The sequence below is a fragment of the Archocentrus centrarchus genome (genome assembly GCF_007364275.1).
Source record: "Archocentrus centrarchus isolate MPI-CPG fArcCen1 chromosome 18 unlocalized genomic scaffold, fArcCen1 scaffold_23_ctg1, whole genome shotgun sequence".
Taxonomy (NCBI): Eukaryota; Metazoa; Chordata; class Actinopteri; order Cichliformes; family Cichlidae; genus Archocentrus; species Archocentrus centrarchus.
Window position 1 is genome coordinate 5,409,375 of NW_022060145.1, and position 205,727 is coordinate 5,615,101.

General features: G+C 41.7%; 7 protein-coding genes, 1 long non-coding RNA gene, 1 other non-coding gene and 1 pseudogene across 14 annotated transcripts; 1 reads left to right on the top strand and 9 right to left on the bottom strand.

Annotated features, from left to right (window-relative positions):
- Nucleotides 1–1,472: 1,472 nt before the first annotated feature.
- Nucleotides 1,473–20,362, bottom strand: LOC115775235 (transmembrane protein 151A). Its single transcript, XM_030722808.1, has 6 exons — nucleotides 19,946–20,362; nucleotides 10,406–10,723; nucleotides 9,815–9,949; nucleotides 9,392–9,531; nucleotides 9,249–9,288; nucleotides 1,473–9,032 (listed from the first exon to the last, which is right to left on the bottom strand). The coding sequence occupies exons 1-6, from the start codon at nucleotides 20,012–20,014 to the stop codon at nucleotides 7,818–7,820; spliced, it is 1,917 nt and encodes a 638-aa protein (XP_030578668.1). The 5' UTR covers nucleotides 20,015–20,362; the 3' UTR covers nucleotides 1,473–7,817.
- Nucleotides 20,363–21,669: 1,307 nt separating this feature from the next.
- Nucleotides 21,670–22,639, bottom strand: LOC115775041 (sperm-associated antigen 17-like). The gene is made up of 4 exons (XM_030722485.1): nucleotides 22,626–22,639; nucleotides 22,380–22,541; nucleotides 22,078–22,138; nucleotides 21,670–21,831 (listed from the first exon to the last, which is right to left on the bottom strand). Exons 1-4 carry the CDS (start codon nucleotides 22,637–22,639, stop codon nucleotides 21,670–21,672), a joined length of 399 nt encoding a protein of 132 aa, XP_030578345.1.
- Nucleotides 22,640–25,177: 2,538 nt separating this feature from the next.
- Nucleotides 25,178–26,041, bottom strand: LOC115775150 (uncharacterized). Its single transcript, XR_004019267.1, has 4 exons — nucleotides 25,864–26,041; nucleotides 25,610–25,718; nucleotides 25,410–25,461; nucleotides 25,178–25,286 (listed from the first exon to the last, which is right to left on the bottom strand). It is a non-coding gene; the product is annotated as an uncharacterized LOC115775150 (long non-coding RNA).
- An 11-nt stretch (nucleotides 26,042–26,052) lies between these two features.
- On the bottom strand, nucleotides 26,053–31,137 carry LOC115775042 (sperm-associated antigen 17-like; annotated as a pseudogene).
- A 5-nt stretch (nucleotides 31,138–31,142) lies between these two features.
- On the bottom strand, nucleotides 31,143–53,266 carry spag17 (sperm associated antigen 17). The gene is made up of 30 exons (XM_030722669.1): nucleotides 53,065–53,266; nucleotides 44,728–44,868; nucleotides 43,876–43,935; nucleotides 43,627–43,755; nucleotides 43,098–43,224; nucleotides 42,739–42,951; nucleotides 42,502–42,659; nucleotides 42,155–42,298; nucleotides 41,549–41,621; nucleotides 41,308–41,426; nucleotides 40,935–41,135; nucleotides 39,385–39,489; nucleotides 39,106–39,256; nucleotides 38,756–38,950; nucleotides 38,566–38,603; nucleotides 38,365–38,481; nucleotides 37,944–38,098; nucleotides 37,602–37,714; nucleotides 37,442–37,512; nucleotides 36,909–37,163; nucleotides 36,649–36,763; nucleotides 36,272–36,412; nucleotides 36,017–36,127; nucleotides 34,698–34,855; nucleotides 34,499–34,601; nucleotides 34,059–34,213; nucleotides 33,811–33,925; nucleotides 33,522–33,677; nucleotides 31,520–31,664; nucleotides 31,143–31,349 (listed from the first exon to the last, which is right to left on the bottom strand). Exons 1-30 carry the CDS (start codon nucleotides 53,170–53,172, stop codon nucleotides 31,292–31,294), a joined length of 3,930 nt encoding a protein of 1,309 aa, XP_030578529.1. The 5' UTR covers nucleotides 53,173–53,266; the 3' UTR covers nucleotides 31,143–31,291.
- On the bottom strand, nucleotides 40,763–40,833 carry trnag-gcc (transfer RNA glycine (anticodon GCC)). Its single transcript has one exon. It is a non-coding gene; the product is annotated as a tRNA-Gly (tRNA).
- Nucleotides 53,267–57,827: 4,561 nt separating the features above from the next.
- LOC115775208 (DNA damage-inducible transcript 4-like protein) lies at nucleotides 57,828–60,092 on the bottom strand. The gene is made up of 3 exons (XM_030722762.1): nucleotides 59,950–60,092; nucleotides 59,616–59,757; nucleotides 57,828–59,128 (listed from the first exon to the last, which is right to left on the bottom strand). Exons 2-3 carry the CDS (start codon nucleotides 59,704–59,706, stop codon nucleotides 58,638–58,640), a joined length of 582 nt encoding a protein of 193 aa, XP_030578622.1. The 5' UTR covers nucleotides 59,707–59,757; nucleotides 59,950–60,092; the 3' UTR covers nucleotides 57,828–58,637.
- Nucleotides 60,093–68,395: 8,303 nt separating this feature from the next.
- LOC115775128 (bypass of stop codon protein 1-like) lies at nucleotides 68,396–75,412 on the bottom strand. Its single transcript, XM_030722638.1, has 12 exons — nucleotides 75,125–75,412; nucleotides 73,411–73,452; nucleotides 72,663–72,872; nucleotides 72,193–72,291; nucleotides 71,971–72,030; nucleotides 71,834–71,857; nucleotides 71,683–71,703; nucleotides 71,219–71,251; nucleotides 70,172–70,270; nucleotides 70,031–70,055; nucleotides 69,862–69,941; nucleotides 68,396–69,119 (listed from the first exon to the last, which is right to left on the bottom strand). Exons 1-12 carry the CDS (start codon nucleotides 75,180–75,182, stop codon nucleotides 69,106–69,108), a joined length of 765 nt encoding a protein of 254 aa, XP_030578498.1. The 5' UTR covers nucleotides 75,183–75,412; the 3' UTR covers nucleotides 68,396–69,105.
- A 1,790-nt stretch (nucleotides 75,413–77,202) lies between these two features.
- On the bottom strand, nucleotides 77,203–155,072 carry LOC115775057 (serine/threonine-protein phosphatase 2B catalytic subunit alpha isoform). 6 transcript variants are annotated; one of them, XM_030722500.1, is made up of 16 exons: nucleotides 154,804–155,072; nucleotides 128,341–128,541; nucleotides 114,250–114,374; nucleotides 113,590–113,701; nucleotides 113,050–113,195; nucleotides 112,200–112,339; nucleotides 108,344–108,421; nucleotides 107,311–107,405; nucleotides 99,348–99,473; nucleotides 90,636–90,707; nucleotides 89,048–89,074; nucleotides 88,024–88,108; nucleotides 86,704–86,801; nucleotides 86,170–86,178; nucleotides 83,686–83,715; nucleotides 77,203–79,073 (listed from the first exon to the last, which is right to left on the bottom strand). In XM_030722500.1, exons 1-16 carry the CDS (start codon nucleotides 154,862–154,864, stop codon nucleotides 78,871–78,873), a joined length of 1,608 nt encoding a protein of 535 aa, XP_030578360.1. In that variant the 5' UTR covers nucleotides 154,865–155,072; the 3' UTR covers nucleotides 77,203–78,870. The 6 variants fall into 6 exon arrangements, with proteins under 6 accessions (XP_030578360.1, XP_030578361.1, XP_030578362.1 ...); XM_030722501.1 differs by lacking the exon at nucleotides 86,170–86,178 and having other exon boundaries at nucleotides 154,804–155,071; XM_030722502.1 differs by lacking the exon at nucleotides 89,048–89,074 and having other exon boundaries at nucleotides 154,804–155,070.
- A 3,148-nt stretch (nucleotides 155,073–158,220) lies between these two features.
- On the top strand, nucleotides 158,221–183,101 carry LOC115775240 (B-cell scaffold protein with ankyrin repeats). The gene is made up of 16 exons (XM_030722812.1): nucleotides 158,221–158,233; nucleotides 158,453–158,854; nucleotides 165,366–165,499; nucleotides 165,598–165,736; nucleotides 165,954–166,096; nucleotides 167,042–167,156; nucleotides 168,034–168,230; nucleotides 175,422–175,485; nucleotides 175,781–176,002; nucleotides 177,664–177,726; nucleotides 179,285–179,469; nucleotides 182,011–182,074; nucleotides 182,241–182,270; nucleotides 182,515–182,594; nucleotides 182,706–182,740; nucleotides 182,978–183,101. The coding sequence occupies exons 1-15, from the start codon at nucleotides 158,221–158,223 to the stop codon at nucleotides 182,736–182,738; spliced, it is 1,884 nt and encodes a 627-aa protein (XP_030578672.1). The 3' UTR covers nucleotides 182,739–182,740; nucleotides 182,978–183,101.
- Nucleotides 183,102–205,727: the final 22,626 nt, after the last annotated feature.

The window sequence follows — 205,727 nt, forward strand, 5'->3', positions numbered from 1 at the left end:
AACTGCACACAACTGCGGTGTTTCCACAACAACCATCAACATAAGAGACTTTGACTGGTACTGTAAGTGCAAGACTTGCACATCACATTATTAAAAATAGCATTAATTTGAAAGGAAATTTAATATATCAAATGATATATTTCTTAGGATACAATATTAATTTTATTTAAATTTACGAGTGCATCGGGCCCTCACGGTGTCTGCCGAGAAAAATTCCAGCCCTTGGACAAATGTAGTTGATGACCTCCTGAGGTAGGGGATTCTTTTAAGGGCTCGTCTCTTGGGTTTGGAGAGCTTGGAGGTTGTGTCTTGGGGGCTCGATTTAAGGTGATTAAAAATGAAAACTTTGAATATTCTGTTTCACTGTTAATTATCAGTGGGTATCTACCTAATTCATGCATGCAGATTCTGTTGGGTGTTTATCCCAAGTTCTGATGAGTGAGTGGACCCCATACTTTGCCTCCATTCAGTGAAATGACACTATCAAATATGTAAACTGCAATTTAGAAGCTACAAATTTTTCTCTCGATTGCATTTAGAGCGCTCAGAGCGCTTTCTTTTAGTGCATTCACTGCTACGCAAACATTTCTTGTTCTCTCTGGCTTCCTCCCACAGTCATGCATTTTAGGTTAACTGGCAGTTCCAAATTGTCCATAGGTGTGAATACAAGTGTGAATGGTTGTCTGTCTCTCTCTCTTAGCCCTATGACAAACTGGTAACATGGGCAGAGTGTACCCTGCCTCTCACCCTATCACAGCTGAGAGGCTCCAGCCCCACCACAACCGTGAACTGGACATGCAGAGGAAGCTGGAGGGTAATTTTTGATTTCTATGTTGCACTTTCATCTCAACACCTCTCGTAACAAGTCTCACCCTCTTACCTGGAAAGGCACGCCCAAGCAATCGGTCAGGCAGCAGCCATCACACACTTTCATGTAGCTCCATTTCTTCCAGTTGTAAATAGATACTAGTTTGTATAATTATGCTTTTAAAGTAGGATCTCCAGCACTGGTGATTGGATGAATTAAAACTACAATGCAGATTAAACTACAAGTTGTAATTTGAAGAAAGACTGTTAGAAATCAGACTGATAATAGAGAGATCACACAGAAGAGTTCATTTCACATTATTTTCATTCACACAAGAAGTGGAACTGAATCAAATAAGACCTGCATTTCTTGGGTCTTTCATCACTTTAAAGCATATAAAGATTGCCATCTCGAAGGTGAAATAAAATCGGAAAGCCAACATTTGTCTAAAACCATTAGCAGCCATAAGCTGCTTCAGTATGTACACATCACAAATCAGCATGCTATGTGCAAAGCTGGAGAGGTCAGATAAAAGAAAAGCAAACAAAATAAGAAGCAAGAATTGGTAACATCATTTAAAATGACAAAAGACACGAGTGGGTTAAAAATCTCACAAGATAAACTTTGGTATACCAAGCAGATTGACTTTATTGTATCTTCCACTGCAATTAAACATCATTAATCATCATCAGGATCGCATCAGTTAACAGCATTATTGCCACCAGCTCCATTACCTTCACCGTAACCATCCGCTCGAATCACGAAATTACATCATCTTAAACAGGCCAGTGACAAAAGCTATAATCTGCTGTGATATTAACAATCTCATTATCAGTTACATATTAAGTAGCTTAAATACTGAGGACATTTTGCTCGACGGTGCTTGAACAGAAAGCCCATTCTTGGCTTCACACATCACTGTGTAAGACAATAATGCGCCGTATGTGACATTATTGTTTTAAACCCATACAGGCTGCATGTACATTACAACTACACTGTGGTGACGATCCATTTGTTTGACATTCGTTCACACGTAATCCAGCGGCATTAACTATTCAAGCGAGAAAGGAAATGTGAGCTGAGATGTGAAATCAGTGCAGAGACAGACTGAGCACAGGGAACGTTTTACACGGCCGCAAAGCAGATTAGTATAGCTCAACGTACAGTCAACGTTTACTGCATCTTTAACCCGTATTAACACATTTTTAAACTCACCCTGACTATAATTTGACCCCCAATCGTATAATTAACCCGTACCCCGACGCTCTTTATCTGCAGGATCATTATATATTGCTTTAAACTTCAGAGGAGCTGCTGCTGACACATTACAGTGATGCAATTACATGCATTTGAGTTTTTAAAATACAACCACTTTTGTGCTATTAATTGTTGTTTTTGGTGTCAGGGCAGCAAACCACTGACTTAAGGCGGTGACATGTTGTTGCATCAGCAACACACACAGCTGCTCATTATTGCAGTGCAAAAAAAAAAAAAACAATGAGATGGATCATTTCTCACATTACTGAAAGAGCGCAAACAGAACATTCCTGTTATAATTGTTGTTATCATGGAGACTTAATGCAACTCACACTGATGTGCCTGAGGTCAGAGGTCAAACGCTTCTCAGTATGTATAAATACTACAATTATGGTCTGTAGATACTGCAATTTAGCTCCATTTGGGCTGTCCAATATGTATGGAGGTACAGTAAACTGCATGTGAAATCCCACTTTTCTATTTGTTTAACTGTCCATGCCACACAACAAGGTATTTATGAAAATGAACGCTCAACATGCAGCTGGAATCCATGTGACTTTAAGTCAAATCAATTCAAGACATGTTTGGTTTTTTTTGTTTGTTTGTTTTTTTTTTTACAGTGTTTGACAAACTCGGTATGACTACTCAACTCACCCCATGACCACGAGAGAAACAGTAACAGTATTGACAACAATACATCGGTCATAATTGTTAAGAGCATTTTATAAGATATTCAAGTGGTGATGTTGGCCAAAAGGTGGAAAACAAGAGCAGAATTTTGTGTCCGAGCCAACTAAATAAAGTGTATACGAGAAAGCAAACAGACTGCTCTCACTGAAGAATGCTGATCACGGTGCAACATCCTCCGTTTCGCTTTGTGTCACACAGAGCAAAACAGCCAGATGATGAGTTACTGTATGTAGCGGAAATGGAAGCCAAGTCACAAGATGTAAAATGTTTTTCTCCAACAGTGGTGTCACTTTGATGACTGCAGCCCCCACTGTTTGTGGTTATATGTTCAGAAAGCTGCTAAGCAACATATACAAGTCCAGCCAGAAGCAGGGATATGGGCAGTGTTGCTCGGCAAACACATTCAGTCACAGTTAAAGGAAAATAATGAAAAAAAAATCAGCGGAGGCTGAGATGATTAAAGCACAATCAGATCAGACAGCAGTCGGTGCCTGTGTGTCGAAAAGTTTGGGTGTGTTGCATTTCTAGCCGCACCTCAACCGGTGATGTCACAGCATGTGCTTTAAAATAAACACGTGAAAATCTGCAGCTAAACAAATCACCTGGTTTCACATCACCAGCTGGTGTGTGTACAGATGCTTAAGTCTCAAACCCACAGAGGACAGGGCAGCAGCTGTTGGTGGTTTACCCCCTATAAACCTTTATATAAGGCTCTGCTGCCATCTGGTGGACAAAAGCTGCGTGCCAGGTTAAATCAACCACCACGTATTAAAAAACATTCTAGGTGGATTTACATGGTAACAGCACCTCAGCTATTCAGTATACAATAATATACATTTCTAGCAAACAAAACGGTGCATGTTGGTGATAAAGGTCATGTGACAGTTTTACTATTTGTCCACCATTTTGTCGCTTCATGTAAATGTTTGCTTCTGCACCACACAGTCCACCAGCACAGGTCACACTATTGCACATTGTGTGGACCTGATGCAGTCACCTGTGTGAGCTGTTAATGTGCACGTGCAGAAGCGCAGGCATTCTCTGTAAGGTTTTCCTTTTTTTTTTTGTTGTTGTTTTTTTGCTTTGGCATGTTGATGGATTCATGAAGAAGAACTTTTGTCGTCACAGGAACGCAGCGATCAACTGAAATCCTGAGCAAAATAATGTTGGCAACACAAAGGCAACGTAGCAGGAAAGCTCCTTGCTTTCAGTGTGTGCGCGAGCATGTTGGTGTTTGAAGACCGCATGGTGGTGTGCGTGATGATTATGGGTTTCGGGATGAATGCCACTCTAGTTCTAAAACAAGCAGTTGCAATGGCCGCTTTACTGCTGTGACTAAACATGCAGGCGCGCGTGAGTGTGTGTGTGTGTGTGTGTTTGTGTAAGACATCATGGGCACAAAGTTCTCTTGGCACACCTGAAGTGGCTGACACACATTTGACACACTCAGAGATAATAAAACAGCATATAAATACCCAGTAACAACAAGTATTAGTGTAATACACTTATTTAAGATGAACAAATGAGCAAATTAAGACTTGTAAGCAAGTATAACCGGGTCTGAACACTGTACTCAATTTGAGGCTCATTGACCCAAGCTCGCTGGGCCAGGAGCATTGTCAGTTTTACAAAAACAAGAAAAAAAAGAAACAAAACAAAAACAGCAAAGAGTAAGCTTACAAAAGCATCTCGATCACTTAAACCTGAAAAAATGTCTACAAATGTAGATGATATAAAAGTAGCAAATCACTGACTGAACTGACAGATTCAGATTTTCAGTTAGAGCTCACCACTTTCACCGAGTTCAAACTTATGCAAAGATCAAAAACACATGCCGAACAGTAGCCACAGTATTACAAGTTAAACAAAACAACACGCCGAGGGTTCGAGAATCAGTGAGAACGATGTGACTTTTGCGAATAAATGAACACAGAAGTGTGCTCAGTGCTTTTCATTGCTTCTTTTTGTTTAGGGACATGAATGGAGTCAGTTTTACCCACAAGTCAAGAGACTGAGATAATTATGAGACTAATTATGTAAAAATAATTGTCTTTCAATCTCACATTTTCAGCATTTTTTTTTCCCCCTCTTCTTCACTCGTGCTTAAACTCTCGTCCTTGCCCCCCCTCCCCCCTCCATTATTTCGTCCATTTGCTTCCTGTTGCTGAGTTTTCCTCCAAAAGCCACACAAAGATCCAGTGTGTGTGTGTGTGTGTGTGTGTGTGAACACGTGTCAGAGTGCGCACACATGTATGTGTTTCCCCGACACCAAACCAGGTCAGCAGTCATGCTCTACTTTCTCTTTCCAGAAAGCTGCACTGGGAGAACTCTTCCCCGTTCTCTCCGCTCGATCCAAATTTGCGTCTGCGTGTGGTCAGCGTGTCCGTCGCTGCTTTCATTTACAAAGTTGATCCGGCGTTATTTTTGCTTCATTACTTCTGAACTTTGTTCTCTCTGTGTGCTTTTCATTCTGTTGTGAACAGGAAGCAGAGAGAGAACGAGGGAGACGCTTCCGACATCAGACAGCGGCCGGCGTGACCTCTGAAAGGGCGCTATGCAGGAAAGGTCAACAAATGTTCATCTAACTACTTCAGCGGTGTGCTTTGTAAAGTATCAGCATCAAAGCACTGAAGGTCTTATGGTCTGTGCCAATTGTCTCTCCCGGGCTGGAAGGACACAGCTATCCTCGCCCTTGTCTACGTACATCTAAAATATCTGAATCTGTGCAGATTGCTCATCGATCGCTACTTTTTTTGGCACTGCGTTTTGCAATGATAGCCATATTTGCTACACAGCTATTAGTAGCTAACATGCATCTCTATGCCAGCAAACGTTTACACATTTTATACCGAGGCAATGTTTCAGAGAGCACTGTTACTTATTTGCAGATGACTCTCAGAGAGCAGGAGGTAGCAGCGTGGCGCATTCGGGCCACAGTTCTTTCACAGGGCTGATAATGATAAATCGTCAGTGGGAGTTAACCTCATATTGTAATTCCTCATTTGCAATTTTGTCATCTGTGCGGTTAAAAAGAAGCAGCTAAAACTCAGATCACGTCTTGTTTTGCTTTTGTGGAGTACTATAATGCCAGCTGAGGCTGACGGCTTACGTGTTACTTCCCATGCAGCCCAATCTTATGGGCATAAATGAGACAAGGAGGTCGTTTTCCATGCCTAAACACATGTTGTAATATACAGTATATTGATATGAAGGTTTGGGGGTTATTGCATTTCTCTCTTTCCACGGGACTATCTTTGGGAACAAACGTGTTAAACTACAGCACAACTACACTGGCATCACTGTGGGGAAATTCAAACATTTTACCTTAGGTGAAAATCAAACCTGCTGTGACGGACCTTTCAGCAGCTTTAAAGCCCATTGCTTACACATTTTCAGTCCTCTGTGCAGTGGGTAGAGTCACTTATATCATTGTGCCCACATAATTTGCTTTTTTCCCCTTCAAATATACAGGCATAAAGGTCATAAAAATGTTACACAAGTGGGACACATCTAGTGGATAAAATATGGTCACTGAGAGGATAACCTCAGCCTCGAGGAGACGTGATACATGTGGAAATGTGATCTCATCATCTGCAGGAGCGAGGAGGGTGTCATATATCAACCACTTTAAAAAAGAATGAAAAACAGGAGCGGAGGGATGGTGTCGGGATGAGAGGATGGGGAGATTCACCGTGTTAATGCAACATTTGCTTATTTCAAATATATGACGCTCCTTATTAGTTGTTTGTTTTTAACAATAGAAGAAATACAGGAGATGATAAAATGGAGACAGGGGAGGAGACGGCTCGAGAAAAGAAGGGCAGGGCAGAGCTGCGAAGTAGGGGAAGCAACTGCTCTACTTTTATGGAGGTTTTTTTTTTTTTTTCTTTCTATCAGCTCCATAACAGTAATGGATATAGTGGCGAGGAGGCTAATGGTGAAATAAGACGTAATACGGCATGACGAGACGGGGAGGAAATCAATGCTTTTCCTCTTTTATTGGTACTGCCTCCTGTTAAAGGTGCCGGGGAGGTGCTGCGTGAAGTCGTACAGTAAAGCTTCTCGTGAGGACCTGTTCCAATGTTATTTGGATTTCCTGATTAGATTCAAGGTCGGGACTGTTGCACAGACGGTGTTGTGTCTGTGATCAGTCCGACATCTTTTTTTTCTCCTCCTCCTTTTGTGATTATCTTTTGGATAATTCTATTTTGTAGCTTTTAAGAATCTATCAAATGGAAAAATGAGATTTAGGGTAATCTGGTCTGTGTCCATTTTGGATTCTTCTTTGTCTGTTTTCTTTGATGCACTCCAACACTGGATGCTCTGCTCCCTTCTCTTGCAAATATATAGAATTTTTCATCCCTTTCCCACATTTGATCTTTAAACTGGCCAGAATCTTAGCTCCTCTCTACATATTTTGCCTTCAAATACCCTTTTGCAGTCTTTCATTTGTTTTTAAAAAAAGCAACAGCAACAAACTCCACTACCTCTCAGCTGGTTTAGTGTCTCTCCACTGCCTCTCCAAGCTGCTATCTTTAGACCTGTTACCCCTCCCACTCCTGCTCAGATACTCAGATACATCTGACGATAGACATTCCTAAGTTTTCAGCTTTCCAAAATCATCCGATCCGTCACCCTCTCTCCCTATCTCTGTGCAGTAATGTCTAAAATTGCAAGGATTTTCTTGCCTTCACTCATTTTCTTAGGCTCCATCTTATCTTGCTGCTGCACTCTCTATCAGCTCTTGGCTCCTTCTGATCTAGTGGGTTTACTGACTTTTTACAGTATGCACTGTATTTGTCAGATCTCCTCCATTTGCTATCCCACTTTTCCGATTATTCTCGCCTCTGACAGCATCTCCTTTTTTTCCTTCCATTGCTTCCTACCTTGAGTCACTTACTTGCTTCTGTTTCCACCTTCTTTCTCACACAGATCTAACCTTCCCTCTCTGTTTGTTCTGAATGAATCCTTTCTCCTCTCTCCGTTTACCTCCACTCTTCTTTCATGTCCCTCAGCTTGTGCCTGTACATTCTTGCTCTCAGTGTTTTTATTTTTCTCTTTATCACATATCATCTCCAGCATGGCAGCTCTCCTCGCCGTGTATAATGAGGACAGGGAAGAAGAACGCGTCCTGGTAGGATGGAGGCCTATCTCTCTCACCGTCTCTCGCCTCTCCTCCCCCTGCGCTTTCTTGCTCTGCCTCCTCATCTCTCTCTCTCCTTCCTCTCCCTCTATCTTCCCTTCTCCTCTCTTCCTGCTCTTCTTCCTCCTCTTCTTCATCACCTTCTCCTTCAAGCACTCCTCTGGTTTCCTCGTTGTTCTGTCTTGAACCTAACCCCAGGAATCCTCCACCACTTCCCCCACCTCCTCCTCCTCCTCCTCCACTTCCTCCACCATCTTCCCTACATCCTCCCAACCCACCCCCCATGCTTCTTGAATGAAACAGGCTGTTCTGGCGCCCACCTCCAAGTCTCCCTAGAGAAAACCCGCTCCGACTGAGCACCAGTCTTCCTCCCATACCTCCGCTTCCCTGCCCTGCTGCCCTGATCCCTGCCACTGTAGCGTTCAGGAGGGCTGTGGTTCCCATGGGGGCCCTTAGCCTGGATGGAAGACTAGCACTTGATGTGGTCCGCCGGCATCTGGGGCAGCTCTGAAGAAGGTAAGCTGAGTTGAACACCACAGGCAGAGCCAGGGGAGGTGGGTTGGTCCCCTGGCTCGGGGTGATGCCTGGAGGCCCAGAGATAGGTGTAGAGACTGTGGGGTTTGTCCCCCCACTTGTGTCTAAGTCCATAAGGAGGGCTTCAGAGTAGCTCGGGACCATCTGTTGGTTACAGCGAATGTGCCACTCCAATTCTGTCATGTCCACTGTGTTGACACGAGAGATGGCCCTGTAGCTTGTCCCATTCAGGCCAATTCCAATAGGAATCCCTCCTGGATGGATTCCATTCTCAGTCCCTCCTTCCACCCCGTCCCCTCTTCCACCTCCACCTGGCCCTCCTCCGCCAACTCCCCCACTGTTATCCTCATCCTCTCCGAACAGCTTCTCCACGTGGTAGTGGACATACGCTGTGCGGTATTCTGACACAACTCGCAGCGGCCATGACAAGAGGAAAGCTGAAGCCAACCAGAACACCCGGTGTCTCGAGAACCACGGCTGATGAGCCGGATCTGGGAATGCTAGGATGTGTTCGCGGAAATCCACATTTTTAAGGTGCATTCCCTCCCTGGCCTCCATGTAGTCATCAAGCCCCTCGTTCTCTCCGAAAAAGCGCGCTCGCTTTCAATCACAGAGAAAAAACAAACAAAAAGGTAACATGCTGCGTAAGGATTAGTGCTGAATTGTTACCAATTTAGAAATGTTGTGAACAATTTACCGATCAACATTTATTGGTTTTACTCCCTAGCTATTGATTTAAAATGAAAATAGTCATAGTAGTTTAAGCTTATTATTATTATACAGAAAAATGACATCCATTGATCCTTCACATCTTACCTGGGTGAGGTAGGCAGCTTCAGCACGTGCACTTGAGAAGCTAAAGAACACAAAAATGAGTGACCATCTGTTTCATCTTATAAAAATGGTAAAACCTTTACGATCAAAGCCATGCAGTCTTCAAACTGACATCTTGCCGATACCTGAAACACTTGGTGAAACGGAGGCGAACAGCAGGGTGCAGCTGCAGGTCCAGCAGTTCCTTTGATACGTCTTTGACGCCATAGCGGGCATAGTCAAACTCTGAACTTGAGGCATGAGTGTTCACCCGCTCGTGGTAGACCTGAAGAAGAAAGAAGCAGAGCGCTGACAAAGAGGAAACTGAAGATGAAGAGGAGGAAGGAGAAAAGTTTCAGAAAGGAGGAGCTGTGGTATTGGAATGACATTTTCATTTTCAAATTATGTTTCAGCAACAATAAAACTTTTTACTGTATAGAATATTTTTCCTTTGCTTCAAACAGCTGTTTGCTACAACATTTGACTATAGGGGAAGCAGTCATACAAAACTAAGAAAGGGTAAAACCGAGAGAAGGTTTGAGCGTGCACATCGGGACAAGTCCGCTCACCTGTGTGGTTGTATATGCATCTCCGTTGCGGTATCTTGTCACCTGTCTGGTCCTCCTGACATAGTGATAGCTGATGGCCTTCCACCAAATACAGGGTGTGGCCTGCTGAAGTCTCTGCACACGCTCATATACTTCCTGTGTAAAATAATGAGGTAAAACAACGCTGTTTTAAAATATGCTACAATGTTGTATACTTTCTAAAATTAACATGCTTACTAATCTGTTGAAAATGAGATAAAGACAGAATATTGCCTAAAAAAATGCAAACACAGTAGAGGAAGAAACAGGCTGGTTTGATTATTGTGGGCTTACTTTTTTTTCCCCATTCTTTATCATTTTGCTTTTAGTAGAAACAAACAAACAAACAAACAAATGTCCTTTTGGAGACAGAGAACATCAGAACAGACCCCCCCCCCCATCCCCCACGCTCAACTTTAGAGAATAAAAAAGCTTATTTACAGCCTAGTACAAAAAGGGTTTTGGTGTTTGTAGTTAAATTCCCTTCATGTCAGCTGCCCTCTAAACCATATTTGCGGTTTTCATGCTTTTTACACCCATCTTTGAGATACAGGCTATAGCTTTAACACATACCTGGAATTCAGCATGAGCCAACATGGCTGTCTTGGAGAAGCAGTGCCAACACTCCACCAGGTAAACCACATACAGCATGGCCAGGAAGGCCAAGGGGATGTAGACATAACCACTAGAACACGGGCTCTCCCATTGCCGGATGTCGTAGGCCGCCGAGGTGCCATCAGCAGATATGGAGGAGCCGAGAACAGGTATGCGACAGAGAGCGCACCAGGCCAGTGTGGCAAAGCAGCCGTACATGAGGAGGGTCAGGAGGAGGCACTTCCAGTGAGACTCCCGACACAGCGAAGAGGCCAGAGACTGTTGGACTGGCCGTTGCTGGGTGGGAGGTACGGAGAGAAGAATCAGTTGAGCCAAAAGATTTGCCAAATTCCTAAATACACATGTTGACAGTCAAGCTTGTGATCAATAATACAATATGCCTCTAAATATGCCTAATAAATAAATTAATAAAGTCAGATAGATGGCAATTAATGCTTCTAAACACAAAATGTTTGTCAAGGAAGCAATACAGATTTCTGTACCTGCTGAGCTTTTAATAACTATATTCTTCCTGTTTGGTAAACAGTGTCATATTACAGAGAAAGCGTGTAAGCTGAGGTCTTGACCAAAGGAATGCATTACACTGCCCCATTCCCATCACAGGATAAGTGCTGCATATTAGACACACACACACACAGTTCATGCCACTCTCTAAGTGCACACAGCCTTACTTGCACTGTGGAGACATCATATTACAGTACACACACACACACACACAGGCGATATACAGACATAGATGGTCTAATGCGCCCTATTCTGTTCTCTCTTGCCATCTCTCTATCCACACTCACGCCGGCATACACGTTCCTCAGCTGTAATGCAGCCAGCGGAGAGTATGTGAATAATTTAGATGAGAACGATGCTTCTAGACGGTTCTCTAGCCAACTGACTCCACTCCAACATCAGCAGCATATCAGCACTGCTGCAATTTGTGCGCATGTGAATGAAGGACAGAAAGCAGGGAGAGACGGCTTGTGTCAAAAGAGACAAAAAAAACTTGTTTATTATGCGTGATGCACGTGTGTATGCATCATAAAAACAATTTAACAATTTAACACACACGTGCACTGTTACATATGGCAAAGGGTGTTTAATTGTGCCTATGTTCATTTCTGCCTTGCGCTGAATGCGACAAGGCAAAAGAGCAACAAAGCAGATGACCAAAAAAAAAAAAAAAAGAAAGGATGGGATGACACCATTGTCCTTCCCTCCTCTCAGTCCAGTCTGCTTATCCTGTCAGCACATCACGCCTTCCAATTGTCTAACACACTAGCCCCTCTCCTCCTGCCTTTTATATCACTCACACACAGTCTCATCTCCTTCACTGTCTCCCTCTCCACAACAACAGAGCCACAATTTGCTATATGCTAGTATATCTGGCTGGCTGCACCACACAGAAACACACACACAATTGTGCACCCATGATTTCAAAGGACAGTTCTGCTACGTGCCTAAAACTTGTGCCAATATTACTGTAAACCTAACCTCAGTCTTTACCTTAACCTTTAATGATTTACATTCTGGCTCCATATGTGACTGTGCAAACAGATTCAGGCCCCCAATAATTGTACACATACACACACCCTTTCATTTTTCACTACTGTACGTCAAGGGCAAGCAGTGAACGGCAGAGAGAAGGGCATCTACACTCCACCAGTCTGTCATCACTCTGCAAAAGCTCCCAAAAAGCATCCAACTGCAGACCCTGGGCTCCAAAAATAGCTTTGCTGCTTTTAAAAAAGGCAAGAAATTGATCCATGGTACCAACTTCATATCATATTTACTGCTTCTTGCATTCACGTCTTCTTTCATCTATTCTTACACAGTCATCCCCCCCTGCTCTTGCTTCCCCAAATCTTATCTCCCACCTCCTAAGCATTTTTACCCACCAATCCCAACTTCTGCCTCTCCTTTCACTTTGTCCTCACCCACCAACCCCACCCTCCATGTCTCCTCTGTTACATCCTCTTTCAAAGTCTGTCTCTAAGTGGATTGATTGGGCTAAGAGTGTAGTGTAGAGGGAGGGGATGAAAGACAGACAGAGAAACGGTCATGAACTTTTCATGAATGCAAGTATGAAAGGAACCAAAATGAGAGGAGGAGGAGAGAGGAAGAGACACTAAAGAGACAGCAGCAGTGACAAACTGCACCTCTCTCCAGGGACCTCCACTGCCAGAATCCATCCTTTTCCACCTCCTTTTCCCTCCTGTGTTCTTATTTTGCCCTTCTGGCACCAAACCGCTCCTATTTTTACCTATTACCTAAAAAAAATTGGTGCCAAAAGAAGAGAATATTCTAGCAGTGCAAAAAAGATGAGATTCTGGGCCAGCACTTTCAGCAAGAATCTGCAGCAGTGTTGCCAGTGTGGGGACAATCAGCCCCAAGACAGGAGTCAAATTATTCCTGTGTGCACTTACGCCAATCAGTTTTTGTCAGTATGAGCAGTTTTCTTTCCCACAGGTGAAGAAACCAAAGTGCCAGAGCTTTAGCACAACTTAGTGAGCCAGTGCCGTAAGTCACCACACAAATTCCAATGAAAGATGAAACATCTGAGTATTCTGTCAACCATCAACTCTGCGTGATGCTAGCTATTTACAGTAATGGGAATTATATGCCATATATGGGACTGAGAGGCCACTTTAATAATTACACAGCCACTAATGGAGGGTCAGAGTCAAAATCCAGCAACAATGCACACAAATAGCTTTCTTCACAAGACTGTCTATTATGGAACAGATGTAACCTCGAAGGAGGAAAAGTGCCTACCAACACCTCCTAATCATTATTCATTATTATTCTTATCACTGTTATTTCTAATCATTATTCTTAGAGGTGGTCTCATGTACTATTACTCTAAGCCTCAACTCGGGATATCTGAGCCTAAAAAAAAAAACAACTAAAAATAAAAATCCAGTATGTGCCATTGTGTGGACCAGAAATTACTTCTAGGTAAGGCAAAGGGCTGCTGAAAGAATATATATAAAATACAAATAAATATAAGGTTATTGCCAATACCTGGTCCGTTCATATAATGAATATCATCAGCAGCTATGAGGCATATTGCATTTGTGTGTCCCTAATTATTAATCTCAACACATTATTCTCAATTACCATGTGAAAGCTTAACATCACAACTGGACAATTTGGGTGAGTTTTGCAACATCAGCAGCAGCCACAGCTGAAGTCTGCAGGAGTGTATCCTCACAAAGTGTGCTAGGTTTGGGGCATAGACTGTACACAGAAGATGGCCAATATGGAGGCACCTTAAACCTGCATTTACTCTAATTGCCAGCAGGATGTGGCTCCTCTAATTGCAAACAGACATTACAAGCCATACCTACAGTGGCGTCATCCATCGGTTTCTGAGATCGTGCTCTGAGGCCTCAAGATAAGCGTTTTCACCATCAACAAACTGGTTTTAAAAAACTGGATGTGATGAGAGGGGTGGGTCTGACTGTGAAACAGCTTGCTCAATGAGCATACCACAGATAATGATCCTTTTTGAAACATAGTATGACCAAAATAGACTTAATTTTTTTATTCAGTTTGATGCAAAATGAGGTGACTGAGCCCATAAACTCATCAGGAAAGTGTTTACAGAGGTCAAATCTGAAAGCTGTTAGACTTTCAAAGTATTTTTGCAACCACAGCTATTGCCACCTGATGGACAGAATGCAGCTTTAAGGCCCCTTCAAACTGAGTTCATTTTTCAGACCTGGAAGCTAGGTCCATCGTTTATACTTTCTGTTTGCAAAAAGACCAAGTTGTATAGAAGTCTATGGGAGAACAGCCACTGGTCCTCAGTAAGTGCTTCTCTTGTTATTTTTAATTCTTAAACTGATGTTCATTTTGTAAACTTTTGTCCCTATTAGAGTGAAAAAGGATGGCATTGCAGCGTAAGGTTTACCATGTGAAATGAACTCCACTAACCAGTGAATGATGCCATAATGGCACTGCTGATCTTTTACATATTGTCTGTAGTTTTTCGGGTTTATTTACAGTTCTTGGCTCTTAATCACCTCCTCATATATAACCATAGCACAGGGTCTAATCAAAACACATCACTGTGCAAAAGTTTTGAGCCACCCCTCATTTCTTTATACAGTAGCAGTCAAAAGTTTGGACACACTCACCCAACTTTTGACATATATATTGCTTCCAAGCAGCCAGACTTTCTTGTAATTTTAAAGTGGTCTCAAGCAATAGTTCTCCAGGTTTTCTGAAGGTCTTTCCAACTTTTTCTTTGGACATTGGTTGCTTTTTAACTCATTTTCAGTCCTGTTCTTCTACCTGACCATTTTCAGAGAAATACATTCGTTTAAGACACCTTACTCAACAGATAAACAAATGCTGCAGCTATACATAAAAGGCAACTTAGTAAAGAACCCATTTTAAATTTTGTCTTTAGGCACGTTGTTACTAGCAGCTTGTCACAAAAACACATAATTTGTTCTCATTTTTTTTTCATTACAAAAAGCCAAAGGTAATAGAGTGTGACAGGCATAAAATAGTATTTCTGCACCAACAAGGTGATTCTCAAAGAGCTACTAGCTGAAAACTTGGCATATCTTGGCAGTCTGCCATAAAAAAAAAATTTTTGAGGAAACTGGACAAGTTGGAGACAACAGTAGAAGTGGCACGTCTAAAAAAATATCTACAGCAGATGAACTGTCTCAGTGGAATGGTGTGCTAAACTACACAAGAACTGGACTGAAAATCAGTGGCAACAGGTCTGATGGAGTGATGAATCCAAATCTGAATTTTTTTGGTTCAAATCATCATCAACATATATGGAGGAGGTCAGAAGAAAGGTACAACAGTGAGTGTCTACAGCCATCTGTAAAACACAGTGGAGGCTTTGTCATAGTTTGGGGCTGCATTTCAGCCAGTGGTGTTGGAGATCTTGTCAAAATTGATGGATTTATGAATGCAGTAAAGTACCATCAATACCATCTGGAAAAGGTTGGGGTTATGACAATGATCCCAAACACACTGTCAGTGCACTAAAAGCACACCTGGATAGAAAAGAAAACACACACTGGAGCACTCTCAGTCATGGATTGGCCTCCCCAGAACCCAGTCTTCAACATTATTGAAGCAGTGTGGGATCATCTTGGAACAACCAAAGAAGCGCTTTGAATGTCCTTCAAGAAGTCTGGAGAACTATTCCTGAAGACTATTTAAAGAAATGAGAAGAAAGCTGCATAAGAAAGTTCAAACTGTGTTGATCATACCAAAATACTGACTTTCAAGTTTGTTAGAATCGTACGAACTTGGTTTTTGCCTTATATATTGCTTTACACACATGTTTGAACATTTCAATAAACTGCTTCACCTATCTCCCATTTTCCTAGGGATAAATGAGGGGTGACTCAAGACTTCTGCACAGCACTGCACTTATTTAAGGACTAAGCAATACTCATCACTTTCGGCTACAAAAACAAATCAGGCTTTACTGTGATCCTGTTTCTGTTTAAGCTTCTTCTGTTGGCTATAACATATCAGAGAGAAATCTGCCTCCTTGACGTCATTATCCAAAGAAATCTGCATAGCTCAGTCTGGAGGGTGTCATCTTTCTCATTTTATACTAAAAGTCTAAGCTGCCCTCCTCTGATGCTCCTTTGAAGAGGGCTGAAACAGAGTGGCCCTGACACAACAAATTCTGTTGCATTAACGACATCGTGTCAGTGTTGAATATACTACCTGACAAAGCTTTGCAGGGCTGAAAATGCTGACACTTTGACACATTTTCCCTACATTCTATAAGCATCCCCGAGCACCCCCAATGACTACAGATAGCTGTCTGAAAAAATGAATCCTGCACCACAGGTATTTTTATTTTATTTATTTTTTTTAAGATCTTGGATCAACTTGATCTGTGAACAGGACTTTAAAGAATTGATGCTGGGATTTTAAACATCCTGAGCAAACATTAGATACAGCCTGTCTCTACTAACCAAAGCATTCACAGCCCTCACTCACTAAGTGTATTTGGGCACTTTGCACAAAAGATTTGTACAATCCTCTCTCTCCGTATTAAGGTGTCTAATAGAAAACGTGCATTGCTCTCACTTCCCTCTGTTCTTCAGCTCGTACTGATTCAGCTGGTTAGGTGTGACTGGAGCAGCTATAATTAGCAATCCTAGCATGTGGGTGGCAAATGAAGTGAGGAAGCGAGGAAAGGAAAATGTGCTGTTGATGCTTACAGTGCTCTGCAAAAAAATTATGTCACTTCAACACAACTGGAGTGAGTCATTTGGAGATATCAGGTTTCTACTAACTGTTTCTGCAACAGCAAATAAATTATTACCACTTGATGTGGTAGCAATGTGTCATCATACACTCATATGCTATCATCATTATTGCTTTGTGTTCGAGTGTGTTCAGCGAGACCGAAGACCAAACAGTGACAAGTACCAGCAAGTATGTCGCCTATTCATAAATTAAATATCAGTGAAGGCACAGGTTAGCCTGTACATCAGCTTGAATTCATGTTAGTTACAGTACTGCAGATGGGGATACTAAAAGTTTTTACAGAACCTCTCAATATAATCTAGTCCCGTGTCCAACTTTGGACTTCCCTACGAGGACCTCTGCTTTCTCTCAATCAGCATTTCCTTTACAGGCATCAGGGAATTAATTTAGCTGGATGTCTGGCCTATTACATTGAATTGCCAACTGTGTTTGTATCAGTATAATTTGTTTATTGATGATGTGTTTTTTAAAATGTATTTATATTTGGTTTCTGACCTACCCAGGGACTGCAGATGAGGAAATTAGCAAACAGCTAAATCTGGTACAGTGCATTTTTCTCTTTGGAATATTTTTTGTACATGATCCCTGACAAATAAAGAGGAAAATGAAATGAAAATGAGTTAAAGCTAAGAAATGAGATAAAATAAACTAACATGCTTTTAAATATTATTTTCCAGGAAGAAACCATTTATCACTTCAGCAAATGTGCAATCAATCGGCCGTACTAGCTGTCGGTGCAAATGAAGCTTAAAAGTAATGCAGTAATATGTAGAGTATGTTGCATTTGTATGCTGAGTAGTGCTATGTACTTGATATTAAACATAATAATTAAACAGAAACATTCATGGAAAGACATTCAGAGCAGACAGCGAGTACATGTCAGTTAATTTTAGAAAAAGCTATTCTTATTTTTCTGTCACTGATTTTTGAAGGTTCTTTTTGTTGAGTTGTGTTTTGGGCCATTTTGGTTCTATTCTTGTTAACTTTTCACACTTTTTTCAGCTCCTTTCCTCTCTTTTTACATTACATGCTCCCTCCACAAATTGATCGATGAATAGTTTGTCATTTGTTGGAGTGCACTTTTTATGATTTGTGAGCGAAACTTGGAAAGACAATTAGAAACGCCTGCTTTGATGTGACAACCTCACTGCTACTGGAGATAAAGCACAAGTGTTTCTATGTGTGAACATTATTACATGGATGCATGTGTAAGTAAAATATTAATCATTCGCTTTTCCTTCCGCTTTATTTGTAGTAAACGCCTGCATGAGAGTACATACATGCACACTCATGTGGGGCAGAGAGTCAATGCAGTTGAGAGAAATAGGAGTGTGGAAACGCTTGAGTGGGAGAGTCAAGCAGACGGAGGAGGATGAGACCGTAAACTCCACCAGGCAAATCTAAAACAGGAAGGAAACCAAGAGGGGAAGATGAAGAGAGTAATGGAAGCAGAGAGCAGATGCAGGTTGAAATCATTGCATTACACTGCATTGTCCCGCACTGGAGGAATGGCTACAGAGGAGTGTAAATTGAAAGGCATCTTTTAACAGGCTTTGTTAGTCTACATATTACATACCTTGGATTTTAAATGATCATGTCTACAGTGCCAATTGATAAATTTTGTCTCTTATTTTCAGTTTTAATAGCCATTATTTTATAAGTCTTACATGATAAAAGTATTTGGACAATTAACGCAGTAACGTTGCCTCGCCTGAAAAGAAAAAAAAAAAGAAAAAGCCCCCCCAGCCAAGGTGTTTAAAGCCCAATAAATCTATAAAGTAACCTCTTAATTGTTGACTCAGTTGACAAACGAATGAGCTGCCCTCTGACTTGCTCTTCAGTTAAACTGCCACAGCAATTTTTATTGAATATTTCCAGAAATGTATTCAAATAAACCATTATCAAATTTAAAAAAAAAAAAGAAAAAAAAAAAAAGCTTTTAATTAATGAGCAACTAACATAACAGTAGCATCCTTTCAGCATACAATCAGATGTGACCAAGAGTCCTACCACAAGAGCAGCAGCCCTGTGCAGTCTCACCTGACTACCAAGTGTGACACAAGCATATTGCCACTGGCAGGGCTGCTCGCATTACACACACCCCACTCTCTCTGTAACTGTGCTTCAGCGGGAAATGTGTTAGTAGCTTATGTCAAACTAGTAACTAATCACAAACTCCACTGGTAAAGTACATATTAATATTATTATACAGTTTTAAATGTACCTTTTATACTACACCAAGGTCCCACTGTGCTGTTCCACAAAGTGTACAGACCATCATGCAGCATTGCTCTGATGTAATCTATAGTAACTTTTTCCTGGCAACTCACTTACATAATATCCTGTCATAAATGACCTTCCGTATTTCGAAAGCTTTTTTTTTTCATGAAATCGTGTGTTAAGTGGGTGATGCTGATAGTTCTAAGTCTTGTATTATAGTAAGGGTAAGGTGATTTGCTTAGGAAGAAGATTACTAGCTATAATAGGGCGACAGAGGCTACAAACAGTGTCATTCAAAGCTAGATGTAAACATAAACCTTTGAGCAGGATCCCTGCGTAAGGACTTTCATCAGGAGGTAGGCTTCAGTAGTTGGATATATGAGTATACGGTCGATATATGTTGGTAAAATTAGAACGAATTAAAAGAAAACACACTGCTGAGTAAGTACACTGTAACATATTGTAACTTCCAGGGTGAAAGTCACAACATACTGCTGGGATTTTCTGTGATTTCACATTACGTGTCCTTGTCTAATCTTGGCTGAAAGGTGGGTGTGTGGCTAAACTGTGATGTCATCCTCTCTTGTATCTCAGTGGTGACAGCTGGCAGGTAGACGTGGTCTACTATACAGAAAAGACCATCTCTCCCAGGAGTAACACATCGGGCAGCCTTGTCAGACATATCGCATCAATACTAAGCCCCCACCGCCCCTCCGTGTTTACTAAAACCACAGCTTGATCTCCAGTCACATTAAACCAAGGTCCTCCGTGCCCTTGCGTGAGGCACCGATAAGGGAACAACGGCAAAGACATGTTTTGTCAATGAAAGAGCAGACACAGACAAGCATACATGCATGTGCTATACATGGAAATGACAGGCTGTTTGAGGACGACCAGCAATGACACAGAAACAGATGGTTCTCCAAGATGTACCTTGAGTGCACCTTGAGGCAAACTGGACCGGTCTTTACAACAGACAGGAGCAAACAAGGAAAAAACAAAACAAACAGAAAATGCCCTTACCTGCTCTCTTCCCGACCCTTCCTCCAAAATGGGCTCTTCTGCGGCGGCCGTCTCCTCCTCCGTCTGCATTGTCTTTCCTGCCACTCCTTCCCTTCCTCAGAACCGGGCACAGGCAGCTCCCACCCCGGTAACGTCCGAAGGCAGGGACCTCCCCGGCGGAGCAGGGAGCTCGGTCACCCCATCCGCCGCAAGTCGGTATACAATATCACGATGGCGGGGCCTGCGGCAAATAAGCATCATCTACTCCAGGTTTAGAGGTACCCCCTTTCTTCCGTCCGCATCCTCCCACGCTTACTGCTTTGCTTCCACCTGCTCCATCCTCCGGCTCTGCGTTCAGGAGAAAGACGCGGCGAAGCGGCCAAAATCAAAGCCACGTCGCCCTCCCCAACAACCGTCTTCGCCGCCACCTCTCGTGACGCCAAGGCTACACAAGTGAGCGTATGTGCACGTGGGAGCGCGTGACCGACAGCGCAGGGGGGACCGAGCGGAGTCAAGGATTTCACCGGCGGCACCGCACTGCCTATTAGGTTTTTGCGCAAAGATCAAGAGGATAAACAGACAGCGTCGAGATACAGAAATCAAAACGCGGATGGCGGTCTCCGTTTAACTTTATTCGGTCATGTTTGCGCCTCGCTTTGGGTCCCCATTGACGTCATATACCAACAACCCCACCCCCCCATCTATTCACCTGATCACGTGCGCCAGCGCGAGTCTCCCCTGTAGAGCGAGACGCGCACACATTCAGAGGCACGAGTCAAAATGAGGCGCAGCAGGCACTGTTACACTGTGACACAGACACAAGAATCCAAAATGCTTCAGTTATTTAAGTGAACATTTTATTTCACACGAAACAACACAATGTGAGAGGAAGATGACGTGATGAAGACTTGAAAGGAAGGTGACTGACTGAGACAAGGCGGCGCTCTTAATATGTCCTGAAAACAAAACAGTTTTATCAGTGACTCGTCCTCGGTCTAAATCTTAGCGGTGTTCAGAGCCGAGATTGTTTCACGGTGTAAGATACTGACCTGCGTACAGTATACTGTAGGACTGATCCCGGCTCATTTGTGCGTGACTCCCTGGCCAGCTGGAAGCCTGGAAGAGCTTGGAGCGTTTCTTTTTATGTCCCTGGGACTGTCCTTGAGGCAAATTTCATATAATCCCTCATGAAGGATGGGTGAAATTATTTAAGGACCAACATCACATTTTCCAACACAAACTTCATGAATTTTTGGAAATTTCACGCCAACAACCATTTTTATTCTGTTACACAGACACTCTCTTACGCTTGTTTTTAATATCAATGCCAACAGAAAAAAAAGCCTTCGTATTACTACACTGTAATGCATGACAAGAGCTTTGTCGACTGCGATGCAGAAATTGGGCCAGTTTGAAAGCAGTAAACAAGGACTACTATGTTGCTGGTTTTGTGCTTCTACATTTATCAGTGGTGCAAATAAAAAGTAATTTCAGAATGGCATTGCCATTATTCACTGTGTAACAAAGTGACAACTGCCTGCAGTGCCTCCTCGTTCTGGTTCTGGGTTTGATTTAGGCTCACAATTTATAGTTGAAATTTCAGGGTTGGCCACTCATTGAATCTGGCAGAGCCCTTAAACAGATCCCTGACCAGTCAGAAACAAAGAGGAGACAGGAGCTTAAAAAAAAAAAAAGTATTCTAATAAGAAATTTTAACCTAAACTGAATTGCATTTCTTTAGTTATTCAAAGGATATTAGCAGTGACTGGCAGATAGAGGATGTCTTTCTCAGTATGGATGATAATTTCCTGAGAGATTAACTTCTTTGGCTCTACTACTTCGCCGGCTTGGACAGCACACACTGCAAACAGCTGAACCTGCAGTTCAACCTGCAAACCTGCAGCTACCTAGTAAAGACACTGCATTTGTATATGGGGCACTGAAGGGAAATGGAATTTGATCTTTCACGTGACAAAAACAACAAACGCAGAGATGTAGACTAAGTTTGAATACACATACTTAAAAATGTCAGCAATATTAAACATTTACACAGTTAATCCAATGACATCAAACTAGTAAAGCAATGGCTGGAATATGAATATAAATGTTATATTGCATTGAGCTTCACACTAAACACCAAGCTGGAAACTTACAGGGTCAGGGTTGTAGATGACCCGGAGGCCTGTAGCAGGAGGAGGCTGTTTCACACAGAAGCTGGCAGAGACAGAGTGAAATAAACCACAAATAGTTAGGTCAGAGTTTTCCCTTTGGACTTGAAGGTGACCCACAAATTGTCTCCACCTATCTACAGTCCTCATTTTTTTCCCCACAACATACTAAAAGACATTTGAATTCAGCACTAAGACTACAACCAAACTAAAATCGGATGTCATTTCCTGGTTTCAAGGCCCACATTTTCTTATACATTTTATCTGTCTGTTGTCTGGTGGTGTACCTGCATCTGTCAACACCAACATTCTTCATCACCACAGTAATGGCAGAGAAGGTGCCCTCCTTCAGCGTGCCAAAGTCAACGCACGATGGGAGAAGCTGGAAGCTCCTCACAATCGCATCAGAAGGAGAACTGTTTGATGCTTCCTCCTTACCGACGACTCCGCTGTCAGGAACTTCAACAGAGGATGTGGACAAAGAAATGTGAAAAAAAAAACTGGCAGCTTAATAGTCTCATGACAAAGAATACAGAGTGATGTACATGTATATGTGGTATTTCAGGAGGACAGGATATCCAACAATAAAGTTGGGTGGACAGCAGAAAAATCCTTTCAGTTACTGAATAATTAAGCCACAAATGCATATAATATCCTCTAAAGGTCACTTTAGGAGCCGTTCAAATCATCGTTCACAGACAAAAAAACACCATCAAACCTTGGTATGCTTCAACAGATATAATGAATATAAAGTTTCTCTTAATTAACAATGTGCACCATAGTACACACTGAGATTAAAAAGCTGGTGTAATAATATAAAACAAACTATCCATCCATCTTCTTCCGCTTATCCAATTCAAGGTTAAACAATACTATTCCCGCATTTAATACTAGGGAACCGAATCAAACAAATACTTGATTTGCATATTTTTGACAAAACACAAAATGAAATAAAAATGCATGCTTTGTACCGGTGCATTTGTACTGTGCAAGGCTTAGAGCTGAGGATGGAGGACGGCAGTCTGGCTGCAGTCTGTCTGGGACGTCCAGTTACATCTAACTGTGGTGACTTACACTGCCTAGAAGAACCCTTCCAACTGCTTTCACCTGGATGTGAAAACACACACAGGATAATTCATAAGTTTGTATAAAGCTGCAAATCATACACACTACTATTTGTGTACTATTAAATACAGTTTCAGGCCCCATTTACACAAAACCATTTCAGCCTTTCATTTACACGGTAGCGTTTCAGAAACGATCTCCGTTTACACGGTGACGCGCGAAACGATGAAAACGATGTAGTTCCCATGCCAGGCCACAAGTTGGCGTTGGTTTTTTCTTTGCAAAGCTTGTTTACGCAAGAGGCGCATGCATGGAGGGACACAGTAGGAAGCGCGGCAAATTGTTCATTATCTACAAAACGGCCAATGTGAGAGGTTTTGTGTGGACTGACGATGAGGTTGCATCGCTGCTGCACACAACGCTGAATTACAAAACGGTAAAAACACAAGAAAAGCACAAGAAGCGCTCGTTAATCCGCGAGTACTGTTTATCAGTTTGCACATGCGCAGAAACTGTGGCGGCTGCAAACCATAGTGCGCACATGCGAGTCACCCGTTTTCAAACCTTTACACGACAAACGCAGGCCGGTGCCTTTCTGAACGCTCCACTCTGGACACCCGTTTCCGAAACACATCGTTTCACTCCCGTTGTCGTGTAAACGGAAGGGAGAAACGCATCAAACGAAAGCCGTTTTCATTTTGAAACGGCATCGTGTAAACGGGGCAGTAAGATTGATTATACTGTGCTATGGTCATGTGTTCACAGTGGCTTCACATCAGCTCTGTTCCAAACAAGGATTTGATGCATTATTGGTCACCAAGAATTAATATAAAACATCACAAAAAGGTGGGAAACAACCAGCAGACTGAGGTGTGGGGTTGGTGGTCTCTTTTTTGGCACCCTGCTACTTCCTGCTGAATGGCTAAGAGAAAAACACACATTAAGTGCTGATGATGGCAGTTTTTTTTTCTTAAGTCACTAAATCATGTTTAGAGTGAAAATTTAACAGGAAAAACCATTTAAAACATAATTAGTTATTACCTTGCAGACCTGAGAGGGTGTTGGGTTTGAAGGCCTTGGAGCTGCAGCGACAAACACAATTGTAGTCAATTAACATTATGCATGTTATTGAATTTACATTAAGACTCATTTATTCAGTTTAAAATCTGCCTCTGTGCAGTTTTCCATCAAATACAACCCATCTCTAAAATGGGTAATACTGACAGAAGTATCATAACTTACTGTCTTCCTGTGGAGCATCTTTTAGGAAGCTCTCAGTACTGTCTGACTTGGGAAATGGTGGGAGATCCATGGATAAGGCCCTCATGTCAGGTATTTGCTGCTGTAGCAGACTCTGGGAAAACAAGAAACAGTGCTGTGTCTCTTTCTACACTGCATGGAGCCAAACTGACTCAGAATCATTTAAGATCGCATTAAGATGATATAGTACCTCATATAGTGGAAGATTTTCTGGGTGGAAAAAGGGAACAACACTTTTCTTCCTCAGAGCCTCTCTGTAGATCTTCTCTTCACACAACTCCTGCCTAAAATACACACACAAGCATAGAAAAATAGAGCAAATACAAAGCACTTTAACAATGGTAGTACCTCTTCTATTTTTCTGTTAGTAGTACTGAAATAGTTGCAGGAGTTCCTGTCAAAGTAGAATACAAACAACCACACAGCAAATGAGAGGCTGAGAGCCCTTTCTACAATCAACACAACTTACGTGACTGACAAATGTCTAGATTACGTCGTATGCACTATAAACTCAACACTTTAGTGCGTTAACGTGTTTCAATAAGTAACTTTAAAAAAAATTAACTGCTGCATGCCAACGTTTATTACTCAAGGAAATCATTAAATGCTGTTTACCTGTATTGTGCGTGTCTTTCAGGCCATTTGAATCCTTTTCTCTGGCACAACTGGACAGGAAATAAGCATTCAAAAAGCATATTGGCACAGTTTAAAACTTGGAAGTGTCACCTTAGTGAGCGGTAGATTATCTGAGTGCAAGTGCCTTTTTAATGTATCCAAGCTGTCACTGGCTGCTGTAGCAACATCTTCAGAAACGTCTGACTGTTCGGTTCGGGCACTGATTCCTCGGCTGTACAGGCTGGCTACATCCTCTGTGGACATATACAAAGAAGGTGTAGTTTCCTGTCAGTATTCTGACACCAAGCCAGGACTAAATCAGGTGTACAACCTAACTATGACAGCTAAATGGCCTGGTTTAGAGGCTGTCTTACCACCTGAAATCCTTCTATCAATGGTGTGGCTTGCATAATCTTCCCCTGGAAAAGACTTTAAGTATATTATAGATCATTTTTTTTTTTTGCCCTGTAGTATAAGTTTTACTTTTAAAGCCAGTATGTAGTGGAGGAGAAGCTCCACACAGTGTCCCCATAACCATAATCCCTCTCATTTTGTTAAACTCAGCACGTGCGTTTACCAAAATCAGACTGATGAGATCACTGGCCCGGGAACTCTCCTCGGAGCGAGGGTCTTAACTTTCACCTCTGTGATCGTTGCTCTCTCCCCATCAAACTCTCAATGTACTCCTGCGGTAAAATCCACAAGTCACAACTTCAGGAAACATCAACAGGATGATTTACATCTTTCTCAAATGTTTTAGCACAAAATAAACTACATAGAAATAAGCACAGAACCCAGTTTTGGAGCCAAATGATGAAGAATAAAATTTACCTTCAGTCGTGAGTCTATAGTATTTTGAGTGGTGTGGTGAATGGTCGGCGCTGATATATTTCTCTCAACTCCAGAACCTTAGGGCAGCTCCTGACAGGTGATGCTGTACTGCAGCACCTCCGGACCTCATTCTCAAACTCAAATCACACCTGACTTCAGTAACAATGGAGGCACCACGATTCTTCTGGATTACAGAGAAACACAAGAACAGGGAAATGCATTGCAAGTGTTGTTCTCTGTGTGTGTGTGTAATATATTTAAATATGTTGGTACTTCTACTGCGGGGAAGTCATGCCAGCTGCGGTTTCTCAGGTTGGGAGGGGTAATATCAGGGTTCTGTTTTTAAGCACCAACTGGGACCACACACTCTGGTGGCCGGGCTTTAGGATAGTGATGCCAAACTCATCTGGAACAGACACAGACCCAAACGCACCCACAAACCTCACATTATTTCCTGGAAAATGTAACAGTTTGTCCTATTTGTCTTTTGATATGTAACAGAATGACAAAAGTACACTCAACATTAGAGACAGTTAACTATTATTATACACTATCTGGAAAGTTTTTCATTATTATTATTTTTAAACAACAAACAACACAACAGTTTCATCCAATCCAATTGTTTCTTGATTTATGAGATATTGAACCTTGTGTGTCTGGCAGTTGCTCCTTCAGCAGTGCTATGGTAGGGTCCGAGTACGCCTGGCAGAGCAGCTCCTCTACTGTCTGAGAGCTCAGCAGTTCAGTGCCCGAGCCATCCTCACGCACCAGAAACAACCTGGAGGATGTTTGCAGACTCTTGAGTAACAATGCCAGGTATCAGTTTAGTTGTTTGGCATTTTGGCAGTTGGTCACTGGCTGTTACTTTTCTTTTAGAGGAAAAAAAAAAGTCTAACAAATACAGTTATTTCTTACTGCATGCCGTCTGATTGGCCTTTTTGTATTAGCTGTCTTTCCATGACCTTGTTATTAAAAAATAATATTTAATATTAAACAGAGTGATGTTGGTGACATTCTAAACTACAAGTTCTTAGTAGTCATTATGTCTTTATTCAGGGTTTATACAGGAATCCTAGAGTTCAATTTACTACCTTTTACTACCTTTTTTTACTACCTCTAAAATATTTTTACTACCAGGACGAAATCGAGCAGCAGCCTTTTTTGGGGCAGCAGTGGATTCACAGCACTAAGCCATGTAAGATGATCGCCCATCTCTCACCAAAGACAAAACTTTATCCCACTTACTTGAAGGTGTAACTCTGACCTTGTCTTGACTAAGACCTCATACACATTAATATTCCAAACACATTTCGAAAAGTGGCGCAGTGGGTAGGCGCCTGTCTTGCAGCCGGTGGGGTTGCCGGTTTGAGTCCCTGTCCCTGCGCTGCGTTGTGTCCTTGGGCAAGACACTTAAACCACATTGCTTAACGGCAGTGCCGGTCTCTGGCAGCATGACCGCAGATGCTCGTCTCTGGATCATTTCGTTGTGTGCCTTGTGCACACAACGACAATGAGTTGAATCTATCTAAATTTGTTTTTTTAAGAATATAAACAAAATGCAATGAAATTCAAGTTTCACAAGCCGATTATTTATTTTCCAATACAATATTGGAGTACTGGTTTGCTGCTGAGATGTGACAGTGATACTTGTGCTCATAGCTGACCTGAGCTTGCAGTCGCAGCACTTTGTGTAGCACCAAAAAACAAAATACGGATCTGCTCAATACGCCACACGAATCCACTGCTGGTGAACGGTGGATGCTCGTGTGATTTGATCGGCATCACACCGTTTCAGGTCAAATTTATATTTTTTCTGCACACCTTACAAAACGCCTCTCAATCATTCCCCACGACCGGCTTAACCTCTGGGGTCCGAGGTATATTTGGCCATTTTTGACTACTTTTGTTTTTAGCTTCATAGTTGACCTTAGAAACTGTTTACCTTGCCCTTGTTTACCCTTACCTTCTTTCATTTTGACATACTGTATTAAGACGTTGGACTTACAATCACATAAAAACATAAAATCAGAGTAGAAAAAAGTTAGTTTTTTTTTTACTGTAAAAATCAGAAACATGCTCAATTATTTTTACAATTAAAATGCAAATATAAGTTGTAAATTTGCAAAACTTGTGTAAAAATATAGTAAATAAGTTAAATACAACTATTCACATTAAAATGCAGGAAAGGCCTCAGGTGTTTTTGTGTACAACTATTGCAGAGCAATCAGGACTCACATTAAGATGCTACACAAATTATTTATGCCACCTCAAAAAACATTTTCTGTCCTCCACAAGACTGAGGGGCCCATCACAGGCAAAACTTGCCAGTAATGTCTCTTTTACCACTTCTTCACCTGCTCCGCAGCAGCCAAATGCACCCAAATGCATCGTGTTACCGCAAAATTTTCTGATTGGTTGATTTTTCCACCAATAGGAAAGGGGTTGTCGGGAATTTTTAGTTTGTTTTGTTTTTATTAGCAAGCACTTCCTGTTAGCGAAAGTCACATTTTCGCCGTTTATTTCTGCACAAAACGCGCATCGAAGGTGAGGACAATATACAGGAAAAAGCATGGCGTAAATTATTGGGCATAACTCTGGTTTTATTTGGCCTATCAACATAATTTAAAAACTGGTACATAGTTTGAAGATTCATGGCAGCAGCGTCCCGATGCTACGTCATCTAAAATCGGCGATGTCATTTTGACACGCCAGCGCGTCCGTGCACTCCGGAGGGTTAAGCCAGTCTTTGCCGGGTCATCGAGCCAAAGTTGTGAAAACTACATTTTCCCATGACGAGGCGCAAAATGACTCCGCGCATGCGCACAGCAGATCGGCAGTGGAACCGCTCGTCAACAACGTCAGCTCAGGTCCTGCTGAGTAGTTATATTTCTATACAGATCTTATAGTTAACGAACTTAAAACAAAAAGTCTGCATCAATGGAAAAGTCAAATATATTGAAGGGGTGATGAAAAATTTACTACCAAGTCAAATTTTGTTTACTACCTTTTACTAGCCTTAATTTGACCTCATTTAATTTACTACCTTTTACTACCCCGCGGAAATCCTGTTATGGATGAGTTGTCATTTAAACACAGAAACAGCTGGCCAAAGTATTCAAACTACATTTGTGATCATTTCTGCTACGTGTTAATTTCGTTGACGAAATATTTTAATCATAGTTTTCGTCGACTAAACTTTTTTAATGACGATAACGAGACCATAACTAAATAAAAACTACCTAAAATGATAAAAATGATAACGAAATTAATTGACACTTTCGTCAACGAATGAAAACGAGACGAAAATGCTGGCGGGGACGAAATCCAATCAGAACTTAATTAATTTGGTGAAAGGGTGGGACAAGTTAGGAAAACATCCAATCAGAACTGAGTTAAGATTGTGACAGGGCGGACAAGTTAGGAAAACATCCAATCAGAACTGAGTTAAGATTGTGACAGGGTGGGACAAGTTAGGAAAAAATCCAATCAGAACTGAGTTGAGTTTGTGACAGGGTGGGACAAGTTAGGAAAATATCCAATCAACGCACCGATGCACAAATTTGCTCTAAACCCGGGAAGGCCAAACTAGCCTGCGATTTGTCGTTCCTTCCGATAGAACTAAGTTATGTAAACAATGTCAGCAGGGAGAAAGAGAAGAGCCGATGTACGGACACATTGTCCTTTGACGTCGTGACAAACAAAAATGATGTGCAAACCATGTGGGGCAACTGTCTCGGTAAAAACACGACAAATCTTAAACAACATCTGCAAACCAGTCACCCAGATCTCCGTGCAAAGGTAAGCATTTTAATGTCATGCAGGGTAAAGTGTTTTTGTGTTTAGAGAAAATCTCCACACCACGGTGGATTAGCCTTTCCTAATCTTAGTCCTGAACACTGCCCTGTACCTTTCAGAGCGTGTCCTGCTGTGAAACACTCATATTATCTCAGTAAGGCGGTGTTACTGATCAGCTGTGTTGGAAGCACGTGAAACGCTAATGTTACTATTATTAATAATATTCCATAACTTTTAATAAATGTTTAATTTTGTGTAAGTGTGTATAATGACTAATTCAAGGGAACTGAAGAAAAAGCATTTACATTTTTACACCCTTTATATTTTAGTCGACTAAATCGACTGTAGATTTAGTCGACTATATTCTTAAGATAATTTCATCGACTAAAACTAGACTAAAACTAAAACTACTCAGATGACTAAATTATGACTAAAACTAAATTACATTTTCGTCAAAAGACTATGACTAAAACTAAATCAAAATTTGATGTCAAAATTAACACTGTCTGCTACAGTGGGTGTCTCCAGAGGTGCATTTTGCCATGGTGACACACAGACACAGACACACACACACCATATCAGCCAAGCAATTATAACTAATCAAGAAAGACTACCTGGGACACTGCTTTCTGATTTTCACACGAGGCCTGTCCGTTTCTCTCTCCTCCTCCTCCTCTTCCTCTAGGTCTTCCTCAATTTGTTCAAGTGTGCTAGGAGCAGGACTCAAGCTTAGCACTGATATCTGCCCATCCTCCATAACCTGCAACAACATTAATCATGTTTCCAACACTGAAAAATAACACAACAAAGACTGTTTAAAGAATTCCTGTTTTCCTAGCATTGGTGTTTCTTTAAGACTTCAGAATATGGCAGACTGTTTCCATGACCCCCCCCCCCTGTGCTAACCACTTAAAAAAAAAAAGGCTCATCATCTTGTGATCAGAGAAACTGACCTGAAAATGGTTCCATCAGGGTCTGTAATTTCACAGGCTACTTTGTCTGCATGGCTCATGGTGTAAATTCCTGGCTGCTCAGTGGCAGTAGAAACCCTTTGGACTTGGGGTTACAAGTGGGTCTGAGGAGTATATATAGTTCCATCATGTCTGATGTGCAGGAGCCCTGCCACTGGATGGGAAAACCTTGGATACAAAGTACAAATATGCATCAATGATTCTGCAAACAAGTGTCAAGGTGCAGTTCTTGTTCATGTCTTAAAGTCACTATTTGCTGGTATATTACCATTTGCTGGTAAATGACACACCTCATATTCTCCCTGATTATTCCCAGTGATGAGCGTTCCATCAGCTAAAAAGATATGAGCCGTTTGACGCTCTGGGTACATCACTACTGTGGCGTAGCCCTCCGTCTCCACCAACACCTTCCGCTCTGTTGCAGACGTGCTCCCTTTATCACTCTCCACAAACATCTGTCTCAACATTCTGAGTCACAGTTTCTTCAGCAAACACACCCTGCTCACCATTCTTATGCCACACTACTTTCCTTTTCATCACACATACATCCACGCTCATTCAAGGCTTTGCAATCACCAACAGTTCCCTCCCTGTCACAGGTATTCCCTGCACTGTTCCTGCTAATCTCTCCATTGAGACAAGCGTCCTTGACATTAATGTCCTCAGCAACGCTTGCACGATGAAAAGCTGATTTGAGGGTTACACTCCCCGGCTGCACTCCTGAACAAATAAATGACACGGGAACTTCAAATCTGCTATAAAAATACTAGATGTGAGCATGTTAATGCAACTGACTGAGCATGTGTTTGTGTAGTCATCTGTAAGTGCAGGTCTGCTGCTGAGGTATGGATTCGATCCATGTGATCACTGACTGTGTGCCTGCTGGTCACCTGCGTGCAGCGAACAGTGTGTTTTTGCAGTCAGTGGCCTTTCTTGAAAGAGGCTGGTGATCCTGGTTCCGTCTGCATGTTCTACAATTACACACCCATCTGGGTTCTGGACACAAACCACCAGATCCTCCCGGTTCAGCATCACCTAAAACAAGAATGCATAGTCAGCAAGCTAAGTTAGCACTGAAAAGCACAAGGTGATTTCAGAATGAGTCTCATTTCTTACACTATCCCATCATTCAAGGTACTCCGAGAACATCAAAGCGTGAACATTCTGAAATGAGATTTCTGCCTCGAAGCACTGCAGGAATCTTTTTAATTCTCAAATTTTTATTATCAACAACAGTGCCTTGTGAAAGTATTCGGCCCCTTGAACTTTTAAACCTTTTGCCCACATTTCAGGCTTCAAACATAAAGATATAAAATTTTAATTTTTGTGAAGAATCAACAACAAGTGGGACACAATCATGAAGTGGAATGAAATTTATTGGATGTGTCAAACGTTTTTAACTGAAAAGTGGGGCGTGCAATATTATTCGGCCCCTTTACTTTCAGTGCAGCAAACTCACTCCAGAAGTTCAGTGAGGATCTCTGAATGATCCAATGTTGTCCCAAATGACTGATGATGATAAACAGAATCCACCTGTGTGTAATCAAGTCTCGTATAAATGCACCTGCTCTGTGATAATCCCAGGGTTCTGCTCAAAGCGCAAGAGCGTCATGAAGACCAAGGAACACACCAGGCAGGTCCGAGATACTGTTGTGGAGGAAGTTCAAAGCCGGATTTGGATACAAAAAGATTTCCCAAGCTTTAAACATCTCAAGGAGCACTGTGCAAAGCAATCATATTGGAATGGAAGGAGTATCAGACCACTGCAGATCTACCAAGACCCGGCTGTCCCTCTAAACTTTCATCTCAAACAAGGAGAAGACTGATCAGAGATGCAGCCAAGAGGCCCATGATCACTCTGGATGAACTGCAAAGATCTACAGCTGAGGTGAGAGAGTCTGTCCATAGGACAACAATCAGTCGTGCACTGCACAAATCTGGCCTTTATGGAAGAGTGGCAAGAAGACAGCCATTTCTCAAAGATATCCATTTAAGTCTCATTTAAAGTTTGCCACAAGCCACCTGGGAGACACACCAAACATGTGGAAGAAGGTGCTCTGGTCAGATGAAACCAAAATCGATCTGTTTGGCCACAATGCAAAACGATATGTTTGGCGTAAAAGCAACACAGCTCATCACCCTGAACACACCATCCCCACTGTCAAACGTGGTGGTGGCAGCATCATGGTTTGGGCCTGCTTTTCATCAGCAGGGACAGGGAAGATGGTCGAAATTGATGGGGAGATGGATGGGGCCAAATACAGGACCATTCTGGAAGAAAACCTGTTGGAGTCTGCAAGAGACCTGAGACTGGGACGGAGATTTATCTTCCAACAAGACAATGATCCAAAACATAAAGCCAAATCTACAATGGAATGGTTCACAAATAAACGTATCCAGGTGTTGGAATGGCCGAGTCAAAGTCCAGACCTGAAGCCAATCGAGAATCTGTGGAAAGAGCTGAAGACTGCTGTTCACAAATGCTCTCCATCCAACCTCACTGAGCTCGAGCTGTTTTGCAAGGAAGAACGGGCAAGAATTTCAGTCTCTCGATGTGCAAAACTGATAGAGACATACCCCAAGCGACTTACAGCTGTAATTGCAGCAAAAGGTGGCGCTACAAAGTATTAATGCAAGGGGGCCGAATAATATTGCACGCCCCACTTTTCAGTTTTTTATTTGTTAAAAAGTTTGACACATCCAATAAATTTATTCACTTCACGATTGTGTCCCACTTATTGCTGATCCTTCACAAAAATTTAAATTTTATATCTTTATGTTTGAAGCCTGAAATGTGGCAAAAGGTTGAAAAGTTCAAGGGGCCGAATACTTTCGCAAGGCCACTGTAAGTTAGGCACCTGTGTAAATTCAGAAGAAATTGAACTCTCTTGCCTGATGGGTGATGGGGTCTGTAGCCTTTAAAGTGAGAAGAGATTTGGTAGGTATGTGTGTGTGTGTGGTCCCCAACAGTGCAGATGCGATCTCCACATGGTGTTGTAGTCAGCCAACACCCGCTGTGATCCTTAACTCCCTCCTTTATGCACTGTTCTATAGGGAAGACATGCAAAGAGAGTATAACTGGACCACTGAAAATTCATTATCCTCCCAGCAAGCGCCCCCGTCACATTCATTACAAGATGGAGGAATTGCTGTTTTGTATTCAGTGGTACGCCAGTCTAACCTTCCTTGCTGTCCTCAGATTCCTGATTAGAGATTTCTTCCTGAACCTCAGAGTCAGAGACCCACACTGGACCAGAATCCTGACTGAAACTGACTGAGCCATCAGCAAACAGCACCTACAGTACAAAATAGATGAGAAGGCGGAAAGAAACTGGGATGATTTGTGTGAGTAATTCACCATTTTTATGTAAGAACTGGTGCAGCTCAGCAAGAACTACCCGATATGTGCCTCAATATGAATGAGCGTACCTCTGTGGATCCATCTCTCATGTAACGGATCACAGCTCCCTGGCTGGTGATAACACGGGACAATTCTTTGGAGACAGATGCATCCTGAAGATGCCTTGCCTTTTCTCTGGCATGAAGAGGAAAGCTTTGTCTCACCAAAATACCCTTTTCTTCACCTGGACACAAAAACACACAAAAATTATCTAATATATATTTGAGTATGGCTCTGTAATATATGTAGAATGGTTAATGGGAATATAGTAGTTACAGAAAATTACTGCATGAGCGTGTTAGCAGGTAAATTTGAACACAGAAGATATACAGTCTATGTGTCTAAGAGCACAGACAGTGGTCCTACTTGCACCAAGGATGGGGTTTTGAAAAAATTACACTTGTGAGGATACACACATTAGTGTATGGCTGTGTATGTACTATAAATTCCAAACAAATCCATCACTAACCTTGTGTATCTTCTTGTAGAAACTGCAGCAGGAGCCCATTGGGAACAGACAGGCTGAGACTGTTGAATGGACTTGATTGCACTGCTGGTTGGCCTTCACAACCCTTAGACATACATTACATATTGAGTGTAATGACACAACATATTTCACGGTTGAAAACCTCTGTGTACACATACTGTACATGTATACGCGTGTTAACCTGGGACTCTGGAGGTCTGATCTGGCTAAATGTGGCTTGTGTCTTGGAGGAAACTGACTCCACATTTTTTCCTTTGGAGCAGCGGGTGGAGGAAGACGAAGGAATGGGGTTGAGGATGGCTGTCTCTGGCATTTTGTCTTTGGTTTCCTGGGAAATTACTATAACAACAATAATTATAGCTTTATTTTAAAAAGCACTTTAATAATATGTACGTGCATTACATATCATGCAGGACATTGTTAATCAAACAGACAAACCAACACAACATGAAACATTAAATAGAAACAGGTCACTACAAGTACAGACACTAAATAAAGCTTATGATAAATACAGTAAAAATGTATAAAAAGCTGTGATTTAAAAAAAAAAAAAAAAGCTATGTATTTAGAACTCGTCTAAAAGATTATTAGCACTGACTGTTCTAGTTTCAGACCATGGAAAGCGCTTAAAGTTAAAACCATTTCCACTTATTCAATTCAGGCTCTCAAGGGGCTGGAGTCTATCCCACCTAAAGTTAAGTGTGACCAAAAATATTAAAATTAATTTCTAAAGTTAATGGCAACCAGTATAAGGAGAGCTAAACATACAATAATGTGCATATCTTTTGAGTTGAGCACCCATGTTTGAACTAACTGCAGAGTCCTGTTCATTTTGTGTGTGCGTGTGTTTTTTGCTATAATCCAGAACACAATAAATTTCCAAAGTCTAGACAAGATGATATCGATGCACGTATACCCTGCTCCATGTCAGAGTGAGTGTGGAAGCACTGACATTTTTGAAAGCCATCCCCCCCCCCCCCCCCCCCCCCAAGAGGATACATTATTGGACAGACCTGCCCTACAATGAAGATAAGATTCCTGACTGTGGGTCTGAGGAAGGAGAGGATGTGATCTTTGGTGTGCCGATTAGAAATATTTCAGTTGTATTTTCATGTAGTTGGAGGAAGCTTTTGAAAACCATCTCCTCATTTCTGAAAGGCAACACATCAGCTGATGTATCCTGCCCTTTTCCACTGTCTTTCAATGGGACATGGAATTGGATGCCTTCTGCATAATTCTGACGAAGAATAACAAAAATGTAAATAGAGAAGAAGAAGAAGCGCTAAGCATGGATCAATACCTGTCCAGAGGGGCTACTAACGTGAAGGCCTGACTATGCTACATGTAGTGTCAAAATCTTGCACTTGTTTAATCCAAGCTTACTAAATGTCAGGAGCCCTGAGTTTATTAACTCCTCAATAGGTGTACTTAATCTGTTTTAATAAAAAAAAAAAAAATTGAAGTTCATTTTAAAATTGCATGTATGTCTAAGTGTAATACCTTTGTATTCTCCTGCAGGACCATAGAAACTGTATGAAAGTCGGATTTTGTTGTCAAGCACTGCTGAGAGGGAGCCCTGCTTTACTGTTTTTACCTCTACAGGTGCAGTCACTGAAAAGGACAACGCGGACACACACACACACACACACACACACGAGCATCAGTATCATACACAGTAACTATAGATTTCACACAGATGGATAAAAAGAAACCTAAAATTATAACAAGTCCTCATACTGCATGTAGCAGCTTTACCTCTACAGTCCTTCTCTGGTTCAGTGTTTTTATTGCGTTGGGTCTGAGGAGGATGTTTAGCAGGCTCAACTACAACTTGGTTGACGTGTGTGTAGAAATGATGTCCATCCTTCTTCACAGCGACTTTCAATTGGCTGGAACCTGGAGTTAAAAAATATGTGTTACTGTAACACTTACATGTCATTTTTCTAACAATGGAACAAAACTAATAAAAGCAATGTTCCTCCAGTTCATTAAGAAAGAAAGAAAATTCTTAATGAAATATGGCTGCAGGAGGGGGAGAAACAATGTGCAAATGATTTAACTCTTCAGAGTATATATTTACTCTTCTGTAGTGACAGATTTAAAGCCTTTTTTTACATTTTTGGTCCCTGTACCTTGAACAAAGCTGACATTCTCTACAGAGATATGTCCGCCATCTGAGGGGAAAAGGTGCTGGAGACAGCCCGACACGTGGATCAATTTTCCATCCATGCTGTAGCCTGTGAAACCCTGCACATTGCACAGACACATAAACATGCACAACCATATACACACAGTCATTTATTACTTAAAAAAACAGAGTTGTTTGACTTAGCAAGACCTTGATCAAAACATAAGCTGGTTATTTAACAGGTTTTAAGGTGTGTGCTCTCACATTGAAGGTTTCCTCTGCCTGGTGCACTTCTTTGTTTTCATCCACAGGGGGTGCTGTTGTAGTCGTTGACTCTGTGGGAGGCTTGGCTGAGCTGCTGGCTGTCCCCGGCCTGCTCTTCTTGTCACCAGATGAGGTTTTCTGTTTCTTGCTGTCTGACGACCTGTCCTGCTTTTTCTGCTGCTTATCTTTAGGCAGATCCTCTTTCTTTGACGTTTTGGGCTCTTCCTTCTGCCGCTCCTGCTCTAACTTCCAGGCCTGTGACACCGTGCACACAACATAAACTGTAACCAAATACTTTTGTGACTCTAAAATAGGTCAGTGTGGCTGTGCCATACCTTAAGCAATGACAAATCTTATTTTATCTCTAAAGATACTGTACATTTAAAATAATGATGGACAGTAGTCAGTGAAACTCATTAATTTAACACTTAACTGCTCTGTGAAAAAGCATCTGAGTGATACAAGCAATGAGACTGATCTATGAAATGCTCCGTGTGAGATTCATGCACGTGTGTGTGTTAGCTTGTACTGACTTTAAGAGAGTCTTTTCTGATGAAGCCTGCCACGCTGTCTTCCTCCTTTGCAGAACAAACAGTTTTTTCATCTAGCCCGAGAAGAAAACAAATGTTATATGCATATAGAGGTAAGTATACTTACTCTAGCAGAGCCACAGAGGCCACTATAGTGCAGTACCTTTTGGAAAATCGAATTTCTGGCTGTCGTTTCTGTCTTGCATCGACTCTCTCTTTAATTCTTCCTCTCTTGTCCAGTTTGAAATTTTATCTGCCACATGCTCAAAGTAATCTCTGTATAGAGAGAAAGGATGACGTAGAGCGGGCTGCAGATAATCCATAACATTGCACATTTATACCTCTTTAATTAGTCCAGGAGTAGAGACCTACCTAATGCAGTAATTTACTCAGTTACACTGTGACACAGACATTGTAAATCCATGGAAGCTCTTACACAGCAAAAGGTATTTACTATTCCTCCTGTAACAAGCATGCACTTAAAAATCTGGGCTTCATATCACACCTGAACTTGACATCGGTGTGAAGGGCCACATCCCAGAACTCTTTGGCCTGGCGGTGAGGACTCATGGGATTGTGGCAAAAAATATACTGGATGTTGTTGTGGCTTCCTCTGAAGGTGTCCAAGCAGCGGTATTCCTCTGATGCTAACTGGAGCACCTACATGAAACAAGAAAGTCAAAATGTTTTAGCTTTAAGTAAAAAAAACATGAAGCACATTAAAATGTTTTTTCTCTGCTTTTTGAAGGATGCGCAACATACTATATAACCTCAACTTTGTTTAGTTTGCTCAACAAATACATCTTGAACTGCTCTCTTTTACATTAAAAGCATCACAGCAAAGACGACTTTTAACACGTAGTAACTGCAGTTGTGTCTAATCTGACACCACGAACATATTTAACAAGGTTAAAAAGATAAGTCACCTGCGGTAGGACAGCGGCATTGTGGTGCTCAGCATAGCGCCAGTGAAGCAGAGATCTCAGCCTACAGCTCTGTATGTCAGATAAATCCAGGTGGCTGCACACTCTACCACTGTACTCCTGGGAAAAAAACAGCATTCATCACTGTCATTTTTTTAAATTGTTTTTAATTAAATCATACAGAGATAAATATAAGAATAATACCTCTCTGTTACCAGGCTCGTCGGTAAGAAATGTTGAACCTATAGTAAAAAAAATGAAATACATAAGTGAAGTAATGCAGTGATGTTGAGTGAACCACAATAAAGTTTCATGAATGGACTGTACCCAGTAACGTACTGCATGTAAGTGTCATAACATAACAGTAAGAGAATGAACCGACGTAACCTCGGACCTTCGTTCCGCATATTATGAAGCTGCTGTTTAGCAAAGGCTAACGGGTCATCCCAGGGGATGACTGTCGATGGCTGCTGCTGTGCTGGACCTGGCGTTCCAAGTAACACACCCTGTTGATCCACCGTGGTCAGCGGCATCGCCTCAAAGACACTCTGATGAAAAAAACGCTCCACCTCCGGCCACAGCACGTTATCTGTAGGATTGGAAGCCGATGGATTAAGAGCTTTATCACAAGACAAACAAAAACTGACTAAAATCTTACTGTGAGTAGCCATTCTGTTTGATGCTGTCAAACAGAACTTAATAGGTACAGTGAGCTGCCTCGAGGCCCAAAACACAGGTTCTGACCATCTGTGCAGTAGTGTTGTAGCTGCTGTTTGATGGACATCCAACGGGATTTTCTGTCTTTCCGCTGAGCGACTGACTCAATCAGCTCCCACACCGGAGCCTGCCTCATCATGGACGACTCCACCTCCGCTGGATCGAAATCCTGAACCACCTAAGAGGGTTCACATGCATGTACACAAACACGCGGCTATGGCTGCTTTTTTTCTTTGTATCATGTAAAAGTTCCACATGAGCAATATAAAAATTAGATTCTACATAACTAGGAAGAAATAAGCTTACACCAATGTCTCTGAAGCGCAGCGCCCGCTCATCGTGGTGTCTGATAACCAGAGATTGCTCTTGCTTCTTCTCAGTCTCCCTTGCTCCAAATGTTGCCACTAGCCTCTGGCACAGATAAACAAAGAGAATAAAATTGAGAGACATTAATGAACTGTATACTGTGCTCTGAGTGTCACTGAGAATCCAGGACTCATTACTACACTGGCTCTCATAAAACCGTGAAACTGTGTGACAGCTCACTTTTCTGAAGTGACGTTCACAACGTCATTTGCAGTTAGATAGAGATCAATTCTGTCTCCATGACGGGAGACTAAATTTCTGTTGCTGCTGGTATGATCAACAGCTCCTAACATTTTGTTGAAAAGCCAAATATATTAATTACGAGTACTGTTAATCTGACCTAAAGTTGGGAAAACTCAACACAAACAGAGGTGTTTGGGGATTCTGGAGAGGCCTGTGTGCACATCTGGCTACTAAAGTCATGTAAACTATGTTTATTTTGTGCTTTCTGTGGTGTTTGTGGAACAATGTTGGTGCTGAAATGTGAATTTCACGTGTGCAGGAATAAAAAGTCAGTTTAATTCATATAATCTTTTTTGATAAAAAAGCAGCTTCAGGGATTTTATGAGAAGACTGAAAGTCTAAAAGGGGCTTATGGAAGATCATATTTGAAGAAATCCAGATTGTTCCTCTATGCTCATGGTTGCTTTATCAGTACCTATAATAATATATTACACCAAGAAAATATCCTGGATGTGTCTGCTCCAGTTACTCCTTGAATATAGCACCATCTGCTGGTATGTATTTGTAGTGCAGTTACTCTGCAGTATGCGAAGTATGTGTTATTATTTCAGCATTACGCAATGAAATTCAGATTTATCCCTGCAATGGTAATTATTAAAATATTGGGATATTTCTTGGTGAATGCATATTTGCTTTCATTAATTAGATTTAGAATATTATTCTTCTGTTAATGTATACATGTGACTGAGTTATGATTTTTAAAATGTGAGCTTGAGGTGTTAAATGCAATTGTTAAAAACACAAAAACATTTTGCTTGGTAAAAATAAAAACATCTTCTAATACACAAACAACAAGCGGTAGACGACTTGGTTTTCCTGTCACATGTTCTTTCTATTCAGGGAACCGAGTGTTTTACCCCCACCCACTCCCCCACACATCACACATGAGCCCATCCTACTTAGGGTATGTTGCTGCAAGTGCTCTATTACCATGACACAAGGGAGCTGGTGTGGATTTGCTATTCAGCTTTAAGTGTTTGACACTAATCCTGCCCACTGAAATATGAGCCTTCTCTTTCTGAGAGACGCAGCGCCTTCTGCCTTCCGTTAAGAGAGAGGAAAAAAAAAACAGTGTTGCATTGGCCGGGAATCGAACCCGGGCCTCCCGCGTGGCAGGCGAGAATTCTACCACTGAACCACCAATGCTTCATGTAAAGCACTGTAGCTACATATTTTTTTGTGATTTTCTCAGGTCTCTGTGTTCATAATGTGTGTGTTATATGTGTGTTATAACGCAGTAACTATACCTTCTTATCCTCTTCATTCTGTACTGTAGTTAGGAGGTTATTTAACAAGCAGTGTCTCTCCTCTTCTGTGTGTATCAGAGGCAAGAATCTTTGGAGCATATAGCTGACCAGTTGATGGTCTAACCAGGGACCACTGAGAGGTTTGGACTCCTCAGCCACATGGGGCAGGGTAGACAAAGATTGCTCTGCAGACATCACCACCTAGACATGCAAACAGTACAAATTCCGATGTGTCCCTTAGCGCTCATTTTAGTTATTCATTAATCAGTCACACAAGATCTACCCGCCGTCTGTTAGACCACAGACTGCTGCTTTCACACACAGTTAGTGACGGAGCAAAACTACACATCTACACAACCAAATGCAAACATACCTGTTCCAGCATACAGTGCAAGATCAAAGGCACAGAGCAGGCCTCAGGAGGAACCAGGTCCAGCAGGCTGTTATAGTAACACATGTCCACATCTACAGAGAGAGGAGGCAGCCTGGTCCCTATCCACCAAGAAGGGACGACAGAAAAGGGGAAAGTCTCATTAGGAGGTTTAATTCAAAATGACAAACAAGACTATACCAGAAATACTGCAAAGGACTGAGAACAAGAGGAAAAGTTTCACTTTGGTCTGTTGCGACTTCCTCCTGGACTGACTTCTTCTTGGAGAGTGGAGTTGTGAGAACTGCTGGCACAACCTGGCACAAGAAACAGAAAAATAAGGATGTCAGTGCAGAGGTTCAGGACCAGTGATTGTGGGTCATATTCGCAGTGTTTTCAACAATTCAAATAAAAAGGGGTGCTGCCTGATTGTGAGAGCATTCATTTCAGACTAGAGCTATCCTCCTCAATATACATCCTGAAAGACACTGTTGCACATCTAGCTACCAGAATATCAATATTTTTTATTTTCATAATGTAACTGCACATCTTTGGGTTTTTAACAAGCCAAAAATGCAGGGTTAAGTGCAGGGCAGTGAACACTGGTTTGTACCTAGTGCCTTACAGCCACCCCTTGTGGCCAAATGGATAGGACACTGGTCTCCTAAGTCAGGAATTGCAGGTTCCAGAGTTGGCTCTGGGGTGTGAGCAGAGTGGCGCAGCGGAAGCGTGCTGGGCCCATAACCCAGAGGTCGATGGATCGAAACCATCCTCTGCTACAGCAGTCTTTTATAAGACAAATCAATTTAGGTGTATGAACACTGACAGTTAACTCAAACTCTATCTTTACCTCCACAGGGTCTGGATACAAGCCAAGAACAGGCACGTCGGTGAGTTTGAGATTGTTTCGGTATTGCTGATATTGCCTTCTCACGTTCAGGCAGTCGTAGATAAGACTGGCCACACCGTCAAAGATTTGGCTTCCCAGCTCCAGCTGGACATGCAGTACAGACACACACACAGACAAGGATTTCAAGTAAAAGGCAGGTCATGTGTAATGTGATTCTCAAATATAACAGAAGAGATACAGTAACTGAAAAAAAGCAATAAAAACTGGATAACAGAAAACGAGATAATGCGCAATATTATAAATGGTAAACTGAACAATAAGAATAGATGTGTTAAACACTTACTGACCATAGTCTTAGGGTCTTGTGCGAGAAAGTCAAGCATAAAGTCTGGAACAGTGTAGCTGAGCTGAACCACATCATGGAGTTTGGAGTCTGGTGGCCCACTGTCCAAAACCGGTCTCAGACCTGACCAGAATCGATCCAGCTTTCTGGCCTGCACAGCTTCTAGCATGCACAGAGGATGCAATGGTATGGTGTAAATTACAACATACGATAAATCTACTGTTTACTGAAGACTCCTTACCTGCATCCAAAACTGGAGAATCGCCAAGACGCTGCACATTTCCCTCACAGCTGTCTCGGTCCTGCTGCCCCTCGATATTTTGGGGGCGCTCCAAACACAGTTTGATGACATGAGATACATGAACACCTATGGCATCAAGCCCTGCTATCAAGTGCGGCTGGTAGAAGCCCAGTAATAGAATATAGTGTTGAGGACCCCACTCTGGCTCATCATCTATGACCAACAGACAAAGTCAGTGTGCTCAAAATTTTAAAGCACGCAACAGTCTGCACAGTGGCATTACTTCTAGCAGTGACACAGTCGAGCTACACTAGAGTAATTTTAGACATTTAGCACAATTTTTTTTAATCAGCCTTTACCTTTAAATGTAAGCGGCTCAACATCACCCCTGCGTTTCAGCTTGGTCTTCTTCTCCATGGGCGGTATCAGGGGTGTGTGAGCACCCTTTCCCTTTTTATCAGGGACCGCTGCCTTTTCCCCCTCAGCCTTAAACGGGCATCAACACAAACCAGTTTTAAAAACATGATCCCTGAGGAACAGCTTATCAAAATATTTTTTTCTACCAACAACTCTGAATCATATTGCTGGCTGTGCAAAAGCTGTTGTGAATTAAACAATGAAAGCAGAGTGAAATTTCACCCCAGGTCGACGCTGTTCATAAAGTATAAAGGAGTCATTAGAGTAGTGATTTACACATGTGCTTGGCAAGCAAAAGGTTGCTGGTTTGAGTCTGGCTAAAGATACAAATCCCCCTTGAGGTTGTGTCAGGAAGGGAATTTAAAAAAAAAAACTGCCAAATCAAACATGTGGAACTACCTGCTGTGATAAGTGAGCAGCTGAAAGCAGCTTTATTAACAATTAGAATCACTTATATAAAAGGCTGTTTACCTGGTTAGCGTCCGACCTCTGCTGATCACTGGCTTTGATAAGTAGCAGGTGGAACTTCAGTATTTTTGCCATCAGATCACAGGGAATCTCCTCCCCTGCATCGAGCAGCAGCTTAGCAGGCTCTGTAACCTACAAAAAAAAATAAAATGCACACACACAATCACTGTTACACTGAAACACAACACATTAAAAAGCATTGTTCTTTACCATGGTGTACAAATTCACTCCTGTAAAACCTCCCAAGCCTACCTGATAGAACATGGGGGCATCATCAGGTTTTTTTGCTTTGGGATTCCCCAGTTCATGGATCTGTACAGAGAAGCAACGGTAGCTTAAAAGGTGAATAGTTGATGACAGTTAGTATTCTGAGTTTTCATTAAAGTAGCCAGTTATGCAACAAAGGGTGCTAGTAATACTGACAACTAAAATAAACGAGTAGATCAACACATAGGTGAGAGCAATAAAATGCTAACTTTTTTTTTTTTTTTAATCTGATTCTTGTTCAATAAAACATAAAAAAAACCTGAAGAATGTATTCTCAACTATTTGTTTTCAGTTTGTTTAGCAAATTTAATGTGTGGAAAATATGGTCATGCCACAGCACTGCAGCAGCAGTGTAACAGTTTTATTTTTAAAGGAGACATATTATGGTTGTCCTTATTGTTTGTCATATCTATAGTCACAGTGGTGGATGCTGATATGAAACATGGCCTATCCCAGCTGTCATGGGGCAAGTGTCCAGTATACTCTGGACAGGTTACCAGTGCATCACAAGGGGAACAACCATTCATGCACAGTCATAACTGTGGCCAATTTAAAATAAAGCAAAATGAAATGCATGCTTTTGAACTGTGGGAGGAAGTCAAAGAATCCTGAAAGAATCCACACAGGTCAGCTGGTGGACTCGAACCCTCGATCGTCCTGCTGAAAGGCGCCAGTACAAAGGCGCTTTCTTACCCCTTTCTTAAGATAATTAAGGATAATTTTTAAGAGTAAACTATGTAAAGCTAGTCTAAGAGCATGCAAAAATAAAAATAAAGAGCTGCACATCAATACAATAGATCCCGCTAATGAAAAGCGTTTGAAACAAAGTTGGTGTACCTTTGCAAGCGCGTCGTCCCAAGTTAGCAAGCTGAAAAGTCTGCGTTGTGGTTGCTGTACGGCCAAAGCCAAAGCCTGGATCACTTCCTCCTTCTCCGGACCTCTCCCAACCACAACAGACACACAGGCCCGCCACGAGTCCTGGGGAGGCCAGCAGATTTTACAACATACTATTGCAATACACGAACATCATAGTCAACCAACCGCTACAGCTTACATTACTTCAGTTCATTCTTGTGCAGCTAAACTGATTGCTCGCGCTAGGCTCACCAATCACACAATTTCTGCTGAGATCAGTGCCGTGCGGTGAGGTTTGTGACGGGTGAGGCACTGACGTCTGGAGGGATGTTCACATATATGAACCCAAAACATAAGTTTATATTTCAATACATTTCGATTAATTATGCTTTAATCAACTCCATACTGTTCAAAAATGATGGCAAGAAAAACAAAATATTTAATGTAAGGTTAAAAAAAAATGTTTTCTTTTTTTTTTTTTTTGGGGGGGGGGGGGGGGGGGGGGGGGGGGTGTCTCCCTTTTTAAATAAATAAAAAACATGTATTGTCTTACCTTTATTTGAAGATGGGGGCAGTGCTGTCGCAGCTGTGCCCCCTATCGGTGCGGCACGGTACTTTCTGCCTCACCCTGTGTATTTTCACCAGGGGTGCAGCTATATATTTTCTGAGGTGTATGCAGACACATTTTTAGGCACCCCCCTTTTAGGCCCCAAGCAGAACGTGATTTGGAGCCCCCACCTCCAGCTGACCCCATCGCCAGCCACCCGTCTGAGCACCGCCAATATTAAGTTTATGTTGTCCATGCTTGACTGAAACACCCATTACTATTTATGCTGGCAGCTGGTGCATTTACAAATAATGTGCTCAAGGGAAGAACAGTCAAAATTTCACACAAAAAAATTTGGTCTTGTTTATTTAAATATTTATTTCTGAATGACTTGAAAATGAAACCTAGCGCTACGCCAGCTTCCAGCTTTGTTGGACAGTGTGCAGACCAAAGCAGATGGCACTAACACCCAGAAAGCTTAAAAGTCAAAGAAACATCCAAACTTTGAGGGATTTTCTAATTACACACTCCAAACATGTTAAATGTAACAAATCTCTCAAAGCTCAGTATCAATAACGCAGTCTCTCATTGGCTGCTGTCATTCCAACAACTTTCACCTGCTGCTCAGCAACCAAAAATTTTGCCATATGATTTTTTGATTGTCAGATGTGGCAAAAGTACTGACATTTTGTACTTAAGTAGAAGTACAAGTACTTGTGTTAAAAAATACTTTGGTAAAAGTCGAAGTACTGGTTCAACTTCTTTACTTAAGTAAAAGTAAAAAAGTACAGGCTCTGAAATGTACTCAAAGTAAGAAAGTAAAAGTAGCTCTTTGGAGGACATTTCTACCAGCTATTTTTGTGTAAAGTTAACCGAACCTCATTATATATTATTATTATAATAATATGAAATAATATTACGTGAGAATACAAATGTTATTCGAATCTAAATTTTTATTCTAATGAATGCTCTCAGCTTGAATCTTTTATGTAGGACACAAACTGTGAAAGGGAATTTAAACACAGCTCTAGTCTCAGTGTCCTCCATAGTAGAGGGTGACTGTGCCTCCACACCTAATCACGATCAGCTGTACTGGCTCTGCATGGGGGGAAGAATCACAACTTTCTATTGTGAGCTCCAGTAAATGATGTTGATGTGCAGGCTGTGATCAGCTGACCTGCTGCTGCTGCTCTGAGGTTTGCTGCTCTGTGTGGATGAACAGGTCTATGCGATAATATACAGTCAGTGGATTTTAAACCCACAGTTTGTTTTCCAATGAAGCAGCTGTTATTTAAAAGAAAAACATTGCCATGGTAACAGCAATGTTTAGGTCCATGTTAAAGAATACCCGGTGATGTCACAATTGTCTGGAATGTCACTTCAGAGGATATAATGTTGGGATTCTTTGAGCTTAAATCATTTATTAAGTAGGTCAGAACCTTGAAAGTACATCCACAGAATCTCTCCTGTTTTACACAGCGCACTCTTGTAAAGCGTAACCACAGAATTCAGTTGCAGATTTAGAGGAATATCATCTGGACTTGCTTTGTACACAAAGATGCCGCTCTTACTTTTGACACATCACGTACTTCCCTGGGTTTTTAAAAAAACCGCAGAATTCATCAGATCACAACTGGAACAATCTCAGTCACCAGATCCTACGGAAGGTTTGGAGTCCCAGACTGAAGTTCAGCAGAATGCAGCTGAACAACCCACCTCTGCAACTGAAAGAACTGCCTCTGATCCAACTCTAGCCGAGTTAGACGATGATCTTCCTGAGCCCAGAGACTTGGAACAACTGGGAGAAACTCAGAGCATGGCAGACCAACCCACCTCTGCTGTTGGGGGAAATGCTTTTGAGTTATCAGAGCTAGAATCTGATCCAACTCTAGCCGAGTTAGATGATCTTCCTGAGCCCAGAGGCTTGGAACCACTGGAAGAAACTCAGAGCATGGCAGACCAACCCACCTCTGCGACTGAGGGAAATGCTTCTGAGTTATGGGTGCAAGAATCTGATCCAACTCTAGCCAAGTTAGATGATCTTCCTGAGCCCAGAGGCTTGGAACAACTGGAAGAAACTCAGAGCATGGCAGACCAACCCACCTCTGCAACTGAGGGAAATGTCTCTGAGTTATCAGCGCTAGAATCTGATCCAACTCTAGCCGAGTTAGACGATGATCTTCCTGAGCCCAGAGACTTGGAACAACTGGAAGAAACTCAGAGCATGGCAGACCAACCCACCTCTGCAACTGAGGGAAATGTCTCTGAGTTATCAGTGCTAGAATCTGATCCAACTCTAGGTGAGTTAGAGGATGATCTTCCTGAGTCCAGAGGCTTGGAACAACTGGGAGAAACTCAGAGCATGGCAGACCAACCAACCTCTGCCACTGAGGGAAATGCTTCTGAGTTATCAGCGCTAGAATCTGATCCAACTCCAGCCAAGTTAGATGATGATCCTCCTGAGCCCAGAGGCTTGGAACAACTGGGAGAAACTCAGAGCATGGCAGACCAACCCACCTCTGCAACTGAGGGAAATGTCTCTGAGTGTGAAATGAATTCTTTCATCTTTTCACTGTCAGACTTCCCTCCGCTGCAGCGAGAGAAGAGCATGGCAGACCAACCCACCTCTGCGACTGAGGGACATGCCTGTGAGTGTGAAATGAATTCTTTCATCTTTCCATTGTCAGACTTCCCTCCGCTGCAGCGAGAGAAGTTGGAAAACAAGAGCGAGAAGACAGACATGTCCCCTGGACCAAAGATGGCCAGAAAATCAAAAAATAAGTCAGTCAGACGGAACGCATTTGAGTTACATTCTACGATCTCTGATAACCTGAAAATGCCTGTCGAAGCGACGAAATACCAGCCTGACCCAGTTCCTAGACCCTGGGCTCCTGCGGGCCCCAGTCCCCGGGCTGCAGCAGGTCCTAGACCCTGGGCTCCCGGAGGTCCCAGACCCTGGGCTGCCGCAGGTCCCAGACCCCAGGATGCAGCAGGTCCTAGACCCTGGGCTCCCGGAGGTCCCAGACCCTGGGCTGCCGCAGGTCCCAGACCCCAGGATGCAGCAGGTCCTAGACCCTGGGCTCCCGGAGGTCCCAGACCCTGGGCCGCTGGAGGTCCCAGACCCTGGGCTGCAGCAGGTCCCCGACCCCAGCCTGCCGCAGGTCCCAGACCCCAGCCTGCCGCAGGTCCCAAACCCTGGGCTACCGCAGGTCCCAGACCCCAGGCTGCCGCAGGTCCCAGACCCCAGGATGCAGCAGGTCCCAGACCCCAGCCTGTCTTGGCTGCAGAAGTCAGTAACAGAGAAAACAGACCTGTTACCCTGGAAAATAATCATTCAGTGAAGAAAGACCTGATGATGACGGAAGGCCGAAAGGAGGTCCAGAACCCATCTGAGTCCAGCAAAGTGACAAAGGAGGCAGTCACACCGGAATTGGGTGAAATGAGTTCTTCCATCTTTCTACGGTCAGGCTTCCCTTCGCTGCAGCCAGAGAAGTTTGCAAACAAGAGCCAGAAGACAGACATGACTCTTGATCCAACGATGATCAGAATATCAAACAAAAAAGCCAGACGGTCGCGTCGTAATTGGGTCATACTTGATGACGAACTCTGATAACCTGAAAATGCCTCTTGAAGTGAGGAAATATCGGCCTGACCCAGTTCCCAGACCCCGGGCTGGGAAATAAACAGTGAGCTACCAACTAGCCCCAACTGGTCGCGGCAGATGACCACCCCTCCCTGAGCCTGGTTCTGCCGAAGGTTTCTTCCTGTGAAAAGGGAGTTTTTCCTTCCCACCGTCGCCAAGTGCTTGCTCATAGGGGTTGTTTTGACTGCTGGGTTTTCTGTGTAATTATTGTAGGGTCTCACAAGACAAAGCACCTTGAGGAGACTCGCCTCAAGGTGCTTTTGATTCTAAGATAAAGACCCAACAACAATTACCAACAGTCAAAATAGTAATCACATCAATAAAGCATAATTCTTGATGTGATTTGGGGCTCAATAAATAAAATTGAATTGGACCAAAAAAGAGCAATCAAAAAACAAAGACCAAGAAATTAAAGTGTTAAATTCAAACATCAATAAAAGAATTGGGCAAATTTAAAAAAAAATTGCCTTGTCTTGTCTTGTTTTTTATGTCCTGTAATTAGGGTCACATTGATTAAAAGAAAATATACATAAAGGCGTGCACATATGCACCCACCAATAAAAACTGACAGACTGCTACAATTCACTACAATACATGGGTACATACGCAGACAAAGAGGGTTATGAAAACCAAGAAATTCTATTTTTGCCTTGAGCAAGTAGAAGAATCATATTTCTAGTATTAAGGAATGTAGATGTAGGATCCTTCATGGGGGTTGCACAGTTAGATAATAAATCATTATTTTTTTAATCCATTCTGTGAGACCTATGGTTTTAACAGAGAAGCAGACCAGAGAATTTACTACAGTTGTGTACAAAGTACTGTAACACACACCGGTGGAGAAAGCTAACAGAGATTTTTAACCAACTGTTGAAATCCTGACCTTCTCAGTGGTTAAGTACAGGAATGGCAGCTTTTAATGCCAAAATTAAGCTGTGCCCTTAAACAGCTACTTTGACCCTAGGCCAGGGGCCGGCAACCCGCAGCTCGGAGCCGCATGCGGCTCTTTCAGGCTTAAGCTGCGGCTCTGTGCGGTCTGCGGAACTAAATTATAAGTATCCAATTGAAGTGCATTTTATTTTTGTCAGTTCGGTTTTTGTTGTAGTTTTAAATTGGAACATTATTGTGATCTTGAAATATTAAAATAAAATAAAATAATATAAAAGCGGCTGCCCGGCTTCCGCTAGTATTTGCTGCTCTCAGTGTTTTCTTTTCCGTGGAAACCGGGTTCAAATGGCTCTTTCCGTATTAAAGGTTGCCGACCCCTGCCCTAGGCCATTAGCTGCTACAGTCATCTCAGTCACGGTGTCCCGTTACTAACCACCTTCAATACCAGACAACGCGTGTAATTCACATGTCAAACTAATAATAACGATGAGAGACCGGCACAACACAACTGATAACGCTGTAACTAAACACATAAACACCGACGTGAGCACTGTGAGTGCGCTGTCGCTAGACCTGTCTGCATCATACTTGGAGTGCGTGATGGAAACTACAATACAGGGAAAAAAATAAAAACACGTTTACACATGAAAAACACGATAGTCTGTGCGTTCTGATTTATCAACACCCTAAAGCTTTGCACGCTGCAGGAAACGGTTATTTAGGAGTGGGAGTTTTTGTAAATAATTTAAACATGGTGGTCGATGTGATGTGTTTTAGCGACACCCTGTAATCAACTTTATTCTGCTGTCAGCTATTGAGTTGCGTCTGTTGAAGAAAAACTGTGCAGAAATGTTTCATTATTTTAAAGATATACACAAAAACTGAGACACTGTTTCAGCCTGTGTGAGATTCTATTCTGACTTTGAATCATACTATGGGCTAAACTGTGTGGAACTTATAAAGTGGTCAGAAAAAGGATGAGATTCTGCAGCTATAATGTTTTCACCAAACTGACAGCTTTTATCACGCTCAGTGAAACAGCGTCGGTGCTAAAACAGAAACTAGGATTACACGTTTAATTTCCAAATCTGCTTAAAACGGACAGACTCATACAATAGTCGAATATGCGAGTAAAACAGCTGATTGAGTAGGCGCGCATTCTGCGCTCTGTGTGAGGTATCAGTGAAACACATAATAAAGCAGCCAGTATGGTGCTGTTTATGACAGACTACATGTCTTTGTTTAAGGAGCCTAACAGCTATCGTGAAACATACATAATAAAGACAAACCAGCTGTTGCTGTTGTTTCTAAAACGATCGGCCATTGTATAATGCTCCTAGCAGCACTCCGAATAAAGAGAGCCACCCAACTGTTGTTTTGGGTAAAAAGGGGGCTTTTTGTTTAAAAAAGAAGCATTATGGCTCCCTGGAACCCTGCTGCACCATGATATTGTTTAAAAGAGCACCTGTGTGACTGTCTCACAAATAAAACATTAGAATTATTGCAGTAATAGATTAGGAAATCCGCCATCCGCATCCTCTCAACATTTACTGTCTTCATATGCACAGATCTCACTTATTCATGACCTTATAAAATACAAGACTTCTATGACATAACTTACCGACTGTCTTTAAACCAGTCGGGGGGGGCAGGAGGAGGGGAGGTGAAGGAGCGCAGGGGCGCCTAATCAGCGCCGCGCCTCTGTTACTGATCATATCATATGCACAGCTGTTAAATACAGAAAATGCAACTAGAGAAATATTTTCCCCATATCGTTTTGGCGCCCCCCTCTTGTGCGGCGCCCCTATGCATTGCAATGCCCTTTTTGCGCCACTGATTTTCACCGTGCATTTATAACCGATCACAAAGAATAAACATGTCACACACATTCATTCAATATACAGTATTAGACTGTGGAACATCAGCATGTGTAGAGAGACAGCACTGGGAACGCGCCAGCCGCCTGCTTCATTTATTGCATGTGACACAGCGCCACCAGAGGTGAGACACAGCACTGCACTGCCTCACCCCGCATTTCTTCCATGTGTTTGAACAGGCAATGATTTTGACCATTAAAGTGTTGAAATAATTCAGAAAACAGTTTTATAGAACAGTCAAGTGGTCAAATGTATTTTCTCTTACAGTGTATCACAAAAGTGAGTACACCCCTCACGTCTGCATATATTTAAGTATATCTTGTCATAGGACAACACTGACAAAATGACACTTTGACACAATGAAAAGTAGTCTGTGTGCAGCTTATATAACAGTCTTCATGAAGCGCAACAATTCATCTTTTAAGATCCTCAGAGTTCTTTGCCATGAGGTGCCATGTTGGAACTTTCAGTGACCAGTATGAGAGAGTGTGAGAGCTGTACTACAAAATTGAACACACCTGCTCCCTATGCACACCTGAGACCTAGTAACACTAACGAGTCACATGACATTTTGTAAGGGAAATGATAAGCAGTGCTCAATTTGGACATTTACGGGTGTAGTCGCTTAGGGGTGTACTCACTTTTGTTGCTGATGGTTTAGACATGAATGGAAGAATAAATTTACACTGTTATATAAGCTGCACACAGACTACTTTTCATTGTGTCAAAGTGTCATTTTATCAGTGTGGTCCCATGAAATGATATACTTAAATATTTGCAGAAATGTGAGGGGTGTACTCACCTTTGTCATACACTGTATCATTGTTAGTACTTTACTTGACATGATGACAGGTGAGGCAGTGCCTCACCTGCCCCCCCTGACTGCACGTCACTGATACACACACACACACACACTCTCTCTCTCTCTCTCTCACACACACACACACACACACACACACTCTCTCTCTCTCTCTCTCACACACACACACACACACACACACACACACACACACACACAACTAACTACGACTTCCGGTCTGAAAGTTTCAACAGCATAAAAAGTTCAAGTATTATTATAACATTGTAACGCAAACAAAACTACAAATACAAACACAAATATTCACAAAACGACCGAGTGACCTCGTTAATAATTTTGACACTGTCTCCATTTGTTAGTAAGTTAACATCCCGTTTTAAAGCCCACCTTTGCTCTTAACTACCTGTACGGGCTGAGCGCGCCTAACAAACCGCCTGTAAACTCGGCTAACACCTGACCACTGCAAGACTCTCCCAGTGTGAAAAATATAAGTTTCCAACAAACAAATGAAGTGAAGCCAAATAAAGTAGTCAGAGAGACGACAAACCTCTTCAAATTCCGCTTTGATGAGCCCAGTCTCCCAGTTTTGATTTACTGCGCCTCCAGCAGTGCTGGGCTTTTTATCAGAGCCCTTTTTAGCGTCCTTTGGAGGCATTTCTGCTTACTGACGATTCAGGAACCCAGTGCAGTGAGAACAGTAATACAATTTTCGAGGTGGGGGTCAAATTTAAGTGAGTTGTCTCTGGCGTTTGCGTTGCCCCTGGTAACCGCTTGGGCACGAGCGTCAAGTAACGTTTCCAGAATAAGACTTCCTGTAGACTTTCAGAACAAAAGCTTGAAAGAGCGCGCTTCTCCGTTTCCCTATGCGACGTTTCACTATGTGTTATTTTAACAATAAAAAGTACAAAAACAAAGAATTAGAACACGTAAAGATCGTGTGTAATAAAATATGCTTCGTTTTTTAAAGACAAATCTTTTTAGTCTAATGTTGCTGTCGTTCATTGCCTCCACTAGATGGCAGTATGATGCATGGTCTAGCCGTACTTTCAAAGCAGGGTCACAACACCTCCTGAATTAAAGCGTTATAAACCAGATCCTGGTCGTGGCTTACGCGTGTTAGCAGTGATTGTTGTATTTGTAGCAGTATTATCAGCGGGCCCAGACACTGACACTGAAAACAGCTGGTTAGTTTGTGAGAATAGATCCGGAGGGCACCTTTTCCCTATTGCTTCATAATATGAGGCAAGTAACAGGATAGAGGTTAAATATAGCCGCCATATTCAAAAGCCTTCAATTCAGCGTTGACATATTCCTATTTTCAATCATAATACAGTCAATATGGAAGCAGGGAATGAGCCTTGGTCAGGTTTTATTTAAAATGTTAATTAGGTGAATACTCGGGCATAATAGATCTGAAGATGCAGGGGTTTCACTAGCCCAACCCAACACACTCTCAGACAACTATTAGCAATTCATGATTGCATGATTTCTATTCTTTCCAACAGGTCTGCTCTGTTTTAAAAGAACAGGCTATTCTCATCTGTTTCAAGTAAACCGGTGCATTTAGTGCTGTCGATTTACTGCCAACTGAAATGTGTATCCAGTTAAACAACTTCTCATAGAATTTGACATACTCTTTGCAGGGGGTAGACAACAAGTCACACAATACAATCTGTGATGTGAAAGTATTTCCTGTTTAATTTTGGTGCAACCCAGCTGAAGTGAAACAAATGAGAGATGTTCGCCGGCTACTTCTGAGAGTCAGACCGGCTGTTTATTTTGTTTTCCTGAGGTATTTTTTCTTGGCACATACCCTCACAGAGTCTTTATATATTACCCCACCTTTCCATGTGAGAAGCAGAAAAATGCTCAGTGTAAAAATGAAGGGCTTATATACATACTGGGCATCTGTTTATGGGGACTCATTAGCAGTGATTCAATTGAATTCTTCTCACTGTGCCCATCAGTGCGTTTTACAAAGAATTTCATGCATCTCCACACCTTTGGACTTGAGTCGTGGCCAGGCACAAATTGCTGATAAATGCACAGGGCTGTAGTTATGAGAGAGATATTGCCCAGGTGACAAACAACTTCCATTAGTTCTGCCATAAAAGGTCAGAAGTGAGACAACGCCCACCTGTGAGATGCCAGAGAAATCAGTTATGGAGGAGCTGTCAGCTCCAAACCTTCCGGAGGCAGTGTCCTACAAAGGTCACACACAGCAGCCACATAAACACTGTAGTGGCACTCAGATACCAGTCCATCCACATACTGAGAATAGCATAGCAACATCTCAAAATATCCATTTCTTTTAGGTCTACACTCCTGTTAAACTTGTGCATCACGCGCCTGCAGGGGCTATTTTATTACTTCCAAGAGCAGTCGTAAGAGTTTATTTAAAATCTCTGTGTACTTGCTGCTCAAAATAATGCACCTTGCACAACTAAATATCAGCTATCTCATTAGGGAGGAAATAAGACACCACATTCTTGGGAAGGTACTACCTGTATGTTACAGTTTATTACCCTCGAGGTATCAATTGTAAATCATGTTCTTATGACCAGCTTAACGCCATTCGGAGGCTACGTGTTCTTCACAGCTCACAAACCTTCATGTAACTGTGGAAGTAGTGTTACATGACTATGAAGGAAGTGTAACCATAATACCACCCAAAATAGAAATGTATTTATTTTAATGCAATCCATCAAATCAGTCCTATGATACATGCAGTCCTTGTCGTAATGGATTGGAAGTTTCTTAAAATTGTAGTTCGCTCCCCTTGATAAATCAGAGGAAGATGGGTAACCCATTACGCAAGATAGTATACTACTAAACGATCATGTCTCACACCACCACATCTACTCTTTATTAAGCTCTAAAAAAAGAGAGCACTGCATATTTTGATGTTTTTCTATAGTCGCCATTCTATTTTGTCACTTTTAAAGCTAAACTAAGCTCACCACAACACATTCTACTGCTACTGAAGCTTTGCAAGCCAAGGTAGATTTTAAATGTCAGCCTTCGTCTACCTGCTGCAAAGGCAGCAGGAGTCGAGTGTTTTAAAGATTTGTAGTTTGATACCCAGTCGTCATGTGATGAAGCTGGTAAACAGGAGCGGTCAAGCTCGTGTTTACCAGCCCAACCACTTTAGCACGTCCAACTTTCTTTGGTTGTTTTGCCTTGACTGCTATGATCTCACCTAAACAGGAAATGACATTTTGCCAAATAGAGTTTACTCTGTTACATTTATTGATATCTGGTATAATATAGCAATTTATAAGTGTGGCTTTTATTTCAACAATTTTATTGTTTCCTGGTGTGACATAAAGATTGTTGAATTATAGGGGAGCTGACAGAGAAATAGATGGTCTAACTTCAGTTGGGGATATTGACCAGTGTATTTTGTCTGTGTTTATGCTACGTCCAATGATACTGGCAATGGCAATGACATACCCAAAAGATGATGATGCAATGGGGAAAATGTATTGCCTACATGGAATATAAACAAACACAAGTCAGATAAACATATCTGGACTACCAGATAACCCCAAGTTCCAGAGTGGCATGCATTCTCCTTAAGTAAGTTCATCAGATTTCCATCTTCCAAGAAAGAACTTGGTTTCTGGGTCAGGAGGAAACATAGAATCGTGCCCAGTTCATCTCTCAGGAGTCGGTAACAAATAGGCCTGTACGGTGCCTCGGATAAACCCTTAGGGATGGAGAGGCAACTCTAAAGCCGGTAAACATCTGTAGACTGTATGTGCAGAGTAAGCAGCGAGGATCCGTCTGGTCTGTGTGATCGGCTCCACAGCTGTGGCAGCAAAAGACCCCCTTTCACAACTGTCAATGTAACTCACACTGTGCTGGGCTGACATGAATCATGTTGACACCGAGGATATCGAGCACCGCCAGCAGATTTACTAGCTTCAGCAAATGAGTTGCCAAGCCAGTACAGTGCAGCTAAGATTTTTTTTTTCTTTCTTGGTTGCAGCAGCATGACAAGGGCCTCAGTATTTTTCCATGAGGGTGGCTATTAATCATGTCAAAGCCTTCCTCAGCAGGAGGCATTCGCCATCTCTGCCTTTTCATGGACAAACACCATAAATTGGGGCTCGCCAATGTCACAAGGGACTTATTGACATTCCACCTAATACATCTTATAAGGATAAGATGTATTAGGTGGAATGAGGAGCCTTGAGGTGAATCTATATAACAGTGAGGATAGAAAGAAATTAACTTCTAACTTGGGCTTCACTTTGTTTTGTTTTTTTCTGCCATAAATCATCAAGTACAGTATATATAACATGTTAAACATAGTAATGAATGTTTCATGCTTTGCATATCACATATTTTTTGTGAATCTTGCATGTCCAGATTCATGCCGACATTAGCACAGCAAAGCAAAGGGATCAGAGGTTGTTACGCGTGACGCCGACAAGACGATCAGAGCTTCAGTGTCCTGCACAAGCACCGCATGCAGTGCATCTTGCGCAACATCATGTGACTCTGACATTAACTTGCTGTAACCCCTCTAGCCCATTTCGCCATTTGAGCATGACCAGTATGGTGCCATAACTTGTAAACATTTATACAAATGTAAAAAGTTGTAAATAATGAGTCATCTGCTTCCTTGAAGCTTGGAACTAATCAGTTATCAAAGCAAAACTGGGAAGTGTATCCTTAGGGTTCATCTGACTCGCACTTCTCACAAGTTTCTTAAAATCCCAACCATTCCAAACGCTGAGAGAAATGTCACACAAACTCTGCAGGTACACGTGAGCGCCGGCCAGTGAGCTTTATGAGCAGTCAGAGGAGCACATGTGCAAACCTGCAAAAAGAAATTACATTCTTAACCCTTTAAAGATCAATAACCTACTAAATGTAACAAGGCCTTGCGTAAGTCATAGATTCAGTGCATCATCTTCATGACTATACATGGAAATGCACAACTGACTGTCACAGCATGGTCATTTCAATGCCATTATAGCAGCTATGGACTTTAAAGCAGCTCGCCACTGCTTAAATTTCAAACTGAAGATTGTCACAGTCAGGGCCAAACAAATAAACACATTCTTGTAATGCCTGATGTTCTTTCTAAAGGGTGCATTGTTGCCCTTTATCAGGCTCGGCCATGACAGGATATCCATGGAGGTGATAACAGAAAAGAGCACACGTGGAATCAAAATGAACATTAAAAATGTTTAAAGACTTTATTGTCCAATAGGCAGTTCTAGTTTATATTTCATCAATTTTAAAAAACAGTTCTTAAAAAAAAAAAAAAAAAAAAAAAAAGAAAATTGGATCTTGAGTAATTTCTTCACAATTTATTAAAACAAATACATTTGGGCGAACCATCCTTTAATAATATATAAAGGCTCTGCATTGAAAAGGTGCATCAGGTCAGTGGAGGGTGGGGATATAAAAATAAAAATGCAATAACACATTTACAAAGAGACATGGCTGTGATCAGAGAAAAAAAAAAAAAAAAAATGTACATGAGATTTAAGGCATCCACATACTTCCCGTATAGTGTGAGAACCCCACACTATGACAGCAGCATCTACACAAGACAGTCTTAGAACAATCACAACCTTAGTGTCACACAACCAGAATATGGCCCCCAAAAGACTTAAATATCAGACTCCCGTTAGATCCTCGGTGTGTTCACTGTGGCTGAGTGTTCAACGTATCTGGAAACACAGATGCCTCAACAAAGTGGCTAGTGTCTTTAACAACAGTGTACCCAACAGTATGTCCCTCTCAAACTTTAGGATAGCTTTACATTCATCTGCAAAAAGTACAATTTTAAGTGGTGCTTGAGCAACTCTCTTTAGAAAAAACAAACACCCAGAATATTACAATTTTACTACTTTAAAAAAAAAAAAAAAAAAAGAAGAAGAAAAGACGACTTGAACAATGACGCCAAAACCAGAACAAATCAGGCTCTTTGATGCATAAGCTTCTGACTTTACATCCAAAGCTGACTGGCGAACAGTTAACACTGCGCTGTACAAAAACACTGAGAAAATATGACACCACCGGAGTGTCATTTACATTTGGGCAGAAGTGCATTTCCCCCCCACGGGAAACCCGATATTTAAATCTAATCCCCACAAAAGTTCAGCACTCCTCAACCACGGTGCCAGCCGAGGAGGAGTACAGTTTTTTCTTAACGAGACGGAAACCTGGACTGAGTTTAAGTGCGTGCCTAAATTTCGGGGCAAAGCAGGTTCCCATGAAAAAGAAGTCCCGCAGGCTGGGCCAGGCGGTGCCGTCCTGCTTGAAAACAAGCGTCAGCTCAAACGTGGGCACCACGGTGGCATCGTACACGATGCGTTCGAGCTGCTTGCAGCCATTGTCCAGCTCCAGGTGGACGTAGAGCACAGAGCCGCGCAGGCCGCAGGGCTCGCAGGATGCCAGCCGCAGGACTTCGCGGGCTATCCTCCGCGTTAGTTTCTCTGGTACCAGCACAGAGGAGCAGTGTAGCTTTGTCTTCTTGGCCCGCGAAAGGCAGTTCTCAAACATCTTTGCCAGCTGCTGACAGGTTCTGTCCTCAGTGGCATCTGCTGTCCTCTGGGGCTCATCTGAGCTGTGATCCCAGAAGTCCAACTCTGAGAAAACAAGGCATGATAAACATTTAAAAAAGGAGGAAAAAGTTTTAAACTTCACCAATGACTGGAGGCATGGATCTGCTTTTGTATGCTTTGCAGCTACAATGTATGAGTGCGTGAACACAGTCACTGAAGGAAGAAAGAAAGAAGAAAAAAAAAAAAAAAAAAAAAAAACTACCGTCACAAGTGTCTGAGCTGCACAAAAAAAAAAAAAAAAAAAAAAAAAAAAAAAAATCAAATTTTATGCGTTTCTGCAGCACAACCACGTAGCAGTGTGCTGCAAACGCCTGCGTTACATTTGCCATTAATCTTAGGCTGCTGTTATGCTGACAAGCTGAAAGGATGACTTCATCTGTACCCGCCGCCTCCTCCTCCTCTTCACTGCTGCAGCCATGCACCACACAGGGACAAACAAGCCCACAACTGGAAGTATCCAGCATCTAGCGGGCTAGCTACACAAACAAACAGAAAACACCAGTACGCTTACCTGTGTTAACACAACCCCGGTCAGATCTTCTTTCCGCCGCTTCTGCAACACACTCGCTGCTTTTGGGCTTTAATGTGCTTGTAGCAACCATGGTGAAGATATCCTGGAGCCGGTCGTTTTCTTGTGGTTTTAGAAAAGCTGCCTGAAAACAGACGTAGCAGCGTCATTGCATCAGTCCAAGCGGATAATTAGAGCTCATTAAGAAAGAACTGGTAGCTACCTGAGGACGCTAAAGCTTTGAACTCTCAAAATGAAGCCCTTAAAAATCCGTTATAACTGGAGTTTTTAACCGCTAAACTAACAGACACATAACTCGTGACATAAAACGACTCACCTTAAATATTATTTAGTGCAAAATAACTTAGTTTAGACGGTTCCTCATAAATAAATTAGCACGCCTCTTTTTCTGCTAAACACACATATATACGTCCACATACACACACTGACATCTAAACGTACTGCAGTAGGCGAAACTTCTGAGGCTTATTTATACTTTCTCTACTCCGCTGACCCGAGTGTTTGACCAATCAGACCGTAGACCAGAAACGCAGCTCTTTTCTGATTGGCTACGAAATAACATTTACATTAAATTATTGACCAATACTTGGGGTGGGTGATATCCGTGTTGCTACGTGGAGAAGAAATCATACCTGCTGTCGTCTGTGAAGTGAAGTTTTTGTACTCGCCTTGAAAAAGGGTTATAAAGCGTTAAATTAGCCGGAAATGCGTTTTAATACGCGCTCAGCGCTTCAACCACCTGTTTGGTAGTTCATGGCTCACTGAGCAAATTTTAATAGCCTCTATATATAAGACTAATTTAGTATTCAGGTTTTACTTTAGACAGACCTCAAGTCACGTGAGTTTTCATATTGCTTAGATAACAAGAAATGTTTTATATATTTAAATGCAAAACAACAAGCAAACAAACAAATAAATAAATGGAAAAAAGTTAAAATGCACACTTTAAAACTGTGGTGTGCAATTAGGGGAAAGTGGGGTGATTTGTGCCAGTGGGGAAGTTGTGCCACCCCCTGTTTCTAGGGAACCATAAAAGAAATTTGTCATGTGACCACACATTTTTGAAGAGTCAGTCATTTTACTCATCCTGTAAAGATGAGAGCCTCACTGCATGAGAAGTAAGCACATTTAACTTCAAAAAAATGGTTTTTGCCCAACAAAGTAAAATTTCTATGATCAAGGTTTTTTGATTGTTGTGTCTGAACAGTTATAGACAAGTTCGAAAACATTCTACAAATGTTTTACTGCTTTGGTATGCTACGCTATAAGTCTATACAGCTAGCATTATGTTAGCTAAAAAATGCTGGATGATGCATTTTTTCCAAAAAGTTCAGGTTGGGGTGATTTGTGCCAGAGGGCCTGGGTTAAGTTGTGCCAGTGGCACAACTCACCTCCACTATTATTTATTGTAATTGTACACTGTCTTTTTTTTTTTTTTAATCACTAAAACTATGTGACATTCTTCATTTTAGACCAAAAATAGAAATAGATCATAATGCCACAGAATTATAAGAGGAAGACAGGCAGGGGTTCAACCAACTGCTCCACCAGTTACCCAGTTCTGCTCATTTTGGACAACCATGAATCTCACATCTCACTGAAGGCGGTGACAACTCCTAAAGAAAATGGTGTTATGCTCACCCTGCCATCACACACAGCTTTCAACTTTTAGACAAAACTATTACCATTACTCAATGAAAACCTACTACAACAGTACAATGGATGGATGCGCAGGTGATGGATGCTGATTTTTTTCTTCATTTTTTCATTTTGAACTCAGCTTTGTTCTGGTGTGTTCATAAAGCGCTAGACCTTGTTTAAGAAAACTGACCTTTGATGTGCTCATGTGGTGCAATAGGCTTGTAGAAAAGTAGCCTTTGATGTTGTAAAATAACTTTAAATAAACCGTAAATGAGTCATTTTGTATTGTATTTGTCTAGCTTTTATAAAGCATTACAGTTTCTGAGATCAAAATATTCTGTTTTACTTGAATAATCAATGGCACAATTTACCCCAATGCATTATCTCCAAATGCACAACTTACCCCGCACTGGGGGCAAGTTGTGCCACAAGACCACTTTTTTTCAGAAAGCTGTATTTCTTAAATACCATATTTCAGATCCAAAGTGATTGTTCCCAGGGATGCACCACATTCTGAAATATATATATATATATATATTTTAGTTGGAAGCACTAACTGGCACAACTCACCCCACTCTCCCCTAATCTTCTCAGGGGTCCACATGAGAAACGGGGACTGTTTCTTATTATTGCGGCCTTCCACAGCAGTCCCAGTTTGCCATGGGGAAAATGAACTGCCCTTTTAAAGCAAAGGCACTGGCTGCAGTGGTAATAGCTTCAAAATATGAGACAAAAGCAGAAAATGATTTTAATCTCAAGTCCATTTTTTTGGATCTCTCACCCCAAACGCAAGTGCGCAATGAAAGAAGTTCATTCTAACACAGAAGCTCAGCAGATGAGGCCCATCCAGAGTGGGTTTCATGTCCCATAAGCACAATTATGTGTAAAATATGTAAAATTTCTCTAAACCAAGTCAAAAAACACGAGCCTTCGGCATGTGAGGAAGGAGGAAGCCCTTTCACTATAGAGCCAAAATGTCTCATCTTACTGTCTGTGTGTATACATTTGGCAGGTAAAACAGGGAGCGCAGTTGTTCAGCTCATCAGAGGTTTATCTCTCATCACACACATACACACACACATAGCCCCAACACAGCTTTTCTCCCAGTAACTGGATCTGGCTGTCTTACCCCCAGCAGCTCTGCTGGCTAAAGGGTAATGGAATCCAGTGGGTGAGAGAAAGAGAGAGCCGGCGCTTTAAACCGGTCACATGGGGAGAACTAGATATGCCTCAGAATGAAAAAAAAAAGTCCCACTCTTTAGCTAATGCTGCTGCTTTTGTAGAAGCAGAAATATACTGACAGGAATTAGATTGGCGAGGATTTTGGTAAAGTTTGAGTGTGTCAAAAACTTGTGTGCAGAAAGAAAAGACAGAAAATGTGTGTGAACCACAGTTCAGTGGAGCCATCATTTAGAAATGGATCAGCTGTCACTGCAGAGGAGGTGGTCATGAGGTTCTGACTGACATTTATGATAAATATAAAAGGTCACAGGTAGCTGTCTGAAGGGGGAAGAGGACGGTCGGGAGCTCTCAATAATGAGTGCTTGTCCTTTAGGTGCATTACAAGCAGAAAGAGCATAGTTGTAGTAGAACGATTTTCCAACACTCATGCAGTGCCTCTGCACTAATACAGATGGTAATCTGTTTTAGGGCCCAGTCCAGCACATAAAACCCCATGTGTAATATTTTCTAAGTCAGCAATCAACATTTTACACCCTGTAATAAAAAATGTACAAGCAAGAAGAGATTCATTTGAAATAATATTAATCATGAGGCAGAACTTCATGAAATATTGAAAATCTGCCATTAGGAGGACTGTTCTATTGTAGGCACAGCGTCCAGCTCTTGTGTTGTAGGTGTTGTCATGGCCTGGAGGAAAATGGAGCAGCAAACGGATTCATGCAGTGTCTACAACTGATGTGTAAAATACATATGCATCATATATGCATCACATGGAAGGCAGTGACAGTAGTTTGAATACATTTGTGACCAATGTTAACAAGTCTGTAGTCAGATGAGAGACTCATCACGCCATCTCAACATTATTTCTGAACTCAGGAGACCCAGTGTGCTTACGTGCTGCATCTGTGTAAGCTTTGTTTGCGTGGCTTGAAATCTTTGCTCGTTTTGCTTTGTGTATCAAACATCTGCTGGAATAAACCAGCTCAGAGCAGACCAGTAATGCAAAGCACTGCTGCATTTGACCTTCACGCCCCCGTTGGTAAGGCGAGTCAACCCAGATTCTGCTTGATAATTTGCCCCAACTCCTGTTTCCCTGAACGAAGCAAAAGCTGAAACGTGTTGAGTCTCAGGTTACTCATCCATTCTGGTTCAGATGAATCTTATCTTATCCCCTTGAAGGCACCTGGTATGCTGGTCTGGGACCACCCTCCACCCCAGAAAATGTGCCACTCGGTGCCCCCCTCCAGGAAAGTGAATAACAAGAGGCTTTTTTTTCCTAGCTGCATTTTACGAGGAGAGAGCTGGTTGCACGTGCCAGAGCTCGTACTGGTGTATAGCTGAATTTTGCTGGTGTCGCACACAGCTGACATGCCTGGTAAGATCCTTCAGGGAAGCAATCGAGTGTTAAAAAAAAAAGAAAAAAAAAAAGAAGAAGAATTCATCTCCTTTTAACGTGCTCTTTTGACCTTTCTGCTCCTCTTCAGTGGTGTCTGTCCTTAACAGACCAGTTAACTGCAGTGTTTATTGTGACCGTGTTCAGAATACAGGGCGCTACAGACCTACAAATGTCTGACTCCCACTGAAATACTTCAGCTATTCCTATAATTATACCTTAACTGAGAAATGAGTCATTTACTGTTATTAAATTCTACATAACTTACAGCAAACCTACAACACATTTTAAAAAAAATAACAGCAGCAGATTTTTTTGCCCTTTTGTCGTAAAGTCTTCTTACAGTTAGCAACTTTTTAGACACCTGAGCAGAATGAGGAAATGGAAAAGACCAAAGGCCACTCCCGTTCAGTGGACTGTGTTTGTTTAACAAGCATGAAAGTTACATCAGGTTTAGGTCTGAAAAATACAGTTCTGTGCAAAAGTCTTGTGCCACCCCACATTTCTTTATAGTTTGCTGGGACAGTAGGAAATAGGTGCAGTGATTTATTGAAACATGCACACACACACATATGTGGAAACTGCAAGTATATAAGGCAAAAACAGAGTTTGTAGCTTTCTTGTCATTTCCTTTAAGCAGTCTTCAGGAATAGAGCTCCAGGCTTCTCGAAGGACTTTCAAAGCTCTTCTTTGCATGTTGGCGGCCTTTTGTTCTCTGTCCAGATGATCCCACACTGCTTCAATAATGTTGATTATAGGGTGCATGAAAATGGGTAACATCAACTTTGATAAGATCCCCAACAGCACTTGCTGACAGAGCCTCTACATACCTACATGATGATGATTTGAACCAAAAACTTGAAGTCATCACTTCATAAGACCTCACCCTGTTTCCCTTCTTGAGAGCCACCCTTCCACTGAGACCATTTTCTGATGAGGCTTCAGGAAAAGGCAGATGGATCAACTGCAGGGCCAGATGGATGTTTCAGTTTCAGTGTCGGGTATTTGTTGACTTTTTTCCTATTTCTTAAGGACATGACTTTCAGGGACTGTTCATTTGCTGCAGCTGTTTTTTTTTTTTAGGCCTGCAGCTTCTTCTCCTATTTTATGCCTGTCAAACTGTGTTATCGTTGACATTTTTGTAGCTTCAATTAAAGAAAGCAACAGGCTGCAAGTAAAAACTGCCAAAAGATAGACTTTAAAATTGGTTCTTTGCTAAATTGTCCGGTTCATCCCTTCAATTCAGTTCAGTTCAGCGCCAAATCACAAAAACTGTTATTTATATAGCGCTAAATTACAAAAAACAGTTGCCTCAAGGCACTTTATACTGTAAGGTAAAGACCCTACAATAATTACAGAGAAAACCCAACAGTCAAAATGACCCCCTATGAGCAAGCATTTGGCGACAGTGGGAAGGAAAAACTCCTTTTTAACAGGAAGAAACCTCCAGCGGATCCAGGCTCAGGGAGGGGCAGTCATCTGCTGCGACCGGTTGGGTCTGAGGGGAGAGAGACAGGACTAAAGACGTGCTGTGGAAGAAAGAAAGAGATTAATAATAACTAATGATTAAATGCAGAGTGGAGTATGAACAGAGTGAAAAGAGGTGAATGAAAAGAAACACTCAGTGCATCATAGGAACCCCCCAGCAGCCTAGGCCTATTGCAGGATAATAGGCCCTAACTATAAGCTTGATCATAAAGGAAAGTTTTAAGCCTAATCTTATAAATAGAGAGGGTGGCTGTGTCCTGAATCCAAGCTGGAAGCTGGTTCCACAGAAGAGGGGCCTGAAAGCTGAAGGCTCTGCTTCCCATTCTACTCTTAATTATCCTCTGAACCACAAGTAAGCCAGCAGTCTGAGAGCGAAGTGCTCTGTTGGGGTGATATGGTACTATAAGGTCTTTAAGATAAGATGGGGCCTGATTATTCAAGACCTTGTATGTGAGAAAAAGAATTTTAGATTAAATTCTGGATTTAACAGGGAGCCAATGAAGAGAAGCCAATATGTCACCTGCAGCCTTCAGCTGCAACATTTTGGATCAGCTTTTAGGACAGCCTGATAATAATGAATTACAATAATCCAGCCTAGAAGTAATAAATGCACGAATTGGCTTTTCAGCATCACTCTGAGACAGGATGTTTCTAATTTTGGAAATATTGTGCAAATGCAAAAAAGCAGTCCTACATATTTGTTTAATATGTGCTTTGAAAGACATATCCTGGTCAAAAATGACTCCAAGATTCCTCTCAGTGTCCTGGAGGCCAAAGTAATGCCGTCCAGAGTTTTTTTTGTGTGTATGCTTGAATGATTCATAGGTCAGTGTTAAGTGGCTTAACAAACAAAAAAACATTCCTCTGAAAATGGTCAGGGTACAGGGACTGGGCTGAAACTGAGTGAAAAAGCAGCCAATGTCCAAAGAAACACATTGAAAGACCTTCAGAAAATCTGGGAAACTACTGCTCTGCTTGTTTTTTATGGGCAACTTGTTCAATTTTAATAAACAAATGAGTCATACTCTGAAAGGCAACTTTTACATGCTAGAAATATGAAAAAGTAAAGTCTCTTTTATCCTTTTTATATCGTCTCAGCTGCGTCTGACCTATTCAACTTTTTCACTGCTACAAATGGTCCAACATGCAGCAGTTAGACACTTAACAGGTGCTAAGAAATGAAAGCACCCCGCTCCCTTCCTAGCTCTTTAAAGCCTTTAGTAGTTTAGCCCCACAGCACATTTCTGATCTGCTTACACCATGCTCTACCCCGGGTCACCCAGGTCATCCTCACAACTGCTACTCTCAGATCTAAAGTGCCTGCTCCCAGCTTTGGAGCAATCTTCCATTTCACCTCAAATCCTGTCCCACAACTGATGTAAATGTAAACTGATGCAAAGTCTAATCCTCGCCATGTACTTCCTGCTGTTTATTACCCTAACTCCCTGTTCATCAGATGGATCGTTTTATCGTCCACTCAGGCTGCATCGACTGTAAAGCGCTTTGGGTCAGCTCCTGCTGTTTTTAAATGTGCTATACAAATAAAATGACTCGAATTTTATGTGAGTGCGTTTGTCAAATGGCAATTAAAAAAGGCTGACCATGCTCATTTCTAACTCCAGACTTTTTTTTTGTATTTCCTGGACTCTAACAGAGTAACTTTGCATAAGTTGCAGTTCAAGATATTTATTTGCCTCATACTGTTCCTCAGCTCACCCACTTTCTGAAACAAGCCCCTTTAGCCCCCCCCCCCTCCCTTTTTCAGCCAGCTCCCTTCCTGATTGGCTGCCCTGCCACAAAGAGAAGGTTCGAACAACAGATGGGTGGGTGCACTGAATATAAATCGGTTTATATTGTGTGGGTGGGTGTGCTGTGTTACTGACATCACAGAATGAAGAATAGAAAAAAAAACAGTGTGAAAAAGAGTGTTTAGATCAGTCTGAAACCTGATGTTTTGTTTCTCAGGGATTGCTTTTACATACTCTGACTCTCACTAAATAAATAAATAAATAAGTAAGAAAGCATTAATCCTCTTTAAATTGTACATTTTTTTTGGTTCTCTGCTGCAAACATGCAGATTATCTCCATTAATTCTCTGAAGCCTACGTTTTAACGAAGGAGACTTCTGCGCTAAAATAGAAACATTCAGAAGGGTTCAAGTTTGTAACTACAGAAAATAAAGCAAAGATTTATATTGATTATTTACAGTGAAAGGGGGGGGGGATCAAAGGGGTGATAAACACTTTGAGTGGGAGTGGAAGCTGGTGAAGAACGCTTGCCACGATAGCCTGAATGTCAGTCAGCCCAGGCCACAGCTGTTAGTGCATTTTATTTGTGTGTGTGGCGGGTCTTCTGCCAACCTGCTCACTGTGTCTTTGATGGAAACGTGCCCACAATCCAAGCTGTTGCCCAGGCTCACTTTACGAAGGCCACAGTCGGGCCTGACAGAGCGGGGTATGAATCAACATGAAATGAAGGTCATGAGTGTAATACTAGGGCAGTTAAAACACACACACTCAGATTTAATTCATGAATTATACCTTGTTACACATCAAAAACACAATTTGGGGTTTCTTCTTGGACTTGTTTGCTATGTACCGAATGAAAATAACACGGAAAAGAAACTGGCGGGGACAGATTTTTACACTGGGTGCTTATATCTCACTCCACTGTCAACGACCCTTGTGAAACCCAGCCGCAATAAACACCAGCTCATGAAGCGGTGCCAAAAGCAATTTTTGCCATGTCGTCTTGAGTTGGCTGTTGGCTCCCTCTAGTGGCGAATCACTCAACTCACACCATTGGTGGCGACCCGAGTTATTATAGGTAGAACCAAAGTTGTTTTTGTTTTTTAAAATGCAGATATTTTAGAACTTTTAATTTACTTCCAACTATTAAATGATTCATTTATTAAGTCTCCTCGCTGCTTGATGTAAATGAACACATGCAGTTGCTGTCCGTGTAAATGTTGCAGAGCAACCACTGAATACTGTACAACTGTTTCAGATCACTCAACAGACGCATATACACTAAAACAAACCGAGGCAGCGTAACGAAACATTTTCTAGTGATTTATTGAGGAAACTGAGGTCGACGGTTACAAATTCCAGCCACAGAGCATACAGCAGTTCCAGTGTTTTTACATCCATACTGTCCCTCTGCATCTGATTTATTCGTGTGTGTGTGTGTGTGTGCGTGGGCGTTACATTTGTCTCACGTGGGATGAGTTACACGCACAAACAGGTGAATGCTCAGAATTCTTGTGCGATAGAACCTTATGAACAACAAATACGGAGTGCACCTCAAATAAATCCAAAACTTTCATTATCTACAAAATAGGTCAAGGCAAGTAAATGGCAACGTGACCAAAGGGTGATTATAGAGCTATAAAGTGAACGGTTTCTTATACAAGTAACGTGAAGGGTCTGGCCAGTGTACTACACAGAAAACACGGTTGTGGCAAGTACTCTGCACTGACTGTAGATAAAGGCTGTATAAATAATAAGCCACCGTTATCGTGTAACAGGCAGTGAGTTAGTTTCTTACATGAGCTTTGCAGTCCTGAACGCTGAGATCAAGTTTGCTTGAATGAACATCACAGTCACACACCTTACTTAATAAAACTGCTCCCTGCAGACAGAATCACACTCGAAAGCTGCTTTTTAAAACAAAAATTAACGCTTAAAAAGAAAAAAAAAAAAAAAGAAAATCTAGCATAAAAACAGCTTTCTCAGACCATCAGTGTGTGGACGACGGTGGCGACTCTTCTTATCTGGCAGCATCTGAAACATACAAAAGAACAGAAGCGGTTAATCAAACTGTTTATTGTTCATTTGTTTATTTATTTTAATCCAACCAGAAAAAAAGCCAAAAAAAGCCCTTAAATCACGAGCTTCATCTTATTGTGTTTGGTGCGAACGAGTAGAAACGTCTGCCGTTTTAAAGCTCCGCTCCAGTAGTCTGCAACAACACAAACATTTTTTTTTTTCCTAAGCAGAATTCCTGAAGCGTTATTCCATTTCCCCGCGCTGCTCACAGCCAAGGCATCCAGGCCTGATTGGGAAGGAAGGCAGCGCATTCAGTGCCCAGCTTATATTTTATAGTAGGTGGGGTGAAGGGGTAGGGAGAGCGTGCGCAAACTCTGCTCGACACGCGCGCCCGTGGATGTGCTCATGCCTTTACGCGCGCACGCCTCCAAAGCATCTGGGCCGCGCTGACATTTACCGAACGCACAATGGGGTCGCGTCCAAAATAATCTGCGTTTATGTTAGGAAGTCCCTATCTTTCAAGCCCTGCTGCTTGTTTGAGGGCGGGGGGTGCGAAATCACAGGAAACACCTTCTGCTGCCCAGCAAAGCCCCAAAAGCCCACGCGGTATACAATGAGATATTAAAAGCCCAGCACTTCCCTGGGATAATTGAAAGTTTCTGTCTGGAGAAACAGTTTTTACCAAGTGATGGAAGAATGCACAAACAGAAGGAAGTTGGGAGGAACTGCTGCAGGAAACAGAGGGAAGGCAGCTCACCGTTCTCTTCTGCGCCTGATGACTTCACTCCGAGGAGCATGACTCCGTCCTTGCTGTTCTCAGCTCTCTGGAAAGATGCGCTGTGAAGGGTTTAAAGGGGTGAATGTTTTTTTTCTGTTTCACGCATCCTAAAAACAGCATGATCTATATCTTTAAATATCAAGCTTACTTCTCAGTTCCGGTGTCAATGGTTTCTGTTCAGCAGAATACAACAGAAAGCATTAATAACCGCGCATGCGTATTTGAATAAAAACGATATTGATCCGGTGTGAGCATTCACACAGCGGGTATCCTAACAGAGGGGATTTACCTGTGGGATCGTGGACTTTCTTGGATTTGAATTTGAGGACGATGGCGGCAGCAGCTGCGATCAGGAAGGCGGGCAAGACAATCCACCACCACCTTTTATCTGGGGGGAGGAGGGGGGGGGTCAGCATCCATCTAGTCTGACATGTCTCCTCCACATTAATGTCTAACCAAAGGGCAGAGCAGTGATGTAGCAGCCGCAGCACAGCTTAGATTTGGACCTTTAGTGGCCCTTTTGACTACTAGATAACATAAGGATCTGCACTGCAGTATGATCCAAAATCATCTGCACAGTCAAAAATGTAAAAAAGAAAAATAAATAAATAATGATAACAAAAAAAGACTGAGCTTCAAAAAATGACTGGACTTCATCTAGTAAATCTGTGCACATAAAATGTAGCAAAAGGACTGTTTTTTGTTTGTTTGTTTTGTTATCATTTTACAGATTGCACTGATGAAAGTGGGATAGTTAAAAGGTTTTGGAGCTGCACTGTGGAGCTGACTCTGAAGCGGCAGCATCAGTTGGCTGGGCGAACGGTAATCTCAGTAATTACCATGAATTTTGTCCTACACATCAGATATCTTAATCGCAAATCCCAAATTGCCTGCAGTGCTGCTGATAGTGCGCTCCCAAATTAGAAACTAGTTTTCTCTTGTCTGTCTTGTTTTTGCTTTTAAGCGTAAGTTAAGTTTTTATTTGGCAAATTATAGTTTTAGGCATTGATAGTTATGGACATTCATGTTAACCTCTGGACTGACGATTAATTGATCACACGAAGGACCAAATAATTAAAGAAATGACTCAGTAAATAAAATTAAACGAATACCTACATTTATTTATTGGTGCATTTAATGATACCAATTTATTTAAGCCATTTATTAGTGCTTATATTTTCACTGGCCAGTTTGGTCCTCCATACAGAGCTGCTTCCATAGAAGCTTTGAGAGGCTGCAGCTGCTGCATCACTGGTGTGCTTTTAAATCACTCAGGAGTGATTGTGTGTCATATCTCTGACAAGTTTAGCGGAGTAAAATTGGGCGGCTACATTACCTGAGCCCTCCTTCTTATCGCTGGTCTGAGAACCTTTAAAAAAAAAAAAAAAAGAGAAGAAAAAAAAGCACATGTCGATTAGGTCCCTGCCTCACTGTCACTGAACAGCACGAACAAACATGATTCGTGATTTGAACGTCCATTCATGGCTCACACAGTGTTGCTTAGCATCGCTCCTCTGATCAACAAGATTGGTCCCTAAAAATGTGCTGTGACGGTGTCCTGCAGTCCTGTCACATTTAGATTTATGAATGGGGTTTTTTTTTTTTTTTGTATCTTCATTAAAACACAATAAATCGATGATTTTGGAACAGTGTATGACACACAGTCTGATAGAGAACATAGACTGGTGACATTTTCACCAGTGAGTGTTGAAGCATGAGTGTCGAGAAGAAGAAAGAAAAAGGAGGAGGATTTGTTCTGGTAAAGGGAAGCAATCATGAATATATGAATGGATACTGTACCTGCGGTCGGGGTACTTGTGCCTGTGGACAGTAAAGAGCAGCAGAGTTTCATTTGAAAAAAAACAAACAAACAAAAACAGTTTTTGTTATTTGACATATTTTTGGAGACTGTTAAAATAAAAGCATGATAATATTTTATTTTGTTGTGTACCTGATTCGTGGTAGTCGATGTCATCTATTCATAAAAAAATTAAAACTAGTTAGGGCTTTATTTGTACAGTCATCAATATTGTGATAAGAGAACAAAAGTCTGCCTGTTATTGAAGCTGCCACATGTACCAAACTTACCCAAAGGTAAAGGCATTTGACCACCAGACTTTGCAATCACAGTGTCGTTAAGCGTTTGAGCTAATAAAAAAGAAAAATCATGAAATAGAGAAATTCTTGCCAACAGTTCCCTCAACTTTTAGCCCAGCAAGAGTTGGGACACGCTCACCTGTTCATATGAACGGGTGAGCGTGTCCAAACTTTGACTGGTACTGCATGCAAAATAAATCCAGAGACTCTTACTATCATTGCTTGTCTTGGTCATGGGTGAAGCAGTGACTACAGACTGGTTTGGTGCTGCTGAAGGTGGAGCAGTCTTAGTAGTAGGGCCTGCAATCGAACCTGCAGGAAAAACAGAATGAAAGGAAACGCTGCAGGAAAATCGATCTGTTGGAGCTTGAAAATAAAATACGCACATGTTTAAGAAGCAGTGTTGCTCTCTTTCTTTCTTTAGCCCAAACTAGTTGCCATAAAAAGTCCACTGTGTATTAAATACATGCACATCACACATCTTTAAACTGCGTGCTGGACCGTGATTGGCTCGTAAACCATTTGTAAAATCACAAACCGAGCTTGTGCAGGTACAGGTATACGTCTGCAGGGGAGCTCTGACAAACATTTGTTGCTCAGGAGAGGAATGTAAATTTTATAATACAGAATATTAAAGCAAAGTTTAATGCAAACAAAAGTGGAGGACTTTAAGACACACTCACGGTTTGCAGAGTTTCCGGTGAAGTTTTTAGAAGGTGACGATGTTCCTGCTGCTGTTGTTGTTCCTGCTGTTGTTGTTGTTCCTGCTGTTGTTGTTGTTCCTGCTGTTGTTGTTGTTGTTGTTGTTGTCGTCGTCGTCACTGCTGATGTTGTTGCTGCTGTTGTTGTTTCCGCTGTCTTTGGCATTACTGCTGTAGTTGAGTTTTTGCTTGCTTATATAAAAGATAAATACAGAGACTTGAAAATACTTTCATATTATCAGGAGAAAAATAGAATCAGATCTCAACTCGGCTCATGTTTCTGCGCTTTGTCATCCAGGTTTAAGCTGCGTCCACGTAGGCTGGACGCTAAGGCTATCATTTAAGTACAGTCTTTGTGGTTCAGTTATACAACACTAAAATGGCACCAGCTCGACACGAGGTTTCACAGTAGGACTTCACTGACAGTAGCTGCAGCTTATACAGCCCCACCTCTGTGGTCTCCAACAGAGATTCGAGGTTGTGGTTGATTTGGTAACCCTGTATTTCCCATGGTGATTCATGGGAATGGTATTTTTTTTTTGCTCCCATTGGTTTAGTCACTTGGCTCAAAGCTGAGACTCGTCTAACATTCTTTTGCAGTGTTTGTGTGTGTGTCCCCCTTTGTACTTAAAATACACACCCAAGAAAGGAAATGTTAGTATTTAAAAAAAAAAAAAATTAAAAAATGTTTTTTTTTTTAAATATAATTTAATGCTTGTGCTCTACTTACACACTGTTGGTGATGTTTGTTTCGCTTCATCATTTGGTGAGTCTGTAAAGCAGAAACATGGCAGTGACTATACAGACAATCCAAGACGCAGAAGGTGGCTGTGGCTGCTGCAGTGTGTAGTACATACACATTGTTGTTTGTGACAGGAAATTGTCATCTTCACTCAGTGCTGCAGCTTTATTTATTTTTTATTAGCCTTTCTAATTCATTTTAATTTTATTGTTAAAAAAGTAGATTTGTGGCTTTAGACTTGCTTTGCTCACATGTAAGTATCACTGCCACTTCTCACACTCTGATCCTCCATTGTGACCGCTTGGCGCACCTTTAAAAGGCTAGCTTTTGAGACGACTGAGGGTCAAACATGTCAGATGGGCGGTGAAAAGTCGAGATAAAGTTGGAGATTAGGACACGTTGAGGTGGATATCCTCTGCTCCGAGTGCTGCAGCAGTGTGAAGGTGCATCCTGTCCCAGACATATACAACTGTTGTTCCTTGATCCGTGTCGGGCTTCCTGCTGTAACTTCATTCAGCATATTTCACAGCAGAGCTTTTGCTCGGTGGCTAACCAGACGTTTCTGCTCTGACCGCCCCGACTCTTTTTTTGTGACTCTTGTCAGGAAGGAAAATCAAAGTCTCAAGTATTTAGTAGCAAGTCTCAAGCCATCTCTGAGTCATTAAAGGAATGGCATGAGGCAAGCCTTAGGTATGTTGGATCATTCAAAGAGCCCTTTAAGTTGATTTAAGTAAATCAAGATAAAGTTCAGTCTTAAGTTTATGTAAACTGTTCGCAATGTATGGCCTTTTTAGTCCTTCAATTCATGTAAACAAATCCATGTCAAGCCTCGAGTATTTCAAAGCAAGTTTAAAGATCAGAAGCTAAAGATTGGCCAGTATCAGAGTGTTGTGGATTTCACCACATCCACACTTGATTACTTTTCCTTATACGCTGCGGAACAAAATCTTACAAAAATAATTATAACGACCTAGGCAAGGGTGTTTCCTCCAGATGTTTACTGCCAAACCTTGGACGGAGATTAGCTGTGAGCTGGGACCTGTCGGTCTCTGGACAATAATCTGTTATCTTTGTGATGGAGGGGGCGGTTTGGTTCCCACTGCCTACCGGCTGTTAGGTCACCTATCTGCTCAGCACAGAGTAGCTTCAAGTTCTTTTGTCTCTGCACGAGGAAAAACCAACAAATCAGCCCCCCCCCCTTCAGTCTCATGTGGCACTCTGGTGCTTTTTCACCCCCAAGATTCTGATTCATGATTCATATTTAACATCTGCTCGCTCACTTTGATTAAATTTCCTTGTTAAAGATTTCCATTAAAATTTGGAAGCACAAAAGCATATAAGCACGCTCAAAGATGATCTCTCGTTGATAAACAGAGACGCGCTCTCTGCGTGGACATCTCTGAAGTGACTTTTGAACATCACTGTGATCTTTATCATTGCACATACCGAGACAAAAAGGCGTACGTAAAAGGGAAGCATAATTAACCACTGCACAAACAAACAAACAAACAAAAAAAAACACTTTCAAACATCTTCCCAGAACAATGGAGGCAATCAACTTGACAGAAAGCCGACTACACTTTTATTGGTTAAATCAGTGAAGAAGGTCGTTCCACAGAATCCTCCCTCCACAGAAACTAACTGTTAAAGTCTCACTGTCAGCGTGTGATCAAGCCAAAGCCAGTGTGAATGATCGCCCTACCTGGTGTGGAGACATGGACAAATGCTAGAAGGACGACAAGAACCCTGACGGTCTTCATGGTGATTCTGCAGCCGTGAACTCCTTCAACGTCTCCCTTCGAGTGGCCCGTGTGAAAGGTGTCCAAGCCTGGGTGCTCCGCTCCCGATGCTTATTTTGGCACTTCCTTTAGATAAAGAAGGGGAGGAAATACACTGGCTTCCCTTCCTGACGTAAACTGGGTGGATGTGGAGACTAACACAAGGCAGCCACAAACCTGAGTCCATCTAACAATCGTGTCAGTTTTGTGCACAGTGTGGCTGAAAGCAGAGGCAACTCCCATCACTTATTTTTTCCTGCTCTGACAGCACTTGATGAGCGGGACGGAGAGTGAATGCAGTAGAATCGGATAAAACAGATGAGATTAAATCTTTAAAAAGCGTTTGTGGTGAGCCAGAGTTGAATGTGAAGTCAGTAATTAATAAAGTAAGTATGGTAATATTTGACAGTGGCGGTTATTACAAGCCTCAGCATTTCATTGCAGTTGTCACAAACACAAACCAAGAAAGATACAATCAGAAAAATGCTGTTTTGCTAATTAATGACTAGAACTGATGACAGAGACCTGACGGCTGCTGAAAGCAACGTCTACACAAAACCTGCTGCTGAGGCGAGTAACAGCAGCACACACTCACACTTCTATTGACGCATAAAGTAAATAGTTTTAATTTTTTTTGTAAAAGTATCCCAACATTCTGACTTTTATACAAAGTAGCTATGATCAAACACCAACAACCCTTTTAAAGACCGACTGATTTTTACTTGAAATTTCACTTTGAAGACAAGGAACCTCACATGGACTTCATATTTTTCTCCAGAGCTACAAAACCAAACTTCTGGTTTTTTTTGGCCCTCCCAAACAAACAGGATGCCAGAGTTTACTTCCTTTCATTTAAACATTGTGTTTGATTTCTGTTGAAAAGACAAAACAAAGGTATTTTAGATAGCAGTCACGAGAGAGGAGTTGGCTTCTTAATTAAAACACAGAATTCAGGTTTACATTTTTTATTTGTTTGTAACTACTTCAATTTTTTTTTTCTGGAAATTAATTAAAAATAGTTAAGTAGTTAAGTAAAGTTACAAACATATTTTTCACTTTCCCAAAGCTTGATTTCAAAAATCAAATGTAAACTTGAAGTGGATGCACTGACCACTTCATTAGGTGGTGTTGTTTGAACACCACAGCCTGCCCATCCCATTATGACCACAGTGTATCCATCCTGATGGCTTCTTCCATCAGGATAACACACCATGTCACATAACTCAGATCTTCTCAAACACAACAATGAGTTCACTGCATTCAAATGGGCTCTACAGTCATCAGATCTCATGTAATGGAGCTCCTCTGGGATGTGGTGGAACAGGAGACTCACATTATGGATTGTGTGAATCTGCACCAACTGTGCGACGCTATCATGTCAGTATGAACCAAAATTTCTGAGCCATGTTTCCAGCACCTTGTTGAATCACTTTTAAAGGGAGAAAAAAAAAGAGAGGATCTAACTCAGTACTAGCAAGGCGTACCTAATAAAGTGTCACTTGAATACATTTAAAAAAAAAAAAAAAAAGAGTGCTACAGATCCCTGTTGTGATTGTGCAATCCTAGCTTGGCCTTCTGAGTTTAATCAAAGAAGTTTGATGAAGAGGAAACACCTTTGCTGAGGAACTGCCAAGCAGCAATTTCCTATTTACATCCCGGGGTACTCGGAGCCAACTTTTTTTAGAGTGGGACTGCAGACGGCAGAGAAAAACGACTTGATGCTGAACTTCCATTTAGAAGTCATCTCCGTGTCATTTTATCTATTTTCAGGCACTTTTCCCCCTCTCAAACTCTGGGCAGTGAATTAAATAATGCGCCTCTACTGTCTGCGATTTCCTCACAGGTTTAAATGATGGATTTCCTCGAATCTCGCTGGAAAACACAACCGCACACATTTTTATTTGAAATTCACTGACTGAAGACCGCCGGCTCAGCCCGAATCTCTCACTCAGTCTCTCCCTCTCATACACACACACACACACACACACACACGAGATGCAGGTTCATTTCAAGTTGAAATTCATGCACATTTTTATTGAACAGTTATATAAAATACTTTTCATAGTTGCAAGTGCATGCCTCATCTGCCAACAGTTTCGAAGTTAAATTACAAAAGCAAGGCTTCATGTCGTGTAGTGAATTACTTGGGCACTTAAAGCAGTTCTTAAAAAAGATCTAAGTATTTTTTTTTTCCTCATTTCATCTTAAAGTATTGAGCAGTATCAAACCTGTAACTGATATACAAAGCAGAGGTCCAAATAATAGTAATAATAATAATAATAATCAAATTACACTTTTCTGTGGCACATTTACAAAACAAAACAAAACGATTCACCTGTTATATGACACAAACAGCTAATCATGCATTTTGGGAGTTCCACATGTAACCACACACCTCACAAGAATTGTCAAACATGCTTAATTGGACTGTGTGCACTTACAAGCGCAGGTTAAAAATTTGATTTCTCATCCATCATAGATAATTAAATGCTTCAATTACAAAAGAAGGCATAGAGCATCATGGTGCTAATTGAAAGTATGCAGGTATACGTTTCCAGTATATGTTCACTAAAGCGCAATATATTTCAAAAAACAGGCCTCCACAGCCAAGGTTTTCCAGATGTTCTACTTCCTTTGTTTGATTTTTATAAAACATGCATAGGCAGACACTTTATTGTATTCTTTTTTTTTTCCATTTTTTTTTTACACAATATAGTTTCTCTATTTTTACTTTGTTCGCAATACTTAAAAAGAGAGAGAAAAAATAACACTCAATTCCAGCAAGCCACAATAAATCTACCCCACCCCCCTTTCCAAAAGAGACAAAAAATAAACATATCTGCAAATGATAGATAGGTTAAGTGTAAATTCCAGTTATGAAACTCAAGAAAATAGGTATTCATTACTGAGTTATTTAGCCATTATACAGAAAAATCAGGTCAAAGCACACACCAAAAGAACCTGAGGTAAGCATAATATGTACAAAACCATAAAACGTTCCATTATTTGGCATTTCCACAACATTGCAACATTCTTTTTAAGACTGCCTAATTAATTTCAGAGCTATTTTAAAAGAGTAGCAAAAAAAAAAAAAAAAAAAAAAAAAAGTTATCAATAAATAGTCCTTATTTAGTTTGTACACCCTCATATGTTAAAAACATCATCTCATGTTCTGTCCTTTTTAGTGCTGTATTTTTGTAAACGTACAATAGTTAGTAAGAAGTTACACGACTTTCCGTTTCGGTGTAAATGAGAAAGGGTCTTTCGAGGAAAAAAAGAAATAAAAGAAAAAGAAAAGAAAATGAATCGCCTTTAAGATCTCTCTCTCTCTCTCTCTCTATCCCCATTGTTCTCTTCCTCTCTGACATACTGTGGTGTGGAGGTCAATCAGGCGCAGTAACCGCCTGACCGTTCAGAAATGTGACCTGGCAATAACTTAGCAGATTTGACTATGAACTAATATTTTGAAGGCATATCCAAAGACTAGCAAGTGAGATGTCCCTCCCCCCCCGAGTGTGAGCCAAAGATGCCTCTCCCCTCCACATGCCAACATTCCTACTCCTCCTCTCCACACCTTCACCCTCTGCCCCTTTTCTGTGGTGGCGGGCCATGATGAGGCTGGGGGGCGAGGCAGCCCCGTCGGCCAAGGTGGCGCCTTGTTGCTGGGCCTTCACTGGATGTTGCTGCCGCTGCTGGTGCTCCCCTTGGCGTCCGTGCCGTTGGTCTCCGAGGACAGAGCCTTGTTGAGCGAGTTGAGGCTGGCGTCGGAAGGCAGGGCATCTCGCCGCGGCGGCATCCTCTCATTGATGCGGTCCAGGCCCTTGGCCTCTTCGAAGCTAGTGATCTTATGCTGAGGCGAGAAGCCTTTGATGGCTGTTGAAATGCGGGAGATAAGGGGCGGGGGGCGGGAAAGGAGAGTTAGGAGTGATTTTAGAAGGAACGGAGCTTAAACGATTAAAAGAATGGGGGTGGGGGGTTGGGGGTGGGGGTGGGTGGGGGTCACGCTCACATTCACCCGTGCATCACCAAATTTGATTATCTTTGCTCTGATCTTGAAATTGCACCAAAAAAAAGTTGCTTTACTGAGAAAATGAGAACAGAGACTGCACCTGATGAGCTGTTGGGTAATTTAATTACATTTAATCCATGATCTCTCCAGACGTACATGTGTAGGTTTGGAAAATAGACATATTTGCTTTCTTGGGTAGCGTCACATGAGAAGATCCTTTTAAATCCTACCCTTTAAATCTGGTTATTCTGACTTATTGGAAACTTTGCTGACTTACTCTTTCTCCCTCATTTGCAAGGGGTTGCTGCAGGGGATCTGGCTCTGATTTGTGTCCCATGGAGCTTTGGTGTGTTTGGCAAACGTGTTAACCACTACACTATGGAGCCACTAAACAAGTAACAACTGAGACTTAAAAAAAAAACAAAAAAACAAACAATAAAGTGAAACCAACTGTTAGCTGTCAAAAACTGCAGTCTCTTGAATGGCCACTTGAGGTGAATCAGTCCCCAGAGAGGTCCATTTCCAAATGCAGAAATAAAGAATGTTTACAGCCTAATAGAAAATAATAGTTTTGGGCTTTATTGCCAATTTCTCTGCATTTCAAGCGGGTACCAACTAGGTCAAAGCCACTTTTTATAGCTGCGAGTTCATGCACCATTTCTCGAGATTTCCTAGCTCTTTGCTGGATGCTAAGCTAACTAGCTGTGAGCGACACAGAGGAGTGTTATGAATCTTCTCTTGTAACTCCACCCAGGAAATGAAAATTTCCAAAAGTTGAACTTTCTTTGGGCTGAAGATAAAACGTGAAAATATGAAGTGAGAAGAATCTGTACCGTTCATAAGGCCAGACAAAGTCTTCAACCACTGATATTACTGTTTATGTATTTTCATGGAAAACAGCGTGTGCTGTGCAGCATTTTGAATGATTAATGGTTTAATAAGGCATGAATACAATATAAAAGTATAGAAGTAATTTTGAGAATGTGACAACACACTGACACCATTTATCTTAGTTTCAAAACAACAGATGAAAGGATCACATGGTCCTTCTAAATCTACAAAGGGCACTCCTGGCCTCAGGGTCGGCAGGTTTTCACTGTGCCAACAATATCCGTGATACGGGACCATCTAATGGCCATCTTGTCGTGCTTTTTTTTGTACACGTTAAAAGTTAAAAATATAACTGATATTAACCAATATCTCAACGCAGAACACCTGAAGACCCCAAACATCCAGGTCACCTCATCACATCACAGCGTATAGAACGACAAAAAGGGGGAGGAGGAGGAGAATGATCGAAGAGACAAGAAAAGAATAAAGGGGGGAGAAAAAAGAAACACTAGAGTGGAGCCCACTGAGACATTCACTTCCACAAAATAGAAACCACGCTGAGACTGAGCTCACGTACAAAGACACTACAAAGGTACTTGGGGTGCTAACGACTTGTTTAGTCTGCTTGAAGCATGCAGCAATTAAGGGTGCGCTGGAAGTTATGAGGGGTGGAAGTCACAATACGATACAAAACTGAATCAACTAAACTGAATAATGGAAAAAAAAACTGTAATAAATACACAATAAAACACCACTGAAATGAATAAAATCAGGCTGATTTGCTAGAACAGCACTTCAACTTTGAATTCAAGGCTGGTTCATTCAATTCAGTGGATTCTTTTAGCATTTAAAGCACTGAGTCTTCCCAATATTCAGCTTGAGTTCCATTTCAGCACATTTTTAAGTACAGAGTTTACATTTTGTTACTTCCACCTTTCATAAAGACTTGAGGGTGATTAATACTGTGATTGCAAATAAGAAAAACCCTTTTACTAGAATGGGGGGGAGAGGCAGGGGCATAATTTAAGAGGACAAATTGGGGATTGTGGAGAGAAGGGTGTGATGGGTAGTGTAGTTGTGTTGCTGCATAGCACAGGTCAGACTCAGGTTATTAGCAGCTCACAGGAAAGAACACGACACAGCAGGGCCACAGAGGATCCACATGGAGAGAGAAGCAGAGAAGAGTCTGGACACTACAATGGACTGTCCTCTATGGGGCTAAAGAGGAAGTACTGGACATTTTCAATGTAAATAGCAGCTGGCATACTACTATTTAGCTCGCAGTTGAGGTTGTTCTTGCGCCGAAGGCGATGCAAGTAAAGCAGATTTTAGGGAGGATCCAATTTGGATTTGAAAGCCTCCTGTGGAGCAGCTACCAATTCAGATTCGGCTCGGACGAAGGTATTATATAAATACAACAGCAACAACAATGCACAACTGCTTCAGCTGTTTCAAAGGGGAAACACCATTATGAGCTTTCATAGCAAGACTTCATTGTATTGAGTGAGGGCAGAGCGGGGGGGGGGGGGGGGGGGGGGGGGGGGGCACACTGCTGACTTTGATAAGGGAATCACATTAATCATTAAAACTATGACGAGTGATTTAATTGAAATACCATCCTCTAGAAATCCTTAGATAAGAGAATAAGTGCAGGTCAACACTCTCTCTGTTACTTTGGTAATATAGTCCATTAGGAAATTAAGTGTTACTTCAAAACAATACCCTATATCCTGACAAGGTGAACTCTACTGATAACCACAGGGCCATTCTTTGTCTTTAAGGGCCTGAAAACCTTAATCATGAGCATGAAGTTAAAACACTTTAGACTATTTCACTGTACAGCTTATGACCACCTCTTTATGCAGTGCCTAAATCTAGACCTGCTACACACAATTGCTCTGGGGGAAAAAAAAAAAAAAAGACTGGTACCAGTGCCAAATGTTGGTACTTGCCAAATTCAGAACCCATGATGTCAGTGGCTATGGGAGGGCATATCTCAAGTGACTGATAATTCAGATACAGCCCACGGATTTTGGCTACCACAGTTTTATTCCCACAGAAACTAAATACATATAATGCTGCATTCACTACATGCAACAATCACTTCGCAAAACCTTTTGAAACCTTTCTTTGGTACGAATGAGGCACCAATCTGCACCGGGCCAAACACCATCGGTGGTGATAACCAGGCGATCCTTGGTGCTTCTTCTATTGTTCTTAAGTAGGTGAGACTTGTTTAGAAAAAGGCCATGTCATATATATTCAGTGCAAAAGCCTCGAGTCACCCCTCATTTATTAAATAGGTGCTGCAATTCACTGAACTGTGCCAACACTTGTGGCATTCAGAATGTAAGGCAAAAACAGAGAGTTTGTCAATTTAAAGTTGATATTTGGGATGACCAAATCATTCTTCAGCACAGCCTGAACTCTCTGAGGGAGCTTTCTCATTATTTCTTTAAGCAGTCTTCAGGAACAGTTCTCCAGGCTTCCTGAAGGAAATTCAAAGCTCTTCTCTGGATGCTGGCTGCCTTTTGTTCTGTTCTCTATCAAGATGATCCCGCACCGCTTCAATAATGTTGAGGTCCCGGCTCTGGGGAGGAATGGTGAGTCATTGTGTGTTTTTTCAATCCAGGTATGCTGTCGCTGCACTGGCAGTGCATTTGGGGTCATTGTTATGCTGAGAAATGAAGTCACTGCCCATCAGACACTTTCCAGATGGTACTGCACGGTGGATCAAAATCAATTTTGACAAGATCCCCCACACCATTGGACAAGATGCAGCCCTTTTAGGTGCCATGAATGATTCATAGGTTAGTGTTAAGTGGCTTAACACACACACGCGCGCGCGCACATGCGTGCACAAATCCTCTGGAGAACTATTGCTCCAGAGCACTTAGAATATTACAACAAAGTCTGGCTCCTTGGAAACAAAATATAAAGAACTGGGGGGGGGGGGGCTTAAGACTTTTGCACAATATTGCACTTCTCAGCATTAATCAAGAAACGGCCTCATTTGAACCAAAAACTCCTGATTTTTACTGGGTTGTGTGCATCAGAGAACCCCTTAAAATTGCAGGTTTTCAGGGCCTTTAAGGATGCTGCTCCAGGCGGCCCCTCTGGTATCTGGCGAAGGCTCGGTAAAGCTGCCAGCTGACCTGACGATACTCGTGTATTTACACCGCCTACACTATGTAAGTGTGACTGTGCATTTCCTCTTTATCTTGATGTTTATTCTGCATGAAATACATTTTAACTGTATCCAAGCGGGATTTTATGGAAACTGTCATCACAAATTGTTGCACTGACTAGAAAAGAAAAAAAAAATCCACAGAGCAATAATTATTTTCTAGTGCTGATTTCCAAGGAAGACCATGAGTAGTATTTGCTTTGCGCTCACTCAAAATCACAGATGACCTCTGTGATTATAAAATCTGTGCTATGAAATTCATTCCCCTTTCAAACATGTGACCACAGGATTTCCTAACTTACTTACTTCTTTTTCTCCGTTAATAACTATGTCACAGTTTGTTAGCCCAAACACCCAACACACTCTATTCAAGCACCAGCGAGATGGATGAAAACCCAGCACAGCCCCCTGTCTATTGCCATGAGAAGCAACAGAAGAGGGCAGCCAGACCCATTTACCTTCGTCAGCCTCAATAGCTTCAATAGTAGCTGAAGAGAAGAAGAGGGGGGTTGCAAAATGAATGAGAGAAGTGAGCAGAGGAGTTCATTTTGTCCCAGGAACAAGTCAATGAGCAGCAAAGACAGCCAATGCCGACAACAAAGGTTAAAATCATCTCCACATTTTATGACAGAGGACATGTGGATGTTAGCAAAGAGGGGAAAAAGAGGAAGAGGAGAGAGAGAGAGACAGGATGAGTCTTAGTTTTTCGATGAGATCCAGATCTGTAAAGGGGAGGTGACATATGCATGTGGCAGCAAACCTCGTGGAGAGGATTGCATCTTTGAGGTACTTTGAATGCGCTTGACAAAGGCCTGAATGTATGACAGATAAAATGGAAACTGCAGGAATGAACATCAGCAGCAATTCAGCGAGTTGCAAAACACATTAGCTTGTTTCTGCTATGCAAAGAAGAGCACACGTGGAGAAAGAAGAGTCTGATACAAGACAAATGGAAAACAGAAATAAGATTTAAGTGCACGTGCAGTTGTGAGGTTTCCGGCTGTGACTTAAGTGTTAATGTAAGCTCAAAGTACCACAGAAACACGGCGCGCTGTTAGCACCGTGTTGTGTGTGCAACATGAAGTAGCGTCTGCAGCTGCAGCTTCAGCATCTTTTGATATGAAATATCAAAAGTGCTGGCTTACTTCTGTGTAGTGTGAGGGGAGGAAACCTTTCAGCCACTTACCAATCAATTACAGTCATCCTTGAGATAATAAATTAACACACAATAAAAAAAAAAAAAAAAATACTGTGCAGAGTCAGCTTTAACAAAGACAGGGATGGGGCAGAAGGTGACAGCAAAGTAATGGCTAAATTCTACTGAAAGCTACATACTAATAAAAAAAAAAAAAAAAAAAAGACACAAGAGTGTGAGACTTTAAGGAGTATGGCTGATGGAGTCAACATTAGAGTAGAAGCACACTGGTGTCTGCCTCAATAAGGGGAGCAATGTGATTCTACTAATGTCGTAACAGGAATCTCTGATCATCGCTCTACCTTCACCGCAGTTCTCTTTAGTGTCAGCTGCTTCCGAAACAAATACTTCTACACTTATATCCTGTATATGTTAATCCTTGAGACCACTACTGTCGTGTAGGCCATCGGAACACTGAGTGCTTTCAAATTTACACTTAAAGGGGACCTATTATGCTTTCCCTTATTTTCCAGTGCTGGATGGCCAAAGTTTCAAATAACGAGGTCAGTGTATGTGCAGATATTCCTTTTCGAGCTCAGGTATTAACACAGAAGCCCCGCCCACCTGCTATTCAAACAGATTTTTCCAGACAGTGTGTGTACTGATGGGCTACAACATGGCCCATTGTAAGAAACATAATGATTAAAAATGAATCATACAAAACTACTTTAGTTGAATCCCAGAAAACAAAACAAAACAAAAAAAAAATGATGTTGGAAATGAGCATGATAGGTCCTCTTTAATGTTGCTTTAAAAGCTCAGCAGAGATGCTGAAAATAAAGATAATTGCATCCTTCCTCACACAGATATGCAGAATTGTCAGCTTTAGCCAGAGGCTATTTCTTTCTGACACAGTCACGTGTTAGGACATGCGTGTCCAGTCTAGTTGACCGATGCGGTGTTATAAAATTTGACACAAACGGTGTGAATTCCATCTTTAAAGCCATAACCTGCTGTAAGTGGTTCTTAAGTGAAGTCATGGACTATTTTAATAAGAATTCACAATTAGAAATGAAAAGGTGACTTCATAAGCAATAAAACTCAAGCTTACTGAGCTCCAGAGAGCTGCATGATTGCTGCTACAGCCTTACTTGGTCTGGTATGAACAATGGTTGCCGGTGACTAAGTAGATAATGCTACACAATGACCAAACAGAGACAGTTTGATGACTGTGCGCACTATAAATCAATGCTAAAGTACTACGATTAAACATTTGCTATTATCACCACGTAAAGGTTACATACACTACACTTCAATTTAAAGTAGATACATATTTATGACTCTAAAGATCGTGACACATCTCTGCACAGCATGCGTTCGGGAACACGCCAGCTGATGGAGGGTGAGAACCTGTGCGAGGAGAGGGAAGTGGTCTGGATTTCTGCTTTATTCTGTGAATGACAAGGCAGACGGCAGCTATCCCCTTTTCACTCTCAGTTATTTGTGTCGATTCGGTTTCATCCTTTGAATCACAGAGGCCTGCGTCTATTCTGACGGAGCACTGCCGAGATTCTCTCCACTAGCTCTCAAATCGGATCAGTGAAGTGCCCGTTTGTGTCCAATTAAAGTAAAGGCGATCCCAAAAAGCCTTCGTGTCCTTGCTGCAGCAGCTTGTCAGACTCATCGTTTGAAACTTGACATGAGAGGGTGAACTGAGCTCTAATCTTTTCTCACAAAAATAAAATAATAATTGAAAAAGGGAAGAAAAAAAAAAACCACAATGGAATACTTGCACAATTGATTATACCTGCAGTTTCTATGGAGAAAAGAGAAAGAAAGAGATACAGGTAATATTTGAGATAAACCCAGTGGAATACAGTGAAAGACAAGGACGGGAAGAGAGGGCATTAATGCCAGATCAGAGGGGACACATTTAAGGAGACATATGGACACCAAAAAAAAATTTTTTTTTAAATCTGCTGAACGTGTTTGGCATTGATTGGGGGAGAGGGGGACTGTCTGATTTGTGCAGAAAAAACTAACACAAACTATATTAATGCTGAAAGAAAAGCACATGGAGCAGCTGTTATTGCTTAGCAAGAATTAAACTAAACATAAAGCAGAGAAGATGCACGCTGCCAGAAAGATTTAACTACGATAACAGCGTGGTTTTTGGAAATTCTGGTGCAATTAGAGAGGAGAAAAGCGAAGGGGTCTGTATGTGCAGCATTCTCTATACACTAAGCTTGCACTTTGTTGAGAAGTCTGCTGTGTAAGGGGAATTTGTGTTGCTGTGAGAATCCATTGATGAGGGTCTGGGGCGTCTCTGTGACAGTCTTACCATTCTGCAGCTTCTCTTTGCCACCGGACAGCACTCCACTTGGTAGCATGCCTGTGGGGGTCAGTCCCTTCAACGTCAGCACACTCTCACTCTCCTCTCTGAAATATTAATACAGCAACATTTAGTTTATTTACAAGGTAGCACTTCCTTGGAGCTCTTTTTACTCCAGGGTTCATACACCTTTTCCAGGATCAAATTTCAAGATTTTCCAGCACATTAACACTGTGATAACATACTCAAAATTATTTCACATATTTAATCACATTAAAAAGATGGTATTATGCCATAAGTCACTTGACAGAAAACAATAACTACTGATAGTTAATTCGGGAAACTTTATTCTTCAGATTGTGAGCAAATCCGGTTTAAAACAGCTCTTATGTTGCTGCCACGGTGTAACTCGGTCTAATGCACCAACCTGAACTATCCATCAAAGTGACCAATCACATTAAGCTCTGTTCAAATGGGGAAAGGTCAGTTTCTTCAGGGGTGTAGAATTCACAGACATATATGTCTATGGTAGAATTCAGCTCAGCGAGCGTGAACCTGCAGCAGCGCGCGCACAGCAGACACTTGTTTGTTTGTTTGTTTGTGCGCGTGGCTGCTGAGTTCTACGCACGCAAGTTTCTGAATTTACTGACGAGGAATGAATACCTGCGCTCGCGGAATGACATTATTTGCGTAGATTATGTTTTTTCTCGCGCGTGACTTTTGACCTAAATATAATTCCATACTTGTCTTGTCCATAATTGGAATTTGCAGTGTTCCAGCCAACACTCATTAAAAGGGCGACTCTCTGTCTTCAGGGGGAGGGGCGGGGCCACAAACAGACTGACAGGTCACATACGGACGTGAAGGCCAGCCGGAGAAATTTTCATTTTAGACTTTACGATTCATTTTTTTCCTTTTAAATTATATTAAAAAAAAACAACAAAAACAAACGGTTACAATTTCAAGCAGTTTCAAGCCCTATGTCCAAAATTCAAGCACCTTTCCAACAACATTAAAAATTTCAAGGCTTTCCAGCACCCATACGAACCCTGTCATTCATTTAGAAAAGCACCAAAATAGGAATTTTAGGCAATCAAATAACAACTGCATAGCCAACTTACCAAGTTAGCAACAAAAAGAAAATGTCAGTGCTTAGCTTTGGCCAGCAATCAATTGCAGTTTAAAGTATTAAAGTAATAAATATATTACTTTAATAGTTTATTAATAATATATTAAAGTACAGGTCTTTATGCCTGTGTGAATGGAGCTTAACACAACAACAACAGGAGAGCATACGTGACCCAGTGCAGACTGTTCTTATTTACTTACCTGAGCACTGAGAATACCCTGGCCATCTTCCCAATGGCACGGATCTTGTTGCGGATGACCTCCTTACGAGCAGAAGCCGTGGCACCTGTGGGATTGAGAAACCGGAAATAAAAGTCTCACAACCTGTGATTTATCTGATCTAAACCATATCCTGTGGAGGTATACAGTTACAATACACCGCGTAGTCTGTGTGCTGTGTGTTTGTTTCAATCCCCACTCCTATTTAAAAATGCCATCAAATTTAGTACATCGACTCAAACAGAGCGTGTTTGGTGGACTATTAGTTTATCCGGAAGTGCATGAGATGAACACAATGCACACACTTTGTTATTGAAGTCTTAAGCCCAGCTTACAAAAAAATGGTTTGAATCTATAAAAACACATCACAACATCTGAGTAACTCTCAGCATTCAGTGCATTCATGCTGCGGCTCTTACACATCATTTTCCCCAGACAACACGTAAACATTTTAAAACCCGCCATTGTACTTCATCACTGAATGGCTTTGACCTTGTCCAAAGTGTTCTCAGCATGTTTCGATAAGCGCGCTCTATAAATGTTCCTGTGCTGTGTTTTGGAGACTAACAGGATTTTTCCTGGACTGGAAACTTTGTTTTAAAGAGACCCCCCTTTTGTAAAATAACTATTTCAAGGCCCCAAGGGTCCAGCTTGGAAAATGTACGAGGGATAGAAATGAGGTCGATGTGTGGTGCAAAGCTGGGTAAGGGACACAGCTGACAGTCTGAGGCCCTCTTTAAACATCTTCCTGTTATCCTGAGGGTGAATAACCAGCAAACATTTCTCTACAGAGCTCACTCTCTCTGCCTCGCCTCAAACAGGAGTGACTGTTAAGACTATTGACACATCTTTCAGCTTAATTAAGAACCACAGTTAGCCTTCAGCAGAAGTGTTAGAAGTCGCTTTAAACAGAGGTGTTAGTTTACAGACTTCTGAAAGACAGACAGCAAGCAGTGGACAAAAGTCTGTCCATCTCTGCACACACCAGTACAGCTAGTGTTTGTACCTTTTTTGGGGGGATATATTAGCTGTCCTTCTCATGAAACACCCCCAGAAGAGAAGACAAGAGAAAGGACAGAGAGATCAGTGGATGGGCTGCAGAATGAATGAAGGAGGTGGAAGAGAGGGAGCGCACGGCGAAATAAGAGGCGAGAAAGCACGAGTGTAAAGAAAAGCGATGCCTTGAGCACAAAAACTCTGGAAAACAAAAAAAAAGAAAAATTAGATGAGGTAATCATGGGAAAGAGAGAGAGAGAGAGAGAGAGGTGGAGAGAGAAGAAAAGAGAGATGAGAATCGAGTGAGGCTGGAAACATCAATATAATGGTGACTGAAAATCACAGCAGATAAAGAGCAGGGCAAAGGAGGGATTATCAGAAATCATAACAGGGCAGAGAAAAGGAGCTCATGAGTGAGAAAGACAAAAGTTAACACAATTCAAATGTCAACATAGTTAAAAAACAAAAACAAAACAAAACTGACAGAATATATGAGAGTGGAAATGGCTGCAAAACTGTGAAAGAAACAAGCTCGAGAGAGGACGCCAGAGAGAGAGAGAGAGAGAGCAGGGGCACAGAATGTGAAAACGCTGAGCAGATCAACTGAAATCAGCATGAATGAGTCAGCAGAAAATGAAGATGTTAAAGGACGGCTAATACCTGACAACAGTCGAGTGTGTGGGCTGTGCCAATTTCCTAATTTAGGCTTTCAGACAGGAAATGCTTTTAAAATGATCATTTATCTGAAATCTACAGCCACTCTTAAAACCCAGTTTATAACAGCAAGAAAAATTCTCTTTGTGAATTTGGAAAAATTGTAATAATAATTACAAAAAAAATTTTAACTAATTTTCAAATCCAATACAAATCACAACATTCGGTCTTAGATGGTGTGTGGTGTGTGCTCCAAAGCCATTTCAATCTGTGCTCCCTGATTATTATATTAAAGAAAATGTTGCATTTTAGACGTGCAGGAAGTGCTCAAATGTGGTTTGAAATCTGCAGAGATCCACATATCCTGGGTTTACTGACTGTGGGCATTAGTAAACACAAAGAAAGAGGAGGAAGGGGGGTGGAGAGGGAATCTGGTGAGATCGTTTCCTGTTTGGCAGTACGGGGTGGGGCAGGCAGAAGAAAACTGGCCATCTCATGTACATACACTGTAGCCTGGTATCAAACAGATGACTCAAATTTACCACTATTATATGATGATAAAAATACACTCTGACTATGCTGACATTATCAAGCAACTTTGTAGAAAACAACACTTCAAAAAAAAAAAAAAATGTCCTTAAAGGATTTTAAGACCTTATATTTTAATACTGACAGATACTGATACTTTATAAGGCTCTGCTGATTTCCTGGATTATCTAAGCTTGCTATTTCCAAGTTACTGAAGGTAAATTCAGTCTTTGAGACTATTGTGTCTATGTGTTTAAACAAAAATCTTTTAAAGTATACTGTTGACATGCCCAGTCTGAAAACTGCACATGTAAAAACTGTGTAAGAGCGTGTGGCTTTGAATGGATGGAACGTCTGAAGCTCCCTCTAGTGGAGCAGGGGCAAACTGCAGCGAAACGGACAACCACTGAGCTTACCATCCAGCTCCTCGTCGGTCGTCAGCTCGTCATTGGAGCAAATGCTCAATACGTTCACTAGCATCTCAGTCACTGTAAAAGAGAAAGAATAAAACATATTTTAGTCTCACTTATTTTTAATAAACCACATCATTAGTACTCATGTCTGTGCAAGTGGAGGGTGTAAAACTTGAGCTGTTCTGGTTCACCGGATCAACTCTGCCACACACACACACACACACACACACACACACACACACACACACACACACACACACACACACACACACACACACACACACACACACACAGAGTTAGCAGTGCCCGTCAGTGACCTTGTGAGGAATGGTTGTGTGCAGCAGGGTCACACCTAAATTGAGGTTCCTGGAGGGGGTGTGTCAGTCATACATATGTGTGATTAATTGGCACAAATGTGTCACAGCTTAATCCCAGGAAAGCTTCAAAGCAACCGAGACCTCCGCAACACCAGGCACTACTAATGTCTAGCAGTTTAATACTTTCATGGACTTCTACTTATCTGCAATTTACTTTATACAGACATGCATATATAGCGCTCAAAACTACTGATTATACTCCTGCTTCAGATAAGGAGCTGCAGCTCATCTGCAAATGGTTCAAAACAGCTGGAGCTCATCTTCTGACCAAGAAAGCAGGGAGCAAAATACCATAGTGTTGGCTTCTTTCCACCGGCTGCAGAAGAATTTAGAAATCAATACATCATTTTGGTTATTGCTTATTGGGTGCAGCCTTGGAGCATATTTATGAATTGTTGTGTCTACGTTATGACTTAAAGCCCACCAGCCTGGCCGCCCACCATCTATCGTTTCACTTAAGATCAAAGGAGACCGAGCCGCCTTTGCCTCTGGAAAAGTTTCCCATTACTATCAGATTATCCAGCTCACTGGAAACTATCAAACAAAACGTTCAAAAACACACTTATTTTCCAACTTTCCTCCAATTTTTCCTTTTATGCTGTCTTGAGTACGTGTGCCTTCAAAATAAATCTGTAGCACCCTCACGGATTAACGAGCGCACGACGTAGAATCATAAAACAGGGTTTATTCTTGTCTTCACAACCCGTGAGAACTGCTCACGACAGAAGAAAACAACAAAAAAATACCATATCAAAACTCATTCTTGTACTTTGTGTCAGTCAACGAAGATATTAATCACAGATAATAAAACATATAAGTACACAAACCTCGTGAACTGACATCCAGGAGGGGCTAAACAATCCTTAACGATCTTAGTTTTTTCTTCTCCACCTTCTTTCTCCCTTCTTTCTTCACTTATCAACTTTCCGCGTTTCTTTCTCTCTGTGTGGAGCTAACCAGCCGCCGCAGCCCGCATAGCATGTGCATCGGTACAGTGGGCTCGGGTGGAAACACAAGCTACAAACAATTGTACTTTCTATAGTCCACCACTAGGTGGTGCAAAAGAGCAAGTTTAAATATACAGCTCAACGAAAACTTAAATGTAAATACTGTTACACTCCCACCAATCACTTGTGATTTTAAAGGAACAAACTATTAACAATGAAATAATGAATTGCTTATGAATTAAGAAGTATGAACTATATTTTAGGCAGAGTGAGGCTGAGAATCTTCTGCTTCTATCAGAATGACTATCTTCTGAATTGGTCTCTCCAGATGAACAGGTTTGGAGGTACGTTTTCCTTCTTTGTCCAGAGTTGGATCACTTATCAACAATTTCACCTTCCTCACTCTTCCGTCCTTACCAGGGTAAACTTCAATGATCCTTGCCAACTTCCACTGGTTGCGTGGAGTTATCTCATCCTTCAGGAGGACAACATCATCGACCTTAGCATTTCTACGCTCTTTGGTCCACTTCTGTCTACTCTGGAGATTCAACAAATACTCTCTTTTCCACCTTGTCCAGAAAGTGTTGGTGAGGAGTTGAACACGACGCCACCTCTTACGGAGATAAAGATCTTCCTTCACGAACCTTCCTGGAGGTGGGGAGACGATCGTGGACTTCATGGTTAGTATGTGGTTTGGTGTTAAAGGTTCTGGGTTTGATGGATCACACAGTTGGTCAGTAGTCAATGGTCTGCTATTGATAACTGCCATGACTTCATACAGGAACGTCCTTAGAGAGGAGCTGTCGAGTTGTTTGCCTGATTGTTCCAGGATTGATGTGAGTACACTCCTTATGGTGCGGATTTGTCTCTCCCAGACGCCACCCATGTGGCTTGACGCTGGGATGTTCATGAGAAACTCGCAGTCCAGTTTTCCCAGTTTTGCTTGATCCATTTCTTTAAATGCTTCAACAAACTCATTTCTGGTGCCTACAAAGTTCGTGCCTTGATCACACCTTATTTGTCGAACTGTACCTCTGATGGCTATGAATGCACGTAAAGAGTTGATGAGGGAATCTGTAGACAGATCATCAAGCATCTCGAGATGTACTGCTCTGGAGCACATGCAGGTGATTAGCAATCCATAGCGCTTTAACTCCTTGCGGCCTTCCTTGACAAAAAAGGGACCGAAGCAGTCCATCCCACAGTAGGTGAATGGTGGTGCAGTTTCCATCCGGTCCTCCGGGAGGTCTGCCATCTTCTGCTGCTCTGTGGGTCTTCTGAACCTCCTGCATTTTACACATTTATAGATACAGGATGAAACAATCTTACTGCATCCAAGTATCCAAAATCCGTTAGCTCGAAGCTCATTCATAGTGATTCCTCGTCCTTGATGGTAAGTCTTCACGTGATAATGTTTGACGAGTAACGCAGTCACGTGACTGTTTCTTGGCAGGATCACAGGATGCTTGACATCAGGATGCAAGGCAGCATGCATCAAGCGTCCGCCTACCCGAAGAATGCCATGGTCGTCAAGAAATGGACATAACTTGTGTAGCTTGTTGACCCTGTCATTGGTCTGCATCACTTCATGATGTTGTAAGGTTTTTATTTCCTGAGCGAACGCCGCTTCTTGAACCATCCTTATTATTGTTACCTCTGCTTCCTTTCTCTCTTGCAGGGTGACAATGTCACATGACCTCTTGTGATCCTTCACTTCCTTGACATAGCGCTTGAGTCTGGCAACAGCCTTAATCATTCTCAACCAGTCTGAAAACTTGTGTAGCCGATCCAACAGTGACCTTTGTTCTTCTGCTTGTATCTTGTGGACTTGAACCTTCTTGACCTCTGGGTCACTGTTCGATAACTCTCCCACCTTGATTTCACCACTGGTTATGACCTTCTGCCAGAGAAGATCTGGACCTTTGAACCAGTTTGAGGCTACAAGTTGTTTTGCTGTAAGGCCTCTTGAGGCGTGATCTGCTGGATTATCTTCGGAGGTTACATACCACCATTGTGTTGACTCTGTACTTTGTTTGATGCGTTCCACACGGTTTGCAACAAATACATGAAACCTTCTGGCTTCATTACTGATGTATCCGAGTACCACCTTGGAGTCAGTCCAGTACCTTTCTTCTGAGATTTCCACTTCCAATTCCCTTTTCAGCATGTCACTGATGCGAACGGCAACAACGGCAGCCGACAACTCAAGCCGTGGAATAGTTGTGACTTTGGATGGTGGAACTCTCGATCTTCCCATCACCAAGGAGCAGTGAACTTTGCCGGATGGGCTTACTGCCCTCAGGTAAGTGCACATGCCATATCCAGATGCACTCGCATCAGAAAAATGATGAAGCTCATAGTATTGTGGCTTGAAGTTCGGAGGGATGTAGCATCTGCGAATCTTTACCTCTGCAAGGTTTCCCAGTTCACGCAGCCAGGACTCCCACTGGGGACGAAGGCTATCAGGTAAGGCTTCATCCCAACTGAGCTTGTCTCGGCACATTTGTTGCAAAATTTGTTTTCCTAGCAAAATGAAAGGTGACACGAACCCAAATGGATCGAACACAGAGGCAACTGTAGATAATACTCCTCTTCGGGTGAGTGGATTTTCCTTGACAACCACTCGGAACTGGAATTGATCTGATTCCACGCACCATTGTACGCCAAGTGCTCTTTCCATATGCACTGCCTCAAATGCTATATCAAGGTCCTTGGCAACCGCAGCACATTCTTCCTTTGGAAGCGAAGCTAAAACTCGGGTGCTGTTTGAGACAAACTTGTGCAGCCGAAGGTTGCCCGTGCTGCACAATTTGCGTGCTTCGTTGACAAGCTGTATTGCTTGATCTTCAGTGTCGACACTTGCTAGTCCATCATCAACATAGAAGTTGGTTTTGATGAACTTGATGGTTTCTTCATTAAAACTTCCTTCTCCTTCAGCTGCAAGGTGCTTGAGACCATAGTTGGCGCAACCTGGAGACGATGCTGCACCGAATAGGTGTACCTTCATTCGGTAGACTGTGAATGGAGTTTCAAGGTCGCCGTTCTCCCACCACAAGAACCGTAGGTAATCTTGGTCGCAAGCACGCACGTGAAACTGGTGGAACATGCGTTCAATATCACACATGAAGGCCACTGGGCCTTTACGGAAGCGACACAAGACTCCGAGCAGGGTGTTTGTTAGTTCTGGACCAGTCAGAAGATGGTCATTTAGTGAAGTGCCTTGGAACTTAGCAGAGGCATCAAAGACGACGCGAATCCTTCCAGGTTTTTGTGGATGATACACCCCATGGTGTGGGATGTACCAAACTGGTCTTTTGTCAGTGTCTTGGTCTGGAACCTTTTCAGCATCCCCATGGGCTATTATCTCATCCATGAAATTCTTGTAATCCATGTAGTACTGCTTGTTCCTCTTCAGCCTCCTTTCTAAACATTTGAGACGATGAATAGCACATGCCTTGTTATCTGGCAGGTTAGGCCTTTCGCTCTTGAATGGGAGTGGCATCTCAAAATGACCATCCTCCTTGTGCCTAATGCCCTTCTTTATCTTTGTTAGAAATCTGAGATCTTCTTGAGAGACCTTTACATTTTCTGAAGCCTTCTCAACAAAGTCAGATTCCAACATTTTTAGGACCTCTGTAGAAGAGACCGTTTCCCTTATCTGAGTTCTGTAAACATAGTGGACCTTGTTGGTGATGTTTGAATAGGGTTGAACATCAGGCACCACTTGCTTCACAACGACTTGATGACTCACTCCAAAGCCATCTCCATAATCGAGACATGGATTGCCATAACCCACAATACTCCACCCCAGATCAGTCCTTTGTGCGAATGGCTGGGTTTCATTTCCTGACACAACTTCACGAGGAACAAGTGCTTGGGGGCAGTTGTAGCCAATCAGCAGGCCAATATCACAGCTTTGTATTGGAGCAAGCTCATCTGCAATGCATTCAAGATGAGGCCATGCCTTGGCTGTTTGAGGGGTTGGAATGTGATCTCGATTTGCAGGTATGAAGTCTCTTGCATACGTTACAGGTAGGGAAATTGTCTTATTTGAGTAAAACCCTCTTACTTGTAGACCTGAGAGCTTGAAACAGGACACAACTGTGTTTCTTGAAGACATGGTGGTAAGCCTTAGCTGAGCTGATTCGCCTTTTATATGCAGAGCTCGTGCCGTTTCTTCAAGAATAAAGGTCGTGTCGCTCTGCGTATCAAGAAGCGCGTACACGAGAACTTCGCGCTCTGGCTCACCTTCAGCTGACACCCATACTGGAACAATGGAGGAGGTGTGAGTGTCATCAACATTCTGTGCGACTCTGTTAGATGTTGCTTCACTTGTTGTTGGTGTGAAACTGTTGTCTTGTGAAGCGTCTGGGTTTCTTTGTCTTGTGCTGTCACTGTTGGTTTGATTTCTCATTGTTCTTTCTTTTCTGGTACGATTGTCATGAAGACATGTTGGATGTTTTTTATCACATGTATCACATGTTGCTCTGCTCTCACAATCCTTAGAATGGTGACCAGACTTCAGGCAGCCAAAACATAACTGCTTGTCTCGAGCAAAGTTTAACCTCTCATCAATGCTTTCACTCATGAACTTCCTACACTTAAGCAGGCTGTGACCTGACTTCTCACAGTACATACAACTAGTACTGACAGATCTTTCATTTGAGTTAGTTGCCAGTACCTTCGCTCCATGGCTTCTGTTCTTTGGTGTTTTTGCTCCTTCAATTTCACTTGATTTCAGAGTGAAAAGAGATGTTATGGGATTACAGGCAATTTTGGCTTCTCGTGAGATGAAATCCACAAATTGGCTGAAGGTTGGAAAGGTGTGGCTCTCCTCTTGCACTTCCATAACCTTTCTGTTCCACCGTGAAATGAGCCAATCTGGGAGTTTTGCAAGCATCCTTTGGTTTTCATTGCAGTCATTGAGCACTTCAAGGCCCTTCATTTGTGATATGGCAGTCTTGCAGCAGCAGAGGAAGTCAGCAAACGCTTGAAGTTCCATACTGCTCTTAGAGCTTATCTTGGGCCATGCATCAAGTTTATCTCTATAGGCCTTGGCTACAAGGAAGGGATTGCCATACCTCTCTTCGAGAACTGTCCATGCTGCATAATATGCTGACTCTGTGCCAAGCGGAAAGTATCCTTCTATTGCCTTCCTTGCAGGTCCACTTACATACTTTCTCAGGTAATAAGTCTTCTCTTCAACTGGTATATTTTTTCTGCCGATTAGAGTCTGAAAGGAAATCTTCCAATCATTATATCTAATAGGATCACCGCTGAATATTGTTGGCTCTGGTGCTGGAAGACGACTTACACTGAGAGACTCTGCAAATGCCTTGACCAGGTCTGTTGTATTCACTTCTTGTTGGAGTGTCACATTTTGTGGGGAAGGACACCGGTTGAAATGTGAGTCATTGTTTCCAGACTTGACTTCATGTTTCTTGTCAGAGCTGTGATGAAGTAGGCTGTATATTTCTTCATTTGAGCATTCACCTTGTTCATACACCTGTTGTCGAGCCCTTGCTGCATTTAGCCTTTTTACTGTCTCAAGTCGCTCCACTTCTCTGCGCTTAGCTTCTAGAGCTCTCTGTCTTTGTGCTATTTCTGTTTCTTGTCTTTCAATTTCCTTCATATGAGTTTCTTGTTCAAGCAGAACTTGCAGCGCAGCTTCATTTGCTGCAACTTCAGCAGCTGCATCTTGTCTTTTATCCGAGAGCCTGCTGGAGTGTCTAGTGGAAACTCTTGAACGAGAGGAGAGCTTAGTGTTGTCTGACCTTACACTTATCCTGTCTGAGGCTACTAACTTAGATATAGACTCAGTCTCCCTCAAGCATTCATCTCCTTGAACTTCAGCTCTACTTGGGCACCTTGCTAGTGCTCCGATAATTGTCTTTGTTATGGCTTCACACGCGTCCATTTTCCGTCTTGTATCATTATCTGGAGATTCAATGTGTCTCAACTCTACATAGGCAGCATTCACATCTTTAGAAGCACTTGAAACCTTGGAGACATGTTCCTGTAGCAGACCCTTTGAGCACTGACCATCTATGGCTCCTTTGGCATCCTTAACAACAGCTTTCCACTTCTCATAGCGCACACTGAAACGATATGCAGCCTTCCTTTTGTGCTCATCGTGCAGTTCTTGGCCCTTTTCCGTCAGCGTACGGACTCTTTGGCTCCTTTGTGCCCTTTGTGAGGTAGTAGAGACATCATCAGCTGTGCCTTTTGCTGCTTGTAATTCTTCATCTGCAGGAAGTTGTTCCACGTCACCATCTTCATTAACTTCTGGATTAGCCTCGAACTCTGCCATTGTTGGAGTTTATTTTATTATTTACTCTTAAATTAACCTTAAGTGCAGGATTGACTGCAGCAGCCTGAATTTGATTTGGTAAGGAGGAGTAAATGAATATTGGTCTTATTTGAACTGACTGTTGTGATCTTAAAACACAGTAATTATTGCAACTCTTTAAATCACGTCTTTACCAAGCCATTAATATTGTATCTTCTGGCACTTACTTAAACACAGTGAATGCACATTGCACAGATTACTTATCACAACATCAAATTAATACTGTATAAATATCAGTCACTCAAGCGGTAGAAATGTAACAATGAGAAAATATTCAAGTCCTTTGCTTTGCTCCTCAATACTGAGAAGCTGGTTTTAATTCCTTTAACAGTCAATTTTTTGTAAGTAACTCAAGTAAGTCCTTTAACTGGGGCGACATTTATTTTGGGGGCACCTGAACCTTCCTGCGATGGCTGTGTCCTTGTTGTGCATAGCCGTGACTGACCGTGGCGCCTCTGCTACCTGTTGTCGGCACCGTCCTTTCATCTACCCGCGCGGAGCAGAAGAGTTCTCACTGTAGCACCCTCACGGATTAACGAGCGCACGACGTAGAATCATAAAACAGGGTTTATTCTTGTCTTCACAACCCGTGAGAACTCGTGAACTGACATCCAGGAGGGGCTAAACAATCCTTAACGATCTTAGTTTTTTCTTCTCCACCTTCTTTCTCCCTTCTTTCTTCACTTATCAACTTTCCGCGTTTCTTTCTCTCTGTGTGGAGCTAACCAGCCGCCGCAGCCCGCATAGCATGTGCCTCGGTACAGTGGGCTCGGGTGGAAACACAAGCTACAAACAATTGTACTTTCTATAGTCCACCACTAGGTGGTGCAAAAGAGCAAGTTTAAATATACAGCTCAACGAAAACTTAAATGTAAATACTGTTACAAAATCCTTCATCCTAACCTCTGCCTCTAAATATATGAACTGCAACGTGATCGTGTACACATCACATTTTTCAAGGCCGTTTTCAGTAGCAACAAGAGCTGCTTTTACTCGTTGCTAGAATAAACTGAAGGTAGTGGATGCGTGCATGCACACTCACCCTTCTCACCAACAAAGGGCAAGGACCAGGTGAAGACATCCATGAAGTTGGGCAGCCAGTAAGGGTGAGGTGAGCAGTTGAACTGTCGTATGTTCATCACATTGTTCTCGTACTTCAGCACCGCCGCTGGGGGAGGAAAAACAGTAAGGCGATTGTTAACGTGAGTCCAAATTCGGAATATTAAATAAAAATGAAATCCTGCTTTCTTTCCAGTCTACAGAAAAAACAAGATGAATAGCTGCAACTAAACATTCCTTCAAACTGTTTTCGAGATGTGTCTCTCCACGTTTAACAAGATAATGAGCTTTGCGAGTATTATGGGATGTAGGAATCCTAAAGGTGTGGTTTTCAATACTGTCAAAAAAAACAAAACAAAACAGGAACTATGTACAGAGATGTTGTGTTCGGGGGGGGAAAAAGGCAGGTGAGCTCAGTGAGCTGTGAAAGATGGTACTGTGAGCAAGAAAAAAAAAATCACTTCGGTTTAGTCCTGTTGATAAAGGAGAGCCAGCCAAAAAAGGGCAAAGCTGTGAGTACTATGGAGAAAACCAACCAAGCCTATAAAGGAAATTTTGATGTATGATTTTATGACACATTGAGGATTTATGTTGATAAAAAAGCCCTGAGCTCTGACTGTGGTCCAGGACCTTAATGAGATTCAATCCTGTTCCCAACCACCACTTATAGCCATCACTGTCATGATGGCTCTACATTTGTTCTGAGGAGAACGGCCCTTAAAGTACTCAGCTGAGGAGCTAATGAGATACATACAGAAGAAACAAACCAAGCAATCACTGGGAGCACAGCAACACTCCTAATAAAATTAGAAGAAGGTGACAAATGTATTCTTTACAAGTCATTTTTTTTCTTTAGATGGTGTAAGAAAGCATTTTGGGAGGGACCTTAACATTTCTTCTCAACCTCCTGAGACCCTGCGCCCACATATGAGGACATTACATTTCAGCTTTGCAGCACAAATATCCAGGAGGAATTAAAAATGCAGCGCAAACAGGAGCTCAGGTCTCAGGAGGTTGAAAGAAAAAAAAAAAGAAACAACAAATTTATTTAATGCTGAGATTTAATGTTAAAAGTCTCTCACTGTTCCTGGTTAATGATTCATCAGCTGCAGGTGCTGTGTGGAGGTGTGATTAAACAAAACCACTGACAACTACGGAGCGCCATTTGCCCAAAAAGGGAAAAAAAAAAAAAGTGGACAAAACTGTCATCCACATCAAGACTGAATCCTGGATGTTGCTCAACATTTTGTCAAACGCTGTCAGTCAACCTCTGGTGATGATGGCAAATAAAATGGTTTAGAACAAAACTACCTACACAAAGACTCAAAGGCTGATTTTTTTTATCACTTTAAGGTGATATCTACACAGGCTGCATTTGCCAATCTCTCACGTTGACAGAAGGACTCATTTAAATGCAAAAGTACAAACTGTTTTTTTTTTTTGGTAAATGAAAGTTAGCAAACTGTACGAGCATCTAAAATGAAGGTAACTGCTGTTTGGAGAAACTAAAAAAAGAAAAAGAAAAGAACCAATCCCCAATTTCCCTCCTCTGGAACATTTCCTCAGCACATTGATTATTGCCCCCCCCCCCCCAGTTGGTGAAACTCGTCTGCCATTTAAAAGGATCAGCTGCATGAATAAAATCTGAGAAACACCTGGCTCAGCATTTGGGCTCCACGAGGTTGAGCACTTTTCATTCGTTAGCAGAAAAAAAAATCTCTGTTGAGGAGGGAAGGACAGAGCAGAACATGAGTGCGATCTGTTATTGCATTCTTGGTTTACAGGCAATCTGACTTATATATGAACCCATAAACTGTAACTGTTTAATCCTACTGATTTCCATTTTAAGAGCAGTTAAAATATGCACGATATGCTTGAAAGAAAGCAAAACAAGTCGACCTGCTTTATAAATTTACCTCTGCATCAATATGATGTTGTTTACATGTTCATTTTTTATTATTATTATTATTATTATGAGCTAATACTACTTCCATGAGAATATTTACAAAAATCTACATTTGCATAAAAAGAAAAAATCCACACACCGTGGCTTTCAATTACTCAGTTATGTTAATAATTTAAGAGTGACTCCAGTGGGTGTGGTAAAGCTGGTGCTCACAGTGAGGGCGGGGAAAGGGCAGCAGAACAAAAACATCTAAACAAATAAGCTGCGTGTCGGGCCAGCAGCTGCTTTTCAAAACAAACAAAAAAAAAGACTATAGAGCTGGCACAGAATGAGGAATTTCATATGAATTTGCCAGATTAGTGTTAAAAATAATAATGATGAGGTGGTACATAAAGTCACTACATTTCAAAGCTCAGGATGTTTCTGCTTGTGCCATATTCAGTACATTTTCCAGTATATTTCTCAGTTTATTTTACAGAATGCCTCATTATAACCGTGGTCTATGCGCGCACAGATACCACCTCTCAAACACTGGCCACAGTATGCCCCAGGTGACCTCGCCTATGATTAGACTGTGTTAACGTGGGCGTGGAGGAAAACACGGGAGCTGCCAAACATAAATATATCCATGCTGTATATAGCAGTCTCAGATTCTCTAATACACAAGGCCAGTCTGGTGGCCCAGATCTGAGGAAAGCAGATACCGTGGCAGGGTCACCATGGGGGACTTTCCTGCGTCGGCCCCTCTCAGATTCAAGAATAGCAAGTCATCAAACCCGGCATCCAAGCAGCTTTAACCTGAGGCACATCGCAATTCAGGTCAGAAATCATTCTGCTTGGCAGAAATTGAGCATAGCGCCTGTGTGTGTGTATGCTCACAGTGCAGTATGCACTGAAAGTGGTGCCCGAGTAATGCTTAAACACCCATAAGTCCCAGGCTGCACAAATGAACACAACACAAACTTTCCTGCAGGGGAACATCCACATACTCGTATAATTAATGTGACATTATTATCAATATCAGCCAAACACTACTACCCGCTCCAATAAGAACAGCCCTGCTTTTCGCCGGCATGCTCCACTCCGATGGAGCTGTGGGTGTTTATCCTTGTGCGTTGGCGTGCATGAAAGCAATCGCACACGTGGGCAGCCGTTGCATAAACATCACATACTGCATAAACATCGTTGAGGCACTTGATTGAATGCAGCCATGGAAGCCCAGAGGGAAAAAGGCAGAGCGGGGGAGAAGGTCAGCTCCCCTGTTGTCGCTCCTTCAAATCAGATTCCCTTTAAAGGAGCAGAGACACCCGGCAACCTCCCTCGTACAAAACAAACACGCTTGTTGAGGGTGCAAGCAGTTCAGGGCTCACTCTGCCTCCTTTTTTTTTTCCCTTCCCTTCTCCCCCCAAATACAAAAGGCATTAGAGACAAATATATAAGTCTGCACCCTCATCTGCACATGAAGGTGACATCAGCAGCACTTTGTTTGCCTATCACTATAAATTACACAACTATAAGCAGCTTTTTCATACAGTAGGAAGCCGCTTCACTTGCACGTACCAGCTGAGAGTTGTGTCCACTGCGAGATCATACTGCGTGACAGCCACTAGAGGGCTCTGCTGCTCTGACGGTGGATAACAGAGCAGCTGAGGGCAAGACTGCTGCAATGGTAACACATATTGCGAGGAGACGCCCGCTCATTAATTATTCATAAGGGAGTGCCTCTGGCCGGTTTCCCCGGCAACGAAGACTGTTAAATCTGCTTTGAGACCAGGGGGAGATTCCCACTGTCCTTCCGACACTTGGTGCTGACTACATATTTGTCTCTAATGCCTCTTGTATAAAGTTGCACCGGGTTAGGATTCCACGCCGGGCATTTAGAAGCTGACGCCACACGCATGGATCGCAGGCACTGAACAGATTTCAAAGCAGTCATTTAGACATGAGACAGCTGTTACTAATCACAATGTCCTCGGCAATGCTCGCCTACCATTTCACGTCAAAGTGACTGCTGTGTAACAGGTCTATGCTGGTCACGTCCACCTGAAGAATTAGCAAATGATTTGGAGTTCGTTTATCTTTAATAAACTAAACTGCAAACTAAAACTGCGCCTCATTTACAGCAACCTACTGGACCTGCTGCACTTTACTGCCTCTAATCTGTGCACGAACAGAACTGCCTTACAACACATCGGCCAGGACTCAAAAGCAGAGGCAAGCACCACAATGCTTTTAGTGCAGGGGAGCCTGCGATGTTGCCACTCGCTGTCCTACTTTTCAGTTAGCATTTTATGTAACTAAATTCAAGGTGATGACAAAGGGGTACTTTTTGATTTCAAATATTTCTGTTTTTAAAAAAAAAAAAAAAAAAAGTTAATTCAAAGTACAGTTAATGACTCTTAAATGAAACTTTTAACCTGTAACTCACGGCCTTTCTTGGTAAAACGGATAGCCAGTTTCAAATCAATAAGTACATTGGGCACTCTTACCACTACTTTATTCAAGGCTGGAAACCCTTCATACCACTCCTGGAGGAAGGAAATGGTAAAAATAAAAAAAAAAGTGACCCCTGTCGAGTATGACCTTTGAGTAAACCAAACTGATGTCTGGCTCTTTTCATTTGGCAGCAGTGCTTCCTCTCTCTCCCCCTCTCTGTGTTTTTAAATTATTCTTTTAAGTTTGTGCTCCATCAATCCATTCCTGTTTCCACCTCATCATCAAACAACACCACAAGAGAGGAAACAATCATATAAGGTTTAACTGGAGCAAGACCAATGTTTCGCTGTCCCAGGGGTGAGGTAAAAGTTTCCCTTGAACAGCTCGGGCACCACCGCTGTCATTTAGCCTTTATTCAGTCTAAGAAGCATAACCATTAGGACTGAGTCGCTGATTTTCTCGACCAGTCAATAATGATGCAGCACAAAGCACTCCCTTAATACAAAACCGCAAGCAATCTCCAAAGTGTACAACTGCCAACTACACCCACTTCCTCTACCCTACTCCATCTCTGCTTCTCTCTCTCTCTCTCTCTCCCTCCCCACTGCAGTCGCTTCCGGAGCCAAACCGTGAGAGATCAAACAGTGAAAACTGCTAAATCACTGCTGCTGAGTTTTCATTTCACACAGTCTCCCTGCCATCTCACAAGTGTGCGTGTCACTTTTTTTTTTTTTATTTTACTGAAAGGTTGAAGGGGTCAGATCGGTGATGGACAGCTGGTCAATGCCTGGCAATCACTGAAAAAAAAAGATGAAGGAGGGCTGGTGTGGCATCTTAAGCTGGACTTTACAGGATTAAATCCTCATTCATGTGTTCGGTGGTCTGACTAGGCTACAAGTTCAGTTTACTTCTGGCAAAGGAGCCTGTTTGTGTTGCCTCAGATAGCTTCCACCTCCTCTTCGCTGACAGGAGGTATCCTTCTCTTCTTTTTTACCCCCACATGGACCGGTAACACTGGTTAATCCTTCCACCCCACCCCCACCCCCACCCCCCCAACACAGGATTGATGGGAACTGCTGATGCCTCCTCCCTCCTCTTTAAAATTTATGTGCCCACTCGTTTGGCCATCAATCACAGAGCGATTGCTCAGTGTGCGTGGAGCTCCAGCATGAAGCTAAGAGCAGAGCAATTCATTACAGGGGCTTTTCTTCTACCAATGAATCCCACCCACAGCTCTCGTTAAGAGCATCAACAGGAATGTGGGATTGTTTCATGGAATTGTGTAACTGTGGTGAAAAAGAAAAAAAAGAAAAAAAAAACACCAAGTGAATAGAAACTAAGTCATTTGTTGAAATGGTAATGTTGATGCTGAAGTGTTAATATGAAATCTATTTTTTTTCTGCCTTTGGGATCTGCTCCCTTTCCCCACTCATATTTGTAAAGTTGGAAAAAATCTTGACAGTGATTTGGAACTGTCCGTCTAATCCAGCTGCATCTAGCGCCACCAACAGGCGGAGGTTAGAGGAGTGTTTATGCACAGACTTCAAATAACAGCTTAGGGACAGTTTTCATCTTATGACACCAACTTTCATTGATTTGTTTTTTTTTTTTTTTTTACGGCCAGTGAGGACTGAAAGACTTTGACGGGCCACTTTTTGTTTCTGGAAACTCTTCACGAAAACGATGTCCAAGCCTCTCAAAAGTTATTGTATAGATTTTTTAAATTTAATGCAAATGCAGCAAGGCCATTTCACAGCAATGCTTTCTTCAATCCAAACCAACCCTGCCACACGGAGAAGATAAATGAATAAAAAAAAACTAAATAAAATGAACACACATACTGTGAGGGTGCTCCTCAATAAGCAAAAAGGCATTCTGCCTAATATCAATAAGTCATTCTTATGTCTGGTAATTTGCTGCAACGAGCAAAAGCATTTTTATTTTATTAATATTTTTTATATTAACAGTGCTTACAGCTCAGCTTTTAACATGATTAGATCAAATTTCCATTGCAACTGTGCTCTACTGAACTGCGTGGCTGCTTTCATTACTGCTTGTAGCTACATTGAGAAAATAAATGTAGTCAAAGTGAAAAGTGTTCTTTCTTTTTCAACAGACAGTAACTGTTGACAGAAATTTAAAAAAAGAGAAGCATGTACTCATGCTGGGGAAGATGTATTTGTGTGCCTAAACAACACAAAGCAGTCTTTTCTTTCTGATAACCACTCGTGCCCTGGGTGGTATTTTAATCAGCTGAAGGTCCGCCATTTACATCTAAAAGGAGAGTTCAGACAAAATTGGAAAAAATAATAGATATTTTGACTGTTCCGTTACGAGCGCTGAGGACTAAATGATTTTCCAAGCAATCGGTTGCCAGGACTTAAAAAAAACATGCGCCTGACATCACTTTGTTTGTTTGTATTGTGCTGTGTTGACTGTGAGCCATAGGAAGATTAGTTGGCATGGAGCAAATAGGTTTCTAATAATAAACAAAGGCGTATTGTTGCACTGCTTCTTCCCCATCTTTATTGTGCAGGGAAGGAGGCATGCTCTGAAAAAGTAAACAAATACAGAATCATGTCAGATAGCACAAACAGGACAGCCCTCAGTCCGGTGTGGAATATGCACCGCGGTAATGTGGCATTTCATCAAAAAAGAGGAATTGCAAAACAGCGTGAACTAGCACCACCACTCTTTCCTTCCCATTTCCATTTCCCGTGGCTTTTTTTTTTTTTTTTTTGCCCACCGGTGTCACCGCTCCAAACGTGTCCGCACAGTTAAAGCAGATACTGTCTGTTCTCTGAGGGAAAAGTGCTGACTCACAGCACAAAGGCAAGCCTATCTCGGCGCGCGGGCACTGCAGCGCAGCATAGGGCGTCACTAGGTGCCAAGTGATGCGGCACCAGGCCACCTCATTTCACACCAGCTCCCTCCCCGAAATCTACCCGAGTAAAAATCAGTGTTGCACTTTTCTGAACACTGAAAAAACAGTGTGAACCAACTTTTGGGTACTACTGACTCGAGCTGCACATAAATATTACAAAGCCAGCACCTTTTAAAGCGCCAAACACAAACAGGTGCTTTATACCAGCAATCCAAGATACTTTATAAAGAACAGTTTTATATGAAATGTAAGCTTCTTTTGACGTGTGTTCTTATTAAGTGAGAGTGGCCTACGTGACTGAGAAGCTAAGGACACTCCAGATTCATTAGGTGGTGACTTTTGAATCACAAGGTAGGCCCACCCTAAAGTATACAGTGCTTTATATTGCTTTGTTTTTTTTTTTAACTCTAACAGGCACTATAATTTCCAAATTGAACAATCACTGTAGAACATTTCTAGTACAAACCCCCCAACCCACGCGCCCACCCCCAAAAAGATCATATTGTTATTAATTACATCTACAATCTTCCTGCAGGGATTTTATTATACCCTAACAAAAGGATTCGGGGGTGTCTCATTGCTGTCATTCAATCTGACACCAACAACTTTTCAACCTGGATCACCTTCACAGTCAATGTTACATATTGCCTTAGGCAAGACATAAAATGACAATCTGGTATTCGAGCTACAAAAGACTGATGACAGATTCCTTGTTCTTACCTTTGTTGTTGTAGACGTCTAGATAATTCGGTGCTGAGAAGATGGTGATAAGCGACGGGAAGCCAGTGGTCTGACTCTTTCTGTACATGCGGTATCTGTTAAGTTTCAATGAGAAACATCAGTTAACATTTCAGCTGTTCATTCACAGATTACTCAGCTGCATAACTCTTGAGATTTGATTAGCAGTGATAGTTTTTATGGCCTAATACTTTACTGTGGCTTTGCCTCAGGAGGGTAAATCCCTGTGTTGAAGTCCTGAGTTTTGCATAGTCTGATGCAACTAGTAGCTACTGATGATGGTGAATGCTACATATTTATATTTAGAGTGAACTAAAGCTTCAGGTTCTAACTTAGACAAGTTATTTGCTAGACCATAGACTCCAGACATTAAAAAAAATATATATATATGCATAAACACTGCATATTGCAAATTACACCTAAATGGAAACCATTAGGTTAATGATGTGTGGTCTGAGATGTCTTGGGGCGGCTATCTCAGCTGAGGGGCAGGGTGTCCCATGTGACCATCCTGTGGGAGTGCAATGATAAACAACTTTGCGGCTGTGCCTCCCACTGTCTTAACCTCGCTCAGAGGAAGATCGGCTTGACACATCCACCCACCTGCCTGCCAGTTTAAAAAAAAAAAAAAAAAACTTTTCAAAGAGGCTTTCCAGCTCTTTTTGTAGAAATCCTGTTGTGGCAAAAAAAAAAAAAAAAAAAAAAAAAATCGTTGGGTAGTTAAAGTTGTAAAGCGCTGTATATGTCTGGATGTGAAGTAAACAACAGTTCAAACTTTTTAAACCACACCAAGAGCTGCATGAATCATTATTGTCGCATCACATCTGGCCAACTCATTTTCATTTCTTGGATTAACATGGCTCCGCTCAAAGATCAGACTGCACTGAACTTGCTCTCCAGACAGACCGGATCAAACCCCTAGGTACCAGGGAGGCTTTTCATTTAATACCCTAGTCTGAATCACTCTGCTGCGTGACAGTGGAATGGGGAAAAGACAAAATACCACAGCACTCACCCAGCATCCTGTGCTTCGTGGGCCCGGATGATAGATAATAAGTTATTGTGTTGTAGAAAGTCACAGACTGCAGGGTAGCTGTTGAATAAAAGAGGTATTTAGTTTAATAACACCAAGAAAAATCACAGAAAAACCAAGAAAGGACAATCAATAGAAATAACTAAATAAGTCATGGGTGTTATTGATTGTGCTCAGAGAAACAGTGGCAAAGCAACACCAAGTTCGAGCTAAATTTGCTCTAAAACCAACTGCACATTGAATACAAATACATCATTTCAAAAGATTACCTTTAAAGGTTTTCAAATTCATCTGAAACTTTAAGCAGGCCCTTTCATTTCTAAAACGCCAGCACTGTTCTGAGCAAAAGTATGGTAACTCATAGTTCAAATACTAACCACTAATAATACACTTAATTATCAAGCAAGATTTCAGAATGTAAGAGGAGCGCGATCCTTTTATTTTAGAATGAAACGTCAAGTATGGGCTGATACACAGCAGACTACTTTCAGGAATAAAAGTGGGTTATTGTTAGATGCTGTTTCACGCCCAAGCTGATCTTTTCTGCTTGTGAGCAGCATGACCAAAAACCTCACTGCCAACATACTACAGTACAATGAGGCTTCAGAGATCTCCTCAGCAGTTTTCTGTCCCTCCAGCACCAGCTTCCACTGGTTATCCTTTAAAAAAGAAATTATTTTGAGCAAAGAAAAGAAAAACAACTGGAAAAAAACCCCCAAAACCCTGATCTCATTATAAGTGTTCTCTAAAACGGCCTTACCGTCAAACATCTGAGAGGAGCTTCAACCACACACACACACACACACACACACACACACACACACACACACACACACACACACACACACACACACACACACACACACACACACACACACACACACACCAGAAACAACAAATAAAAATATGAAATAAAACCCCAGCAGATGCCAGGGTTTGTGAATCTTGGGATTCTTTGAAATGAACAAAGTGAGTGACAACGAACAATAAATGAGTGACACCGACGCCTAATATGTGAAACACTTGAATGTGGGAGGATTTCTTCAACGATATTAGGGGCGAAATTCAAGAGGTTCCTCCCTCACCCCTCCCTGGCCATGATGCACATAAAATTTCAAGGCACTTTACAGCCTTGTGTGAGCCAGAGAGACGTATTAAACGAGAGCATTCCGGATATCATTTGTGGCGTTAAAAGGACGGGGCCCTTTCCTGTGGCGTTTGTGTGATCTCCCTGTGCTAAGAGCTCCGGCTTCCCCCTGCTATCAAAAACTACGATGATTCTCCTGTTATTGTGCCCTTGACCAAGTCTTACAGCTGCAGCTGGTCGCAAGGCGCCGCACAACACCTGCCCACTTCTCCTACTCCTTAGGATGGGTTAAATGCGTAAAAAAAGAGTCACTTCCAAATGTTTGTCAGTCTGCTCAGAACCCCTGACTCTCTGAGCCTGTCTCTACATCCCAGTTAGTTTTTGCCCGTTTTTATTCAACCCAGTTATGTAAAGAAAAAAAAAACAAAAACCAGAAGAGTGCACCCAGAATCCACGAACACCCCTGAACACTCAAATCTTTGTGTTTCAATGAAATAATACCAAGTTCTTGAATAAAATACAGGTTGGCTTTTAAACTACGTCCTGTAGATCCTAGCTCAACACCTCTGCTTGACAATGAACACCACCCACACGCTGCAATCAAAACCAAACGAGACATTTTTCTCAGCAACTGCCGCACGACGAAACCTGCTGATTTTAAAATAGCTTTTTAGACTTCTCTGTAATCAACACGAAGCACCGCTGAGGTTTCATGACGCCTCTGATAAGCCGTGTGGAGCTCTGTTCAAGTGCGATCCCTAGAAAAGCATTTTTGCATTTCCTACTGTAGAGTCCTTTTGAGACATGCTCATTAAGTACATTTATATAAGCAAATATTAATCTGATTGGTTGTTTTTGGATATATTACTCCACACTTGGTGCAGAGATTAATTATTAAAAGCGAAGGCGTTAGGAGAAATTTAATCGACAATCCTGGTGCGTGTAGACATAACAATCCATTCATTCTGCTGGGAGTCAAGTGAAAGGAGCGAGCAGATGCCAAGAAGGAATTAAAAATGCAAGGAGTTTGTTTCTCTTTACAGGGGGACAAGAAATTAGAAATAAATGTTTTATTTTTCACTTGATTTCCTGCAGCAGATGTAGATGCGTGCCATATGCTGCTGTTTGGTAGTCAGGATACATTTTGGCCTAATTTGTCTTTTGGCAGTTTGCGTTCTGAGATTAGACCGTCTCCCATCTGCCCAACAACAGGGCACAGATGTTAATGAGCTCTGTGGATATTAAGAGATGTACAAGAAATTACTTCATCATGTGCTATATATGCATCTTTTACTCATTCACTTTAGGCGGATGCATACGCACCACTGAGTGGAGGCGTCTGTAAAAAGCAGCCATATTTCAAAACGTGCAATTTCATGCCTGAATAACGTTTGTAAAAGTGTTACGAGCGTGCCTGTGGCAAGACAGAAGCAGCAAAGAAGCCAATGTTTTTTTTTGTTTTTGTTTTTTTTTTTTTTATGGGGAGGGGTGTTGAGGTGGCTCGCTTTCTGTCTGGCTAAACCCATCTCATAAATCCCAAAACCCAGTGTGATGCCAATTAATGGCCATCCTAATGGGCAGATGGAGTGGGGGGGACAACGATGAAAGCAAGACTCCGGAGGAATTCTGACCAGACGGCAGAAGGTTATCTGGGATGCTGATGATGAACACAAACATGTGACGATCAAATCCATCAGTGAGGTGAAAAGGCCGCATAGCTCGCATCTCGGGTCAGTTAAATGACAACATGAGTGAGGAACACAGAACCACTTGTGGATCTGCAATATTGTGGTTCATATAAACTAAGCTAAAGAGACAATCGGGTAAAATATGCTCTCAAATCCACAACAGCAGCATCATGGACATTAAAATACTATTAAAATCAGTAGTTATAAAACACCTGCTATCAAAAAAATAAATAAATAAAATCAAATGAGAAAATGCTTATCAGGAGCCTGAGGACATCTCTAACTACTTCTGCTGTCTGCCAGAGGAATGCCAGGGTGAAGCAAGCATCACTCAGGCCATAATGAGTGGAGGGAGTGCCGAGCGCATTTAGAAACAGGGCTGTGCCTCGTGGTAATGTGCCAGTTCATTACATTTTGTGACAGTGCAAGCTGCTTGCTCCAAGCATTTCCTCTGTTTGTTTAGTTACTCGGCTCAATTGAAGGTAATGTGCGTTACATTCACACACACACACACACACACACACACACACACACACACACACACACACACACACACACACACACACACACACACACACACACACACACACACACACAGTCTGAGGAGGAGTCTTTGAGATTCCTCAATCGCACGGCACGGTCCAACAACCGCCTCACAGCTGAGACGCTGCAGACGCACGGACGTTATGAGACGAGAACAGAGCAGTGGAGTTTCACGATGGCTTTCTGATGATTATCCTCCTTCAAGTTCAAATATTTTGGGTTTTTTAAAAAAAAAAACTAAACAAAACTACAGAAACTAGACTCCCACATAAAGTAAAAAAATAATCAGATTTTTTAGTTTTCCTAAGCACAATCAGAGCACCAAATCCTCCTGAAACACCGAGAACAAGATCTTGCTTTCAATTCCAGTTTCCTAACATAAAACAATGTTGGCTTGCACATGGAATTTAACTCTGTAAACTAAAACAGCTTTCCTTCTGACAGTTACTTGGAATCCCGACAGTTTAAATAAATAAATAAATACATCACATTACTGTAGTTTAAGACAGAACAAACTCACCTGTAGAAATAGGAGCAGCCTCGCACTGTGTTGTGTGTGAAGTGCTCCTGGCTCTTCTCATTCCCAAAATCCTCCAGGGGGTCGGACCACAGCAGATCGCACATTGGACCGTATGCCGGAGGCTCTTTGAATCTGTCTAGCTGTGGAAGGGAAGAAGTCAGGACTCCTTGTCAGTGTGTCCGAGCAGATGTGAAACACGGAGTCTTCACACCGCTGCAGAGAAACCGCTTCATCTGCGAAAGCCGACCTGGCGACTGTAGCGGCGATCATAATTAAGTAACATGTCTGAAGAGGGGATTTTAAATGGTATTCAAGGTAATACAATATGGATGACGTGTCAAAAGACAGCACTCATCTTTTAGGGAAGGCCTGGGAGAAGGAAAAAAAAAAAAACTTGCAAAAACTGGCAGCCATTCTTTTCAAGCACTGAGCATAAATGGCTTTGCTTTCAGGCAAGGATAGCTCTTTCTCCAACAAAAGCTTGTGGATTACTGGATGGGTAGCATGATGGACACTTCAATAGAGAAAATTCTATTATGCATGCCCTCTGATTGCAGCCACAAAATCCATTTGGAATTATTGAATTAGTCTGAAAGCTGGATCTGACTCTTCAACATTTTTTAATCAGAGGTAGGACCAGACTGCTGCATACAATCCTCCCGCGTCCAAGTCTGCAGACAGATCTGGAAGCATAACTTCACTCACTGCAAGCAATGTTATTATCACAGCGTGTCATGCTAAAAAAAACAAAAAAAAACACCGCTATTTTACTCATTAACCTGACTGAATGGGGAAAATACATGAAGCAGAGAGAAAAGGGGAGAAAATGAAAGCAAATCAAGACACATACTTTCCTGATGTCATCAAGATTTGTGATTTCTGGAGATAGTCCTCCGTGTACACACAGGAACTGCTGGTTCATAAGTGCAGCCAGGGGAAGGCAGTCAAAGGCGTCCATACATGCGTCATACACCCTCTCTGAATACTTAATTCTACCTGTCATGGGAAGAAAAGGGGGAGGGAGAACAGAATATGCCAAGTCAAACAACGGCGCTCTCATACATCAGGGAAGTGCATTAGACTCGGACGGAAAGGCTCTCCGTAGTTCCAAAAACTTCCCTTTTGTTGGGTTGCGTTGGGGTTTTTTTTCCCACTATCCCGTCTTGAGTCCAACAGAAATAGTTCTGACATGTATAAATATCAAGACTGAATCCTGTAACAGGCCAGAGTGGACTTCTAAGTGAACGTTTGAGGTCAGCGGCTGAACTGGACTCATAATAAACAGCTTTTCAGAAAGGATAACTCAATTTTCCTCCTCCTCTGTGCAGAGCTTCAGAGACCAACTCACTAATATCAAAGGTGACGCATTAAGTGCAGACGCGTTACTTACATTCTTGCTTAAATGTGAAATACTCTGTTAAATGTCGACATTCGTGATTCCCACGCAGCAAAAACAGTGTTTTGGGGTAAAGGATCTTTAAGGCCCACAAATACAGCACACACTGAAACAGAGACGAACAGAAAAAAAAAAGCAGGAAACTGTTAGACTGTCATCTTTCCTAAGGCTGGAAACAAAAACCATCAAGACAGATTGCGTCGCTTTCATAGAGTGGGTATAATAAAAGCAGGTCTGCTTATTATAAAACATTTATGCAGGACATTTTTTAGGCTCATAGCGCACTCCAATAAAATATTGGAGTGTGCCATATATATATATATATATATATATTTTATTATTAAAAGAATGTTTCAGGACATATGCACATAAGCAAATTTCAAACTCCCAGATTAAATATCTGTATATTGCTTTATTTTAAAAATCTCTCAATCTTTTTCTCTCTATATATCTAACTCTAAGCCTCACTGTGACATTTGCTTTCCAGGCCGCATTTGAAATTATTACAAAAGCCTATTACCACTACAATATCTGCAGCCTGATTTGATCTATGCTGAGAGAAAGCTATTAATAAACGCAGCTTCAGTCGAGCACATGGCATGTGTCACACTTGATTAGGCCCTGGTGAGGACAAAAACAAATATACAGACTCACTTCAATACTGAAATACCCTCTGTCAACGTAGTCCCCCAGGAAAAGGTAGCGCGTGGATGCTGGTGATCCTCCTACTTCAAACAGCTTCATCAGGTCAAAGAACTGCCCGTGGATGTCTCCGCAAACTGGAAAAAAAGCACAAAAAAAAAAAGATTTTGTCGCAGATGCTCAATTAAAAAATATGAAAAGACACAAACTCTAAACCATAAATATTAAAAAAAAAAAGAAGAAACTAAAAGGCGATTAAAGTGCAACGTTAAATTAAATATTCGAAGTTCGAAGTGAAAATAGTCCAGCTGTCATAAGGAGGAGTTATAAGATCTGATGACCACACGTAGGAGTGATTTCCTGTGATGTTCTGTGGTACATTGTGGTAGCATGACTCTTTAGCTGGACACGCTCCTGTGGCTGTCCAGCACAAGATGGAGAGGGTGTGAAAGATTTTCCAATATTGACTGTAACTTGGACAGCATCCTCCTTTCTGAAACCGCTGTCAGAGCTCCACACCCACAGTGTTACTGGCCTTCCAGATCAGTTTGTTGAGTCTGTTGGTGCTGTCCTCCAGTCCTACTACATTTAAAAAACAAAACAAAAAAAAAACAAACTACAAACTACCCAGAGCGCCCATAAGTACAAGGTGTTAAATACCAAAAGGCAAGGACTCATGAAACATGACCACTGCAGGCTGATGAGTCAAGATTGGGTCAAGAAATACACGAAGGCAGACATTTCAGAGGTTTTAAGGCAAATGAAAAGAGAGTAACTGCTGCTGATGGACAGCGTGTACACAGCGCTGAAGTTGGTCATCTCTTGATGGCCCTATGTTTTCTTATTCCAGGCATTGCACTGTTTGGTTAGCCAGCGCAAGCCTCAAAAATGCCCAAATAAGGATCTCTGGACACATTTTGGAGGCTGAGCTGCTCCCAAATAATTAAAAAAAAAAAACCCGACATGCTCCATGGAAAGAAGTCTCGTAGCTATTATTGAAAATACCGAAAACAACTTGAAAAGCCAAATATGTCATTCTTTACTGTCAGTATTTGTTACACATGCTCTAAAAACTCAGAGTAAACATGAGCTTGAAAAAACTCTCTTTATAATTTGTTAGACCCAGTTTAACACGCATAATCATATTTCCCCTGAGGATCACAAAACTCACTTTTATATTGTTAAACTTTCAGGTTTGATTGAAAGCATTATAATAAAATGAATCCCAAGGATTATGACTTGCCTAGTAACACACAGTATTTATACTGGAGTAAGCATGGAGTAAGCCCATGCTTACTCCAAAAAAAAAACACAAATAAAAATTATGGCAAATAAGAACAAAGAAAGAAAAATTGTGATTCACACCCAGTAAGACAAACAGGAAATGGTCCAAACAAGCTTTTACGTAGGATAGATTTTTAATCAAAACCTGATAAACTTGTTAAAGTGCATTTGCTATACTTCATAGCATTTTCTTCATAAAGTCTCTGTCCAGTATGGAAAAGAATCACAAGAACTGAGAGTCCCTTTTCCATGCGTTGCTTTTCCATCACATCCTCTTTCAATCTCTTTATAACCTTGAGGTGTTTCAGCTGGCTTGTGAGACTTAATTTGAACACAGCGACCTTTTGCCAAATAAACTAACATTTCACTGAACTGAAACCACTGGAAACCTTTCAGCTGTGTCCATTTTTAACTTTCCACTTGTTGACTGCGACTACAAACCTGTCTTGTCTTAGTAAATATTAACAGACAATTACAAAGTACATGCCTTCAGTACAATTCAGCTACTTCCAAGAAAAAGAAAAAAAAAAAAGAAAAAAAAAAAGAGGATTTACCAGGTTTTCTGCATCAGATTCTCATCTAAGACACAACTATTGACAAATGCAGTCTGATTAAGGTAACAACACAGTAAACACACACAGAGAAACTACGTACAGCGAGGGCTGGACTCTAATTTAGTAATTTATAGAACCTCCTGCAACAACCTCCATCAGACCGCTCTACCAACCTGCTTCAGTTCATCACAATTTCAGGGTCGACATGGCACAGATTTGCAGTTTGGGTTATAATACCAGGATCTTTTTTGTGCAGTTTGGGTCATTGACACTGCTGAATCACCCACCTCTCCTGAGCTATTGTCTTCTTTACTTCAGCCAAACAGGGAAACACAGTCAGCCAATGGTGTTGCTGGACTGACCCAAGTGGTTGTGTAGTGGAATAAATAACTACCCGAAATAACCTCCGGGGGGCATTTTACCAAGATACTGAGTGGCAAGACTTCCTAGAAGGAGTGTGATTTTATATGTAAAAGGTCAAAGGTGAACTTCAATGTGACATCTTAATGTTCTGCTAAAACTATTCAGTCCATTAATCAACTCCACAGCTCAGGAACAGAAGGGGAGATTGTGACTATAGTTCAAATGTGGTCAGACACTGAAATGGTGACACAAATCTTTGATGCCCACTTACTCAATTCCTCAATTCCTCCAAAATTTTCGTGACCTATGTAAGGCGGTGTAATTATTCTCCAAATTACAGGTTTGGCTAATACTTTACCCACAGTTAGGTTTTTAAAGGAGTAGGATGAATATGAAAAAAACTGGGTGGGGGGGGGGTGGGGGGTGGGGGGGGGCGGCGGCAACTTTTTACAAATGTCACAATCATTTAATTATTGGATCATCAGCTTAAAACAAAAAAAACCCACTTCATTATTCTGGTGTGTTTCCCGTTCACGAGACCAGCATGCTTTAACCAACACAGCTCTACATGACTTATCGCATAGGCAATGTGTTGACATGATGGTAATTAGCATTTAGTTAGATATGCACATTCTTTACATATATGCCCTTCCCACAAACATTAAAAAAAAAGCACCATCTCAAAAGGTATTGTGAAATGGAACAGCTGATATGAGAGTGTGATATGAGACTCCATACTTTGGTCTAATCTTAAGAACCACATCCCTCCTGATGCATCTGGGCAGATAGACTTATAAAATGCAACCTGACTGGCTGGTAGAGGTATACAACAGCAAGATGGGAATTCTAGTTTTGGAAAACTGCGGTTTCCTTATTGGGAAATTTCTAGTGTTTTTTTCCCTTTTCCTTGAAGTAGGAACACTGACCTCGCAAGCCATGGAACCCAAAGCATGACCCGCTAACCTTTCAGTGCCACGCGCCACAGCTGAGGTCCCGTATCTATGTTTTGACAGGCCCGAGCTATCGTAAAAAGGTTTTTCAGCAGTGGCTGTGAATGATTACTCTGCATGTAAGTTATTAGCCTGGTTTGTGTTCATCTATAATTTTAGCTTTGATGAACATCAGGCCACATTTTATTAGTAATCAATGTAAGTCCAAGAAATTTAAAAAAAATTATCTTATAACTTTAATAAACTATCATATAGATTTTATACTTACAGCACAGCAGGTAAAAGGTAAAGACAGGTACGGATTCTGGGTTGACATCTGTGTCAGAAATGAGCCACCACACTGATTCAGCTGGAATTTGTTTCTTATCACCCCATGTGATCCAATACTCTATTACTCCCCCCGACATACAGAAGGAACAGAGGCAACAGGAGATTAGCAGCTTAGACAACATTGCCTGTCTGGGTGCACGTCAGATTATCTGGCTGAAAAGACTCTGGTCAATTTTATAGATCTCATAAAAGCTGATTCAAGAGTTGGTTAAACCTGAACTTAACTTTTGGCTCATAATACAATACAAGTGTGATTTTATCCACCCCGTTAACATAATACGTATGAAATACAGATGTCTTTGCAAAACATCTTTTTTTCATATTTATTAGTGTTATGCCAGTAATTATCTTGCAAGTTGACTACTACTGACAACAATACTGGTGTCAGTAGTAGACACTGTGTATAACACTACACTAGTATGGTGTCTCAAAAAACACGAAACTAACTAGGTGACCTGGACTTCTGCAAAGCAGAACTACCCCAATGGTGTCCCAACGGCAGTTCCTCTAGTGGCCAACTGTGTCCAAAGCAAAGACAGTATAAAAGATTGGTTTCTGAAGCCTCACTTTGAGGCTCCGAGATGAGCACTTTCAGTGTCGCCATCATCCAGATGTGATGAAGAAGGCCGGGTCTGACAGTGCAGCCACTTACTCATTAATGGTTAACGACTTGTCAATCACAAGTAGTTAGCCAATGAACATACCACGGAAAACACTCCTTAATGTGACCCAAAATGGTTTACTGAAGGACTTTTCGGATAGAATGCAACAGTGGTACCACTGTGCTCTGAAACACATTCACTTCAATGGCTTGTGCTGCGCAATAACAGTTTCGCGCTGCGTTGAGGAAAAGGCAGAGCACAGCAGCCATCACAATGCAAATTTTGGGCAGTTCGCTCAACCTAGCGGTAAGCGTAGCACATGCTGCTTTCTATGTGAAAGGGCCTCAAGAACATAAACTCATTAGGAAAGTGTTTGAGGTCAAGATAGATGCTTCCTCATAGTCATCTCTAATACCAGAAGTCTTTTTGCAACCACAGCTATCGCCATCTGGTGGCCTTCAGACAGAACGCAGGTTTAAGGTATTTCTGCATTGGCTTCATTTTTCTGACCTGGAAGCCACCTCAGTGTTTTATACTGTATATGGTCACCTGCAAGTCAATCCCTGCAGACTCCCATGTTAAAATGACCAACAAAAATAAGCCTGTTTACAGCCTGATACAAGAAACACAATCATAGTTAATATGTTTTTGTCTTATATCTCACCAGTTTAGATTTTGTTAAGGCTTGAAATCAAAAGCATGGCCACTTTGACTCTCAGTGTCCTGACACAGGCAGCTATACCCAGCTGTGCAATCAAATCAAATCACTTAACTGGGCCAATTTATCGTGCTTATATTAGCGGTGCTTTCTGGAACACTTGTAAGGACACTATCTAATAAATAATATGGCTTACTGTGTGGTACAGACAATCCAAGGACTTTGTGTGTTTCACTTTTAGTGAGTGAAATTCTATTCTGGTATTTTATTAGTCTGTTAATTAGCACTAATTAGCAAGTTTTAGTGTTTATCTGATGCACACGTACAATTTATAGATGCACATGCTCACCAAGCTAACAAGCGTAAGCTGATAACCTAACACCTGTCCCTCCCATTTAAATATAGTTACTTCATTGAAATGGCCATAAAGCTAAACTGGTGGTTTCAATATATGCAGTTCACAAACCAATGGTTGATGTCGCTATGTGTGTCTTTTATATGGTAACACCTAACAAATAGTGCCTTATATATTAATGGGCATGTTCATGAAAAACGTGTCATTAGGGCCACAAGATTCAACAAATACAGAGTAAATGAAATTTACACAGCTAATATTCAAAACAGCAATTAACGCTAACAGAAAGTTTTTGCTTTTCTTATTTAAAGCCTTTCCAGTTCAGTGAGCATGTTACAAAAGTTTTTTCACCTGAGGCCTGTAATAAACAAATAACACAAAGATAGCAATTACCAGTATCCACTGAACACTATCACAGTAACTGTGATAATAAAGCATGGCATCTGTGTCCAATGCCAACGCACCTCAATTCATCTATTCTTGAAGTAATCGGCTAATTAAGTAATTTACCGCAGGGTGAATAGATTTAAATCTAATTTAAAAAGGACACAGGCTTTCTTTTTGTGAGGCTGTTGCTTTATGAACTGTATCTAGGAGCAAGAAATACAATAAGAGTCAGTGAAAAAGTCTTTCACAGAGATACCCAATTAGTGGAAGCTGGACGACAGCGTTGGAGAGCAATTATCGCAGGTTACGAGCCTCGTGAGACAGCTCTGAGAATCAGCTCTGCGTGACTGTATCGTAAACTTCTACTGTACCATTTGTCTTTTATTAAACCCACACTGAGTAACTGTTTAAATCCACAGCAGGGGCTAACTTAAAAAGGAGCCTTGCAGTAATGGTTCCAGTTCTAAGAGTATCCTCACTCTCTCTCGCAATCAAGCTAAGTCTCCTCCAGAGGAGCGCTGGTCTGGTTTCAACTGTCGTCAAGTTGCAGCAAAATTGATTTAATGAAACAAAAATGACTCAAAGAGAGCTTTAATGCAAGTTGTATAAAGTGTATTTATTGTCACTAATGTTTACTGGATTTTCTTGGGGAAAAATACTTCACCACAATCTGTTGGAGCTTTAAGCTCACCAAGTTCCCACCTGAGCCCAACTTTTAAGAATTCCCAAACTTTGGGATACATAAAGTATATCTTATCTATCAGACATCTGGTAACATGCAGCACTTGTAATGTTCACCACAAAAGCCTATTTTCTTTTCTCATTTCTCCCTTTTATATATATATATATATATATATATATATATATATATATATATATATATATATATATATATATATATTTTTTTTTTTTTTTTTTTACACCAACACAGAATTTATTGATTCATCCTGACCAAAGTGTATTCTGCTTAAATCAGTGTTAAAAGTTATTTAATCCGACTAAACCTACAATTCAAAACATTTTGTTTTCTTTGATTTGTGATTTAAATGCCCAGATGATTGTAATTAGAGTTAAACACATTTGTCTTATGCTCAATAAAAGGGACAATAAAGGGAACCTGCGATTCTCATTCTCTTTTCCATCTCAATACTTTTATTCTTGGGCCCTGCTAGAGTAGCTTTCCATGAATAACAAATCAAAATAATCCTTTGTTATCTTATAGTGGGCCTTGGTGCAGCACCTCAGTTCATCCATCGTGTAAAATAAGTCATTTTAGCTTCTCCTCACTTTAAACCAACTTTCTTCTGACTGCCTGCCAATTACAGTATAAACAAGCTTTGAACCACAGGTGGGAAATCCTGATATGGATGGTCATATTATTTATTCATGCATATTAAGCATATCAGGTTTGACTAAAACCAAGCATTTAGCATGTACATTAGGTGCTAATGCACTTTTTACATTGCAAAAAAATAAAACGTCAACATATTTCTAAAAAGGCCAACACAACACGACTTGGAAATCCTGGTGATTCACAGCTTCATAGGCTGGTTATCACTATGGAAACACCCCCAAAGGCAGCAAATCCTCCAAACAATGGCAGCCGGTATCACTCAAGAAAATAAAAAGGCTAACCTAAGCTGCTCCTGACCTGATAAAGGACCTCTACAAACATCACCGGTGGCAATAATCCAATGCAGCTATTGTGTAAAACCACACAGACTGATAGCGTAAGTAGCCGTATCCTCAGTAAACTAACTGTTCTAATATTCAAAATAAACTGTGCTCCTGAGAATACAATATTGCCTGAATGGATGACCAACATGAGAGCAATTACTCTCAAAATTAAGTGTTAACAGTTTTCACAGGGAAATTAATATATAATATGTTTTTAGTCCATTTAGGGAGCAAGAGACAGCAATTTCACCTGAAGCAAGTGCAAAACACACTGCGTGGGAGAACTGCACCTCCAGCTGACCTTTTGGAAAGCTATCGCTAGCTGGTGAAGAAAAACAGTGGGGTGATTTGGTGATGTTAAGAGTTCAATCACAGGCCAACGAGCCCGGACTCCACTGGTCAGCGCAAATCAAACAGGAACACTACAACGGCTTGCTCCTCCAGCTCAGGGCTCTGGTTTATCGCAGCAAACGCACAATCCACCCATCACTCTGTTCCAGTACACCTACAGACGTGCTTTGCCTCCCTCCCTCTTGTCATACAACACACACAAAAAAAAAAAAGAGGTGAGAACCAAAGCCCACATAAGAAGAGCAGGTGGGTGTACATTATCTGGAGTGAGAAACAATTCGTTCTGACCATCTACTGCCTGTGTGCTAAAGTGATCTCCCTGAGTAGCAGCATATCAGCGGGCAGCAGCTATTGAGTGGGCGGCGGGCATTACACAACCTGGCTTCAGAACCTACACAAGCCACTCCAAAGGCCGCGCTCATTGAACGAGTGAAATCAACGGTGATACAGACTGTGTCAGATCATGTTTTGATTGAGATTGGACGATAACAATACCCCCGATTTTATGATTCTCTCTAAGGGCTTACATCCTGTGGAGCCTGCATTTATGAAAATGCAGAGGTGGAGCTTACAGTCTGTTCTAAACATCCATTTGTATCCTGTGAAAGCAGCTAATAAAGTAAAGCAGCAAAACTAAATATTAAAAATGCCACATTTATTGTTGGACTTTGATTTAGATGTGCAGGTATAATACCAATAGTTCCCAACCCATAAAAAACTAACACTTTAGGTGCATATTCATGGAGATTAACTTAATATTGAGAGTAAAAAAAAAAAAAAAGAAGAAAAAAAAGAAAATGCTTGGATTAATTTTCTTCACAGAAAAAAAAGCACACCTCGCCATCATCAGATTAGTACTAACCAAAAGAAGCAGACAAAACTGTGGACAGTTAAATAATGCAATCAAATACTGAGGGACTTGCAAGCTCCCAGATAGTGGTCATCTAAATGAAGAAAGTTAAGTTTCTAAAGCCAGATACTCTGGTCATATCTCATGTAGGACAGCCCATAGTGAAAGAATCTCCACTGTACCTTTTTTGTGGCTCCAAATCTGTGAGCTGCACTGGAAAAGAGGCGGAGAGTTGACCACTGGAAATAAATGTGCTAGTCAAAACAAAACCAAAACTAAAATCCACCTGACCTGTGTCAGAAGAACCCTTCTTTTATAGGATGTTTCTTTGAGTTTTTGCCATGACTGAGAAGAGGACGACACTGAGGAATTGCGGCTGGTTATTGTATCCTATGATTCAGTAGGTATAACCATGGTATAATCGATGAACATTAAATTTGATCTTGTTCACAAGTTTATTAGCTCAAATCGAGCACAGCATTGTTTCCCCACACATTTATTCCATCCATGCATACCACTGGTGCATAGACTTTGTAATTTATGTCTTTAATATAAGTGATTAACTATTGGAAGTTGCTAATCAACTAGCTCAGGTCCTTACTGTGTTTCTTACTGGCAGGCTGGTTAAGCTGCTGCTGTGACCATTGTCTCAGGTCTCTTGTCCCATGATCAGATAGATGCCGACTCCACTGTCTTCGACTGGAGCTGGCAACAGTAGTCCCCCGTTTTGTGCCGGAGATCCATTGCTACGCTTAGGTCACCAAAGCTGCAGAGCAGAGCGGGGACTATTGTGGCCAGCTGCAGTTCAAGCCTCCACTGGATGAGGAACTTACTGGACCAGTCTTCCTCTTCTCCTCCTGGGCTGACAGCTCCAACTTCAAGATCCTTTGTCTAGTATATCCACTATCCCTCCTCTGCACGCATCCAAACCATCTCAGCCATGCTTTTATAACTTTGCCTCCAAACCTGAGCTGTTCCTCTAACGTACTAATTTCTAATCTTGTCCATTTTGGTCACTCCCAAAGAAAAACTTAGCACCTTCATCTCTGCCACCTCCAGCTCAGCCTCCAGTCTTTCTGTCAGTGCCAATGTCTCCAAAACATACATCACAGCAGGTCTCTCCTTTTCACTCTTGCTGCTGCCTTTCTGTCACAAATAACCACTGACACGTCTCCACCCACTCCACCCTGCCTCCCACGCTCTTCTTCACCTCTCGTGCACTGTCCGTTGCTTTGGATGGTTGACCCCAGTTATTTAAACTCATCCACCTTCACTCTCTCTACTCCTTGCAACTTCACCTTTCCACCTGCCTCCCTCTCATTCGCACACATGTATTCTGTCTTCCTTCTACTGACTGCACAATACGATTTCTTTTTATTTTAAAAGCAACGGAGCACACCCAATACCTCGCTACTCTCACAAACACTGCAGTTCTGTGGGAAACGCTGCACAGCTTGGGTTGCAATAAACTTATAACGCTGCAAAAAATTTTACAGTCTGTAGGCGCCTTTAAAGACCACAAAAAAATATTTTTTTTTATGATCACATTGGTTGTTACATGTCACAAAACAAAACAGGCCCCATGTAGAAGAAGAAGAAGAAGAAGAAGAAACAGCCTTTATTGTCCCACAGAGGGGAAATTTGGGTGTAACAGCAGCCGCAGTTATTATAAATATAAATAAAGATATAATAATTCACACTATTAAGAAAAGAATATATATAAAATCAACAAACAATATTAACCTTAATACTACTAATAATAACACTATATACAATGTACATGATGTGCCTGTGTGTTGAACCTTAACAGGCCGGACTATTTACAGTATATTATATATTATCCTACATTGTGTAGGCTATTGTGGTTTTTGTTGGGAGCAGTGATGGTTATAAAGTCTTACAGCTGCTGGGAGGAAGGATCTGCGGTAACGCTCCTTTGTGCATTTAGGATGCAGCAGTCTGTCACTGAAGGAGCTTTCCAGCTCAGCAACAGTTTCATGCATGGGATGGGAGACCTTGTCCATCAGTGATGTTATTTTGGTCAGTCCTTCTGTCTCCCACCACCTGCACTGAGTCGAGAGGACATCCTAGGACAGAGCTGGCTTTCCTGATGAGCTTGTCTATCCTCTTCCTCTCAGCTGTAGACAAGCTGCTGCTCCAACATACTGCTGCATAGAAGATGGCTGATGCCACCACAGAGTCATAGAAGGTCTTCAGGAGTGTCCCCTGCACTCCAAAAGACCTCAGCCTTCTCAGCAGGTAGAGTCTGCTCTGACCCTTCCTGTCAGAAGGGTCAGAGCAGTACACACTATTTGTGTACACACTATGGTATTTGTACACAAATACCATAGTGCTGGAGGTTAAATTAGACCTAGCTGATTTATCTATTTAGCTCTAATATCTGTACAAATGCAATATGGAAATATTTAAACAACCTTGTAGAGCAAACACACTTCACATTGTGCGCATAAAAGCACCATTCTCAGCAAAGTCTAGTAAGATCTTTTAAAGGTGTACACGGGAAATTCCACAGCTGCGATCTTAATATTTCCTTTCAAACAATGCTTCAGTTTTAGAAAGAAATCTATATCTAATATGATCAAGATGGGACAGAACTTAGGAGCATTTCACATTCTACTGTACAGCGTTACATCAATGCCTCACAAAAAAGAATAACTAAAAATTGTCATTTGTTCAAGGAAAACACGACAGAGACCCTGCTCAAAATGGAGCTCACACACTGCAAATGTGTATGAATAGTTTAAAAGCTTGCTGTTGCCTGGTGATGTGGCTGTAGAAGCTCTATTGATGGGTGACTTGCGTGAAGGCCACGGGAGCAGCTTGTACTCAGTACACTAAGCCAGCTCCCTTCATCTCTCACTCACTCACTCACTCACACACACACACACACACACACACACACACACACACACACACACACCCCCCTCCCTTTTATGAAAACCCCACCTGCCATCTGGCCCAACAAGGAAGTGACTATGCGAGAGAGAGAGAGAGAGACAGAAAGAGACAGAAAGAGAGCGGGGTAGCTGACATGTCATGGTGCTTTACATCCATGATAAATATTTACATACTAATTTTCTGACCATGTGTCATGTTGGAATTGGAGGCGTGCTAATGTGGACAGAGGCTGAGAGAAACAGCTCCTGACCATGACACACACAGTCAAAACATGGCAGACAGAGAGGGACTGGGAGCAAAAACAAAGAAATGCTTATGGAAAACAGGAGCGCGCATGAGAGGGAAACACAGCAGGAGCGCGAGCACGCGCAACAGAGAAATCCTTGTCCAAGACTACTGAGTGGGAGAGGGGTTGAGGCAGGGGTGCTGAGTGGGAGGGAAAGAACTGGTTCATCGCTGCACTCGTGTACACAAGTGCATGAACACACACGCTGCTCCTCAGGATCTGCAGCTCACACAAAGAAGCGGCGCGGTCCACTGTTTTCATGTAACACAACAAAGAGAGCAGGTTTTACTGGCTAATCCATTATTTGATCTGCTATAAAATCTGGAATCAAAACATGTTAACTTGTACCAGATTTTTAAAAGGCAACCTGACCGGGGAAGGTCATCACTGGAGCATGTTTACGCACAAGAATCCACACTGTGATCGAATTAAGCCAGCAAATCAAATAATGTTCATACGTGCCAGTGATCTAATTTGTCTCACACCCAACGCCACATTTTTTTAGACCAGGAGTGCTTTTATTTCTTAGGAACGCGTGTTTAATTTTTAAGCAAAAACAGCCCACAGCACTAGTATGGATATATCAAGCTGGAAGAATCTAGCTGTGCTCGACAAGATATCTGTTAACCCTGCATGTCGTAGGTGCCTGCAAACACAAAGACGGACGTAAAATAAATACGGAGCCCGTTTGAGAGAGCTGAACAAAAAGATGCAAACGGCTGGGGTTATCACGACAGTCTCAATCCATTAATGACAAAAGAATCGAGAGTGTTTAAAAAGTGCCTTGCATTCATGAATTTAAGTAAGTGCCACGCCTGCTAAATATAAACCTGGGCCTCTCTGGATGATATTATGGGAATGATCTCATATCAGGAAATGACAGGTTGTCATAGCTCCGTTGAGTGGGTCTCTGCCTCTGATTACAACAACATCAAAGAAGCCTCATCAGAAAGTCTAATGGGAGGGGGGGCAGGGCACTTGACCAGGAAGACAGACGACAATAAATGCAGTGGATTTGTGCATATGCATCAGCGACCCTCCAACGACAGCATGTTCCTTCACAGAGGCAGGAATGAATGAGCTCAGCTTTAGTTACTGGCTGCTCTGAATATAAAACTAAATGTTAAAAAAAACGTAAAACAGTTTGTCACCATAAGCACGTGACATGAAAATGACATTATTGTACACTTTTTTACCATAATGAATAAGTGATTTAAAAATAAATAAATAAATTTCAATGTTTCACGCTACCTTTCTCCAAGGTTAGCAGCTGTTTTCAATCATATCCTTTTGCATTGTGAAGCATTGTGTTGAGCCTGTCAGCCTAGTTACTGAATGCAACTAGGCTTGTTAGTTTTGCCAAATTGGACGAACTAAACCTGTGTTTCTTAAAATACGCTGCTAGAGTGATCCACACGGCCCACGTGTGGCCTGGCAGCACGATGACTCGGTTAATTAGGAAAATTTAAGTTTTACACTGCTGTAAACATTCAATTCTCTCTGCCATGTGTGTGTGTGTGTGTGTTTTTGACGGGTAAGTGCAAATTGTTTAAACCTACTAATACATAAAACAAACAGTTCTTGTAGGTTACTGTGAACTCTTTTGATTGGGAGATGGAATCTTTGAATACACAGCAAGAACTCTGCTGGGAAGTAGGGGAATATTCATCTTCATTCTGGTTATGTCTGTAAGTGAATCATCATCTGCTGAGTGGCGTACACCCTAGTGTCCTCCTCTTGGAAAAGCTGTAGTTTGTGGGTGTAGGCAGCTAGCTATGTCACCTGCTGGAGTGTTATTTTTCATAATCAATTAATGCAGGATTGCTTTTCAAATTTCCTTAAGTGATTCTTCACAACAGACTACGAATACAACACTCAAATGTTTATTAGCAGAAAAAGAAAAATAGGGACATTCCTGGAGACTAATTTAATGGTCATTTATATGGAAAAACATATGATAAAAGTAAGTTGGACTGTGAAGGGATGCTGGAGTACTTGGACAGGGCCTACCCAGGCACAGGGAGAGCATGCTGACTCTTCGGGAAGGGGGGGTGGATGCAAACCCTGGACCATCTTGCTGTGAGGTGACAGTGATAACCACCATACCACCTTTTCACCCTACTGTTTAAGAGCTTTTTGAAACTGGTAAACATTCTTCAGGAAATCCATCATATTTTAACAGTTGAAATGTATCGCACCTCACACGACCCTCTTTCTCCACAGGTTAACTTCCACACGCACAATGCTTTTTCACTGTGCTTGGCTACAACTTCCCGTCACATAGAGAGCAATAGAGAACAAATGAGTGGCAGACACTCTAGTGCCCCCTCTTGGAAAAGCTGTAGGCATGCAGCACTGGCTAGTCACGGGTGACAGCGCAGTATCATAGGTCCAACAGTTAACTACCATATCGCTACTTCCGGAGTGGAACAGATCATCCAATCAAAATGTCAGCTAATTAAAAATTTTTTTAATCACTTGATTACTTGTTTAAGCTCTAAGCTGGTGACAACCACATGCCCTGTGTGAATCCTGACCTGTCACAGGAGCCTCGATGTCCAGCAGGTTCTTCTCTGAACGCAAGATGGCGGCGCCCTCTCCTATGAGCCTGAGAGCCACCGCCTCATCCACACGGCCCTCCTTGGTTAGGTGAGCTTTCAGCACGTCCACTTTGGGCTTCCCATCGCTGTCAAACACCTCTTTAGCTGTCAGCCGGTGACTGGGGGGGAAGGGGACAGCTGCAAGGGTTTAAAAAAAAAAAAAAAAATCATTAGGACTGATGTACTTTCATAGCATGTTTACAGCGCTTTAATACACTTTTCACTGACAAAAGGCTCACAGCAATACAGTTATTTCCACACCACTGAGAAAACTGCATTTAAGCTGTTTGATTAGAAGGTACTTTGTACCTTCCAGGGGATCGACCCCCTGCAGGAGAGGGAGTTAGCGCTCACTCCCAAGCTTCCAGCCCACCCTCTGAGACAATTTACCTGATTGCTGCTATGATCTGTGAGTCATTCAATTTTCAATATTTATTACAGCCCTACACATTTTCTAGTTTACTTGGCAATAGTCATGTGAAAAGAGATTGGATTAAAAATGAAGCAGAGAACTGAGACGTGTTTTCTTTAATTAACATTAAAAGCCTGTGTTATGAGGACAAACTCTGAATAGCATCAGTATATGCAGGGTTTGATATGTAACCAACTCCACACTTCAGTGTGTTCTGTTGAGTGTGTTCGATTGAAAGGAGAGATATCATCTCCCGCCTGACTTCTGTTTACTCGTTTGTCAGATATTTTTTTTAAAGAGTAATATCAGGTTTTTTTTTTCTTTTTTCTGAGAGTCTTGCAGGAATTGTGGAAATCAGACTACCCAAATCCACAACAAATCTCTGTAACTGTCAATTGCCATAATTAGTGGCTTATAAGGGATTGCTTTTCAGGATAATTCAATGTTCCCCAGTAATCTTGCATGCTACTGATGCATTCACAAGCTGCAATGCTACTTTGATGCATTTTAATTCAAAACAGTGCTTTGCAGTCTAGGTTTAGTCTTCTTTGATTAAAAACACACAGTAATTCCCTTCACAGACAAAGCCCACATTTTAGCTTCAAACTGGACCTCATATTACTGTGATTTTAGCAGCCTAATGCATTTATTTAAAAAAAAAAAAAAAGCTAAATATGCTTAGAGTGAAGGTACAGAAAGACACAAAAAGTTTTCTTTCCCACCCTCAGTAGCTTCACAGAGTTCAAAATGCTCTCAATCTGTGACCATATGCACATGTTACACACAGCATACAAATGACTAATGCACTAAATCAGAAGCAAATACTGCTGAGTTGGTGGCTGCGTGTGTTGTCTGTGTGTACGGTGCGTGCATGTAGTCCAACATCTATCCTTCCCAAAGGTGACATCAGACCAGCACATTATCTGTGTCACAGTGTGCTTAGTAACAGATGATATTTGGGATCTCAGCTGCAGCTTTCTAATGGGTTTACGTTGAAATTACTGGAATTGCACAGTTGCACCCTGGATATTTTCAGGAATGCTATATCTGAAAACACTTTCAAAACCCCTGACTGAGCCTTCAGAAGTAAATTGTGATGGTATAGGGGTGAATTAGCTCACAAAGCATGGATATCTTGCACATCTGTGACGACATCACTGATGCTTAACATCGAATACAGGTGTTCAGCAACATATGCTGTCATCCACACAAAGTAAGGTCTTGCCTATTTAAGCAAGACAATGCCAAAGCACGTCCTGCATGTTTAACACCAGCATGGTTCCATTTAAACTGGCATGTTTGGAGTACAGCCCTGCCACCATTGGAAAGTATGATGATAGGAAAAATACAGCAAAGGAGGCCTGAACTGTTGCAGATTAAATGTGACGTTAAGCCTTGGGAAACATCTTGCTTTTGTTTTTACTCAAACTGGTCTCTTAAGTTAACGCTTAATGAAGTGCTGCTAAAGGATGAGGTCGTGGCAGTAAACATGTCTATGGCCTAACTTCTTAAAAATGATCCTGGAATCACAGTTCAGGACTTGAGTTGTCTTTGCCCTAATTTCACTGCATTCAGTTTTTATTTACACAGTGTCCTGACTTTCTTGTAGAAACATGGAAATAAAGCCAAAAAAAAAAAATAAGTGAAGTTGAAAGCTGTTTCTGATATCTGAAAGTCATAATTATGATGCTGGCAAGCTACATGGAAACACGTCCTGTTCGACCTACCTGACAATTATTTCCCCATAAATGCTATTTTGAGATTCTGTGTGACATAATAGAAGTTTTCCAGTGTCAAACATTTTAATGCGACTCGCTCTGATTCCTTTGTAAATTTAAACACTTAGAACCAAAATGTTTAAATAAGGCAGATAACACAAGCTTTGTTTAATCCAAAGCTTAAGGTGCTTGAAATAATATAAGACTCATGTCTTTACCCAGGTATCAGGGGCATTTAGATATTCTCCGTCTGAGACTAATTTACCACGGCCCCAGGCTTGCCTCCCCTGAGCACCCGATGTGCAACTGTAGCCTTTGGGGCTTTTGACTCCGCGGTGGCAAACGCCACATTGAGTTGTTGAACACGTCCGGTGTTAACACCCACATGAACTTTTATGAACCTGTTTGGGGTGCATTTTTCCAAGTGAGCAGTAAGACTTTAAAAATGACAGCTGGGACATGAATCTTCAAAATGATTATGTCAGTTAATGATTAAAAAAAAGCAGCATCTCACAGTCATTAGTTGTTGTCTACTGGGCCAGAAAAGGCCTTTGAAATTATGTCTGATGTCAAAAATTACATCTGCAGGTACACGTTTTCAACTCCGATTTCAGGTGAGTGCAAAGAAACTTTTTACTTATACTGACTGTGACTGTGGCAACTTCTTGTGTCAAACTCGGTAAATTAAAGCTAAAAAAAAAAAAAATTTCAAGGAACAAATCTGCAACTATAGGATCATTTGCTTTAATTGGCTAAACACGATCTGTCAAATGGGAGTAGAGGGTAAGGTGCTTAAATTATTTTCCTAATCCCACGCTGTTAGCCAATTAGGCAACACTGCAATGACAGGTAAACTCCCAAGACAGTCTACCACAACCGTGCTGTTGTTGAATGTGAACTTTAGAAGAGGAAACGGAGTTATTTTTATTTTTATTGTTGCGTGTGTAGGAAAAAAAAATACTCTGCTTATGAGGAAAGACAGTTAGTGGCAAAACAAAGCCATAAATGATGCGCGCAGAGTGACGTACGGAATCCATGTAATAACATACCTGAGTAAACGCAACAAGTTTATGAGGCAGCTACATGGGAAATCCCCATGTCTAACAGCTCTAATGGTTCCCGTAGATAATAATTAATAATAAGTCAGTCAGTAAAAGAAATAGGACCCCCCCACCACAAAATAACCACTGAGTGATGCAATATAATGGCAACAAGTGAGCTGACCTTAAAACAGTTTTTTGAGATGTTCCCAGAATAGTGTAGCATTTGTGAAGGTTGTGAGGTAGAACATGACGCATTCTAAAATCCAAACACTAAAGGATAACATTATTCTGGAATAAAAATAACCTGTGCGAACGCTGCAGTTGTTGGCATGCCGGTAACTTCTCAACACATCACCCTTCCATTTCCTACAGTCACGACAATGAAAACACTGTGAACTTTCCCCTTGTGGAATTTCTAACAACTCGCCTATTAACTAGAGCAACACCCACATCTGCCAAAGCATTACATGGCACATTGTAATGGTAGGTTCCACACTCTTAAGAAAAAGGTGTTGCTCCCGTTTCTTCAGAGACTGTCAGATACAGTTCATCTGCTCTACATAGTTTTGTTTGTTGTTTTCTTCTCCAAGCATGCCACTCTCTCTTTTGCCTCCACTTGCCCAGTATCCTATAAAGTTTTAAAAGATGAGATATGCCAAATTTTTAGCTCTTTGAGAATCATCTTGTCGATGCAAAAATACAATTTTGTTACCTTTTGGCATTTTTTTTTTTTTTTTTTTTTGTAGAGTCAACTAAGGAAATGGGAACAAATGATGTGTTTTTGCAAAAGGTTGATAGTAACAAAGTGCCTAAAAATGGGCTCTTTGCTAAGTTGTCTGTCATGTGTAGAAAGAACACTGGTTCATCCCTTGAGTTAGGTGCTTTTTTGTGCTTGAATGATTCATAGGTCAGTGTTAAGTGGCTTAAGAAAAAAGAAAAACAGCCCTCTAAAAATGGTCAGGTATAAGGACAGGACTGAAAATGAGAGAAGCAGCAGGCAATGTCTGAAGAAAAGCTTTTAAAGACCTTTAGAGAGCCTGGAGAACTGTTGCTCAAAAATGTCCGGCTGCTTGGAAGCAAAACATGAAGAAATGAGGGGTGGCTCAAGACTTTTGCATAGCACTGTTTGGCAAAAAACACATACTCCATCAGGAAAGAAAAATCAAACATTTATTCTTTTCAGATATATGAGCAAAGACACAAAAAAATAAATGGTGTCAGATATAGTATTATATAATCCTTCTTTGAAGTAATTGGCTATTCTAAATCTAAAAGAATAACATGGCAAAAATCTCTCACATCCTTTTGCTCCCCCACTTAGCTGATCAGCCGTATCGGGACTTTCCAAGACAGCTGCTGCTGATTGTTGCAAATAACCTTGTGCATCTATTCATCTTTTCTTATAAAGCTTTATAGCCCTGAGAGCATAAACTGACCTCCGGCGATGTGCCTGAAACTCAAGTATGACTCAGAAATGGTCTCCATTAGCCGCTTGCTTTTGCCTTCATTAATTTGAACATTTCTCTGTTCTCTTCTGTTATGTAACTGGGAAATTGCACTGCAGCCTCAAATCTGGCATGAGAAAGAAAGGATGAGAGAGCGAGAGAGGGTCAGAGAGGATTTTAAAAAAAAAAATTAAAATTGGAGTCTGATTTGACTTTCCATGGTAATTTGTCTCAGATTAGTATTGTAATTTCCAAGCTACAAATTAAAGCCATTCGTCAGCCATTAGGTTTGAAGCCTAACAGCCCCTCTAAATGACTGAAGTGCGCATGAAATAAACTTTAAAGTTTATTCAGTGAAAGTATACGGTTCTGTTGATAAAAAAAAACAACAAAAAAAAAAAACATTAAACGATTTGATGCGTCTCATGTTTTAAAGTCATCCAGCTTCAGATCATCAACCCCCGCAGCCCCCTTTGTGCATGCAGCAATCACGAAATAACTACACACCGCATAGCAGACATGCAGGTGTGAATTTTGAGAAAATCTGCACCGCAGGGTGCAGCGCAGCTAAACTGTGAAGATAGGCAGTTGGAAATTGTGAGGCTGGTGTAGTTCAGTGCTGAGGCAATCTTTCGGAGGAATGAGACAGCAGGAGGTGCGCAGTCATATGGTGTTGGACAGATCAGCTTAATTGGAGGAAGAGAGACAGACTGTTGCAGAGCTCACCAACCCCTGACTTCGTTTAATGAAGAACATGGAGTGCAACTGTTAGTCTGGCCTGATCTGGCAGTTCAGGTCGCTACAACTCGTGCGCATCATTTTCCTTTCGGCCCTGGCAGCTCTGTGAAAGGTCTGTGCTAAACGGCACAGATATAAGTACAGTCACATTCAGTCATTTTCCCCAGCGATTTTCTACAAATCAGGAAACTGCAGAGTCTGCTCACACAATGCAGTCATTTGATATCTAACTTGTGCACAAAAACTAACCGCACAAAAAAAAAAAAAAAAAAAAAAAAAAAAAGAGCAAAACAAAACCATTTTGACAATTTTCCCTTTCTCAAATGTAGCACACAGCAGCTTCAGATGTTTTCACACACTACTGGGTGTACTGTGTGTGTTTTAGGCGAGGGAGCCCCCTGGATAGAGCACACATGACGCTCACTAGAAAAGGCCATTTTCACACAGTGAGTGCACATGAGAAAATGGATTAATTTCTGCTGCTGCAGAAAATGATGCAACATAAGCCATCACATAAGCCACCTGCATTACACAGCATCTTACCATCAGGTGCCAAAATGACCCCCCCCCCCCCCCCCCCGACATTGCATGATGCAGCAAGGGCCCTCCCTGAGTGTGGGCGAGGCTTGGGTTGTCATTTCCCACATCAAGCCATCCAGCCCTTTCCACCAGACAAGCCACAGCACCAGCAATTTCCCACCCTTAGGACTCAGCATGACCAGTGGAAATCTCAGCACGACAAGAGAGCGCTGAGTTAGAACAAAGACTCAGGAGTTGTTTGTGAGTGCAACAAAGGTCAGTTCATACAAAGTATAGAATACCAGAGTTAATTTGACTGCATGGCCAGACGTTATTATGCAAAGGCAGTGTGGTGTCTCATCTAAAAGCGTGATACAAATCTATAACTTTGCTTCCTTACCCGCACAAAGCAGCAGTGACTACACGCCAGGTCCATTTGCCTTTTTGAATGACGGCACAGTGCTCTTTATCCCGAGGCAAGGTAAGTGGCTGCCAGCACAAGCAAGATCTCTGTGTAATGAATCAAGTGGAAACGCACTATCTGATCAAATGGTACATAAATACCAGCACCAGGTAAGACACAAAACCAAAAGTAGCATGCAGCAGTATGTTTTTAAAAAGTCCATACTGAACTGTGGGAAATGTGAGATCACGCTTCAGAAAACGGTGCACTACAGTCGCACTATCTGCGTATGACATTAATCTGCTATTGACAGTGCAGATATTTCGTTATCATCATCCCCAGTTGGAAGCCTTTTAGTGATGAAGGATCCACTGTGCGTCTTGTATGCATAGAGGACGACTGCCAAGTGCTGAATAGGGCACGGAGAGTGTGCAACTCACTCTCTGCTGATAGTCAGGGTTTGTTAATTAAATTACATAACAACACTGAATTAGAGTGGGGTGGGAGTCCAGGATGAACAGAATGCACGAGCTTCAGTAGGCAGTAGGAAACAAAGGACATACTGTACAGCAGAAAACACCTCAACTTCACATCATTTAGAAGCCGTTTCACTGCTTGGTTACTGCACAGTTTGGCCTATTTGGAAGCTGTTTACCTGACATGCATACTGCAACAGATCGACACCCTGACTTACTAACACAACAAAGAGCTGCAGCACCTGAGACATACCACAAATCGCATTCTCACCTTGTGAATGTAGACAGTACACAGCACCGTCTCACACACAGGGTGCTGTGTAATGTCTGCAAGTCAGATATGAAATTGCTATCTTTCTCTCTCTGACCCACCTGTAAAGCCTAAAACACTGTAAATCAATACTTCATATGTCTGCACTCCTAAGATTTTATATCTTTTATTAAGCTACCGCAACACAGATTTTAGCTGCAGAACGACCCAAATGTCAGTCAGTAATAATAGGGGATTTTTTTTATTTTTTTTTATTACAAAAAGTCTTTAAAAATATTAAAGCAGGTGCAGGGAAGAAATATAAGACATGATGACACTTGGTTGATCCAGGCAGCCCTTTAAAAATGATCCTCAATGGATTCTGCTGTTGTGTGGATAACAAATGAGACATTTCTAAACTGCATTTTTTTCTTTCCTTATCCAAACCTGGTCTTTTAAACATCAGGCGCTTATACTGAAAACTATAAAATGTTAGATATGTGCAAAACAAAGCACTAACTGACTGAATTGCATCACGGTGCTGATGCAGTAGCACAGATAAATCCATGCGCCCAAAATTTATAAATTGGTGCAGTCTATGAAATTAATACGATTATATTATATAATGTCCTATTAGGATATATTAAGATCAAGTAACATTATAGAACTCTGCTCAGTGAGGACTGAACAGGCCTGCGAGCTTTAGGAGTAACTGTGGTGGAAACTGGCATGAATCTCTTTACTATGCATGAGTGGAAGCAGAAGCCAGCCCAAACAAAACATTTAGCACAGCATAGCTTTGAAGTTCAATGATTTGAGTTTGCTGATTATATCTGTGTGCCATTATGGAGGTGTAGGTGTTACTTTTGGTTGGTTGAGGCAGGAAGGAGAGCAGGGCCAACATTACTCACTTTTCCAGAGAAAGAGGGACTGCATCAGAGCAAATACTATATAGGCCGGGGCAACAGCGAAGTGTGGGGGGTGTCCAAGCAGAACTGTCAACAACTGTCGTGAAGATGCTACACCGCCCAGCAGGTATTGAGGATAACAGTTTTAATCATTTGTGCTAACAAACGAGGAACACCTGCCTTAAATTAACGATTTGTACTCTTGTACTGCTAAAGTCGTCCCCTATAATTAATAACAGCTGAAAATTAGCAAAATGGTGTCTTTGTTTTCCTCAGTGCATTCATTTAATTTAACAGCAAGTCAGCCTAACTGACTGCAGCAGAATGAAGAGAAATTATAGGTAGCTGTGTATAGTCCAGTCAGGAAGGTAAAGCACTCAAACTGTGCTTCATTATAAACAAGGCCTAAAGCTGCTGATGTTCCTCCACTTAAATTAATGTCTTAAAACTTTAAACATTAATTCCATGTGCTGCTGAACACCCTCTCAGAAGCTACAGTGGCTCTTTTTTTTTTTTTTTTAAGCTCTCCTTGCACTTTTCATTGGTCATCCTGGGATAACCTGGGATAAATTCTTCAGTGGCACAAACACCACTGAAGAATTTAAAAATAACCTGCACCTGATAAGAAACCTGATAAGCGCTTGGCTTGAACTGTTTAATTGTATGAATGCATCATTTAGTTGTATCAATGTATCATACAGTTATATATAAGTTTTATATCCATACAATTATCCTGTACACATCTAGTTTTCTTTCCACTGACTTCAGGTCAGTGGCTATCATGTGAGGTCAGGGTCATAACTCATTATAGCTGTAATGACCACAACTTTCATTTACTGCTACCAGGGCGATGCTACTGTACTTTAAAGTGCTGCTGACGATCATCATCTGCTGCAGAGAAATAAGCTTTTAAATTGCATCGACAAACAGGAGTGATATTAGATAAAAGTGAGTAAAGGGGTTGCCAGGGAAACAGTGCTGTAGAGTCTCGGCATTAATCTCTCATCCATCAAAATATTGGTTTAAAAATGAATTGCTGGCAGCATGGCACGTTCTGCACAGAGCTGATCGAGCCCTGGAAATCATATATATATTCTACTCTTGCATGTTTAAAAATGACATGCTAGAAGAATATGGTGAACACATGCAACAGCAGCAGCGTGATGAGCGGCATCAGTGCAGCGGCATGTTTCCGTGTCTGCACTGGAGGTCCCATCAATGACAAGTCATCGAGGAATGCTCATTATTAAGATAGACAGGTCGTGCACTAAACAAGCCAGCCATACACCCCATACCTGCTGTCAGTGTTATCAAAGACCCTCGAGCTCTGACAGGAAATAGCCCTCAGCAGTGTTTTAGAGACCTGGGCAACAGCAAAGTGAGCATGACTGACAAGCAAATGTTGATCCTGCTGTTTTTTTAGATGGGAAATGAGGAAAACAGAAAATATTTGCTAAAGCAGGTGATCAAAATGCACTGCTGCTCAGACAGCACTTAGTCAGCCTAAGTAATTACTTAGGCTAGGGCTGAAGCGTGGGAGGCTGATGTGGGTGAATGTAGGGATGGATGGATATAAGGGAGTAGGCAGTGGATGCTGTGATTTGGTGGTGGTGGTGGGTTATTACTACTACTGCTCTTTTGGTGGTGGTTGGGTGTGTGATAAGCCATTGGCATAGCAGTGGATCAATGACACAGTGAGAGGCCACCGGGGACCTAGATCACAGCTGGCAAATGACCTCAGTTATTTGGAGCTGTACTGGGGGAAGGGCATGAGTCAGGGAGAGTGAAAGATAAATCAATGAAATAACAATGCATCATGGACAATAAAAAAAGAGAGAGAAAATGTGCCAATCTGTAAAAAAATAAACAAACAAAAAAAAAAAAACATCCATTAACTGATTTACAGGCCATTGATTGGAGGTCCCTACAGATTTACACAAGTTACAGCCTACAGTAAATTATAAACCACACCCTATAGCACACAGTTTAATGTCTAGAAAGCCACACAGTCACAGTGAAAGAGATATAATTAAGCTAAAGGGGCAGGTGTAATGTGAAACAGCTCTGATACTTCTTTGAGGGAATCTGCACAACATGAGTTTTTTATAATAATAGCAACAAGAAAGAAAATATTTAGACTTTTTATTTTTTCTTGGCCTAACTTTTCAAGGCAAGCTACCAGAAAATAGATTTTACTTTTGCATCCAATTATTGTGCACATAAAGCAAGAACAGAAGCTGCAGAAACTACTTTAAATCTTATTCAAAATTTCATTTGCATGTCAAGTTAGATTAATCTTGTTTCTCTTTAAACTTTCAAACTATTTTAGGTAAGGGGTATAAAATTACATTAGTTTGTGTATTATCAGGTCAATCCCACTACTTTTCACAATAACAATTAATATAACTAATTACCTTTTCAAATTAGACAATTACTCAAATTTAAATAAATTTAAACTAGATCATTATTCGTTATTTTTGTTTTGCAATAATTAGAAACTCACTCTTGACAGAGATCAGAGTTTTGCTTTATTTTAAGAATAGATGCGTTTCTGTGCTGACATGGGGGCTCAACATCAAGCCAGCGACCGACTGCACGCATGGTCTCACATCTTCACTAATCTAACATGAAGGTAAATAAAATAACCTAAGCAACTGAAACATCACTAAAACGCATCACATCTCAGCATTACAGAATTTGCTTAGCTAACATAAGCTTTGCTGTCACAACCCTACTTCACATGAGATTATTAACAGGCAACTGCAGACTACAGCACACAAATGTGAAATCATGTGTGTTTTTTTTTTTTAAATCGAGGAGAATACCTTGATCCTGTGCCCAGGAACACTGTGGTGGTGGTTAAAAGTAAAATTCAAAAGGAGCCACAGTTCCTCCCCCCTTTGAATTAGATTAAAAGAGTAATTTAACAAGATCATTGTTTGTTGTGTGGGTGTATGTAAGAAGATTAGCTGGGATTACGTATACAATACATCTTGTTAAGGGAAAAATAAATGCATAATGCATAATGCCTTGTTTTGAGCAAATGCAGATTCATTCAGACCTCGATAAAATAATGTACAGGCACAAACTTGATTTTTTTTTTGTTTTTTGTTTTGTTTTAAATGTTACGATTCAGACTGATTTTCACTTTTACATTCCTGGCCTTGTGCTACCTCCCATGTGAAGTGGAAACAGGCCTACTCCTGGCCAAAAAACAATAGTTTCCAAATGAATTGCCTCAACTTACTGAATGGCTTGATTTTTACTTGGGAAACTGAGTACAAGGATAAAGCTCTCTGTTAACAACACTTTGAAATTAACACGGTATTTTTCCAGTAAAGGTAAACACAGGCTAAAGGGACAAAGTTTTGAACTGAACAGAGAGGGAATTATTACAGGGTTCTGGAAATTTGGCCATTGTTGTGTGGAAGATGTTAAAGGACAGTAGGCCAGCGCAGAGGAAAAACTCAATGTGAAACTCGGATTTCCAGGTTTGCGGAGACGCTAACACTTTCTGGCATTTCCTCTGAAAGCCACTCTCTGACAGGCCCTGAAGAAGATATTCCCTGCTAGCTTTGCTGGCTCAGGCCTGCCCCCCCTCCTCTCCTTCTACACAATGCCGTGACACAGGATTAGCTTTCATTAGAGAAGGTGCTGTAATCAGCTTTGGAGCATAGCAGAGACGGAACAATGGAGGAGGCTGAAAGGATCTGGAAGACAGGGTGCTATGGGTGCATGCAAGTTCCTAATGTAACCTGTGGCACAGCCAGATAGTGTCACACAGCATTACTTATTTGCCTATTCACCAGCTTAAAAAAAAAAAATAGAAGCAAACACAATATAGCATCAGTGCAACACGCTAATTGCTTCTCTTGTCTTTTTAGGGCCCTGACACTACATGTACAGCACTCTTATGCTGTTGAGCACTTCAGAGGCAGCCAACGCCTTTAATTTTTCCTGCTACATTTAATATTTAATGTCCTTAATTAATAATCTACAGACAAAAAGACAGAAAGCTACTAGACTTGTTCAGATGCATTAATCTATCTAATCTGGTTTAGCCTCAGTTGTTACTGTTCTTTGGTTCATCTTGAGGGCAAAAGTGTGAGCTTATTACAAATTTAAAGAAAAGCAGGCAGAATATATGCGTGCTGGAGGTAAGACCGACGCTGGCTTTAGCATTTGTACTGTGGTCAAGGGCAACTGCTAGCAGAAGACATGATGTGACAATAAATATTTAATTGCTTAGCAGTGGTACTACTTTTTGAAGAACTAGGTGCTTCAAAGGGAAGGAATGCCATGCCTTTCAAAATAAGATATACGTTTTCCCCATAAATCTGAGAGCCCCCCCCCCAAAAAAAAAACCTGAAGCTAAATCCACACTGTTTACCTTAAATAAATAAATAAACACATAAATAGATAAAAGTCACCTCAACACAACTTAAATCTAATGAAATGTGATTACCCTTAGGGCCTGTCATTTCTATTCTTTGACATAATGATAAACTGCAAGTTCAACCTTTTCTTTAGATGGTAAAGGTCAGGCACATGTTTGTATTCCAGTCTAGACAAAACTCTGGCCCTGTACATTGACAGAACCGCCTTTGTGCAAGTCTTGCCCCGCTCTCCACCACGCTGTCAACTGGCGCTTGTATTGGGAAGGACTGACGACATAGGCCTATCGAGAACATATGTCCCCACTAACCTTGGAGAGCTCTGCAAGTGCGGCGAAAGCCACTCTACAAAGCGCTCTTGTTGGTAGCTTGTATTATGAGTGTGCAGTGACAAGCAGGTGGCTGGACAGGATACAGATTCACATGTTGCCATAAACACAGGTCTGATTTCAAAAGATTTACTACTAAGCACTTGTAAACTTAATATTACAACTTTCCTTCCAAAAAAAAAAAAATATTGGAGTGTTATATTAAAGAAAAAAAGAGAAAAATTCAAAGTAAAAACAGAGTACAAAACCTTGCATTTAATTAAAAAAAAGAGTGCAAACATATTTCCCCCTAAAATAAGGACACGCATGCTTATCACCTTTCTATTAATAACGCTCAACAGTTAAGGGCCTCCTTAGTCACACTCTTTTACTACTAAATCATCCTACTTGCAGACTGTACATTAGCATTATCTTGCTGAAATATGCAAATGTGATAATGATAGCAAGACATTTTTCTCCTAAACTTCCATACAAGGTTCAGCATTAATGGCGCCTTCAGAGATGTTCAAGATACCCATGTGATACGAAAATGCACCACCACACCAAATACCACACCACTGAACTGTGCACAGATTATTTGTCTGGCATCAAATTCAAAACAAGCTACTGCTACTACTAAGAAGAAGGCAGTTGTCTATACTGATTTCAATTTAATATGGAGTTTAAATTATTTTTAAATCACTGCATTTGTGCATTGCAGCTCAACTTTAAAAATGGGATAATATAATGGTGGAAGATGTTGTAAATATCTGATGCATTGTGCTACCAGAACTAAACTGCACAGCTCTGAACATTTGTAGAAGTGTTGGCTACTCACATGTTAGTGCTACTAGCAAATTAGTTATATTTTTTAGCCAGTATGAGTCTTTTTAAAGCTGCTACTGAATGCCACTACTTCACTGCTTGTTGATATCAACTATCAAGGTCATTACTGAAGCCGCTTTGCCAGACCCTTGTAAAAATTCCAATCAACACGTGACCTTCTGGAAAGTTCTGAGCTGTGAAAGACCACATTTGCTGCAAATAATACTTTGTTAATAGAGTATATTAGTGAATTCAAGAAAATTTGGGGTTGTATTTACATATAACACGGTGAGCAATATGAAAATCTGTGTGACACATGATCATCAATGTTCTACACCTGCAAGAAGTAAAAGTCCTGGACTAAGATGCACTAAAACATCTCAAATATCTAATCACAAATCTATACATAAGACATCTTGAAAAATCTAACTGGATACAGTGTTATGTAATGTGAAACAATATGGATTGTAAATCAATAGCAAAATGCTGTTACGTTCCAGAAACTCCAAGTGACTTCAGTGTTTTCTGTACTCATTCACAGCTTGCCTCAGAGATAATATGCCTCAACAGGCGTGATCGCACCTCCCAAGGAGGGCTCATTGGCAGCCGCAATGTTGGCATTTCTAGAATGCAATTACTAGACGCATACAGAGGGGTTGAGGCCAGTCTATATTTGCAACCACACTTGGTAAACGGAGCATACCAGTCCTGAGGCTGACCCAAATAAAACAGAGCCTGAGCTGTAGATAACATTCTTCATCATTAATTAACCTTCACCCCCAACTCTTCTCAGCTGGGGACGTTACCTGCTTGATTTGAAAAGGAGTACTGCACTGCCAACTATCACAATGATCTGTAGACTGGGGAAAACCCGCCCCACCAAACGAGAAGAGCTACGTCTCATATGTGAAATGGCATTCCTCCACGCTGCCAAGACATTGCAAACAAAATGCTTTAACTTAAATAAAAACACTGAATGTATAAAAAGACACATCTAATATAGCAAGGATTTTTGTGGGATCAAGTATATGCATCCAAGAGGTCCATGGCTGAGTTTTTATTTCTGGCAGACTGACCACGGTTTTTCAGGGGACAGGTGGTGAGGCAATGGGATGGCGCAGCCAGCCACCTCCTCCCACCTCTTGCCAAGTCAACAAGGCCCCTAAGAGTTCCCTTCCTTTGCCACCGTTTCCTTCTCCCCCTTACCCACACCCACCTCTCAAGCCTATCTCTGTTTCAAGGCCAAAACTGTGTGGGCGTGGTGGGTTCTCCTGCCAGCAGGGGTACCTGACTGCCAAGAAAGAAAAGCAAAAGCAGCACGTGGCTGGACTAAGACAGAGGATGGGCAACAAAGGAATTACTTCTCTCAAGACCAAAGGAATTCTGAGTCAGCAAGAAAAATAACTCCGCACTAACCACGCACACATATCTTGTCTCGCCATTGCTGGCACCCCAGAGGAGCTCTCTATATATCAGGAGAATCTGTGACGAAGCTCCTGAAGTAGCTGCTATTATGCAACTCTTCTGGGCTAAAAGTGACTATAAAGTAAATCATCCTTCTCTGCTGCCAGCCTGACCCCCATACTGCAGAGGAAGCACTTTGAAAACTCACTAAAGGAGTATTATGCTGAAGCGCCATCTGTGCAGGCTTTACTAGCAGCCTCAGTGAGATTAAAGGCAGTTAAAGCATCACATTCAAAAGCCATCCGCCAGCCAGCATCCAATCAAAGACGAGAGCATAAGCAGTGGACAGGGCCTTTATGAGACTCTAGGCAATTCTTGGGTTGTGTGGGTCAAATACCAGTGTGCTGCCTTGGTCATGCCCCTGATCCCTTTGGGACAAACAGGGTTGCTCCAAGGTTCATGTGTTCTTGAGGATCGGGTCACCGAGTATGTTTAGCTCACTTGACAGCTTGACTGCCTGAAGGGAGCCTTGACTTTCTTCTACTGCACTTCAGTAGCTGTGCATTCAAATCTTTTTACATTTTCAGATCAGACACGGGGGGGGGGGGGGGGGGGGGGGGGGTCCCCTCCCCCCTCTCTTAAATACGTTTTCAGAAAATGTGGTTTTTCTAAAACAGATCACCCTGCAATGTAAATGTTTACACGCAGAAAGAGGAAAATCACAGGAGTTAAATTTCAGGTAACCATCTCCTTCTCAAAAGGCAAATAAGGACAAAAACACACTGTCACATACCCTGAGTAGGGCGTTTAAGTTATCTGGTGCTCAAACACACACTATATTTACTTTCATCAAAAGCAAACAGGCTCTATAAAGACATCCCATGCAGTGCTACAGCCCAGTACTGTGGGACTGCAAAGCTCTGTACTACGTGCACCATCTGTTGGGCTAAAATGAAGCCTCTAGCCCTCTTAACTGCTGGCTGCAAAACAGAAAGTACTCAACTAATGTTTAATTCAGCCTACAACTATTGTCTTATATCCCCCTGCTGTCATGGAGTGGATGAAACAAAAAAATAACCATGAATTTTGTGTGGTGGAGGGTAAACGCTAAATTGATTCCACACTTCTAATTACTGCTCAAGTGCTGGCTTAAAATTACTTGGAGATACACAATCTGCTTGGATGACCAGCTGATTTGTACCTCGATTTGGCCGTCTCCTAGGCTTACCGCATTCCTCCCGAGGGATCGGATTACGTTCTATACAGGGAGACGGGCCTGAAGCATTATGGGTGTTACAACGTGGGTCTGCCACAGTTGAACAGCAGCCTGAACAAGAAAGTGTGCGAAAGGGAATGAAATGCTGAATGAATGGCAGGCGGTGGCCTAGAAGAAGCACTCTAGTCATGGCTGAAAGCAGAAATGGCAGAACTAAAGCTAAAACAGAATAAAGCTAAAAGACAGTAACATGAAATATGTTGCTGGAAAGGTAGACAGAATACAAGAAAAGAGACAGAAAATAGTTGAGCAAGTAAAAAAAGAACATAATTGGCCTTGTACAGTATGTCTCACATTTCTACAGGAAAAAAAAAAGTCTAACTGTGAAACTGTTGAGCCTCGGTGGAAAAGCTGTCAAAGACATTGTACTCCTTAGTATTCTTGAGACTGTGTGACATGAATGTGGACATACCCAAACCTGCAGCACAGCAGTCACTGTGCTCCACTTAGCTGCTGTGTCACTCTGCAACCTTACCAGTTTACGTGGGGGCAGGCTACTATGCAAGGCTTGCATGATATACAAAAGCAACAAACAGGCTGCCAAGAGGATGACAGCTAGGGAGCGTATGTGTGTAGGACTGGGGTGCGACAACGGTATTAATTACCAACAAAAGATCACATCTTTGGCTAAGGAGTTCACATGGAGTGAAGATTAGCTGAAACAACACATCTCCCACAGTTTCATGATTCAGTTTTCACTCAATTTAAGACACACACGTGTGCGTGCGTGCACGCACACACACAGAAAACCGCAAAAATGAGTGGAACGAGTGGTTCCTCCTCCATCCTCACATCTGACGCTTTTTAGAGTCGTCGCTTAGTGAACACAAGAACACGCAGACACATGTATGAACATGCACGACAGTGACAGCTGAATAGTGCACGAACAGCAGTCTGCTGAAAATCTCTCTGCATGCAAATCAATAAAGCAAAATGGAACTGCTCGTGAATGGCAGGCCCGGTTTACAGCAAAAAACATACAAGTCTGTAAGCTCGACCTTTAATCATAATGGTGCAACGGCGAATGGGACGCTGTTAAGGCACAAACGATTGGTCAGTGTAATGTATGGCTCTCTGGTGGTGTTTGGACAGGCACATAATCAATCGGAGCCATGGGACACACTAACCTCGCCACAATCTGGCTAGCAGAGGCATATTGTGACTTCAGACTAATGGGATATCAGTTTGCCCTATGATTGCACTCAATTTGGCGTGGCAACAGTGGAGGCCAAATTTTGCCTTGAGTTACTGCCAAGCTAAGATCTATCCTGAAACTTAGAATAAGATACTTGCAATTACATGGAGAGTAATCCCGGAGGAAATTTACCAGAGCTTTTTGAATTGTCTCTGGGGCCTAATTCAAAAGACAAAACAGAAAATTCATGACTCTGGCTCTGGTCAGCCTCTGCAGAGTATGCTGTGAGTGAGTGGCCCAGGCAGCGGTCCTCCTGCTCCCCTCTCCATGTTGGTGACTGAGTGGCCTGAAATCATCAGCTCTTGGACAAACTTAACACCTCTTTGTCCTTTTTTTTGTGTGTTTGGCTGAAGTGCCAAAAAAACACAGCTTGATGGTGAAATTGAAAAGAAAAAAAAAATCCCACCATATCCTCATTATAAGCAGTTGAAACATTGCAGTTGAACATTTGAAATAATGTTCTGAAAGCTGTACTGAGAAGCATGTCATTATATTTCATCACACAAATGCCGATCTCATGAGACAACATCCTGTCAGGTCAATTATAGAACGTGCTAACATCCAGTGACAGGTATTTTTTTTTCCAATGTAAGCCAAGATAAGCAGACACCAAATTCACCAGCACATGGAATAAGAGGGTTAATTTTCAGCCAGGTGGCCTATAATTAACGCGTGTGAATGAATGTAAATAAACCTTGGGGCCTCAACTCACCTCCAGCTGTATTTGTATAGCTGGAGTTTCTCTCATATCCACAAGCTGGGCACTTTAGCTAGTAAGCTGATAACACCTGGAAGAAAAAAAAAGAAAAAAAAAAAAGTCGCCCCAGGATCGTCATCTCATGCACCAAGATCCACAGCGAACCTACAGAGTAAAAGCACATAGCATGTAATGTGCTTAAATACCTATCCGTAATTGCCAGTTTCCTCAATGAAGCTCATTTTTGCTCACTTGCTTGATGCAGACCAATTAAAAAAACAAAAAACAGTTGTGCATTAAAATATGCAGAACCTGAGAACAGCTTTGACTTTTCACAGCAGAGAATGAAAATGAATGCTTTTTTATTTAAATCCCTTTTTAAAAAAAAAGAAAAAAAAAGAATTAAATCGCATCAGAAATATAAATAAAGTGTCTCGGTGTCCTTGTTCATGTTATGGGTTTATTGAAGCATATGCATAAGACCCAATGAAAAGTAATAACTGGTCTCTTATCTACAGAACTGTATGGTGTGATATAAAAAAAAAATAAAAAAATCTCGAGCTATATCTGAAATAAAGTGATTAATAAAAAGGTGAAGGAGTATGGTTACTCAACTTACACGCTTTTGTTAATTTAAGTTAATGGAAACTGACGCGCATGATATTTAGTCCGAGAACCATGTATACTTTACTGTCTACTGGTTCATAGCTATGAGTCCTGGTCTGGAAAATGTCAAAATGCATTTTTTTTTTTTTAAGGTCTGAAGCCCATCACTGGCCAGAAATCATTGGGGCAACACGTCTGAATGCAGAGCGCTGATGCCATGTTGGCGTATAACCGCTCCTGGTGCTTCAAGTGACGTGCCAAAACAAACCTGCAGTGGAATGCAACGCTACACCCAGAAGACAACGAGGAATTCTGTGCACAACCCTGCTCGGCTATGACAGCTTCATCAAAACACAATGGGAAGCAACGTGTCTTTTGGGAGTCTGTCACCGTCTGTTTTCAGAGTGTTGAGCTAACAGAAAAAAGCAAAGCTAAGTTCAGATCTGACCTCTTTATAGCTGACGTTTGATTTTCCCCGCTATACAAGTTTAACACTGGCTGAGTTTATTGTATGCTCCCTGGCACAAACATGCATATGTCTGTGGGTGTCAACAAGTGCATATGTTACTATGATAACAGAGAGATGCGGTCGCAAGTAGACATCAGCCTTGATATATTCTGCGCCATTCCCACGGCATTCCCCTCCTGTACTTTCACTGAGCTGAGGAGCAGGCGTAAGAGTTACAACATCCCCTCCCCTGTGTTTCTCTGCTTACTAATCTACCATTTACAGGCAACCAGCAGATGGCTTTACTCATTCTACCCGTATTTAAATACAAACAACTGCCTGGCTCAGCACAGGAGAGTGTGCGACTGTGTTTGCATCTGTCACGCGGCAGCATGCAGGGGCTTGACCTAATCCGGCAATTCTAGTCTCTCATTCAGCATGCAGGTATGTTTTCACCACAAGGAAACACCTCTGCTAATAGTATGGCATGAAAACTGAGGCCAAAGTACTGTGCGCATCTACACACAGGATATTTGTCCTAGATAAAAACACTTACTGCAGAGAAATTGTATTCAGTGTCACAAAACATTACTCAGAGTAATGACAACTGTCTCACGTGTACAGTGCGGTTAAAGGTGGTGGGTATGTGTACACATGCATGTGAATTTAAATATAATAAGAGACTGCTACACTTTTGCCGAGAATAAAAAAAGGAGGTGTAAACATTTATCTATAACTGAGACATCCAGTTATGCCGAATCGATTGCATTAATCTGCCAGAAGAAAACAGAACCATTCTGATTTTAGCAAGAATACATATGAAACAGATCAAACTTTTGTCAATTGTCGAATTAAAAAAAGAAAGAATGGAATACCTTTGTAAAATGCAGCAAGATAATCCTGAGATATACAGTACCAGTCAAAAGTCTGGACTCAAGGTTTAATTCATTTTGACCCGAAATGTGTGACTGAGCCCAGAAACTCCTGAGGGAAGTGCTTCCAGAGGTCAAGCACGAGGGCCATTTTCCCATCAACTTCCACAAGACCCGAAGTCATTTGGCAACCACAGGTATTGCCTCCTGGTGGGTATTAAAAACAATAGAGACTGTCTTCACTTTTCATTCCCAGAAGCTACATCCAGAATTTATATTATCCGTGGTTTCCCTGTTGCAGGATCTGATTTAAGTGGTCATCCAGTGGGTTGCAGCGTGTTTCCAGAGGAAAACAAAAACTAACGTTGCCAGCTGTAATCCACGACCATGAAATTATTATAGTAGCTGACCACAAGATAACCTTCTCTCTGAGGAAGCAGCTGAATGATACCGAGGACCACCAAAAGAGCAAAGTGGCCAGCAAGGCAGGCGGTAGGAAAAACACAAGACAGCTGGTTAGCAGATTTTCAAAATAAAGAGCAAGGTGATTGTCCACAAAGAAATCACCGTGCATCGTTCTCACAGACGGATAACAAAAATAAATAAATAAAAATGCTTAAATGAGTTGCAAAATATGGATGGGCAGCTGTTATTATATCTGAGGGGCCCACCGCAGGTAAGGTTTATGTGTGGGAAACAGCTTGACACAGTTACTTGGAATTAATTGTACTTTAGTCTTTAGTGTTTTGTAAACCCCCAAGCAATTACTACTTAACTCCAATACACACTCACTTGTTTTACTGCAACATGTTTGTCGAATGAAGTCATAATTTTAAAACTAACCAAACTGTAACTGACAAAATACAAAAAAGAAAAAAAAAACAAACAAACAAAAAAAAACACTCACAGACACACAATTTACTCCTGGACCAAGTCAAATAATAATTTAGCAAGTTGGTGACTGAACTGAGCGTTGTTGAGCCAATGACGCACAAACATAATCTGGCAACCACCCCGTGACAGATGTGTTTTTTAATCTGAATTCTACCAAAATCTGCTTTCTCAATTAACTTTATGCGTCCCGCGTTGTAGCTAATGTGCATGCCTGTATGCACAAGTGTGCAGACACGGATGCACAACTCCTATAAAATCCAGTGTCTTCACAGCTTGTCCGCGCTCAGCCCTCCAAAGCAGGAGTTAAAGTGAGAAAGCAGATTTACTACTCTACTAGCCTCCAATATAACCCGACTGCTCCCAGTTCACTGGGTTAGCCTCTCCTCCCCCACACTCATTGTACTGGAAGCACAGCCTGTAGTTACATGTGTTGCAGACACTATATTGATTGATTTGTGACTGCTCTGCGACCAACTCCAGAGAGGGATCCAATGACACATAACTCCTTCCTCTGCTGCAAATGGCTTTTGTTAGCCACTGTAACTCACAGCAGCAGCAGCAACATGTGTCGGCGTCTGCCAGGCATGAAATGGGAAAAGCTGAGGGTTTGTTTACACAGAGGTTGATTTTTTTTTTTTAAACCAAAAACAATAGCACGGTGTTATGATCTTTGGGTCATGGATGCCACTGTGGGTTTAGGCAATCAAGAGTGGAATTTCTGCATTTGGTCTTCTGCCTAAGAAGAAAGCGTGGTGCTTATACGGCACCTTATGAAGAGAGCCGCAATATTAAAAAGCCACAGCAAAACTGCTTCCATCAATATATAAGCTACAGAACTGCTGCTTACAAATGCGTACTTGTTCAAGTGTATCAACAGCACAAGTTCAAAGGCTTGAAAATCCTCCAAAATGTACTCAGAAGCTTAGCAACAATCTGTAAATGCAAAGGTAGGTAAACATTTTTCCTCCCCTCAAAAACCAACATCCATTTGTTCACATGAATTAGCAAGAGCAGCAGCTAATGCACGGAGTCAGATTACAACCTCTGAACAGAGCTGCCTTTATCCCCCTATATGGAGCTTAATCTGTCCAAATCTGCTGCTTTGCTGTGCCCTAAATCCACAACAGAGCCTAATTCCTCTTTAATCTAATGAGCAGTAAAGGTGCACTTGCTCTGGTTCAGAATACCGCCGATTGTGTATCTTACTGGTGCATCACAACAGAGGTAGCTGAGGTCTGCCCTTTAAGGCCATGATGCATTGTTATCAGAAACCATAAAAAAACAACAAAAAAGCAAACAAACAAAAAAAAAAAAAACACCTTTTATGTCACAGGAGACCAGACAAGCACATACATGACAGGCATTGATGGCTAGTTTGGTCACCTTGCTGTAGCTACAGGAGAGATTTCAGGGTTGAGTTGTGTGAGTGGACTGCTGTCAAAAGATTCAAAGCAGGGGGGTGCACTCCCCCCCCAACCCCCCAGGCTCCCAACCCCAACCCCAGCTCCCAGACTTCTTTGGAAGCCAAAGTAATATGTCAAGAAATTGGAAAGTGGAGGCCTTGATGACTTATGAAACAGAGGAAAGTGATCGACTATCACTTTTTCCTTTTTCACAAAAGTTTGAAAGCAGAAAATAAGAACCTCACAGAGCCAAACTAAATCTTGCAAACTCTTTGTCTGGAATAACTCTGGAAAGCGGACACAGAAACATAATGTGAGCCAGCAGCTGGAGCCTCCAAACTCCTTTTTTTGATACTGGACAATGGCTGCACGGTTAATAATTTATTTTTTTTTGATCAAGCCATTTCCTCCCCCGAAATAATTAAACCAGACTCTGGATGAAATTGACAATTTGACATTTAAGCGCCTGCTCTGGCGCATCGGCTCAAGCATCCACAATCGCAGACTCGGATTAACTGCTGTCTCTCAACAAACACAGGAGCAGCTACAATCTGTTTACTGTCTCATGAGATGAAGAAATCCAGCCAGTCACTACAACTCAAACCACAGGGCAGAGTTTCTTAAAACAAAAAAATAGAGAAGAAGAAAATTGATCACAGTGTTGATCAATGTTGATTACTCACAAATTTACTATGTTTAAGCTCCCAAACTTTTTTTTTTTTATATCCTACTGCACTAAGTGAAATAAAAATGACCAAAGGTGCCTACCATTTTCTATTAACACTTTCTAAAATAAAAAAAAGTAAGCCAAACAGGTTTTTTTTTCTATAGCAGAGTATATAAACAGTGTATTTGTTTCATTACAACACATTCTTTGCAACTCCAATTCAATTAAGACAATTTGATGCCATCTTTATTGCTTCGTCTCCGTCTCACAGAGCAGCAAATTGCTCGCGCTTGAATAAAAGCTGACCGCTCAGAATGTGATGAAATTGTGCCAAACCAAACTAAGGGTGGAAAGTGCGGGTTTAGTAACACGAATGTCACCAAAACAAAATTCCCGCTGAAATTTTAACTTTACAAATTGCAGACAGAGCAGACTGGCGCAGGTTTAAAATATAAACAACCCCAGCAGTTATAAATCAACTGACTTTCTCATAGCAATCCTATTCCCATGCAAACAAACCTGATGACGAGGTTTATGAATTGATAATGAGGAAATATTAGTCAGAATGACAACACCTCAAGGAAAATTACTCACAACTGGTAATTTTATAGCTCTGTGATCCACAAGTTTTTAAGCTCGATTTGAAAGAAACACAGCGATGGCGCGCGCGTCGCTTTACGACCACAATACGGGTCTCTGTGTGCAGGTGATCGCACGTAAGGCGAGGATCAAGTATGTGGCATTACTTAATGTTCTGTTCTATAAATGACTCGGCTTTCCAGCTGGGATCAGTGGCTGGCATTGCGCCGCTGTCAGCACCACCGTCTCTCCAACCCACGCATGTCTGAGCATGGGGGCCTCTTCTCAAAAGTCAAATGTCAGATGTTATCCATCCCCACTCGCAGAGAAGCACCCAGCGCACCACTGGGGACTCAGAGGCCCAGTTTTCTCAGTCGTTGATGGAAAAACACCATTAGTGAGCTTGTTTTACTTTGGAGTGCTGGGGCTGTCACGATTGCAGCATGACAACCATATTACCAACTATTTGTTTTATGTCTTACCAAGGATACCACTATATCTTTGCATCTTACGGCGCTGGACAAAACCAGCAATATCAATATGTAAACAGGGGCTCTGAGTTTTCAAAAGAAAAGATTAAATGATTCATTAGTTGATAATGAAAATGCTTTGCTATTATCTGTAGCCAAAAAAATAAAAATGAAAATCATGACCACAATTTCTGACAAAATAATCAGGATTACTATGAGACCCAGGATAATCCTTACTTAAACTCTACTTAATTAACCATGCATTAAAATTGGTCATGTAATAATTAACAACTGACTAAAATACAGTTAAGCCTGTTGAAATATATACAGGAAATTGGTCACATATTTATTTCTGCAAATGATAAAAACATAAAAATTAGGCAACTTCTCTTGCCTCAGCTGATTAAACGCTTATGACTAATTATTATGCAGCGCTGGCTTTCAGGAGCATTATGATAATGCATTTTGAAAATGGGTGGGTGGGGGGGGGGGGGGGGGGGTGCACGCAAAGCACTTATGATAAGTTGGACTGACACCTCGTAGCATGGCGAACTAGGCAGCCAAAAACAAATGACTCCATACCTTTAGCCTGCAGTTATTTTGGAGAGTTGCTTTGTACACAGCCAGCGCCTGTGTTGTCATAATACTGATGCATTACCAAAACAGTGAGTCCTCGAAACTTTGATGAATGAAAAATGAGTGAAATTATGTTCTTGAGTTCAACATGAGGTTTAAAAGTGAGTCATATAAACTGGCTTCCCAGATCCCCTTGACGGGGCCCTCTAATGTCTAATCAATACATTTCAACTTGATTAAGACCACTGAAAATGTCCACAGAGCTGGGCAGAAAATACAGCAGTAAGACGTGGGATATCCACTGCAAAAAAAAAAAAAAAAAAGAGGCAAATGTAGCTTCAGATCCGCATAACAAGACCAGTCACCCAGTGATATTGTTGTCTCCTTAAAACCTATGCTTGTCACATATATATTTTTCATCAGCCTTCAAGTTGGTGGAGACTGTAGGTGCACGATCTCTTGAAATATTCAATACAAAAGCACCCAAGACACGCTGTGACTCTTAAAACTTTTTTTTTTTTTGGAGCAAAAGGTAGCTACAAAGAAAATGGTTGCAGTTATTTTTATTACATGTTTTGTTCTGTTTCAAACGTCAAACTCTAAGGCTGGGAAAGCAACAGGGTGGAGCTGCATTTCTTAATGAGCTGAGCAACCAGGAGCACAGGCTCATCTTTGACATAAGAGGCGATGATTCCAGTCTTTTTTTTTTTTTAAAGCACTGGATGGCCACTGACTGCTTCAACTTTTCTCAGATAAATCTTGATGTTTAATGGTCAGAGATGATCTAATCATTTCAATCGGTTGAACTTAACCAGCTAAACCTGAATAAAAATCATTCAACAATTCCCTCGTGTGTGTGTGTGTACGTGTGTGTGCATACTGTGATCCCCGCACATGCCTGTTGGGCTGAAGCTGCAGAGGATTTTTGGTGGTAACTAGTGCCAAGCAAGCAGGAGTAAACACATTCTGTCATCTCACTTGTGAGGAAAAGCTTTTGTCCTCCAACGAGGGGGGGGGGGGGGGGGGGGGGGGATTTCACTTTGAAGTGCTCACATACTAAAACAGAAATAGGCTTTAATGCAGCAACTTAAATGTTCAGCCTTTAAGCAGACATGAAACGTCAAGTGACACGAAACTGGGCAGGCTGCACTGCTCCTATTCCGGGGGGTTGGCTGACTCGATTATAATCTTTATTGCATTCTTATGGTAGACTGCAAAGGTGGAATGTCAGACGTGTAAACACAGAGTGCAGGAAGAACCACCCCATGTGACATGAACAAAAGCACACGATGACCCCCCCCCCCCCACCCCCCAAAAATGTGAGATTACAAAATAGACGACATCAAGTAGTATTATGCAATAAAGAGAGAGAGAGAGAGAGAAAGAGGAGAGGAGCCTTGGTATAACTGTTTGGTGATGCATGCAAAACGAGGGGGAAAAAAATCGCCCTTCGGGTCGAATGCAACGGTTGTGCAATATCTGCATGCATACTGTAAACCTGTGCACTCTATATGAATCAAAACGCTCATGCATCTGTCACACCGCTGCTAAGCAGGCTATCCACTGCTGATGAAAACGGTGTGTTTACAGACGAGCGGCTATATCACGTCTATGTGCCGCCTCACACGCAGACACTGACACATTTTGTGCTAAATTCTTGCTCCGGTCTTACAAACTGGAGTTACCCTCACTTCCTAGTTTACCGCTGCTGTCACAGCTCGGCTAACACCCTTCTTCCTCCCTAGCCTGCAAACAATTTTTTCGACTACATTTGCCGCCGCTGCTGTTGCTACGACCGTCTGCTTCTTCTGCTGGCCAGACAGAGGACGGTGGTAGCGTCTCACTTCAGTACGACACGGAAAAATAACACTTACATTTCACCACCCTGTCCGTCGTAGATAACTTCGGTTCATCATTCGGCTTGTTTTCGGACATTTCCAGTGTGATATAAAATTAAGATAGGGGCAGAAATGAGACTGAAAACCGTCCCTGCGTTGCTCTTGCCGAACAACTCTTGAGTCTATCCGAGAAAAGAGACCGCAGTGATCTCACTCGGTCCTATCAGCGGCCAAAAATACTTGCAACAGGGTTACAGTTTCACTGCTGGGTGCTGGAGGAGCAGCTCTGTCTGATTTACTGTTACTCTGTCTCAACGCAGTGCGCACTCAAACCTGCTGACCCGCAAGACCCGCAAGACCCGCCTCCGACTGACAGCGGCTTTTCCCATTGGCGGAGAGTGACAGTTTGCTTCTGCCTGTACATTCACTTTTATCAAAGGCCTGTCTCTCTGTCTGGTATTAATAACTGGAATGAATAAATATGAGTTCATACATAGTTTAAATACATAAATAAATGGTACATAAGTATGTAAATTAAAAAAGAAATATAAAAAACTGACAAACATTCTGCCAATTCACTGAAAAGTGTGGTGAAAAAGCTGTAAAATAGCTGTCAAAGCATCTATGCCTTTAGCTGCGTTTAAAAATGCATTTTGAATTATTTGATTTGACTTAAAGTAAAAAAAGAAAAAAAATCCCATTATATGTTTTGACTTAAGTGAAACTTCAGAAGTTTGTGAGGTTGTATAGTGTTATTATTATTAGTAGTATTAAGGTTAATATTGTTTGTTGATTTTATATATATTCTTTTCTTAATAGTGTAAATTATTATATCTTTATTTATATTTATAATAACTGCGGCTGCTGTTACACCCAAATTTCCCCTCTGTGGGACAATAAAGGCTGTTTCTTCTTCTTCTTCTTCTTGTATCAAAATATTGCCACAATAAGTGAAAAATAATAAATGAATCCTGAATCCTGACATTTAAGTGCCCCCCACCCCACCCCCTGACCTTTCTACATTAGATTTTCCATGTGTTTCCTCTCGCAGCAACCTTGGGACAATAAATCAATATTTACGATAGTAGGTGACAAATTAAAGGGCGAAAAAAATTGACCTTTGACCCTTAAAGTGAAAGGAACTGGTGGCTGCAGGGGAATGGTCACAGAAGATCAATATAAAACTGTTCTGTGATCACCTTTATCATAAGATGAATCTCTTTTACTCTGATTTTGGAAGGGGGGGGGGTCTCCTTTAGCATGAGGTGCTACTGCATTAAAATGTCAATAATACAATACAGCCTTCACAGCTACTGGATCTCAGCTCAACTGATCAACTGATGTATTTATTTGCCCATCCCATCCTTTACAGGGTCATGTGGGGGGCTGGAGCCTGTACCACCAGCCTGTGGTAGGGCTAACACAGAGAGACAGGCAACCATTTACTCCTACAGGCAATTTAGAAGTACCAGTTAGCCTAACCCCAACTAAGTGTGGGAGTACCTGGAGAAAACATGCAAACTCCACACAGAAAGACTTGTGCCAGATGGCAGATTTGAACCCAGGACCTTTTTGCTGTGAGGCAGCAGTGCTTACCACCATGCTGCATTTTTCCCAGGTGTTTTTTAAATTTTCACCTGTCTGTATCTCACTCGATCTTACAGACATTTTCTGAAAAAAAAAAAAAAAAATGACAACATTCATAGTTCCACGAAGATAAACCTTTTTAATTTCAGCTACTCTACATCTATATGCCTTTTCCACTGGCACCACCCTCAGGACAAGATCTGCAGTTTCACCTGTTTACAGTGATGCCACTGACAGCATCTGAGGTCAAGTTTAAACTCCCATTTTATTTATTTACATGTTCCCAGGTACGAGTGACTGACGGCTTTATCGCCTGCTAAAGAAGACTCGCTTTGTTCGGCTGAGCTCCCTACAAATGTAGAATATATCAGTTTCTGCTTTGGTGGTTTCATCAGTGTAGTTAGGCAAATGATAATAATAATAATAAATTAATAAGTAAATGAATGGGAGGGAGGGAGGGAGGGAAAATATCTGGATCTGCATGTACAGGAACAGAAAGCTCTGCCACTGGTGAGTCACCAGGTAGACGACACCAGCGGTTTGCATGAGGAAGAGACTCCAACTCTCACCTGCTCATTTTCTCGACTTGTACATTTCAGTCACCCCACTAATACTCAAAGGACGTAAACGGCGGCAAACTGCTATTAATGAGACACTGGTGTGGTATGAGTCAGTTGTATGGCAGGTGGAGGCAGTTAATGAAGCCCTAAGTTTTACATTTCTCTCAATGAGAGACTGGGCCTGGTAGGTCAGACAATCCTTTTTCTCTTTTTCTTTTTTTTTTGTACTTCTGGCTGTATGGAAGGCATTAAAATCACATCATTAATTTTAACACGCCTCAGGTTCTAACACCTTGTTTTGCACCCAGGCTTAATTAAACTCTGGTCAAGTTTGTGACTCAACCTCGGCTCGACGATGACCTTTTGTTGTTTTCTGTGCTTCTCTTTTGCTTACTTGAACACCTACTGTGTCTTTATAAGGGATACAATAAAACTATAGGTACAGCTATATGTGAGTTTTCATTATTTTGGCTTCTCTGTAATATAATGACACTCAGTGATTTCATTCCCGGAGCCTAATCCCAGCTGTCGTAGGGTAAGAGGCAGGGGACCCGCCTGCTAACACAGAGGTACAGGCAACCATTTGCACTCACATTCACATTTACGGGCAATTCAGAATCACCGATGAACATAACCCCACTAAGTGCATGTCTTTGGACTGTGGGAGGAAACCAGAGTACCTGAAGAAAACCCAAATTCCAGGCAGAATGCCCCTGCTCACGGTGGATTCGAACCAGTACCTTCTCACCTTGAGGCAACAGTGCTAACCATCACACCACCATACCGCCCCACTTAAAAATTCCCCCCACTAATTTCAGACATAATCAAACAGAATCAAAACACACACACTGACCTTTTCCATTTTATTGTGCCGCCCTCTTCAGATAATGTTTACTACATTACCTCAACATTGCCTTATCATAGCTTCATATTTTATGACTACACATTTATAGCTCCCTTTTAGGCACGGCACAACAGGTTTTATGGTGTCAACATCATTTTAAAAGCAAAACTTGAAAAACAAACCTCTGATGTCCTTATCCCGGAATCTGTTGGGGAATTTCCAATCATGTTAAAAGGCAAAAAGTACTCTATCTTCTCAATTACACCAACCCCGTGTATTTTTTTTTAAATATATTTATGTATATTTTAAGCAAAACATCATAGCCTGACTTTTTCCTGGTCACTATAGCTGAGTCTTTGTCTACTTTGGCACAGCAGGAAACACCCTCTTATCTGCACTCCTCCTGACAATAGCCCTCCAGTTACTGTGAAGTCAGCCCTGCACACAAGCAGCACTATGGCCATGAGCCAAACAGGTAAGCTGCCCTTTCATATTATTGATTAATTAACTGATTATTGCATCTACTTATCCTTGGATAATGAAAAATGATTATTTTTATTTGCTTTGTTGTTAATACTGTAATTTATGACAGTAACGCAAAGCATTTCTGGGTCGTGGGCGTGTGTGTGTGTGTGTGGGTCAGTCTGGGTACTCTTGCTGTATTGTTTTGAAACAACCTTTCATTTTCATACAGCTGAGGATCTGCTGATCATCTATGACACCGAGGCAAAGCAATGGGCTACCTACCTACAGTCAGTTTTCACTGGTTCCATCTCAGAGGCCAGGATCTGCTGCTGTGACATTGCTACAGCGTCCAGTCGGAAGGGTGACTTCCTAAGCCTGGCCCGGTGTACCTGCAAGCTCCTAATCCTTTCCAAGGGCTTGCTGGAGGGTCTTTGCCCAGCAAAGCACTTCTTCCTGTCCCGTGTGTTGAATCCTGCAGCTCATGTGGTTGTACTGCTTTGCGGGGTGGAGAGCCTGGCGCCCCTTCTAGAGCTGGTGCCTCTGAATGGTCAGGAGTGCACGCAGATCTCTAGTGAACAAGATCCCTCTGAGTACCTGTCCACTGTGATGGACATTTTGGGAAAAGGTATGTGTTTTGTTTTTATTTGTTTGTTTTTTAAATCACTGACCACACATTGTGTTGGTTCTGTCTTGAGCCGGGTACAAGTTTATTTGGCTTTAGGAACGCTAATACTGGCTGAAGCGCAAAAGGATGGGTAAAAAATAAATCAACCACCTCCTGCAGAGTGGATAACGAGTAAAACTGAACTATTAATATCTTTTATTATTGCCCTCAGCGACCCCGGGAGGTCCCTGATCTTATTTCATGAAGCAGTCAGGTGTGAAATACCCCCTCGGTTTCCCCACAACTCTGTAACATCTCATATTTCGTGATTGAGCTCGACAGCATTTCGACTTTTATTCCAATCCTGATGCTGCCCCAGTGTTTCCTGAAAATGCAGTCTTGACTATATGCTTTTAAAATACCCTCTAAAATGAAATGATTGCGATTACAAAATCAGTACATGAAGAGCTGGCAATGATTGATCATTGTCAGCTCTCAATGAAGAGTTGGCAGTGAATTTAAACCCTAAACAAATAATGCATGACAGTTAAAAGCAGACTGTAAAATCATGGTTTTTGTCACAGTATTGATCTTAGCCGTGAAACTCCAGAGCAGCTTTTTCGACATACCCTTCCTTCAGGACAAACGTCCTTGCTGTTCTCTTGTAATAAATGTGTGGAAAGACGAAGGCTCATTATTTGTTAGAATGCCTGAGCAGCAGCTCGGAAACCTGTTTGCTGAGTTCTTCTTCTTTTTTTTCCCCTTTTTTTCTCATGAGAATTGTGCATTTTGAAGATCCAATATTTGTTAGCAGCAGCTGCAGAGACATGTTTGGTGAAACTGCGTGTATCACCACCATGTCCTCATCTGCCCTGCCAATTATCCTTTGCCTCCTTCCCCGTTTTTCCTAATTGCACTATTTGTATAAAACCATAAAGCGGAGGAGTGGGCTTCTATTTAAACAGGTGTGAGAGCAGGAGGAACATTTGATGCAAATTCAGACACCACTGATTACTCATTGTGAGCCATGCAAATTCAATGGCACTTACTGTCTCACTTCATTGCAGTGACAGGGTGAAGTGGTTCAAAGCAGGATCCTATGAACAGTTATATTTTAACCCAAAAGTATCTTCACTGTTAATATAGGATGGAGCTGTTTGTTTATTAACCCATGGAACAGACATGTAGGTGTTTGATGAGCTTGAGTGCGTTGCCCACGTAAGTGTGCTTCTTGAGTGGTTTCGGTACCTGCGTGCATGCAAATAAAAAGGAAGATTACAGGAGAGTTTAGATTCTCTATGAACCACATGAAAAATCATGAAATTAAAAACTCTATTTACCAAGTTTGGTTAGGTAAGAAATGACAATACCATATAACCATGCCAGCAGGTCTGTGATGTTTTGAGCTAAAGGCTGTCATCAGGGCACTAACATGATCATAGTAACAATGTGTCCTATACACATCAAAGGATAAATACAGTTAGATCCAAAAGACTTTGGACAATGACAATTTTTGCAATTTTTGCCCTCTGTACATCACCACAGTAAAGACATTAAGCTTGAATTAAAGAGATTGTGTTAACTGTTTCAGCATTAAAGGAATTTTATACACACTCCCCATTTTTGGCTGATGGGGTCTTGTTGCCACCCCGCCAGGCGGTCCAGCAGCCGACTTTCAACTCTGTGAATGTAACAAGTGGAGAGCGATGTCACCGAGGATGTTCAAATTGCTAGCATGGATGCATCTGCTAAAAACCTCAGACGAGTTAGTGCTTATCGTAATGATGCCAATTACAGAAAGTGACAGTATTCTCAGTGGGTTATATTTATTATTATTTTAGCATTTCTTATTCCTGGTTCTTACTTGGCCATTTGCTTTTGAATTGATATGCTGAATAAAGTTACTGAGGCTCATATGCACCCCATTAAGATCTAGTGAGACCTATAATTATGTGTTCTAGAGCTTCCAGGAGATTTGTGCCACCTAAAGATTCTGCTGCCAGGAGGCTGAGGGGCAGTACTGGCAGCCAACAGTGTTTTTCTAATTGTGCTGTCATGAAGTTTTATATTTCACATGCTAACTGAGGCATGTAGAGTCTGAGATGTAACTCTTGGAGTGTTTTCCCCCCTTTCTCTGACTACTGCACGGTCTGACTTTGGGGTGAAGTTGCTGGGATTTCCACTCCTGGGAAGCTGTCTTGAATGTTTTCCTCTTGTGAATAACCTTTCTCACTGCACAATAATGGACTTCAAATTGTTTGGAAATGGCCTCATAACCCCTCCCAGACTGATGGACACCATAATTGCTCTTCTAAGATCACTGCTGTTGTTTTTCCTCCTCGGCATTGTGATAACATCTGAATGCTCCAAGCCAGCAAACTGCCAAAACGTCTGCTTTTACAGAGGTGCTCACACTTGCTGATAAGTTCATCAGGTGTATTTGATTAGCAGCACCTGGCTGCTATTTACCCTCTTACTTCCTATGGAAGCAGTAATGGTGCACTTAGTTTTTCACACACTGTTTCTAGAGTTTTGATTTCACATCACTGCGCACCTTCAAGCAAACCAATTTGAGCGTAAGTATGGGGAACAGTAAGAGTTAAAAGTCAGTCTCACTGGTGTATTCATCACTGGGGGTAATCACATACCAGGAGATGAAAGAGGCGAAACCATATTTTATGCATCATTTATAGCGCTGTACCCAGGGGTTAAAGCAGGTCGAAACTATCTGGAATTGTGGTGCAGAGGTCCATAAGTTGTGGTCGTGGTACTTCAGCATTACAATTGCATTACATTTCAAATGCAGCATTTCTAACAGCTCGACAAATATCAGCAAACATGCAAAGTGTGTGCAGTTTGTTACACAGTATATCCGCGAGCTGAAGGGCCCAGAAAGAGAGAGAGAGAGAAGTTCACTCAGAGATGGAGAAAGATGCAAGAAAGAGGACAGAAGATGAAGAAGAGAGGTTAGATTTAAAGGTAAGGACTGCTCAGTGACATCTGATAACCTAGAAATTTAAAGCTTACATGTGATGTCCTTATCTTTTGAATCGGACCTTTGATCTGGATATGATGCAAAGTGATGTTTTTTTCATATTGCAAAACATCCTGAAAAACAAACTGAGGTACATTAACTTTGTGCTATTCAAACACTGCAGTTTAGTGCAGGATAAACTGGTTAGTTTGCTGTACTGTGGCTGGACTGGTGCGGCTGTGGTGTTCATGCTCAGAGTTGGGTTACATCATTTGAATTTAAGCTGATGATGCGTAGATTCATTCACTGAAATTGTGTAAATTCACAGAGCAGTAGCTGATCACAGCCTGCACACACAGAAAAACTGCTGGAGTTCATCTTGTGAGTTTTGATTCCTTTGCCCATGCTGAGCCATTACAACTGATCTCCACCTGCTGAATCACACTTTAACCTCCGACTGTACTGGCTTTGCTGTTTAGGTGTTGAGGCAGAGTCACCCTCTACAACAGAAAATGGGGCAATTTTTTAAATTCTGTTTTTCTTTGCTTGTGTTCTCTGTAATGTAAGTGTTCAAGGTGATTACAGTCATTAGACTTATAATTTTTGATTAAAATAAAGTTTGCATTCCCACTTACTGATATTATTTTATTGTTACATTAAAAATAGATGGCAGAAATGAGAGCCACTTTGTACTTTCTTACTTTGAGTACATCTCAGAGCCTGTACTTTTTCACTTTTACTTGAGTAAAAAAGTTGAATCAGTACTTCAACTTTTACCAGAGTATTTTTTAACTCAAGTATCTGTACTTCTACTTAAGTACAGAATGTCTATACTTTTTCCACCTCTGCTGATACGTAAAACTTTAGAATTGAAAGAAGGTGTACTTTCTTTTTACCGTGACTGTACATAGCCGTACCATAACACTGTCTCTGCTATGTGTGACGGTGTGGTCAAGGCCTTTTTTTGGTTTTCTTTTAGTGAATTGCTGCGACAACGCCACCGGAGGGAATTTCACCCTCTGGAAAGTATTACTTTTAAGTGTAGAAATAAAAAATAAACACCTTAATAATTGCACAGGTTCGAAATCATACACTGGGACAGAGATATGGTTCTAGGTTAACACAGTTTCTTTATTTGACAAAAATAAGCATAAAACCATAAAACCATAAATAAAAGTACAATAGTAAGTGCTCACGCAACCTCAAAATAAACAAAAATAAATGAACCAAAAAGATAAAAGCCAAGCTAGACTTACCAGTAGCAGGGGACCTTCACAACAAAAAGAAAAAAAAAAACGAATAATCACGGCAATACACACACGCAACGATCTCACCCCAAGTGCAGCACAGCAACCGTGACCACAAACTGGACAAAACCCCACCACCAAGAAGGGCCCACACTGCTACTGGCTCGTCGCTCTCCAGTCACACCTAAAACCAAAGAAAAGAAGAAATATAAACAAAAGCAAATAAAAACACTCACAATGGAGGTGCGATAATCACACAAATGAGCACCTTATAACAACAATTTAACAAAGGATAAAAATAAATAAAAAAAACAATTCTAAATGCCCAGTAGGTATGATGACACACACTGGGGTCAAAAACACTTAAAAACCCCAGCATAAAACCAACAAACTAACAATAGTTAAAAAGGGACACCAAGCTAAATTAGATACCACCACTGCATCACAGTCAGTTCCAGTATAATGTGTCAAACCGAGGCGATATACTTAGTCCAGGTGGGTGCGAGTCCATTAGTGAGGCGTCGCAACATCCGTCTCAGGGCAGAACAGAAACCCTTCATGAAAACAGTAAGTCGCTAGGCAAAACAATCCTCATTAGGCAAAACAGCAGGCTGGCGATAGGGGAAAATGACTGCTGTCATGGGTGAAGCACGCAGCAGAAATATTAAACTGCAACAGGTGCTGATAACCCGTTTTTTACAAAGCCGGTGTTGTGCCAAAAAGTGATCGTCTGCCAAAAAGTGACTGCCAGAAAATGATTGCCCATATTTAAACTGTTGTAAATGACTTGCTGACCTATAATCTGTGAAAAATATGTCAAACATATCTCTTGTGAATGATATCAAGTCATTTTGAGTAACAAACAACATTTCTGTCACAAGGTAGAAGTTGCAATCAGTTTTTGGCAGCGACTTTTATATATTCTTTATTTATCAGGGTAAAAACTGTGATTGGTCAGATTTTAAAGAGAAATCTGGCCAAGAGGGCAGCAGAAATCAGAACAAATATGACATTACACTCTATAAAGATATTTTAAGTGACCAAAGAGGACTGCATTTATTATAATGTACGTGCAATAATGCAGAGTCATAAACACATTTGAATAACAGGTCATTTCTTCATTTTATATCTAAGCCCTTCATAAATCCTATTGACTACACTCTATTCACCAATATGAGCAAATACATTACACATAAAAGCACATAGAAACATCAAAAATCACTTTCTGGCAGACGATCACTTTTTGGCACAATACCGGGAATCCGGAAAGGCAGGTTTGTAGATATAACACCACGCTAAAAGTCAAGGCTCCTTTATCCGGCAGCTACACTGTCGTATTCACACGAGGAATTAACACCATTCGACCAGCTGCTCTGTTACTTCCACACTTTAGACAGAGGAATAATCCAACTCGCAAGCCGCATGCCTTTATCCTAAGGGACGCCACTTTGCAATCAACCACAGGTGTGGTATGACGTCACGTAGAGAGCAAGCAAGAGAGAGAAAAAGGGAGCGATCACCCACCATAACCCAGTTTGGCCACATATGTTTGACAGATTATGTGGTATGCTTCAGATCATGAGCTGTTTCATCTGTCCCAAGAATTTCTTTCCTAAACTTTCAGACGTTTTCTGATGAAGTCTAATCTGTCCTTCCTGTTATTGAGTGTAACCAGTGGTTTGCACCTTGTTGCAAAGCCTCTGCATTTGCATTCATCAAGGTGTCTCTTGATCACTTTGACAATGATACATCTACAGCATCTCCTGGAGAGTGGTCGTGACTTGGTTTGATATTGTAAAGTTTCTTGGTTTCTTAACTAGGGGAATGAATCCACTTTAGTTGCCTTCTGTTGTCTTGCAGATCTTTTGGTGTTGCAGAGCTTTACAACTATCTCTCTGAAAGGATTGCTTTGGTTTTCCGGCCTAATGATGGCCTGCTTCACTTGCATCAACATCTATTTGAATTGAAAGTTAAGCAGTCACCAAGTACTTAAAATTCATCCTAATGTGCTTGTATTCCAGATGTTGTTGTAATTTTAGGGAAGTGTTTAGACAGGAAATGCACAAAGGATGACCCAAGCCAGTAGGATTCATTCTCTGGTGACCACCAGTGCCCGTACAAAGTTCTTGACAATCTTAACAACGCCTCTGATTGCTGGCACAATATTTCAGCCAGGGCCAAAGCGGCAGAACAGCCATGTGGTGTCTCCCAGTAACTAAAATGCAGTGTTCAGATAGCTACTGCTATTTGAAAGAAGCATTTTGCAGAAAGCGTTGGTGCATAATTCAGCACGTCATTCACTGTCTATCTTTTTCAGCCTCTGCAGAAAATATTGACCCCATGACACATAAACCATCAGCATCAGAGATGACGGCGGTGCAGATGCAGTTAACTGGAGCTGACGGTGCCAGATCCAGCACTCTGGTTGTTCCTTCCAGAGTTCCCTGTGGGGTGAGAAACTCATCTAGTCATTAGTAAGCTATAATTTTTTTCACAATGCACATGTAACATAAACTGCACTGCAATTCAATATACCGTCTGTTTGGTAGAGCTCCGTGGAGGTGTTTATTCTTCTGAAAAATGAGGTGGCTGGCTGCGACGCTGACGTTGTGTTTAGTGGTAAGAATCAGACGCTAACAGTGAAGCCTCTGCGCTGGAATGAGCGGATCCTATGTGTCAGGGCACCAGGTGAACAAAATGATAAAATACTGTGATGAATGTCTGATTAATGAAGCCTGCATGGAGCCTCTAAAGTCCCATGAAGTGATTTTGTGTGAACAATTTATTTACAAGGGAATTAACTGTTTTGTTCACACACTAAAATATCTTGTTTGCACGTGATAACTGTAACACCAGGAACTCTTCTGGCCTTTCCTGTGTGTTGTCTGTATGTTTTCTACTGAAGATTTTCCTGCAGGAAATGTAAGAGTGACGGTCTACAACGGTGGAGTGCCACTGAATGATGCACAGTTGCAGTACTACAGCAACATGGAGGAAATCACCTGTCTCCTGTCAAGGGTAGCAGACCCTGTAGAGTTCATGTGTCAGGTAAGGCCATAACTGTCAAAGAATATGTGCATTATCGGGGTTTTACAAAGGAAAATTCCACTGGAGTTTAATGATATGATTATGATTTTTCTATTAAATAACTGTCCTCAAGACTGGCTCATAGACTTTATTTACTGTGCTGTGCTATGTAAAACCTTTTACAGTATATGTTTGCACAGAACCAGCAGTGGGACCTTAAACTCATAACACTTGCAAATATATTCAAATAACTGCAGTCACTCATTATTTTAGTAGCGTTTAAAGTGTTTAACTTCTGTTCGAGTCTCTCCCTTAACAATAAAAGTGACTCTTCTGAGGCACTGCGTAATGTAGTGACTCACTATTATGTAACTCACTCATAGAAATTAGCCAATCACTACCTCAGAACACAGCTTAAAATCGATCCACGTCAAGCAGAAAGATGTGGAAAAGCAGCCACTTGATCGAATCGGTGTATTTCTGTTGATGTTTTGTGAACCACCATTTACTGTCTCCTTTCTGAAACTAAAGGACAGCAGGTTCCAGTTTTCTTTGAGCCACGAATGCTTGATTTGATTAGATCTCTTTTGCTGAAGAGGCACACTTGAGCAATGCCAGAAGAGAATTTCAAAGTAAAGGTCTGGACAGAGATGCCTCGGATGTGTGTGTGTGTGTGTGTGTGTGTGTGTGTGTGTGTGTGTGTGTGTGTGTGTGTGTGTGTGTGTGTGTGTGTGTGTGTGTGTGTGTGTGTGTGGTTAAATTGAACCTGGCATTTTTCCTGGATCTCCATTGTAAATTCAGTATAACATCAATAATAATTCCACTGCACTTTTTAAAATCTCTATGTTTAATTTGTTCATCAAATTTAAAAAAAAACCCTCCAGTCTGCTCCCGCTGGTCATTAAGGAAAAAAGTTGCTAGCTTTTCTTTGCAGCCATTACTCACCAAAGTGGATTTGCATTTCAGGCTCTTCAGGTGTCCTCTGTGGACAGGCTGGATCAGAAATTGTCCTCCATGCTGCTGGAGAACATGCCCACAGGAGGCTTTCAAGGACTGCAGTGTGAAAACACACCTGAAAGAGGTACAATGCTGGCGGACTGCTTACTCTGAACTTTACACTGAAAAGCATCTGCTGAATAATCACAACGAGAGAAAAACCCAGCCTGGTACAACTTTCTTTAAACTTACATCAGCAAAAAAAAAAATATAACACAGACTTATTCCTGATGGGTTTTGCAGTCTCAAATTAATAGTAAAATATTTAATTGCAGTACGAACAGACAGAAGATCCACAGTCCAAACTGCAGTAGCTACACTATCCATAACTGTGTGGAAAACAGCTGGCCTTCAAAACAGAAGCTGCAAATCAACACACGTCTGTGTAACTGATGCAACCAGCAACAGGTTATGATAATAGAAAGTATCACTTCACGCCATTAATAAAAGCTGCAGTTATGCTAATGCCTCGCTGCATTATAATGTCCATTTAATTCACTTTTTCCTGGTCACACGCGTTTAAGCAATTATATGACTTCAACACTGCGCTCACAGCTGAAATACATCCATCTTGCATCATGCACAGTATCCACTTTGAAAGAAAATAAAAAGCCCTTCCATTATTAGTTGGCTCATTATGTGGCAGATTGATGGCTTCATCAGCCACTGAGATTGATTCTTAACTCTGCTGAAAAGGGCACAGGGAAATGTTGCCATGACAAACAGGTCAATAAGTACCTCCAAGCTGTCTTTCTTTGACTGTCCTGGAAGTGTTAGATTACCCACATTGCCCTGGATCACCCTCAAGTTATCACAAGGAAGCAGTATCAGGGTCATGTGAGTTTCTTGTTAAGTATTATGACGTGATACGGCAGCTCATCTACAGTTTTAGCCTCAATGTAGCCTTAATTAATGGAAATTTCTTTCCAGGCTTAATCATAACACTCACATATCCACTGCAGAGTTCCACCACGCAGACATACCCTCGCTCCTTCACTTTGCTGCTCAGTATGGACTCAGAAATGTCTCCAGCCTGCTCCTGCAGTGTCCAGGTGCTGAAAGAACACTGCACACGGCCAATCGGCATGGACAGACCCCCGCTGAGATTGCCAAGAGTCATGGCCACACGGAGCTTCACGTCTTCTTGAAAGAGACACTGGTGACTACTTCCTTATAAGCTATATTTCACTCTCACTCTTTATAAGACATTATTAGACAAATCAATATCTGGTGGCAGCATGTCAGGCTCAGTGATTTCTAAGCTTAATAAAAAGCTGTGAATCTATTAATCATTGTTATAGAGCTGGTTACATGTCATTTTAGGCAAGCAGAATTCCAGTTACTCGCTGACAGGTGAGGAAAAACAAGAGGATACACGTTTGTTCTTGAGATCTAACAGCCAGGGTAAGCAGTGCAGCACTTAGGAATGCTCTTAGTGAAATGAGTACAGCAGTAGGACGGTAAGTGACTGGTCGCTTATCAATAATGAAAGGAGTGGAGAGAATGGGAAAGACTGAAAGCGAGGAGGGGCAAACACGCTCCCTCCTAACTTGCATCTTTTTATCCAGATCATGACTCAGTTAGCAGATGGATGGTAGGCTCCCTCCTCCCATCTTCAATATATTTGGCCTGTGAGGTTCCTAATGGAACACCCCCACAGAGATTAGAAAGGCGCTGTTTGTTCATGCGTGCACAATGGCTCACAGCGCAGGTCTTCTGCATGAATTCGGGCAATTAATGCAGCCTCTAATGTTAAAATTTTCTTGCATAACAGGTGGCATTTTGTCATGTTAATGCGGAGATCATCTTCCTGCTCAACCCCCCGTTTCATTGTGTAGATACACTAACGCCTGAGCAGGGCGTTAGCCTCTCACACGCTAATTAGAGGTAATCCAGATGTAATAGATTCCTTGCATGCATGCAGCTCACTTTATCTGATAAACCTGGAGGACCCTAATGTTCTTTCCAATGCTAATCTCATTAGGCTGTGAGGACATTACCAATTAAAAAATGAAAAGGGGGTATAGCCACTGGGTGCATCGTGGGTTTTTCAAAAGTATTTCAGTATATTCATTTTAGGTGGGGCGGTACATCTTTGGTACACTGTTGTGATCTTTTAGTCTGTTTTGTCTTTGAAGCAGTCAAACCCTCATTTTGAGTACGGCATAATTACTCATGCTACCCGGAGGTTACCAAATCTGCATACCAGCAGCTCTAAAGTCAAAAGATTAACATTCTGCTTTTTAAAAAAATAAATAAAACATCTTTGCAAAATATTATATGGAAAACCCCCCCACATAATCCCCCATTTGGCAGAGCAGACTAGCTGGTAATTTCTGTTTCTAATACTTCAGGTTAGCATTCAGCCAACAGGCTGCAGGTGCTGATATCACCCTTACAACACAGATGTTGTAGTGGCACTGATGTTCGCCTCGGCAAGAAACCTACAATGCAAATAGTTCCATTTTAAGTAAAAATGCAGTAAAGGAGTGCTTGTGGAAATGGGTACTGCACATGCATTATATACGAAAGCAGCATTTAAATGTATCAATGAGGAACTAATTGCCGATACTTCAAATATACAGTAAGCATAACACTTTATATGCTTGTACCAGCTGATGAACGATGTTTTATCAGCGTCAGGTTCTGGTTAAATTTCAAAAGCAGACCAAACTGTTGACACGACCACAGATGGACCAGCAGATAGAAAGATAAAGGTACTTCAGTGAGACTTCATGAGGATAACACAAAGCACTGGAGGCAGGATAAACAACAGAAGTCAGCACAACAATCCAAAACTGGGAGGATCTCCCCAAAAGGAGAAAAACAAAAAATTCAGTGTGTGAGAGAAGATGATGAACAGAGGTCTGTACTATAAAGCAGGATTTGGGCTTATTCGGGTAACTTGGGGGTTAACCCTAGGTTTTCAGTATAGTTATAACCTCTTACCAGGTAAGAAATTGGTCTGCAGCATGGTAGCTTATGCTGCAGACATAACCTGCTCTAGAGTAGATACAAAATCACCACCTACTGACCAATCAGTCCTCTGGAAAAAATAGCATCGTCATTCCTGGTCCCTCAGAGGTATGTGTGCAGATAGCAGAGGGCTCTAAAGTTTTTTTTTAACAGCATATAAAGTCTTTGTCTTTCACTGATGAGCATCAGTAAGAAATATAGATTATTAGACACAATTTTATTCCATTATTTTTCTTTTCATGTATTTAACCTCTTCATATGTTTTCTGACATAGTTTTCTTTTCCTCTCTGAAGTCAGCTCTACTGCCACCAGACTTACCCGCGTTTGTGATTGGTCAGATGCTGCCAGCGATGCCTTTTTTTTTATGTGAATGCACTGATAAATCTGGTGTTAACTTATCAAGCTGATGACCAGCTTCATGTGACCGCTTAGCCTGATTGCCAGTGTTAGGGTAAATTAAGATCGATAATGTAAAAATATTCTGGGTATGTGGAACTTGCTTTGTAGGACAGGGCACAGGAGGGTATTGATGTTACAAAGAGTATAGGAAGGCACACAAGCTAAATGCACACCAGGGAGAAGGGTAATGATGCACAGGTAAGCCCAATCAGACACTAAGGAGGGCGGAAAAAGAACAAAGACTCGAACAAAAAAAAAAAAAAACTGAAAAGGAGCACACACATGCAAACAGAGGAAGCCACAGTCAAAGCCAAACAGACAATTTCCCCCCATCTTTCCTTATGATGCCAAAAACACTTTGCTTTATTAATGCCTCGAGCCAATCTATAGAAAACCCTGGCACTCCAACAGCTGTTGCAAATGTATTTATCCCCCTAGCAACGCCGCTAATTGAGAGTGACTGCAGACTGAGCGAGGTTCGATCAGAGTGGTCTAGCAAGTGCTTGCTGTAACCGTGCAATAAGTCGTTGGAGCGGAACTGACAGGGGAGCAGTAGAGTCATCAGGTCCATCAAAAAAGAGTCTACAGATATAACTGAACAGACATCAGACACGACATAAAGAAGACACTGAGATTTCCTTGCAGTTTTATTGGAGGGTATTCATCTTGACAGCTAAAAACAATCCACATACTGTGCTTACATACAAGGAGAAATTGTTAGAACCGTGATTGTGTTGTGGGTTTTGTTCCCCCTTTTTTTTTTTTCTTGGTTCATTAAATTATTTGCAATGCCCCCCCCATCTCCAATTAATCAACCCATGATGCATCAGTGATTTGGGCGTTAGCGCAGCAGCACTCTGTCAATAAATCCTGGATGGATTGGTCCCCTGCTTCATAGACGGGCTGAATCACTCACAGGGCCTGCGTCAGATCCACTAGTCTGCCCTGGCACCACACTTCTTTGTTAATTAGCTGTGAACTGCTCCAGAGGGGAAAGCTGAATTATTCAGGGAGAGCATAACTAGAATACAAATATAGAAAACGCTCCGCTGGTATCAACAATGTTTATGTCCTCAGACTGCAATGTGCTCACTCAATTACTAACACAAACCAGCGCATCCCTTATTTAATATTTCAGAACTGGGTCACAAATTTGGCTGAGTGTCACTTGGCATTTAGATGGACTCTGTGCTCACATGACAAGCTTTCACTGCGTGCCCTCTGATGCAGAGTAGAGCTCGACAGATACAAATTAGCTAGCAACTGTACCACCCGCCAAAGACTACAAAGAGCTTTTTAAGTGTTGTTTGTGTGTCCACCTATCCAAATTCACGAAATCCAAATTAGGTGATGTCCTACACCTTGGTCACGATTTGTCAATCCCACTGAACCCACTTTGCATGCGATGTTTGGTTTATTAGTAACTGCACAGTCAAATGGGTAAGCACCAGAGATTTGTTTGTCATTTGAATAACTCTGAAAAAAAGGAACTTTTGTCGCCCCCTTCACAGACGATGTTGGATATCTATGGGGAACTGGAATATTTTCACATTTTACCAACCACTTTTAGCCCATATTCAGTCACACTAGCAGGGCTGGTTTAATAATGGCAATATAAGTCCTCTGCTTCAGACTGGAATTAAATATCTCAGCTATTGGATGTAGTTCCATTAAACCTTTGTGGACCTTAATGGAAGGTGAAAAAGCTGAAGCCTGAGTTCAGTGAGTCCCCGAATTCTTACATAGTGCCATCAGCTGGGCAAAGTGTCCTGTGACATGTTTTAAAATCTAGTTGTTAGCTAAGCCATGGCCCTTGACTTTTCCTTTAATTAGGAAATGTTAAGATGATAATGTTATTCAGGATAGTAAACATTCATAGTCAGTTTGCTCACTTACAAAGAAATTAACAGTCTCTAATTTTTATGCTGGTTTCATTTTAATGCAGAGAGACAGAAAAAATGCATTACTTAAAAATTATAAGTTGATTTGCATGATCCCCAAGTAAAACATGATTTTGTACTTGGTGGAGAAACCCTTGTTGCCAAGCAGAGCAGCTTCTTTGCTGCTCTGCTTGGCAACTCGAAGCTTCAACTCCATCCAAAGATATGATTGAGGTCTGGAGACTGGCTTGGCAACTCCATGACCTTAGCGGGCTTCTTCTTTAGCCGCTCCTTTGTTGCCTTGGTGGTATGTTTTGGGCCATTGTCATGCTGGAAGACCCATACACGACCAATCCTCAGTGTTCTGGCTGAGGGAAGGAGGTTCTCGTCCAAGATTTTACGTCCATTTGCCACAGCCCCAAAGCATAATGTTTCCACCTCCGTGCTTCACTGTGGGGATGGTGTTCTTTGGATTTTTTGGGCTCAGCATTTCTCCAAACACAGTGGGTCAAGTTGATGCCAAAGAGCTCTATTTTGGTTTCATTTGATTGCAGCCCTTTCTTCCAAGACTTCTCTGAATTAATGGCAAACCTGTACACGTGCCTTCTCGAGCAGGGGGACCCTGCAGGCGCTGCCAGATCTCAATCCGCAATGTCGTAGTGTGTCACCAATGGTGTTCTTGGTGACTGTGGTCCCAACTGCCTTCAGATCATTAACAAGCTCCTCCCGTGTAGTTTTGCGCTGATGCACCACCTTCCTTAAAATGAAACTAGCATGAAAATTAGAGACAGTTCATTTCTTTGTTAGTTAGTGTTTGAGAATTCAAGTTCACTGTCGTGTCCTGTCACAGTTTTACTTTGCAAAGTCTCTCCTCCACAGTGCTGCTGTCCATGAATGTCTTCTAATTTTATCTTTTGTTAATATGCACAGAAAACAAGTCCATTTGAACAACCATATGCACCTTTACACGTTTTTAAAGCTCCATTTTAGGTACACACCGAGTTGTTAACTGCTCCCGTATTTCATGTTACTGCCATGGACATGATTTAACGCTGTCACTTGACATCAAGTCAGCTTAAAAGAAGGATCAATTATTGAGCTTTATTAAAATAAGCATGTTCTTAACAGTAAAAATTGTTTTAAAAAAAATTAAAACCTTCTTCTTGTGGAACATTATTCCTTGTTGCTTAACTGTTCTTTCACTAGAAGCTCCAAAAACAAGAAAAATGTATTTAATATAGGAATATGTTAAAGCCCAGAGTCAGACCCACTGATGCAGCATCTCCATGGTAAACATTTAGCCAGCAGCTCAGCGCTGCCACTGAGAATGATGTAAGCACGACACTCCATATGACCACGAATTGTACGCCTGCTATATGAGCCCTCAATTATACATGTTTGGCTTTGTGTGGAAAGAAAACTGCAAAGGTAACACATTCCTGAGCAAAATTAGCCTTACAGAAGTGTGAAATATGTATTTGCCAGCTCAACTAGCCGTTCCATGCCACACACAAAAAAAAAAAAAACCAGAAAAACAAGTTGGACAGATTTTAACTGCACAGCACTTGTGTGATGTTCAGTTTTACACTTTGCAATCTGCCACACATCAAACACTCCGATCCTGGCACCAGGATGCAAAAAAAGATAGCAGGCGCGCTGAAGCGGAGAGCCGAGCAGAGAGCCAGCTTGTGAATTGGCCATTTCAGCTGTTAAGGACAGATTTACAGCCCTTATTCCATGCTAGATGTATACTGTCTGCAGCGGTGCTGCTGCTTGGACCGCAGCGGAGATGCTGAATTTTCCTGGAATGTGTGGGGCTCCTGCAGTTTGAGGCATCTGTAAAATGATTTAGCATTTGTGGTTAGTAAACAAATACCCCCCCTGTCCAGAATTACCCCTGAAAATACCACACTGTGCTTCAGCACACCATCTGACTATTAAAATTCAATGATCGAGTGGTGGTAATTAACCCGTCCCTTCCACCTGTTGGGCTTGTTATGAACCTCTACTGTTAAGTAATGCATTCATGGCAGCCAGTGTGTAATTTGCAGTACTAGGAACGGTGCAATATTCTAATTGAGTCATGATTTGCTGGGTTGCTTGGGAACGGCACACACAGCAGGGCGGGTTATGTGGTGGATGTTTTGAACCAAATGAGCTCTATCTCATGGATTCTGCAGATTTACATTACTGCGTTCGAAATGTATCCTCTTAAAGTGGCAGCGGGGGGGTCAGTTGTAATCCACGTGTGAGTCTTTTGTTGCTATAATCCGTTTGGTCGCAAAATCTACAATACAGCTTTTTTTTGTTGTTGTTGATTTAAAATTGTAGCTTGCAAAAAAAGTAGGATCAATCACATCACAGGATGTGCATCTCTATCAGAAGTTGAAATATGGCAGTAAATCATTATCTGTTCCTCATCCTAATTATAGATGCGGTCTGATATAGAGCAAAGGGGTCTTGAATTGCTCACTAAATGATATGTTTAGACTGAAAAGGGAAGATAGTCTGATTTCATAATTACCCTGATCATACCCCTGTCTGTCCCTCAGCGTGCTATTAGCGAAGAGGCCTACTCTGCAGCAGCTTTGCTGTCAGAGAGAAAACGGATTTCTGTTAGCCAGCAGGCAGGGTAACAGCACACCTCTCTAATTCATGTTATAGACCCTGAAATTGCTTTTCCACAAGTCCTAACAGATGCAGTGAGGAAGTGCGATTAATAATCTGGACATTTGTCACAGCTCACATGAAATGCTGAATATTAAATTGGTGCACGGAGGAAAATGTCAGCCTATAGTGTGGTTTGTGGAGAGTCAGTGTACTCTGAGGTTTCATTAAAAAAAAAAAAACTCGAAAGGAGAACACAGGTGAGAAAAAGAGCCGATGGGCAAAAATTCACATTTTTTACTAAAGTTCCAAGTCTGCTTTGTATCAACATGCATGGCAAAAAAAATAAATAAATAAAAAACAATAAAAAATTCATTACTACATAGCAAAGTTCCAGCTTCCGCATCTCACCTGTGAAACATTGTTTTCCTTGAAACTACCTCTCGGATGCACGCATAAAATGCATCTTCGTGTTCTGTTGTTCCAGAATATGCTCGGCTCAAGCAAGGACAGCGGTGATGCCGGTGTGTACGAAATGATGTGCAGCGCAGGTGAGTGAGGGACTGATGGGAAGTGGAGGGAGGACAAAGGAAAGCCAGTAATGGAATTGTTTTATTTTTCTCCCAGCGTGTCATTGTGCCGTGTCTCCTTTCATTTCCAACCAGTGAGTAGTTTCCCCGTGCTGATGGGGACATCATGTAGCACTGCTTGCGATCAGCTGTGAAATGACAGTTGCGAAAACAGCACGAAAAACTTCATTATGAGTCTGAAGCTACAGTGCAGTGAACACTGTGCATGTGTGTGCGTGTGTGTGTGTGTGTGTGTGTGTGTGTGTGTGTGTGTCAGGGAATCTTTCCATCACAGATGCACAGAAAATACAACAAGAGGAGGATGAAGAGGGGGAGGATGAAGATGTCTATGCACCACTGGGGGTGAGTGATGAATATGACAACATCCTGAACTCAGCTAAAGCGAAAGCAGTGGTTATTGCCAATCGCCCACCAGCACCCACACCCCGGCCTGAAGGCACCCAGGTGATGGACAGCAAAACCCCTTACATCACTCAAGGTAACTTGTGAGTCTCTTTTCTTGCGTCTGTTATTCATACAGATATGTGATTTTGGAGTAAAGGCAGTATATGTGAAGGGGAGTTCATGTGGGAGGGAGGAAGGGCCTGGAATGTGCATCGCCATTGTCAGTAGAGTGCTGCACGCTGAATAGAGAAAAGAGGCTGTTTTTGTGATGCAGTTTGTTTTGATTTCATAAACCACAAGAACAGAGTGGCTCCCCGTCACAAAACAAACACAAGCGAGCCTAGAGAAAGACCCATTTGCCTGTGTCGAGAGCCCGCGGTCCCTAACTGTTCAATTACAGCTGTGTGAATATTTCATGAAGATGAAACATCCAAAAGTGACTGGTATTATTAAGGCTTATAAATCATTAAAACAGCTGTGGCTTCTCTTTTTCCATCTCGCAAATGCAAAAATGAACACGTGCGCCCGCAATTAATTATTCCTGCAGACAATATTACACCCTCCTCTAATATTCACGTGCATTCAAAATGCACAAAAAATAATTACAACCGCGCAATAAATAGCCCCCTTTTTATTAGGCTTGCTTGCATCTACTGAGCCGGCCCTCTTCCCAGTGGGACTTTGAAAGCAAAACAAGAAATTGAGTGCACCACTGAATTCTCTGCATCCCAACCATCCTCTCAGTAATAGAGAGGGAACTACCGGGCTGCCATCTGCAACCAATCTTGGACAGACCAAGGCCAAGTCAGCCAGAATAAGTCATTACACATGTTTTCCATCGTCCTTGTCCCCAGAGTGCACAAGAGAAAGGAGAGGGATTTTGAGGTTTCCATCTATTGAGACAGAGGAGCTTCAAACCACACAAGGATCACATTTTGCCCCTAACTCCCACCACCGCAGTCAAAGATGCGAGGGGAGAGATGAGGCTTGGTGGAGGATTAGGCGACGAGCCAGTTATTGGAGAACACAGCGCAAGTGGAAATACTGAGGAGTCTCCTTTTGTCAGCGGCAACATCTCGGGCTCAGTGAGAACTGAAAACGTGAATGAAATTCAATCCCATAGGCAGGCAGCTCTGCACATGTAACGTACATGGACACTCGAGGGCTGAATGAAGCCCATAAAGCTGTGTTTGAACGTGAAGTGGAAAAGGGGAGATGCTGCCACAGAGGAAGAAGTCAGAGGTGGGATTATCTTCCAGGGTGTGGATGCTGAATTTGAATCCAGCGTTGGTCACACACAGCCGCAGCTCCCCCGCCTCTGACAGCTCAAACAGTGTAGTCTTTCATTCAGAGCGCTGACAGGAAACCAAAAGCATCATTCGGGGGTGTCTGATTCACTTCAGAGCTGGACTGTGTCTCTTTCCAAGAAGCCAAGATCCCGCATTTCTTATTTAGACATTTTTGAACATGTATTCAGATTTAATTACATCTGTAATTTCTGAAGCAGTGCTAGATGTTTTTTTTTTTTTTTAAACTAAGCTATGAACAAGCCACAAACAGGGTGTTTTGAAATTTAGATCATGGCTCCACCTTGTGGTAGGACACTTAAAATGCAAGCGCAAAAACTATTTTAAGGTTCAGATCTGGTTTTCATCATTCTAGTAGCATTATTGAATAAAGTAATTGGTGAAAAATTTCAAAGGCATTGACCACATTATTAGCACAGTGCTGTGTAAAACTGTTCTGTGTTGACAGTGTTCCAGAAGAAGAAGAAAGCCCTGGGCAAAGGTGATCTGTACTCACTTCCCTCTAAACAAGGTGAGTGTTGAGTAACATGGGCCTTACAGGTAAGGTGTGTAACACGTGATCAGTGTGTACAACAGTTATTTAGTACAATATTTAAGGTACTTGTACATTACTTGAATATTTGTAATTAAGGTAGCATAACCAGATTTTTACAGGAAACCAGAGCTAACCAGTGCTTTCTGATCCTTCACAAAAAGCAGTGACCACTCAAGTCCTATTAACACATTTAGATTTTCTATGAATCCTTATCTGTTTCATCAGTTGGCATCATTTAAATCACTCTTTGAATACAAACATACACTTACCACGGCCACTTTATTAGGTATACCTTGCCAGTACCGGGTTGGACCCCCTTTGGCCTTCGGAATTCCCTTAATCCTTGGAAACATTCCTCAGAGACCAACGAACATGCCACATTAAAGTCACTTCAATCACCTTTTTTCGCCCCCTATTCTGATGCTTACTTTGAACTTCAGCAGGTCTGATCATGTCTACATGCCTAAATGCACTGAGTTGCTTCCATGTGATTGGCTGTTTAGATTTGCATCAAGCAGTTGAACAGGTAGACCTAACAAAGTGGCCTGTGGGCATATGTGTGTATACACTAGACCTACAGCACAAATCAGCTCTGTTGACCACTGAGACATCCAAACGTGGTTCAAACATCTGCATCTTTCAGACTTCAGGCCCTCAGTTTTTAATGCAGAGTTTGTGTTAAAGATCTGCAGTCTCCAGAGCCATGCTGAGATAATCCTGAAGTTATATAGGGGTTTTATTCTCAGGCTTGACTAAGCAGTCACCTGCATATTAATGCATATGCAGCTTAGATATGTTCTGCTGTTCTTACTCTTTGCTCTGTTTGGGATGTTCAGGAAAAACAGACAGTTGCAGTTATTAATTTGGAAACAAACCTTCAGCTAGAATAAGCTGTCGATGTTCATTCCTCCTTGCAGTGTCTCCAAACAGTGTCTATCCCTCTGTGGGTAGGATTAGTATCATTGCCTTTTTTTTTTTTTTTTTTTTTAAATAAAATGTATATGTGTACATGACCTGTTGGATTACATAAGTTAATGGTGACACTATTAAATAATTTGTAGTGCTCTATTAAACTGATTAAAATCCCAGTAATCAGCATGGGGAAAGCAGTAATTAAAGCAGCAAAGTAATGGGCACACATGCAGTAAAAAAGGCAATAAAACAGAGCCACATGCCAGGAAGTTTTTAAAAAAGGATGAACTGCAATAGTGAGCACCTACAGAGACATAAAGCCATTTGTCTGCCTCGCTGTTCCATTAGTGACACTGAATGGCAGGTCCACACATCATCACACTCGCCCAGAAAATTACTTACAGTCTGCATGACTCATGGACGTCACAGATTTGCTAACTCACATTACTGCAGTGGTATTATGCTCAGTCTTTTCTTGCTTCTATCTTGACTCAACTAGAAATTAACCGTTTAATTGATGAGATTATACATAAGCTTCACCTTATGAATATTCTGTAATCTACAGCAGTAAACGTGTGCTTTATTTTTACTGATGTTTTAATGGGGTTGTTGTTCATTGCAGTACACGGGCGAGAAGAGAGCATGACCACCACCTATGACACCTTTGTGCCAAACCAGATAGATGGGCTTCAGCAGCTCATTGAGCTTCAACAGAAGGTGAAGTCGGGCTTGCTTACTGTGGACGAGGCTCATGAACGCTTCAGTGACTGGCAGCACGTTCAGAAAGACTTAGATGCCAAGCAGCAGGTAGGACTGCCACACACTGTGACCAAATGCACACGAAGGGGCCTGAATGAATGTGGAAGCAAGCAGAAACTTACATTTGAAGGCAAAGACTTATGTTTAGCTGCGGGCTGCACTGCCTTCATCAAATGACCGATGCAGACAATATATGGCCCTAAATGTGGTACAGAGGCAATGCTGGGAATGCTAAAGGGATCTTCACTTCCTCCTAGATCAAATGAACAGTTTTTCTAACTTCAGACACTTCTTGTATTACTGTTTTGCATTGCACTATATACACTACATAAATTGTGACAGTGTATTGTTGTCTAGTATTGTGAAACACTGTGAATTACCAAACTGACGTTTGCATCATTTGGCTGTAGTTTTTCCTCTAGCTACTGTGAACATCTGTAACTCGTGGAGCCTCTGACCACATCACACGTAATGGGTGGATTTTGCCTATTATGCCTGGAAGAAAAAAATCTTCAGGTGTATGCTGGCTATCTAACGTTGGCATCTTGCACTGTTAACCAAGACGGCAACCACTGAGGGAGAGCAGCACACAAAGCTCCACAGTCAAAGTCTTTGACCTAGTACACCTTCAGGGTAGGAAGGGAATGTATTTTTGCACCAACAAAGTGATTTCCAAACAGCTATTAGCCACTGGCATGTCTTGCATGGTGTGCAGTGTGTCCTTAAAAATTTGAGTGGAGGAGAAAAGAAGAAGTAACAGGCCAAAAAACCCCAAAACAAAACTAACTACAGCAGATGAACAATATCTGAATGTCATGTCCTTAAGAAATAGGGGAAAAAAACTTCAGCAAAGACCTGACACAGCACCTGAGAGATGCATTTGGCTCTTCAGTTGATCCATCATCTCAATGGGAGGGTGGCTGTCAGGAAGCCATTCTTAAGGAAGGGAAACAGGGAGAAAAGGGGCTAAGGTAATCACATTACACTGGACTGAAAATCAGTGGCAACAGGTGTTATGGAGTGCTGAATCCAAATTTGAAATTTTTTGGTTCAAATTGGCATCAGCATGTACAGAGGAGGTAAGGAGATGTATCACAGATGGCTGTGACACACCATGGAGGCTCTGTCGTGGTTTTGGGCTGTCAGTGGTGTTGGGGTTCTTGTCATAACTGATGGAAACATGAACACAGAAAGGATTTTGATCCACCGTGCAGTACCATCTGGAAAGGATCTGATTGGCAGTGGCTCCATTTTCAGCATGACAATAATCCCAAACACACTGCCAGTGCAGTAAAAGCAGACCTGGATAGAAAAACACACAGTGGAGCACTATCAGTCATGGACTGGCCTCCCCAGAGCTCGGACCTCAACATTATTGAAGCAGTGTGGGATCATCTTTACATTTATGTTTTCAGATGTTTCAATAAATCACTGCAGCTGTTTTGCGATTTGGCAGCAAGCTGCAGTTGTTAATATAAATGTTACTTTACAAAGAAGTGCTCGGCCTCCATCTGCATTAACGCCCCCCCACTTCTTTTTTTTTTTGCATAATACTTTTTGGCGTGAGTAGGAAATAATAAAACAGATAATGGGTGAATTCCATTCACCTGCTGTATTTTCAGGGTCCTGGTTATGTGGATGTTGGCTCGCCGTCATGACACATTTTTAACGTTATCAATAACACCTGTGCTTTTCCTGCCGAGGCAAGTTCGCTGTCCGCTCTACTGTGCACCGCTGTGCATTACACAGACGGGTTATGAGGCTGTAAAACAGTGGTAGATGCCTTTGTAGAAACGGAAGGAATTTTTTTTCCCCCCAACAATGAACTCAAGTCACAGTACCTACAAATGGGAGACTCATGTAGAAGTGCCAGTACAGTGGTAGCAGTCATGCTGTATCACAATTTTATCTGAGCTTTTTTTTTTTTTTTTTTTGTGAACTCTTTGGAGATATAAAATGTTATTGTAAATTAAGCTACCTGATCCTTTCAGATCTAACTCACTGCTTTTCACACCTGAAATGTGACCTTAACATAGACTGTACATAGACGATGGAGGCAGCACCTTAATATCATCTGTTGGTCTGTAAAGTCCTGTTTTGAAGGCTTGAGGCATGCATTTAGATGGCCCCGTGTAAGCTAAAAAGTGTTGCCTTAAACTCTAACAATGCAAGAAAAGATTTTTTATTTAGGTAAAATGTAAGTCACTCAAAAATTTCTAAAGGAAAAACGTAGTAACATTTCTAAAGTAACTTTAAAATGTGGACTATAAATGTAAATGAGTAAAAAGTATATTCAGTAGAGCGAGCAGATCTATTCGTCCGCTGATTGATGCTGCCAGTAAATCTACCTCCGCCCTTTTGTTCTGCTCTGCTGCTGCACACTTTACACTATATTTACAGTATGCTTTCCACTGGACCTCCATGAAAGCACCAAAAGATTTATGACAGGGCTGCAAAACGCGCCCTTTTCTTTCTCTTAGCTTGTGCAAACATAACACGGATAAATCATGAAAATCTCAGAATGCACAAGTACCTGGGTGCTTTGTGTAAGTCAGGCTAATATTAAAGCACCGATCTTTGTCTCTACAGGAGAAGCTGAGCCATCTGAGAGCCAGTATCGTCAACAAGAGTGAGGCTGCTGACATCGTCTACGGTAAATATTCTTCTGAGGGCTAAACTGTGCTGTCATCACAGAGTTTTTTTTGTTTTATTTTAAATAATAAGCCGTGCAGTTAGAGCCATGCTGAAATAAATACAATGCAAACGGCTGTATTAAACCGTATAATGTAAACGGCTTAAAAAGTCTTCTCTCCCCACAGATAAAATCAACATCGTTCATCACACGCCAAGTGAGTCTTTAAAAACTTATCTCAGGGTGTGCAGAGGGAACCTGTGTTTGCATGCCTTTGTAGTTTCTCAAGCTCCCGTCGCAGTGGCGGGGAATTAATCCTCCGGGAAATGTTATTTAATCAAATCCCCAGCGCCTAGTGTTTTGATCTAGTGAGTTTCACTAGCGCTAAATGAGAGTCCTTTATTTTCTTTTACCAAGCAATTCTCTGTTCAGCTGTGCATATTGGATCATTTCTCCCCCAGGTGTCACGGTGAATGGAAGTCGAAGAGGGAACCAAGCAGCGGAGTCTGATTTTTACAGCAAGCCGCTTAAAGGGCAGCAGGTAAGTTTGATCTCACTTCATGTGCTCATCGCTGTTTATTACTGGAGTTGAAAAAGAGACAATACAGTAAACAAATACGACAATAACACCCCGCCTGAAATTGTTTTGCAGTCAATTTTCTTTCGGAAAACAGAGAAACGGTGAAGGTAAGTGTCAAAATCACTGTGAGCATGAATCCACTTCTTTATTTATTTAAGGCAAACTCATCCCTTCTGTTAGGTTTCCCATATTTCTTGGCCATGATTCGACAAAGACACTATTAAGATTCTGTTCAGCTATCACTTATACTTGATCTGTTGCAATATGTACAGCGTGTGTTAACGTGTCTCAGTTTCATATTTCAGGCTGTTTTCTTTTTGTGTTTGTTTTGCTCTCTCTTTCAGGCTAATGAGAAGTGAAGGGACGTTACTCAGTCCGCATCCAGCTTAGCTTTCCTCTTTTGGGATAATTTGTATTTGTGCATTTGTTTAAAAAATATTTGCAACATACCATATGTGAGAGATTTTCAGTATCATATAATTTTGTGGTGTGAAAGGTTCCCTGTTGCTACTCCAGTAATTCTGAAGATTAATGTACTCATAAAAACTTTTTGCTACTCTAGAATGAATTTGCAGTGATTCACCCACAATTGTAAATATTTAAAGTCAGCAACTAATTTAAGAAGTTGAGAGGAAACTGAGTGCTTTTCGTGTCAAACCTAATACTTTTTTATGAGCCTCTCCTCCATGAAAGGCAGTAATCACACCAGCAAGCCTTAGCATGTAAAACCTCCAAACCTTTCCCTCTAGAGGGCGTCATATCCCTAAATATATCCGTTTTACCCACAGTTTGAAGACATCTGCGAGTACAGATGCACCTGTGACCTCCCATTGGCTAAGTGGCAAGTTATGGAAAAATGTATCCATACGCGTTCACGTATGTAAACAGAAAGTAACACAGAAGGTGAGAGCGTCAATGAATCGCTTCTCGCTGTGGCTGCAAACAGGAAGCATGTGTTCGATCTCTCATCAGGCCAAGAAATGTCAAAATGAATCTGCGAATGAAGGAAAGAAAATGAAAGCTTTAAATCCACTTACTGGGAAGAATAGAAATATTGCTCGTTAGGGTAAAAGAAGGCTCGATTTTCCCGGGAAAGCAATTTTGTTCAGCTGCCACGATGCAGGAACCTCTGTGCTTTATAACAATTTAATAAATAGAAAGACCCTTTTAACTCACATCAGTCAAATCTCTGAACGGCAAACATTTGCTGTATATTCTTGTCAAAAATCTAAATTTGCTGTGATTTACACACCCATTCAGGTATTGGCACATGTGAGCACACTCTTTCTCACACTCACAGAGACCGGTTTGTTGGTATAGCCCTGCCCGTGCTTGAATGAATGAATAAGAGCTGCATGGGGAATTCAGTGAATGCACGGCTAAATCCAAGCTCAGTCTTGAAACCCAGGCAGAGGCTGAGCTGTGTGCCAACAAAGCAGCTGGGTACACGCCGGGCACATTTTTCTGTTCAATCATGCTCTTTGTGAATAATATGTATTAATGCCGTCCCTACTTAGACCTGCCAGTTAGCCTTTGGAGATGATCCGGCTTCGGGACCCCATGGCATTCGAGGCATATGTTTGCCTGTCACCTGCTGAGCGTATTTCAGTCCGTGCGTCAGACACGGCCACCGAGATAGGCCTCAAATTATCGTATATGCAAATTTAAGAGCGCCACCACAAGGAATGATCTCCCAGTCAGAGAGACAAGGAGAGAACTTTAGTGTGTTGCCCACACAAAACATGCTTCTGTATGTGGGCAGCAACACATCAAACACAAAGGATCAAAGGCTCACAAACCCACAAACTCACAAATCCACTTTGAGGAAAAAAACCCATGTGATGTTTCTGAACTGTATATCCATACATGCCCGCCGTGCATTAATGATATATTTAATTTAACTGAGCAAACTGACACTTTTCTATCCTGTAACTTTGTATTAATAAATCATCGGTCATAGTTCATACAATTCTGAGCTTCTTTACCTGTTTACATTTTGCAAAATTTATATTTTACCATAGAAAATTGAAGTCTCTAAAATTATTAATTGCATAATGTGTATGTGTGATCTTGATTTCCAAAAACTTATACTACTGTGCTGCCAACATGATCTGTTTTTCTTTCTTTCTTTCTTTCTTTCTTTCTTTCTTTCTTTTATGGAAGCTTACTAGGATTTCCAAAAATGGTCAAATTCAATGTGTGGTGAAAAAATATGGGGATGGGGGGGGGTCCATAAAAATTAATATGGAAAGTTCCTTCATTTTCAAATGGTAATAAATGGTAATGTTCTGTATTTTTGTATTCCTACGGTATATTTACAACACCATGACTGTGTGTCTGAATCATAGACCAGGCTAAATAAAAGCTACTGTTACATCACACATTGGTTTGTGAAGTCTTATTTTAAAGCTTCAGTGATGGATTATCAGACTTTGCCAGATGTGACCATATTTAGACAAGAAGGTGCAAAGTTATGAGCTAATGCCAGCAAGCTTGGTTAGCTAGGCTGTATGGGTGCATCTTTCCCAGACAGACCAAGGAACTAAGTAAAATACTTCAGTCACCAAAAAACGGAGCACAGACTTCTTGAACTATACAGGAAACCGTACTATTTGTTAGGTAATACCATTAAAAAGAAAAAGCTCTAGTAGGAACCAACACCACAACCAGCGGGGTAATTAGCCGACTAGCAGGTCCCACTTGCCATATACAGTACCAGTCAAAAGTTTGGACACAGTTACCCATACCTTTGACTGTACTGTACTGTAATACCTAACTGTAAGCCTAGAAATTGATTGACACACTTTTGGAACCAGCCACAAGTGGTCACATGAGGAACCTTCTGGCACATCCTGAGGAAAATATCCTACTTTTTAGCTGCTGCATGCTCCATGAATGAGTTGCTAACTGCCTGCCTCCCAGTTGTTCCTGGTCCTTAGGCATATCTGAGCAATGATTCAAAAGATCTAAAACAGTAAAGTCAAGCACCACACCTGCAAGCTGAAAAATCCTCTCTAGAACTTAGTGATTGGTGACATTTGATTGCCCCCTTTCACACACACACACACACACACACACACACACACACACACACACACACACACACACACACACACACACACACACACACGCACACACACACACACACACACACACACACACACACATTGTCTGTTTAAATACATTCATAAATATAAAACTTTGTAGACATGGATTCACTATTATGCAACATGAACTTTAATTAGATTTCCTCTCTCTCCTTATTCCAGCATCAGACTTGGTTAGATAGAGGAGAGACAGGATTATACAGTCAATGCATCAATAATATTATTATGACATATCTTTTAACTGGCCTTTACCGACTGAAACATGAAAAGCTGTTGCCACAGTCATCTACTGAATCCTTCCTGCATCCCTGCAGCACGACCGATTTTGGGACAACGCTGGGATAACTTATCAGGGATAACTAGTCTTCTGAAGGATCATGCATAAACACAACCATTCAGAACCTCTCCAACAGTGGCATGCATGCAACACACACACACACACACACACACACACACCTCCCCTCCTTTCCCAGTTCCCTCTCCAGCCCCGAGATTAGGGCAGAGGATTGTGCACAGCTGCTCACCAACATCCCCGATAAAAATCAGGCAATTTCACAGTCAGTGGCATTCTTTCATCCCCTAATCCACAAACCGCATATAGTTATAGATGAACCTCACTGCGATGAGAACAAGCTGCTCAGAGCTGACCTCAACAGTAAATGTGGACAACACTGATTATAAAGAAGAGCTGAGCAGCTAAACTGTGTGGCGCAGGAGCACAAAACAAAGTGTCCAATCCAGGAGTGCACGCTGACTTCCTTTTTTAGCTTCCAGTTAGATGAATTAGAGCCTCAGACCAGCTGCCATCAGTCTTGCGAGCATGGATTACAGCTAATAAAGAGCAAAATGAATAATAAAAAAATGTTTTTAAAGAGTAATGGTGACTGAGATTCTTCTTATGGGCTGCATAGGTTGAACTTTCAACATTCATCACCATTAATTCTTGCAACTGAATTCCCATTAGCACTTATATAAACAGCCCACTTCCACTAATAGCATTAACAGGAAACGCCATCATTTGTAGACCTTCTTTAATGTTATTCATTGTCAGTGCATGCCACCATTCTTCATATTTTTCCCTTTCGGCCGCTCCTTAAGTCATTCAGCTCGCCCATTTTGTCTGACCCCCAACCTCCACTTGCAGATGAATTCTTCACCCAAGTTCAAACAGGGGACAAAAAGGTACTTCACAGGGGGAAAAGAGGAGGAAAAAAAGAAGTATGAATCAAAAGGCACGGAAATGGAATTCACTGTACAAACGTCAGGGGAATTTCAATGTCCGCCGAGGCACAGTAGAGCTCTGTTCAGTCCTCACGGGCTGTGAGGGGAAAAGAGCAGCAGCCACAGCAGGGTACATCTATTCTGACAAGTCCTTACGAACACTGAAAAGCCCGAGCAAGGTCTGTTTGTTTAAGAGGCATTAGACCCAGCTGAAGGATACTGAAGCATTAAGGCAATAGCAGGATCATTTTAGGGCTTTGCTTTTGGTGGATTTACTTGACAGAAAACAAATTAAATGTTTCCTGTTTCCTGTTTGTGCATTAAGAGCTCAGGAAACTTGCTCACAGATCTTTTGTTTAGGAAAAATATAAAAACAAAATGAAAGTCAAAACATTCCAAACAAACTTTTCAATCACAACGCTGATTACTGATTACACTGGATTCAGAACTACACCCCGAGGACCAAACGGTGTCACTGGAAGAGATCAGGAGACACACCGGGGCTTGGAAATAATCTAAATCTGTTAGTTTTATTTGACTGATTATGAATCTCTGAGTCTTCGTATGTGATAAAAGTAAACTTTTATAATTGTAATATTCTCATATAAACAGAATAACTCATTGGGCTGTAGTAAAATGATCCAGTCTTTTCTTTCCAGGAGCCTCTGATGATTTGCTGTGTGAATTGTGTCCACAGTAGATGGAGTTGCTGTGCAGAGAATTGGTGTTGGATTTTTGTTCTTGTTCGACAAATTCTATGATGCCATCTGTGCCAATTCTGCATGTTATTTATTTTAATAAATGCAGCTTCTGGAAAAGTGATGCGTATGCAGGAGTGCCTTAAACCTGCATTCTTTCTGATTGCCAACTGGGTGCTCCTCTGGTTGCACAAAGAAGTCCCCTTTATCTAGTCTGTGGAAAAACAGCCCCCTTCTCCCTTGATCTTTGACCTCAGGAGCAATTTATGGGCTCAAACTTTTATTTAATCCAATATGATACTTATTTTACAAATTATGGTCTCCAATAGCATCCAGAAAGACAGTAAATCCGGGGCTACCTTGTGACTGACAAGTCAATACCCAGTGAGCCTGCAGTGCCTCTCAGTTCCTCAGTCAGATCTGCGTCTGGCTTGTCGTGTCTGGTTTCTAAACACCAGTGATGGCGATGGTGAAAAGTTGAGGCATGACATCTGTAACTTTGGTTGCTGCAGTTGGATGTATTTTTGGTCTCATTCAGTGTTGTATAGATTACAATATTAATGAATGTTGTATATTGAGATGAGCAATATTAGTTTATGATTTTGCATAATTAAGTTTATTATCTAATTAATTTCAGTGGCAGCACATTATAATTTAATGTATCGACTGTAAAAGGTAATTTCAGTACCGAACTTTTAGTGTTTATGATGGGACTGCTCAGAGTGCTGCATCCCCTGAGTAACACTGGGATGGGTGCACACCGTCCCACTGTTTTCCTGTTTATTACAGAAGATATTGCAGCCATTTATCTACAGCACAGAGAGACTGGAGAATGCTACCAAAGCAACAAATCGGGGTTACACTGGTGGGTGGGTGACTGCATATAAGGGCTATTAAATAATTAAAACACACACATGCTGAATAATCTCCAAAATACTGTCATTTTTAACAAATATTACTCAAACGGGAGAAACCACTGTGCTGGCCATGTAAGCTGGTCACTTCATACAATACACCTTTTGAATGCATGTATGAACATGACAGTGAATGACCTGCAGCTCTACTTTCTAACAGTGGGTGTGCTTGGAAAGGATTTTCAGGAAGCACTGGGTTATTTTGGGCTTACCTTAAGTCAGGCTAGCTTAAGTAGATTTCTCAACACCAGCAGCCAGCCCAAACAGGGTTAAATGCAGAGATTCTTGTTTTTGGTTTTTTTGTTGTTTGCAGTTGCAAAAGGCAGGTGTAGGCTCAGTTAAAGTTTAAAAAAAAAAAGAGAGAGAGAGAGAAATCGCCTCCCTTGAGGAGTTCTTGCACCTGGGCCTCTGATTTCATTTATAAGCCCCACCTACTAGCAGCCAGCCAAAAGCATGCAGGAAAATGATAATGTGGCCTTAATTATACAAGCTTTCCTCTCTAATTTCACATCTTTCTGAAGGAACACATCACTCGGTGTAACAGTGCGAAATACATGTGTAACATGTGTAATGTTATCGTGTTTGGAACAACTGCGCTCCGTGACACACAGGTGATCTCAGCACTCGGAAAGCACCACCTGGATCGGTTTCTTTATTGCTATAGTGACAACAGGGAAAAGGAGCATTTCAACAGGTTTTTGTAGTGAACTAGTACATTTGCTGTTATGTTTTTGGAGATGTGACGCATCCACTGCTGATTATCCTTCTCTGCTGTTTTTTGCATGCCACAAAAAAAAAAAAATATTTGCTCAGAGCACAAGCAAATAATTACTCACACTCGCAGTCTGCATGCTGTACTGTCAGCTGTTATCATTTCATGTATCAGGAGATTAAACTCCAAATAAAATATTTCTCTTCATCGTGCAGTGGTGGCGTCACAGGTGCTGCTTGCTCTCTTCAGTTCCACTTTGGACCCTAAATATCAGACTGTAGTGCTTTCATATGACTCTCCTTCTGTTTCCTCTTTAATGATGGAGGAAGAGCAGCTACATCCTGATTGATGTTTGTGAAGGCCAGCAGCACCAGGAATGATCCTCTCACCTCTCCCCGGAGCCGGCCTCAGCCTGGCATCTGCTAAAGGGCACAGGTACACCATCCTGTGCCCTTGTCCCACCCCCGCTTATTTGATCGAGGGCCAAGACTGACCCCACAGAGCCTGCCAAGGACCCTGTTCTGTGGGCCCCGGGCACCAGACTTAGGGGCCCATACTGACTCTTTTGCTTTTTGAGGCTTTGGGAAGATTAATAGGCCTCCTCTGCAGAGCGCCTTTGTGAGGCAGCGCCCAGGCGTGTTCAAGCTGTTGGGTTTGCAGGAGACGAAAGGAGCAGCGGCTAATTCCTCTGCAGGTCAGTTTGTCTGTTGCTACTCTGCATTTTCAATGACTCGGAAAGGTCACTTCCTCACCGGATAAGGCAGTGCAAGCGTCTCACAAACAGCACCAACTTAAGAAATATATAAAGCGGTGCTGAGGGCTTCTGTGCAAGAAAATAGGAGATTTTTGAATCCATTTTTTTTTTTTTTTTTTTTTTATCTGTGCCGTGATCTTGACCCAAAGCCCCATTTTGCATGTATTAATCCACTGGATGATCCTGCAACCACAGCTGAACAATCAAACACATCCCCGCACTGCTGTTTACCGCCAGTTTAGTTTGGATTATGGATTAATGGCGAAATGAATGACAACAAACATGCAAATGTACATATCATATTTGCACAGCCGTTTTCGGAAGGGGGGTTGCCAATCATAAGCAAATACATGGGTCACCATGGAGTGTTGCGGGCAGCGCTGCGGCTTTGTCTCTCTAAAACAAACTCGAGCCCAGACACTTTTAGACGGGAAGGTTTTTCTCCTCGCGTATTCCCTCACACCTGCTGCAAATACCAAAACCTCAGCCAAGAATTTCCTTGAATGTACTTTGAACTTTGAATTTAAGACCCAGAGAAAATGTTTTTTTTCTCTCTCTCTCTCTTTTTCCCAAACTAAAAGTTTTCGGATTTTATGCAAAGGCTTTTGGCCTGAAACCATTTTAATGATTTTTCTTCTCACTCGGTTGCAGGTGAGGGCCTTTGATTCTCGTCATGTCACGCCTCCAATAGTGCAGCCACCAATAACAGCCTCTTTCACCCTCTCCCTCTCTCTCACCCACTCACACATGCAGACACACACATACATATACTTCAGGCTGCTCCAGGTGCCAGAGTGTGAAGGGATCAGCCAATCCCAGGACTCGTCTGAAGCTGGATGGTGGCCATCGTGTTATTAAAAGCTACGGGTGAGCTTTGCTGCTCGGCTTTCCTCTGCACTCCAAACAATTTCATGAAAAACTAACTCATGAAACAAAACAGTGTTGGGTAGTGTGTGAGCTTCCCACAGGGGGAGGGGGGGAAAAAATTGAGTTTGCTATTTAATAAACCAAAGCACCGAATCACTCTTTCCATCCATTTACAAGAGCTGATAAGGAATCAATTTATGGGTCATCATTACATGATTGATGTCTCCATCTCGCTGCTCTTTGCGCCCAGTGATAACTTTCAGCCATAAACATCATTATCACACAGAGCCGTACTATCTGCTCACTCAGGACTACTGGGAAAGCTGAAGTGCCTTTGATGAGACGAGATCACATTTTAGAGGGAGCTGTCTTCTCTTTGCCTGTAGCCAAAAGCAGCCTAATTGTGTTTTGTCCCATATGTGAATTATTATTAACGCCGATTCATTTACTACACTTCCTTTGCCAATTTCCTAAATTAAAAAAATACCATGTTGAGATTTACAGCGAACACACCCCCCCTCCTCCATTTTCAGCACCGGCTTCCAGCATCACCATGGCAACTTCCAATCAGCAAGGATGGTGGAGCCTGCCGGCCGTGTGTTTGGCGCGAGGCTCTGAGAGGCGCAGGTGGAGCACATATGGAACAATGGCCTAGCTAAAAAAAAAAAAAAAAAAAAAAGAAACACCCTGCCCGCCTGTATGTGCCAGCAGTGCCCATTTTAATCCCACCGTTACCTTCTAGTGCTCTCTGATGGAGACGTTCGGCTGCAATCACAGCCTCAGACTGCTGCTGGGCCCATGCCAGACTTCATTTGACAAAGCCAGACCTGGTGTGCTTTTGTAAAACAATGTCTCCAAAAGTCGTGAAATAACCGTCTCTCCATCATTCACTGTCCTCGGTGTTATTTACTGAAACATCAGTGACCCTGGCTGATCTTGACGCGGGAATTTTTCTTCCATTTCACAGTTTCGTAAAGATTTGTTGCCTTTTTATTAGCTTATCTCCACCCGGATACATGTTTGACTGTATGCTGTATACATTCATGGTCATATTGAGCATTAATGACTTTTGTGCCTCATATGGCTCGTAATGTTATGGAAATCGCTAGCATGTGCAGTAAATAAATCAATCATCCAAGGGGCCTTATCTATCATTGCACATTTAAGCAGTCAGCTCCTATGTAGGTTAATTAAAGCACAATGGCCGAGGAGAGGACCTGGCACCCGTCCTGCTTATGTTTAAGCCTTCTCTAGGCCCGCTGGGCTGGAGCTTTCTACAGCCAGATGAAATTTGCCCATTTTATCCTCCCCCATCCCCAGCTGAATACATAAATCATCTGTAAGGGCCTCGGCTTCGACCCTAAATTCCATGAACAATGCCGTTTGTCCGCAAATACCACACATAATTGCTGGATACTCTTCAAAGCAGAAATCGTGTTTCTTTGCACTTATCTAGGGGCATATAGTACAGATTTTTGTGAGTCACTTCATCTGGTTTTGGAACAAATCAATTAAGATGTTGTGCTACATCCAGCGAGGATATTGGGTGAAGGGTGCCACTCCTGATTTGCTTTTATGTTTGGTCTGAGCACTGAGATAAGAATGAATGGCATCTTTGAGTAGAGTGAGCCCGGGTGAGTAAAAGATATGTCAAAGTTCAAACTAAGGTATGTTTTAGATCAAGACTTCGTAATCCAAATCCACACTTCTGTGAGCTGATTAGTACTACAGCAGGTTACCAGAGTAGTGCTAAATTGCTTTTCGTTTACTGGGTGGGAAGCATTAATGAGGCCCACGGTTCTAGCATAGATTGTGCCTATGTAAAGGTGAACACAGTCACTGTGTCGTCATCTATTGGTGTGTGAACCTTATTTTTAAAGCCTTAAATCTGGCAGACGGTAACACCTAGCAGATAGCTAGTAGCTATAACCGCTTGTACTGTCAAAGCTGCTGTGCTTCAATTGTTGGACTAATATAAAAAGTTTGCCCTTGTAGCATTGTCATTAAGGAGGATAACAGCCATAGAGACCAAAATGTATTTTTGAGCCAGCCTTTTAAACGTGTTTTCTTTTTCCCTGCTCATAAGTTGTGAATTTAACACAAGAGTCAGGGCATGATTAGCATTTCCGTGTTGATCCCATGTTTTTTCTTTTGCCTCAAAGGCTGCATCTTGGATCTCCCAACTAACCTTTTACCAGCCAGCTTTATAGTTTGCTAGCTACCCTTGCGTAGCTTTTCCTAGATTTAGACTGCAGCTTGGAATAACCACAGTTTGCTCACAGAGTTCAAAGCTAGCTGTGGTCAGTTAATATGTAAATCATGCAACTTATGCACTAATGAGCAAAATGGTCCAAAAGTGACCAGTTGGACCAGCTTATTAACTATATGCTAAATTTCCTGTCACTTTCCACTATGAAGCAATTAGAAAGGCTTTCAAGTCAACATTAGCATCATTCCAATCTCGCCTCCCACTCTGGAAGGATCAGAGTGGAGGCACCAGGCCGATACAACTCCTCATGGCCCTCGGCTGTCACTGATAACAACTGTATCTCATTATCCTCCATGCGGGGGCCATGGAGGTAGCGGTGACCGTAAACACCATCCTCCTATCCTCCCACAATAGGCCGTTCACCGACAAAAGGCACTCTCGGAGGCTTGAACCCAAGCCAAAAGCTCCATTCATGCTGCCATGTACAGCAGATGTCTCTGTGAGCCTATGGAAGGTTACAGATCTCTGTTTCTCATGCAGACAACACCAACACAACTTGGTGTCATGCAAAAAAAGTTTGCTAACCATTTGGGATTACCAGGATTTCCAAAGTGGCCCTTTACAACACAATTACAGGCAAACACGATCTGACTTAGGTATTAACGTGCAAACAGACGGACTTCTCATTCATTTATTGAGCACGCTGAGTAATCACAGTGAAGGCTGAGAATAAGCAGCAACAACCGCCATCGGATTTTGCTCCTAAGACTTGCACAACAATCAGGAATTTGGGATTATTCCTCCTACAAAACTGTTTCACTTTTCTTCTGGGCTGTCTTGCATGAACAGCTCTCCTGAGGTCGTACCACAGCATCACAGTCTGGTTAAGGTCAGGACTGACATTGCAAAACATTAACGTTCTTCTTTTTCCAGCCATTCAGCTGGTGGTTTTCTAGCATACTTTAGCTCGCTGTCTTGTTGCAGCACCCAGCCCCTCAATTTACTGCTGCTCTGATATTCTTGAGTAAAATTTCTTCATACAGTTTTGATTCCGTGAGCTCACTTAATAGAAAATCACCCGGTCCCAAAGGCCATCCGCCATGCTCCACAACCTTCGATGAGCTTGTGCAATATAGCGTTAAACCTTTTTGGCAAAATGATCAACTGTTTGTCTCATTTGTTCCAGAAGTCTTTCAAAACTTCAGATGTCTTTTTGTTTTGTTTTTTTAATTATGGTGGACACATGATCAAAGTGTCCAAATGTGGACTGGTGAATTACTTTTGTAGCCTTTTCAAGCTTCGGGTCTTGTGATCAAGACACTAACACAATCGTTCTTGAGAAGTGTAGACCTTGTGTCAGTAATGAGATGTTTTGTGCATTTATTTATAGGAACTAAGAAATGTACAACCCACACTTCTAATCTCTTCTCCTTAATTGGAACACCGGACTCACAGGAGTTTTAGGAAAGTCGTTAGCACAGAGGTTGAGGTTCATTTACATTTTCCAGCCTGTACTGTGAAGGATTACTTACCGTGCTCAGTAAAAGTGAGGCAGATTGAGTTAGCTCAGTTGTAGCTGTGAATTAGACCACAATTTAATCACTGCTGAAGTCCTGGTAACTCCAGCAACTTTTTCTTGCAGCCGTATTTGTGAAGAATACAGTTTATTTGTTTTGCTCTTCAGTATTGACACGGTGGGGGTTTCAGGTTGTTCGATTAGCAAGAAAATCATTTTTTTAAAAGTAGGAATGGGGGGAGCAAGTTAAATACAGTAAAAAAAATAAAATGTGCACTGTGCTGTCATTTACTTGCACAACGTTGGATGTGTAACAAATCATTAATTACACTATTTGTTAAGCATCCCATCGATTCCTTTGGTGCATTCCTTAAATCAAAGTGTGCTCAAAGACAAATCACTATCGATGTTTGATCTCAGATTAATGTCCTTGTGAAAATGGAAGGCAGAGCTGATGCAATGAGCTGAGGAATGAGTTCAAGATTCTCTGCAGCTTTTCCGTGTTTAGCACTGCTTTAAATTTAACCCAAGAGGTTATTCAGGAAGAATCCACTTTGGCATCTGGGAAATTTCCATGTGTAGCTTTAATTTGTTGTAGATCGTAGAAATGAAGTTGAGCGGTCTCCCGGGGGATTATGATAATGTAATCTTCCTACAGTCTTTTTTTTTTTCTGCTCTGTACATATGGCAGCTACAGTATATGCAGCCCTCTTTCTCTCTACCTGTAACATTCCCGGTTCTCCTGTTACAGTTGTTCCTTATCTCAATTTTTGAACAGAGTCTACAGATTGTAAAATAGATTGAATGAGACTTTGGCCAGAACAGAGAAACTATATTTGCTTTGTTTCTTTATTATGTGACAGACTCAACTTGTTTTGCTGGGTATGTTTACACAAGATGCAGCCCAGCCTGGACTGTAGAGAAGTCTGCAAATCGATTTTAATATCATCCAAACGTACAACGTCGAACTTCCAGTTTACTGAAAAAACTGTACGTCTTTTGTCGGCCTGCAGCAAACGGACACGTCCCGAGCTAAACTACAAAAAATAAGCATGGCACGCTCGAGCGACAGTGTTTGCATTCTGCTGCCGCACGCACAATTATGAGTTGAGAAAAACACAATAAGGAGATTCAGATTAAGAAACAGCACTTTATGAAATTAAGAAAACAATAGCACCATAATCAGCACACACAGTGAAACATCTTCTCCAACAACTCGAGCCATTATTAAAAAAGTGAAACAAATCAATCATTACTCAGTGTGGTACCCCTGCTTTCATTAGAAAATCATATAGATTAAATGTTAATCATAGCTAACTCTATACCAGTGGGCTTCTGCCAAGATGACAGATGGACCATTAATGAGAATAATGAGGGGATCTTAGTCTATACACAGATATGGAGACGCAACAACAAGCATAACACCACACTTGGCTTCCAAAAAAACTGTTAGTTAGACAGAAATAGAGGCAGATAATCAGTATGCACATACAGCATTGCTTCTTTCCCAAAGTCAAAGAGTATGTGTTAAAAATAAGTGAGATCACTACAATGTGCACGCAGACATGTTTTAAGATGTTTTCATAGTGTTGGCTGCCACGGGAGACTGGGGGAAATTGGTGGAAACACCTGTCACACACATTCAGCATCAGATATTAGCATCCGTCTCTTTTACTGGTCTGCGAACGATGAATAATTACTCGTTTAAAAATCTGCCTATTAGTGCTAACCAGGTTATATTGGACATCTGTCTCAGAAAGATGACTGATATATAATTGGCTGTCATCATATTGTGCTTCACTCCACGGTGAAGCACGCCGGCATGACAGGCATTGAAAAGCACTGCCGCCACTCACTCCGGCCTTGTGACGTAGCTCCCACACGCGAGCGAGTCAAATGAAATTGTACAAGATGAAAGTTGCAGCCGAAACAGAACACATATGTCCATACATGGCGCTCAGTGGCATATTATTGGCACGGTGTTTTCATCGGGTCTGATAACATATGTTTAGAACTCAGGAGGCTTTGGGCAGGAGGGAATAGTGCTGTGTTTGAAGTCAACTGCCGCATTAAGCAGAGAAGCGGCACAGTTGTGAGGAGATGCTCTCTTGTTCAAAGGGATGGAAGGAACCGCTCCGGGGAGCGTCCAACATCAAGAGCTGACCCCGGCACTGTTTCCCGCTACCTTCTGCCATGCATCCCGCCGCCGTATGCTGTGATTCCCAAAGACCGGCAGGCCTGTGCCATCTGGCCTCACTTCGGATTCCCTGGACACATATTGGGAATCCAAACTATGCCACCTCCCTGTCTCTCCCTTCCCTCTGCGCTCTTTCCCTCTGGGTTGTCTCTACGCCTCCACTTCATCCCTGCTTGAATGTTGGCTCAAGTGGAAGGGGTCTGCTCTCCAAGTGATCCCAGTTGCCCTTTTCCTCTTTAATCCCCTTGTGATGGGATCCAGTAGGAGCCCTTTAAATTCAGAGGGAAACAGTCGATAGTTTTTAAGATGAAGGAAAATCCCCTGAGGGTTTTCCACCTAGTTTACTCCGTCTCTATTATAGGATGTTTGGTTCATTACGTGACCTTCAAGGGTCACTTGCTGCTCTTCAAACTGTGTAAATTCCTCTCCACCTATGGCAAAAGTCAAGATTCATACACTTTAACGCCCTAGTTCAAGCTTCACAATGAATTGTCACCAGAAATCTTTACATTTTTGAGCACCGGTTATGGTGTAAATGTGTTTACAGACTAACACAAAGAGAGAAGAGGCTCCAGGAAGAGAGCAGTGGTGGGCTGTGCAGTATGTTCTGTAGCACTGCCACAGATTTCACACTCCTTTTGTGTGTCTCTTTCTCTTCCTCTCCTCTGGGCGTCTCCTCAGTGGGGAATTCAATTCCCTAATAACTGGGGAATCAAAGTTGGACAGCACCACTGCTGAGAATCATAAAGGAAGCAGTGGAGTGGCTGGCCATTCATTCATCCAGGGCCCATTACATCGTATACCAGATGGACACTGCACGTCACCGGGTGACATCTCAAGACAGCCGCGGCCGCCCGCCTGCCCGGCATGGAAAAGATGAAAGTTACGAGGGAGACGGGAGGCAGGTTGTGTCAAACAGAGACAGATCTGATCAACAACTGCACAGAGATGAAATCAAAGTGGCTGAAGCATGTGGCGTGAGGCATCTGGTATTCTAGAAAACAGAAGCTAGCATAGCTGCCAATGCTTTCGGGGGAGAGAAGCATACCCCGCTCAGCGGCCCCCGAGCCGGTGGAAGTGCTACTGGCTAAAGCTGTGCTTTAAATCCACAAGAGGTGTGTTTGTTGGCTGCGTTGTGGAAAGGCTTCTTTGAGGGCAGCGGGCATTTTTTGCAGGTGGGACAGGCACAACACAGACAAGTGGCAAAGGTCCTGGACTGGATTCAGACCAGGTAGTCGTGTTTACAAGGCACACACTTTATTCCGCAGAGCTGCCAGGACACCCCTGCGCTATGTTCTTAACACAACAAGTAGAAACAGTAGCTTATTTACTCAGAGTAAATCAATAGCAAAGGCGACAGTAGGAATTTGTGGCTATTGGAAACTCGCCAGTATATTTTCTCAAACGTCTTATCTGCAGGAGAAGTCAAGATCAGAGAGCAGATTATTGAAATGCTCATTTTCGGTTTTACATCACCAGATAATATATTTTCTCCCGTACAACAGAGTGAAACACGCGGGTTTATGTGCTGTGTAACAGCATTACGTATGGTGTATCTGTGTACATCTGCACGTCAAGTGTAAAGGACCTGTCAAGCCCTCCTGGCATTGATTTTACATTTCATCCTACTTCCTGCATAGAGCGCTGTGAGCATCTGATCCCCTAATCTCAGAATGCCAGCTTTCACTCAATGTCATCTGCCAATGAGCTGCAACCAGGCGCCCATCCTGCCTCTGGCACCAGAACTGCACCCATCCAGCCTGTGTGCGTTAATACCCACCGTTGCTAGGCTACAACGAGAGGAATCAAATTTAGGTGGCTTCCACAGCTGCGTTGTAGTGTTGTGCACCGAGGGATATACATGGCAGCGTTCCCAGTATGCACCTGGATGGAATGAAACAGGAAGAACTGGAGAAGTCTAATCTACTAGGCACAGTGGCTGTCTGCCCCGAGTTTGCCCCGAAACAAGAAGTATGTCCGGAAACAAGAAGAAATCACATTTCACATTATGGATTTTCAGCCTTCCTTTAAGGAGCCTTGCGCTGTTGACGAGGTAAATGTGTCTTCTACTGACAGGAGGAAGGTCAGCGGGGGGAACAGCAAGTGCTGTGAAAAGGGGAATCTTATCTGGAAACTGTTAGCTTCTGGCCTTTTTTTTTCAAATCCCTTTTTAAAATAGTTCCACACGGCGTTTAACACGGGCATGTAATAAAAATATGTGTTTGAGCAAAAGTTGGGCGAAACACAACTGTGAAACACTTGGGCTTTCTCTCTAAAGTCATAATACTCTTATTTTCACTTCACAAATACACATTCAAGTGCTGCGGTGTCCTCTTTTAATCATTTTACTGCATCACTGGATGCTCTTTGCTCACATCCGTGAAACAACGGAGACTTGAACAATTGGCTGCAAATAGTGCCTCCAACATGCCAAAAGCCACAAAGGGCTTCTCCACAGCCGGCTTCCTGCCTCTTAGTTTCAATGTAATCAGTGAGCTGAGCTTGCTCAGATATTGTTAATTTCGCACATCTGTAACGACACCTCAACAATCAGTTTCAAAAGACTTGCGAGCCAAAGGCTGAGTTATTAGATCTTGGAAAACATGTTGGCAACATAACACTTGTCAGACAGTCATTTAACAGATAGAAGATTTAAATCGCTGAAGAGTTGAGTTTTAAGGCTACATTACACTGATCGCCATGTGGCGTGCCATAAAACATTTCTGCAGCTTTCTGCATTTGGCAGTAGGTGGTGGGGTTGTTGGAAATGGGGAAAACAAAGAAAAAAGAAGAGAGGGAAAAGGCAGCAAGGAAACCAGCGAAGGAAGAAGCAGGTTAGGTGGACGTTACAATGATCCAACAAAGACTGAGTGAAGATGGTTTAAATTTGCAGCAGGTGATCCAGGTGAAGAGGCACAGGCGACCTCAATGGGGCACTAATGAGGGCGGGAAGAGAACAAAAGCAAGAAAGGGGGGGGGGGCTTCAAAATAAAAGTGGAAGTAAGAGAAAGTAACACGGGAGACACAATAAAAAGGCAACCAAGACAAAGCCAAATAGTTGCTGAGTGGTATCGATCTTCTTAGCTAAAAAGCCTATTTGTCAAAATGTCAGTTTATTGGAAAAACAAAATGAGACATGTATTAAAAATGTAAAGAAAAGATGCCCAAAAACATCACTTTACTTTAACTGAATTTGGCTAGATGTCCCAACTCTGTGTACAATCCTAAAACTGATTTTCATTGACTGCCTTGTCAAAGCCAACATAACTCAAGTCACTCCTTTGACTCCTTTGAGAAGGAATTAAAATGAGTCCAATCACTGAGAGTACAGCCCTTCTTTTTTATAACCCCTGCCTTGGCATATATAGATTGGTAATCCTTCCACATGTGACTTCAAAGCTGGACTTAACCAGTGGGTGGAGAGAAATCTTTTAACACAGGATGTCAATGCAGACTGATAAATGCACAAATACACTTTGATTTGAAAAAGAGCCAAGTTTCTGGACTTCGGGATCCACCCCCTCTTGGATAGATTTAAGCACCCTCAGCTTCATTCAGAACATCTGCACACTTCTCTAACTAAGCAAGAAAAAAAAAACACCACTACAGCACCAAACAAAAGGAACACTTTGCCATCATCCCCGCGAGACATCAAGATCCATTAGACACTTCATATTTGACCAGAATTTTTAAGGTTTATCCCAAAAGTGAAAAATAAATCCATTCCCTCCTCCAGCTCCTCAATGCCACTGTGAGTCAGAAACAGATGCTGGTACCACCATGCTGCCAAGATGACAGGAGCTGCCAAAAAAAAAAAAAATCCAGTTTCCTTCACCAGCAGAGGCTCAAGTGATGCTCAAGTGCACACTCTAAAGGAAACTGTGTTTGTCTCATATGTTAAATGACTGCGGTATCAATGTGTGCATGCTGCATATGAAATAATACTTAAACATCTTTTGAAGTCAAATGAAGTCCTTGATATGAAAAGAAAGCACAGATGTGATTCATTTCCTGCTCTGTGTTTCTTCCATCCTCGCCTCCCTCCTTTCCTTGCTGCGTCGTTCCAACTCACTTCCAGGTAGGAGATGAGTTGCCGTGACCAAGAGGAAGAAAGCAGAACATTATTTCAGACCTGTGTGCGACCCGGCACTTGTCAGTGGGAGTGCCTGTGAGTTTTTGATTTGATGGGTGAAAAGGGCGAAGAAGAAGGTGAAGAAGAGCTGGTAGGCGGAAGCACTAGGATGGTGTTTGTTGTAGTGAAATGTGGCAACTATGGGATAGGGATTAATTACTGTAGGTATTATAAAGACCAGTTACCCTCCTTGAAATTACATGTGTTACTGAACTGTCAATAATTATGGGAGTAAAACAATTATGTGTACACTATAAAATAAAAAATCTGTGATAAGCAGAAAATGTTCTGTTAATCTGCCAGTTAATTATCTTCATGTAGTTATTCATATAGTAATTTATGGGCATTTCCTTAAATAGTGAATGATAAAATGCAAAGCATGATTAAAAATATGGAAAAAGATCCATAAAAAATTCATACAGAAAATTACTTCACTTTAAAACGGTACATTGAACTGTATTTTTACTTTTTTTTAGTCTACAATCAGATGAGAAAGAAAGAATATTTAATGAACTTCGTGAATACTGCTACATACTTCTATTTCACTACAGAAATAAAAATGGTGTACAAATATTCCACAGCAGCTTGCTTAAATATAAAATGATCTCTATACAAAATCACTGGATGAAAATATAGAATATTCTGACTCTTTTTAATGCAGTATTTCTACATGTGTGATTGATATTTTTCTATACTTTATTAAAGTCTTCTGCAGGTTGACTTGCTGCAAACACACGGGGGGATCACACTGCCGTGTCCTGTGGCTATAAGCGGGACAGGGAGGCAGAAAAGAAGGTGGCCGTGGTACAGTCGATGTTTTTCTAAAGTTAAAACATGTAGTATCAACTTTTCCTGTGCTAGATCAAATTAGATGCTGAATGTTTGTGTTTGTGTAACGGCAAGAACAAGCAAAACAATCCCTCCTGTTCACATTCTATAAATATGACGGATACTTCCTAAATTTGAGTATATTCTGTAATTAATTACCCAAAAACATATTTCTTAAACTTACATTACAGGGGTGAAAATTAAAAAAAAAAAAAGAAATACATACTTATATAATGATTGTATAGAATTATATAATAAAATCAGATAGAAAGCAATCTGGGCTGAATATGATCGCTAAAGGTTGGAGGCGTCTTGAACACTAAAGACACTAATGGCCTATCAAAAGCCACATATTGCCTGTGGGAACTGGCATATCTGTGGACCTACAAGCTTCACTTTCTCCCTCAGTCACACACATACCCGCTCTGTCTCACGCCCCATGTGAACACTCATCTCTAACGAGGGGAGAGCTGAAACCATGCGTGATTGTTTTAGAGAGGCTGCCCTAAAGGCACGATATCATTCAGTGTGGGACCGCTTCTCCAGTCATACGTTCTCTCTTGTTGATTGTGCGGCGCAGATCAGCCGCAACAAAGGCATCATTAGTGGGGCTTTAGTCTCCACCAGGGCCGGGCTAATTATGAATGGGGGGCCCGGTAATAATTCAAGGGCCCATCGGTGCAGCTTGAAACTGAAGAGAGAACTTCACAGATTCAGCGGTGGCGTACTCGGCCCATCTGCCTCCATTTCCCAGCCACCTGCCTGAGGATCTGACCCACGTCAGCCACAAGACTGGAGCACCATTACACACAAGAGAGAGGCAGAGGGAAACATATGGGATTTATACCTCGCTTTAATGAATGATTTGCAGTGGTCATTAAAAGCTTTGGACAATTACCTGCTGGTAGATGGTCAAACAATTGTTTATTTTGCACTGATTTCCAGATTATTTTCTCTTATATGTTAAAATCATTTATATTTAATCAGAAGCTTCTCACATACAGGCACACATGCAGCTAAAAATACTCAACTTTGGAGAATTAATATCGTTCAGTACTTCATATGCTCAAATAAATAGTTTAATATCCTCATTTGTGTATTAGTGATTTGTTCTGTATTGCTCTGATTACTGTTGTAATTATAAGACACAACTTTAATGTCAGCTTACAGTGACATTCATTAACAATACCGTTCTCTCCAGAAGTGATCATTGCTGCTGCCAGAAGAGGGCAGTATCCATTTTCTTAATCACATCTCAAGTGATTTCCCCCTTGGCCAGTGCAAGCACAAACATTGCTCTAATTCCAAACCCACAAAAGAGGGAATTTAAAAGTAAACAAATGAGCCCGATGGGATGATCAGCATTCTCAGATTCACAGCAGAAACTCTTTTCCCATGGAGCTGGCTCATAATTTAAACCCAGGGCTTGGATTCATCTCAGCTCCTGACTCATTTGGTGACGAAGCTCTGATTTATAACAACTCTCAAATCTGACATCTTTTTTTAAGGGAATTCAAAGAGGGGACGAGATCAAAATGCAATTTATGGAGCGGCCGCAGGGCTGAAGCCATTATGGAGTCCATAGTGTTTTGTTTTGCTGTCAGGCAGTTTAAAATAGCCATTTGGACAAACTGTAGCCTTAAAGTATTTATGAAAATGCCTCTAATGCCAGTCAAGGATGCAGACTCGAGCGTGCTTCTGCGAGAGTTGGTAAAAGTCAAAATACTAATTCTGAGAGCATGCTCGAGTCAATTCCCAGGATGTTTGGTGATTATAAGTTTTTATCTCTAATCTCCAAATCAAAAGTGAATATGTTAAGCATTACCACCAGTCTTTCCAGGTCAGTCATTAATATGCGAGTTCTAATTTGGGCCTCCCTGTATAAGTCCTCTCTGAATGGAGGAGCTAATTTGAAAATAATCTAAAGTGGCACACAGCTTTTGTCGCCAATGACATCATCCTGTTGATTATTCACGCCACTTCTAAAGACGGTTTCCCAATGATGGCTTCACTACCAGTTATAAGTGCTGCCTCAGGGCGACAAGCTCCTTTTCTTTTCTTTTCTGTCCCCCCAAAAAAGAAAAGTGCTTACATCAAACCACACGGTGCAAAATGTCCCTGTACTTTCCCACCGCATATAACATTTACGGCCAGAAACAACATATTTTAAAAAAATACGCTTTCACAATGACATGTTTCGCATGTCGACCCAAGAGAGGTGGTCATATTTGTGGCCTCGCAATGTCGAGCTGGGGAAGAAGCAGCAAGAAGCTGAAAAGAAAAGAGGAGCTGAACACTGAGTCAAAAAAAAAAAAAAAAAAAAAACAGGACTGGTTTTGATCTGGATCCAATGCCCTGGAATAACTGGCCCCTGAAGAGCTCTTGTATCAAATGGTATCTGTGACAGGGAACAGGGAAGGGGGATAAACATGCTGCATTTAACATGTGGACATAACACCTCCCCCTAACACCATCTGGAAGAAAACAATCTCATCCACAACTACCAAAGAAAGATCTTGTTTTGGTTGCATTTCATAAACCTCAGTTTGCTTTTAACTCTGAAGCAACGACTGGCGCTGGCATTGTGTCTGAATGAACCTATTTTCTGAAGGAATTCTTTAAAAACAAACAAACAAACAAAAAAAAGCTGAAAAGTCAACAATATGAGAGTCAAAATGTTTTATTTTAACAAAAGACGGGCTATCGTGTTAGCTGGGAAGGCGCATCGACAAGTTGGCTGACTCCCCTCTCCCTTTGAATCGTCCTCTGCTTTGTAATGTGAGGGTGTTTGGAGGCAGGTCAAAAGGCCCTTTCAACCCAAGGCCTCACCTACTTCCTAATGAATTCCCAGGGTCCATCAACCTGCAGGCGCTCCCATACAAGCTAACCAATGATTACACCTAGAGGGGGAGAGGGGGCGGGTGGAAGAAGCTGGTGAAATAGAGCATCCCCAGTATACACACACAGCCACAAACACACACACATACACACACACACAAAACCTCACACTCAACCACCACCACTACCATCGCCCCCCAGATTGGAGGCAGGTGCAGCAGCAAATCAAGCCTCATTAGCTGCACCTTCTGCTAGCGTATACCGTGGACAGATGGAAGCTCGCCCTCACATGTTACCTCACATCAGATGGCAGTTGGAGGAGGGTGGCTAGGGGGTAACAGGGAGGAACACTCGCCCCCTTCTGCCGACACTACTTCTTCCGAGCTACAAGACGCCCCTAAGCGGAGATCTAGCACCAGAATGCTCCTTAACCTTAATCCTGCTGGCAACAGCTAGTTTCCAGAGAATATCTAACATCACATCAGCTTTAACTTTTTTTCCCTGTTAGGCCTGTGCCTGGTTAGAGAGTTACATTCTTGACCTAAGGAGGATTCGAGGACCTGCAGAGACACCCCCCCCCCCGTGGTCGCATTTCTACTGAATCCATGTAAAAAGAGATGAGAGTGTGTATATGTTAGCATGTGGAGGCACATGATATGTTGAGACACACTCTGAAGCAACCAGGTAAGTGACAGAGCTTCAGCTGCAGGGTATCACATCACCGCTCTTGTCCTCATGGCTCTGAAACAAGATCCTGAGCGGCTAATTGAGGCAGCAGCGCAATTCATTGGTGCTGGGCCCAGTGTCAACACCTTCAACGTAACAGCAGATTTATGCCCATCCCTCTAAGGACGTCGGCAAAAAAGGGTCAGGGGAGGGGGCACGTGCAAACTGACACCGTCTATGTGAGAAGAAATAGTGCCTTTCTGCACAGAAAACGCTGTCATAACTGAATGAGTTTAGGAAGCTGGAGTTTCCTGTTGGGCCTCTGAAGCTGTCATGGCTCTAATTGAGTGCAACATCTGTGAGTAAAGATGCCCACATGATGACGGCAGCAACCCAACTAATTTCCTCAAATGTCAAGTGAGAGCCCCTGCTTAA

What these genes read in the sequence shown, in the direction of transcription:
- LOC115775235 (XM_030722808.1), bottom strand. Translation starts at nt 20,014, where the DNA reads ATGCAGACGGAGGAGGAGACGGCCGCCGCAGAAGAGCCCATTTTGGAG. An exon ending in AAGGGTCGGGAAGAGAGCAG is followed by an intron (nt 10,724 to 19,945) that starts GTAAGGGCATTT and finishes CCTCCCACCCAG; the next exon opens with CAACGGCCAGTCCAACAGTC. An exon ending in AAGCTGCCTACCTCACCCAG is followed by an intron (nt 9,033 to 9,248) that starts GTAAGATGTGAA and finishes TGTGATTGAAAG; the next exon opens with CGAGCGCGCTTTTTCGGAGA.
- LOC115775041 (XM_030722485.1), bottom strand. An exon ending in GTTGGTGTTGACAGATGCAG is followed by an intron (nt 22,139 to 22,379) that starts GTACACCACCAG and finishes TGTCTCTGCCAG; the next exon opens with CTTCTGTGTGAAACAGCCTC. An exon ending in TCATCTACAACCCTGACCCT is followed by an intron (nt 21,832 to 22,077) that starts GTAAGTTTCCAG and finishes TGTCTTTACTAG; the next exon opens with GTAGCTGCAGGTTTGCAGGT.
- spag17 (XM_030722669.1), bottom strand. Translation starts at nt 53,172, where the DNA reads ATGCCTCCAAAGGACGCTAAAAAGGGCTCTGATAAAAAGCCCAGCACT. An exon ending in TGCACTGTATGCTGGAACAG is followed by an intron (nt 41,136 to 41,307) that starts GTATGTTTGCAT and finishes TTGCATGTCTAG; the next exon opens with GTGGTGATGTCTGCAGAGCA. An exon ending in ATGCCGCTGTCCTACCGCAG is followed by an intron (nt 38,099 to 38,364) that starts GTGACTTATCTT and finishes TGTTTCATGTAG; the next exon opens with GTGCTCCAGTTAGCATCAGA.
- LOC115775208 (XM_030722762.1), bottom strand. Translation starts at nt 59,706, where the DNA reads ATGGTTGCTACAAGCACATTAAAGCCCAAAAGCAGCGAGTGTGTTGCA. An exon ending in CCGGGGTTGTGTTAACACAG is followed by an intron (nt 59,129 to 59,615) that starts GTAAGCGTACTG and finishes TTGTTTTCTCAG; the next exon opens with AGTTGGACTTCTGGGATCAC.
- LOC115775128 (XM_030722638.1), bottom strand. Translation starts at nt 75,182, where the DNA reads ATGAAGACCGTCAGGGTTCTTGTCGTCCTTCTAGCATTTGTCCATGTC. An exon ending in GACCAAGACAAGCAATGATA is followed by an intron (nt 72,031 to 72,192) that starts GTAAGAGTCTCT and finishes CTTTTTTATTAG; the next exon opens with CTCAAACGCTTAACGACACT. An exon ending in CATCGACTACCACGAATCAG is followed by an intron (nt 71,704 to 71,833) that starts GTACACAACAAA and finishes TACTGTCCACAG; the next exon opens with GCACAAGTACCCCGACCGCA.
- LOC115775057 (XM_030722500.1), bottom strand. Translation starts at nt 154,864, where the DNA reads ATGTCCGAAAACAAGCCGAATGATGAACCGAAGTTATCTACGACGGAC. An exon ending in CACGAAGCACAGGATGCTGG is followed by an intron (nt 107,406 to 108,343) that starts GTGAGTGCTGTG and finishes GAAACTTAACAG; the next exon opens with ATACCGCATGTACAGAAAGA. An exon ending in AGACGTCTACAACAACAAAG is followed by an intron (nt 99,474 to 107,310) that starts GTAAGAACAAGG and finishes TTCCTCCCCCAG; the next exon opens with CGGCGGTGCTGAAGTACGAG.
- LOC115775240 (XM_030722812.1), top strand. An exon ending in CTTCCAGAGTTCCCTGTGGG is followed by an intron (nt 165,500 to 165,597) that starts GTGAGAAACTCA and finishes TCTGTTTGGTAG; the next exon opens with AGCTCCGTGGAGGTGTTTAT. An exon ending in AGCCGCTTAAAGGGCAGCAG is followed by an intron (nt 182,595 to 182,705) that starts GTAAGTTTGATC and finishes ATTGTTTTGCAG; the next exon opens with TCAATTTTCTTTCGGAAAAC.